The sequence below is a fragment of the Callospermophilus lateralis genome, chromosome 19, assembly GCF_048772815.1.
Source record: "Callospermophilus lateralis isolate mCalLat2 chromosome 19, mCalLat2.hap1, whole genome shotgun sequence".
In the NCBI taxonomy this organism is placed as follows: Eukaryota; Metazoa; Chordata; class Mammalia; order Rodentia; family Sciuridae; genus Callospermophilus; species Callospermophilus lateralis.
In genome coordinates, this window is record NC_135323.1 from 33,612,119 (window position 1) to 33,900,476 (window position 288,358).

Genomic DNA, 288,358 nt, shown 5'->3' on the forward strand with positions numbered 1-288,358 from the left:
TCCTTGTGACAGTTTTTCATGCAAGGCACTGCTTGTGGCAGTGGATGTTCTACTCATCCCTGTGCAAGGACTCCTCCAAGATGCTGCTGCTGTGCTGTTGAGTGTGGGGAGCCACTCTGAATGATTCGCGCCTTCCATTCTGGAGCGGAGAGACTTTGACCAGTCACTATATTTTGTAGTGACCTGGACACTGCCCCGGTCCAGGAAGTTTGAGGGCGTCTCTTCAGATGTAGGCGTGTCACCCCCTGGATTGAGCTACGCTTACCTATTCCTTTGTAATACTACCCTTTTGCCCTGTTTGGGATAGAAAGTTCCATGGAAATTTCCTTTGTGTGTCCCCTTCTCTTGCTCTGCCTTGGGTATGGCCTTCCTAGATGTCAGTCAACCTGCTGACAGCAGACATCACGAATCTAGACTCAACCCCCTGAAACCTGACCCCATGCCTCATTTGAATGGCTTCTCCTCAATAAAAGGGTTCAGCATGTGCTTGCTCTCTTTCTGCGGACCCTTAAGGTCAGAGGAGCCATCACAGGACCCCAAAGAAAAAGGTATCTCTGTCCCTTGTGTGATTATTTCATACAGCCCAGTTCACCTGAAGTGACCCTGAGTGTTTTTGTCATGTGGAATGTGACAGGTGAGGACAGGCTGGGAGTCCTGGCTACATGTCCCTACAGATATTCATATATTGAGCATCCAGCCTCCCATCTTTGCTCATCTACTGGAGGTTTTAGAAAGACCTATTAGACTGGTCACTTCATCAATGCTTACATCGATTCCATATTTTTGAGAGCCAGAGTTGAGGCTTTTATGTTATTAACAGACAGGGGAGGCTAGTATTAGGTGGGGAACCTCATGTGTTTATGCTCTTGTCACCTGTAGCATTTTCTGCCTTGGTCCTGCTGACTTCTCATATTTCACCCACAGTTATAGGTCTGAGCATGTGATAGTTATTAAGTTGAAAAATGACTGACTCTTGTTGAATGAACACCGGGTAGGATGTAAGACTGTGTAGGTGTGATGAAGAAGTGTCAGGGTGGTCAGCACCAGGGTAGAAGGTGGCACAGTGAAAGAAAGGCAGGAGAGGGGCTGGGCCAGAGCTGTGCAATGGGGTACCCACTTACCTCACTTGCCCACGTATGTTCCTGACACACGCATTCTGTCCACATCGAGGTCTGTAGGAGACCTCTGCTTTAGGAGAGGCACCAGTCAAAGGTAGAGAATTATCCAGGAAGCCTGTAACCCTGCACTCAAGATGCACCCCAAGTGCATTGTTCTGCTTTGACACAGGTCAGTAGATTCTCTCATTCAGGGGCACATTGCATGGCAGCGGTCTGTGTGGTGGGAACTGGCACATTGATGGGAGGTGACAACCCAGGAAGACAAATGTCGCTTAAGGAAACTTTTAATAGATTTGTAGAAATCACATGTACAAAACCTGTTAAACTACCCACCATGGGTGTAAAATTCACTCATTGAGGGAAGGTGGCTGAGCACACAATTCTTCATTAAACTGTGTCTGGAAAGGAATACAGTTTCTGTTAAAAAAAAAAAAAAAAAAGAGGCAGATTGGTACTGCAGATTAACACCAAAGTGGTGACCACAGGGATTTCAGTATTTCACCAGTTCCCAGAATCAGAAGCTCACATGGAGTTCCCATGTCCTCCTGCCTAGAGCTCATGGCTGGGCTGGAGTCCAGCTTTCTTGACCCAGGTGTATGACAGATGTGTCCAAGAAGCCCTGCAGAACCACACAGGCCACAAGCACTAATAGCCATGCAGGCAGCCTCAAAAAGGGATGAGGGGGCTTCCTCTCTCACAGTAGCATTACGTCCCTTAGGTTCTCCTGCAGGATCGAGTTCTTCACAGCATGGAATATGAAGTGGATGTTCTCGGTGTCTATGGCGGAAGTAAAATGGGGATCAGCAGCTTGCTGTGGTTTCACCTCCTTCTGTCAAAACATTGGACCAGGCATAGCTGGATGTCCTCCAGTTGGGGAGGGTCACCACTGAAATTCAGGAAGTGTTTCCTGAGGCTGACCATCTTCACATTCTCTACTAGGAGGTCCATCTTCTTGAGGAAAAAAATTATGGAGACATTGAAGAAGAACTTGTTGAGGATGGTCTCAAAGATGTTCAATGACTCCCTTCACTAGTTGCTGTTCCTGTCCTCCACGTGTGCCTGTTTGTTTCTGCAAGAGGACACCATGAACAGGATTGACATGTTCCCATCAAAGCAATGGAACTAATTTAGGCACTGAGACCAGCGGCTACTCACACCACCATCTTAAAAGGGATTTTTTTAAAATAATGAAGTAATGTTCCACAATCCCCTTGGTGGCCTTCCTGCCCAGCAAGATGTCTTGCTTACTAGGGAAGTAGTTCTATAAAATACAGGATAAGGGAGACATTCAGGAGAAAATAAGAACCAGAACATGTCAAAAGAAAAGGATGTAGGGAAAAGTTACCCCAACTTTGCAAGAAGTTTAAATTTCATTTACACAGTCATATACATACTGTAAAACAGGTGAAAGGTTCAAATGCCTCATTTCAAAATGAATGGAGGCTCATCAATCTGAGGAGAAATGATCAGAAACCCTACTGCCAGGCTCCAGAGGAAAATCACTTTTTTCTTTTTTTGTTTCTCTTTTTGTTTCTACACAACAGATATCTTTTGTTTCTCACTTCCAGAGCATAAACATTCCAAAAACTTAGTATTACTTCATTTAATTTAGGTTTTGCAATGCTATATAAATTTAATATTTTGTTCATCTTAGAAAACCCTTTTTTGCCTTTGCTTTGGTTGTCTGTATTCTTCCTCCTCTTCTTCTTTTTTTGATAATACAGATTGAACCCAGGAGTACTTAAATACTGAACACACTCTAAGCTCTTTTTAAATTTTGAGACAGGGTCTCACTAAGTTGCTGAAAGCCTCACTAAGTTAATGAGGCTGACTTTGAACTTGGACTACTCATGCATCAGCTTCCACAGCCACTAAGATTATAGCACGGTGCTACTGTGCCCAGATCTATTCTTCCTTCTTACAAGAGAGGAAATGCAGAAAAACAAGAACCAGTAAGAAATAAAAAGTCAATAAATGCATAAGGTAATATGAATTATTTTTCATATACAAACCAGTATGTCACTCAGTCTGATTTTAACGCTGTTAAGAAGCCCTCTTGACACTGGGCTACCTGCCGTGTTCCTCAGAAAGACTTGTTCACCTGACTCTCAAATGCATCTGTGATGAGAAGAAACTAAATGAGAAGACAGAAAACCTCACCTGACAATGGCGATTGCCACAATGCCATTTACAACAGTCCTGTCACACTGGAAGTTGACCACTATGCAGAGAAGCCTAGACCAATCTCTGACATAAAGAGTGCTGGGTGGATGTACAACATCATAGACATTGACTTCTGTGATGCAGGGTTACAAATGGTTTTTGAAATACAGAAAATAACCAATGGCTCACTTGCCTCCTCAGAGAAGAGCTTCCCTTTCACACAAGTACAGCTAAGGGGGCACACATCTGTGCACACCCACACCCACCTCGGATTCCTCCCACTTGTGCTTGGTAAACATTGCACACACTGAAGAGCACTGACAAAGTGAAGCCTGACTCACGACAAAAAGCTTGACTTGTTTCTCAGCTTCAATGGGGGTTAAAGCTACTTTTGGGTTCTAACTGGGGTGTACAATCACTGCCCAAATGGGGAGACTTCTGAGAGAAAAAGGGGGCACTGTTAATAATCATGCTGGGGCAACAAGCACACCACAGGGCTGTCCCAGGCAAACAGGATGCAGTCCCCCAGGTTCTAGCATCCAAGAAAACAAGCTCCACACTTACAGGAGACTGTTTTGTTCTAAACACCATCCTAAACCCTGTATGTCTGTTTTTCTTTAAGCCTCACAAATTGTGGGTTAATCATTACTTACTGTACAAATGAGAAAACTAAGGCTCAGACAGCATAAGAGGTACTTTCTAAAATATAATGTAGGTCTACCTGACCTAGGCTCTTTGACATGTGGTCCTCACTCTGGGAAACTGAACTATTCTTTTTTGTTTCATGCTGAGGATGGAACCCAAGGCCTTGTTTATGCTAAGCATGGGCTCTACCACTGAGCAACACCTCTAGTTCCAGAAGTGAAAAATTCTGATTTTAAAATTCTTTTAAAAATTCTTTTTAAAAGTGAGACCCTTTTAAAAAGCCAACATTGAAACCTGACATTTTTACTGTATTTTTAAAACAAATCCAAGTATCAGAAGAGGCCTGTGTGCTTAAATACAATGTAAAACATCAACTCTCTCCTTTTGGGAAAAAGCAAGGATAAACACTATTTCAAGCAAAATAAAAATGCCATATGATTAAAGCAAAAACAACAGTGAAAAAAAATCAAAGATGTAAAGAATGACATGGTAAAGAAATGGCATTTAATTCCAAAAACTATCTGCTGTTAGAATTACTTATCTAGAGTCTCATTTTTAAAATATTAGGCAACCCCTGGACTTATTTTTGACACACAGACAGATTTTATAAAGTAATTACTCCTTTTTTTTTTTTTTTTTTTAAGCAGGTGAGACGGTACTAGGGATTGAACTTAGGGGCACTTGACCGCTGAGTCACATCCCCAATCCTTTTTTGAGATTTATTCAGAGACAGGGTCTCCCTGAGTTGCTCAGTACCTCATCATTGCTGAGACTGGCTTTGAACTACTCATGATCCTCCTGCCTCAGCCTCCTGAGCCACTGGGATCACAGGCATGCGCCATTGCCCCCAGCTCTTAAAATATTTATTCTAACAGCCTTCTCTTTCTTGGACAGATAAAGGGTGCAAACCTGTAAAAACAGATCCCTTAATAGCCCTCCCATGAGAATAGAAAACAGTACCTCCACACTGCCTCCAGGAAAGCAGGAATTCTCAACAAGGACCCACCTAACACCGTCCATCCTGACATTATTTGAAGCACCTGGGCTAAAAATACCAAAAGTGACAACAGCTACAGATGCTGCATTAATGAAATACACATATATATAGGAAGCAAAATAGAGTGCTTCAGATCAAGGTTCCAGAAAAGACATGAGACACTGAAGGTCCCTTTCCATAGTTACACCTGCCTGGGAAGTCATCTTTATTTGGACATTCACTTTCCTCTCGAGATAAAGAAGCAGGTATGAACCTGGCCTCTGCAGTAGGTGCCTTGATGCAATGACCCGCTACCAAGGAGCACAGCTGTGGTGCAACATCCTCACCTGTCTACTTCAAGTGACCTATGGTCCTGCATCAGGCACAGTCACTGATGGCAGAGGAACAAAGAGGCCTGTGTCACAGAATCGTGAGCTTCAATGCCTCTGGTCACTGCATACATCTTCTGTGGCTGGAGATAAGCAAGTGCTCTTGAGGCTCAAAGGCAGAAAAGAAGACGATGTCTCATCACCAAAGCCAAACATGGCGAATGGCAGCCTTCATCTATCAAGGACTTTCTCTGTGAAAACATAGTAGCAAAGAGAACAGAGGTTTCCATTTAAACCTCTCATTCAGTGATAACTACAGGATTTCATCTGGGAGGTTCTTAAATCCAAAAAGAAACAGAAAGAGTGGCACATGCCTGTAAACCCAATGACTTGGGAGGCTGAGGCAGGAGGATTGCAGGTTCAAAGACAGCCTCAGCATCTTAGAGAGACCCCATCTCCAAATATAAAATAAAAAGGGTTGGAGATATGGCTCAGTGGACGAGTGCCCCAGGGTCCAGCTCCCAGACAGACACAAACAGAAGCACACAAAATAATAAAAAAGAAAAGAAATGACCACAATAATCTCAAGAATGCTCCAAAACACTTGCTTACATATATTTATAACCAAGAAAAAAAGGATTGGTCCTTTGAATACAGATGACTGAATTATATTTGTTCCAAATGCTCCCTCTACAATGTGTGATATTTCTTTTAAAGAGAAATATCAGCCCAAAGCTAAATACATTGATTTCACGCTCAAGCGATAGATTATTGAGACTTGACTAATGAAACAAAAAGGGCAATGGAAGTTATACACATACGAAGAATAAGATTTACCAATGTGTTAATTATTTAAAAAAGTAGGCCTGAAACTAAAATTTGTAGAAGGGAAACCTCGCTGATTCAGCGCAGGTAATGCAAACAAAGGGTAAAAAGTTCAAATAGGTCAAGTAGGTAAAAACCCAATTTTAGGGCTGAGGCGTATGTAGCTCAGTGGTAGAACACCTGCCTAGCAGCATAATCCCCTGGGTTCCATCCCTAGTATACAAAATAATTGTGATTATGATAATAATAACAAAGTAAATTTTAAGCATTTATCCCACCATTGAACCCTTAGTCTTCAGTTCCCTTCCCTAGAAATAAGCCAGTAGCTGTGTCTCCTTCAGGGAGAGTCTGTACATAAACAATACATATTATATTCTGTGGAAAACAGCCATAATAACATACAATAACCTGGACCTTAGTACATAGGAAATCCCCCTTTAATTTCATAACTTATTTTCTCTATTTAAAAAAAATTTAGTTTTAGTTTGACACAATGCCTTTATTTTATTTATTTATTTTTATGTGGTGTTGTGGATTGAACTTAGTGCCTCACACAGGCTAGGTGAGCACTTTACTGCTGAGCCACAGCCCCAGTTCCTTATTTTCTCTATTTTTTTTTTTTAACCTGTTTCAGTGCCATCAGTCTAAGGGCAGAGGTGAAAAGTAGTTCTGGGCCAGCTTGCTCTGGAATGGACACTATCAGAGGTACAGGGGGATAGGCCTGCCATAAGTCCAAATCCAGCAATCACTTTCTCATGGAAAGGTGCACAGTAAACCATGACATGGACAAAGTACAGTTCACCTAACCAGTGACCTTTGAGATACACATAGTGTTCTCTGGTGTTTTATTTCTAAGAACAGCACCATGATGAAGATCCCCACAAGTGCTGCTTTGCACAAGTCAAATATAGAGGGAAAAAAAAGGGTAAGGATTCACACAATCTCATTACCATGTTAGCCTCCCACAGGCTAATTTATTTTCTTACTAACAAAATGAGCTGCCTGAGGGCTGGAGATGTGGCTCAAGGCAGAGTACTTGCCTGGCATGCTGAGGACCTGGATTCCATTCTTGGCACTGGGGGGAAAAAGCTGCCTATTCTATCCAGCCTCATCGGGCAATGTACTAAGAGATTTTATTTTGTGATTGAGGTTGAACATCTTATACAGTTGAATTTGCTTTCTCTACTGCTCATGTTGTCTGCCTGGGGGTTCAATTCCTAGACCCTGCTAAAGCCCTTCTATACTGAGAAGACTGCTTCTTTGTTTCTCGTGTTACAAATGCTTTATCCTATTGGGTTTTCTTGTTTGCTTTTTACCTTTTTTATGGTATTCTTCATGGAAATATAAATAATAATTTTACTGAGACATTTAATACTCGTTATTTGTAACAAATTAGTAATTAAGCTGACATTTTTTATAAAACATTGTTTTAAGTTTAGTTGGGATACCTCTAGCCACAAATAACAGAAAATCCAACTCAACCTGGTTTAAAGGCAGGAGGAGCTATACAGAAGACTGGCTGTGAGAGGTGGATGGGCACCAGGCTTCTCATGGGGCTGCCTCCTCTGTGTTTGAGTGAAGAAGCAACACCACCCAAAACAGCCATGCCGATCTCTCCTACAGCAGCAAGGAAGCACTTCCCCAGAAACTTCCAGCATATGCTCCTGACTTTCACTCTGGGTCCCACATCCATTCCTGAACCAATCACCCACATTTTGGGATCATCTGAGCTGGGCTCATGTCAGCTTCTTTGACACCCTTGGCATTAAGGGCTGGGGATGGACTAAACAAAGCAGGGCTTGGTTTGGAAAAGGCTGTGGGACAGGCAACCCATGACACCAACATGACCTGCAGAGGACTCCTGGGCTCTGACCAGGGGTGTGATGGGGTAGGCATCATGTTTCAGCCCATTACCCCAAACTGTCAGGACCTGCATTTGATCATCCATTGTATCACTACCCTTCCAGTTGGCCACCCACAATTTGATAAGCATGTGCCTACATCCTGACACCCTTTGGAGGGTGACATGTCACACAGCCCTTCTTCCTGCTCAATTTTTAAAATTTCCCATGCACTTTTTAAAATAAATATTTATTTTTTAGTTGTAGTTAGAAACAATATCTTTATTTATTTTTATGTGGTGCTGAGGATCGAACCCAGGGCCTCGCATGAGCTAGGTGAGTGCTCTACCGCTGAGCCACAACCCCAGCCCGCCCCCCCGCCATGCACTTTTTTATTAGCTAGAGAATGCTCAGCTCACTGTGAACCACAGCAATAAAAGAAGGGAAGATTCCAATATTTCCAGAGGTATTTAAAAAAAATATTGTGGAAATCTCAAATATATAGGAAAAATTATCATTGAGAATAGGTGGAAGGACTGGAGTGGACTGTGGTTGGCCTGTGTAAAACAATGAGTTCAATCCCCATATCAAAAATGAAAAAAAGGGGAGTGAACAAAATAAGTATAACTAACTCATTAATAAAAGGCTAAATAAACTTGTTTATACTGTTATGTTAGTAGACAATTCTCCAAAACGGACATAAAAATGGCCAAATAACAGAAAGCACATAAAAGGATGGTCAGCACCATTAGTCATCAAAGAAATGCAAATCAAAATCATGTGATACCATTTCCTGTTCACTAGGATACCTATAACCAGAAAGTCTGTTAAAAATGTGTTGGTGAGGAATTAGAACCCTTCTACACTGCTGGTGGGTAAATAAAAGGTGTAGGGGCTCACAGTGTGGCAGTTACTCAAAAATGTGAAACAGAGTTACCACATGACCCAGCAACTGCACTCCTAGGTACACAGGTGGGAGACATGAAAACACATATCTATTAAAAAAAACCCTGCATGCAAATGTTCATAGCAGCCTTACTGGTAACAGTTCAGAAAGGGAAATAACCCAAATATTTACCAACTGATGAGTGAGTAAAAGGTCAATCCCTTCAATGTAACCTTAATCAGCATAAGGAGGAAGGAGATACTGAGCATGAATAACATGGATGAACCTTGAAAACATTAAGCTAAGAAGCCACAACAAAAGGCCACAAAGTCAATAATTCCACCCCTATGATGTCCAGAATAGACAAATTGATGGAGATAGAATGCAGATGAGTGTATGCCTAGGGCTGGGTGAACTGGGGAGGCGGGGAATGAGGAATAACTGCTAACTAGTGAAGAGAGTATTTCTTTTGGAGATGATGAAAATGTTCTGAAGTTGACTGTGGTGATAGCTGCACAACTCTGACATGTACTGAAAACCCCTGAATTGTACTCTTTAAATGGGTGAGTTGCATAGTATGGAAATTACATCTCAATAAGGCTATTAAATAAAAAGGAATAGGTGTCAAACAGAAAAGGCTACTCTTTACCTTTCATGTTGACACACTTCATGGCCCACATGGCACCTATAACAACTGATAGCAGGACGGTGAGAACTCCAACAGCACAATCTAACTTCCCTTTGTGCATGACATATACAATCAAAATGCCAATCCACCTGTCCAGAAACAGGGAGGGTCAGAAATGGAACCTAAGAAACTGCTCTGTAAAACATGATACAAAAAAGTAAAGGGAGTTAATATTTTGCAAAACAAGGTAAGTCTGATGTGAATAATAATTTTCATCAATATAAAGATACACCAATTCAACTAAAGAGTATGGCTTTCTTTTTTCACTTTTCATGCTTACTCACATTATTGTTCTTATTCTATGCTTGCTATATTCCATTTAAATGCATCTCAAAACATAAGCAAACAAATAAAAGTCAGCTGCTAAAAAACTGCTCACCATATGCAAATAGTAAACCAACAAACTACATGTTTGCTAAATTTCGAACAAGAGAATTGTACATCTGTGGATTAACAAGATCAACACACATTGAAACTGAACCAAGAGGGAAAGAACTGAACAGAGATGCAAACACGTTCATGGTGAGCACTGATAAAACTCAAAAGGAGAAGTCCTATGGCCTTGAAACTACCATTTTGTAATCACTGCAGAACAAGGAAAGACAGCACCAAACAACACGAAGTCATAATGACCCTGACCCATCCATCCCTACAGGTATTTTAGCAGAAGGCAATGCACCACTTGGCAAGATTGCCCTATTAAAGATTCAAGCCCACAGCCTTTAAGAAGTGAAACTGGGGGGCTGGGAATTTAGCTCATTGGCTGAATGCTTGTGTTTTTCATCAGTTTTGTGCTATCAGGTTCCATGTCTACACATAATAGGGAAATGATCTACAAAATACCTGACCCTGAAAACTGGAAAGTTCCTGGAAAGCAGATCACATTTCTTGTTTTGAAATCCCTTTCCCCTTCAGAATCTACTTTTTTAGAACCATGATATTATTCCTTGCCCACACCCTTTGCAAGTGGACTTCAGGCACCTGTGGCGCTCCGCACTGGTACTGGTTCCACACTCCAGAACAACACACGTATGCGGAGCCTTTCTGCTTCTCGAGAAAGTCTGCCACCCCCGGCTCAAGAAGGGCAACGAAGGGCATTATTTCCTACTTCCCTCTTGCAGGGCAGGAGCTCTGCTCTCCCGCGCAGTTGTGGGATCCACGCAAGTGTACCTAGCTCCGCAAAGTTCGAGGCCGTGATTTTCGGTTGGCAACAACGGCCCCGCCCCACCAGTCCTCCGCGCGGCAGCCCGTGCTCCTGCCCTGCAGCGCTGACCTCTGGGCCGCAGATGTGACCCCGGACACGGACACAGCCTCCCGTCTCCCGGCCTCGGCCTGTCATCTATAAAGCGGGGACAGCAACCGCACCTACCTGCAAGGGACTAAAAGGCCATTGCCGTGACCGCGTCAGTACCCGGCAGGCTGGCGACTCTCGTCAGAGCCTCAGGTGACGGCTCGCCTCCCTGCTCCTCGTCGCCGTCCAGGACAGCACCCGCAGGAACAGTTTGAAGAACGCGGGGAAGACCAAGTCCTAGCGGGCAAGCGACAGCCAAAGAGCAGCAACCCAGGAACCGCCTCAGACGACGCCACACCTCCCTCAACGCCTTTGGACTCCACAGTCATTTTTGCCCAACTCCGCATCTGCGCCCAGGACGGGGCACTGCGCATGCTCGCTTAGGGCCAGGCGCGCGCACGCGCACTGACCCATGTTGCCCGCCCCGCGCAACCTTTCCTGTCTCTGAGCCTGCACAGGCTCCCTAACCCAGTCATTTGGTCACCGAGTTTACGTCGTTTTCATTGAGAAAGAAATTGAAATCTTTTATTTCCAAAATGAACCATCCAGATCACAGTATGGCTGTAAAGAAGGTAAAGCATCCTCATGCCTCTTTTTTTTTTCATGAGGAATGTTTTGTACATACAGACATTGCCCAGCACTTAAGGACACACCAGACAGCTTTTAAAACAACAACAACAAATAAAAAACCAACCTTAATTTTATTTATGTTTATATGGTGCTGAACAAGATCGAATCCAGTGCCTCACAGTGCTCTACCACTGAGCCATAACCCCAGCCCAGGCATTATTTTTAAGTTTTAGGTGGACACAACATGTTGTTTTTATGTGGTGCTGAGGATTGAACCCAGTGCCTCACGCTAGGCGAGCGCTCTACCACTGAGCCACAACCCCAGGCCTCCTCCCCCCACCCCTGCCCCCGCCCCCCGCATCTTTAACAAGGGATAAAACATCCTATGATATTTGTCTTGGCATGACTTTTGGCAAAATAGCTTTGATATCCTTCTTTGCTTGTTCTTTTAGGTTAGCTAAGCTATTTGCAAGTTACAGGAAGCAGTCTAAGAGACTTGGTATTTCATTATATCTTCATATTAGCTGCGAAAAACTTTTCTTGAATCTTTGGTTTTTCCAAAATGATTCATACCTTCTTGTATTTCTCCATCTAGGACTTGATTTTCTTTGTTTCAAGTAAAATGATTAATTTTATTCAGGTAAAATTAATATCTTTGCATTTGGTATTTGCCACTGTTGTCTACTGTTTTGGCCAGGTGATTTTCCAGGAATTTGGAGAGTTATTTTTCTGAGAATTCTTAAAAAGTCCTGAAATCTTCAGGTCTCAGACCATAAAGTAAATAAATCACATTGTTAGTTTTAGGATACACAAATTTCCTTATGACAAACCCATATTATGCTAGAAACCTTATTAAGTGAGTAAATAGGTTTTATCTTTTCATTCTATTTTGCAACAGAGTCAAGTGTAGTGTTGGGGTTGACTAAAGACTTGTATCCTTTAAGTGCTTGAGGTGAAATTAGAACAGAGATTTGGAGCGCCGTATTTTAATATTTGTTATAGCTTGAATATGAGGTGTCCCCCAAAGCTCATGAGATCAAGTAATAATGTTTACAGGTGAAATGATTGGACTGTGAGAGCTGCAATCCAAGCAGTGCTGCTGTTTAATCAGTGGATTAACTAACTTGATGGATTAATAATTTGAAAGGACTACTGTACTGTGTGTTAAGTGTAGGCAGATGAGGTGTGGCTAGAGAAAATAGGTCACTGGGGTCACCTGCCTTTGGGTTTGATATTTTGTCCCTAGTGCCTTAGCCTATTCTCTCTGCTTCCTGGATGCCATGTTCTGAGCACCAGGCCCTACTGCCATGGTGCCTCACTTGGGCCCAGAGTAATGGGCCTGGGAGATCAAGGGTTAAGACCTCTGAAATCAGAAACCCCAAATGAAGCTTCCACTTCTAAATTGTGCTTGTCAGGGATTTGGGTAACAGCAATGAAAAGCTGGCTAACAGTATTATATTTTAAAAATCCTAGTTATTTTTTTTATTGATTGTTCAAAACATTACAGAGCTCATGATATATCATCTTTCATACATTTGACTCGATTGGGTTATGAATTCCCATTTTTTCCCCAAATACAAATTGCAGAATCACATCGGTTACACACTCACATTTTTACATAATGGCATATTAGTGACTGTTGTGTTCTGCTACCATTCCTATCCCCTATTATCCCCCCTCCCCTCCCCTCCCATCTTCCCTCTCTACCTCCTCTGCTGTTGTTTAATTCTCTCCCTTTTTCCCTCCTCCTTTCCCCTCACAGCCTCTTATACTTTTGTGTAACATTGAAGGTCTCCTACTTTTTCCATATGCTTTCCCTTCTCTCTCCCTTTCTCTCCCCCCTCTCGTCTTTGTTTAATGTTAGTCTTTTCCTCATGCTCATCCTTCCTGTTCTGTTCTTAGTTGCTCTCTTTATATCAAAGAAGACATTTGGCATTTGATTTTAAGAATTGGCTAGCTTCGCTTAGCATAATCTGTTCTAATGCCATCCATTTCCCTGCAAATTCTATGATTTTGTCATTTTTTAGTGCTGCATAATATTCCATTGTGTATAGATGCCACATTTTTTTTTTATCCATTCATCTATTGAAGGGCATCTAGGTTGGTTCCACAGTCTAGCTATTGTGAATTGTGCCGCTATAATCATTGATGTGGCAGTATCCCTATAGTACGCTCTTTTAAGATCCTCAGGGAATAGTCCAAGAAGGGCGATAGCTGGGTCAAATGGTGGATCCATTCCCAGCTTTCCCAGGAATCTCCATACTGCTTTCCAAATTGGCCTCACCTATTTGCAGTCCCACCAGCAGTGTACAAGTATACCCTTTTCCCCACATCCTCGCCAACACTTATTGTTGTTTGACTTCATAATGGCTGCCAATCTTACTGGAGTGAGATGGTATCTTAGGGTGGTTTTGATTTGCATTTCTCTGACTGCTAGAGATGGTGAGCATTTTTTCATGTACTTGTTGATTGATTGTATGTCCTCCTCTGAGAAGTGTCTGTTCAGGTCCTTGGCCCATTTGTTGATTGGGTTATTTGTTATCTTATTGTTTAATTTTTTGAGTTCTTTGTATATTCTGGATATTAGGGCTCTATCTGAAGTGTGAGGGGTAAAAATTTGTTCCCATGAAGTAGGCTCTCTATTTACCTCTTTTATTGTTTCTCTTGCTGAGAAAAAACTTTTTAGTTTAAGTAAGTCCCATTTGTTTATTCTTGTTATTAACTCTTGGGCTATGGGCGTTCTATTAAGGAATTTGTAGCCCGACCCCACAGTATGTAGATCGTAGCCAACTTTTTCTTCTATCAGATGCAGTGTCTCTGATTTGATATCTAGCTCCTTGATCCATTTTGAGTTAACTTTTGTGCATGGCGAGAGAAAGGGATTCAGTTTCATTTTGTTGCATATGGATTTCCAATTTTCCCAGCACCATTTGTTGAAGATGCTATCCTTCCTCCATTGCATGTTTTTAGCCCCTTTATCAAATATAAGATAGTTGTAACTTTGTGGATTAGTCTTTGTGTCCTCTATTCTGTACCATTGGTCCACCTGCCTGTTTTGGTACCAGTACCACGCTGTTTTTGTTACTATTGCTTTGTAGTACAGTTTTAACTCTGGTATCTCTATACCTCCAGATTCACACTTCCTGCTTAGAATTGCTTTTGCTATTCTGGGTCTTTTGTTTTTCCATATGAATTTCATGATTGCTTTAAAATCCTAGCTATTTAAAAGGATTAGTGTTATGTTGCAACTTGCTCTTAAATTGCAAGTATAAAAGCAGGCATTATTTAAACCTGCAGGAAAAACGTAAAGAACCTACAGCAAGGTGGTGCACACCTATAATACCAGTGACTAGGGAGGCTGAACCAGTAGGAGCTGAAGTTTGAGGTCAGCCTCAGCAACTCAGCAAGACCCTGTCTCCAAAGTAAAACTTAAAAAAAAATCAAGGATTTTTTTTACATCAGTGATAAAGCAGGGGTTCAATCCCCAATACTTGAAGAAGAAAAAATATAGATCATACTATAAAAGGGTTACCTCAGACAGGTCGGGGAACCCATCCTAGGTAGAGTTCAGGTTCCCTGGAAAATTCTACCTCTGACTAGTAGTGGGAAAAATAACAGAAAAACTCTTCTTGAAGCCCCAATTCTATCACCATTGAACCTCAGTGGTCATTTGGGAAGGCACTTTCTCCTCATCTACTCTCTAACAAATATTCTGAGCAGAACTGACCAATGTCATCAACTGGACAGGAGGGGTTCCTGCCAGGATCAGGTACTAGCCAGCTTTCAAGGGTGCTGTCTCTAATGAGAATATGGGGCCTTGGAGGTGACTAATGTATGCCAAACTTGGTTTTGTGAGCTTCACCAACAAGGGCCCTTTTAAACCTTACAGAAATCCTAAGGCAGTAATTTTTCCATGAATCAGGGGAACAAGGCTGATATTAGATTCCTTGTCCGGGGAGCAGCAAGTGCATTTACACAAGTTTGACCCTAAAGCTCATGCTTTTCTTATTTAGAGTTCCCATAAGGCACTGTGGTTTCTATCAAACTATTTCTCTACCTGCTCTCTTGGCCAGAGTGTGAGGCAGCAGGAAACTTGATTCAAACTCTCTGACTGAACTGGACAGGAATAGATTGGTGCCTGTGAGTTTTTATAGTCATCACTTCACACACACATGGACTGGGAGTGTAGATCAGTTACCACTGATCTAATCACTTGCTTAGCATGGGACAAGGCCCTGTGTTCAATCCTCAGCATTACAAAAAAAGAAAGAAACACACACACACACACACCCCTCAATGAAAACCATTAATTAGGGGCTGGGGTTATGGCTCAGCAGTAGAGCATGCACCTCTTACGTGTGAGACCCTGGGTTTGATCCTCAGCACCACATAAAATAAATAAACAAAATAAAGATATTGTGTCCATGTATAACTAAAAAATATTTAAAAAGAAAACCATTAATTACCTGATAATCTTTCTTCAAGAAGCGAAATTAACTATGAAACAGTGCTTCATAAGGGGAGTCAGACAAGGCAAGGCCTTTGTTTCTAACACAGGAGGACTTGGCCGAGTCCTGCACTCTAGCTCAGGCACCCTCCTTTAATTAGAAGTCATCCTGGTTCACCATGAAATGGTGGTGATGTCTTAGCCAAATTTATTTTTACATGGGAATAATGACTACAGGTGGCTTGACATGCTGAGGTTCCAGTTCTTGTTCTGTGCATGGTGCTCTACTGAGAGTGACCCCAGCTTGTCTGTGCAAAGACAGATACGAGCCCCACTCAGCCTACCCGCTCCCAAGTCTGGGCAGCAGGGGGTCTGCTGGACCTGCATTAAGTGCTCTCCATAGAACCCCTGCTTCCTGCTGATGGTACAGTATGTGATGGGGATCACCATCTTACTGTAGAGGTGATGATAGTAATGATAGTAAAGGATACAGTTATAGTGCTGGTGTGAGTTTTTGTGAATGGGACAGTTTGTTCAGAGGATGCACATTAAAAGTCAGTTTCCAGGTAAGCTCTGTATCCCTTGTCAGGAAGGTTTTTCTCCTCTCCTTTAGCCATGAATTTCCCTCTCCCCTATAAATTAACTGCCCTTTTACCCTTTCCTCTTCATTTGGGCCATTCTTCCCTAAGGATACCAAGTATGGAGATTTATTTATAACAATGTGAATGTGACACAATAGGATATTCCATGAAACTATTCACATATTCCACAATTAAAATAATTCTCATTAATTCTATTTTCATCCCAGTTTGCTCTCAATAAAAATCACTTATGGCCAGAACTCATTTCTGAATATTTGCTGCCCTCTAACTTACTACTTCTGGATGAAGCTCTCCTCTTATACAATCATATTTTTCCCTGTCAAGTTCATGGCCAAGCAAGTTTTTTAGAACCACAGGGGATTAAGAAATATACTAGCTTCAGGGCAGCTTCTTACACAGCACACAGTTGAGTTTAGACTTGGGCAGAGGATGAAGCAAAGGTTTTATTGCAAACAAGTGGAAGCAGCCAACTTAGGAGCAGGCATTATAGGGACAAACTAGGAGATAGGTCAGGGATCAGACACCTGGCCTCCTGGTTCCTGATGTTCATATGTTAGTAATGTTTGTTACACAGTTAGTACAGATGTGAAATAAGTGGCAAAGACCATGGTGTGAGTTAAGTTTAAGGCCCCATTCTCCAAGTGTGCTTTGCTCTAGCTGCATTATCAGCTCAAGTCCTTGTTATAAAGCAGACCTCTGGGCCTGACCCAGGGCATAGGAAATAATTTTTGAAGTCAGGGTTAGTAAAGTCTGGGGATCAAAGTTGAAAATGATGATTCAGTGCTGGTGTCAAGAATGAAGGATCAGATAAGGCTGGGTTTGTAGGTTGGTCTAAAGCCCTAGTTAGGACTGACTCAGGGTGTAACTCATCTTCACATCTAGAGAACTGTGTCCATCAAGTACAACAACCTCTCTTCTTCCTTCCAGACCACTGGCAGAGACACATTTTGAGCAGGACATCTATGGAGACACAGGAAGGCATTAGGAGGGGAGAGAGGAGCCTCCCATACAGATAATCAGAAGAACCTAGACTCTTTTAGGAGGATTTGCATAGTTACCATGTTGTACTCGTGGCATCTAGGGTTCTTTCTGTTCCATTTTTCCCCAATCGCCCTCTAAATTTTAGAGTGTTGAATAAAAACTGTCTCTAAGGTAAATGATCTGGTCCCATATTTTAAATATTTAGTTGTCATAGTCTAGGATGTTTTGAATGGGCATGTAGGGACTCTGGGAGGGAATTACTTTTAAACATAAAATTGGAGCCATAGGATTGTCATAGAGAGTTTGCCTTCATATCATATATTTTGTTGGTTTATTTTGACCATGTTGGCCAAAGAATTATTACTGTATTTATTTGAAATAGTTTTGAGATAGTCAGTATTTTGAAAACTTGCTATTTCTAATTAGTTATCTGTTGGGTCTTATAATTGATATATGTACATAAATATTTTCCATTTAACAGAGGGTTTTATCTTTTTATCTATTTTATTTATATATCTATTACTTTTATAGCTCAGTGGTAGCACTGCCAAATTTTGTTAATATGGAATTTTCATTTGATGTTTAGTTTTCATTATTGAGTTGTTGACACTGAACTGCCATGTGCCTTGGCCTGTTGTCATTTTAAAGTGGGTGTGTATTTTAGATGTGCTACATGCTTTTGAAAAGCACAGCATAGTGCATTCTTGGGCAAACTTAATAAATATCTTCTCACATTTGAGACCATGTGATCATATCAGTCTAGACGGCTTCTTTCCTGTCAAATGCCACTGTTTTTAAAGGGGTTCTAGTTACCTGACTCAATTATTACCTCTGAAAAAGAAGGCTCGGTTGTTTTTCATATAGGAAAACAAAAGAAATGGTGGCAGACCTTAAGCTAGAGACTAGAAGCAGGAAACAGAGAGGACCTTGAGGGAGACAACCCATTTCAGAGACCCCCTCAGGGCTTACAGAAGAACATTACCAGCTAGATTGCAAACAAGATGCTTATATCACTTTATAGGGACCCATCACTGATTTCCTCAAGGAAATGCTATACAAAATGGACAGAGGAAAAGTCTCTAACTCTTGGCAACATGCTAAGTTTAACTTTCCTTTCATTACATACATATTAATTTACTATTTGCAGTGCTTCAAATGGGACCCAGCTAGACCAATACTATACCACAGGGCATACCTCCAGCCCAACATTTTTAAAAATCTGTACAATGAAGCTAACAGTGTCCATGAAAATTGTCAAGTAAATGTGCTAGTAAATAATAATGTACAAGGATAATATCACTATGATTTTAACATAAAAATACACTTTCACAAAAATACCTAAATAATAAAACCATTTATAGAATAACTGCTTCTACTTCAGAAGGGTTTTAGAAGAAAATTAAAATGTAAAATAAGATCAACAAGCATGCCAAAAGGGACATGCTCTTTCTTAACATAGGACAAAATAAAGCCCCACATAGTTCAACAGGTTTTCATGAGAGAATGTCTGTATGGTATTGGGCAAGTCAGGGAGCCTTTCTATGATTTGCTTTTCTTGTTTGAACTCAGAGACCCACAGTTGTAGGTCCTAAGTAGTTGATGATGTTCTCAACCACTCTAGACTCAGTATCTGCCACTGAACACCTGAATGGGTGTGTCAAACCTCTGAACCCACTTCAGTACATTCTTGAGCCAAAGCACACCTGCACTCAGCACCTGATGCAGGTTTGTCATAAACTGTGAATACATTGGTCCTTGTCCAAAAGCTGAAATGGGACCAACATGGAATGAGTCAGCAGGGAACCAAGATGGGGTGACAGATCAGGGAAAGGAATGGGAATGGAAACCAGGATCTGGAATGATGGTTTCCAGATCTATGTTTTTATCTGGGAGGGAGTACAGAGGGGCCACCTTGGGAGGAAGCTGCAGAGGAGGTAAATTCGGGGACCCCAGTAGCAGACTCATGCTTTAGCTCCAGTTCTCCCTTATTGCTCTGTGACCAGGGCAACTTTGTGAGCCCAGTTTTCTTTTCAAACAAAAAGGGGACTAAGTTTGAAATCAAGTTCCATATGTCTCCCAGCATCCTTTCTAAACAAGGATTAACAGAGTTAGGATGACAAAGGAGAGAGATTTATACAAGGACCAGCTCCATAATCACAGAACAAGCAAAGGGGTGAATTTTCAACTGACATACAATGAATGCACAATGGCTGTATATTTACATCTATACATCAGCACATGCAGTACTTCATTCCTTCTTTAGACTGATAATATTCCTTCATATGGATAAAACACATTTTGTTTACAAATGTGTATATATATTCTTCTTGGGGTACCTCCTTTCAGTTCTTTGGGTATACACACTGATGTGGATTGCTGGATCACAGGGGGAGTATGGGTTTAGCTGGGCAAGGAGCCAATAAATTGTTTTCCACCATTTTACATTCCCACCAGTGATGTTAACGGAGTTAAAGATTCTTCCACATCTTTGCCAACATTTGGTACCTACCTCTTTTGTCTTAGCCATCATAGATGTGATGGACTTTCTGAAGGTGGTTTGGATTTGTATCCTGCATCAACTTTGTCTCCTCCTCATAGGGAAGTTGCCACTCTGACATACCAAATCAATTCATGATTGTTTTTACATTAACATTGATGAAACTTTTCATTTTTCTAACATAATCCATTTTCCAAACAAGTTGGTATATATAGTCCCTTTTATTCACAGGCTTGAACTCTATTTTATAACATAATGTACATCCCTGTGCACAGTTCTGGTGGTCAGATGTAAATGGACTGGCACTTACTTTTATAGTATTTCATAGCACTTAGTTTATCTATTTCTCTTACTTACAATTGTAACATTGTCTCTGTTCATACCTCTACATTTTGCTGTTAGTATTTACATTTCAGGAGATTTTTCATTTCACTTTGCCAAATTCCCTCCAAAGGAACCCACTGAGAAGATCATAATGCTATAGTCTGTATCTCTTGAACAAAACTAATGTTTCTCCAACTGAATTCACATAGATTTGTAAAAAGGATCTAAGCTTCTGAACTTCTGTTATCAGCCTCCTAAATCTGGATTCAAAACTTGATTAGATTTTCCTCATGGGGGAAAAGGATAGATTTTTGTTAGGTTTAAATAAAAATCAAACAATGGGGAATTAGATCAGTTAGAACATATTGTCATCTGCTTTTCCTAACTATAGCACCCTTACCAATTTCCAAAAGGAGCAGCGGATTAAGCCCACCACTCCATCCAAATGCTTTGTAAAGCAGAAACCAGGGGTGATAACATGTCACTTTTTAGCCTAAAGAGTATTTCCACACCTGGAAAAACTCATCCTGAACAAGACAGAGCACACATGCATAGTTGCATACATGAAGTCCCAGCAGCTCACCACCCCCCCTAAAAATACAAGGTAAAAACAGAACCATTTCTACCACCACATTTTGGCCACTAGCATCATAAAATATTATTTTGCCTGTATTTGCCCATGAGAAGAAATATCTTCTAGCCAATATCATAAAGATAGTTTGGGCTGAGTGAGAGGTAACAGTTCTAAAATACAGCAATTGTAAATCCAAAACTCTTTCACTGATTTCCAGTAATGATTTAAAAATCAGGATGCACTAGGGACAATAGTTTAGATCTGCAGTGTCCCCTAAGGCCCATGCATTGGAGGCCTGGTCACCAGCTTGTAGTGTTATTGGGAGGTGGTGGACTCTTTAGAAGATGGGGGTGTAAATTAGGAGGTAGTCAAATCAATGGGGGTGTGCCCTTGAGGAGATATTGGAACATGGGCCCCTTCCTGTTTCTCTCTTTCCTTCTTGACTGCCATGAGGTGAGCAGACCTCCTATACTTCATGCTCCAAACCTGAGATTCTGGGTACCTGGGTACCTAAGCAACAGGACAAGCAACCATGGTCTTGGAACCTCTGAGATTGTGAGCCAAAGTGAACTTTTCCTTCTTTTAAGAGGATTATTTGGGTATTTGGTCACAGAAAACTGACCAATACACTAGGTTATATCATGAAACCATCTAAGACATCTCAGTGGCTCCAAATGAGAAAGTTGTCCTTGTGCACACTGTATGTCCTCAGTGGATGTGCAAGCACCCTGTCATTGGGTCCTTGAGGCACCCAGGCTGGTGAAATGGCCACCATCTCCAACCTAGGTGGTTGCTACACCAGAGAAATGAGGGATTTCTGTGCATCTTATATTAGAAATACTCTGCACTAAAGTTAATGAAGGTGATATTGACTGTACAGCTGGGAAATACAGACTGCTAGAGCACACACAGGTGTGGAGCATACTTGGGTGGGGAGTTTGGGATTTTCCTCTATATGGTAGTCCATGTCTTTATACATGCAATCATGTCAATCATTGAATTCTCCATGACTTTACCATGATCTAAAATATTAACAAAGTCTTGAATTAAACTGTCATCCTTTTGCAGACCAACCATATACACCATCAGGCCAGGTAGTCTGACACTGTGAGCCCTGCTGTAGAAATCTTACTAACCCAGTAATAAGTATTGGTTCATCCCAATGAGTGGGCACTTAACCTATCCTGATTTCTTGGCATTCCCAGCTCATCTGTGCCATTCAACTCATTCAGCAAATAATGGTCCATGTCCAGCACTGCTACTGGAAGTGTCTGGGTGGCCGACAACATCATGTCCAACTCTTACTAAAGTTGAACATGGCCTTGCTGAAGGAGTGAACGTGACAATGGTGACAGAGAGAGCACATGTCCAGCCTCCAGGGAACACTTCTCTGTGTGCTTTTCTGCCTTAGGTCATGAACAAAAGCCATACTTGGATGTCTAGGAAGCAAGGGAAGAGGGGTAAAGCCAGAATTTACCTGGACCTTGCTCTCACCTCCCACTGTGTGCTCACCACATTCAGACCCAGACTGGGAGCCTCTGCATGTCTCATCTCTCTCAGATTCTCTGCACCATGACCTCGAGCTACCATGTCTCCTTAGACACCAACTGTGTCCTTTCTGCTCAAAGAAACTGCTGGCTCCCCCATGTCCTCTCTGTGTCTTGAAATTCCCCATCTGGACAGTGAGCTCAACTGGCTTTTCTCTCAGGAATCTAAATTGTTAAAGACTGATATTGAGAAACTGATGTGACTCCATTTTTGAGAAACCAGCTTCTACCTCAAGGCCTGTCCTAAAGAAGGGGGCATGACCCTTGTCCTTGGAAAAACCCACAGAGCACTCCTAGGCACATTTCCACCCTGCTGAGTTGTTTGTCTGTAAATAACAGGAGAGATCTGTGGTGCCAGGTGTCCCTGACTCAGTTAGGCTAGGTGAGGACCCATAGCAATCCCCTAGCAACCACCAATCAGCATGAGACAGGGAAAATACCTGGGATGCCAGATGACCCCCCCCAGTAGTTTATGATAACATGTTGGGAAGCCATGTAGTTTAGCACATACCCCCGTCGTGGCCTAAACCAATCAATTCAAAGGGATCCCTCTCTTGTACTAACCCATCACCCCTACCCAACTTGATCCCGCCAGTGAATGTGCTAATCAATGTTAAAAGTTGTTGTTTGATTTTCCCGCAGTATGGAATGATTTGCTGTGTGATGTTGTGACGCATAGAGTATCCCCCCGAAAACCTATAAAATCTCACCAATCAGAGGACCTGGACTCATGCCCTGGGACCCCTGCATCGGGAACAGTTGTGAGTCCAGGCTGGAGCTCACAATAAAGACTCTTGTGTGATTGCATCAGACTCAGCTCCTGGAGGTCTACTGGGGTCCCACGAATCTGGCATTACATCGGGGGCTCGTCCAGGATCCCCCAGACCTCAGGACCCCCGAACCTGAGAGTCTAACACTGTTGAGTCTTGTTTGTAATTCATGTGTCGGTTATCTGCTTTGTTCTGACTATGGCCCATAGAATCTGTATTCTGGGCTGGCAACTGGCCTTGCCATAGGTTTGCCAGCCAGGGCTCCTGGGAAATGTCCCAGGAGGGGGATACTTCCCCAATCTGTTTGTCTGAGGGGAAGGCTGCAGTTGGCTTGGGACCAGCACCCCACTTCCGTTTTTGTCGATCTGGGGTCATCAGACCCAATCTGAGGGGGATACTCCCCCAATCTGGGGTTGACAGATCCAATCTGAGGGGGACACCTACTTCCGTTTTTGTCTGCAATATGAAAAGAGAATCTGTGTTTTGTTTTTTTGTCTGTGTCTCAGTTAAGTGTGATGGCATTGTTTTACTTTGGACAGATGCAGTATCCCAAGTTCTGATCTGCCTTAGATGTGTGGAAGTAACTTGAGCTAGATTTTAGCCTGCAAATATCCCTGGTATGCTTCTCCTGCTTCCCTGAAAGGGACCAAAAGTCAATAGAACCACTAGCTTTTCTGTTCTCACCTCTTACACCCCTTTGAGCTGTGTTTTAAAGAACTCTGATAAGCTTTACCCCCCCCCCCCCGTTTGTTAAGCAGGATTAGGGAAGCAATGTTTTCTTTTCTTCCCCTAGTTGGCTTGAGTGCACCCACTGCATAGGGAAATGCCTGCTGGGGATATAAGAACTTTGGTATCTCCCTTTTTCTTTTTCTCAAAACCCTGTCCTCATTATCAAATTGACATTAATTGGCTTTGAGGACAGGAACTGAACTTTCAGTTACAAATTTTGACACTCCAGAGGGGACTCTAGAGGAACCCCTGCCCCACTTTCTTGGGGAAGCCTAGCACTCCAAACAACTGCATGTGGAGGATTAAAATGAACTCTTTGAGAGCTGACTACTGGAATGTTAGGAGATATGGAGCATGCCTGGTACCTGGGGTCAGACCGAACCAGAGGAGCTAATCCTGTAAGTAAAAGGAGGGACTAAGGGACTCCCAGCAGCTGCCAAAGCCCCTTTTGCTTCAGGGAACTCCTGCCCTTCCCTGCACTGTAAGGATTACTCTACCTCTGTCTACTTAAAATAATAATAATAATAAGGACACTGAATGCAGTAATGTGTTGATATTAGATTGTTTCTAGGGAATGATCTTGGCTGAATGTGTGTCTAAAAGATGATGTTTTATTGTAACAATCTGGTATCTGAATGGGTTTTTGAAGCATTGCACAATCTTGCAGTTAAAAGTTGGGTTTAGGTAATTGTTTAGTTTATGATTTCAGATAATTCATGCCAGAGAACTTAAATATTTAGGATGGAAAACTAAAGAACTCTATTTCCAAATTGGCAAGTAACTCCCAATCATTCAGTTTTTTCACCAATTTTTGAATTGGGTAGCCTGGGAAGATTTCTCTGGGTGTACCAGTACATTATTAATTTGGGCAAGGATAGTAAATCATGGTATGGTATCTGTTCCCCTCAGTGTCTAGGGAAGGAAAGTGTTGGATTGGGGGTTGGTCTGGCTTATTGGAATGAAATTGAATAGAAACAGTCTTGGGAATTTTTAAAGCTTAATTTTGGATATAGATGGTAGTGTGGGGTTCTCTTTTGTAACTTAATACTACTATAGGAACTTCAGAGTGAAGGAAGTGGCTTAATGATCCTGAAGGGATTTCTTTGGATGGTAGTTTTTATATTATCAAGTAAAATCCTATTTTCAGTTTTGTGTGAGCAAGTTTTTCTAGTGTAGGAAAAATTTTTCCTTTGGCAAAACAAGATGTAAAAGGTATGAAATTTTGTGAATTGTACCTGAAACTTGTATCATAATTTTCAACATCCAAAACCTGAAAATTATGACTTAAGGTTAAAATGTCTTAGGCATGAGGTTTCTGCTCAGAATAGCAGTTTTTCCTGCTCCTTCCAGACCTCAGCCAGGACTTATGTTGACTTGAAATGCAAATTGAAGAAGCCCACGAACTCAGTAGGAGACTGATCTGAGGCTCAAGGAAAAAAAAAGTAAAGGTGTCTTTTTACCTGAACTCAAACTAGACTAAACCAAAAAAGTAAATTGTATGGTACTTTCTAATTACCAGCCGGTCATTTTTTTCTAGGACTCCTGCTTTTTCTTAGATTCTGTATTTTTTGAGCTCATGCTTTTGATCCTACAGATCTAGGTTAATGTTTTTCTGATCAGTTCTATTTTTGATCAACTGTGGAGTTTTTAAACATTGCAATGGAGATTTCATCTGCAAAAAGCTACAAGGCCTTTACTATTGTATTATGTGTGCACACTTGTGTTATGTGTTGTATGTCTGTATGTGCGTATGTCCATATATCATGCACATGACATGAAAACTGGCAGATATATGAGGAGCGCTCATGAAATTTTAAAAAATGGATCCAAATATCTTTGATTCATGTGATTTAAATGGTTCAATTTAAACTGGGTAAACAGATGAAAATAATAATGTCTTTAAAATTAAGCTTACAAGTTTTCCTAGGTGTTCAAAAAAAATAATAAAATGTTGATGTCTATGAAATGCCTGATATGCTTTGGTTCTAGGACTTTTCTTCAATAAGGAAGAAATGGCTAACACTGTTCAATACACTTGTCTGATATTTTGATAAAATAAGTAAAGTATATTTGACATGGGATTACTCATTTATGAGTACTTTTGTTGGATATCTGATTGATTTACAAGGTTAAAATGCTAAATGTTAAATATACCATTGAGTACTCTTAACTCCTTGAATTGCATTGGGTAACATTATTGATGTTTTTGTAAGTTGGTAAATGAAGAAAAAAGGTATAAAGTTGCTTTGTCATCCCTGATACTTTGACATTGTGTTTTCATGAAATGGTAAACAGATGTGATTGTAAATACAAGGGTTTATAAAAGATTGCTTTATATAAAGGCCCCAAAGTTTCAACTGTTTCAATTAAAAATACTGTAAGTAAAATCAAGTATTTCTTTTTATTAAAATGAAATAATCTGCCTAAATTCAGAAATTTACAAGGATTGTTTCAAAATGTGAACAGAAAAGGAGGTTAGCAGATGGAAATGAGAAATTAGAAGGTTCTAGGTATGGAAATCATATTTAATAAAAGAAAAAAAAATGTTCCTGATAAGAAAGTCTTTATGTGATGAAGTAAAGAGTTTAAGTAAGTGATAAAGAAGGTCTGTGTAAGTTTGTTTTTACAACCAGTCATATGTTAAAAGGACAAAGACTTCTTAAAACATTAGTTAATCCATAATATTGTGTTTATTAAGTTTTGTTTCTTGTTTCTAGAGCAAGTAATCTTAAAGGGATTAAATATCTGGTTAAACAAGAACTGTTATTTTAGAGAATTGTACCATGTTATTTCTTTAAAAGGTAAATTTGGTTAATATAAAAACATCAATGTAACTGTGGTGCTATTAATGTGTTCAGATCTTCCAGGTGTACAAGTCCGTAAGGTAGAAGCTTTAAAAGAACATTATATTAAGCTGGTGTTCTAAAGCTGTATGGTAATTTTAGGCTTAAAAGAAAAGACATATTGGAGATTTATTTATATCATTTGATGTTCTGTAACTGAACCTGTTATCAATAAGTTATGTAAAGTTTTATGCTACTTTTTACACTGAGGTTCAATTTAAATGTATTTTTAAGTTAATGAGAACCTTATCTGTGTAAAGGTTAATATTGTAAAACAAAAGTACTTTGATACTTTTCTACAAAAGGTTAAAAGCTTTCAGCCTTTCTTTAATTCATGTTTTAGATGTGATATTATACTGTGTTAGCTAATATTCATGTAAATTGAGCAACAATTTATGTAAACTTTGTAAAATGATGTTTAAAAAACAAAGATCAGCTTCAGAACTATAGCACTTTACTTAAGATTTATGAAGAGCCCAGCCTTACCTGAGATAAGGCTCTGTGTCCCATTTTACTACATGTGAGAATGACTATGAAAGAAGTAGGCCAGATTTCAGTACATTTAAAGTTGTGTCCAAAAGTTGGCTTTTGTCAAGATTACTAGGATCTCAAACAGGGGATATAATGTATAACTCTGCCAAAGTTCAAGGTAACTATTTCACAAACTAAATGTTTTTTACTCTTGTTAATTTTATTTTGTAGTTTTCTTATAAATGTTCTAAAGATTGCTTGTTAATGTTTTGCAGAGGTACTGCTTTAAGAACACACAACCTGGGTTAATTTAAGATAATAAGTTATCACCTACATGATACAGAGATAGACATTAAAGCCCAGTACTCTGGTGAGATTGATTTGCTTGGTGTTTAAGATAAAGATTTAAAATTAAAGTTAAAGTAAAAGGGCCAAGAAAACCAATGTCTGGCTCTTTCTCTCTGAGTCAGTCTGAATCCAGGGAACAGGGGACTTCTCTAAAGAGCTTTGCAACTCTGGGCCACATAACCTCCCGATCAGGGAGATTAATGAGACCACTGGAGAACAGAAAGCCAATGAGTGCATTTGCTATGAAGAGGAGGGTCATCAGAGAAGAGAGACATCCCTGATGCTTCCAAGGGAAGCCACAAGGTCAAGCAAGACCTGGACCCACCCTAGCGCAAATGACACTAGCAGAACTGAGAAGCTGCTCCAAAGTTCCCCCAGGATTCCCATGAAAACTCAGCTGACTGTTAACAATAGATAGAAACAAAAGTCAGTTTGACTGCTTCATCTTAAACATTAGCAAAGACAGTTAAAACCAAAACACAGTTATTCCTGGGCATTTTAAATAATAATGATAGTTAAATGTAACTTAAGGTGTACACCTTGTGTTAGTCCCCAAGAATAAGTAAGACTGGAGGCTACAGAAGAGATTATTAGGCAGGAATGCCTGATAGCTATCAAAAGAAACTATCAAGAGAAACTGCCAGAGTAGTTTTTAGTTTAAGGCCTACAGATATTTCTAATCTACACAAGTAGGCTTGGTGTTTGCTAGTATGATCACACAGCCCGAAGTAACAGAATTAAAGATTTCTCTATTAGACACAGAGGTCATACTAGTAAAAAGATTTTGCAAGAGCAGATGACATTAAATTATTAAACTGTATCTTATGGGGAAGGACATCTGTAACACTAAAAGTTAAATGTTATATTTACAGTCCTGATAACTGGGGATATTACAGCCTGGTGAGGAAATTTCTATACAATGACATGTTCACTGCTGCAACATTTATTCAGTACTCATGGTTTTTGTTTCTCTCATAGAAACACCCATCCCCAGATGACTTTACAACCTGTTCTTCCCAAACCAGACTTCAAACCAAACTGAATTCTAAAAGGGAACTCACATCCCCCACGTCAACCCCCACGTCGTCCCCTACATCGTCCCCCACGTCGTCCCCAATGTCGTCCCCCATGAAATCGAGTTCCCTCACGTTCAATGCCCCCTCTCAGTTCTGAAGCAGCCAGAACAAACCATCGCCCCTTCTCCTTACAGCAATAAGGAGTTCCTAAAATTAGAAGGGGGAATAAAGCCAGAAATAGATAGACAGTATAGATAGGTAAATCGAGTCAGGAGGCCAATTTTGAGTGAGTCTGGTAAGTTGAAGACTGTCCCCTGAGGGTTACTGTTTACTCTAAAATTACCCTAGTGTCAACCTTAGTAGGAGCACTTATGAACAAGCTTTCATCAAGGACAGAGTAAACACAGTTCAGATGATGGTTCTGCATACCCAATATCAAGCCCTAAACCCAGAAGGAGAATCCTACCAAGATGTAGGGCTTGCCCATATAGACCCCCAACTGAGGGAACCATGATTGGTCCCCAAGTTTCCAGACAAAGGGGGGAATGAGAAACTGATGTGACTCCATTTTTGAGAAACCAGCTTCTACCTCAAGGCCTGTCCTAAGGAAGGAGGCGTGACCCTTGTCCTTGGAAAACCCAACAAAGCACTCCTAGGCACATACCAACCCTGCTGATTTGTTTGTCTGAAAATAACCGGAGAGATCTGTGGTGCCAGGTGTCCCTGACTCAGTCAGGCTAGGTGAGAACCCATAGCAACCCCCTAGCAACCACCAATCAGCATGAGACAGGGAAAATACCTGGGATGCCAGATGACCCCTCAGTAGTTTATGGTGGTTGATAACATATTGGGAAACCATGTAGTTTAGCACATACCCCTGTCATGGCCTAAACCAATCAATTCAAAGGAATCTCCCTCTTGCACTAACCCATCACCCTTACCCAACTTGATCCTGCCAGTGGATGTGCTAATCAATGTTAAGAGTTGTTTGTTTGATTTTCCCACAGTATGGAATAATTTGCTGTGTGATGTTGTGACGCATAGAGTATCCCCCCAAAACCTATAAAATCTCACTGATCAAAGGATCAGGACTCACTTCCTGGGAACGCTGCATTAGAAACGGTTATGAGCCCAGGCTCGAGCTTGCAATAAAGACTCTTGTGTGATTGCATCAGATTCAGTTCCTGGAGGTCTATTGGGGTCCCACGCATCTGGCATTACAATATTACATATATTTTCCCTCTTTTTAAACATGATTCATATGGGACAGAAAATCTCAACCCTGAGAATCCATGTTTGGCAGTTGCGGCAAATATCCTCCTTAGCACTCATTCTCTTTCCCAAGGCTTTCACTGGTTCTATTAATCACAGAACAGGTATTTATCTTCCAGGTCCAGAGACCTTGACTCCTCAGGGAGGAGGGAAGGAGAGGAGCAGACCAGGTAAGGTGTGGAGAACTTGCTGGGGAAGAGGTGGCAGGGCTTCCTTGGGAGGCTCCTATCCATGTGAACTCCAAGGCTCAACAAGGGACTTCCAGCAACAAGGACAACTGCAGCATTCTTCAGATGGTTCCCATCAGTGGCAGACTTGAGGACTAGCACAGCCTCCCATGGTAGGCCCTCAACATACCTCACCTTCCCATAAAAATGTTTCCTCTATATTTTCTTCTATAGTGGTTTCAATTTCTCCCTCCCTCCCTCTCCTTCTTTCCTCTTCTTTATTGCTTTCTTTCCTTCTTTATTTCTTTTTTCCCTCTATTTTCTTTCTTACCTTCTTTTCTTTTTTCGGTACCAGGGATAGAACCCAGGGGCACTCAACTACTGAGCCACATCCCCAACCCTTTTTATATTTTCTTTAGAGACAGGGCCTTGCTGAGTTGCTTAGGGCCTTGCTAAGTTGCTGAAGCCAGGTCTGAACTCACAAGACTCCTGTTTCAGCCTCTGGAGCCTCTGAGGTTACATGCACGTTCTATCCACCCAGCCTGATTTCAGCTTCTTTAGGATCCCTGCTACCTAATCCAAAAACAGATTTGGAAAACTGCCATGTCCATTCAGTTAGAATCTATGAGGCAAGGGCCAGAAACTGAACTGTAGTATTCCTACCTCTGACCTTATGCAAAAAGGCTGGTGTTTGCAAAGCAGATCTATTCACTCTGTTATCTTCCCAGTATAACTATCATCATTGCTGCATACGACTGCATCAATAGGAAGAGAAGAGAAGTGGAGAGGTGAAGGTACCTATCAGACAAAAACTAGTCGTGTTACTGTCCCAAAATAATTGGGACTTCTTATGGTCTGGAAGAGAATTTTAGTGGGAACAGAATCTTCTCATGTACTCGTGCATCATTAACCAGTAAGATGAGGACTGAAAAATGTGTTGATGGGCAATTTGTCACTGTGCCAAGTCACTGAGTGTATTTACAGAAGCTAAGATGGCTCCTAAGTCACTAGGCTATACCATTGTGTGGGACCTCCATCATATATATGGACCATCATTGACTGAAAAATTATCATGTTGCATGTGAATGTACTTGAAAGCTGTCCACTGTAAGAGAGTATGAACTTTCTATTTGTTGTGGGAGGACCCAAGCACCTCTGATGTTTAAAGGCATCATGACTAGAAACTGAATAAGCAGAGAAATTGGTCTTCCACAGCAATGGGACTTGCTTCCTGACTGCCAGGACCTTTCCCATCAGGGAGATACTTAGAGGGCAGCCCAGGCCTGGGAAAGAGCTGCCAAGGAACTCACGGTTTCTTGGAAGGTTGATGGATCCTCATTCAACTCTGAACATCCATGGCTGCCAAATAAGGTGGACACTGACTCTCAGTAGATAACAAGAATCAACCTGAATTTACTCTTGTTTGGCATGGGATCATCAGAATCATGTAAGATATTAAAATGCAAAATAAAACCTCATGCACAACATGAATAACAAGTGTGCTTCCGTCAATAAGGTCTAATAATGGCAAATAAAAGACTTCAGGCTTAAATGTGGAAAACAACCCAATGCCCACAGAGGGATGAATAAATGGACAACAGATGGAGTCTGCCCATCTGTTATTCAGCCTTAAGAAAGAGGGAAATTCTGATCCATCCTCCAGTAATGTAGGATCTTGAGGACAGTGCACAAAGTGAAATAAGGCAGACACACTGGGACACATACTGTATGAATTCCCAGTCCTCAACACAGATAAGGTACTGAGGGTTGTCAATTTCATAGAGATAGAAATGAGAATGGTGGTCAGAAGGAGGTGAAGAGGAGAAGTGGGAGTTAGTGTTTCATGGGTGAAGACTGTCTGCTTATGGTGATGGAAAAGCTCTGCAGATGGATGATGGAGGTGGATGCACAAGAGAAATTTATAGTCATGTCCCACATGATGACATTATGGCCAGTGATGGGAAAATACACCACATACATGAATTTGTTCCACAAAATGACATAGCATAAGTAAGACTGTAGCCATCTCAGATGGTGTAAGAGCACTGTAGAATGTTTGTGCAATGATGAATCATACTGAAACACATTTTCAGGAATATATCTCCATTATTAAGTGAGACATGCATGTAATCAACACCACTCACCTCTACACATCACAATGGTTAACATGGTAAATTTTCTACATATTTAACCACATTTTGTGGCTAGAAAGAAAAACATGGATTGAATGCCCAGCTGGAAAGGAGCTGAGTTAGGATGTTTGGAAGCAGCTCCCCAGTTCCTCTGGGTGCTGGGACACATCCCTTGCACTTCCCATCTTCTGGGCAAATACTATATTCTGTCTTGTATGGGAAAATTTCCATTTGTTTCTTTTTTCACATGTGAGATTTTCCATAGGGCACATGGGTGACAGTGAAATATCCAGGTCAAGAGCAATATCTTTGCTCCCAAATATACTATGTAAGCTGGAGAGAGATTAATTGGAAATGAGAGGTTAACTTGAGGTGATCCATAGACTCCCAGAAAGTGGAGACACTCTGTGAAGAGTATGAGCATGTGTAGAATTTCCTATGATTTTATGTTTTCAAAAAGAATCCTGTGTTAAAGATGCCTAAGTGCACAGTGTATGTCACCTCGACAGATTTCTGAAAACAGTGAAGGCCAGTGGCACTTAGAGGAATAGATTTGCTAAATTGAGTGTTTCCATTTAGATTTTTCAAGTGATAATTCAGTGTATGTGGGTTCTTTTGTACATACTGAGCTTCTTCTTGGGAGGTCTTGCCATTTCTGCCCTTCTCCATCTTCCTTGCCATCCTCCTTCCTCTCCCTCCACACTAAGCTCTGAAATGGAAATGCTAAAAGGCAGGGTATCTAACATGTGTTGTGTTGAGAATGGAGAGAAGAACCCACATTCTAGAGAGAAGTGAAAGAGGGAGGAGTCAGAGACCCGTAGGGTAATTTGGCAAGGTGGACAGAGTTTGGATCAGTAGCAGCAGAGACCACGTCCTCTAGAACTCTAGGACAGGTGCACATACCAGTCTGACAGTTGCAGGTGTTTTCCTTCAAACTGGTTGCCAGGTTGGAATGAGCGATGACATCAGAGGCTTCCAACCTTCCTGATTGGAAGGGACAGACTCTGTGGACCACTGGCAGTGCAGTGGGCAACAGTTTGTCCTCAGCACTGTTCTTCACCTGGTTTCTCCCGTTTGGAGAAGAGCGAACAGATTCCTATACAACCAAATTCTGGAAGAAGGCTTTGCCTTAGTAAGAATCTAGGTTTTGCAGAAGGAAGACAGAGTATTGGAGAACTTATGGCGGATCAACAAATCTCCCAGTCTGGGCAATCGCCTTCCCAGCCAAGCACCTCAGAATCCCACCCAGGAGTGGTGGTAGATGATGAGATCCCAGGTCCATCAGGTGAGGGAGCTAGAGTGAGAACTGATTTGACATGATGACTGGTAAGGACGAAGGAAGGGGTAGAGAAACCAGAAAAGGTAGACTAGGGAGCCCACTTTTGAAGTCTGAAGTTCCTTGCCATGGGACCAGGTAGTCCACATGGATGGAAAATCTGTAGAGAAAGGAGTTGGGTTAGAAGATGAGATATAAGCATAGGAAGTAGGTAGAGGAGATGTAAAAAGGGTTACTCCCCCCATGGAAGAAAGTATCCATAATGAAGAAGAGTTCTGAGGAACAGGGAGATGGGACACTGGTAAAGAGAATCAGGGGCACATGTTTATCAGCAAAGGGGAGAGGTTGAACAATAGCTCAGAAGAAGGTAACAGTTGAAGGTCTGGGGTGTGGGAGGTGAACTGGGATCAGATGATGAAAGGCTGAATTCCAAGTACAGGAGCTTGACTCTGCTTCCTTTACTCAGGTCTGTGGGTAAAACCCTGCCTCCCATGTCGGTCCTGGAAGAAGAGAGAGTGGACCTCAGAATCTGAGGAAGACTCGGAGGATGATCTCCCAGGGATTTTTGATTCAGCACCCTGGGTAGAATCTGGTCTCCTGCCTGAGACCACTGGCCTAAAGAGAAAGAGGGAGTCCTCCACTGAATCTGAGGATGAGCTGGAGGATCTGGAAAGTGGGCTAAATCACCCCTGGGATGTGGATTCACTTTGTGGCCTCAAAATGAAACTCAAAAAACGGCGCATGGACTTGGTGCAACCAGAACACCATGAGGTTTTCAACCGGCTTCTAGGTAGGGAGACACCCAGGCAGCACCCTCCAATCCTTTCTTTACACAAAGAAGGAACTTACAGCCACTGTACTTTTCCAAAGAGCCCTACTATCCCTGAGATCCCAATTCCTGGAGGACTCAGGACCCATCTCCCTAAGACTTTTAGATGATGGATGCTTACATTAGACCTGATAAGGTCTCTGCTTGGAATCACAGAACTTGGTTCCAATTGTCCTGATTAAAGACATCTTGACTCTAATAGATTTCCTCCTCCATGAGAAAATGACCTAGTAATTCTCTGATTCTGAGGTGGTGGTATATTCTTGGGTGATGATGAGCCTTCACAGTTTACTCAAAGCTTTTATTCATATAGATATCCAGATGTTACCCAAACCCTAACTCAGTTGTTTCTCTTGGCGGGGGGGGGGGGGGTCCCATGTCAAAGCAACTTGCCCAAGGAATGTTCCTGTCCTCTATCTATCTACCTTTATTGGGCTCCAATCCTATACCTTCTCCACAGGAGGTCCTGTTCTCTCTGCTCTCTATCACCCTTTGAAGCCCCTTCTGGTTCCAAACTAACACCAGTGTTCTGTTCACAGAGGATCCTGTTGTCAAAAGATTCCTGGCCTGGGACAAGAACCTGAGGGTGTCTGACAAGGTGAGGTTGTTTTCCACTGGGAAGTGTTACTGATCCAACACAGCCTGGGGTGGGAAGGGCTTTCTGACCCTATGGTCCTCTATTGGGCTCCAATCCAACACCTTCTCCAAGGGAGGTCCTGTTCTCTCTGCTCTCTCTTACCCATTGAAGCCCCGTGAACATGGTCCCATTACTCACCTCTCAGGGAGGAGGAAATCTATTAGAGTCATAATGTCTGCAATCAGGATGATTGGAACCAAGCTCTGTGATCCCAATCAGAGACCTTGTCAGGTCTAATGTAAGCATCCATCATCTAATAGTCTCTTAGTAGATGCATTCTGAGTCCTCCAGACATGGGGGAGAGATCAGCCATAGCAGGGCACTTTGGAAAAGTGCATTGGCTATAGAAGAAATTATAGCATTGTAGTATAGTTTTTTTCCCCCCACAATTCCCTAGTCAAAACAAACACACAAGCTCCATATGGTCCTTCTCTCTGCCTCTGCATACAGCCAACAAGATGTACCAAGTCCTGGTACCTTTGTAACTTGTCAACATCTCCCTTCAGGGCCTAGCAGCTTTTTGCAGAGAGGACAGGTGGACCTTGCTTCTGCTTGAGTTGCTTGGTCTCCAAGTCCGAGACCACAGTCTTGCATGCCTATCACCTCTCTGCTTGATACCACCTGAGGTTCTGGGCTCCTCTCCTCTTTGCTCTCCCTAGGATCTCCTATTCTTTAGCTTACCCAAGACCCTCCTCACCCAGCTGACCTACATGCCTTCTCTCAAAAGGTCTCCTCAGAGCTGGCCCTCCAGTGCACATCTAGGCCTCCTCTCCCCCTGACTGCTCCGACTGACCTTGGTCCTTCTTGTCCTTCCCCAAGGAAGCAGGTCTCTTTACTTGGTTACTTTCTCTTTGTGGCACTCTCTACCCCAGACCTCCATTCCTCTGTCCCCTCTTTCCTCCTGTTCCAGGATGTGACCTCTCTGTCTTTCCTCTCTCTCCATCAGTACCTCCTGTCTATGGTCATAGCTTATTTTAGCCGGGCTGGCCTCTTCTCCTGGCAGTACCAACGAATCCACTTCTTTCTGGCCCTGTAAGTATTTGGTCTCCATCAATCAGAACTCACAACCTGGGAGGGTAGAAAGTGAGCAAAGGGGTACTAACCGGTCCTTTACTTTTGGCCTGTTTGTCCTGTTTACTCTGTGTAGAAGAAATTGTAGCATTGTAGTATAGTTTTTTCCCCACAATTCCTGACTCAAAACAAACACACAAGCTCCCTAAAAGCCAGTTTTAAAAAAATAAAGGAAACTTGAGAAGAGTGAAGGAAAGCATGGGCACATCCTGTCCCTGGCAGAGACACTGGAGTTGCAGACACATCTTCCTTCCTGTGTCTACACCAACACTGTTCTGTCTTCTGCCTCTGGATTTCTAAAACAGATGCCCAATTCCCAACCTGGCACAGGTGCAGTGTAAGGTGCTCCCCTCTGGTCCTTCATACATGTGTCTTCTCACATTTGTGGCATTCTATGTACCCCCTGAAATTCCTTCCAGGATGGATCCAACCACCTCTTAGGCCTCCTCCACAAGTGTTGCTCACTGCTTACCAGATAAAGGCTGGAGTTCTTCAGAAGGTGTGTGTCTGGCAGAGACCTCTGAACCAAGGCGTGGTCCTCTGTAACACTTAATAGGGCTGGTGCAGTCCTGTCTGAAGATGGTCCTCTGGGAGTCCCATTTTTAGAAGCTGACTCCAAGGGGAGGTCCTTCTTGGTTGTGTTGCTGAGGAGCAACCTGGTTTCTTTCCCCAGCTACCTGGCCAATGACATGGAGGAGGACAACCAGGCTCCTAAACAAGACATCTTTCATTTCCTCTATGGGAAGAGCTATGCCCAGCGTCCCCTGTTCCACAAACTGCGCTATCAGTTCATCTGCTCCATGGGCTGGAACACTCGGGTTTCCAAGGAGGAGTGTGAGGAGGTGGGTGGTGCTGTGTGTGCTTGTGGGAGGAAAGGGATGGGCTGACTGAAGAGACACAGGAAGGTGGGTGGCTGCAGGTGGGCTCTGGGAAGGAGAAAACTCCGACAGCTGTGCAGGGAGGGAAGGATTTCCTGGGCAGGCTTCAGTTTTTTGTTTTTGTTTTTTTTGCGGGGGGAAGGGGGGGCGGGGGTTTGTTAGTGAACAAAATGTGTACCTTAATTTACTGAATACCATCTAACAAAAATTTGGTGGAAATTTATCAGATATATATATAAGTGATTCAAGTAATAAAAGAAAGTCTCATTTCAAGAAAATGAAGTTCTTGAGGAAAAGTAAAGTACATTAAAAATGTAAAGACAAGTCCAATTTCTATGCAATAAGGGAACTACAGTTTAATAAAGCAGATTCAAGTGATTTTTTACATATGTATCTTTGGTCTTTAATATATATTTATGTATAGATGGATCTAACCATTGTAAACTATGGTTTATTTTGAAGGAAGTGGATAAATGAGATGAAAGAAATCTTTATACTAGACTAAAATTATTCACAAAGCAGAACATTTTACAGTGAAATATTTTTTCATTCATAGAATTAATTTCTACTTTGGATGTAACTAAAATTACAGTTTAATTATTTGTCTAGAACACTAGAACACTGAGATGTACTCTTTAGTTTTAAACAAAAATCATACCAAAATTATTCATCTGCCAATCTTATAGTCATGTAAAAATTATAATAGGGTTTCAGTGATTAAGATAATCTAACCATGAAATTAAAAGTTTTTTTCATGTACTCAAGCAAAAACTTCACTACATTAAACCATTATTCTATTCAAATCAGAGACAATGATAAAGCTGTCTCTTGATAAAATCAAGTTTCCAAATTTGATTCAATGGGACACCAAAACCACTGTCTTTGTCAAAGCATCTTTACAAAATTTTCCACACAGGTAGCATAATTTAGTTGCCTAATATAAAATAGGAAAATATACTCAATTTTTATTGAAAAGAAAGCTGAAAATATGATGTCCCACATCTTACATAATATGCTCCTAATATATAGCCATGTTAGTAATAAGTAAAATAATGTTGTGATATCCATATATAGCTACTTCATTTGTCATCAGGCTAAATAAATCTAATAATTAAACCTTGATAGCTGACAGAACTTAGTTAATAGAATTAAGCCTCTCAACATTTTATTTAAGATATTTGTAAACTGCTGAATCATAGTAACTAGAAAGAAAAAATTGTAGCATTGTGTATAGTTTTTTCCCCACAATTCCTGACTCAAATCAAAGTGAACTAATTTTAAGGAATGTGAAAATAGATTAACCATGACTTCAAAACACTCAATATCTTGTAAACTCATCAGTTTTTTGGGGGGCTCTTTTTCTTTCCAGATTCAAGCTTATGATCCCGAGCTCTGGGTGTGGGGCCGAGATCGCACTCTTATTTCCTAGAAGACCTGGAAGAATGGAGGCCTGAGGGAAGAATCAAAATTCTGTATCTCTGGCGACAGAGTCACGGATTGTCTATTTAGGATGCTCAAGCACCTAACTTCTCGATCCACTCCTTTACACCTCCACTCATAGCCACTGTGTGCAGATGGTGAAACAGAATGAATCCAAATCAGCTTCATGGTCTCAAACCCCAACCACACAGATGAACTTCTATGTGTGCTGAGTTCTATCAGGCTACTCAGCCACACCCAAGAAAGAACAGCTTATCACACAGGATGTGCTAGAAATCCTTAACCCAGACAAATTGGGCCCAAATGTCAGCAGTGGTGAAAGGCTGATCTTGGTCTAAAGTGAATGTCCTTTAGCCATGAATATCTCACTTCCCTGTAAATGGTCTTTTTACCCTCTCCTTTTAATTCATCTTGGGACAAGCATCTCTTAAGGTGATTTGTTTTACCTTAAGATGATTTATTTATAGGATTATCATAGTTTTAGTATATATAATAAATGCTTATTTTGAACTATGTTTATTTTAAATTGTTTTGAGACATATGTTGTTTGGAAAATTGTTGTTTCTTATTAGTTTTGTGATGAGTGTTATAACAGGTTTGTGTACATAATTATTTCTCTGAAGTTTTTAATCTTTTTTATCTATTACTTTTAAACCTCATTGGTATTACCCCATAGTCTTATAAATATAAATTTTCATTTGATGTTCAATCATCATTATTGTAAATATCAAGCTGCTGTTATTTAACTTGGCTTGACATGTTTTTCTGTCATTTTAAAGTATGTATTGTAAGAGAACACATGTGCTATGTACATTTTTTTGTGGGGGGGGAGCTATATGCTTTTGAAGAGCACAGCATTTGTGGGGAAACTGAATAAAGTTGAGAATCTTCTTACCTTAATGATGCATCTGATCATGACATTCTGGATTGTTTGTTTGCTGACAAATGTTACTATTGTTTAACAGGGTTGTTGTTAATTGACCAAATTTCTTACCTGTGGGGGGAAAACACCTTAATTACTTTTCATATCTGAAAACAACAGAGAAGGTTGCAGAACTTTATACTAGAGACTGGAAGCAGGAAACACAGGGAGGACATTGAGAGAGACAACACAGAAGAGTGAAAGAAAATTTTAAGGAGAGCTGTATAACAATCTAAATCCAAAATCAAGAAGAGGCATCTCAACAGGAAATGCCTTCCTGGTAATGGTCCAAGGATGGGGACACACAGGGAATGGTAGACTTTGCTACTGGAGTCACAGTTTGAGTCTTTTCCACAATCTATTTCTAGTTTTACTTAATAGAAGGAAACCCAAAGGGTCTTGTTGAAATAGAAACTGGTGAAGGGAAATGAAGGTACTAGGGCAAGTTGTGAGAAGAATGAGATGATAGGAAGAGCTCAAGCTGGTAAACAGATAGGCACAGAGAGGAAAAGGCTAACAGTGTGGGCACTGAATGACTGCAGACAAGCATCTTGGGACATGGGAACTTCAGAGAATAGGGGAGCAGCTGTGGAAAGAAGCAGGTGAAGCAAAGTGTCAGTCAGAAGGAAAACAAAGCTAGAGAGGTGGCAACAGAGCTAGTGATGAGATGTGATGTGGGGTTAGAGGCAAGTAGAGATGATGTGAAGAGGCTGGAAAGTACCTGCATGAAATGAGCTTAAGGCTGGTTAAATGTGTTAAAAGAGAAATGGTGGTTGGGTGAGTGGAGCAACTGAAGAGGTAAAAGTTTGCTGAAGGAAAAAGTCATTAAAGACCAGCACTGTGCAACGCAATTCTGATGCTGATCAATTGCATGGAGGTCACATGCTGCAGGTTGAGGCCCCCTCTACACTGCCCTGTCTTCAGAAACCAGCTGTAAGCTGCTTCCCAGGCTACTCGCACTTCTCACCAACGACTGCATATTCGGGGATTCCCACGATCCTATTGTATAATTCTCTAAAACATCTCACTGAGATTAAGAGAGCACAAATCCTATAATTACTGTTTTGTCATGTGGAAAAGGACATAAATTGGCACCAGCTAAAAGAGGCACGTGGCTGAAGGTCTAGGAAGGTCTGAATGAAAGCTGTCATGTCCTTAGGATGCAGCATCTTCAGAGGACATTCGATGTAAATGACCAACCTGGGAAGCTAACCTTGATTTCAGTGTCCAGAGTTTTTACTGGAATTTCACTAAGCATTTGATAGGAGTGGGATGAGTAGAGCGATAAACCAGGCTCAGGTCCTGCCCTGTGGGTGCTTACCATAGAGTGGGGGAGACAGGCGAGTGTCCAAGAAAGAAGACTAAGGAAGAGGCTGTGGATAGAAACAGGGGACGTCATGACGTCACCTACACAGCGTGAGGGTGGCACCAGGCAGCGTCAGGGTCTCCAGACTGGTTTTGTCTTCTGGATCACCGCATGCCAGGCACCCTTCAGAAGTCCCTGACCAGTAAAAGGCCCATCTTGGTTAATGCTAGGTGGGCAAGCACTGGACTCCCAGTCCCTGGGCCCACCGGAAACAGGTCCCTCTCGGCCCACCTCAGTGGGCCTTCCTTTTCCCATCGCAAGGCCGAGTTCCTCACCGAACAGGAAGTCCGGTATTCTGCATGCACAGCTCACCGGAAATCCGTAATCCAGGGCTCACAGCAGGTCCCTAGGCGAGTACAGGGATTTTATTTCCCAAGAGTCTATGCGCTCCCCACCACCCTCAATTTAGGGACCGTGTGAAATGTGCCCGTCTCTTCTAACAGTGCAGAGGACACACCCTCCATCGTGGCTTCTCCTTAGATCAAGGGAGCCTTTAAGGGAATGTCTAGAATGCATTTCCTTCTTCTTTTTTTTTTTTTTTTCCTAATTGTGTTTTGATTCAGTGATGGTTGGAATTGTTTAACTTTTTTTATTTCAAAGTACTTAAAGAGTCAAGGAAACTTGTGACGAAATAAGAAAGTAAAAAATTTCAACCAAGGGCCTGGGGATGTGGCTCAAGCGGTAGCGCGCTCGCCTGGCATGCGTGCGGCCCGGGTTCGATCCTCAGCACCACATACAAAGATGTTGTGTCCGCCAAAAACTAAAAAAAAATAAATATTAAATTCTCTCTCTCTCTATCTCTCTCTTAAAAAAAAATTTAAAAATTTCAACCAAGCATTTATGTTGACTGAAAATTCGGGAGCCTGGAGAGCATTGTTCAATTCTCGTTTTAAGCATCTTTGGGAAAGATAATAATCTCTATGGCGGATTGGTGGATGCCTAGAGGTCGGGTTTGGAGTTTCCTTTTGAAAAAAGTCACAGGAATATCTCTGTCATTAGTTGGTGATAATTAAACGGTCAATTAAATTTCCCCCAAATTATCAAAACATTCATGTAAAATGAATGCTTTGATTATAAATATTAAATATAACAACTTGATTTTGGAAACAAAAATTATATTTCCTGATTTTGGAACACTGAGGTAGAGCTTGGCAGGTAGCAATGACAGATAAGCTGTCTTTCATTCATTCCCCCCCCCTTCTCCCTTTTAGTACTACCAACCCTATTTTATTTTTCCAGCTTTCCAGTTGGTGTGGTGTATAATTAGTTTAGGCAAAAGATACAAGAGAATAGGGCTGGGGATGTGGCTCAAGCGGTAGCGTGCTCGCCTGGCATGCATGCGACCTGGGTTCCATCTTCAGCACCACATACAAACAAAGATGTTGTGTCCGCTGAAAACTAAAAAATAAATATTAAAATTCTCTCTCTCTCGAAAGAAAGAAAGAAAGAAAGAAAGAAAGAAAAGATACAGGAGAACAAAGAATCTGAGTAATCACAGGAGAGAACCTGAGTGTATGGGATTAGCTGAAGTGACAGTGTCCTTGGGTGGCCCGATGGACTCTTGTGTCATTCCCGTTGCATCTTTCTGATCTCTAAACATTTTGTCCTCATAAAGCTGCTGCTACTGGTTTTCTTCCTTCCTCTTAAACTATCCCCGACCCCCTCCCTCAGTAAAGCCCATGGGTTATAGCACAACTATGTGGGTAGTCATAACTGTCTGGGATCCTACCTGTCTTCTGATGTCCTGTGGCATCATTTTCTCCTAATATAAAATTGTGGTTTCCTGATTCTTTGCTCTTTTAATTTTCTCATCTGATCCACTTTGTATAAGTTATTATAACCTCAAACCCTTGACTCCTTTGCCCTCCTACTTTTCTGTTTTTATCATTCTTAACACGGTTTTGAATTCTCCCCACACTTCTCTTTCTCTAAGAAAGCCAGCTGTTCCTGTGACCCGAAACTACAGCTGTCCTCTCCCCAGCTCTGCTCAGCCTCCACACGCAGCTCTGTATGTTCTTCGGTTCCAGAAGCCTGGGCGCTCCGAGTCTGCCATATTCTTGTCTTAATTGCTCCTGTGTTCTCTTCTCTGGGAGTCACATTCCTCCTGCCATCACAATGCATTTCCAAAGCAACTCCCTTGAATCATTTTCCTTCTCAGCTTTCCGTGGCCTCCAGCCCCTCTCACTTTCTCAGCTGGTCCATATCTTCATCCTGGGAGTGGTGTGAGCTTTCTCCCTTCCCAGTGACCTCCCTTCTCTTCAGCTGGACTCACTGCAGGTTTCTCTCTGCCCCTGGGCTTATACCACAGCCTTCTCCAGGATTTCCAAATGCTCCCACCCTGACCCTGTAGCCTGGCCACCTGACCTTCTCACCCTATCTGTTACTGATAGATTGTTCACATACATCATTGGTTTCCTAGGTTACCCCTTTTCATTCAGCTCTTTTCTCAGCTGCTCCTCTTCTACCCATGTCTGCCATCCTGTGTGGGCCTAGATCTACTTCACTACCTGTGATTCCTATGTGTCTCATAAACAGGATCTGTTTCCAAGCTGCCCTCGCCAGACCATTTCTCCTCTTCATTTTCTAGCCATTTCAGTGTCTGCAGAGCCTACACTCCATGCTGCTCTTCAGCTATCACCTTCATCCTGCTTCTGATTGCTGCCCATCTCCTGGAGCTCTGATTTAGTACATTATGTGTTGCAATAAAGAAATACACGAGGCTGAAATGTTTATTAAGAAAAGGAATTTATTTACTTACTTTTGAACTACCAGGGATTGAACCCAGGGCTGCATGCCTGCGAGGCCAGTCTTGTACTGCTGAGCTATACCCCCAGTCTTCAAAACGAAGTTTATTGAGCTCATAGTTCTGGAAACCCAAAAGCATGATGCTGGAATATTGGCAGTCCTCCTGCTCCCTGGCCATATCACAGTGTGGTTTAGAAGTAGGAAGGAAACAGGCCAAGTGCAAAGGGGGCCAAAGCCATTAACAACCTGTTCTCATAACTCAGTGTGTGAGACCAGCATTAATACCTTCTGAGGAAAATGTCCCCATGATCTAATTACATTCCATTTGATGCCGCATATTAAAGTTTCTACCACCTCAACCCTGCCACATTGGGGACCAAGCTTCCTGCACCTGAACCCTTGTAAGGCACATATCCAGTCACAGCAAGCTGTCTTCATGTGACTGTTCTGCTCCTTGTGACTCCTTGGCTTTGACAGCTGTACTATCTGTGTTAACCAGTATTTGAAAATTTCTGGGTAACAGGAGATTCTATTACTCATAGTGGGCCTCTGGAACTAAACCTGAGTTTATGATAACAAGGTGATCCCAAAACAGCCAGCCACAATAGAAAAGTTACCATATGACTGTGGGGCGTGTGCAACTTTGAGCTTCATATCAGCTAGTACTTCAGGAAGGAGAGGAAGGCAAGAGATTGGGTTCTACTGCAAGACAATTGAAAAATCATGCTGACCTAATGAATTCCAATAAAAACTCAGAACACTGAAACCAAGATGAGCTTCCCTGGTGGGTGTACACATCACTGTCCTGGTAAGATGATATATCCTGAGGACATGGAAGCTTTCAATGGGACCCCCCAGACCTCAAGCCATGTGTCTGTTCTTTGGGCTTGTCCCAGTTTGGGTCCTAACCTTGGGATCCATGTGAATAGGATGTTTCCAAGGAAACTCCACACACCTCCCCAGCAGGTTCTTCACACCTTGCTGAGTCTACTCTTCTCACCTTTCTATGTCCTCTGGTGAGTCAAGGTCTCTGCATCTCAAAGAGAAGTTCCCTTTGTGACCACAGATCCAGTGACATCCTTGGAAAAACAGGAGTATCAAAGGTGGATTTTTGTTGTTTCTGCCCAACATGGATTCAAGGGTCCAGTTTACAGTCCCAGCTGAAACAAAATTAAAAAGAGAGCAAAATATATGGAGTGTCAGTGTTTAGGAATTTAGATTCCTGAGAGAGAGGCCAGTCCAGAGAGAGCCCAGCTCACTGGCCAGATAGGGAGTGTCCAATCTAGAGAGCAGGAGGGGACATGGAGTCAGCAGAAAGGAGAGAATATCTAAGGAGACATGGGAGCTAGAGGTCACAGTGCAGAGAACTGAGAGAAGCAAAGTTTAGGGGCTCCCAGTCTTGGGCTACACAAAGTGGGAACATGGTAAGAAGTGAGAACTGGGGTCCAGGCAGCCTCAGGTCTATCCCTTTTCAACATGTGGCTTTTTAGAGATTGGAGGACACAGGCCCATGCAAGGGACACAAGGATGACCCAGGAAGGGAATGAGGAGGATCAGAGGTAGTCTGGTCAGTGTGCTTTGAGCATTCCAAGTACAGGTGGCCTCAATGTGGCATAAGTGGTGCTGGGCTTTGGAGAGGAATGACAAGTTTCTGTTTGAGACATTACTGTGCCATGTTCTTCCCCTAAGGCTGGCATGTGGGTAGTGAGCCTCTAAACGTGTCCTACTTACAACTCTGGGAGCTCTCCTCTTTGACATGTGGACACCTTGCTGAGATGGGCAGGAGGTCTGGAGTGGCCAGGGGACCTGCATTTCTAAAACTCCAGGGTAAGGCCAAGGCGGTTGGTCTGGGGACCTTGCAACCACTTTCACAGCCTCCATCCTCCATCCTTGGTCTGTGTCCATCTGTCCTTCTAGTATGCCATCTTGTTGCGTCCTTCCCTCCAATGGCTCCTCCCTGCCCTGCCAATTTGGTGCTCCCCAGCCTAAGCCCACACCCCTGTTTCAGCCAGGCTGACTTTTCATCTGAGAAACATGCTTGCTCCTGCCACCCTGTTAGAGGGCCTCACCTGGTCAGCTTACCGTGTTCTGGTGTCCCTGCAGAAGTCCCTGCCTCCCCGGATTTCACATGTGACAACAATTCCTGTCCTTTGTTTTTGTTTCTTTTTCTTTTTCACACTAGGGACTGAACCCAGAGGTGCTCTACCACTGAGCCCCAGCCCCAGCCTTTTGATATTTAATTTTGAGACAGGGTCTGGTAAGTTACCCAGGCTGGGCTCGAACTTCTGATCCTCCTTCCTCAGCTTCCCAGGTAGGTGGGATTACAGGACTCTGCCACCACACCCGGCTTAGTTTAGTCTTTAGAAGTATCTATCTCCTGGGATGATAGTTTAGTCTTTAGAAGTATCTATCTCCTGGGATGATAGTTTTCTGTAGAGAGGATTTTCTTTTCCCTCTGGTAAGTTCCACTTGGGACAAAGATGTGACCCTTCTCTGGGCAGCTCTAGGACCCCCAGGGATACAGACTTCATCCCTCCCAGAGTATGGCACCTCAGGATGGCAGCCAGGGTCACTAGATCACACCGGCTCCTCATCTCAGGAGCAGCGCAGCTCTGGTGCATTGAGCTCCAATCCTCCTCGAGTCCTGGTTACTCAGAGGTTTCTGATGGATCTGAAGTTTACTGGAGTATAGTTCAGACAGGAGGTTCTTCCTCATTAGTGTATCGTCTGAGTCTGGGGGAGTGTGTCTGGCACAGCCATCCCTGGTCACAGAAAAGGAGCAGCCCTGCCCCTGAATTTCTCAGTGGCCCTGCAGCCAATGCTCCCCTCTGGAGGTCTTGGATAGTGTCTGTGATCTCACTGCTTCTGCTGAGGGGAGGGGTGGCTTAACTCCCTAGGTCAGGGAGCAGGGTCCAATCCCCTGGTGGCACACTCCTTCCATGACCCAGCCTTCCTGTTTGGTCACTCTGAGCCCCATCCCATTTATCAGTCACAGTGAGACCCCTCCTAGCTTTCCTGGCCACTCTTTCTCGCTCCCTTGGGCTCCGCATTGGTCGTGTCCTGGCTTCCTGAGCTCTGTCCATGCCCACACTCCTGGCAAGTGTCATTCTTTATCACTGTTGTGACTAGTGACCATACACCTGGTCCTATAGTTCTGTGGGTCAGGAGTCTCCCTGGGCTGAGGTCAAGGTGTGGGCAGGCTTCATTCCTTCTCGAGCTTTGGGGGGAATCTGTCTGCATTTCCAATTTCTTGGGCATCATTCATTGGCTTATGGCCCCTTCCTCCATCCTCCAAAACAGTAGTGCAGCAGCTCAGGTCTTTCACTCTGAATTTGACCCTCTCGATAATGCAGAATAATGTCCCTATTTCCACATTTGTTAGCCTGCCCTCAACAGGAGCTGGAAATGAGTCATTAGCCACCTCCTGACCCCGAGAACTCTCCTTCCAGATGGTATCCTGTCCTTCTTAAAGAACAACAAGCCAGATGACGCACTGTGTGTGCTGGGCCTCACGCTGTCTGACCTGTACCCCCACGAGACCTGGAGCTTCACCTTCAGCAAGTCCCTCCCAGGGCATGGTGAGCTGGGGCCCTGCAGTTTCCACCTAGAGGGAGCCTGGCATGTGCTCTTGCTCCAGGGGAGGGTGATGCACACCTGTGGAAACAGCTGCATGATCTTGATCCCCCACATTTTTGCTATTCCTGGGCAAGAGGCTGGCTTGGCTGCTGCCTCAGGGCCGGCCTTCTTGTGGGCATGCTGGCAGGGCAGGGTCTGCTTGGACTGCTCATCCTCAGGCCATGCCTGGGTTGCAAGAGAGGATGGGCTGCTTTCACTCCGGGCTCCCTGCATCCGAGGCTGCCCACTGAGTCTCCTTGTCCTTCCCTCTCCCCAGAAGGGTGCATCTGTAGCTTCACCTGGTTCTCAGGAGAATTCTCATAGGTGGGGCCCAGTGACCTTGATCCAGCTCTGCTTGAGGTGGTGGCAAATGGCCCTGAGACCCCGCTACAGGACACAGGCAGGAACCAGTGCTTTAGCACCCTGGGGGTGGAATAGTGCTGCAGGGTGGGCATGGGGGACAGGAAGAGGGTGGGTGGCTGGGCAGCTGTGGACGTGGCCTCAGAGGAAGGTCATAGTGGGCTCTGGCTGAGCCTTCTGCCTGGCCAGTTATATTGTCCAGTTCTCTTCAGGAAGAGGACAGTCCCTCACTTTACAGAGTGAGGAAATCGAGGCTCAGAGATGCCAAGTGTTTTGCCAAAGGCCACATAGCTCTGGGGGACAGCTGGGATCTGACCTACGATCTACCTGGCTCCCAAGCCCCCATGCTGTGTGGCTTCCCCTGAGCCCCCAGAGGGGAAGTGTGCTTGGAGAATTTGCTAGCAGTCTGTCCTCACCAGGGGTTGGGGGTCTGTGGGTAGAGGGCAGGGTTGTGAGACAAGGCTGGTGGCCTTCCCCCTCAGGTCACATGCCACGAACTCTGCCACCTCCTGGGCCTGGGGAGCTGCCGCTGGCTCCGCTGCCTCATGCAAGGGGCGCTCAGCCTGGATGAAGCCCTGCGGCGGCCCCCAGACCTCTGCCCCATCTGCCTGAGGAAGCTGCAGCATGTCCTGGGTTTCCGGCTCGCTGAGAGGTACAAGGTGAGCACTGCCCTGGCTCCTGACTTGGCCCAGAGGAAGCCACACATAGGCAGAGGACCTGTGCTGTGTCCTGCTCCTCCAGGACCTTACACATCTCCCTGATGGCAGATCCAGTCCTTAGCTGGTGCTTGACAAGTGGAAGCACCCAGCACTTTGGGGCGCTTTGGCTGACTTGTGGGTCACTAGAAGGAAGAGGGAACCAGACCAACCCAGTCCTCAACAGGTGCTCCTGCCTCTGGCAGTGCTGGCAAGGGGGATGCTGCCCTCTGTTGGTAGCATATGGCATGGCCATGGAGCACGGTCCCCTTTCTTATTTCCATGGGAAGATTTGTTTGTAAACTCAGAAACTTCATTCTCTCTTTATTTCTCTTTAAATCCACCTTTGGCTGAAAACAAATTTTCAATGGAGGCACAGGACCTATCAACTTGAAAACCAAAACTTGTCAGAACTTCACTGGGTTTAAGGCCGGACTCTTGTGGTTCTGGGGAGCCCCTTCCTCGTGCAGGTTTCTGGCAGGGTAGTGGCTCTCAGCCTGCCCTGGTGTCACAATTCCCTGGTGGGATGGGGTTCTCACCTGGACGCGTTAGAACAGGCCCCTGTGATGCTGGAGGCCTGAAGTAGAGGCCAGGCATTTTCAGATTATAGCACTGACTCCTCTGGGAGCAAAGGGACAGCCCTCTGGGTGTGGCCCTTCCCTAGTGGGGAGCCAGGAGCCTGTGTCGATGCAGAACAGGGCAGTTGGTGTGGTTGTCACTTGTGGAGACACCCTGCATGGGCCAGCTGCCCAGTCACGGGGGCACAGGCAAAGGGCTTGGTTGGCGGCAGCTCTTATTATCCTGGTGAGGCTGAGAAATGGGAATTGAAGACAGCTCTGGCTGTGAAAGAGTTTGATTTCTCACTTGTGTCCTTCATCTGGGGCTCATTCAACCATCTGATGGGAACTTCTGGAACTTTACCCAGTTGAGGGCAGGGATGTGGTGTTCAATAGACTTTGGGTGAGCCCTGAGGGCTGAGGCAGTGGGTGCAGCCTCTCCTCCCATGGTGCTCCCTGAAGTGGCTGGGCCCTTGGGAGCAGCCCGTCCCCTCAGGACAGGGCTCAGGGACCTGGTGGGCCAATGACTGTAATAGGAGGGGAGCTATGCAGGAGATTAGCCACATGTCCTGGGATGACCCAAGGACTCTAAGAGCCATGGAGCCACCCAGGGCCAGTGTCTCTGCTCAAAGAAAAAGCCCAGCTTTGTGGTGCTGGCCAGTGTCCACTGATTGACTGAGCAGAGCTGGAAAGTGCTGCTGATTGTGACGCCCATCCTGCAGACATGGCACACACAGGGGACCTCAGGAGCACAGGTAATGGGAGGCCATGGTGAAACATTTAGGGGTGATGTGTTTTGAGTATTTCTTTTGCCTTAACATTTTCTGACTTTAATCATCAGCTTTGAGGAAGGGCTGGGTTAGCAAGAGGTGTCCAGTTCCTGAAAAGCGAACAGCAGGCTCCTGGGACCTGGAAGTCTGGCTGTGGCACAGCCTGGACTCCAGTCCCTAGCAGTGCTGGGCAGCAGGGCCCTGGTGGCATCAGCTTGCCACAGGCCTCAAGGTGACTGAATGCAGCTGGGTCCTCGGGCCGCTTGCTGGCCAGACAAGTGCCCACCAGAGAGAACTCAGCCCATTTCTCCCTCACAGAGACTCCACGCCTGGACCCAGGCAGCAGCAGGTTCGTGGCCCTGCCAGGAGGCAGGAGAGCCATCTGTGTCGGAGGACACCCCACCCTTCAGCGCAGACTCTGGCATGTGCTGTGAGAGCGACTCAGAGCCTGTCACCAGCCTATCAGAGCCCCTCACCCCTGACGCATGGAGTCATGCCTTCCCTGAGGGACCCGAGGATGGGCAGAGCTCCCTGGTGGCCTCAGAGGCTCTGCCGAAGCTTGAGGGTCCTGTGGAGGCCATCGAGGAGCACGGACAGTGGCTGGCCACATGTATCCAGGCCCTGGAACGGGAAGTGGCCGAGGAGGAGCTCGCGCAGGTGGACAGGGCCGTGGATGCCCTGGACCGGTGGGAGATGTTCACAGGGCAACTCCCGGCTACCAGGCAAGACCTGCCCTGTGTCGGGGACAGTGCGGGGCTGTGCAAGGCCCTGGGGGACAAGCTTTCCTCCCTGAGGCGGCGGCTGAGCACACGCAGACTCCCCAAGGCCGAGTCCTCCCCCTGCCGCTGGGAGTGGGGGGAGTTAGTGCAGCAAGATGGCCTGTCCCCTGCAGAAAAGTCAGCGCCTGGCGTCTCTCCCCAGGACACCAACTGACCACTGCTGTCCAGCCACCAAGGGCATGGTGAGCCCAGCAGCACTAACAGAAGCCCTCAGAAGTTGAGGAGGCTGCTTCTAGCTGGCTCCTTGGGTCCCTGTGCCCACTGCTCACCCCAAAGCACAGCCTGGCCCCAGGACCCCCATGGCGGAGTAGCCTTCAGCCTGGGGAGCACCCCGCCCCTCTCCTGGGTGCCACTGTGGTCTGAGGGCCAGGGGGGAGCTGTGCGCTTGCCTTCTCCCTGCAGGCTGGGCTTTGGGCCTGCTGCTCCCCTGGTTACTTCCGGTTGGAGCTCGAAAAGTTATCCAGGCCAGTGGTGACCCTGGGACATGGGCTGTGCTGCTGCTAACTGGGCTCCAGGGTCCCCTCAAAGTGGAAGCCGTGGGGTTTTGTTTTGTTTTGTCTCTGAGCTTGAGACTCACAGGGGTCTGTCCTTTTGGACCCACACTGCGGGAAGGCAGGTGTCTAACCTGCAGGTTTAAGGGGCAGGAGGGTGGAGCCTCCTTATTCCCTGAGGTCGCCTGCTGTCACTCAGTGGTGAAAACACACTGCAGCCCCATTCTCGGGACTGTTTTCTGACCAAGGTGGCTGTGCTGACAGTGGGCACTAGGCCGCAGTGGTGCCATGGTGGGGTCAGTTTGTACTAGGCCACCAGGTGCCTGTGCTGGTGCCAGCCGGGTGCAGCTCATGTCTTCAGTGACATCTTTTTGGCTGGGTCCTATCCATTCCTGAGAGCAGTTAGGACACCGTCCACACGTGGCATTGTCTGTGTCCCTTTCATTTTTTGGTCCCAGGGATTGAACCCAAGGGTGCTTAATCACTGAGCCACATCCCAACCCCTATTTTATTTGAGATGGGGCCTCACTAAATTGCTTAAGGTCTTTGTAAGCTGCTAAGGCTGGCCTTGCCTTGAATCTGTCCTCCTGCCTCATTTGATTCCCACCCCCTCAAAGTGACCTTTTTATCACTATCAAATGTCCCAGCCTGAGATAGTAGGATCCTGCAGAGTGAAGCAGGTGGGGTCCCGGCTTTTCCCTCACTGGAAAGAGGCAAGAACAGGAAGCTTAGACAGTTTCGAATTGGTTCTGAGAAAAAACTACAAATATAGACCTAGAGGGAGTCTGAAGCTGCCTTGTGACTGTGACACTACTGCGGGGCAAAGGGCAGGTCCCAGGCCCAGAAAAATGCAAAGGGTTAAGGTCATCTAAGCTTGGAAGCAAAGTCATACCTCTGACGCAGTATCGGCACCCTCCCAGGCCCCCAGGCCCCAGGCCATTCTTGCCATCTCATACAGGTGTCCCATGGTCCAGGTTGTCCTTGCAATGAGATGAAGGGACTCACACTAAGGCTCATGCAGCTGCCCATGTCTTCGAGCAGGGAGCACAGCTGGGCCTCGACGCCCAGGCCCTGGGAGCCCTCCATCAGGCCCAGGCTCCCTGGGTAGCTGTGGCCTTCCTAAGGCAGGTGGGGCTCTACCTAAGCCTCATGTCAGAGCCTCACCCTGCTGGGCAGTCACTGAGGCCCCTGCAGGTCCCTGGGAGGGACACAGATGCCACCTCTGAATGGAGGTGTGGCAAGTTTCTGGAAGGACGTACCACCTGGGGAAATAATATTGTGGCCATTCGTGAGAAGCTGGCCCTGGTCAGTGTTGGTGGCCTGGGTTTCACTATCATGACGGCCACACGGTCTTACCTGAGGCCACTCTTCTGTCCTCTGCAAGAGGCGAGTTACTGGAGTGGCGGAAGATTCGATGGGGGTGACAAATAGCCAGGTGTGGACGGAGGGCAGGAGGCCATCAGGGTCATCCGCCCCTGGCCTTTGGCTCCCAACTGTCATGAGTCCCAAGAGGGCACGTGGAGGTGGGAGGCAGCAAACCACTAAAGCCAGAAGCTTCACCCAGAGGCTTTTGAAGACTGGTGTCGGGAGGACGTTTTGAAAAGGCAGCTTTCTCTGCCATGTTTCCCTCCTCACACGCTGGCCCAGGTTCTGTCCTTGACAGGAGAAGGGTAATGGACAGTCACCATGGGAGGAGGGTAAGGAGAGGAGGAGCCAAGTGGGGCTCATGGACCTTCCAAAACTCGAGCTGGAGATGTTGCAGCTGTGGTGTTGACAGGTGTGGTCTGCAGGGTCCCAGGGCCATGGAGTGTAAAAAGAAACGCACAAGCTGACTCAGCTGCTCCTCACCTGCTCTGTCAGGGTCCCTGGGGTGCGTGAGGACAGGTTGACAGATCCTCCAAGAGCCTGGCACATCTTGGTCAAGCTGGAGGAACTTGAGAGGAACTGAGTAGTTAGGGGTCATGACACGTCACCTGTGTCACTAGGACATCGAGCCCTGGGTCCACATGTTCCTTTCCAGGCTCAGGGTAACGACATGTCATTTCCATAGAACATCTAGCCCCTGGCTCCACACGCACTTCCACAGGCTTTGACCAGGGACCAAGTTGGAGGGGCCCTAGACAGAGGGAGCAGATCCCTCTTTCTACCCAAAGCCCAGACTCGCCATCCAAGGAGGGGAGAAGCATTTAACTCCTGCCCATGGTGGGAACCCTCATAGAGCAGGAGAGCTGGTGTAGCTCTGCACCCCATTTCCAGGGCTGAGTCTGAAAAGGGGTGCTGTCCTGTGAGCCAGCCCATGGGACATCTGGTACAGACCCCTCTGTGATGAAAGAACTCTCCAGAGGGCTTAAGCACAGATAAGCACTGGCTGAGTCAAGAAATTAATGGTGGGGCTGTGGTTGTGGCTCAGTGATAGAGCGCTTGCCTAGCTTATGTGAGGCACTGGGTTCAATCCTCTATTTTTATACCTTTATTTCATTTAGTTATATAATAAATATAAATAACCCCAGCAGCTCAGGAGGCCGAGGCAGGAGGATCGTGAGTTCAAAGCCAGCTTCAGCAAAAGTGAGGCGTAAAGCAACTCATTGAGACCCTGTCTCTAAATACAGTACAAAATAGGGCTGGGGATGTGGCTCAGTGGTGGAGGTTCCTGAGTTCAATCCCTAGTACCAAACTAAACTAAAACAAAACAAAACAAAACTTCCCCAAAGCCACAATAATATTATTTAAAAAAAAATAAACTAATGGCAAGGCTCTGTTAAAATTTAGATCCCACCAAGTTCAAAGGACATGCTACAACATTCAAGGTATATGCCCACCTATAGAAGGTCTACCCACAATCCTAAGAGCAGCCACTCTCCAGACCCAAGGGTCAGGGACAACCAAGCCTCAGAAGGATCAGCTGCTGATCCTCCACCTCTTAGCGATCCCGCTGAGGACCAGGGGATGTTGCACGCCCATCACCCTCAATTCTCAAAACAGCAGTGGCAGATGTCATTGTTGACATCTGCTCTGTGGCCGTGGAGGCTGAGATGCAGCTTGGTGACCTGCCCAAGCCTCAGTGGTGGTGGAACCAAATTCAGGCTCCTTTGCCCCAGAGGGAGCCTCTTCGTTCCCCCACCATGTTCCATAGGCTCCTTAGGGAAGAAAGCAAACTGGATGTGTCTGAGCAGGAAGCAGAGTGAGGGCGGCACAGGCATCTGGGGGGCTGCACTCCAGCACTGAGCCAGTTCCTGATATCACCAGGAAGCTCCCCAAGGAACATGGGGTGGGTGGCAGTGCTCTTAGGTGAAGATGCCAACCACAACAGAGCCCGGGGTGCTGTGGCTCTGTGGACCTGCTTCTAGAAAGAGGGTGAATCCCCAGGAAGGATGCTGCCACCCAGTGGATGGAGCAGCAGGGTTTCCTGAGGACGTGCTCAGATATGCAGGATGGAGGTCGCTTTCTCTGCGGCTCCCCTGGAGCAGCTCCAGCCAAGCTGGAAGGACACAGGTGCCGTCCAGGGAGAGGCCACACAGAGTGGCTCCCAGAACTGGTTTTATTTTGTGAGCCCATGAGCCTGATCCCAAAAGATGGAAGAAACACAGAAGGACCTGGTTTTGATGAAAAACCAAGGAGAACAACAGGCTGCCAAAGACACACACACTCCTGAGTAATTGAGGAATCAGGGAAAGCCCCCTGCCTCATGTAAAGGACCTCAGCTTTTGAAAGCTACTAGAATAAATGCAGATAGTCAGTGGGAATGGCTGACTGTCCTTTCCTCTCCCAGCATCACCTCAATCCACAAGAACCCAAAACAACAGGCTTATTTTTTTTAAATATTTATTTTTTTAGTTGTAGTTGGACACAGTACCTTTACTTTATTTATTTTTATATGGTGCTGAGGATAGAACCCAGGGCCTCGCATATGCTAGGTGAGCACTCTACTGCTGAGCCACCACCCCAGCTCCCAATAGGCTTATTTTTGAGCTTAGCTTCTTGGTAAGAAGACAACAAAGACAAGCTTAAGTCAGGGGTTTGATTTAAAAACGAATTTCTAAGAATTATCTAGGAGTTACTGGGTTTTCAGTTAATCCCTGACTCCCAGACTCCTAGTGATGGTCAGAGGCAACCAGAACACTCACAAAAAACTGGTGGGTTGCAGAGACCTGCTTCCCGTAAGGAACAGCTCCATCAGGGTAACTTACAAGCCTGTCCACCCTCAGACCCTCTCCCAGATGATCCCAGCTCTCCATATTAACCAGAAAGCAGAGCAGCCAGGCCCATGATCAAGGCCACCTGGGCCTGCAAGTGAACACTGCACTTTCTAACATGGGCCAGGCCGTTGCACCTGGGCTCTCCACTCCTCCTCTGGCCCCAGCCACAATGTCTCACCCCTCACAGCATGTGCTGTCTTACACTGTGTCCCACCCATACCCTCCCTGGCATAGGGTGCCTGTCTTCCACGTGTGCCTGGTTTTCTGGTTGAAGCACAAATGCTACATCTTGGCAAAGGTGACGTGTCTGCCTGCTTTGCCCCCCTGCTCTACATGCACCTTCTGTTTCTTTATGAACTTTACCACCATCTGTGAGTTTGTTTCTGGGGCTGTTACGGGTCTGTGGTCAGCGGGGGCTCACAAGGACCACGACTCTTGGGTACACACACCCACCTGCCATGCAAAGCAGCTTGCATCAATTGGAAGCCACTCCTCCTCAGGTGGCCTTTGGGGAGCAGGAACATGACTTCCTGTTTCTTCCAACACCCACCTACACGAAGGCCATGTTGCTGACCACTCTCAACTGCTGGCCGTTTTCATCTGAGGAACTGCTTTCACTGGGCTTGCTCTGTGGTCAGTGCCCAGCTGGGCCCACAGTGTGGAGGCCAATCAGGCCCAGCGGTGGAGGTCCCTGTGGTCAGCCCATCAGTGCTGATGCCCTGGAGGAGCATGGCCTCATGGGACAGGCCTGTTGCCCAGGGAGTCCCAGAGACCAGGAAACAGAGGTTGTCAAAGGGGCCCCTGGGAAGAGGGGACAGCACATGAGGGGCCCAGTGGAGAGAAAGCACACTTTCCCTGGGGGTCACTGGAATGACTGGCAGGGGTGTGGAGGGTGCCAGTCACAGTCCAAGTGGGCAGTAGGAGAGGAGTAGGGCGGGAGCAAACATGAAAAGATTTTGTTTTTCTGAATGAGATCAGGCCTGGGAGTGACCTACGGCATTTCCCTTCATGTCCCATCAGGGGCTCCACAGGTCTAGTGGATGGGCAGGGCAGGGCAGGGCAGGGCTGGTGTCAGCATGGCACCATCCAGCTCTGAAGGGACAGAATGGAAGCTGCTGGGGCTGTGTGGGCAGCGGTCTAAATGTCAAGGGTTCCCTCTCATTTCTGCTGCTGCTGCCTTCCCGTCACATCTCCCTGAAGCAGTCTTGAGAGTCATGGACCCCAAGCAGGAGAGGTGCTCATAAAAGGCGGTGGGAGGGGGTGTCCCAGGAGGAGTCCCCTGCCCTGGTTGCAGCACCTGCCTGTGACAGGCCTCCCAGGGCACTGTTCTTAAGTCCACCTAAATTCAGGAATTAGTACTGAGACCACAGGTGACCGACACACAGCATGTTCTGTGTTATCCAGATTTTCTAGAGTGCTTCCCTGTTACATCTCAATACTGCTGTAAGCCCAAATCAGAAGTGTAAGTGACATGGGAGAAGTCCTCATTTCAGCTCAGTCAGAGCTTCCTGTTTGGAATGCAAGGCTCCCACGGGAGTCCCTCTACAAGGTGCCATTCCTCCTGCTTGTGGCAATGGATAGATGATCCACTCGTCCCTGTGCAAGGCCTCCTCTGAGTCGCTCTTGCTGTACTGCTGAGGATGGGCTGGGAGCCCTGGCCACGTGTCCCCATGGACATCCATACATTGAGTGACCAGCAGGCGCCTCCCATCTTCAGTCATTTGCTGGAGATCTTAGAAAGACCTATTAAACTGTCACTTCATCACTGCTCGCGTTTCCATATTTTTGAGCCAGGGTTGAGGCTTTTGATGTGATTTAACAAAAAGGGGCATGTTTGGTGGGGGACCTCATATGCTTGCGCTCTCATCACCGGTAGCATTTTCCCCTCGGCCCTGCTGGCCCAACCGTCCTGCTGACTTCTCATACTTCGCCCACCCCTACAGGCCTGTGCTTCTGAGGGCTATTAAGTTGAAAAATGGCTGACTCTTGCTGAATAAACACCAGGTAGGATGTGAGACTGCTCCAGGGCATGAGGAAGAGCCAGTGTTCGGCGGCAGAGCGAAGGAAACACAGGAGAGGGGCTGGGTCAGAGCCGGGCACGGGGCACCCACTTACCTCACTTGCCCACGTGTGCACCTGACACATGCACTCTGTCCACGGTGAGGCCCATGGACACCTCTGCTTCTGGAGCGGTGTCAGACCGAAGGTGGAGATTTACCCCAAAGCCTGTGAACCCAGCTACACCTGCACTCAAGATCCACCCCAGGTCACTGTTCGGCTCTGACACAGTCAGTGATGGTCACATTCAGTGGCACGCTGTACGGTAGTAGCCTGTGTGGTGGCAACTGGCTGTTTGATGGGAGATGACCCATCAGGAAGACACATGTCGTTTAAGGAAACTTTTAATAGATTTATCAAAATGACATCTACAGAACCTGCTAACTAACCACCAAGGTAGGAAATACACTTTTTACCTGCTGCAGCGCAGTGGCCCCGTCTGGGCAGTTCTGGTGCACATGGGTGCTTCCCAGGGAGGAGCCCAAGGCAGAGCATCAGGCTCTCAGCACTTAAGACTCCTGACAGCTCCCTGCTGTTTTGTCATGAATGCTTAGGTGCCAAAGCTACATGCCACCCCCACCTCATCCCACACCTGGGGCCTCAAGCTTCCAGCATGCACAGCTGCTCTCCATGGGTGACAAGCCGAGCACTGAGAAAGTGGGCTCAGGACTAAGTGGTTCTGAAGGGGTCTGGGCATATCAACACTGAACTTCCTGATCACCTGGGGCCACAGCCAGTAACAGGCCAACTGGTTTCACTTAGTTCTAATGGAGGTAAGAAGGATGTTTAGAAAGCTTTAAATCAATTTACATAAGGTCCAAAGGTAATTCTCCAAGGTTCTAGAGAGTCACAGACTCCATGAAAATCTATCTCAAAGTTTCTCCTAACTAGGCTTGTTGAACCCTGCAGGTGAACTCCCCATGTGATGGTGTGTATAGGTGAATGGGTCCCCCCACCGCCCCCGGCCCCCAGTTCAGCACCCTTCACCCACCCCCAGGGGCTGATGAGCTTCTGGCTGCCAACGTGCAGGTGAACCTGGGTAACTTTTTCAGCCTGACAGCTGGTATGAGCAGGAGAGGCACAAGAACTGACTACTGCTCTGATATTGAGGTACAGGTCACTGCAATTTTTGACGTCTGAGTTGCTAACCACACCTGAGGTTCTTTAGAGAGAATGGCATCAAAAATATGCAGGGCTGCGACACAAAGAGAACTGCTCATTTGCAAGGGTTTTCTAGGTCACACCCAGTGAAAGAAAACCCACCTTCCTCCTGAGGCAGGTTGCTGGCCACAGCCAGGGGAAGGCTGGGTGGGTAGCAGTCCTCACTGTGCTAATCACAGTTCCACAAGCCTGGAAGGAACCTCAAGTCTGTGTACTTTTGTGGCCCTCAACCTTGGCTTTGCATCTGAATCTCCGAGTTCTCCAGTAGGAATCCATATATATGATGTTTGAATCTGGGCAGCCGTGGGCAGTGCCCAAGTGCATCCCACAGCCACCTGGACAGCCCAGGACCCAGTGTGCTCCTGGAGGGAATCCCTCTGGGAAGTTTCTGCTTTTCTCACTTCTGGTCAGTTCTAGACACCTGGTCACACACAGACAATGGCACTGAGGAGCAGCCCCAGTCCTCTTTCTAGAAACCTGCTTTTAGGGCAAGAGACAATTAGCGGAGAGCGAGTCCAGAGCACAAGAAAGCTCTGGCTATGAACCATACTGATGACCTCAGCGTTCATCTTCGTGAGTGGTCACCCACAGGGTTCCACCTCAACACCCCCACCCTGCCGTTCTCTGGGGCTTCTCTAGTCAGTCATCAAATCCCTCCCCTTGGGGCTTCCAGATCTTGCACAGTAGGGTGTCTCACTCTGATGTGCTGCCTTTATATGATTTAAAGTTGTGCCCAGAGGCTTTAGTTCAGAGCAACATTTATGGCTGCTCCCCTATGTGCCAGACTTGGGATGTGGAAGTAAAACTGATTAATAAATAGCAACTTTCAAATGAAATTAGGATGGGAGTTATTTACTCTGAACTTCTGGGATTGAAAAATTAAAACTAGTGTTGGTTTTGAATGCTGAGTGATATTTTATATTCAGCAAAAAACCTTAGAATTTATTTTAACCAAATTCTAGAGACTAAGGTCTTCAAGGCAGACCCTGCCAGCAAAGGCCACCACGGGTATGTGACAGACTGGTCCTCATCCACTGGCCCTAACCAGTGCCTCTAACCTAGAGCATAACTAGTAAGGTGTTCAGGGACTTTCAAGTTAGTCATAGCTAATCAGATTGTTTCAACCTTATGTTTTGATGTTGGAATTAAAATACTCTGACAAATTTTTCTTTTGTCAAAGAAGTAGGAAAATCACAAGAATAAAAATTCTAGACATCTCTATAAATTACAGAGCTTTGGCTCAAAATCTTTGAAACAATTTCTCTACAAATGAAAGAGTTAAAATATATATTTCAGTTAAAAACCGACATGTGCTCTTTTGTGTAAACAGCAGAATTTTGAGGAAGATGTCTTATTTTGAGGAAGTTTATTGTTACATTTTTTTGTAATAATAGATGAGGCACGAATACCTCCTGCTTCTTCGACATTGCAATTAAAAAAGACAACAGTCAAGGGTAACAGTGAAATTAAAATAAAAAAATACAAAAGCTTAAGGTTTTGGAGACAAAAAGAACTACAATCTATGTGTAGAAAAATTGTAAATGATTTCAGTTTGGCCTTGCAAACAGTTATCTCCTTCTCCAATGACAACACTTCACAGAGTTCATAGTAGGGATGTCCTTAAAGGCGTCCTAATCCACCCCCATTAGAAAGACACGGCTGTCCAGGCTCAGCTGGCGGGGGCCGTGGCCAAGGTGCCTGGCCAGAGGCTGAGCTGCATGAGGACCCTGGCCTCTGGCTACCCATGGCTTTCTGTTCAGTGAAGCAAAGTTGCCCGTGCTATCACTCACATGTTTCCAGGTTTGAAAGTGACAGGCACACATACTGACTGCTGGAAGGGAAGAGCTCTTGCTGCCCAGGCTGGCTATGGCGATGCCACTGGTTACCTAGCCACGGCGGCAGAAGCCTTCAGAGCCAGAGAGAGCACCCCAACCTCGTGGAGAATGGCTTGCTCCCCTCCTGGCTCTTAATCCTAATAGATGTGGGGCACACAGAGAACTGAGAAGGTAAGGAAAGCTCTCTGTGCCATGGACCAGGCCCTTCTTCACTGTACCCAACTGAAGATGTGACCTGAATCCATCCTGATGAGCCCTACCAAGGTTACTCATCTCCTTTAAATAAGGCCATCTGCACTATGTGACCCTGAGGTCACATCCTTTCAGCTTGAAGAGTTATAGGAAGCAGCACACAAAAAAGCAACTATTTCTTTTCAGCTAAAGAAAAGAGCCCAAACCCAGCAGACTCTGACACAGACCGTTGAGCACCACAAGGGAGAGTCTCATGTGGTATCATAATTGAGGTGTGGTGATAACAGGACGTTTCAAGCAGGCCTTCCCTCCCTTTCTGGTTTAGTATCTGCCACAAGACTCATATTATCTGGTTGCTGAAATGAGCCAAGCGTGAGAGGCAAAGGGACACCACGGTCAGGAGCAGCGTGGTGTCAGGACAGGGCTCTCAGCTATGTTAGTAAACCCCAGCAACGCTGGTGCCACTTTCACCTTTGTTTTAAGTGCCAAGAAAAGCTGTCCACCCTACCCCGACTGATGCTCAGAGGGGCAGTTTGGAGTACAGGGCATTCTGAACACAGGGAGTCACCAGGAGGCACCTTAGATGTACCAGCCCGTCAACATGGCAGTCTTCTGTCCTTCTGCTAGGCGAGTGTGCACTCTGAGCCCTTGCTGCTCCGTGTGCACAATCATAGGAGCTAGAGGCCCGGCAGGAATGAGGCAGAAAGAAGCCACTGCCCAAAGATGCTGGCGGACAGGCCATCTGCAGGATCTGTGGGCTTTAGGGGGGCCAGGTGACAGGACTCCCCGAGCAGCTGCAGCAGGATCAAAGGCTGCGGCTGCAGCTCGTACCTTTGCCAGCTTCCAGAAGGAGAAGAAGATCCCCACTATTTCCCAAAGAAGGAAACTCACATGCTAGCAAATGTTGGGTCAGAAGACGACTTGCAAGTAAGATGGAAAAGCCATCTGCAAGGCCACTTGGTTTATGTGTCTTTGTGCCATTAAGTGGAGAAGAAGGGTAAGGAGAAAAAAGCACCACTATGAGCATGTGAACGGAGTGACAGCCATGGCCCAGGGCTGCCCCCACTCCACACTGCTGCTGGGGCATTAAGGCAGGTCCATGGCTCTCAACCTCGTCCTCCATGGAAGGGAGTGGGGAACCTGACACAGATCCTCGGCTCAACCTAATATACCTGGACTGGGGGCTCTTAGGACATTGGCACAAGTTTTAAAGGCAGTGTGTTCACTTGGGAGGTGGCACTCAGACCCTGCGCCAGAGATGGAGGGCCAGCAGGCACTGTGCCCAGCAGCACTGGCATGCATCTCTACAAGCTACCACAAGGCGAAGCTTTTGGGTTAGCCTCAGTGAAGACTCAGAGGTTAGAGAGAAAAGCCATGTGCGAGGCCAGCTGGTTTTTGTGTTTTAGTCATTAAAGAGAGAATGTGTGCGCACACACCATCCTCGATTAAATTGTGTCAGGAAAGGAATGCAGTTCCTGTAAAAAGAAGGCTGTGTTATTAGGTATTGCAGATTAACACCAAACTGAGCACTGGGATTTTCAGTAGTTTCACTAGTCCCCAAATCAGTAGCTAACATGGAGTTCCCACGTCCTCTTGCCTAGAGCTCGTGGCTGGGCTGGAGCCCAGCGTTCTTGAGCCAGGTATTCGACGGCATGGATCTGAGAAGCCCTGCAGGACCACACAGGCCACAAGTGCCAACAGCCACACAGGCTGCCTCAGAAAGGCACGAGGGGGCTTCCTCTCACTGCAGCATGATGTCCTTCAGGTTTTCCTGCAGGATCGTGTCTTTCACAGCATGGAACACGAAGCGGATGTTCTCGGTGTCTATGGCAGTGGTGAAGTGGTGGAACAGAGGCTTGCTGCGGTTCCGTCTCTTTCTGTCAAAACACTGGACCAGGTAGCGCTGGACATCCTCCAGTCGGTGAGGGTCACCCTTGAAATCTGGGAAGTGCTTCTTGATGCTGACTGTCTTCACCTTCTCTACCAGGAGGTCCATCTTATTGAGGAAAAGAATTATGGAGACATTGAAGAAGAGCTTGTTGTTGACGATGGTCTCAAAGATGTTCATGGACTCCACCAGCCGGTTGGTGCGCCTGTCCTCCATGAGGACCTGGTCGTATTCGCTAGAGGACACCATGAACAGGATTGATGTGATCCCGTCAAAGCACTGGAACCACTTTTGGCGCTGGGACCGCTGGCCACCCACATCCACCATCTTAAAAGGGATTTTTTTAATAACGAAGTCATGTTCCACAATCCCCTTGGTGGCCTTCCTGGCCAGCAAGATGTCTTGCTTACTAGGGAAGTAGTTCTGCAAAATACAGGATGAGGGAGACATTTAGGAGAAAACAACAAGAAAAACACAGCAAAAGGAAAAGGAGAGAAAGTTACGTGGACTTTGTAAGAAGTTTAGCCAAATAACAGAAGCAAGTTTCATTTACAGAGTTATGAACATACTGTGAAACAAGGTGAAAGAATCAAATGCCTCATTTCAGAATGAATGGGGTCTCATCAATCTGAGGAGGAATGATCAGAACTCCTATTGCCAGGCCCCGGGGGAAAAATCTCATACAGTTTCTTCTCCAGAGGAAACTATCTCCACCCCCCCCCCCCGTATCATAGATATCTTTTATATTTTTAAATTCCAGAGTATAAAAGTTCTAAAACCTTACTATGAATTAATTTAATTTAGGTTTTACAATAGCATTTATGAAATGAAATCAGATGTATATGTGATGTGTTTTTCTTGAAAACCTTTGTTTCGAGTGATGGGATGGAATCCAGGCTGTGCACGTGCTAAGCCTGTGCTGTCCCACTGAACCACACCCAGCCCTTGGAAGTCTTCGGCACCACAGACAATGTGACTACTTAAACCACTGTGGTCCTGCACTGTGACAAGCCCTTCAGTGACTTGGGCACACTGCCACCCACACAGCTAGCCCAGGACTGGGCAGAAAATGAACAGGCCTGAACCTGGAGGCTAACTACAGTTCACAGGGGATGGAGGCATCATTAACCACATGGGGGATGGGACAGAGAAGTCCAGACTAAGACCCTACAGGATGGATGATCAGTTATTTCAGCCAGTAAATCAAAAGGAAAAAAAAAAAAAAAAAGATGGGAGAAGAAACCTATAGATTAAAAGAAATTTAATCACATCAAGTGATTGGGATGGTGGATAATATTAGGATGTTGATTCAAACTATAAAAAAAAAAAACACCAAGAAAACCTTAAGGAGATGACTGAGAAAATCTCAGGGCTGACTGGAGACTGGCCAACAGGGATCCTTGCTAATTTTTTTGGGAGTACAATGGTATCGTGATGATTTTTAGAGTCTTTCTATATAGGACAGATCTACGCTAGAGCATGACATTACATGCTGTCACAGGACCCAGGCAGGATGAACGGGTCCATCAGCATAGCCAGGGCCCTTGTTGCTTGCTTTGGGCTGCAGAGTCCTGCGGGGTGGTCACTCACCAGCTGGCCAATCCGGTCCAGGTTATCCAGGAAGTACTTCACTGATTCACCCTGTCAGAGAGAAAAACATTCGCATCTCAGTCTTAATGGAGAAACCCCAACTAGCAAATTAAAGGACTAAACAGGCAACAGCAGGGACACTTCACTGTGCAGACAGGAAAGCAAAGTAAAAAAGACAAAGAGTATTCATGTGATTTTTAAAATTAAAAACACAATTAAAATTAAAACCACAGAATTTCTACAACAATGCGGTTTCTGCAGCTCTAGCCCCAAGATACGAACTCTGTTTTGAATGCTCCTGACCCAGGCCACACGGGGGGATGAGCTGCCAGCTCAGGAGGGGGACAGGAGCTTAGTTTTGTCTGCAGTTCTGTCTCTGACAAACTTGGCCCAAGGGACCCAGACATTGTTTCTAAAGACAGTAAACCCTGAACAGAAGGGGCAGTCTTTCCAGTTTCTAGAAGCATTCCATATGATTTCACACACTTTTATGACTTGGTGCAGAACAAGGAGCACCTTTAGGTTGGGTTTCCGAGGTGGATTGATACGTCCTATGGACTGGGCCAGGTCCCATGGCTGGAGGCACACTTGAGGACACTCCACTTTCTGTTTCAGAATGTGCTTAGTGTCTAGGGCAGTGGCACTCACAAGGCACAAGGGGGCTCAGGGACATTCCAGTGCTGGCTTTGGCTCCAGTGAAGCTATTGGAGGAAGGAGTAAGTGAACAGGCAAGCAAAGGCCTCTCTTAGAAGGCAGAAATGAGTGCTCCCAGGTACGAAGATCTCACCAGAACCTCACTCTGAAAGCTGGGTGGCAGTGAGGCAGGCCTGGGCTTCACACACTGACCCTTGTGGGGTTTGTTCAAGAGCTGCTCTGTTCAGGTCATTGTGCACCTTCCCACAAAGTGTACAAGAGGCAAGGTCACCCACACACTCGGCCAGTCGACACTCTAGATTCCCAAGGAGGAAAGCTCACTGGAAAGGCACCAGATTACAGCTTGTGACTTCATAAGAAAAAGGGGGAGGACCTATGGGAGCCACCAGCTCTCAAGTTAGTTTCTTATGCTCCTCTATCTCGGATGGCCCAAAGGCAGAAGAGTGACTTCCTTTACTGAAGAGTCAGCCTTCTGCTCCAGAATGTGAGGATGACTCAAGAGAATGTTTTGTTTAAAGGGGTGGGAAGGCCCCTTTACGGCATTACAGCACTGATGATAAGCAGTAAAGGCGATTTTCCTCCTTGCTGGTTCGGGAACACAGGCTGCTCCAAAGTGGGAAGAGCCACCCGTGCCTCCTGGGGTGCCCAGGGCTCTACGCAGGGTGGCTCCCGCCCCCACTTCCCCTCCCATACCAGACCCTTGCATGAGAGGAAGCCATCGTCCGACAGAGTGAGGCAGCACAGCCCTTCTGCTGGCTGCTCTGGTCCTTGGCTTTGTTTGCAATCTGCTTCTCCCATGCTTGGACAGGAAACAGCTGGGCAGTGAGAAAGCTCTGCAGGGACCACAGTGCACCTGATTAGGACATCCCGCTTCCCTGAAATGCCCTTCTCTTCTCCCTCCTATCTCTCACCAGAATCTTGGAGGTGTGGAGACCCTGTACCTCACAGGCCCTCTGCCACTGCTGGCCACAATGGTGCCCACCATGCTCTCCAGGAAGGTTCAACAGGGACAGCACCTCAGAGCCAGGGCTGCTCCTGCCTGGTTCCATGGGGGAAGAAGGAAGCACTGGGCAGAGGAAGGCAGATGAGCTCTCTTTGCAGGGGAAGTGGCAGGTTAGGCATAAAAAGTCACAGCAGCTAGGCATGGTAGTGCATGCCTGAGATCCCAGTGACTCAGGAGGCTGAGGGAAGAGGTCTGATTAGGAGTTTGAGGCCAGTCTTAGCAGTTTAGTGATACCCTGAGCAACTTAGGAGACCCTGTCTCAAAATAAAAATAAAAAGGACTGGGATGTAGCTTAGTGGTAAAGATCCCCTGGGTTCAATCTCTAGTACCTATATAAATAAATAAATCATAGCAATGCAAACCACAGCCCCTACCATTCTGGCCACCAAGAGATAGGAAGACCCGGGTGCAAGTGTTTTACCCAAATGGAAGTGCCCAGACATACAACCAGAGATGAGGTAAAATATGAAGATTTAGACGTAAGGACATTCTCCCCCAGTTTAAATTTAATTTAAATATTCCTTTTGAATTTGAAATAAAGTTCATCTAACTCCTGTAAAATGTATCAGATGCTAAGATAAAAAAGATCTTTCTCTACCAGGATGGCTTCTCCCCATCTCATGGCTGAGTCTCTTTGTACTTATTTGTGATCCTTGGCCATCTGCACACGTGGAGACCTCTGTCCTCCTAGGAAGAACAGCACAGGACAGAGGGGTCAAATCCAGTTTCAGGCCAGGTTGCCTCGTCGGGATGAGAAGGCTGTTAGAACTGCGCTGTTGACCACCCTGCTCTCCAGCAAGGAAGGGAGCACCAATCAACCTTGCTGAAACCAGAACTTTGGTGACTGGCATCCACGCTCTGTGATGCTGTGCTGGGGCAGATCTAATTGCTTCCAGGGCAGTCATTTGCAACAGACTTCTTAGTTCCCACAGCATCAGCTCATTAACACGCCGGTTTAAAATCCCAAGATGGTTCTTTGGAGAACTAGCGTGTGACAGCCATGGAGATGTTAACATGAAATTGGCAGACAGAAAGTGCACACGGGCATGCTGAACAGGACTGCTCCTCTCAGGACAGCAGCTGAATTCATGGCCTCGCAAACAGGAGGAAGGCCCAGACTGTTTTTTTCACTCATTTGAAAATCTAAGTCACTTAAGGTGAGTAAGAATGAGGATTCATGGATTAAAACAAGAGGAAACAGTCCATCAGGTTGGGATCCTAGGCCCTGGGGCCCATGCTTGCTGGGGGCCTGCCCTCCTGAGTCAGCCCTCTCAGTGAGGCCTTCCCCTCCCAGCGCTGAGACCATTGGGTGGAGAAGCGGGTGGCTGTTTCAGGAAGCACAGCAGGTTTATTTGGTGTTATGCACCTATGATAGGCACAGATAGGCGAATGGAATGAATCTGGCTGCATCCTTCATAAGATCACCTCGGGAATAACCTGCCACCTACCCTGCAGTGGGCACATGCCCAGGCCTACCCTACTGCAGTCTGTGGCCCCTGCTTTGATGTTGCTGCACCAGAGAAGCTGCCGTCCATGCCATCTGCTGGCCTCACACAACTCTCTGGGGCTGCAGGACCAAGAGAAAAGAACCTCGGGCCTTTCTTTCAACACAGGCCAAGAGGGCCCTCAAAGTCAACACACCAGAGCTGACTTTGGTTCCCCCAAAGTGTGGATGGTCTACAAGGTGGTGGTAAAGCGGCTACAGAAAGCACACACCAGCTTCTAGCCTGGGGCCATAGGTTTTGAAGTCTGAATCCTATCTACACGTGTGAGTCCTCTTACTGTTACTGACTTAGTAAGCACAACTCTAAATTCTCAAGTGGGGCAGCCTGCCAAGGTGAGCCAGGATCTTCTACTGGAAGAAAAAAACAAAAAATCCCCCCAAAACCTAAAGGACAAAATCAACTCTTCAAAACTGAAGCCAAACTGAAATGAATTAGCTAAGAACCCTCAGGTTGGAAGTTCTCCTCACGCTTTGGTCCAGCACAGGGGCAAGTGTGGAGGAAGCTGCCTGGCTGGGCTTTGGCTCTTTCGAGCTTGAGGGGCCGCGTGTCTGTGCTGTGAACACCCCAGGTCCGACTTAAGTCCTCGACCCTCCATCCACAAGCAGCTGTCCACGGCAACTATGAGATCCCCAGGAGAAGGGCCCACAGGGCCTCGCGGAGCTGTACCTCTCCACACCTGGGAACCAGGGTCTGCCAGTCAGTTTCCTATTAAAATTCCAATGATATACTTCATAGAACTAGAAAAAGCAATCATGAAAATCATTCGGAAAAACAGACCCGGAATAGCCAAAGCAATCCTAAGCAAGAAAAGTGAAGCAGGAGGCATCATAATACCAGATCTTAAACTATGTTACAGAATAATAGTAAAAAAAACAGCATGTTATTGGCACCAAAATAGACATGTAGACCAATGGTACAGAATAGAAGACACAGAGACCAACCCACATAAATACAGTTATCTCAAACTAGACAAGGGTGCCAAAAATCTATATTGGTAGCCATTTCAACAAATGGTGCTGAGAAAACTGGAAATCCATATGTAGCAAAATGAAATTAAACCTCTATCTCTCACCATGCACAAAACTCAACTCAAAAAAGACCAAGGACCCAGAAATTAGACCAGAGACCTTATGCCTAATAGAAGAAAATATAGGCCGAAATCTTCATCATGTCCGATTAGGCCCCGACTTCCTTAACAAGACTCCTAAAGTGCAAGAATTAAAATCAAGAATCAATAAATGGGATGGATTCAAACTAAAAAGCTACTTCTCAGGCAAAGAAACAATCACTAAGGTGAAGAGAGCCTACATGATGGGAGCAAATTTTTACCACATGCACATCAGAGAGAGCACTAATCTCCAGGTTATATAAAGAACTCAAAAAACTTAATACCAAAAAAACCAAACAACCCAATCAATAAATGGGTTAAGGAACTGAACAGACACTTTGCAGACAAAGATATACAAGTGATTAACAAATATATGAAAAAGTGTTCAACATCTTTAGTAATTAGAGAAATGCAAATCAAAACTACTCTAAGATTCCATCTCACCCTAATCAGAATGGCAGTTATCAAGAAAACAAGCAATATTAAGTGTTGGAGAGGATGTGGGGGAAAAGGTACACTCAAAGATTGCTGGAGGGACTGCATATTGGAAAGCAGTGTGGAGATTCCTCAGAAAACTGGGAGTGGAACCACCATTTGACCCAGCTATCCCATTCCCCAGTCCATACTCAAAGGACTTAAAATCAGCACACTTAGTGACACAGCCAGGCCAATGTTTATAGCAGCTGAATTCACAATAGCTAAACTGTGGAACCAACCCAGATGCCCATCAATAGACAAATGGATGAAGAAACTGTGGTATATATACACAATGGAATATTACTCAGCATTAAAAGAGAATATAATTATGGCATTTGCAGGTAAATGGATGGAGTTGGAGAATATTATGCTAAGCAAAGAAGCCAGTCCCCAAAAACTAAAAGCCAAATGTTTTCTCTGATTAGTGGATGCTGATCTATGATGTCGGGGAGGAGGGCATGGAAAGAATGAAGAAAATTTGGATTGGGCAAGGGGAAGGGTGTGAAGAGGTTATGGGGGTAGGAAAGATGATGGAATGAGATGGATATCATTACCCTAGGTACATGTATGATTGCATAAATGGTGCATCTCTACATCATGTACAACCAAAGAATGGAAATATTGCACTCCATTTGTGTATGATGAATAGAATACATTCTGCTGTCATGTATAACTGAGTAGAACAAATAAAAAAAAATAAAAAGAGCAAGTCATGAGCTGCTTTAGGCTGACAGACCCAATATCCACGAGGATTTGGACAAACTATTGTTTAAAACTCAGCTTGCCATGAGCGATGGTACATACCTATAATCCCAGTGGCTCCCTGGTAGCCACCCCCCCCCAATAAAACCCTCAGTTTACCTAAAGTGGCATGCCAGGAAACAGAAAATCTGAATAGAACTATATTTATTCTAAAAAAATGAATTTGTTATAAAAGAAATCTTCCCCAAAGGTAAACTCCAGGCCTGGATGGTTTCCATCAAACACTGAGAGAAGAAAAAACACTAATCTTCTGCAAAGTTTTTCAGAAAAATCAAAGCAGAAGGGATAATCCCAGCTTCTTTTATGAGGCCAGCACAATCCTGACACCAAAACTGACAAGAATGTTACTGAAAAAGAAAGTATATTCCAATATCCCTCTTGAACATAGACACAATCAATATCCCTAACAACACCTTAGCTAATCAATCCCAACAATACTCAGGAAGTATAACACATCAACAAAATAGAAAACAAACACCATTTTAACAAAATAAGAAAGAACATATAAACATTTTAATAGATGCAGTAGAAAGTACTTGAAAACTTTGACGTAAGCTGGGCACAGTTGCACATGCCTGTAATCCTAGTGATTTGGGAAACTGAGGCAGGAGGATTACAAATTTGAGGCCAGCCTCAGAAATTTAGTGAGGACCTAAACAATTTATCAAGATCCTGTCTCAAAATAAAAAAATAAAAAGGGCTGGGCAGGTACCTCAGTTAAAGTGCCCCTGGGTTAAATCCCCAGTATCAAACCAAACCAAACCAAACCAAACCAAACCAAAAACCTTTGACCTACATACATGGTTAAAAATTCACACCAAGCCACATATAGAAAGCTTCTTAGTCTGATAAAGGGCGTCTATGAAACACCTACAGATAACATCTTAATTAATGGTGAACTTCTGAATTCTTTTACCACAACATTTGGTAGAAGGCAAGGGTGTTCACTTTTATAGCTTCCAGTCATTACTGTATGGGCAGGTTTACCAGCACATATAATGGAGACAGTAGGCAGGCGATACACAAAACAAGGAAAAGACGTGGGGACAAGGAGCAAGAAACTGAGTTTGCACATCACGGAACTGTGAGTACGAAATCCCAAGGAAGGAACCTATAAAATAGCTAACAATAGAACCATAAATGAGTTTAGCATGTTTACAAGATAAATGGCCAGTATACAAAAATCAAGTGCATTTTCATATACTAGCAGTAAACAACTGGAATACAAAGTTTAAAAAAAGCTATTTCAGTCAGGTGTGGGGACACATGCTGACATTACCAGTGACTTGGGAGGTTAAGGCAGGAAAATCATAAGTTTGAGGCCAGACTGGGAAACTCTCTCAAAATAAAAAATAAAAAGTGTTGGGGAGATATGTAGCTTAGTGGTAAAGCACCCCTGGGTTCAACCCCTTAGTACCAACCCCACCCCCCAATTCTATTTACAATAGCACTAAGAAACAAAGTATTCAAATGAGAATAAATTTTCTTATTTGCTGTATGTTTTGTATTTTAAAATGGTTACATCTTAGAAACACTTAGTACAATATCAAAAGGAGGAAACTTACTGGATGAAGGGTGCATTTTATGCACTTTATCACCTGTGTGAGCTCCTGAGACACCACTGCAATCAAGGTGAGCTATCCCCTACCACAAGGGGCTCCCTCGAGCTAGAATTTACAGGCACACGGGCCTCTGCCTCCACCCTCCCTGCCACTGCTTAACCTGATTTCCATCTCTTGTGTATGGTCTGTCCCCTGCCTTACCATTTTGCCTTTTTCTAGACTGTACTTTAAATACAAATATACAGCTTTCCCAAACTGGCTTTTTCTCAACTCAGCGTAATGCCCTTGAGGTCCACCCAAGCTGTCAACAGTTTGTTCCCTTCTGTTGCTGAGTAGGGATCCACCGTTAGGACGTGGCTAGAGACATCATAAGTAAAGCTGCTCTTGATATTCAGGGACAGGGTTTCTCTAGCATAAATGTCTAAGAGTGTGACTGCTGGGTCATAAGTGTATGTTTAGTTTTTAAACAAAACCACCCAACTATTTCGCAGAATGGCTGTGCATTTTACACCTCCACCAGTAATACATGGGGCATTCGGCTGATCAGCATCCCCACCAGCACTTGATATTTCACAAATTTTTATTTTATCTGTTCTAAAATGTATGTAGTAATATTTTGAAAAGGCCTAAGTTTGCATTTCCCTTAATTTGCAAAAGCCAGTAATGCCGAGTGTCTTTATTTATTTGCCATCTGTGCATTGTCTTTGGTAAAACTCCTCATACCTTATTTTGTACTTGGACTCTAGTGCTCCTGTGTACTACTACTTCAGTACAGTTCTCGGAGTTCTTAAAAGATTCTAGACACGAGTCCTTTGTCAGATATGTGGTTGCAAATATCTTCTCTCAGTCTATGGATCATCTTTTTCAATCTTGATTTCTTTCTTTAATGGGTGACACTTTAGATGTTGTGTCTGAGAACTCACCACGGTCTAGGTCCCAGGGAATTTCTACTACATTATCTTCTCAAAGTTTTAGAATTTCACATTCAGATCTATGATTCAGTTTCAGCTAATTTTTGTATAGGGTGAGATTTAAGACAGGGCTTAGCTTTTTGGCCTGAAGATATCAGACAGCTTAAGCATGGTTTGTTCAGAGGCCTGCTTCCTTCAAGTTTGCTTTGTCCTTGTCAGAGATCAGCTGGACATGTGGAGGAGCTGCATGAGTTGCTCCACCTACCTGGGAGTTGTCCTTCACCAACACCACATCTCCAGTGCTATAGCCATACAAGACCGGAAGTCAAGGGGCGGGCTCCTCCTGCTGGTTCCCTCCCTCCCTTCCCTATTCCAGTGCCTTCCCAGATACATTTTTGAATCATCACATCTACAGCTACAAAAAATTTTGCTGAGATTTTGGTGGGAATTGTGTTAAATGTGCCCATCATGTCTAAAGAAATGATGTCTTTACAATGTTGATTTTTCCATTCCGTGAATGCAACATGTTTCCCCATTTGCTTGGATCTTCTTGGATTTCTTTTATTGTTTTATAGTTTTTAATCATGCAAGTCCTACACATTTTGTTAAATTAACACCAAAGTATTTCATTTTTACATGACTGTTAATGGTGTGACATTTAAAATTTCTTTCCATGTGTTCATTACCAGTATATAGAAATAAATTTTACTTTTGTGTATTGGTTGCATATCCTCTGTAACCTTCCTAAACTGACACTAATCTACTACCTTCTTGCTGGACTCCTTGGGATTTTCCAAGCCATCTGCACCTTTACTGTAGATTTCCAATAAGCCTTACTGCATTAACTAAAACAGGATGTGTTTCTTTTTAAATGTGACAAACCTCTTCACAGAAACTATCTGACCATTTGTGTAAAAAACTTAAAACCTAAAAATTGGAGAGAGATGTCATGTTCATGAACTGAAAGTGTCAATATTGTTAAGACATCAATCCCCAAAATTGATCTACTGACTCAGGACAAACCCAAGCAAAAATTCCAGCAGGAAGTCTTTTAATAGACATGGATAAGCTTGTGTTAAAACATATCTTTTTAGGACAACACAGAAGAACTCAAACAATTCTATAAAAGAATAGAGTTTTTATAATGCCTGATTTTAAGACTTAATATAAAGTAATGCTAAGAGATTTTGGTACTGGTGGAAGAAAAGCTACATAGATCAACTGAAGAGAAATGCGTGTCCACAAAGTAGCACAAATATCTATGACCAATATGATTTTTGAAAAGTTGTCAGAGTAATTCAACGTGAAAGGGAAGTGACATGAGAAACCCAGGAGATCTTTATGGACAAAATGACAAACACACACACACACACACAAACACACACACACACACACACACACACACACACACACAACAATGTCCCCAACCACTCAGACACAAAACAGATGCAAAATGGACCCCAGATCTAAATGTACAAACCCAAACTCTTGATTGTAAATAGGAGAAAATCCTTGTGATTTTCAGTTAGGAAAAAATTCTGTGCTGCAAAAATTCTCAGACGAACCTCAGTGATACATGCCCTGGTACTGTTTCATCCTCCAGAGTGTGGGAGGAGTCTGTGAACAAAAATCACCTTAACACTGTGCAGTCCTTGAAGGGGTCCTGAGACCCCAGAGCACACGCAGAGACCACTGTTGTAGGGAGATGGGCACAGGTGGACCAGACTGCCCTGCAGCAGGATCACCATGGTCCAAAGCAGAAGTGACCACTGTCTACCTCCAAGTGTGACAGATGAACTGCAATCCTGTACAACAGAACTGCAAAGAGCCAATGAGGAGATCATGACCACTTGTCCCAGTGTGTGGAGTCTCAAAATGCCACGGAACAAAGAAATGAGTCAGAATAAAAATTTCAAGTGATTCTTTATTTACATTCTTTATTAACTTTATTTACAGTTAAAAAACAGACAAAGCTAAACACACTAGTTATAAGAATGAAAACACATACAGTGCCTCCTCTGTGGCAGATGCGACTGCAAGTGTCTTCTGTTACTAACTCTGCTGCTCCTCACAACACCTGAGGCAGGTATCAGCCCATCTTGCAGAGGAGACACAGTGGTCATCTGGCTCCTTAGATGACAATTTAGGGATAGACAGATGGCAAAAATACAGGAAAAGGAAAGAAATAACTACCCCAGTCTCAGAACAGTGGTTCTGCTGGGTGGAGGTAATGGGTACAGGGGTGAATAAGTTCCTGTAGAAGTTCTAAATCTGAGTGGTGGGCACTGACATGTTTGGTGTTTTTTTTTTTTTTTTGGGGGGGGTACTGGGGATTGAACTCAGGGCACCCACCCACTGAGCCACATCCCTAGCCTCTTTTTTTTTTTTTTTATTGATTTTTTAAAAATAATGACATGGGGCTGGGGTTGTGGCTCAGTGGTAGAGTGCTTGCCTAGCACGTGTAAGGCACTGGGTTCGATCCTCAGCACCACATAAAAATGAAATAAAGATATTGTGTCCACCTACAACTAAAAAATAAATATTAAAAACAAAGAAAGTAGGGAGTGTCAGCAGTGTGTGATGATTGAATAAATATATTAAAAAATGAAAATGACAGTGGAATGCATTACAATTCATATTACACATATAGAGCACAATTCCAAGCCTCTTTTTCGTATTTTTATTAAGAGACAGGGTTTGAGTTGCTTAGTGCTCCGATGTTGCTGAGGCTGGCTTTGAACTTGTGATCTTCCTGCCTCAGCCTCCCCAGCCTCAGGATTACAGGTATGAGCCACTGCGTCCAACCTTGGTTTGTATTTTAATCTGTGCATTTTCAAACCCTCTTTTGTAGTCATATAGGATATGAGGAACACTTATATATTGTAATTAAAAAAAAAAGTGAGAGGAGGGGAGGAAAAAATAACCCCAAACAAATTCAGAGTGAAGGCTATTAAAAACAAGTCTTTTAGGCCAGGCAACTCCTTCCAAGCAGCTTTTCAGAAGTGTGTGCAGAACTCATTAAACACAGTCCTTCCGCCTCTTCTCAAAGCCCCTTGATCGGCGAACTCCTTTTATAAAGCCTTGCTCCTGGCTTTCTGCCACTCTCTCCACCAAGCACACTGCCCAGGCCAGAAGCAACTAGTAGCTTTGTCATATGACTGGGAACACATCAAAATGACTTATTTTTTTTAAAATAGAAAACCACCTGGTATCTCAAGGTCGAGGAATTGAAAGTTGACAAAATCAAAGACCTCTGTGTGCACCACGTAAACTGGGCACACAAGTGACCACGGCAAGTCACTAATTGAACAGAGAACTGCTCTTTCCCACTGCTCCTGTCTCCACCTTGGGCAAGGGGAGAACGCGGAGAGATGACTAAAGAGCCAGAAAATCACCAGCGGTTCAAGACTTCCAAGTAGGCGAAAGGTCACTTTCTACCAAAACAAATTGCTTGGGCTCACTTCTAGGCAGCCTGCCTCTCAGCATCCGAATATCATCTGTTTGTGCCAGCCCCGAGGCCAGGCCAGGCCAGTGTCTCATCAGCACAGCAGCCCCAGCAGCCCCACCAGAAGCAACCTGTCCTGAGCACAGGAAGCACCTGGGGCTAAGCACCCCCCCTCCTGCCCCCAGCCAGCGTCAGCACTGGGTTTCCTCACTGTTGGGCACAGTGTATTCTTTAGTCCAGAGACACCAGGAATGACGGCACAGTGTCGGATCTGTGGGGTGTCCAATGGCCCTGCGAAGCAGCCCGTGCAGGCTCACACACACTCCGGGAGCCATGACAAACCTGCTGCTGTCCTTTTAAGCCTTCCCAGCCCCCTCCCTGAAATCCGTCTGCACTTCCTTCTACAGGCAGCTTATCCCGAGAGCTAAGTTTAGCTACTACCATTTCTAATCTTTCCTCCAGGGACCTGGCTGAGTTCCGCCTCCCAGAGGCACCAGCCCCTGGTTCACTCTCGGCTGCAGCTGCAGGTCCTCCCAGCAGCCCAGCTTCCCCGGGCGGGCGGGCGTGCTTCCAGCTGACCTCCCTCACCCTGCATCCATCCTGCCTGGAACCAGTCTTCACACCTTTTGGGAGAGCTTGTTTAGACCCCAGGCAACCCAGCTCTGCTACTTCCGTGCTGTGGATGGCAGGTCACCTCTCCAGGCCTGTTTCCCTTTCTGTCAGGTCAGAATGACACCCCTGTTCACAGAACCGTCTTCAGGCTGAGGGTGCAGGGTGACCCAGGGCAGGCATTGGAATGGCAGCCCCGCCATTTGACTGAAGCCACTGCTTTGGCTCCCAATTCCAGGATGGCAGACTTGATGACAGGATTTGGGACATTACAAGAGGAAAGTAAAGTAAGAGAAAGATCCAGGAAACTTATTTTTTAAATTTTTATTAACCTAATGTTACTCAGGTCAACTGGAAAGAGAACACAGGCAAATCGTCCTTCATGCCTACCGGAGCTGGCACTGTCCTCTGGAAGCACCGTTTTCTATTTGATTTCTAAGGACAGAAACAATTCCCATTTTACAGAGGATCCTGCTTCCAAAAACAACCTCCAGCCCCAAATGCAAATTAAATTTCACTTGATTTACAACTTGCAGCTCTTGGGTCTGCTTTCACCATATGCTTGGATTTGCTAAAAAACAACAAAATGAAATGCTGCAATGAAAAGTTGCCAGAACGGGCTGCTGGAAAGTGAGAAGCCTGCGGCACTGCCCTCACAGAAGATACCGCGGCTGGGAGGCGGAGGCTGAAGCCCCGGGAGCACCAGGCCTGCCTGGAAAAGAGAAGTTGGAGAAGGCGCTAAACCAGGACGTTTGTACTTTGAAAGTAATTAAGGCCAAGTAGCTCTTCAGATCACACCAAGTCCACGTTTTCCCACCTGTCAGGTCAACAAAATGCCAGGACCTGAGAAAACAACCTGCACGGATGCCCACTCCTCTCCACCTGCCTCTCTCCAGCCCCTCCACAAACACGTGAAAACAAGACACCAAAACACCAACTGGAGACACCAAATGGCTGTGGTTCCAAGGGTGGGGAGGCACACAGGCTTCTCTGTAGGGAGGTTCTGAGGGCTCTGTGCCAAGCCCTGCTCACAACAGACCTTGGTTCATGAAAGATGGCAGAGGGTAACAGACAGCTCAGCTCAATGGCAAAGTCCAATATTGGCTGCGAGGTGCCAGGCACTGGGCGTTTGCATACGGGACATATTTTCTCTCTTTAAATCCAAATGGAGCACAAGGATTCTTATTTTCCTAGTTGAAGAAACCAAAGCTTTAGAAGTTAATTTGGCCAAGGTCAAAGTGCCTCTGGAGTCTGAGCTCTCAGCCACTAGGGCACCAGGCTGCAGAGATGAGCAGAGACTGTCAGCTACCAAAGACCGCACGCCAGGCTTTCAACTCAGAGGCCAAGTGCAACTGTATTTCCTAAACATTAGACTACAAAATCCAAACAAGGACAGCCCTCCCGCTCTCAATGGGACCTGAATGCCACACAGTGAGAGGGAGCACAAGCTGCAAGGTGTCGAGAGAAACAGCATGTGGAAGGGACCCCCCCAGCAATGGAGGTGCACCAAAGGGAAAGGGTCACAGTGCCCTTTGGCTGGAGACTGACCAGGCCTTGTCCTCCCCCACCACAGGCCCAACAAAAGGAAAAGAAAAGCGTTCAAAGCGGCTTCCGTCTGCCAAACACTGAGTCATCCACAGTGCGGGGCGGCGGGCTCTCTGGAGCAAGAACAGGCAAGCTCTGCCCATGGAGCCACTTGTGCTGTGGCCACAGGGAGGTGAGGCCAAAGCAGGGATGCCTGACTCCGCTGTGGGCGCCAGCTGGGGCCTCCGCCCCTCATAAAACACCCTGAGCTGTCCCCCCTGGCCGACAGGCCACAGGGCACAGGAGCACCGACTCAGTGCGCCAGCTCTCCACCCGCGCTCTGAGCCTGGCTGCGAGAAGACAGGGGCCAAAAGTTCCTTCTTCGTTGCTGACCAGAGTTGGCAGCAGCCTGGGAAGTCCCCTTCCTCACAGAGCCATCTCTTCGATTTTTTGCTGACAAGAGGTTAGCAGGATTTCATCGGAGATCTGCCTCAGTACACACACTCAGGAATGGAAGTTCATGGAGAATTTGTGTCCCCACACCTGGGCACCTGAAGGAGGAATGGCACAAGCACTGAAGGGGATGCTCAGACTCAGCACAGGTCACCCTGTGAGAACTCGTCCTCTGCCTGACTAATGGGGCGGGGGTCAAAGCCTCCTCTGTACAACTGCCTGGGTGCCCTCAACCCTGCCACCAAGCCACTCCAGGACACAGCTCTATGTGCATGCACCCCATGAACCAAGAATTGTTTCAACTTGAAAGAGGCCCAGAATCAAAGCTAGCTAGAAGATAAAGAATTATTTCAAGGTCTAAAATACTTTGATAGAGCTGCAATGAAAATATTTATTTTTCCCAATGACAGACACCAAGAAGATTCTGGATGTAGGCACCCTTGGTACCTGTGTGGGTTGCTTGTTGTGCCATCATATTCAAAATTTGGCATTTTCACTAACTACTCTGAATTAACCTGAAATAAATCACATTGGTAATCTCCAGTTTTTTAAAAAAATTGCCTTAGAAGGCAAATTAGACTGAACAAAATGATCTTTATGGAGGTCCTGGTGTGTCACCAAAGAAGATGACTTCAGTACAGAACAACCTGGCCAAGTCATCTGGCATGTCTAGACAGTGCACAGGTCCAGGCAGAAAAGCAAAGTTTGAATGAAATTTCTTACATGAAACCAATTTGCCAAATGATTTCGTGCTCAAACCTCAATCAGTAACCAAGCTTCATTTCCTTCCTTCCCTGCATTAGAAAATGAGATGAGAAATAAATATCCAGCCAGCTTTCCTCCCATGAGAACCGTGCCAGACACACAAGAACTCAGGCTCCTGTAAGTGAAGTGCCACCTGGGGCCAGCCTTCATGGGACAGCCGCGGAGCCCATCCAGCCATGCGTTGGCACCTCCCAGAGCAGTGCCCAGCAAAATGTCAGCCACCAGCTTCAGCAGGAGCTTCTTGGACAGAGGGGACATTTGAAAGGTGTCAATAAATTGCTTCTCAAAGCAACATGTTTTCCACCTTCTCAGAGAATTTTGCTTGATATTTCTAAAAAAAACTCTAAATCTCAGTAAATAGGAGTAAATTGTAGGATTTCACAAAACTTTGCTTCTTAAAGCTGTTACTAGCTGGTATGGGAAGATATGACGTTCTCTTCTAAAAGAGAACATTCATTGATAAGTCAAGAATAGATTAAAACAACAACAGCACACGACATTTTGTTTTATCTATTCACCAACTGTGAGTGAGCAGTTGGGTCTCCATTTCAGTGGAGTCTGAAATGTACAATCGCTGCAGGGAGGGGGCATTACCAGCACTGTGGTGGCAACTCTGCTCCCTGCTCACTGTCTTCACAGTGTCCCACCCTTTACTTGGAAAGAAAAACTCACTCCTCTCCAAAGATCATTAAACCATCATTAAGAGACCCTGGTTCTGGTGCAATGTTAGATAAGAAGGGAAGAATGGGAAGAAAAAAACATTATTTACTGCAACACTCACCCCCAAAGAGCAAAACTTCAGCTCTCTCATAAGCACCATTAATATATTTATCTTTCATTTTAAAAGGGTGCTGAATAATATCCACAGCAGTATCATTTGTAATAGACAAAAAGTAGAAATGATCAACTGCTCATCCCACAATTGGTGAAGAGATAAAACAAACTGTGATTTATCGGAGTCAGGGAATACCTTTCAGCAGTAAAAATGAATGAAATCCTGATACCTGATGATCAGTACAATCCAAGTGACCTGAAAGACATTCTGCAAAGGAAAGAAGCCAGGCACAAAGGCTATCTATCATACAATTCCATTTATAGGAAATGTCCAGAAAAATCTACAGAGTGGTCGAGTGGCTCTCTAGGGCTAGGAGCTGGGGTAAGTGCAAATAGGCCTGAGGGACCTCACTGGGATGATGGAAATGTTTTAAAAACAGGTTTATGACTGGGTATATAGCTCAGTGGTTCAGTGCTTGCCTAGCATGTACAAGGCCCTGGGTTCAATCCCCAGAACTGGAAAAAAAATTAAAAAAAAATGGGTTAATGGTGATATCTGAACAATTTGGTACCTGTACTTAAAGTTATTGAATTTTGTACTTTAAAAAAACTGCATAAAAAGAAAAACGTTTCTGTAAAACCAAGTTATTTACTTAAGAATGGTCCTGTTTTGCTCACAGAGAATTAATCATCCCCCATTTAGTAACGCCCAAGTGGCTCAACACTGCTTCAGGTCTAAGATCCATTTCAGAGGCTCAAAGCGTTTGGGCAGGAAAGCTCCCACTGTAAAGTCTGTTACCGGCTGTTTTCATCTTTATTAAACCACAGATATTTAACCAAATAGCAGCAGGAAGTTAAACAGACCCCAAATGTCAATTAAAAGAAAACTGAGTAAGATCCCTAAGTGGAAGTACAGGCTCTGGCATGTCCCCTTCAAAGGTCCTTGCATGCTCCCAGTACAGGGAAGAAGGGGAGGAAGCGCCCAGAGGATGGAGCGGCCCCTCCTGTGCTGAGCCCCTGGAGAGAAAGGTGGGCACAGCGTAGGCTTGGTGCTGCTGGAGTCCAGGATTCCCAAATTGGGCCTGCAGAGGCACATCCTCAAAGAGAGGCCTGGAGAGAAGGAAGTGCACATCTCTCCTGGAGAGGCCCAGAGCTACAGTGTGGGCCGGTGCCCAGAGGTCTGTTCTGCTTCCATTCGACCCATTTTTCTCAAATTTATTTACCATCTAAATCCTTTTTCATCTAAGACCAAAACTACTCTATTCCTTCTTAAAAGCTAGACAGACAAACAAAAACAAAGAAACAAAGAAACAAAAAAACCCCAAATCCTTTTTATAATGTACCTTATGAAAAAAGAGGGAAATCACTGTCTTTATAATTTACTGAAACACTTTAGTGCCTAACAGGAAGTTCCTAGCTTTCATCTTTGACTTGGGACAAGGCAAGAGTTAAGAGACACCAGTCAGAAACAATTCTAACAATCCTATAAAAGAGAGGGGTGGGGGAGAGGGAGGGAGGGTGAGAAGGAGGAAAGGAGGGGGTAGGTAGAGAGGGAGAGAGGGAGGGGAGGGAGAGAGAGAAAGAGAGAGAGAGAGAGAGAGAGAGAGAGAGACACACACACACACACATACACACACACACACACCAAACACGCACATGCACAAATGAGGTAGGTGGGAAGCAGACTGCATTTCTCAGAACTCTTACAACTTTTAGTGTGAAATTATTTCAATCTTTTTTAAAACAAGAGACATTATACGTTCATAAACATGAGCATAAATATGACCACAAACAATATTTCAAAAAAGGAGTCAGTTAAGAGTCTGCTCCATGAAATGCTTGTGCCAGATAAGGAAGCCCAGAATATCCAGTCCTGAAAGTGGTTTTCCCACACCAGATCTCCCTTCCAGTCTCTGCCTTCCCTATCGGAGGCTTGGGTGACAAGCTCCCTGGGCTGGCCAGGCAGGGGCTTTGCTGCGAGATCCCACCTACTGACTTCCGTGAATGATGCGCTCTGTTCTGAAAGGTGAAATGGATCCTGTCTGCCCGGCAGAACACCCAGCTTTCCAATAAAGATGTCACAGGAGGATGAGCACGAAGCTCTCCCTTGAGGGAGAACTACAGGCATCTTCTAGAAGGCTCCCAGGCCCACAGCACTGGTGTCCTCCATCTGGCTTATTACTGACTGAGAAGTGTAACTGAATGCAACCTGGGATTTTTCTGACCAGGTTACAGTTGAGATTCTATTTGTTCTAGATGCTATTTGTTCAATTACTTCCACCCTCCAAACCATCCCAATAACAATTTGTCTTCACAATTATCAAGGTGGAGCTCAGCTTTGACTTCATATGCAGACTTTTCTCTATTGGTATCTGGGTAGCAGGTTTGGCTTTTTTCCTAACAGATAAACAAATCATTTTCTTAACCAAGGGTTAGGGGTCCAGGCCTGCCAGCCAACTGAATCAAAGACCGGGCTGCTCTTGGAGCTGGGGCACCATCCAAGTGCGCTTGAGTTTTTCTTTGTTTCTGAGCAAGCCCTAATGGTTTCAGCCCCAGCAGAGCACTGGGGCTGCCTTGGGAAGCTGCCTCTTCTTCCTCCCAGCATGTGCTAGCGGGTCCTGTGGGGAATGCAGAGATTAATTACAGCTGGACTTGTTCAATCCTCTTAGAGAATGGAATCCTTAGAGACTTAAGGAAGTGTTAATTATTTTAAATGCTACTGTCCAGGCAGAATGCACAATGTGGAGGTAGGTGGACTGTATCTTGTAAGGCAGAAAAAGAATCCTCTGGTTGCTCTGTGTCATGAAGAAAATGAAAACCTTTCCTTAAGGAAAAGAAGCAAAATCCCAGAAACATGAATCCCAGGATCCCAAATTACTTCCCCAAACTCTAAGCCTGGATCTTTCTAATGTGTTAAAATTTAAGGGGAAAATAACTTCTTGGTTTTGTCAAGCTGATGGCAAAAGTCAATACAATTAGATTTGTCAAATGAATGGGGAGAGAATAGTGGGTGCTCTGTAAACCTGAGACTTCATTTCTGACTCAAATATTCAGTTAAAGGTCAAGAAATCCAGCAACAAGAAGTCGGGAGCTCTGCATTCTGTTTTCATCACAGTGATGTCTTTCCTGTGACCTGTTTCACATCTCCACATACATACTTTTTTGCGTGTGTAAAAAACACAATGACATAAACTTCACCATCTCATCCACTTCTATGTGTATGTTTCAGTAGTGTCAAGTACATTTGCATTGTTTTGAAACATCTCCAGAGCTTTTTCATCTTGAAAATCTGAACCTCTATGTCCATTAAACAGAAACTCCCCTTTCCTTCTCCCCCAGGCCTTGGAATCATCATGAGCTTCTATCTCCATGAATTCGACTAGTTAGATACCTCACGTAGCTGGAACCCTACGGTATTTGTCTTTCTGTGACTAGTGTATTCCCCTCAGTATCATGTCCCACATGTCCATTCCTGTTGCAGCATGCATCAGTACTTCTTTCCTTTTTAGGACTGAACACCATCCCATTTTATGTGTAGACCACATTTTGTTTATAAATTCACCTGTCAATGAACACTTGAGTTGCTTCCGCCTTTTGGCTATTGCAAATAATGCTGTACGAAAAATGGACGTGCAGGGGCTGGGTTGTAGCTCAGTGATAGAGTGCTTGCCCACCACATGTGAGGCACTGGGTTTAATCCTCAGCATCATGTAAAAATAAATAAATAAAAGTATTGTGTCTATGTACAACAATTTTTTAAAATGACATGCAAATATCTCTCTGAGATCCTCTTTTCAATTCTTTTGCATATATATCCAAAATTAAAATTGCTGGACCATATGGGAGTTCTATTTTTTATTTTTAATTTTTTGAGGAACCTCACTATTTTCTACAGTGGTTGCACCATTTTGTATTCCCCACCAGTGGTGCACAGGGCTGCAATTTTTCCAGATCTTCACCAACACTTGATATTTTCTGGTTTTCCATTGATAGCAGTCATCCTATTTGGGTGTCTGGCGGTATCTCAATGTGAGTTTCATTTGTACTTCTCTGATGACTAGTGATGTGGAGCTCAGTCTCATAGGCCTGTTGGTCATTTTTAGATCATCTCTGGAGAAATGTCTATTGACCTTTGCCCATTTTTAAATCAGGTAATTTGGTTTTTTTGTTTGGTTGAATCACAAGAGACTTTGTATATTCTGGATGATAATCATGTGTCAAATCTACCATTTGCAACTATTTTCTCCCATTTCCAGGCTTATCTGATGTAGTGCCACATTTGTCCTTGTTTGTTGCCTGGGCCTTTAGACTCACATCCAAGGAATCACTGCCAAATCCAGTAACCATGATACTTTCTCCTTTGGTTTTATTTTCGGAGTTTTATAGTTTTAGTTCTTATTTATTTAATGCATTCTGAGTTAAGTTTTGTTAAGTTTTTTTATATGATGTAAGATAAGGGTCAATTTTTTTTTTTTTTTAAATAACTGTCCAGTATTCCATTGAATTAAGTGTGCAAAAGTTACTTGCCCCTACCAATAGCCATTTTGGTGAACTATTTCCAGTGTTGTGCTACTATGAGCAATGATGGCTTGATATTCTTTGTAGAAGCTTCTCATGCTTGAGAGCAATCATCTCCCAATCTGTTTAGTAGTTAAAAATCAACTTTGGTGGGCTCATTTTTAACTTTATTTTGAAATTTTTGACTGCTTTGTTGTATTGCAATTCCTTGCCTTGAAACCCTTGGCTCCAGGTAAATTTTGGAATTCAGAATTTCAGAGTTTGGAGAAGTAATATGGTATGTATGATATACATTATAAAATATCACCAGGTGGTTCTGGGGTAACAGCTCCAGTCAAATACTTCAGTATGTCTATAGTAACAAACACATGACTTCTGCTCCTACCATCAATACCCTGGCAGCTACCCTCATGCAGCTGTATTTATGTGCCTAAGCTCGATACCTGTAAATAGAACTGCTGGGTCAAAAAGTATGCACATTGAACTGGGTGCAGTGGAGCACACCCATAATCCCAGAGGCTCCGGAGGTCGAGGCAGGAGGATCATGAGTTCAAAGCCAGTGTCAGCAACAGCAAGGCACTAAGCAACACAGTGAGACCCTGTCTCTAAATAAAATACAAAGTGGCCCAGTGCCCCTGAGTTCAATAACCAGTACAACCTCCCCCCCAAAAAAAAATTACACACATTAAAATTTTTAATATTTTGGCCAAATATGTCTCTCTCAAAATGGTGTGCTGATTTATATATCCCAAAGAACAAACGTTTAAGATATGTGTTTCCCCATACCCTCAGTACACTGGTATTATCTAATTTTACCCCAATTTGATGGGAGGCATAGTTTTTTGGATTGTTTTGTTTTTATCTTGGGGGTTAGGGACCCATTACTTTTTAATATTTCCTTTACTTTTGTAAATAATTTATAAGAAAAAGTCACATAAAAATGAATGATGGTAACATGCAGAGGTAAGATTCAATTCAAGTATTTTGCGGAAAATATGTTCTTGAGATAGATACCCCAAAATAAATAAAAAATTCATGACTTTGCTGATGTTCATTGCCATACATATTACAAATGGGATAACCATTTGCCCTGGTGAGTCCCACTTTAAGCTTATTCTCTTGGCATAATTACTGCTAGGCAAATTTACTAAGTAATTTTGCTTAGTAACAAACATGCTATGATTTGGGTATCAAATGGTCACACAGAATTTAAATTTAGATCTGGTGTGCCTACACAGACTCTGAACTGTATCAGGGAAGGGGAGTTCAAGGCTTGACAACTCAGCTGGGCCAGTTATAAGCAATGCTGTTCCCTCCCACCTGGTTAAGTGTTATATTCAGATTTTCTGAGTACCAGAGCTAATGGGATGTGCATTTGTAATTTTGTTTCTTCATGCTGGATCCATACAAATAAGAATTGTTGAAGACACATGTCCTGCTGTACCCCCAAGGAATGGCGATGCCTATAAAGTGCTAAGACTTAGTCAACGTCTTAAGATCATAGGAATGTGGACCTGGTGGGACAGCAAGTGTCAGGTCCTGATAAGTTCCTGCCACAGCAATGAACAGTGAGAAGAATAAGTAAACCAAATAATTAAAAGCAAAGGAAAAAAATCTAAAGGGCAAGATGTTTCAACATGTAACTGTGCTCTGCTCAGTTTTCTAGACAAACAAAACAAAGCTGATTCTCCTCTCCACCAGCAGCCCCCTGTGACGGGTTTCTTGGGTGTCTAGGTTTTATTTGAACAGCACTGATCAAGGCATCTCTTTTCTGGTGTTGGTCTACTGCTTTTTATTTCACAATCTTATTCAGTTAAATATCACCACAAAGTTGAGAATGAGAACCAGCCAGAATTCACCAGAATGAGAATCAGCCTGAACTGCCTTGGGAGATGAGGATCTAAGTGACGGAGTCTCCGGACACACCAGAAGATAAGAAGCAGTGAAGAATAACAGAGCCCAGGAAAAACGCTGTGAAAACATGGGCTTGACTCTCCATCCCTCCTTAGTCACCAGAGCTCAGCAGAATCACTGTGTCCAGTGTCTCAGGAAGCTCCGGGAGCCGAAGTGCTCTGCCAGCTCTATTAATAAACATGGCAGAAAAACAGAACTGCCTGGTGCAAGAGACCTGGGGAGCCTGGGGCACTGAAGGCCTGGGTCAGATCTGAACAGCCTGTTCTAGAGTGGGCTTTCTTAGGAAGGACAGCTCCCATCACTCTGCCTAGAGTTACAGCAGAAGGAACCATGCACCCAGAGGTGCCTCTGTGGTCCTCCACACTGGCTAGGCATCCCAACCACCCAAGGAGCTTCCCACAGAGCTGGCTGGGCAACTGATGCCCAACTTCCTGAACCAGGTGTATATGGCCCAGCTCTGTACTCTGAAGAGTCTGTGCAGCTGAGCTTTGATGGCACTCCCAGGTGTGGGAGCCCTGACCGTGGCTGCCCAGTAAGACTGATGCTGGTGGCCTGGGATTACAGTGGATCTTGACTGAAGTGGACACAGACTCTGGACTGGGCTTTGTTTACCCAGTGGTGGATGCACATACTCAGTGCAATAATGAACCAGAAGAGGAGACAGTTCATGGACCTGGAGGCCGACCATCATTTCTTCAGAGAAAGGATGCACTGTGCAGCCTGTGATGCTCAATGTGGGCAGAGAGCCTCCTCAGAGTAACACGAGGAGAAGCAGGGCAGGCGATGGAAACACTGGTCATCTAAAACAGGAGACAGCAGAGGGCTGGCTCACACACCTTCCTGAGCATGCACACACTTGGTGTGGCGGGGACTGAGGGAGTGTCCCCACCAGACTTTCTTGGAGTATGCTGTGTGACTGCAGGTCTTGCCCAGGGAGGAGCATACTGGTTTATGATCATAACTTTTCTTTCTTCCCCTCATTACTTCACTTCCCACCCCCTGGGGCAGTCACAGGGCAAGGGCTGGTTCGAACACAGGAAACCTGGCTACCTTTTTAAACCTATGTCAGAATTCCTCAGGGTGCTGGCTTGTGTTTGGCCATCTGGCAAAACTGGGATCAACAGTGAGTGCTACGTACTGCCTGGTGGCAAAAACAGCTCACTAGTTCTATCTTAGGTCACCCTTTCTGAATGCAAGTGGACCGAGGGAAGACCCCTCTGCTAGATCACACTGCTGCCTGGAATCTGAACCAGCAGAGTGGCCCATCGGGATGTCCCAAAGGTGAAAATGTTTGGGTACAAAGGAAGAGAAAGAGCAACAGTAGCTGAGGGTAAAGTAAGGAAGAAGCGGGCTGGGCAGAGGAACTTCGACAGTTCATGCCCTGGAAAGCAGCTCCAAGCTAGAGGTGGCTCTGCCCATTGGCTTAATTATATCAGCTGCCTGAAGGCATGAGGATGTGTGTCTGGAAATGGGGATGAAGACCAAAGGTATATTTCACAACATCGCAGCACTTGGATGGACAGAATGTTTTGTCCTCCTAGAATTCGTGTATTATAGTCCTTATCCCCAGTGGGATGGTATAAGGAGATGGAGCTTGTGGCAGGTTACTAGGATTAGATGAGCTGGGAGGGTGGGGCCCCATGATGTGGCTGATGCCCTTATAAGAAGGGGCACAAGAGCTTTCCTTCCTCCTTGAGGACACAGGGAGGGCAGTATCTACAGGACAGGAACATAGCCCTCTCCAGGAACCCAATCTGCTGGACTTGCAGTCTCCAGGGCCGTGAGAAAAAGACACCTGTGTCCAGGCACCTGGCCTGTGGTGTTCTGTAATAGTAGCACAAACTCAGAAAACACAAGAAAACACTACCACTGTACCACTGTACAGTTCAAAAGGCTCATAAATAATGAATCAGATTTTTTTTTCTAAACATTGAACTTACAAGCAAGGAATTAAAAAAAAAAAAAGTTGATAAAAAGGTTTGAGGCATTCCTGACGATCCTAGCAAAGATGCTGTCTACTTCCAGAAGACAAGGCCCTCCAGTCCCTCGACCAATTTATCAAATGGTAAATCACAATTGCATTCACATTCACAAGGAATCCCACGGCAAACACTCTGTGCAAACTGAGCCCCACCACCTACACAGCATTTTTCCAAAGACCTTAGCTTGTTCAAATGTTAATGCTGGTCTACTAGAGAGGGTTCGTGGCTGGAACATGTAAGAAAAAGGCATATTTCACCACAGTTTCAACAAAGAAAAAAGCTACAAGTCAATAAATACTTAATTTGGCTTAAATGCAAAACAGAACAGCCTCCTAAGGACAACCAGAACAAAGCAGCCCTCACTTTTCCTAGATGTTCTTCCTGGACTAACAGCCTTTCAGAGGTGAATTATTACTCAGTTTTTCTTTACTTTTCCCTTTCAGTACTAGAGGTGGAACCCAGGGCCCCATACATGCTGGGCAAGTTCTCTACCACTCAGCTATATTCCCAGGCTTTTTAATTTTGACACAGAGCCTCCCCAAGCTGGCCTTGAACTTGTGATCCTCAGCCTCCTAAATTGCTGGGATTACAGGCGTGCACCACCACGCCCGGCTACACACATTTAAACTCCAGCAATAATACCGATCTGTTTTCCAGAGCAGGCACACAGATCACATTCCATCAGCACTGGGTGTGTGAGAGCTCCTGCGTCCTTGCCACTCCTTGGAATTAACTGTCAGATGTCTTAGTGCTTGCAAGTCTGGAGAATGTACAAGAATATGATTTCTTCCTCTCAGAAGTGCCTATTCAGGGCTTGACCTCATTTTTCTCTTCAATTGCCTATTTCTTGCAGAACTGTGGAAGTTCCTGAAACAGTCTGGGTACTTAGGCCTTTGTAGGTCACGGATTTCAACCAAGTTTCTCACTCTCATAGCTGGGGAGGCCCCTGGTTGTGAAGTTCTTAATGTGATGGTACCCAATGTACTAGTCTTTTCCTTTTGGATTTGCCTTTTTAGCGCCTTAAGAAATACTCCTTACACCAAGATCATGATTATTCTACTATATTGCCTCCTTAAAAATACAGTTTTGCATTTCATATTTACATCTCTGATTCACTGAAATTGGGTGAGTGTGCATGGGGTCCAATTTCAGTGCTCTCTAAGTAGTTGTACCATTGACCTAATTTTATACACTTTGTGTGTGTGTGTAGTGCTAGGGATTGAACCCAGGGCCTCATGCATACTAGTCGAGATCTCTACCACTGAACTACATAACCAGCCCTTTACTTATCTAATCCTGTATCCATATCCCCATTGTGATGATGATGATGATGAGGACGACTACGACAACAATGACGATGATGATTTGTACTGGAGATTGAACCCAGGGATACTTAACTCCTGAGCTACATCCTTAGCCCTTTATATTTTTTTATTTTGAGACAGGGTCTTGCTAAATTGCTTAGGGTCTTGCTAAGTCACATAGGCTGGCCTCAAATTTGTGATCATCCTGCCTCAGTCTCCCAGGCCACTGGGATTACAGGCATGTGCCACCATGCCTGGCTGATAATTAAAGTTTTTAAAAAATGAATCTTTGTATCTGATTAAGAAGCAAACTTTTGGGTGGGGGTAGAGCTCAGTGGTAGAGCACTTGCCTACCATGTGTGAGGCACTGGATTCGATCCTTAACACCATATAAAAATAAATCAATAGAGTTATTGTGTCCATCTACAATTAAAAATATATTTTCTTTAAGAAAGAAGCAAACTTTTTTTCTTTAAGAAAGAAGCAAACTTTTTGATAAAGAGCCAATTGATAATTGTCTTAGATTTTGTGGGCCACAAATAGTTATCTTTACTGCATATTCTTTTTTTCCAATCCTTTAAAAATATCAAAACATTCTTAGTGGGAATTGAGGAGGCATAGAAAAATATGCCACATGACATTTAGTCCATGGGCCACAGTTTGCTGACCTCTGTGATAGAGCTGGTCCTGCCTGTTTTATTCTTTAAAATTAACTTGACATCATTAGTCCTCAGGGGAATGAAGATCAAAACCACAAGGGGAAAAAGAACACAGAGCTGGAGACTCACACTTCTGGATTTCAAAACTTACTACAAAGCTACAATTACCACTGTAGTGTGGCACTGCGTAAAGAAGGACGCACACGCCAATGGAAGAGAACTGAGAGTTCAGAAACGGCTCAAATCCAAACATCTGTGGGCAACTGCTTTTTGACAAGGGAGATGGGACTGTTAAATGGGAAGGAATTGACAGCCAACAAATTGTGCTGGAAAAACACATGCAAAAGAATGAGTGGGATCCCTAACTCCCTCCATATACAAAAGGTATCAACAAACTAAATGTAAAAAGAAAACACGGGAGTAAATCCTAGTGACCTTAGAGTTGGCAAGGAATTCTTGGATTTGATACCACAAAAGAAAAAACAGAAAAGTAATGTCATTCCTTAGGCCTCAAGCCTACTTTCTGGAATTGCTGTCCTCCTGCTTTAAGTCTAGTCCTGATGATTCCTTCCCTGAGGACTGCTGCTGGCCAGCAGTCTCTGTCACAGTTTGAAAATGTCAACTTTTTTTTTTTTTTTGAGGTACTGGGAATTGAACCCAGGGCCTTGTGCAAGCGAGGCAAGCATTCTACCACTCCACTGAGCAGTTGGTAGAGTGCTTGCCTGACAAACAAAAAACAAACAAACAAACAACAACAAAAAAAACTTTTGGATACTCTTGTCTAGTATGAGATAACCATATTTATGTGGGTTTGTCTCTGTGTCCTCTATTCTGTACCATTGGTCTACAACTCTATTTTGGTGCCAATACCATGCCATTTTTGTTACTATAGCTCTGTAATATAGTTTAAGGTCTGGGATTGTGATGCTTCCTGCTTTACTTTTCTTGCTAAGGATTGCTTTAGCTATTCTGGGTCTCTTATTTTTCCAAATAAATTTCATGACTGCCTTTTTTATTTCTATAAAGAATGTCATGGGATTTTAACAGGAATTGCATTAAATCTGTATAACGCTTTTGGTAATATGGCCACTTTGACAATATAAATTCTGCCTATCCAAGAGCATGGGACATCTTTCCATCTTCTGAATTTTTCCTCAATTTCTTTCTGTAGTGTTCTGTAGTTTTCATTGTAGAGGTCTTTCACCTCTTTTGTTAGATTGATTCCCAGGTATTTTATTTTTTTTGAGTCTATTGTGAGTGGAGTAGTTTTCCTAATTTCTCTTTCAGTGGGTTCTTTGCTGATGTATAGGAATGTGTTTGATTTATGGGTGTTGATTTTATATCCTGCTACTTTGCTGAATTAATTTATTAGTTCTAGAAATTTTCTGGTGGACTTTTTGGATCTTCTAAATATAGAATCATGTCATCAGCAAAAAGTGTAGTTTGAGTTCTTTTTTCCTATACATATATCCCTTTAATTTCTTTTGTCTGCCTGATTGCTCTGGTTAGAATTTCAAGGACTATGTTGAATAGAAGTGTTGAAAGAGGGCATCACTGTCTTAGTTCAGTTTTTAGAGGAAATGCTTCCAATTTTTCCCTGTTTAGGATGATGTTGGCCTTGGGCTTAGCATAGGTAGCTTTTACAATGTTGAGGTATGATCCTACTACTCCTAGTTTTTTCTAGTGTTTAGAACTTGAAGAGGTGCTGTATTTTATCAAATGCTTTTTCAGCATCTATTGAGATAATCATATATATACATATATATATTTTTTTTTGGGGGGGGGGTGCTGGGGATTGAACCCAGGGCCTTACGCATGCAAGGCAAGCACTGTAACAATTGAACTATATCCCTAGCCCCTATCATTCTTATCTTTTAAGTCAATTGATATGATGAATTACATTTATTGATTTCCATTTATTGAACTAACCTTGCATCCCTGGGAGGAACCCCACATGATTGTGGTGCACTATCTTTTTAATATGTTTTTGCATGCAATTAGCTGGGATTGTATTGAGAATTTTTGCTTCTATGTTCATTAGGGGTATTAGTCTGAAGTTTTCTTTCCTTGATGCATCTTTGTCTGGTTTTGGTATCAGGGTGATATTAGCTTCATAGAATGACTTGGAAGGGTTCCCTCCTTTTCTATTTCAATGGATACTTTGAGGAGTATTGGTGTTAATTCTTCTTTGAAAGTCTTGTAGAACTTGGCTGAGAATCCATCTGGTCCTGGGCTTTTCTTTGTTGGTAGGCTTTTGATGGTGTTTTTCTATTTTATTACTTGAAATTGATCTGTTTAAACCATGTATGACCTCTTCATTCAGTTTGGGTAGGTCAGATGTCTCTAGAAATTTGTCGATGTCTTCGATATCTTCTATTTTGTTAGAGTATAAATTTTCAAAATGGGTTCTAATTATCTTCTGTATTTCAGACATGTCCATTGTGATATTTTCTTCTTCATCCTGTATTTTAGTAATTTTTCTCTTTGGTAGCATGGCCAGGGGTTTATCTATTTATTTTTTTCAAAGAACCAACTTTTTGTTTTGTCAATTTTTTCAATTGTTTCTTTAGTTTCAATTTCATTCATTTCAGCTCTGATTTTAATTATTTCCTGTCTTCTACTGCTTTTCATGTTGATTTGTTCTTCTTTTTTAGGGCTTTGAGATGTAGTGTTAAGTCATTTATTTGTTGACTTTTAATTCTTTTAATGAATGCACTCAATGCAATAAACTTTCCTATTAGTACTGCCTTCATAGTGTCCCAGAGATTTTGATATGTTGTATCAGTGTTCTCATTTACTGCTAAGATTTTTTTTATTTCATCCTTGATTTCTTCTACTATCCATTCATGATTCAGTTGTGCATTATTTAGTCTCCATTTGTTACAGTAGCTTCTATTTCTTATTTTATCATTGATTTCTAGTTTCATTCCACTGTGGTCTGATAGATGCAGGGTATTCTCTCTGTTTTTTTGTATTTACTAAGAGTTGCTTTGTGGAATAATATATGGTCTATTTTAGAGAAGGATCCATGTGCTGCTGAGAAGAAAGTATATTTGCTCGTTGATGGATGAAATATTTTATATATGTCTGTTAAGTCTAAATTATTGATTGTATTATTTAGTTCTATAGTTTCCTCATTTAGTTTCTGTTTGGAAGATCTGTCTAGTAGGGAGAGAGGTGTGTTAAAGTCACCCACTATTATTGTATTGTGGTCTATTTGACTACTAAAATTGGGAAGGGTTTGTTAGATGTACATAGACGCTCCATTGTTTGGGGCATAAATATTTATAATTATTATGTCTTGCTTATATATAATTCCCTTAAGAAGTAGGAAATGTCCTTCTTTATCTCTTCTGATTAACTTTGAAGTCTACTTTATCTGAGAAGAGAATGGAAACCCCTGTTGTTTATACAATCCATATGAGTGATAAGTTTTTTCCCAACCTTTTACTTTCAGCCTGTGGATGGTTTGCCCATGAGGTGAGGCTCTTGAAGACAGCATATTGTTGGGTCTTGCTTTTTAATCAAATCTGCCAGTCTGTCTTTTGATTGATGAGTTGAGGCTGCTAACATTCAAGGTTATTATTGAGATATGATTTGTATTCTCTGTTGATTTATTTCTGGTTTTTTAATTTGTCTTAGTTTCTCATTTGATTGAGTGTCCCTTTAGTGAAGATCCTCCCTTTGCTGGTTTTCACTTTTTTTCCCCCACATCCTCATGGAATATTTTGTTGAGAATGCTCTGTAGTGTAGGCTTTACAGTTGTGAATTTTTAAAATTTTTGTTTATCACGGAAAGTTTTAATTTCATCTTCAAATCTGAAACTTAATTTTGCTGGATATAAAATTCTTGGTTGGCATCCATTTTTTTTTTTTTTTTCAGAACTTGAAATATATTATTCCAGGGCTTCCTAACTTTGAGGGTCTGGATTGAGAAGTCAGTTGAGATCTGAATTGGTTTCCCCTATATGTAATTTGATTTTTTTTCTCTCACAGTCTTTAAGATTTTATCTTTACTCTGTGTTAGTTGTTCTCTTTATAACGTGTCTTGGTATGGGTTTGCTGTAATTTGGTATATCTGGGGTCCCGTAAGCTTCTTGTATTTGATTTCCAATCCATTCTTTAGATTTGGGAAATTTTCTGCTATTATATCATTGAAAAGATTGTGCATTCCTTTGGTCTGTATCTCTGCTCCTTCATCTATTCTGATAACTCTTAAATTTGGTCTTTTCATGTTATCCCATAATTCTTGGATGTTCTGTTCATGGTTTCTTACCATCTTCTCTGCATGTCCAACTCTACTTTCAAGATTATATATTTTGTCTTTGTCTGAGGTTCTGTCTTCCAAGTAGTCTAGTCTGTTGGTGATGCTTTCTATTGAATTTACAGTTTGGTTTACTGATTCCTTCATTTTGAGAATTTCTGTTTTTTTTTTTTTTTTTTCACGATCTCTAACTCTTTATTGAAGTGGTCTTTCACTTCCTGTATTTTTTATTTGATTTTACTCCTTATATTATCCTTTACTTCAAATATACAATCTGAACTCCTTCTTGGACATTTCTTCTACTGTGTTATCAGTAGCTTCTATTGTTGAAGCATCTTGGTTTGTTTGTGTGCTTTAATCCCTTGTTTTTTCATGTTGTTAGTGTGTTTTCCCATCTAAAAGTATGGATCTAAGGCAGGATAAATTCTACCCTGTAGACCTATAGTGTCCCTGAAGGTTTCCAGCGCTTTGCCTTTACTGGTGAGACCAATATCAACAGCACCCAGTGTACACAATACATGGCCTTAAACCTAATAGCTCCCACTAAGGCATCTACTGCTTTTTCACATTAAACCAAAATGATGAGTTCAATAACTATCTACAGTACAAACAGAATATTTGTTAAAACGACTTATAATTCCAAATGGTGGATGAGAGAACAGAGGTAGTGTAGTATGTAATATTCACGAGGAAGGAAGAGAGAAGTTAGAAGTAAAAATTTACAGGAAGCCAACAGAGATTGGCTGTTGGTTGGAGAAAAATTGGAAAGAAAATCCAAGAAAATAGATGAGAGAGGAAGAATATGAACAAAGAGAAAAAATTAAAGACATAAGAATACAACAAAAATGCAAAATGCCATTCATTTTTCATTGTCCTCCATACACTGATGCATAAAAAACATCCTATTCCAAATATGGTAGAGAGATTAGTGAATCAAAAAGCAAAATAAAATAAAATAAAAAAGTCTTTCTGTCTGTCAGTGTTCAACAGTTTCTCAGCCCTGTTTCTGAAGTCTCTCGGGATCACCAAACCTAGATCAGCCCTCTCAAACCCAATCTGTATCCCACCGATCTGGGCCTCATACCTCAGGCTCAGCCACATTGCAGTCCCAAGATCTCAATGCTGCTCCTTGCAGAGGGACCATCAGGGATACACTCATGCAAAGGAGCAATTCTGAGATACAGCAACAAGATAAGGGCCACCAGCCTCTCAGCAGGAAGACCCCAGGCCACTCCAAATCTGCAGGCACCCCCACATTGGACCTGCAGGTCCCAGCTGGAGTCCCCAGACAGAGGCTCTTGTGGTGGTAAACCTGCTGGCACTCAGGCCCCAGGTCCTGGCTGGTGTCCCAAAATGGGTGCAACCATGTGCAACCAAACCTGAAGTCTCCCCTGAAGCAGTCCTCAAGGCCGTGGTAGCAGGCTAGTAGTGGCAGTGGTTGTTGGCAGCAAACAGTGGGTCAGCAATAGAGGTGGTTGTAATGGCAGCGTTACCATACGATCTCTGGGAGTCAGCAGCAGTGTCGGCTTCAGTTGCATCCAGGGCAGCAGTTCTTTTGGAGCAGCAGCACCCAGAAAGAAGACCTCCAGGGGATCTCAGGCTGGCAGCAGTGGAATCAGAGGCAGAAGAAATGGCGGTAGCGGTGCAGTTGGCGGCTGAGTGACAGGAGACTTCCGGTTAAGCTGCAGCGACCACGGAGGTAGCGTGGGCATTTGCGCCAGAGGTAACTGAGGCCGGGCACAGAGAAGAGACCTCTGGGTGCTGCAGTGGCATGTCCGTCTGGGGCAGTGTTGTCTGCTGGGGTCACTTTTGCTGCTCTTGTTGTTTTTGTAGTTGGACACAATACCTTTATTTATTTATTTATTTTTATGTGGTCCTGAGGATCGAACCCAGTGTCTCACATGTGCTAGCAAGTGCTCTACTGCCCAGCCACAGCCTAAGCTCCATGGGGTCCCTTTTAAACTGAATCTATAGCATGGAGGTTACATGGACTGCTCTAGTGTGAATCCAGGTGACAAGTCCCCAGGGGAGCTAGCCCATGGGTCTTATTTTGTCCCCCACCCCGCCCTGCCCCCACCCTGGCTCTCTACTTTTTCTCCTTTTGTGAGTTAACTTTTTGTTCATCCTTGCCTTCTGACGTCTCGGTTCACTACAGGGGAGTCTCCAATCAGATCCCCCAACTTTGACAATCTTCAATTTCTGTCCCAATTGAGACCCAAAAAGATTTATCAAAAAGCACAGCTCGGGTTCAGAGTTTCAACCGCCAAGTATCTCAGGAAGGCCAGTTGCCAGGGCTCCACCACTTCTCAGGCTCTCATCCCTTATAATCCTGCTGGTGTTTATTGGCTTTTGTAAAGTTATTTTTAACACTTTATCTAGCAGTTTCAATTATTTGCAGCAGGTCTTTGGATAACCAGTCCACTATAACTAGAAGCCGGAAATCTTACCATTATCGTTTTAGATAAATTCCTTAGGTGACAGATTACTGTCAGAGGATAAGACACTGTATGTTTTGATGCCCCCTGGAGAACTCAATCCCTGCCTTCTCCTACCACTTGTGTAGGACAGGACCTACTTCCTGCAACCCAGTCAGCCTGGAGTAGGACTCTCTAAAATCACTGCTGTTCTAAGCGACAGAAGGTTACATCATTATTGCTTCAATTTGAATTTCTGTGACTAGGGGCAAATTGGGTATCTGACCTCTTCTTTCCCTCAGTTTTCAATCTGGGGGTAAACCCCTCACTTACTGATTCGTAAGAGCTTGTCCATGCAGCAAGCTGTTGTTTCACACACATTTTTAACATACAAAACCCCCTTTTTTATATGTTGCAATTTCTCCCCAATTTGTCATTTGCCAGTTTCAAGCTGATTTTTGCAACACAAATTAAAAATGCTTATGAATCAAGCCCATTGTTCTTCTTTGGGTTTCTGGCCTTGTTATCATGTAGGAGATTTCACTATCAATTCTCTATGTATCCCATTCCCACCTGGGCCCCTGTGTCACTGGCTGACAAACCCTCCAGCGCACAGTTTAGAGCAATGTGCCCATAGGACCTGTGTTGAAATGCACATGCTTCCACTGCTTTGTCCAGGAGGGGACTTCTGGCTTGCAACCATATACTTTTGGAGACTAATGAAAAGAGAGGAAAGGCCAACAACGGGGCAGATGCACGAGCTTCTCACCTGCATGAGCTCGGAGAACAGCACACACCTCTGGAGCCACTCATGGGAGGACATGTGTCCCACCCCTGCGGGGCTGGCTCAGGACCCACATGAGCACCTGACTTTGCAGCTGCTGGAAGCTCTCTGGGTGCTCATGTGTCACGCAGGCTTATATCCTCATCTCTCAGATTCGAGGAGGTCTCACATTAGAAGACTTGGATTTTCAAGTCCTTCTGACCTAACAGAAAGTTTTAAGAAAGCTAAGACCTTCCACTAAGAATCATTAATTTAGTTTTAAGGTTCAAATTTTAGGTTCTAATTTAGTTTGAAGGTTCACATGAATACACAGTACAAAACCAAGACAGTAATTTTGGGCACCTGACTATCTGAAATATAACTCCATTTTCTCTAGAAATTATTCACTAATTCTGGTATTTCTGACTTACCTTCTGAGATAAATGCATATGTGTGGGTGTGTGTGCATGTGTGTGTATAAAGGATGAACTGTGGTACCACGGCTCCATGGACTACTACTCAAAATAAAAAGGTAAATGATTGATAAAGATGAGAACCTGGAAGCTCTCCAGTGTGACATCACTTACATAACATCCCCTAAAGGAGGAGACCTGGATAGGATGGTGGGAGTGGCCATCAAGGGGGAGCTTGAGCAAGTCTTGGTGGTGGACAGCTCTGCACCCCATCTATGGGCTAATAAAACAACACAGAACCACATGCTGGACCAATGTCAATCTCCTGGTTTCCTATGATACCATGATCACACATGATGTAGCCACAGGGTGGCGGGGGACTGTGAAGGAAACTGGAGACTGTCTTTACAACTTCCTGTGCATCTATAATTATTAAAAAATAAAAAAGAAGAACAAAAGAATAGTTTGAAAAATGGGAACCTGGTGACAGACTGGCACAAAGCAAAGGGAACTTGTTCCCAACAGAAAACCAAGCAGAGAGTTCCAACAGCCAATGGCCCATAAACATTTGAAAAGAATATATTCATGGGAACTTTCTGATCAAGACAGTAAACATTTTAGGTGAAAGAGCCTAGAAGGCTGGGGGCTGGGGGTCCTCCAGGGCTCGGTGAAGGGTGCATCTGGAGGAGGTGTGCACTGGCTTGGTCCTATTGGTTGGCTTCAATTCTTGCTAATCAGGGAGGAGTTGGTACTTCAGGCCAGGGCCTCTCAGCTGCTCTAAACTTGCAACCTCCACCCACAGCCTCCACTCCGAACATTCCCAACCAGCACCCCTACTCGGGACCTGAAGGTCATGGAGACACTGGGAACATTAGGTCTAGAACGTGTCTCCAGGCAGAGAGTGAGCTATGCCCACAACATGGCATGATGGTATGGACTGGGGTTCAGCTCCATACGCTCTGCACTCTGGGGGCAGTTTCCCAACACGTGAGGTAGCCTGGGAGCTGCTCATGCAGACCTCTTTATCAAGTGTCTGAAAGTAAGAACATAAGATAAAATACTGGGGCTTGAACCCACCATCAGGGCTGGCGCCAGGGATCCCTAACCCAGGTGAGCAGTAAGCCTCAATGCCCTACAATCCCCTCTCCAAATCTGGACTCCCAGAAGCAGGCCGTGCCCAGTGCTTCTGCAGTGCCACCTAGGCTACTGCCACCTTCCCAGTGGCTCTCCTCACTTTATCATTGGTGAAGCTGCAAAAGCAGTCCTATTAAAATGTAAACCAGACCACATCATGTCTTTGCCCGAAGCCCAAGCCCTTCCAGGACCATAAGAAGTCCTCCACAACACACAGCTGCCACGAGGACCTGGCCCCTCTCACCCATGTGCTCCTGAGGCCCCATCTCTACTGGCTCTTTGCTGTGTTCTGGCACACCTGGCCCACTCCCAGCTCAGGGACTTTGCACTCGCTATTCTCCCCCTGGGACACCTCCTCTGCAGCCTTCCAGGAAATCCAACGCAGAGGCAGGCTGGGCGCTCTGCCACACGCCATATGCCACTGCCACGTGTGGGTTCGAACTGACTACCCAGACCTTGACACTGGGCAGGAAGGGGCAGAGAAGCTGGGGCAAATGTGTCTGGCATCTTTTTAAGAGCAAGTCCCAGTAATTAGTCCCGTGGCTACTTCTAGCTATAGAGAAAGTAGAAATGCAGCATGGATCTGGGGCTATATTCTCAACTCTGTCACCACGAATGAAGAGAAAACCAAGGTGCAGGAGAACCAGAGACCAAGAACCTGCTGAAGAAACCTCTCACGGCCACCCTATGTGTCCACATGTGTACCCCCAGCTTCTCCCACTCTACACCCTCTACCCCAGTGCCTGCTTTGATTTTCTCTATTGACATAATGCACATGTAGGTGCATGCACGTATGCGTGCCATTACTTTATTGTCACTTGCTCTCTGCTTACCAGAAAGTCAGCTCCACACAAGCAGGGGTCTTGGTTTGCTTCTATTTGCCCAGTACCCACAAGAACACCAGATACAGGAGAGCAGATCCACAAAATTTTGTGGAATCAATTCCATCAAATTGAAATACGTGCACAAAACTGAAAGTACACTTGTGATTTATCTTCACTAGCCCATATAAGAGTCATAGACCATGACATAAGATTAGAATTTCCTCCTTACCCAATAAAGAGTTAAAAAGACTTTACATAGCCCAACTCTGACCTCCTTAGCGTGGGCTCCACATAAGGTACTGGCACCAGGATGGAGGCAGGAAAGGCTCCAAAGCACTCTGGCAGAGGGTGCCAGATGCCTCTCCATCATACTCCCTCCTCCTCCTGAGTGACAGTCTGCCCACCGAGATCCTACATTGCAGGCTTCCTTGCAGGTGTGACCAGGTCAATAAATTCCAGTTGAGACTTGGGAGAAGTGTAGGGTGGTGCTTCTAGGAAGCAACCATGAGAGCAGAGGGTACACCTTGCCCCAGCCTCCTTCTCTCTGTTTGGAATATAGTCTGCTGGTTACACCTGAGAACAGAAGCCATGCGACAGGACACTGGAAAAGACCTAGACAGAGACCCCCACATGGTCTCTGGACTGGCTACCTCTGGGCTTCTTTCAAGAGAGGGAAGAGACATTCACATTTGAGTCGCACTGCTATTTGGGGTTTTCAGTTGCACGTAGCCAAAATCCGTCGTAAGAGCACAGACATCAGGGAGACTCGCCATCTGTGACAAATGGCAGGAGGCCACATAGTCGCTAAGCAGAAAGATTCTTTGAAATGTTCCAGCTGTTTCAATGTATAAGAAAGATGGGGGGTGGGGTGGGCGAGGCTCTGTCCTCAGCAGCACTCCTGCCTTCTCCTTTCTTCCTCTGGTCTAACCTTGGATTGCAACATGTGTTTTTAAAAGTCAAGTGTATGGGACATCTTTATAACAGAGGAAAGAAGAAAGAATAGGAAAAGGCAAAGAATTAAACTTGTAAAAGACTACAAGTGTTCCCAGGTGGGCTAAGACAAAGAGACAACTGGACTAACAGAGCCCACAAGGATACATGCAAAACACTTATGCTGTCCCTAGATGACCTCGGGACACCTCCTGTCACTTGGCAGGCATTGCAGTTCCCTTAGGTATTATTCCTAATGGAGCAGCTGCAATGAGACTTCCTCGAGCATCCACAGCAAGCAGCTCATCACACGCAGATCTCTCCTGGAAGGACAAGGTACTCACTCAGGGAGAATGCACAGACTGCACTGTTAAAAGTCACTGCTTCCTGTGGCCTCAGAGAACACTGCAAAAAGTAACTGTAGCTACAAACCTCCTTCTTTTCCATTAGCCAGTCTACTGGTGTCCCACCAGGCTTACCAAGAAAGCTCAGGAAAAGTATGTGAAAGTCAATTAAAATAATATCAGCAAAAGTGTGGGCAGGTTTCCAAAGGAACACACTGTCAAGCCGTCTCCATAAGTAATTCTTTTCTAAAATGATGTTGCTACCACATAGTACAGATAGTTGTCTCAGAAATGCAAAGGAGACACTCTTTTATCCAGAGCTTTATCAAAAGCTTAAAAAAAAAAAAAAAGCCCTGAGAACTTGTAAGCCATGTTTCTACGGCCTGTGGCTCCTAAAAAGCACAAGACCCCAGGTGAGACCAGGAGGGGAGGGAAGAGAGCCAAGTTTGATGACATGGACCCCAGCCTGTGTGCTACTGCCATTCATCTGGGGACACCTGGAGGCCCAGACTTCTCCAAGTGAAGGTAGCACGAGTGGCTTTCAGGGAAGGATGAGGCTGCTGATGCCAGGGATCCCTCAGCTGCAGCAGGTTTTCCTTGGCAGCGCCATGCAGATGCGTCCTCTTGCAGCAGCATCCATACTGCCACCTGTCTCTCCTCTACCCCTGAAACGCACCTTGCACCTCCAGTCTTTTCTAGCAGTCTCCAGGAATGTTACAAAGATTGATTCCTTTAATTATGACAGAAAAAAAGTCCCTGTATCAGCCCAGTCACTTGATACCCAGAAATCAAGAAGCAACGCACTGCAGCATCGCCTGAGTCTTTGGAGTCTCTCCCCGCATCTTCCAACTCCAAGATGTGAACACGTTTTGAGAAAGCACAAGACCCTGCCACTCTGAAACAAGAACAGAAAGGCAGTGAAAATGATTCAGGGTTCAGGACTCTTCCTGACAGCTGAGAAAGGGGAAGCAAGAAGTGTTTGAGGTGAGGACAGAAGAGATGGGCTACTTGGTGTGTGGCACCTCCACCTGAGAAAAGGCCCCAGCTTTGGACATAAGCACATGCTCAGCGTAACTGGGCAAAGTGCAGAGAGGACTCTGATGGGTGTCCACACTCTGGGATAATGTCCCATGCTCTGAGGGAGACGAGGCACACCTAATCTATGGTAGCAAGTTGACCTTTCCACTTGGTCATCTGGCTTACAACTTCGATAGCACATTATGAAAATCAAACCAAATTCCTTAATCCGGGTGGTTAGTCCCATACCTAGTGGTTTCCCCAGTCTGCTCACATGGCCTGTGTATAGGAAAGTATGGTGACAAAGACTAAAATTAACTAGAAAAGCAGCAAAGGGTTATGCTAAAGATACTGAAGCCACCTGCCCTGATGCTGGCTCTCCTACCTCCCTATTGGTCTTCTCAGAGCTGCGTCCCGCCCTGCCTCCCTCTTGCCGCCTTTCATGTGCTTGAAGATGTTCCTGGGAAAACTGTGACTCACATCTGTTATTTTCTGCTTTCAAAACCCCAGCGATGCCTCCTGCCTACAGGTCATTCCATGCTGCTCAGTGTGACATGCCATAGTGAGATTCCCCTCCCCATGGTGTGGCACAGAGTGAGGGACACCCCACCATTCTCAGTACCCTGTCTAGAGACAGAAAGTTCTGCCACACCTAAACCTACCCAGGCCCAGTGTTTCCCTGGCCACATGCCTAGTCCCTCTCTGTTCCTGTTGGTGGCAGGCACATATGAGTCTGGGTCCTGCTGCTGCCATTTGCCAGCACAGGAGGAGCTGGGCCAAAAATGAGCAGCACAGACAAGTGTGGGGACAGCTGAAGAAAGAGATGAGAAATGGTTCCAACCACACACAGTGCTCCTGCCTCACCCTCGGTCGCCTGTACTCTGTTTACAGCCAGTAAAGTCCCGTTATGGACCAGTCTCTGTCCTTCTGCCACCTCACTCCAACTGTTCCCTGGTTCATCCCTACCTACCTTTGGAAAAATCTCCAAACACATCTCCCGGACAACTTCCTGCCAGGTGGCGTCACCTTCTTTCCCCTTTGTGGCTGGCGTGGTCTGCACACTCCTCAGCTATGTTTCTCACCACATTTCACTACTACTGGTTATTTGCTTGCACATCTGTCTGTCCTACCAGCTCTTCGAGGGACTTGGACTTGACAGCACAGTGTCTGGTGTTCAGAGAGAACTCAGGTTTAGAAAGAATCCCGAGCACACGGCCCAGCAAGGGGGCTCTGATGTGCAGACTGGTGGTCACCCTCAGAGCAGGAGTCACACACCAGAAAACCCAAGTGCCCAGGTCAAATCATTCTAATTAACTAGTCCTCCAGAGCAAGAGGTATAACAGAAAGTAAACACTTCCTGCTACTATCAACTGCATGCTATGCTGTAAGCACATTCGTTAATAAAATTTGCATGCTATGTTTAAAAATTTTTAAATTCCTTTTATTTAAGAAGAGGGTTTTTAGAAAGGGCTGGGGATGTAGCTCAGTGGCAGAGTGCTTCCCTTGCATGTGTGAAGCCCTGGGTTTGATTCCCCAGCAACACAAACAAAAACAAACAAAGAGGGCACATAAGAAGACATTAGTGGTAGTTAAGACAATCCCCCCATCGAGGGCCTTGCTGTGTCTTCCTTCAAGGGGCTTAGCAGGCGAGACTGGACAGGGCAAGGTCATCTTCCCTTTTCTGTTGCTGGGCCACAGACTAGACATCAACCCTGTGTGTAAGTGGCGGTGAACACAGTGAGTAGTCCCCTGGGCTCGTGGCAGGAGATGCAGGGTTGTGTCCTCTTTGGAAAGGGAGCACCCAGCCCCCAGGCTCTTCAGAGGAGAGAGGCTGTCACAAAGTTGTCACCAGGCCCAATTCTCTGTCTTCCTCTTTTTGTTTCTGTCCCTGGCTGGAAGGATGCCCAGGATGGTGGCGGGGCAGGAAAAGCCACCACCTGGCCAGGAGCAGCTCTCTGAGCAATGGGGTCACAAGACTGTCAGAGACTGTGGGTTCTGTCAGCAGGGAGAGGAAGAACAAAAACCAAGTCACTGAAACATCAGCCAAGAGGTTCCGACACCAAGGAAAAGAAGTGGGGGACAGAAGCTGGGGCTACTCAGGAGCACAGTTGACTAAAGACAGTCACCCTCTTGCACTTTGGCTGTAACTGTATATTTTGACAATAATGACTATTAAGGGACTACTGTCTAGTTATTCAATAAAAATGCTATGATATTTTAAAAATAAAGAAAAACATAGAAATGTACAAAATGTAGGAATAACTCACACCCATGTATCCAATATTCAAAAAGCAAGAATTTAACACTGTCATGCTTGCTTTTAGTTACTATGGTCTTTAAAAACACATAGTTGTGGGGCTGGGGTCATGGCTCAGTGGTAGAGTGCTTGCCTAGCACATGTGAGCTCTATCCTCAGCACCACATAAAAATAAAGATATTGTGTCCACCTAAAACTAAAAAAATTTAAAACAAAACACATAGTTGTCTTGAATAGCAGACTTTTCAGGTGGCCACAGCCTCAAAAAGTCACGCTGCCTGAAGCGAAAGATGAACAAACAGGTGGCTACAGGCCCCAGAGCAGCCTCATCTGGCCCATGCCAGGTTGATGGCAAGACTAAAATCTCTCTGGGGACAGACATGTCTTGAGTCTTACTTGCTGCTGTATCCCTAGCATGGAGCAGAGTATCTGGCGCACAGTAGGTGCTCTAAAGTGTTGAGGGAGTGAACACAGGGAGAAATAAGTGACTGGGCTTTTGGGCCCCAATTTCTCAGAGTGGTTACCAGATGTGACCTCAACCCAGCCACAACCTCTCTGGGCTTGTGTCCAAGTCTGAAACAATTCGAGAGCTTGACTTCCTAAGCTGGGGGTTCTTTCCAGCTCTAAAACACTGTGTCCAGAGGAACAAGGCAAATGATAAGTCTGAGGAAACCACCAGCGCACACACTGACTTCCTGGGCGGGTGCTTATTGGACATGCGTTGTGAATAATCAGCTCTGGATGTTTACATTTCCTTCTTTGGTAAGTCCTCAATCGACAGTAGCAATTTCCTTCCAATTCCAGTTCTGAATAGACTAGAATCATCTTTCCCAGACCATGTGAGCTTATGGGGGAAAAGACTTACCCCCCCCCAAATTCCACACTTGGACGCTAACTTATGTTCTCCCAGCTGATTCTTATGTTCCTGCCTTTAACACGATTTAGATTTTTTTGTTTCTATGGTAACCACATCTTCTGCTTCTTTTCATGCTTTTCCCTTAATTATTAAGTTAACTTGAGAAACAATATGCAAATGAACGAGCATTAGGACAATGTCATCCTTAAGGTTCCCTTAAGATGAAAATTAGTGGGCAAAAGCTTGATGAGAAACAGGATATGTGCATTGTCCCAAACACCTCCCCAAGACATGTGCTAGCAACACAGAGAACCTGGCAGGCACCCCATTAACCAAGTAACCAGCAATGAACATATCCACACTACACACCTCCTGACAGTACTCTGGGCAGGGCACAAGTCACTACCATGGTGCTCTTGCTAATGATGAGAAAACACCAGACAGACCCAACAGAGACATTCTACAAAAGCAACTGGCCAGTGTTATTTAGGTCTCCAGGTCATGGAAAACAAGTAAAGATCAAGTCACAAAACAAAGGAGACCAAGGGCACAGACAACACACTGAAGATCCCAGAGCTGGTTCTGGCATACAAGAGACATCAGAGGACAAACAGGTGACATTTAAACACTGTACCAGTGTGTGTTTCCTGGTTCCAGGCAGTGGACTATGGTTGTATAAGATGCTAGTGCTGCAGGAAGTGAGGTGAAGCATGCAGAGACTGAACTGCAAGGGTCATTGGTGCACTGCAGAATTTCTTGGCTGAATGCGGAAATTTAAAAAACTCAGAAAAAAATGGGCAAAAGAGCTGGGCAGGGTGGCGCATGCCTGTAATCTCAGCAGCTTAGGAGGCTGAGTCAGAATGATTCTGAGTTCAAAGCCAGCCTCAGCAATGGTTGAGGCGTTTAGCAACTCGGTGAGATCCCGTTCCTAAATAAAATACAAAATAGGGCTGGAGATGTGGCTCAGTAGTTAAGTGACCCTGAGTTCAACCCCTCCACCCCTGCTCCCCAAAAAAGGGCAAAGGACATGAATAGGCATTTCCCGGAAGAGAAAATGCGTATGTATTTTGTTTGTATAAACAAACTCTGGGCAACTTCAACTAAGCTATAATGAGATACAATTAAAAATTGGGGGCCTGATAATTCTAAATATTGGCCCGTCTGTGGAACACCTGGAACCCTCTTCCACTATTGGCAGAGGCAATAACTGTTACAGCCACTCAGGAAAATACTCTGGCAGTATCTTGTCTACGTGAAGATGCATGTGCCCCAGGATCTGACAGTTACACCGAGGTATACATCCTAGAGAAGCCCTTGAACGTAGCATCTGGAGACAGACAACAATGATCACAACAGTTTGTAACAGCAAAACACAGAAAACAATTAAAAACATGATGACACGTGGAACATCCTCACATGACAGTGGACGAACAGAGATCACAGTGGGGGGACTTCAACAGGTGGAGTGAAAAGGAAACCTGCAGATGGCATGTGCCCTAAGAAATAGTTTTTATAGTTTGAAAATCAGTAGAACACAAGTCTGCACTGTCTAAATACATATTATAGCAAACTATGAAGAAAGGCCAGGGACAAGGGATCAGGGAAGGCAAGAGGAGGTGACCCTATACCATGGACCCTGGGTGCATAGATGGCAGACCTGGTTAGAAGGGCAACCCATGCTTCTCCTTACATACTGTCAGTATTAAAGGGCAGTTGAGGAAAAACCAAAGGGCAAAAACGCAAAGCATCTCCAGTTCTCTGGTTACAGTTTTGCATGGTAAAGCAGTCTAAGTGACTAAAATAGCTAGGCTTTGTAACACATTCAGCTTGTAAAGTGGAAGGAATGAATCTGAGGAGAGCAGGTCAAAAGGGGTCAGAGATCAGCTCCCCAGATTGATCTGGAAACACCCACCCCCATCTCTATCTCCCACACATCACAGCCAGAAAGCTGTGTTAAGGGGATGTTGATTTCCGACAACGGAGGAGACCTTCTTGATGTCCGAGTTCCTGGGTCGCACCCCTTTGCATTACCTGGATACAAACATGCCTCTGGCCTGAGTGCACTGTGCAGCACCCTTTGGTGGCTCCGTTAGCCTCTGCCAGGATTTATAACAACAGACAGCTCGCCTATACTTTCACATAATTTATAAGGAAATTCTGCTAAAGGTCAAAACGGTCTTGTCAAGTGAGAGGCCACTCACCAGCTGGAACTCGCTCCTGCGGCTGAAAGCCTCCCTGATCCCCGAGTCCCTCCAGAGCGCGCTCAGGGCTGGGACATAGAGCTGGAAGGTGGCGGGCTCCACGGGCAGCCCTGCCTTGTTCTCAAAGGCCATCAAGAACATCCCATGCTTCTCATTTTCAGAGTGCTGCCAAGGGATGCCAAGCTTGTCCCGTGCATCAACAAGTACCCTTGAGCCCTAGGAAATAAGAGAAGGGAAAAAGGATTTAATTGTGCTCTGAGACAACATCAAAATACAGAACCTTAGTACAGGCGCTGACTGTCAGAAAGCAGAAAACTCATGAGCTGTGGAACTTGCAACCAGATTTGCCTTTGGTTTGTTCTGTTGTGGAACCAATGTCTCAACTCCTGGGACCACACCCTATGAGACAGGTGTGGACACCACCACCCAAATGGGCCACCGTTTCCTACATGTATATGAAAAGCACTGAGAGGGGGGAGGAAGCAGTGCAGTCAGAAATCCAGCAGCTCCCAGAAATCAGAAGGTTGCAGTCACTTGTCCCAATTGGGTAAGAAAACACACTGGCAACTGGCAGCCATGCAGCAGGGAAAGACAAACCCTTCCTCGGCAGGTGCTTCGACCACGTCCTGGGGATGATGCCACCACTGTTTGGGGTGAAGAGAAACTGCTTTCCATATTTTGCTTATTTCTTCACTGTTAAAAAACCAAAAGTGAGCATTTTCTGTCCCTTCTCACCTCACAGGGCAAGGGGATGGAGAAGCAGCCTACATGAAACAGTACTAGGGAAGGCCTCTGGCTGTGGGGTCGTCCGTCTCTGCTGCCAGCTGAGCTGGATTGTTTCATCATTCTTAGAGCAGAGTCCAGCAAGACAGTGTCTATGGAGGTGGAGTTCTCTGAGGTCCCCAGAGTGCTCTCTTACATGGTTGGTACCCTGAAGAGTAGCACAGGGCACAGAGTGTCTGCCTTTCCAACTGGAAACCAAACAGGTGACAGTTGGGTGGGACCCTGACCTCCAGTCCAGAGGACCCCAGGGTCAACACCAGGGAGAATGGCAGCCATCAAGAATACAAAGAATAACAAATGCTGGAGAGAATGTGGAGAAAAAGGAATACTTCTACACTGTCGGAGCGATTGTAAATTAGTACAACTACTATAGGAAATCAGTATGGAGGTCCCTCAAAAGACTAGGCATGGAACCACCATGTGACCCATTCCTTGGTGTTTATCCTAAAAAATAAAGTTCACCTTACTATAGCGATACCTGCATACCCATGATTACAGCACCACAATTCTCAATGGCTAAACTATGGAACCAGACTAGGAGCCCATCAACAGATGAAATGATAAGGAAAACGTGGTATATATACACACTGGAACTTTATTCAGTCATAAAGAAGAATTAAATTATGTCATTTGCAGGAAAATTGGTGGAACTGGAGACCATTATGTTAAGTGAAATAAGCCAAATTCAGAAGGTCAAGGGATGGGTAGTTTTCTCTCATATGTGGAAGCTACAGAGAAAAAAAGGGGAGAAAAAGGTATGGGATGGGATCAGAGATATAATGAAAATCAAAGGGAGATCAGTAGAGGAACAGGACTGGAGGTGGAAGGTGGGAAGGGAGGGGAGAGTGTTGGGGAGTGACACTGGCCAAATTATATTGTTAAATTGTGTGCATGTATGAATACGTAACTACAAATCCCATCATGTACAATTATAAGGTACCAATAAAACACATGGAATGAAAAAACAAAAAGAAAACTGGTGCTTAGAAAGCAAAATAAATTTTAAAAATTCAGCTAGAAAACAGGCACAGGACACTTAGAGATATCTCTGCAGGTAGTGCAAGCAGATGACAAATCAGCAGGTGAAGAGGCTCATGCTTGCTAGAAAAGGGAAAAGCAGAGAGGGCCGGACCTCCAGGAGCCATCTCCACATGCTGGGAAACAGCGGGAAGGAACAGCAGTGACACCACCAAGTGGCAGTGAGGACGCGGAGAAATGGGAACACAACCAGCACAGATCGTGGACAGAAGTAGACAGTTTCTTTGAAAACGAAGCACATGGTTATGACACAGTGCCGCAACCTCAATCCTAAGTGTTTGTGCTGGAGAAATGAAAACTGAGGTCCACACAAAGGCATGTGCAGGAATGTCCACAGTAGCCTCATTTCCATGAGCCCCAAACTGGGAACTACAATACATTCATACTATGGAATACCACTTAATAATAAAAAAGAATTATTGACACGCAACAATCTGGAGGGAACTACAGCACATGATGTCAAAAGAGAAAAGTCAATCTCAAAATGTCACAACTATGTGATTCTCTTAAAGAGATCTCTGTGGTCTTGACTGTTGGCCACACCAATCTATGCAGGTGATAAAATGGCACAGAACCCCTCCTACACTGTACTGGTGTCAGTTTCCTGGCTTTGATATTGTACTGTAATTATGTACATCATAACTATGGGGGAAACTGGATGATACCTCCCTATACCATCTTTGCAACTTCCTATGAACCTATAATTATTTCAAAATAAAGTTTTTAAGAAGCTAAATAGCAGTCACAGTAATGTATGCCCTGACTATGTGGTGTGGAAAGGGAAGGTTACTAGAGGCCAAGGGAAAAGGCAAGGCTCAGAAAACTCCTAATCAGAGCTGGGTCTCTAGCCAAGCTTTCTGAAGGGTTGGTTCCTGTACTGAGGGCAACAGTGGGTCAGAACCCATCCTGGGGGACCTGAGCCAAGCCCTCCACTTTCCTCCCTCCTGCTCCTCACTCTCCACATTGCTGCCTCTGGAATGCTCCCATCTCACCTCTTTTCTCTGACTACACCGTGATCTTCAGCCTTCCCTAAAGAGCAATATATTCACAGGTCTGAGAACTCAAGAAAACAAAGATGATTCCAATTTTCCACATCATGCACAGCAAAAGTTACCTGCACATGCAGAAGGCAGCACTGATTTCTCTGATGAGATGTGAGCAAAGGGTCTTGAAGCCTTTGTCCAAGTCAGAGAAAGGACCCCTCCTGTCCTGGTGGATGCAGTCCCAAGACTGGCAAATCCTAGACAGGATTTCAGCCTCTGCCTGTCCCCGAGTCAGGAAACCAGCCCACCTACCAGCCCTGCCAATGCACCTCAATATGCACACTGTCTGACCCTTACGGTACCCTTTCAGGTGCTATTTTTATACAACTGTTTAGCTTCATAAGGAGTATGACCTCACTCCCAGTAAAATCTACAACCCCTGGGGAGTATCATTTCTGTCAGAGATGAAATCTGGGGTTGACCTCGGTTTGGCTACACACACATAGTAGACACCTGACAGTAGCCTGGTACCCCCCTGCTGGATGCCATCTGAGTAAGCCACAGTTACTCCAACCAGCTGCACTTAGCCATGAAGAACAGACTCCTTATTTTATAAAAAATCATGGCAGTTTGCAAAATTAATGATGAACTTTGAATCACTACAGTTAACTGGAGTCCACTTTCTGTATCTTTTTCACTTAGTTTGCAGGAAAGGCATCAGGAGAAAAGATGGCTCTCTTTGGCCCACTTAAATTATTCAAGTCAAAAACTGCTCCCTGCCAACTTTATTCTGAAATTCCCAAACAGACTTCTAGGGAAGTTTTCTGCTGTGGGACATCTGCTCAAGTTCCAAGTCCACTCTTTCTCCTTCTTAGAGGGACATGTGGACTATCTCTGGGGCTTCAGGTCTTTGGTGACATTGTGTTTATCTTGCAGACTCATAAGAGTTGCTAGTGTCTTCAGTCAGATACTAGTATAAGAATGAGCTATGATTAAAAAAAAAATATAGCCTGGTCTTTTCCAATAAAAAACCAATTTCCTGAAAGATAAAAGCCAAGTAAATCCTAAAACTCATATATACCTACTGGAAAATAGAAAAAAAAACAAAAAAAAAAAAAAAAACAACAGGCCAGAAGACAACAGACTTAAGTTCCTTTACAACAAAGGAGAGCCTTCATCAACAGTGTTACCCAAATCCTAACTTTTTTGATAATCCTATACTTTCTCAGTTGTGCAAATACAAACAGTTAAAGTCTCAAGCAGTTTGATGACTTCATCTCAATACAATGTAACACTTTAAACAGCTCAAAGAGCATTTTTAAGACAACTTATAAATCCAGCAACTTGAACTTCCGTGTCAGAGCATATATCCCAGTCTGCTGGGGAATGTAGATGGGTGGTGGTGGTGGGGAGATGTTGGTTTTATTGGAAGAGGACCAAAAATTGTAAAGCCTATTATTTCACTTCCAAATAGATTTTGTTAGTTTAGCTCCTAATCAAGCCAAATCTTTTTAGAGTAGCTACTCCCCACTAAAACCTTCCCACAATAAATACTACAGCTAAGTTGGATATAAAATGCAAGTAAATAGAACAAGCCTTTTCTATAGGACGAGACAGTTACATTGAGGCCATTTTCCGGTTTTGAGCATGCACTTGGCCAAGGCCTGCGTACTTGGAAAGCTCCATGCTTTAACTCCACCAGGCTGACTTGTTTGCCTTTGGCCACCATCCAAATCAAAGAAAGGCTGCCAGAAATGTAAACAGGATACATTTCTTTAAATTAATGAATTCAACAAAGACAGACACTCCTCTTGGTTTCTCTCTGGAACCGAAGTGCAGGGTACCTTCTATTCAAAGGTCAGAGAGAGTGAGAAAGGAAAGCTGGAGGCGAGGAGCCTGGCCCCAAAGTTTCTAGCAGCTTCCAGTGGGAAGCTGGCTGCAGCCAAGCTGGCCACCCCTGCCTGCACCTACCCTGGCTCTCCAAGGCTGCTTTCTGGGACAAATGCATACTGCTTTGCCAGGAAAGCCACCCACAGAGTGCTACCAACTAAAGCTCAAGGGCTCTCCTTGGGCAAAGCAAAGTGCCAGGTGGCTTCTACATCGAGCACTTTCAAAACAGCTGGGCAGCAGGACAGAGACAGCAGATGAGCCACAGGCCATCAGATGCAGAGTCCTGAGATAAATGCTGCAAGCGAAGGTTAGAGCAAGATGGAGGACAGCCAAAAAAGTCACCACCCTGGTGAAAGAAGTTTAAAGACAAACTGGGGTGAGCTAAGAAATCTGGAACTTCTGTAGGAAATGGGGAAAAAACAGGTTTTGAAAAAGGGCAAGGTTGGAGGTTGGAGGGCTGCCTCCAGACCCATGTGGTAGGTGGGGCTACAAGACACGTGTCCCACCTATCAACCCATACAGAGCTAAGAGAATGGCAGCCCAGCACAGTCTGTGCAGGCCACAGTCACCAGACAGCTGCTACTAGTCCCCAGAAAGGTAGCTCGGGAGCAGGGACACCTGGGTCAGTTACTGACAAGCTGAATTTCACAAGGCAGTGAGAAATCTCAGAAAGATTTTCAGGAAATAAATGGAATGATGGGAAAACCATAGGTTCAGGATGTGCCCACGAGAAGCTACAGTTATCCTTTGATTTTTTTTCAGATAACTAGCACAATTTTTCCTGAAAGCCAGAGGAAAAAGGAAAAAAGGAATTCAGCATCAGTTCAGGTTTCCTCAGAGCTTCCAAACTGGAATGTGGAAGAAGAATGTGTTTCAGAAATCCAGGGCTGGCATTCAGGGGACTTCTGAAATCACGTCCGGGAGCCATACATAAACCAAGTTTTTTCCCTCCCGTTCTTTCAGGTGTCAGGCTATAACCTTTGGACCCTTTTTAAATATTTTACTAAATGTTATTTGGATGAATGCTGCTACAAGAAGGAAATGAAGCCTTTTGGTTAAGAATATAAAATATTAGAGAAACGTGAGGAAAAAAATGCTAAAGATCATTCCAAGAGGAAAAGAAGCCTGCAAATACAGGTATCTAGTTTAATGTGCTAATTCAGTGTTTTCAAATTCAAGCCAGGATGCCCGCTGTGAAATAGTTTAGTAGACATTTAAAAAAAATGAAATAGAATATAAGGGCAAACATCTAAATAAACTGTACATTGCAAAGGTAAGTATTGCATAGAATTTTTGTTTTGGTTAAAATAGATACCCTATATAAGGAGAGCTAAATCTGGATGGACATGTACACACATCTGCATGTTCATATGTGCGAACGCGCGCGCGCGCGCGCGCACACACACACACACACACACACACACACACACACACGATGGGTCCCAACCATAACCCTTTCTCCCCCTGTGGGTAGTGGGCTGAGAGTCATGGGGCCAGACTCTTATAGATAAGCCTGCTACGAGGCCCTTTCCTATGTCCCACTCCTTCAAATCTAGCAGACTGGCCAAGAATCAGAGTACAACTGTAGCAAGTTGGGTTTTGTGAGGCACTGACAAGAGAGTGGAAAGGAACAATGTGAGGTGTGAGAAATTGTGAAACCTTGGTCCTTTGGGGGTAGCATCACTAGCCCCCTCCCTTTTTTTTTTTTTTTTTTTTTTTGATACCAGGGATTAAACCAGGGGCACTTCACCCTTTTATTTATTTATTTTTAAATTTTGATGTAGGTCCTCATAAGTTACTGAAACTGGATTCAAACTTAGGATCGTCCTGACTCAGCCTCCTGAGTTGGGATTACAGGTGTGTGCCACTGTGTCTGACAACTAGGCTGGTTTTGATGAAACCCAGCAATGTCCCATTACTCAGCGCCATCTTGGATTGCAAGGTGAGGCATGGCCCATGGAGCTATCACATACTTTCTTCCACTTAAGATGCTGAAAAAGATACACAGTTAACATCCACTTAGAAAGACAGTCTCCTGACTTAGCCAAACCTCATCACATTCAGCCCTAGGCATATAATAATAAATGTAGGTGCAGAGGTCACAAAAGTACCTGCAAAGCCTTCCCACAGAGCCTTTAAGTACTGATGGAGATGTCAAGTACACAAGCAAGTGCGGGTGTGCATAAACTGCATGCTAGTCCAACAAACAAAGGGCTGGTTCAGAGAAGCTATAAAAATGCACACCATTCACATGCTTGGTGCTTGCTCTGTTAATGGTACTATGCCACATCTGTTAGCTGGTTTAATCTTTATAACTCCATGAGGTGAATGTTCCTTATAGATGAGAAAACAAGTACAAAGCCGCCATCCACAGCCACAAAGCATGATCTAGTCTGAAGCTAGGATTTTTAAAGCTACATCTATACTATGAGTGGGTATGCCTGGGGAATGAGAGGAGAGAGAAGCAAGAGGCAGAGGTGGCCCATACTGCTGCTATCACACAGCCAACAGCAGGCGCTGAGACTAGACCAGATCTGAGTTGACCTTTGAATCTGCAGAATGTTTTTACAAAACAGTAATTAAAATCTAGAGGTATGGGATATGCTGTAAGCCTGGCTCAGTCAATAAATTCTGTGAGTTCAGATTCTACTTCTGTCTAATCTCCAGAGAGTAGAACTTCCCTGTCCCGGCAGCACTTTAGTATATCCCTTGACTGCTCCATCATAACCCCAAGTGGCCACCAAGAGGTGGAAATATGGTCAGTGTGAATTGAGATTACTGTAAATACATAATGGATTTCAAATTCACTATGAAAAGTAAACAAAACATCTTTTTGTTAATATGATTACCTGTTGCAGTGATAATATTTTGAATATACTGGATTAAATAAAATATAATATTAAAATTGATTTTTTCTGTTTCTTTTTGTTTTTCTTAAAGGCTACTAGGAAATTTAAAGTTCACATGTGGCTCACATTTGTGGCTTACATTATATTGCTATTGGACAGTATTGCTGTATGGTAACATTTCTAAAAATGGAATCTGCCTCTTTCTGATTATACACATAATACATTTTTAGTGTAGAAAACATAGGAAATAGAGAAATGCATAAAAAATCAAATCATCAAAATCATCACTACCTAGAAATAACATTTATTAACATGTTGGAATGTTAACTATCTCATTCTTCCTAGAAATTCTCTTTGTGAGTATATACTTTTTTTTTAAAGAGTGTATAGATCTGCATCTTTTAAAAATATCTTTATTTTATTTTTTAATGCAGTGCTGAAGATTGAACCCAGAACCTCCCATGTGCTAGGGAAGTGCTCTACCACTGAGCCATGACCCCAGCCCAATATATACATTTTATAGCCCTAGAAGAACATTTCTAACAATACATCACTATCACTTTCCCAAGCCATTAATTACTTCCATCTTTTCAGGATTAGAATTGATGCACAGTAGGTCAACACATGGGACATGCTAAAGTTACACCAATCCCTCATTAATGTGGGAGGCATTTCCAAAGTGTGGACCATGCAAAGCCTCCTGCACATATCTGACTATTTTCTTGTGGTGAGTTGGTAGAAGCTGCATTACAGAAGGTCAAGGTCAAAACCCATACAGTTTTGAGACATTTTTTTTTAACATTTTTTTTTAAAGAGAGTGAGAGAGAGAGAGAAAGTGAGAGAGAATTTTTTTAATATTTATTTTTTAGTTTTCAGTGGGCACAACATCTTTGTATGTGGTGCTGAAGATCGACCCCAGGCCGCACACATGCCAGGCAAGCACGCTACCACTTGAGCCATATCTCCAGCCCCAGTTTTGAGACTTTTGATAACTAGTACTAAACTGCTCTCTGGAAAGGTTGTCCCAATTTACACATTTATACTTTTTTTGTATCTTATTTTCCTTTAACTTCCCCAGTTTGTGTTTTGAATTGATTTATTTGCTTTACTAAAGTTGTTCTCCAGCAACATCTAGGCAGGCATATCCTCAGATGGAAGCCCAGAGAAAGAGCATGCTAATTGACCTAAAACGAAAATAATTTAGCAAATACATCCCAACAATCCACAGTAGGAGAAAAAAAAAAAAGAAAAATTGATAGATATTTGGCTTCTATACTTCAAATAAGCTTTTATATTCACTTTTATATTTTATATGTTAATTTTTATCTCATTCCTATTTATAGTAAAATAGCCATTATTAAATAATAAAATAGATAATAGATAAAATAACAAAGTAACTACTTGGTAGCCAAAATACCTAAATTTCACGTGCATCTTAGATTTCCAATTAGAGAATCTGATTCAGCCAACTCTTCCAATGAAACTTTTAATGCCACAGCATAAAGAACAAATTTAAAACACTTAGCCTGAGTTTCTAGAGGTTTTAAAATCAGGAGAGTCTTGAATTTGATTGAAGAGTTAACCTTAATTATGGTCTATATGAACAGAAATCCCTTTGAAATAATGAAGCTTTTAAGTAAAGTGTAAGAGGCAAGGATTAGCCAGAATAACAAACCAGCCTGCTCATTATACTTCTTCCTTGCCCCTAAAACCATCTGGAGGGGACCAAGGGAGGCTTGATGGCAGAGCCCTTGCCTAGCATGTACAAGGCCCTGAGTTCCATCCCCAGCACTGCAGGAAATAAAACACAAAAAAACAGCAAAAAATTATCTGGTGGGGTTTTGGGTTGATGATAAAACCAACTGGAGAGAAGCGTAAAGAAGATAAAACTACTACTGCAGAAAATAAACTCAATGGGAACGTAAATAGTGTCAGAAATGTACTTGGGCATGTCAATAAATTTAAGTATCAGCATCAGGCAGATGCGTTCCCAACTGTCACACTGCAGCATTTCAAATTAAGTGGTAAGTCTCAGGCATAAACAGACTCGGGAGAGAGGATGGCTACTCTGCTCATTAGAAAGAACTCCTGGGAACAGTGCTCCTTTGCCGGGTGGGGGCTCTGGCAGATTATGAGATAAAGCACTTAAAAAAGCTCTTTTTACTCAGTCGCTTCCTTCCTTTTAGGTCTCAGGCTGCCATGCAACAACCCCGTCCTTCAGGCTTCTGCCCTCCATGGACTGGACGCTGAAAACAAGCGTCCTGAATGAGACTTCATTACAGAACAGCAGCGTTGGGCTCTGCAGTGTTCAGTGTCTGATGCGGGAATCTGTTAATATATTTTCTTCTGGCTCAGCCCCAGCTCTTCTTTAGGCAGAGAGGCTGTCGTGCACGGTGGTTTCCAGCAGTGTACACAGCAGTCCTGTTGGGCAGCTAATCCCGGCTTTGGCTGAGTTCGACCCAGGAGTCCAGGACCCTGTCACCCACTGTGTCTTTGGAAAAACTACATCAGAACCCTCTGCAGATCACCAAAAGCAGTGATTGAGACACCTACTGTGCCCCTGTGGCCTGTGCCTCCCCTGCAGACTGGCCATTGGTGGCAGTCTGAATTAGCCACCCTGCAGGACTGGAGTCAGGAGGTCAAAAGGGCCTGTCCTGGACAGAGGAGGCCCATGCTCCTGCAGGCCTGTACCTGTGGGAGCACAGTAGTGGCCTGTAGCTGGGAGTGGCACATCCCACCCATCTGGCATGCACCTGTAGCAATCGCTGGCCCCTGACTACTTCTTGCCATTCCTAGACTGTTGCTTTGGCCTGGCCACCATCTTCTCTCACCTGTGTTACCACCAAGCCTTCCAACTGGTCTCCTCATGTCTACACTTGCCCCTGTCCGTCTGTTCTGAAAGCCCGAAGCCAGGTCGGCCTGCTACACCGAATCAGTTCATAACCTCAAAGGTCTGCATCACATCACAGCAAAAGCCCAGGGCCTCACAAAGGCCCAGAAGGTCCACAGGACATGGTCTGATACCTCTGAGTTCTCTTCCTCCTCCTCAGCACTGTGATTTGCTTTACTCTAGACTCCCCAGCCTCGTGTCTCTGCCTTGGGGCCTTTATATATCTGGTTTCTAAAATTCTCAAGCTCAGATCTCCATAGGGCTCACTTCCTTAGTCTTCCTCCTGTTGTCACCTGAGCAAGGTTCTCCCTGCAGAGTATGAAATCACATCCACACACATGCTATGCCCACCTTTCCACACACCTTCCCTGCTTTTTGTTTCTCTTAGCTAATGCCCGTCACAGGTCACTCTGTCTTGTTTATTATTTCTTCCCTCACTGGACGGTCAGCAGGGGCAGATTTTTTTCCTTTTTTTGCTGCTTCCTGCATTCTGGGGCTGGCACACAGTGGATGCCCAGTGTGGGGAGAAGAGTGAGGGCTCCCAGGGTCCCCACCTGTAGAGCAAGCCAGCCTTGCTCCTTCATGGGCTGCACCAAGGGATTCCTAGAGTTGCAGGTATTTTTTTTTTTAGAGAGAGAGAGAGAGAGAGAGAATATTTTAATATTTATTTTTTTGTTTTTTCTGCGGACATAACATCTTTCTTTGTATGTGGTGCTGAGGATCGAACCCGGGCCGCACGCATGCCAGGCGAGCACGCTACCGCTTGAGCCACATCCCCAGCCCAATTGCAGGTATTTTTATATGAGATATTTAGAGCAATTTGATCGCCTTGCACCAAAGCTGATTGATGGTACATAAACTAAACACTATGAGTCACTTTATGGGGCATCCCCCACATAAGTACTCAATAATGAGCTTAGCAATATGGGCCCATCCTAGATTTTTAAAAAGTAGCTGTATAGTGGATCTGGAAGTTCCTTTTATATACATCTCCTTTTCATGTCAAAGAAAAGCTCAACCAAAAAGAAGACAGCTTAATTTGCTGTTGCAGGTAGATTAAAACTGTGAAGTGACTGTCTGTATTTACAGAGAAGCGATTTCCTACATCTGTTTTATTTCTTTTCAAAGTATACAGATGCTTTTATGATTAATAAAATTCAGATTCTCCTTTAAAGGCATTGCTGAGTCGGGGGCAGCCCTCCAGTGCCACGTCTCTCAGCCGGCAGTCACTCTCACTGGGAAATGGCTTAATACTAGAAAGGGGTCACGGTGGAGCAGTGGGACCTCTTACAAAGCATCTAAGTTTTCAGAGTTTGCTATATACCTTACTGCATTTGGGCTGCTAGAGCAAAGTACTACAGACTGGGAAGTGATAAACAGAAATTTCTCAGTTTGGAGGCTGGGAGTCCCAGAATGAGGCACAAGCACATGTGGTGAGTGGTAAGGGCTGCTTCCTGGTGCACAAACAGTGCCTTCTGGCTGTTTCCTCACGATGGTGAAGAGGTGAATGAGCTCTCTGGGGTCCCACTAGAAGACTCTGCCCTTCTTACCTAATCACCTCCCAAAGGACCCATATCTGCTAATATTGTCACCTTGTGTGTTAGAATTTCAACATAAGAATTTTAGGAGAACATATTCAGGCCACAGAACCCTAGATGGGCACAATAATACCACTAGTATTAGCAATGCTACTATCACTCATCATGTCATGTTCTTTAGGAGCAACTTAGCTCTAGATGACGATAATTTTATGTTGGATCCAGCAGTTGCTGCAAGATAATGAGACAAGACGTGGAGGTGGGGCCCCTGGTCAGCTCTAATTCAACAAAACACCCAGGCCAGCAGCTCAGCCTCTAGGGAATCATTAGAAACACATGTTTCCTGTATAGTCAGTAAGGGGATTTCATCTTCCAGCAGCAAAAGATCAGAATTTGAAAGAAAATACAAGCTTACAGGAAACCCAGTCCAAAGACCCTGGGCTAGACCCTGGCAGGTTCAGGACGTGACTTCACATCCAGAAGGAGCTCAGTGCAGCACTGGGCAGGGCTAACCCCTCCCTGTGCTTACCTGAACCTGCTCTCTGCATGGGACCACGTGCCCCTTCTCCTGGTCCACACAGCACAGTGCCCACGTTGTGCGCAAAACACACACAAGAGGCTGCTCTCACACCAACTTCCATAGAGCACAGGCAATGCAGGAACCCGGGTTTCCCAACTGTGTAGAGAAAGCCCAGGACAACTAGATGAGCCAACACGTTCCAAAGGTGCAGGAGTATACATTTGCTGCTTCTTATTCCTCAGATGAATTTATTTGCTTGTTTTGTTTTTAAAGATAGGGTCTGGTTGTGCTGCCAGGCTGGCCTTGAACTCCTGGGTTCAACTGATCCTTCCACTTTAGACTCAAGAGTAGCTGGGACTACAGGCACATGCCATTGTGCTCGGCTACTAAGATGAATTTTATGACAAAGTAACTTTCTTGTTTACTATAAAAACTTCTTCCAAAAATCACTTGAGACAAGACTGCGATGCAAGATCAATTTAATTGAAAGTGCACAATGCACACTGCATATTTATAGTCATAGTATGGAAGGGACAGGTTTCTTCTAATAGCTCCCAGTGGGCACGCTCAGCAAAAGTTCCCAGACTACATTGAGCTCAGCCATGGTTTTGATCACTAGGTCACGTCAGCAGCATGTTGTGCTGAGATTGAGGCTCCCTGCAAGGGATTGTTGACCACTGGATTGTTGACCACAGCATCCACTCATCAACCAAGCACCTTTCATCAAGAACTAGGGAAAAGCCCCAGCTCACCTCCTCATGAGGTAGGAAGGGTCCAGTATTCAACAGATGAAGCACCAGTTACTGAGGTGTGCAGATGTCCCAGCAGCAGCACAGAGAACACTGTGCTGGACTTCAAGTGCACACAGAACCAGCATTGTGGACTGCTTGCCATCAGAAGCCTGAAAATGAGTGAGTCCCCCTGCTACTAATTCTATGAAAAAACCCACTGGCCATTTCCAAGAAATTAATAGTTCCTCCTTTAAAGATTCACATTTGCTTTCCTCAAAATTATGATAAATCATTGAGACCCGGCTTTCCTTAGCTTACTTGCTCCTCCTACAGCTGCTCAGATGCTGGTGCTCTGCCAACATCAGGGCTTGATGTCCCACTCGGGCAGACCTTTCTATGATTGTGCCTGACCAAAGCCACTTGAATGCAGACACTTACTACAACTACCAGGAAAACTCTACCTCTAACTAAAGGTAAAGTTGGTAAACAATGTACACTTATTTGGCTTTTTTAAAAAAATTGATTTAAGGATAAATACATATATAAAATCAACAGAACTGAGTGACCTTTCAGATATAAACGCTTCACCCCCAATAGTAAGAGGGCTCAGTTTATGCTTTCCAGCTCTATCATGAAACAAGGTTTCAAAGTTATAAATATTTATAGGATTTGGTGAAACAGAATGCTCCTTCTCCGCAGAGTGATGTTTTTATTTTTAAAGTTATCTAAAAAAGGATAAGGTGCCACAGTATAGACTATCAGGTTTCCAGTGATGCCTCCTTCCTGGCCTGTCTCCTGCCTCCTCTTCCTCCCTCCAGAGGAAGCGGAAGTTCCCAGTCTGTGAGGTTTGTTGCTGGGATAGACATAAAGAGACCTGGAATGAAGGACACCTGTAGGAAGTGAACTGGGATGTCCTTATGCCTCAGAGGTAGAAGCTGGGGACAAAGAGCTCTCAAGTAGTGGGGGGGGGGGGGGACAAAATATGCCTAACAAGAGACAGACCAACCTGGGAAGGAAATGAAAATGGAGATGCAGCAAGTGTCCAGTGCAAGGAACTCGATGGACCCAGAGAGGGGTAGGCTGCTTTAGAGACAAGATCTGGAGTCTGTGTCTGTGCCTGTGTCGCTTGTTTGCAAAGGCTCCTTGTCCATAACACAGGGACAGACTGCAATGTTAACTGCACGTGTCACATGACCCGCCAGGGGTGCCCAGCCAGGACGCTATCACTGGGTGTGTCTGAAGAGTCCTTGTTCATGAGATGGGAACAGACTGTGAAGCTAAATGCACGTGTCACAATGGCCAGGCCCCAAAAGACATTGTTTCTGGGTCTGTTTGTGGATTGTTCCTCAACTAGATCAGCAGCAGGATCAGGGTCTCAGCAAAGCAGACTACCCTCTCTAATATGGGTGAGCCATGCAAACCAACATGTGTCTTTAAGAATTCCAATAACCTGGACTAAAGACAACTGAAGATATGGGAATAACCCTCACCATTTTTATCCAAGTTCACAAATAACATCAAGTCCATAAGCCAAGACTTTGGGAGGATTTCTTTTGAAACTATGAGTATTTATTCAAAAGTCCTCCTCAGTGAGGGCTATCCTATTTAAAACCACATCCCCCAGCACAAAATTCCTTATTCTCTCTCTCTCTCTCTCTCTCTCTCGCTTTTTTTTTTTCTCCCATGGCACAAAATTTGAGTTGGAAGGAATCTAAAAGGTACTCTGTCAAATCTCCCTCCAGATGTGAATTCCTTATATGTAACAGCCTTGTCAAGTTTACCAGCTGTGCCTGACACTCTTTCTGGAAAGGATCCCTGACTCGCCCGCTACAGCACTGTGTGGACTGTCCCCTGAACTGGTAGGGAAACCTGAATTGGCTTCTCAGCCTCCCTAGCAGGCTGGGTGCCCCCTAAGTGTAGTACCTGTGATGCATCCACCTTTTTATTCCTGGTGTCTAACAACAGACACTCCCCGTAAGGCACGGGTGACCAGGACACTGCTGCAGTCCGGTAGCAGTTTCATCAATTCAATTCAGTGCACCCCCAAAGTCACCACGTGCCCAGTGCTGTGGCAGCACTGAGACCACAGTGAACAAGACAGATGTGACCCAGGCCCTCCTGAAGAGTACATGCTTGGGGAATAGCAATACAAACAGCAAATCAACAGACAGGCAGGGCGGCCCTGCTCCACAGAGAACCACCCTGCTAGAGGAAGGAGGCTGCTGCAGGGGAGGGCTGTCTCTCTAAGAAGGTGACCCTTAAGATGACCTTCAGAGGAGGAAGAACAGGCCATGCAGAAGGCAGCAGGAGGAGCTTTCCTGGTGGGAGGAATCTCGTGGGCCAAGGCCCTGAGCCTAGCATTTCCGAAAAACTAAACACCACATCAGAGCGGCAGGAGCGTGTGCAGAGAGAACTGTCACAGCAGAGGTGGGCGCAGGGCGATGGTGGTGGCCCAGGCTCCACGTGGCTCTTTTAGATATCCCCTGGACTACTGTTGGAAAACATTGTAAAATAATTTAGGATGGGGAGAGGTTTAATGTCAGAGTCACTTTATCAAAAAAAAAAAAAAAAAAAAATCTTAGAGAGCTTGCCTGGCATGTGTGAGACACTGGGTTCAATCCTTAGCAACACATAAAAAACAAATAAAATAAAGGTATTGTGTCTGTCCATCTACAACTAAAAAAATAAAAGTAAAAAATAAATAAAATCTATGAAAGTTTACCAGAGTAGACTCAATTTTTGCATTTGGGAGCTTGGCATTCTTAGTCATTTGTTTACCCAAGTATGAAAGACAAAGTTGCTTTCAGATTTGTCCACAGTTGGCCCAAAAGACAATACAACAGAGGTTCCATTTCCCCATGACCCCAGTACCAGACCTTGGGAAACCAGATGTTGACTGCCAAGCAAGATGGGCTCTTCAGGGGCGGCTCCTTCCCTTGCATACCCGCCACCCCCTAAAGGCGGTCGATATACTTTCCAGCTTCTTTCTTTTTAGCTAAAACTCTGGAAAAATCCAATAGGAACCATCCAAGGCCAAAGCCACTGTGACTCCTTTTAGTTGACCTGGAATAAACTTGACACATTAGAATACTGAACTAAGTATGCCCAAAAGTGTTCCTGTCCGCCATGTTTCCTGAATAGGTACTTGATGACCTCAAACTGGGCATGCTCAGGAGTATGCCCATCCCCTCCTGTGCTTTCCTATATGAATACATGTAGGCTCCCTGATAAAATCTTCAGCCTTCTTTGATCAGGGAGATTGTGGCTTTCAAGGATTCCAGCGCTCTCCTCACTGGTGTAATAAAGCCTTTCTCCATTCTTCTGTCTCCTGGTCGTGCTTTTTGGTTTTACACTCATCAAGTATGAACCCAGTGCATTCGGCTATGGAGACTTAAGAAATTAATTTTTCATAATTAATTTTCAAATTCAAAGCCCTGGCATTCACATTTGCTCTGGGTCATCTGAGACGGTCTTCTCCTGGGCTGAACTTTGTTACACAGCCTATAACTCAGTCTGAATCTGAAGGTGGAAGCCAGCAAAACTTCAGACCAGCATGAATGGGTCTATATTGCACTCTCACAAAACCGAAGAACAACATCAAGTCTCTCCCCTCACCACCCTGAGCTAAGAGCTGCCTGGGACAGAGAATAAGGAGGCTGATCATGCCCCCCCTCAGACACTCTGACTGCTTATCTCTTGGGGGGCAGGTGGGCCAAACCCATCCTATCTCTTGTCTTCATCTGGCCTGTGAGCTGGGGATTGTTTTTCACTGATTTGATGGTCAGGAACACTAACTTTGAACTGCAATGAACTGAATGAATTGAAATGTTATTCCCTCCAGAAGGAATTCCCCACTTCTTATCAGTATACCTGTATTACAAAAAGCTGAACTCTAAGCCAGGTGTGGTGGTGCACACCTGTATCCCAGCAATTTGGAAGGCTGAGGCAGGAGGATTGCAAGTTCAAAGCCAGCCTTAGCAACTTAGCAAGGCCCTAAACAATTTAGTGAGACCCTGTGTCAAAAGAAAGATGAAAAAGGCTGGGGATGTAGCTCAGTGGTAGAGTACCCCTGGGTTCAAACCCCAGACCACCCCCCCCAAAAAAAAAGAGCTTTGGGGTCAGTTTCAAATTCCTTGGGGGAGATGCAGCTAAGGATGAGAAGCCCTGAGGGGGGAGAGGGGCCTCGCCTACCTGCTCCTGAAGGTTGCTAATACAAGGTGAAGGCACTCTAAGAGGAAGAAGCTAAAGCACCAGAAGTTCTCATTTTTTTTTTCCTGTAAAGGTCAGATAGTGAAGACTGCAGGCTCTGCATGCCAGTAGGCACTATCAAGAATGTTACATCATTACCTTCACAATAAAAGAGAACAAATTTTTATATTGATGAAATTCAAAATATTGCTGAGATCACAGGCCTGGTCACTATGCCTGGCTACCCCAGAGCTCTTGAATCAGCATCTCCAGGGTTGGAGCTCAGGCTGAATACCTCCAAGTCCCCTCAAGTGGCTGTGCTTTCCAACTTCTGCCCAGCTGAGCCTGGAACAGTACAGTTTGCAGAGAAAACATGATTGCCCTCATGTTTCTCAGTTCTACATAACTGTGACATAACTCTCTTTGAATAACTTCTGGTATTAATCATGTTTTCTACTTTCTGCATTTATGGTGCTTTGACATCTGGGGCCTTGCTGATCCTGGAGACACCACCCCGTCCAGGAACAGGAAGAACTGATTCCCTTATGAGAAGCTCTTCACGTGTAGCCAACCAATCCATGCCCAAACTCAGGACCCCCTTCCACCTGACCCTTACACTGCAGGAGGTGATGTTCCTCTGGCCCAGTCACCCCAGGCAATCAGGGACCACCTCACAACCACGGCAGGACGCAAACTATCTGATGCAAATTACCCAGTCCCCAACTGTTTATCCTGCCTTGTTCATTTCTTCTTGACCACATCTTCCCCATGCTCCCCTGCCTCCTATTTCTAGGGACCTATGAATATAAGCTCCTTCTTTCATGATGGTCATGTCCATGTTCTCCAGTCTTACCGTGCCTGATTAAAACAAATCCCAGGTACATTTCATGTTACTCCTCTCCTCCTTTCTGTAGCACATATATTTGCTAAGTCCCAATAATCTATCTATGGTGAATTTTCCATTAATCTAAAATAAGTAATGTGGTTTTCCAGGTTATTTAATAGCTACGTTGACTAAGACCTTCCTTGAGAAACTGTGTTTGGCAGCACCTAGGAGCTAGGACTGCCTGCAGCTCAGAACCAACATCCCACATCTAAGTACACGCTCCAGAGAGACTGGCCACAGTGCACCAGCAGACGTGGACAGGGACACAGTACAGCACTGTTGGTCACAGAGAAAACAGTAAACAACCCAGCTGCGCATCAGTGTGGGAATGAATCACAAACTATGGCAAGCTATGTGAGGGCTAGAACAGACTGGACCCACATGTATCAACGTGGACAGAATGAAAATGTAAGGCTAGGAAAATAATTTATTTGACACCATTTATATGAATCCTTAGAAACAAATTATATGTGAGTATGTAAATTATATATCAAACAAATTATATACAAATTATATATAATAGATATTAATTATATATTGAACAAATATCAAATTTGTGATAGTGGCTGTCTCTGGGGGAAGGGTGGCAGCCATCATAGTAAGAATAATACTGGAGGGGCCAGGCATGGTGGCACATACCACTAATACCAGGTTCAAAGAGAGCCTCAGCAACTACGCAAGACCCTGTTTCAGAATAAAATATAAAAAAGGGCTGGGAATGTAGCTAGTGGCTAAATGCCCCCGGGTTCAATCCCTGGTACCAAAAAAAAAAAAAAAAAAAAAAAATGCTCAAAAAAGAATAAGAATACTGGAGCTAATTCTAATCGGATACTTGCTGTGTCTAGCAAAAGTCTTGGATGCTCTCAACTCATTCCATTGTAAGGGCAACCATGAGAAAACAAAGATTATTACCACCATTTCACAGATGAGAAAACAGGCCTGTGGAATGATGAAGCGCACAGAACGCATCCCTGAGATTTCTTATTATGCACTCCTCCTCCCAGACTGAACAACCCAGGGGGCGCATCTGCACCACTGTGTCCCCCAGGCTGTGGCTCAGCATTGCAACTTCGTGGAGTCCTCCTTTTAAAGGCCTAAGTTGGATCATTTCATGTCTCTACTTCACCTAGACAGCGGCTTCCCATCCTGCTCCATTTTAAGTGAGCTGTGGCCAGCCCACTGCCCCCACATCCACTGGCTGGCTCTTCCCTTTCTCAACCTGCTGGCCTACCCCGGCCTCTCCACTGCCACAAACCCCAGGCACATAAGACCTGAGCATCCCATCACTGTTCCCTCTGCCTGGGGCACCTTCCCCAGAAGTTAGCACCTGGGTTCCTCTGCAAGTCCTTGCTAACACACCAAGCACAGCTTCCTAAGACAGCACATAACCACACCCACTCCGCACGAGTCTACTCCCTCACCCTGCTGTATCATTCTTCAGATGGCTTATCATCTAACTTAACATATTTCTTTACTTACTTGTCTCTAACCTCCCACCCCCAAGAGTACAAGTTCATGACAGCAACGACTGTGTTCCCAAAGCTGAGGACAGTACCTGGCACTCAGGTGTTGTGAAATGAATGATCCTGAGCTGGAGAGGGTGAGGTTGAGTCCAGGCCAAGCAGGTTCCAGTGCTAGAGTCGGAGAGGAAAGGAGCATGGGAGAAACACTGGATGCAGACAGAGGGGAAGACACACCTGAAGCAAACATGACAGATATTATCATGTTTAACTGTGGGCGATGAATGGCTGGGATGGTTATTATATTCCCTCCTTCCTGCCCTCTAGTGACTAGTAAGTTACTAGTTTTAAATGTACTAGAACACCATAAAATAACCCTTAACATTTCAAATGCACTAAAATTCAATGCAATACATTAAAATTAATTCATTGAACATGGAATGACTATACAATGACTTAAAGGGTATGTCAGGGTTCAGCAGTTTCTGGGGGGAAGTTATTGTTAAGGACATTAACAGTCAACACACAGAGCCATCCTGCCATGTAGATTGTTCGATCATCTGACACAGACAAGGATTGGCCTTGGCACCCACTGTGGGCATTTTGGGCTGGGTAGTTCTTGACTCGGAGGCTGTCTTACGTACCAGAGTGTTTGGCAGCATCTCCACCCACTAAGTGCTGATACCTCCACCAGCTGTGACAACCAAAAAGGTCTCCAGACATTTCCAAGCATCACCTGGGGAGCAAAAGCACTCCAACCAAGAACTAGTGGACCAGAGGCTAGACAAACTGACTCTAGGTGCAATAAGAAAAAAATTAATTCATATATATAAAAATAGGAGAGGTGCATCAAACCAGCCTTGCTTGTAGGATTGATCATCTGTTTGTACTTGTTCTCTCTGAGCAGTCCCTTAACTTTTAGTGGCCCTCCCCCACAAGACCACAAGGTGGGCCCACACTGCTGGCTGGGGATTCTATAGGTAACCTCAGTTACTCAATCTAACACTATCTAGGCACTGAGATGAAAGGATTGTGCACATGTAATTAAGGTTGCCCCTCAGCTGGCCTTAAAATAAAGCGATTATCCTGGATCACCTGTGTCCTGATATAATTGCATGTGTCCTTACAAGTCAATGAAGAAGGAATAGTCAAGCAGATTCCCAGGACCTACAGCATCGCACATGCCCCTGCTGGTTCTGAGGTACAGGGGTCCTGTGCAAGACTGGGGAGAGGTCCTGGCCCTACAGCCACAGTGGGTGGACATCTGACACAATCTATGTGAGAGTGGAAGCCAGTTCTTCCTAATAGTCTTCAGAAAGAAACATGGCCCAGCTGACACGATCATTTCTGACTTGTGGGACGCACAGCAACTGACTGAGCTGCACTGCGTCCAGACTTCTTACCCAAGAACTGTGAGTTAACTAGTAAGAGATTCAAGTCCCTAAGTCTGTGGTGAGTTACAGCAGCAACAGAAAACTCAAACAGCCATGGAGACTCCGCCTACATGCTACAGAGAGATTAATAAGTGAGACACACAATAATCAAAAACAGCCCCCTTAAGGAATTCCCCAGTCTCCATAATAAAAAGACAAATAAACAATGGGCAAAGGCTACATATAGACATTTCTCCAAGGAAGAAGAAATGCAAAAGGCCAAAAAGCACATGAACAGAACCTCAGCCTCATCAGCCATCAGGGAAACGCAAATCAAAACCACAGATGTCACCTCACAGCCACCAGGAAGGGTAAATCTAAGGAAGAGCGCAAGGGCTACAGAAGGCTGCACCACGGGTACAGCTGATTTGGAAAGCAGTACAGTGGCAGCTCAAAATGTCACACACGGAGTTACCATGTGACCCAGCAATCCCACCCCAAGGGATACACCTAAGAGGAATGAAAACCTGTCCCTACACACCCTGGCACACTAAAGCTTGCGGCACATTCTTAACAGCCCAAAGATAGAAACAACACAACGTCCGTCACCTGAGCTCCATGAAATGGGTCTATCAAAATGGAGCACTCTTTAGCCACATAAAAGAATTCTACAAGGTACATGAACTTCAAAAGAAATTATGCTGAGAAAAGCATCGAGTCATAAAACAACACATACTGTATGATTCTAATTATCTGAAATGCTCAGAGAAACGAGTCAATGGAGATGGGAAGGCTGTGAGTGCCTGGAGCTAGAAAGGAAGCTGGAGGGAAACAGGGAGACCCTCAATGGGTACAGGGTTTCTTTTTGGAGTGACAACAATGTTCTAAATTTGACTATAGTGATAGTCACTCAACTCTATAAATACACTAAAATTCACTGAATTGTAGACTCTAAATGAGTGAATAGCATGCAATGGCAGTTATGTCTCAATAAAACGGTTTTTTTTTTTAAGTTGAAATAGAAAGTCCTCTCCAGTGATGTGAAACGCAGAGTAAGAAAATGACACAAAATCCATGAGCTGCTGCTTCTCCAGACCTGCTCCCACCAATCAGTTACCATCTCGTGGCTAATGGCCACGTGCCTCTGCCTTATAACCTTACCGCCACCACCTGTCAATATGAACAGACTATGGGAGCCACTCCTGTAGGCTCTACAGAATATTCTAAGTGAAAGATGCTAAGCTATGACTTTCTGATGCATGTTCTGCTCATCCTAGGCTTAAGGGTTCTATGTTCATGCTTAAGTTACAGATGTTCTACAGAGATGTTGAGAAAGGCAGCTGTATCTTGAGAAGATACTCTCTCTTCTCAAAACAGTGGGGACATACTGCTTCCTGCAGCCTGGTGCCCCTCTTGATGCTCCACAGGAATGAGCCAAACAACTTACAGGGTGTGAGAAAATGGATGTCAGGCTCCAGCTGACAGTGGAAAAATTATACCCGTGAGTAGTCAGTTCCAGAGAGTAATGGATAGAGAACTGCTTTTATCATCTGCACATGAAACTCCCAAATTGTGTGAATGACTCTATATAAGGAAATTAGGCTTGCAACTCCCAACGCACTCACTGGGTGGCCTCCGGCAAAACAATTCACCCTGAGCAATTTTTTCAACGGACAGTGAACTCCTACAGGGATTCTCTGTCTTAGCTCTCTGCTCCACTGTCCCCTCCACCTTAGCAAGACAGCAAAGCACAATACCAGGTGAGCTCTCTCTTTCTCTTCCAAGTCTGCTAGCAAAGAGCTAGTTGCCAGGAAACCCAGGCTAGCCCAGACTCCTACTCATAGAACTCCACATTCATGTTACTAAAAGGTGACAAATACTTTGTTTCAAGATAATCAATATTAAAACTGGTTTCCAAGTTCCCTCAGACTTTTTCCCTCTAAAAGTATTCATTTATACATCCAATAAATATTTGAATGCCTATCCTTTGTGGGCACTGAGCCAGGTGCAAGGCCAGGTCCCTGCATGCTGCCAAGGACTGACATTCTGGGATGCATTGCCTAGAACCATGTAAAACACAACATGCGCGTAAACAGAGATGATTCAGATAAACACAGACATTTCTTGATAAAGCTTAAAAAGGTTAGTATGTATTTACTTGGTTTTCCCAATCTCTGATTTATAACTTATTGCTTAGTTGTGGGAAGAATGCTTGCCTACCATGTGCAGGACCCTGGGTTCAATGCCTAGGAAAAGATGAAAACGGGGTGCAACCCCCTAAAACCATTATACTTAAAGCTGCCAATCCTGAAGGCTACTCTTCCTTTGAACTGTTTCCTTGGTAGGTTTTCCTGTTTCTTTCACTTACCAGGTTTCACTGGGACAATTTCTTCAGAATTGAAAGATTTTCCTGTTGGAATGACCATCTGTCCATTAACTGAGAGTGGGAATCTGGCCCATTCTGACCTCCCAAATCTAAGATACCTCTTAAGCAAGTCCCTTCCTCAAACCCTAACAAAGATCAAAGCCAGGCACTTGCAAAGGAGTTGAACAAAACAAACATTCTCAAGCCCCCAATCCCAAGATAGTCTGCTAAAGCCACTCCTCAGAACACTAACTGAAAAGATGCTCCATGGATTTGTCATCCGAGTTCCTCTGCCCACGCTGTGACCTCACATTTATGGGAATCCAATATGGTTTAAGAGATTAGAGATAAAACGTCTATCAAGAACTACGGTTACCAGCTACCACTATAGCCTTGAGAAAAGTAACTGTTCATACAATATTTGTAACAAAAAAAGTCAGGGTTGAGACATGTACAACAGGCTTTGGGGGAAAGACCTTTTCCACACTTTGGGAACACTACAGGCCTAGGTCCCAGGAGCTCGCCTCCCACTTCACACAATACACAAATAAGCCCAAGGGACCTGTTTTCTAACTGCAGAGACAAGAGGGAACTATTTATATAAAAAGGCTACTTATCTAACCGAAAGAACTGCTAGCAGTGAGGGCAAATGTGTGTTCCGATATTACAACTTCTCTGAGCTCAAATAAGCCTCTTTTGGTGGTGTGGGGCGAGCACCTGGGCGGGTGATAAGGAAAGAGCACAGGGGGAAGAAGAAACTATACTCTTAAAGAGGCAGACATCATGCTTTGGTCTTTCAGCCATGCTAATAATAAACCTCCACAGATTTAGAAAAACAAAACTGTTTTGGAAGAGGCCAGGCATGACTCAAAAGAATTAGAACAATTCATTCAATAGGCACTTAGGGAGGATCTGTTGTGAGTGGAAAAGAGGCTGGCCTCCCCCTCAACCTGCTCTGTGCAGCACACAAGGCTTTGTGACCACTTGGATCATTGCATTGCTTGCTGAAGAGAGGTCATGCCAGTCTACCCTCTAAATCACTCTGGTGCTCAACAGGAAATAAACACACACTCAAATTAGTGAATTATAGGGGGGAAGGTAGAGGGGGCATAGAAATAGTATCAGAAGGAATCTGTCTGTCCCTCTGACCTCCTTCCAGGACTCCCCAGTGCTGCCTCACAGCCAGAAAGCAGGAAGCTTACTGTTCTCATTCGTATGGGCAGTCCCCAGGCCCAGGGAAAGCAGACCCAAGCAACCCACCCATGCTTGCCCCTGCAGTGTGCCAGGAAGCTCGTCACCCTCTATGGGGTGTGTTTTCATTTGACTTGATGACATTAAGAAGCCAAGTAATGGAGAAAGAAAGGTAAGAAAGAAGGCACTGGAGGGGAGGGGCCAGCCTAGCGAGGAGTGTGCACACTTGTGCCCAAGGGTAATAGAACAACTGTGGTCATTTCTGGCTTAGAAATTACTTGATCTGATAGGAAATCAAGGCCTGCTGTCATTTCTTAAGGAAGAAAGCAGACTTAAAAAGAATGCCTGAGAAGTCTTATGGGAATAGCAGTCATGCACAGGACACCCAAGGAAGTACACAGAAGAGAAACATCAGCAAGGGTGCCTGTGGAGACGCAGGCACACAGCAATTGAGACAGTCAGAAGGACAAGTCTTGGACAGACTTTCATCCCAATTATACACTCGCAACATTTTTCCTCTTCTTCTTCCTTATCATCATTATCATAATAATAATGTAACTCCCTAAAATCACTGGATATTTTCAATTCCTTGGTGCCCAAGTTGCCATTAGGTCTATATACATCTTTATTATATATAAAATATAATGAGTCTTCACATAGGTTTGATTAAACAGCAAGGAGTTAAACTCAAGAAGTCAAAAAGAGTCAATCTTTGACAGAACAAACCAATAGGCTTATGAAAAGTTTTCAACACTATTAAGGAAATGCAAATCAAAACCACAATGGCTATTAAACACACACACACACACACACACACACACACACACAAAACAGGCAACAGCAAGTGTTGGCAAGCATGTAAAGAAACTAGAATCCATGTTCATTGCTGAAGCAAGTGTTAAATGGTGTAGCTGCTTTGGAAAACAACTTGGCAGCCCCTCAAAAAAACATAAGAGCTACTGTATGCTCCAGTGATTCCACTCCTAGGCATGTGTATAGTTTGGATCTTAAATGTCTCCCAAAAGCCATGTGTTAGAGGCTTGGTCCCCTGGCCTCTGGCCCTACTGAGAGGTGGTAGATTACGAGGTTGGAGCTAGTGGGAGATCTTCATGTCATAGCCAATGTGCCCTTGAAAGGGACTGTGGAATCCAGGTCCCTTCCTCTTTCTCTCTTTTTTTCTCCTGACCACGAGGTGAGCAGTTTTGCTCTACCACATGCTCCCCACCATGATGGGCTACATTATTGGTAGACTATAAGCAATGTGGCCAACTCATCATGGACTGAAACCTCCCAAGCAAGCCAAAATAAACCGTTTCTCTTTAGAAGTTGATTTATCTTGGGTATTTGTTATAGTAATGAAAAACTGCCTAACAGAATATATCCAATGAAATGAAAACAAAACATATAGCACACAAAACACATCCCACATATGAATGTTCACAGCAGCATTATTCACAATAGTCAAAAGTGGAAATGAGGGCTGGGTTGTGGATCAGTGGTAGAGTGCTTGCCTAGCATGTGTGAGGCCCTGGGTTCGATTCTCAGCACTGCATATAAATAAATAAAATAGAGGTCCACTGAAAACTAAAAGAATATTTTTTAAAAAGTGGAAATGACCCAAATGTCCATTAACTGATAAATGGATAAGCAAACTATAGTATATTTGTACAATGGAATATTATTCAGCCATAAAAGGAATGAAGTACATGTGAATGCTGAACACATTATGCTCGAGAGGACAGAACGATAAGCCAGAAACTGGAAGAAAACCTCTGCAAAATATATCATGTATCTAAAATATAAAAAGAACTCTCAAAATTCAATGATAAAAAAAATAATGGACAGGGCTGGGGTTGTGGCTCAGCGGTAGAGCGCTTGCTCGCTCATGCGAGACCCTGGGTTTGATCCTCAGCACTTCATAAAAATAAATAAGTGAAATAAAGGTATTGTGTCCAACTACAACTAAAAACTAAATATTTTTTTAAAAAAATAATGGACAAAAGATTTGAACAGACACCTTATCAAAGACATACATATGGCAAATAAACCTATGGAAAGATGTTCAGCACCATGCATCACTAGGGCACTGCAAAGTAAAACAACCACCGCAAGATATCACTACATACCTACTAAAATGGCTAAAAACCCCAATACTGACAATGCCAAATGCTGGTGAGAGCATACAGCAACAAGAACGCTCATCCACTGCTGCTGGGAAATCAAAATTTGGTGGTTTCTTACAAAACTAAACATACTCTTACCATGTGATTCAGCAGTAATGCTTCAAACAAGATGAAAACATGTCTATTCTAAAACTTGCACACAGGTGTTTAGGGAGTTTTTTTCACAACTGCCCAAATTTAGAAGCCACCAAAATGTTCTTCAGCAGGTAAAAGAAACAACAAACTGTGGTACAGCCACAAAGGTGTATGATTCTACAGTAAAAAGAGATAAACTATCAAGCCATGAAAACTCACAGAGCAACCTTGAATATAAATTGCTAAGTGAAAGAAGACAATCTGAAAAGGCTGTATGTTGTCTGCTTACAACTATATGTTACTCTAGAAAGGTACAATTATGGAGAAAGCAAGGGATCAGAGATTGCTAAACTGGGGATGCACCTGCCTAGCATGAGTGAGGCCCTGGGTTCAATCCCCAGTACTCTCCTCCCCCAAAAAATCCTAAAAAAGACCAGTGGTTGCCAAGAGTTGGAGGGAGGGAGGGACATACAGGTAGCACACAGGGGATTTTTAGGGCAGTGAAACTTTTCTGTATGACCTGTAATGGTGGATACATTTGTCAAAACTCACAGAACTGTACAACAGCATGAACCCTAATGTAAACTAGGGACTTTAATTAATAAAAATATGTCAATGTTCATTCACTGATGGTACTGAATGTACCACACTGCTGCAAGATGTTCCTAACAGGGGAATCTTGGGATAGGGAGGGACAGGGGAAATGTTACCAAGAATTAAGACAAGTTTCCAATTTAAAAAAAAATGCTGAAGATGCTGTGGTCTGTTTGGCAAATATTTACGCATTCTGAAAATATTCAAGATTACAAAAATTCTAAAGTAAGATTAAAACCAGAAATTAAGTTACAACACCTACAATTCAAAATGAAAATTTCCGGGTAACTGCAGAGGAATTAACGTGGGGAGAAAAGGCTTTAATCACTAGTGGATAGTTAAATTATATTCCTAGGGATTCATACTACAAAATTGCTATGATCAATGCAGTTTCTAAAATAATGTTTATTGTAGAAAATACATTTTAAAAAACAACATGTCTATAATTGTATCCTAGAAATAAGCTCTTTTTTCTAGGTCTGGTCACATATATTGTTACAACAGAATCATAGTATTTGAAATGTTTTGTACTGTGTGTGTGTGCATCTATGAGAGCAAATGAGTGTGAGCTTGTGTTCCTGTGCTTCCAGGTTTTGCACTGGGTTCCACAAAAGACTCAGCCTGGCTCCTTCACCTGTAGCAACTATTACACATGCAGAGTTCCCACATCTACTCCTAGTGCAGGAAACACTGTAGCAACTTCTAGCACCATTGACACAGTTCTCCCATGTTTTAAGAAGACAGCCTAGGTGGCTCAGTCCACTGTCACCAACTTTCCCGACAGGCTGAGTCACATGTTACAAAGGGCCGTTGTCCCTGTTTTCTCATCTGAAACCTGATCCCTGCCTTGCCACTTACTGTGAACAGGGAACTGTGAGACAGGGGGGTTGACAACTGTGCAGCTGAGCACCAAAAAGTATCCAAGGAGGCAGCTGAGAGAAGGGCCAGAGTTGCTCTCAAACCTGTGGCAGGTGCCTGGACTGCGTCTCCCACTCCCATTATGTGTGGGCACTGGTGAGACACCAGAAGAAAACTATTCCTGCTCTTGGGACCTTAGTTTAAGAGGTAGCCTAAGAGATAAACTTCCCTCTGCCCAAACAGGCCCTTCTTTAGTGGGAGTACCCACACTGCACTGCAGTGCAGGACAAAGGCCACGGCAGTGCCAGCAGAGATGGGCTCAGAGGACAAAAGGCCATCTGTAGCCCCTGGCCCAGGCCCAGGATGCCGCCTGAGGCAGTGTACACTCAGAAAGAAGAGAGGAGAACTGGCAAAGCCGCCCTTATTCCCCTCTGTAGGGACGGACTGCAGAGCACCAAGCCTTCTCTGGACACTGACACCAGATCTGTTTCATAGGCGAGCATCCAAAGGAGTCAGGTGTCCTGCGACTCCTGGCTCTACAACTGTGGGGACACCAATGCTGAGTGGGATTGGGGCACAATCCCACACACCATTAATTTACTTTTCTGTGGTAGCTTATCTTCCTTCCTGTTTTTAACACATGTGAGATCTATAATGGTGTTATCTGGATTTTTAATTTATCTCATTAACTGTGCAAATCTCCGTTTTATCTCAGCTATTCTTGTATCATATCCTGAAGCTTTTGTTTCATAGAATCTATATGCTTGGTAATGTTGCATGATATCAAGCACTTTTGAGCAATGCTTTTATCTCACAGTTTGGCTTTTTTTCAGATTTGGTTTTGTATTTGCCTTTTGCATGCTGTTCCCCAACACGACTACTAATTTGGCTACAGTACTTCAGAACTGCCACTTCATTTCTTTAAAACTTTCTCAAGCTTAGTTCTCCAAGCGCTGAGAACCTTTCTCAGCAGTTCTCCAGGTCAATCTCCCTGATACCATTTCTACCTATTTTCTTCTCAGGTTAGAAATGGAATGTGACAGACAGAGGTTGCTTTCAAAGCATGTTTGAGGAGGTGAACAACAGCTGAAACCTGGTCTGGGCTCAGTGAAGTCCTATTTGGTGACCTAGACCTCAATCTCACTCCCTAGCCCCTGAGCCTGGCTCCAGCCCAGGGCTCTGGAGATGGTGCAGTTTCAGCGTGACTTGGTCCTTTACTTCTGAGGTCCCCTTCTAACTTTTCCCTGGGCTTATATTCCAGATCCTGGGTCTACTTCTCCCCAGATCAGAAGGTGTTGGAGAGAATGTTCGGGAAGTCCGAGGTCAAGAGGTACCACCGCACTAGAATCGTCTCTCTCCATCCTTGACTGTAGTGTGCATCCATCCTCACATGAGTCTCCTTTCTACTCCTGCCCCCAAGTCTAGAATCAATTTGGAAATCAAAACAGGAGTCAGACAGATGGAGATCAAAACACTGGCTTTCTGACTACAGAGCTTGGTTTCAGATGTGCAGCCAAGTAGGGCTTGCTCACTAGCACTGCTGGCAACACAGGCCGGGGGCCCTGCGGCTGGTACAGGAAGAAAGGCTACGGCACACTCCTAGGGGCAGGATGGCTTTGAAGAGAGTGCTGTGCCCTGCCTGCCCACATTCTCCTCCTGAACACACTAGACTACCAAGTTGCTCCTCCTTCCCTGAGCACAGGGGCAGAGGGATGGTGAGAGAAGGCAGGAGAATCCAGGCAGCTGAAATTCCTGTCCAGGACACAGGAGGCTAGGAAGATACAGAATCTTACCCCAAACAGTGGAGGGCCCTCGCCTACCCTGGCAGGGTTATTCCCAGGGTCATATGCAGTAACAGACAAGGTACTTTCAAAATGCATGCTCCCTACATGGGGCGGTTTCCCTCCCACTGGCCGGCTGCCTTCCCTGAAGTCTCAGAAGTGTCTGTCTGCACATGGACACTTAATAGGCAGTGGGTGACTTGGCTTCCCTGGGTTATTTCCTTTAATGACACATCTGCTCTAACTAGTATGTTCTGGTGGTCCTGGTTTGTTTGTTTAAAAATAGTTTCACTGCTTTATAGTCATACCAAACACGTACTGATAAGAAGGTAAATGACCAGATTTCTATTTCTTAATTTTAACTTGCTAATCTCCCAGGAAGTTTCTCGTCTTGTTCCACATTACTCTGCAAGGTTAATGCTTTTTGACTTATGTCTATCTCATCAAGTCATCAGAACCCTGGGAAAAAACATTTCCTTTCCCCAACCTCAAACTAAAATTATAGAACTTCACTGCCTTGAAGGAAAAACATCTAAGTGGCCACAAAAATATAAACAGTTACTAGTCACCTTGTGTGTGCTAAGAATTGTAGGTAAAAACTGAGTATGAGGGTGAGTGTGGTGGCACATGCCCACAATCCCAGCAACTTGGGAGGTAGAGACAGGAGGATTGCAAGCTTGATACTAGTTTGGACAATTTATCAAGGATTTGTCTCAGAATAAAAAATAAAGAGTTGGGGATGTAGCTCAGTGGTAGGGCACCCCTGGGATCAATCCCCATAGCAATAATTAATTAATTAATTAATTAGTTTAAAAATGGAGTATATATAGATTTTTAAAAATCCTATTAATGGGGGGGGGGCGGGCTGAAGTGTAGCTCAGTTGTAGAGTACTTGCCTAATATGCATGAGACCCTGGGTTCCATTTCTAGGACCTCTAAAAAACTAAAAAAAGAAATAAATTCTGCTAATAAGTATTATAGAAATTGTAAAAATAATGTCTGCAGCGACTAGTCCCTCTAAGTTAGTCAGCAGCTAGTCAGAAGTTAAGTGAGGCTTTAAATAACAACTCCCTTTCCTTCCTTGGTTAATGTTAAGTCTTTGGCTTGGAATACTGTGTATCTTGTCTACAAAGATGAACAATATTTTCCCCTGAAAATTAATGCAACTGTGTCACTTGGAGCTTTGTCAGTGACTGTGGAGGTATGTGCACCTTGACCAACACCCAGCACTGAGCTGTCCTGTAGAGATTTCTCAGCAGTCTGAACCTGGGACTGGCCCTGGATGCTGCTAGCATAGCCAGGAGAATCTAATCACACATCCAATAGGCACATTTACAGCCAGGCAAGGGCTCCCTGTCCTGTCAGTGGTATAACCAGTAATGCTTCAACCCCCCCCTCCCCCACATTGCCCTCCTCTGTTGGGCTTCTGGTCCCAAAGGAGCTGTCTAGGAGAGGAAGCTCCAGGAGAGGAGGAAGTGTCTCTTCCACTCAGGCTGCACACATACCACAGAGCCCTGAGTGATAAGGAAGGTCTTCCTCCACATCCACCTGGCCCTTCCTGGTCACAGCAGGAACCCACCTGTCTGTTCCAAACAGAAACTGGAGGGCTTGGTACAGCCACAGTGCACAGTCATGGGAATACTTCCTCAGGATAATGACAACAAAATCCAAATTATTTGCACATGAGTGTCTCTTCAGCTTCTGGTTCTGCTCAACTCAAGTTCCCACAGTCATTTGATTACCTAATGCCTACAGCACTGGCTCACTTCAGTGATACTAAGGTTAGTGGTCTGATGCAACAGGGCTGAAGCTTTAGACCAGATAGTAAAATAGATGCCAAAATCTAGACAAGGATGCTATTCAGTGGGCATCAGCAAGGGTCGGGGACTAATTCCCCTGGACTCCATAACAACCCATGTGCTGCTCTCTGTCTACATCTTCCTGCTCACAAACCCTCCCAGGAGTAAGGACTGTCCCTTTACTGCCATATGGATGCTGCATATCCGAAGTTCAAGTTACAAACCAGCTGATTCATGAAATCAACACAGAGGCTTGGGCAGACAAACTATGCAGAGGGCAAGTTATGCCTTCTATTCTCGAAACCAATGTCCCTGGGCATACCTGAACATTCAATCCTGAAGTAGACACATACAGTTCTTTTCTTTTGTGGTGCTGGGGATAAAACCCAGGCCTCACCCATGCTAAGCACATGCTTTAGTACTAAGCCACATCCCCCTACCCCAGTTCCAACAACAACAACAACAAAAAGAGAGATGTCTCGCTGTGTTGCCCAGGCTGGTCTTGAACTTGTGGGCTTCATGGATCCTCCTGTCTCTGCCCCTGAGTAGCTGGGTTTACAAGTGCCTTATCACACCTGGCTCTTCAAGACAAATACCTTAACTGGCAAAAGAAACATACAGAAAAACTATTGCATGGGTCAGAAACTTTACACTCTGCTTTCCCTTAAAGGACAGTTGACACTATGTAGCTTTGTCCAGCCATTTGATACAAGAGGAAAGAAGACTCAAATTCATTGTTTGAATACAAATAAATAATAATAGCTACAGAATAAAATGCACCAGCCTGTCTCTTAAGCAAAGTACCAGGTCCATTACACTATATAAGTTTCTTGGATTTGAAGATAACCCTATAATTACATCTCTAGATAAGCCTCAAGTTTAAATCTTCAGCTACATTTTAAAAAATGATACCATCCATGGACCCACTCTCAACTATGTAACAACAAAATGATTATGAGCTGTCAACTGAACCTTGTTCAGCATCTAGCAGCTATGTTCCAAATCTCACCCTACAGGTGACTAAAGGCCAAAAACTGCTCTCTGACATGATTGGTTACAATGTAAACTTGGAAGCTGGAGGGCATTTAGGGCTCTGAATCTCAACAATGGCCAGAGGGGTGTGTCTGTATTTCTCTCAACTGATGGAAAAAGATGCTTTTGGTTTCGGGCATTACTAAAAAACCAACCATGTGTTTCCCAATATAAAAGTAAATTTGCTTACTTAAATGAAATTTTCCAACAAGGCAATAAAAACTCAACTGTGCTCCAGACACCAGAAGCAGCTTTGTGCTTCTGCTCTCACGCAAACCCACTGCAGCATCGAGTCCCAAGCAGTACTTTGTGAGCCCAAGACATGCAGAATCTTGCAGGCAAGAGTTGCAAAGTGCTTAAAAACACAAATTAGCAGCTGGGCATGGTGGCTCACACCTATAAGCCCAGCAGCCTTGGAGGCTGAGGCAGGGGAATCACAAGTTCAAAGCCAGCTTCAGCAACTCTCAGTGAGACTCTGATTGTAAAATTAAAAGAAAGGGCTGAGAATGTGGCTCAGTGGTTAAGCACCCCTGGGTTCACTCCTGGTACAAACAAACAAAACAAAACCCAACAACAAAATACGAAAACCAAAAACCAAAAAAATGCAAATCAGCAATGTTGGTAGTCAAAGTTTTAAACACAAAAAACAACAAAATTCTAAAAAAAAAAAAAAAAAAAAAAAAAAAAAAAAAAAAAAAAACAAACCCAAAAAGTAAAAGAAAAAGAAACTTCCAAAAAGTTAGCTTAATCTTAACTATTCTACAATAAAAGTTCTTAATAATAGTTCCTAGACCACTTGTAGGCCCACTCTTGGAACTTAGGGCATTCAGAAAAACCCCTTGGAATGATGTGAATATACATGAATTTTCCAGGGATCAAACCCACAGCTTTTAGCTAGAATGTGATGAATACAGGGTATGTCACAATCTATCACAATCTGACCAGTTGCTTTGACTAGGAAATTCCATCCAGCTCCTGTGCTGAGTCTCCTTTTAATATTGCTCCCTGTTAGAGTTTTCTTCATTGATATCTGAGTGTGGTGGTATACATCTGTAATTCCAACAACTCAGGAGGTTGAGGCAGGTGGATCAAGTTTGAGGCCAGCCTGAGCAACTTAGTGAGACCTTGTTCCAAATTAGATAAAAATTAGATAAAAAGTATAGCTTAGTGGTAAAGCACCCCTAGGTTCAATCACCAGCACCCCCAATAAATAAATAAGTAAATAAATGAAAATAAACAACAATAACAAAACCAATTTCACTGGTAGACTTCTGTAGCACTGAGCTGGTCTCATTTGTGATTCCTACTATACCTGTTGAAATCTTGTAGAGCCTTCCAAAGCCAGCTCAAATCACACCTCCTGGACAAGGCCTTTCAGCTTCCTCAGCCAGTGTTAATCTTCCCTGTTCTCCCACCAACTCACTACTTCCACAGTGGTGCTTACAGGGTGTACATTCACACTCTATGTTAAATATATCTGTGCAACTGTCTCTCCAGTTTAACAGATGAGGGTTGAGAACAGGCACTTTTCATTGACTACTCCTTCTGCCACTAGCGCCTAGCACAAGGCCTTGCATATTTGTTGAATGTAATTTTTTTCATTTCATTGTCAACAGTATCAACAATTCAGTTGTCAATTCTTTTGTTTCAGAGACCACCCATTCTAATAATCAAATCTTCAAGAAGTTTCTAAAATCAGCAACACACACACACACACACACATACATACATATTCATAAGGTGGAATTATATTGGAGTGGTTAGAAGAGATACCAATGCAATTATGGACATGGTATTATGTATATTCAACAAAAAACCTTCAAACAACTTATTTACTTCTAACTGGATATGAAATTCAGTCATTAAAAATGTTCTTGAGCCAGGTGCAGTGGTATACACCTATAATCCCAGCTACGCAGAAGACTGAGGCAGGAGGATCACAAGTTTGAGGCCTCCTTGGCAACTTAATAAAACCCTGTCTCCAAATAAAATAAAAAAGGGTAGGGATGTGGCTCTGAGGTAGAGCACTTGCCTCACATGTATGAAGCCTTGGGTTCAATCCAATGCACTGCAAAAGAAAACAGAAAAAAGAAAAACCCAAAACCCTCTTGTAATGCATGATATCACACACAAGAGGCTATGGAACCAGTATAAATCAAATCCAAGCTGGGTTTGAGCTTGTGCCAAGTGGAGGTATTAATTTGGAGCAAACTCCAAATATCAAACACACGAACTTTAAGGAAAGCCCACTAAGGAAATGAGAGAGTTTCATCTTTAAGATTATAAAAGAATGAACCAGTCTTACTGGAACTATTTATAGCAAGTCAAAGCAACTAGTAGATTCACATAATTAACTGCAGAGGATGGTTGGAGGTAATGAAGTTAAAGAAATCACATTCAAATTCAGGCACACCTGTGATCAAGAGGGATGAGCCCCACATCTAGAATCAAAGAACAAGGGGGATAAGACTGCTGTACCATCAAGATGGAGTATCTCCACCCCTAAAAAATCTTGGATATAACATGGCAGGCTATGGGGCGTGACAGCACATGCCTGTAATCCCAGCTACTTGGAAGGCTAAGGTAGAAGGACTGCAAGTTCGAGACCAGCCTCAGCAACTTAGCAAGACCCTGTCTCAAAATTTAAAATAAAATAAAATGGCTGGGCAGAGCACCTGGTTCAATCCCCAGTACTGCAAAACACAGTATCAAGAAAACACAATAAGCAAATGTGGGAAAGAAGGTAGGCTGCCTCGGAACCTCTGGACTTGAAGGACATGCTGGTGAGTCCCCTGGGTATCCTGTTACCTCCTACCCACACAAGTCAGGTGTTGCAGAGGGCAGCTGGAAGAGACAGGAGGCAGAGGAAAAAAGAGCCCCAAGATGAGCCAGTTCCTGGCAAATGCACCTAGAGAGAGGTGGGATTACAGCAGGAGACCCTTTGGCAATGCCTACTGTTATGGTTTGGATATGAGGTGTCCCCCAAAGCTCACATGTGAGAAACCCAAGAAGGTTCAGAGGAAAAATGATTGGGCTGTGTCTTAACCAATTAGTGAATTAATCCCCTCATAGGGATTAGCTGAGTGGTAACTGAAGTGGTAGGGTGTGGCTGGAGGAGAGGGGACCTGGGGGCGTGGCTTTGAAGCACATATTTGTATCTGGCAACTAGTGACTGACCTCTCTGCTTCCTGATCATCAGGTCACCGCCTTCCCTCTGCCACACTCTTGAGGAATGGAGCCTGCTGTCTGTGGACTGAGACCTCTGAAACTGTGAGCCCCCAAATTCATTTTTCCTCCTCTGCAATTGTGCTGGTCGGGTCTTTTAGTCACAGCAGTGAAAAGCTGAGTAAAATACCCACCCTACTCCAGCCAAACACCAACAAAAACCCCCATATGCCACCCAATGAGGTTTCAGCAAAGTTGTGAGGGGTGGGAAGTTGGTTTTCCGTCATCTTCCTGCCCTGAGGAAACAGCTGGTACTCCCAAGTGGCCCAGCAGGTAGTTCTGGCAGGCCAGACAGGAATCCCACTCCCCCTCAGCCTGAAGAGCACGGTGTCCAAATCCCCTACAGGAATAGTCAGCAGGGCCCTGGGGCCTGAACTTTGGCCTCAAACAGGACCCTAACCCAATGACTAGGAGGTGGCAGGAGGCTGATGCTACAACCCCACTCAAGAAGGTAATAGTCTTGGTGACCTGGAGGTCAATAACCAAAGAGCAAAGAGCTCAGCCATCAGTTCCAGGAGGAGAGAAAACCAGTGGGACTGAGAAAGGATTTGAAGAAATAATACCTGAAAACTCCCCTGAATTTGGCAAAACACATAAAGGCACAGATTCAGTAAATTGTATAATCCCCAAATAGAATAATCTGAAAGAAACCTATGCTCAGATGAATCATGATCAAACTTCTGAAAACTAAAGATGATGGAAAAATCTTAAAAGCAACCAGAGAACAAAAAAAGCATTAATTTACAGAGGGACACCAACTCAAATGACAACATCTTCTCATCTGAAACTGGGAAGGCACATTCTTCAACTACTAAAAGAACTCTACAGCTGGCAAAAAAAAATGTCCCTTAAGAATGAAGGGAGGGACTGGGGTTGTGGCTCAGTGGTAGAGCGCTTGGCTAGCACATGCGAGGCCCTGAGTTCCATCCTCAGCACCACATATAAATAAATAAAATAAAGGGAAATATATATATGAATGAAGGGGAAATAAAGAGGTTTCTTGGATGAAAGAAAGCCTGGAGAATCTATTGCAAGCAGACTTATTCTTAAAGAACAGCCAGCAGCAGTTTTTTTAAACAGAAAGGGAATGAGAACAGAAGGCTGTGAACTCCAGAAAGGAGAGAGGACCATCAGAAGAGTAAGAAAAGGTGCAGATATAAAAGGTAAGAAGAGGACATTAGTAATATTCCACTTTTATATTTATATTTTATGTTTATATTTCTATTTAAAATACTTACATTTATATTTAAAATATTTATATTTATACTTAAAATATTTATATTTGAAAAGTGGAGAGGGTAAACTAAATGGAAACTTAATGTGGTAAAACACCCTTGTCAGGAGACTTGGGTAAGTTACCTATGTATATTGTAAATCTAGAACAACTACCAAGAAATTGATTCAAAATGCAATACTAAAAAAACAATCAAAATGGAGTCCTAAAACATGTTCAGATAGCCCATAAAAAAGTAAGAACAAAACAGAAAAACAACAACAACAAAAAACAAACCCAAAAGAAGAGAATTTCATTGGATTAGATAAAGGGGAATGAAGGGAAGGGAGGGAGAATGGGAATAGAAGGACAATAGAACGATTGGACATAACTTTCATATTCATATATGAATACACAACCAGTATAACTCCACATCATGTACAATCACAAAATGGGAGATTATACTCTATGTATGCATGGATATTTTTTAATATCTTTTTTTAAGTTGTAGACAGACATAATACATTCTATTGTCAATAGAATAAAAAATTTATACAAATAAAAAAATTTCAAAAACCCAAAAGGATTCTCTAAAAAATTTTCAAAAATCCAAATTATTGGGGCTGGGGCTCAGTGGTACTGCACTTGCCTAGTATGTGTGAGGTTTGAGCCTCAACACCACATACAGATAAATAAATAAAGCTATTATGTCCATCTACAACTTAAAAAAAAAGATATTTAAAAAAATCCAAATTACTCCCTAACACATTAATTATTATTATTATTATTATTATTATTATTATTATTAATAACCTTAACTTAAATGCAAATAATCTAAATATTCAAATTAATTAAAATTGGAAGATTGGATTAAAAAATCCACACAAAAGTCACCCCAAAACAATATGGGTAGGTTAAAAGAATGGAAAAACCAGACACCCTGAAAGCATTAATAAAAACAGAAGTGGAGGGGCTCAGAGGTAGAACACTCGCCCAGCATGCATGGGGCACTTCGTTCAATCCTCAGCACCACATAAAAATAAAATAAAGGCATGTGTCCACCTACAATTAAAAAATAAATATTAAACAAAACCCAGAAGTGGGTATATAACTAATAAAGACACTTTCAGCACACACACAAAAAAATTACTATAGATGATTTCCTGACTTACTATGTTTCAGCTTTTTTGACTTTATCATAGTGCAATAGCCATCCACATTCCATAGAAACCTACTTCAATATCTTAATATTGATCTTCTCTGGTCTAGTAGAATGCAGTAAGATATGTGTGATACTGGGCAGCAGCTCCAGCTTAGCCTCACATGTCCTCAGGATTAAAAATTGAACACAACAGTGTACTGTGTTGCCAAGCTAGGATGTTCAGTAGGTTAGGTATGTATTAAATGCATTTTGACTTATAACAGTTTCAATTTACAAAGAGTTGCAAATTGACAGGAAGAGTAATCACATTGTAATTTAAGGGACATCTGTAAAGACAAGAGGGGACATTACATAATGGCAAAGGCTCAATCTATGAGGTAGATAATAATCCCAATTGTTTATGTACCACATAAACACTGACAGAACTAAAGAAGAAATTGGGAGCTTTCATATCCAACCCTCAGCAAGTGATAGAACTACTGAACAAATTTCATCAAGGATACAGAGTCAACAGCCGTGTTAACCAGCAGCATCAACCGACAATATGTAGAACACTCCAACAAATAACAGAATACATATTTTTTCCCAAATGCCTATGGAATATTCACCAACATAGGACCACAAAACATATAACAGATAGACCATATTCTGGGTTATAAAAATAACCTTGACAAATTTCAAAGAACTGAAATTATACAATGTGTGTTCTCAAAACATACTAGAGTCAAACTAGAAATTAGTAACAGAAAGATAATAGAAAAATCTCCAAACATTTGTAAACTACAGCATACTTATAAATAAATAATCCATGAGTCAAAGAAGACATCTCGAAAGAAATAAAATACCCATGAAACTGAATAAAAATGAAAGCAGAACATTCAAATTTTGTGGACACAGCTATAGCCGTGCTGAGAGGGGAAATTGCAACACTTAAAATGTTTATATTAGAAATGAGAAAAGATCTCAATAAGTAATCTAAGTCTCTAACTCAAGAAAATGGGGGGGGGAACAAAATAAATCTAAGGTAAATGGACAAAAGAAGCAAAGAACAGAAATAAATGAAATTGGAAACAGGGAAATGAAGCGGGAGTGGAATCAATGGAATCAAAAGCTGGTTCTTTTTGGTTAGGGGACAAAAAAAAATCAATAGAATGGTAAGCTTCTATGAAGACTGACAAAAATACAGAAAGCAAAAATCATCAACATCAGATCAGAAAGAGAAGATAATCAGTACTTTAATCACTCTTACTCAACATAATACTGGAAGTTCTAGCCTTTGCAGTAAGGCAAGAAAAAGAAATAAAATTCATGCCAATTGGGGAAGAAAAAGTAAAACTCCCGACTTGTAGCTAACAAACTAACATGATGGTCTATGTAGAAGGTTCAAAGAATCCACAGGAAAGCTCTTCTGATGTAATTTTCAGCAAGGTTATGGGATGCAAGACCAAGATATTAAAAACAATCACATTGTTTTCATTAACAATGAGCATGTGGGAATTGAAAATAAGAGGACAATCTCATTTACAATTGCTTTAAAGAAATATTTAAATACTTAGGTGTAAAATTAATAAATCATGTGCAGAATATATATGCTGCAATGTGGAAAAGGCTGATAAAAGAAATCAAAGACTTAAATGAAGGCATACCATGTTTAGGGATTGGAAGACTCAATTTAGCAAAGCTATCAATTTTCTCCCATTTGATTCATATTAATATAATTGCTATTAGCATCCCAACAAAGTTTTTAAAAACAGACACAGCAAAGCTAATTTCTAAAATTTTATCAGGAAAAAAAAAAAGGCACAGGCCCTGAAATAACTAAAGTGATCTTGAAAAAGACAAAATAGGAGAAATCACCCTATCTGATATTAAAATTGAATTATGTAATAATCAACATAATGTGATAGTAGCACAAGGATGAACATACAGATCAATGGAACAGAAAAGAGAACTCAGAAACAGACCTACATAAATATGCCCACCTGGTTTCTGACAAACGCATGAAACTATTCAATAGAGGGATGGCCTTTTCAAAAAATGGTACCTGAGCACCCAAATATTCACAGGCAGAAAAAATGAACTTTGGTTTAAATCTCATACTTTACACAAAAATTAACTCAATGTAGATCACACACTAAAATGTAAAATGTGAAACTACAAAACTTTTAGAAAAAAGTAAGGAAAAAATCTTTGAGATCCAGAGCTATGTAGAATTCTTAGACTTGATGTCAAAAGCATGATCTATAAAAGAAAAATATTTGTAAACTAGACTTCATTGAAAGCAAAAATTTTGCTCTACAAAGCTGCCTGTTAAAGAAATAAAATGCCAGCCCACAGACTGCAAGAAAATATGTATACTTCATCATCTATAACAAAGGACTAGTATTTAGAATATATAAAGAATTCCCTAAACTCAACAATAAAAAAACAAACAACCTAATAAGAAAATGGACAAAAACAGGGAAACACTTTCCCAAAGAAAATGGCAAATAAGCACATGAAAAAATGTTCATCATTATTAACCATTAGAGAAATGCAAATTAAAACTATAACAATCTGGAGGCTAAGGCAAGAGGATCATGAGTTCAAAAGCCAGCCTCAGCAACAGTGAGGTGCTAAGCAACTCAGTGAGACCCTGTCTCTAAATAAAAATACAAAATAGGGATTATGCTCAGCCATAGAAAGCTCGCCGAGCACATGCAGGGCCCTGGGCTTGATCCTCAGCACCACATAAAAATAAATGAATGGAATAAAGGTATTGTGTCCAACTTCAACTAAAAAAAAAAAAATATTAAAAAAAAATACAAAATAGGGCTGGGAATGTGGCTCAGTGGTTGAATGCCCCTCAGTTTAATCCCTGGTACCAAAACAAAACAAAAAGCCACCCCAATATATAAGATGTCATTATACACCTATCAAAATAACTGAAATAAAAAACAGTGACACCAAATGCTGGCAAAGATGCAGAGAAACTGGCTTTCTTATACATTGATAATGGCAATGTAAAATAGCACATCATTTGGGAAACAAACTGGCAGTTTCTTATGAAACTAAATGTGCAACTACCACATGAGCCAGTAATTGTATGCATGGGCATTTATCCCAGATATATGAAAAGTTATGTAAATATAAATGTATGTACATGAATGTTTAAAGGAGATTTATTTGTAATAGAAACTGGAAACAACCCAAACATCTTTCAATAGGAGAAGAGTTAAATGGTGGATTATTCAGCAATAAAAAGGCAAGATGGGCTGGGGTTGTAGCTCAGTGGTAGAGTGTTCACCTAGCATTGTGAGGCACTGGGTTTGATCCTCAGCACCACATTAAAAAAAAAAAAATGAAATAAAGATACTGTGTCCACCTACAACTAAAAAATAAATATTTAACAAAGGCAAGAACTATAGATGCAGGAAACTACTTGCACTGAATCTCCAAGGAATTATGCTAAGAGATAAGAGCTGATTCTAAAAGATCACACTCTGCAAGATTCCATTTATACAACATTCTTCCAATGACAAAATTATAGAATTGAAGAATATATCAGTCACTGATAGGGTCTGGGAGGGGAGCATAAAAAAAAAAAAAAAAAGAGATTGCAAAAGGGCAACTAGAGAACCTTTTAGTGATGGAACTGGTCTGGTCCTGCCTATATCATTGCCAATATTCTGGTTGTAGTGTTGTAGTACAGTTTTACAACATATTACCATTGAGCAAAAGTGGATAGAGGGTATATGGGATCTCTGTGTTATTCTTACAACTGCACAGGACTCTGATTATTGCAAAATTAAAAGTTTGATTAAAAAAGACCAGGTTTGGTTTCCAGCTCTGCCATCTGCTAATTAGATAGCTGACCTTGAGATTTTAAAACTCTATCTTCAATTTCCTTATTGGCTAAATAGGACAATACCATTTGAAAGTGTTATGAAGATTAAATGCCATACAGAAAGGGTCTGGCACAATATGCATAGCCCAGATTGCTTTAAAAATAGCCTGTTAGTTAACACCAAATCTCTATATAAATATTATTCTGAACAGTATCATTCAAATATCTACAATTAAAGCTACTACAAAGCCATTTACTTAAAAAGTCTCTTTCTGAAGTTATTTTGGCCAAATAAAAATGGGAATGGGGAAGAGGAAAAGATTTTTTGTTGTTTCAAATTAAAAGATGAATTTCTAACTAGCTTTTAAAATCATCACAATGGATAAAATGAGTTTAATATAGAACTACAATTAGTCAAAAACAAATTGGGGCCAGGCATGGTGGCACACACCTGTAATCCCAGCGGCTTGAGAGAGTGAGGCAGGAGGATTTCGAGTTCAGCAAAAGTGAGGCACTAAGCAATTCAGTGAGACCCTGTCTCTAAATAAGACAAAATAGGGCTTGGGATGCAGCTCAGAGGTTGAGTGCCCCTGAATTCAATCTCCAGTACTGTCACCCCCCAAAAAAACAAATTGGGAAAGAACATTTAATATTATTTAACAAATCTTATTTCTCTTGATAAGGAAGTCAGTAAAAGTTAACATTTATATGCATTGGGAAAAGGTTAAGACTGAGTTTTCTAAAATATGCTTTGGGTACCAAGTTAGATTTGAGCCCTCTGTTTCTGAATATTTTTCCTGCATCCTGAACTGAAAGAAACCAGGAGACAGTGAATCAGCCAAATTTGCCTGTTCCGAGGTCTAGGAAAGAAGCAAAAATTAAACTAGTCTTTTGAAGAGAAGTTAAGAGAGCAGGCCCTGAGAGATACTCAAGTGCACTTTACCCCAGAAGATGAGGAGATTTTTGAAGCACACAATTGATCTCTAGCGAGCTGCACTGGGCACCTCCTCTTTAAAGTTCATCAAGTGTTTGGCCAGAGCCCTGACTGGAGGGGCTTTTGAAAGAGGTGAAAAGGAAAGGGATGTTTTATCATTCAAATTATTTTCTTCCCATCACAATCCCAAATGACCTATTTGTGTTGAAATGAGATATTTTAGTAACAAAAAAGTAGGAATACCGGCCTAGAATTCTGGGGCTCAGGATCCTGGCACCACGGCCAGAGGGGAGCTTCCAGGGTGAAGTGAAAGAAATGTCCCAGATTCGATTCTCCTGCCCTTTGCTAAATTTAAAATCCCTCAGGCACCATAAAATTGAGTCTACAGGCAGGTTTTCTGGTAGATAAATGACTCTCCACATCTGCTTGGAGACAACTGTTCCTCAGACCTGTAACTTGGCTTCCCCAAAATGGACTTGGGAAAAGTTGAGGAGTGGGGCATGAAAAGTGTATAGATAAGAAACTCAAAAAGGAAATGACCCAATCTAGGTGCAGGACTGACTCTCTCCTCTCCCCTTCTCATCAGTTTTCTCCAGATTTCCTTTCTCTGGGGCCTTTTATACAAGCTCACAGTAGTGAGACACTGGAAAATGGACAGTCAACTCTATCGTTCCTTCCGCCGCAAACACAGCAAAGATATAAAGGGAGCAAGACACAATGTAAGGATTTTATTTGTATCCTGGTCAAACAAATAAAACTTATAATGCAACAATGGAAGAAATCTGGACACTGACTGGATATTTGGCAACATTAAGGAGTTACTACTTTTACTAATAACCTTTTTCATTAATGGTAATGTGTTTTTGTTTGTTTGTTTGTTTGTTTTAAACAAGGCCTTTATCTTGAGCGATCTTATGTTTTCTAAGGCCACTGTACAACGTCTGGAATTTGCTTGAAGATCATGGGGGCATAGGTGAACCGGGCTGGCCTGGACATGATCGCTGTTGAAGCTGAGAGGTGTACATTATAGTTCTTTCTACTATCTTCCCTACTTTCTACTATACTTCGCTACTTGAAAATTTCCTACTATAAAGTTAAAACTTAAGATTGGTGACTGGTTCTCCTCCAGACTTCACTGCTCTTCAGGGCTTGCTGCTGGCTGGGCAGGGCAAATTCAGCTCCCTCACCCAGCGCAGCTGCAGGGGAAACCCTGGACTCCATCCTGCCAGGGTGCGTCCAGGGGGGCTTTCTCCATCACCAAGCACCCCTCCGCCCCCAAGTCGCCAGAAGTTGGCCAGTTTCTACTCTTAACGTCCCCAAGCACCGGAGAAGGGGCAAAGCCACCAGGCCGACCGGGACTAGGGGGCGTGCGGGAGAGGCCCAGGTGACCCAGGCTAGTGGCCCTCTCGACTCCGCGCAGGGGTACCTGGTCGCGGGAGCAGTGGACAACGCTGCGAGCCAGGCGGCGCCGCAGAGCGGGGGACAAAGCGCGCGGCCGTGGCCCGAGCTTGCGCGCGCCTGGCCGCCGCCACCAGCGCCCACCTGGACACAGGTGTGCGGGCGGGGCAGGGCGGGCCCGCTCACCTTGAGGATGTTGTCGAAGATGGTGTCGCGGAACTCCAGCAGAGCCTTCTGGTCGAATTCGCGGCCGTGAATGATGCGCATCTGCTTGAGGAAGGTGGACTTGCCGCTCTCGCCGGCGCCCAGCAGCAGGATCTTGACCAGGCGCCGCACGGCGCGCCGCTCGCGAGCCAGCAGCGCGTCGATGTCGCGGCTGCGCCTCCGGGCCTCGCGCTCCGCATCGCGCGCCGCGCCCGCCCTGCGCTCGCGGGCCCCGGCCTCGGCCGGCAGCAGGCAGCGGCTGAGGGTGCGCACCACCCCGGACATGGCCCCTCAGGCCGCGGCCGCGCCCCGCCGGGGCCCGCGCGCCATGGACGCCCGCGGCGCGCGCAGGCCGGGCCAGGCGCCGCCCGCCGCTCCCCAGGCCGCTCCGCCGCCGCCGCCCGAGGCCCGCACTCGCCCGGCCGCCGCTCAGCCCGGCTGCGGGGCGGGGCGGCCGCGACGGGCGGGCGGTGCCGCGCGAGGCCCGCAGATTGGGCCGGTGGCTGTCTGTCCGGCTGAACGGGCCCTCGGATTGGCCTGGCTCGCGCCGGGAGGGCGGGCGCCCCTGTCGCCCTCGGGGCGGGGCCGGCACCGAAGAAGGCGGGATCTTTGGGGTGGAGGCGCTTCTCATTGGACTCGCGAGCGAGGTTCTTTCTTTCAGAATGAAAGGGAGGCGGGGTCGTTGGGGAGGTGGAGCGGCCGTCCTCCATGGCCAATTATAATTGCTCTGAGGACACGTCAGTCATGGTGAATGGGCTTGGTATTGGGAGTTTCGCGGAATGGGGCGTGACCAGAAGTGCCAGGTGTACAGAAAGAGTCTCCCTTGGTTCCCAGGTTGGGTCAGCCCCCGGGACCAGGATCTTAGCGGAGCGAACAGGGACGTGGCCCGAAAGCTGGAAAATACCGATAGGAGGTCCAGCTACTCTTGCTATATTTAGGGAGAAATCTGTTTCTAAACCACCTTTTCCCCAGAAACACTGGAAAGAGGCCAGAAATTTCAAGCAAATACACCTTTGAGAGTTGCACGGGACTCCTGGCGACTTTCGAAAAGCTGGCTAATCATCATAATCACCTGAAATTCCCCAGGAAAGTCTTTATATAGCAAAGTGATCGAGAGAGGGCGACCTGGATTTGCTGAGCCTGTGAGTTAAAAACCTATACTCAACCAAGTTACTGGTTATACTGGTTGCGTTACCTTTTAAGGGACCTTTGTGTGTGTGTGTGTTTTGTTCTTAGCAAGTACCTCCAGTAGCTGTGAAAATATAAACTAAGAACATGAACTTGCAAAACAGTACAGTGCCTACCCCCAAATAAGTGCTTGAGGAATGTCAGCTGATTTTATTAGATTCCTTATGCTCACCAGATCTTCTGAATCTGCTGGAAGGAGCCCAGGTATCCAGGTGATTGGTTAGATTTGGGAACAGTCTTAAAGATTATTTTGTCACCGACTTGCCTTTCCACCCCGTACAGGAGAATACAATGAAGGGGAGCAGGAAAAACAAATAACCCATGATCACACAGGGCAGCTGGAACTCTGTTCTTTTAGAACATCTGTCTGCTTCTAATCAGAGAGGGATATGATCAATAGAGAAAAAAAAATTATTAGTGAATGTGATTCCATTATATTCTATGAATAATTTTTGCATGATCCTTTTTTGCATCAAGAAACTTATGCATTCGTTAGGAAGCCAGACTGTTCAAATTACTGGGCAAAGCAGAGTCTAAAGGCATCCCTATTTTCTGCCATGGAGCCATGGATATTCAAGATTTAATCGAGATTTAAACTCTCTGAGGACCTTAAATGGCCATGATTTATAGCATTTGTCACTTGCTACAAATGCTATAAATCATGGCATGAATTTTTATTCCTTTTGAGTCAACATTATTAAGTAAAACAATATGGATAAAATTCGTATTATCTTTGAAAAACGATTAAAAGGAAATCTTGTTTCTTTGTGAAGATCATCTCCGGCAAAAAGCCAAGCACCACTATTACAACAGAAGTGAAGAGGACTAAGAAAGCAGTTTTCTAAAACAGAAAATAGGGAAATTTCAAAGAAGGACAATAGTATTCAAGTCAGAGTTCATCTCATATTCAGTTAAAAAATTGAAGAATTAATTCACAAAATAGAATCACCGAGTGCTTCAGACAACAGGAACAAATAACTTTATATCTTTATAAATAGCTTGATGTCGATGTTTATATAATCATTAAATATTTTAAAGGGTCACTTACATTTTTTAGTGACACATTATGGCATTTTATGGGAGAAATTATATGCTGTTAGTGGTATCTAATTGGGGAATTTGACAAGGTCCCTGGACATATCCTTCACGTTGTCAAGGGGCTAAAGTGCTTCAAATAAACAAGCTTATCTGTGTAGTCAATAATAATCTCTTAATTATCCCCTACATTTATGGCAAGCTGTAATTTTCAAAGTGCTTCCACATACATGATCTCATCTGTCCTTTCCACACTGCTGGGAGGGAGGCCAGTCAGAGGCAACTGTAATAGAATAATCTGAGTCCTGGGCAGCTATCATTGCTCATCAGGAGAAGTCTGCTGGTAATTGCAGGATCTGGATGGGAAGCCTAATCCAGTGTGTTCATCACATACAATGGAGTTGGAGGAAAGCCTGAGAGCCTGGTTGGGAGCCTGGTTCTACCACCCATTGCTTTGTGACCTTGAATAAGTCACTTAATGCTTTTGAGGCTTAGTTTCCTTATCTGTAAAGTCAGGATAAAAATAAGACCTTGATAAGTATTGAATAAGTTAACCTGCAAGGCTGCGGATGTAGCTCATTGGTAGAGTCTGTCCTGATTGCACATGAGACCATGGGTTCAATCCCCACGAAACAAAACAAGAGCCATGCGTGGTGGCATGAGTTTGTGGCCCCAGTTACTTGGGAGGTTAAGGCAGAAATGTCACTTGAGTCCAGGAATTGAAGCCCAATCTGCGACATAGTGAGATTTCATTGCTTCGGGAAAAAAGGAAGAGAGGAGGAAATGATCTGGTTAAATTAAGGCACATTCATATAATGCAATAATATGAAGTTCCTAAAAGAATAAGCAAGACTGAGATTTGCAAACAGATGGCCCACAGACATGCTGTCTGTCTGAGACCACCATGTGTTTAAAAATTGGTTGAGGGGTGGAAGGGATATACTGAATGCTCCTCCCAATTTGTGTTCAGTTCCACCTCCTAAGCCAAGGAGCACCCAGCAGGGATTGGAACATATGTGTGAAACAGTGGACTCATCTGGAATCTCTAGAAAGGGAGCAGCCACAGGACTGTGGCTTCCTAGCTGGGTGGAAGCGGGGGGACCCGGAGGCCTGGAATTAAGCTCAATATTCTGGGATTCCCCAGAGGAAGAGGATCCCTGGGATCCCATGCATGTAACTCCCTTGTGAGGCCCTAGAAGGGTTTTCGGCCCTGGGGAAAATGTGGGAGAGCTACATGGGGTGGGGGGACATTTTCTCCATCTCTGAGTGTGGGAGCTTGCTAACAACTGCATTTGCTTCAACTGGTGGTCATCAGAGGAGCAGCACCTTGTCCATTACACCATTTTTCTCTACTGCATGAGAGACCTTAAAGGCTTTTTCTGAAAGGCCAAGAGCTGTGAGTACAAAAAAAAGAACACAAACTTAAGGAGACCCATGTACCAGAGAAAAGCAGATAAAATAGAATATTTCCAATAGTGGTGAGTAGAATTTCACATCATTATCACCACCATCATGACCATCACCACCATCATCATCACTACCACCACCACACAGTCATCACCATCATTGCCACCTTCACTATGACCACCGTCATCACCACCATTACCTTCATAACCATCACCATCACCACCACTGTCATCCCACCTTAGGAAAACTGTTCATGGCATAAAATGAAAATAGCAAATCATGATTTACAGAAGGAGGAGAGGGAGGAGGAGGAGGTAGGGACACAGGTAAAGAAATAATAAAGTTTCTTTGGCTGATGGTGTAGCAGACCAAATACTCTGTAACCATTAAAAAATATCACACAAACAAATCAAAACTTTAAAAAAGTGTCACTGAGCAGAGCAAGGAAGGCCCCTGTCCAACATCAAAGTGAAAGCAGAAAGACAAAGAATTGAACTGATAAGTTGTGAAACTCCAGCTGCCTGGGGGCTCCTGCTGAAGCCTTTGAATCTGGCCTTCTATCTCCCTGGCGGTGCTGGGGACACAGGAGACCAGAGGGCAGAAGTAGAGATCATCAAAGACAGAGCCTCTGATGGGCCACTGGATAAACCCAGGGCCACAGATATCTGTGCATACAGGGAAAAGATGAAGTAGCCAAATCAAGAGTATGACAAAGTTTATCAATACACTAGGTTTCTCCACGCATATTTAAAATCCCTGAACAGGCAAACAAGACAACATGAGTGAAAACCAGCTCAGATACAGCCAGAAGAATCAGACCCATGAAAAGCTGGGGTACTGAAATTATCAAGTATAGATCACTGAATGAATGTATTTACTTCTAAAGAAATAAAAGAGGCAATTGAAAGTCTCAGTAAGAAATAAGAGAATATAATCAATGCCTGAAATGTGGAAGAAGAACCAAACAACATGTAAATATGAAAAACAAACTAAATAGAAACTTAATGGATGGGTTAAATTGCAGATTGAGACACAAAAAAAAGACTGGACTGGATTATAGGTCTGAAAAAAATTACCCTGAATCCAACACGGACCTGAGATATGGAAAGTGTGATAGGAGAATGAGAGAGAGAGAGGGAGGAGAAAATATCTAAAATATATCTAAGCAGAGTTCAGAAGGGAACAGAAAGAATGAGGAAGAGAGAATCACTGAGAATTTTAAATTGGCAAATAACAAGAAATGCTTGGTTTGGTAAATAAAAAGAAATGCAACCTATAACACACTAAAGTGTATCAAAGACAAAGGGATTTTAACAACAGCTAGAGAGAAAGTAATAACAGCTACAGTGCAGGTAGCAGTTACTAGGTTCTGGATTTTGTCTGACCCTCTGCACTTACTGGCTCTTGCAACCCTCTAAGGAACTGGGTAAACTGAGAGCCGACGTCTCCATGACAGAAGTGAGGCCAGATGGGGAAGTGGCATGTTCAAAGTGCCAAGAGAAAACAGTCACTAACCTAGAACTGGAAACTCAGTGAAAATATCTCCTGGAGAAGATAAAGATGCTTCAGATAAAAACAGGATTGGCTGGGCATGGTAGTGCATACCTGTAATCCCAGCAGCTTGGGAGGCTGAGGCAGGAGGATTGCAAGTTCAAAGCCAACTAGGCAACTTAGTGAGGCTCTAAACAATTCGGGGAGGCCCTATCTTTAAACAAAATATAAAAAGGCTGGGGATGTGACTCAGGGGTTAAGTCCCCATGGGTTCAATCCCTGGTACCAAAAATAACCCTCCCCCCAAAAAAACAGGATTATTTTATACTAATAATTTTATCCTAATCCCTCAGTGCCTCATAATGTGACTATATTTGGAGACAGGACCTTTAAAGAGGAGATTAAGGTCATTGAGGTCATTTGGTTTGGCTCCAACCCAGTCTGACTGGGGTCTTCATAAAAAGAGATCAGGGCACAGACTTACCAGAGGGATGACCCTGTGAGGACCCGGAGAAGAAGAGTCAGACCTGTTCGCACCTTAGTGTAGGACTTCTAGCCTCCAGATTTGTGAGAAAATACATTTCTATTTGTAAGGCACTCAGTCTATGGTACTTTATCATGACCCCCTAGCAGACTAATATTGTATGCTATAGGAAGAGGGAAAAATAATATCAAAAGGAAGGTCTGACAATCCAAAATGAATGGCAGACATTTTGTGAACCTGTAGATAATTCTTATTTATTTATGGTACTGGGGATTGAATCCAGGGGACCTTTACTTGCTGAGCCACATCTCCAGCACTTTTTATTTTTTATTTTGAGACAGAGTCTCATTACGTTGCTTAGGACCTCCCTAAGTTGCTGAGGCTGGCCTCCAACCTGTGATCCTCCTGCTTCAGCCTCCAGAATTGGTGGGATTACAGGCATGTGCCACCATGCTGGCATGTGTAGATGATTCTTATCGTTGACTGTATTAACAATAATAACTTGGACTTATAAAGTTAAGAAAAAAATGGAGCTAAAGTATTGGACACAAAAGACAATGTGGAGAAAAAGCTGTGATAATTAAAGAATTCAAAGATCTTCTTGAGAAGAGGATAAATGTTTTGGTTAATGCTAATTTTGTCAACTTAAATATTCATGTTAAAATTTCTAGGGTAAACACATGAAAAAAGAGGAATAGAATTTTTAAATTCTACTCTAGAAGAGGAGAAAATAATGAAATAAGGAAATAAAAATCAGTATATGATTTGAGAGAAGTGAAGAAAAAAGAAATATGAGAATTAAAATTGCACAAATAGGACAAAATAAGAGGGTGGGAATAAATCCAAATATTTGACTAATCAAGATAAATGTAAGTAGATTAATAAAGGGTTAAAAGATGGCCTATCAGACCGGATAAAACAAACAAAGTTCAACCACAGGCTCATGAAGGACACACCTAAGACCCAGAAAAGATCAAAATAATTAAAAAAAAAAAAGCAGAAAGATTTACCAGGCAAATACTAACCAAAAGAAGTCTGGAGTATCAATATTAATAGGAGAAAAAAAAATGATTTTTTTTAAGTCCAAAAGAATTACTAGTGAGAAAGAGGGCTATTGTATATAGTAAGAGATTTAATTAAGTAGTAAGATATGTAGCAATTCTAAAGTTGTATGCACCTAATAACATAGCCTCAAACACTTAAGGCAAAAAAATGGACAGAACATCAAGGAGAATCTCAAGAGTCCACCATTATTGTGGGGTGTGGGTGAAGCAATTTTGTTTCCTTCTAGTAAGAAAATAGTTCAGGCAGTTGAAAAATGTAGTTATGGTGGTCTGTGATGTCAGTAACCTCCACATGAACCTCTCCTGGTATCCATGATGTTCTATAGCTATTCCACATGAATCTGCATTGGGTCTGGAACTTATTTTGACAAATAGAATTCTGCCAGTTCTAGTCTAAGCCTTAGGAAAGCCTGATAACTTGTGATTTTGTGATAGTGAAGTCCTGAGCTGTTAGATAAGAACTCTAGCTACCCTGCAGGAGAGACTATGGGTGGAGGTAAAGGCCCTGAGAGCACCCGCTGCGCCATGCCCTTTGCCAATCCACGGGCTGCATGTAGTCAGAGGAACTGAGCCAAGCTAAGCTCAGCTCCGGTTGCAAAATCATGACCAGATAAAACGTTTTAAGCCACTAAGTTTTCGAGTGGCTTGTAATGATAAGTTTGACCTATTAAATGTACATGAACAAGAATTAAAGAGTACATATTCTGTTCAAATAAAAGGAATATTTTAAAAAAAACTGACCAAATACTAGGTCTGAAAGCAAGTTTCAACACATGTCAAAGGACTAGTATCATATAGACCACGTTTTCTGAACCAGGTTGCCATTAAATTTGAAAGCATTAACATAAAGATGTATTCCTTTTTTTATTTGTTCTTTTTAGTTATACATGACAGTAGAATATATATGGCCATTTTATACATACATGGAGTATGACTTCCCATTCTTGTAGTTGTATATGATGTGGAGTTACACTGGTCATGTGTTCATATATGAACATAGGAGAGTTATATCAGACTCATTCTACTGTTTTTCCTATTCTCATCCTCCTACCCTTCCCTTCATTCCCCTTTGTCTAATCCAATGAACTTCTATCCTACCATAAAGATATATTGAAACAACTGCATAGTTATAGAAATTGAAAATACACCCCTAAGTAATCTCATCAAGTGAAGATCTAATTTAGTGTATTTAGAACTAAACCATAGTTGAATTACTACATATCAAAAATGCATGATGAGATTCGGGAGGCTGAGGCATGAGGATCGCAAGTTTGAGGGTAGCTTCAGCAATTTAGCAAGGCCCTAAGCAACTTAGCCAGACCCTGACTCAAATTTAAAAAATAAATAAATAAATAATAAAAGTGTCTGGGGATGTAGCTTATTGGTAAAGCACCCCTTGATTCAATCCCTAGTACTGCCCCCCTAAAAAAAAAAACAAAAAAAACATGATGAGCTGGGAATATGCCTCAGTGGTAGAGCACTTGCCTCATGTGCATCAATCCCCAGCAAAACACACACACACACACATACACACATGCACACGCACATACAGCATCCAAAATAAGGAGCAAGAAAAAAAAAAAATACCAGCAAAGTAAACCTTAAGAAGAATGAAAAATGGCACTAACAGGTTAGCAAGAACCTCCGAATCCCACAGTGAGTTAGACGCAAGCTCTCTGATGATGGACCGGAAGGCTGCAGATTAAACCCTCTGCGGGATGCTGGCCAAGGCTGGGACTGACCAGGTAACCACACCACACCTCCAGCGTGGGCTGTACTTCTCACAGGCAGAACTTCTCTGGCCCTCTTCTTGCTTGGCTAGCCCAGCTCCAGACGTCTTTCTTTCTGCCTGGGGCAGTTGCTGTTGGATGATTACTTCACATGGATTCGTCTCTTTATTTTCACCCAAAGAGGCCAGTGAAGTAGCCTTCAAAAACTGTGGTGGCAGAGGTTGGCAGTATGCTTGCCTGGGTTAGATTGGCCTCTTGTGCCCTGGGGAGGCACAGGACCAAAGAGGAGGAGTCATGGGCAGGCGACCTGGACCAACAGAGTCCAGCTGGGCCCAACTTTGATCCTCTGACTCCTGGCCAAACCAAACACATGAGTGAAAAGTACTAATTCTCTTTTGAAGCCATTGGATTTGGAATAGAGCATTGCTATGGTCATCGGTAATATAAAATCTATTAAATAATCAACAGATTTTTTTTTAAAGCTGTAGTTCTAGAGTTAAAGGGGCTTTTTGTGCTTTTAAATGTGGTAGCTCTGGAACCACTTTATTATCCAGCCCGCATAGGAAATGGGAGGTTGTTTTGAATCCAATAGTCTGGTCTTGTCTGGATTGCCCTGGATTCACAGGTTGCTACAATAAACAAGATCACATTGACCTCAGCTCTTGATTTCTGTTGCCATGGTGATCAGCACCTGGGTAATTGCAGGGTCTCAGTGCCCACAAGCTGCCCTCAGATGGCTGAGTGTCCCCAGACAGACAGTGTTCAGAAGCAGGGCCCCTTGTCGAGATGAATGTGCTCCAAGAATATCTGCGGGATGCTCCTTGGTGCATTAGCCACCGTGGCTCCTCCCTCCCCCAGAGCTGCTTTTGTCCAAGAGCAAAATAACAAAAAGAAATACGGAAAAAAAAAAAAAAAAAAAAAAAAAAAAAAACAACTCAAGGAGCGGTGCTGGGCCCTTTCAGCCCTCTCAAAGGCCCATGTGGAAAATGCAGCCTCAGTTTTCTCATCTGTAAAATGCAAAAGCCTTGGATCTCGTCTCAGATCTGTGCTAGGACCCTTTTGAGGATAGGCATTATTAGCCCAGGGCTGAGCAGGTGCGGGGACTAGGCAGGGGACAGAAGACTTTGGGGTGTACCCCTCTCCTCAGTTCTGTTCTGAACTGCAGATGCCCGAGACTGGGTCATTTATAAAGAACAGGGATTTATTTCCGCGCAGTCCTGGGAGGCTGGGAAGTCTAAGACCAAGGCAGTGGCATGGGGAAGGCCTTATTGCTGCCATTTCACAAGGTAAAAGGGCAGAGAAAGGAAACTGAACTTACCCTTTGTGATGACATTAACCCCATTGGAGGGTGGAGCCTCTTGGCCTAATCACCTCTTCCAGTCTCACCTTTCAGCAAGACAATGGAATGTCACCATGAAGTGTAGAGGGGACATTCAACCCCAGCCGCCGGGCTCCCGTCCCCACCTGACTTCACTGAGATGAAGACGGCTGTCTTGGTTGTACTCTCAGGGCCAGAGTACCGTGAGCACCACTTCGACAGTTCCACAGGCCCAGCAGTGGAGTGTTAGGATGTCTGGGACTCGCATGGCAGAGGTTTGGCCCAGGTGACACTCAGATCCAGATGCTCTGATCATCTAATGGGCAGCTGCCCTGCTCAGACCATTTATTCCTGACCCGAAGAAGCACCTGCCAGTGCAGCCCCAGCCCTCACCCAAATGAGCGCACTTTTTCATTCTGTGGTGCTGTGGGTGGAACCCAGGGCCTTGCGCATGCTCCACTACAGAGCCACACCCCTAACCCCTGCATGCACCTTTCCATGGGGCCAGGTGTAGGTTACCCTTCAGAAACAGCACCATGGAGCCATGGAGTCGAAAGGACACTTTTCTGTCACTTTGCAGTTGGGGAAACTGAAGCCTCCCGGTGTGGAGTACCCAGATCAAGGTCACTTACCCAAGCTGTAGCAGAGTTCTGGGTCTTCAGGTTCTCAGGCCAACAAACTTCCCACGACAAGAAATCAGGCTGTGGAAAAGTAAGGATGCCGGGTTAGAAGAGGCGACAGCTGGGTGTCTTGTCTGTCTGATCAGAGACTCTTCCGGGCATCTGGTTCCTCCATAGCAAACCGTGTTTCTGCCTCCCCCAGATCCTTGTCAGCCAAAGTCTGATTTTATTGGGTTGGCACATGGCCCAGGGGAATGTTTCCATTCCAACCTCCCTTGCAGTGTGGGGGTGGCCAATTACATGTAGGTGGCAGTCTTCAGGAAGGACTTCCAGAAAACTGAAAGGGGCTGCCCATTAGGCAGAAGCCTGTCATTTGCCCCCTTCCCTTTCTCTCCCCTTGGGGAGCACTGAAGCCCCATGAGAATTAAAATCTGTGGGTTCTAAATAAACACATGTTTTACTTGAGGTTCTCCAAAGAAACAGAAACAGTGTAATTGTGTGTGTGCGCGCGCACGCATGTGTGCGCGCACACGTGTGTGCGTTTGCGCACATATGTAGATTTGTTTTAGTCAACTTTTTTCACTGCTGTGACGAAAGGACCGGACCAGACAATTGCAGAGGAGAAAAAAGTTTATTTAAGGGCTCATATCCTTAGATATGACTCAGAGGTCTCCATCCATAGACAGCTGGCTCCATTCCTTGGGGCTCGGATTAAGGCTGATTATCATGGTAGAAGAGTAAGGCAGAGGGAAGTGGCTCACAAGATGATCAAGAAGCAGAGAGAGATTCCACTCATCAGATACAAAATATATTCCCCAAAGCTACACTCCAAAGACCCACCTCCTCCAGGTATAACCTCCTGCCTTCAGTTACCACTCAAGTAATCCCATCAAGGGATTAATTCCCTGATTGGGTTAAGACTCTCATAACCCAATCATTTCTTCTCTAAACCTTCTTGCATCGTCTCACACATGAACTTTTGGGGGATACCTCACATCTAAACCAGAACAGTTTATTTTAAGGAACTGGCTCATGCAATTGTGGAGGCTGGGAAACCCAATATCTGGAGTCAGCTGGAGACCCAGAAGAGCAGGTGTCGAAGATGAAGTTGGAAGATGTCTGCTTCAGGATTCCTTGGTGTTCAGCCAGCGCCAATCTGTTCTCTGAAGGCCATCAATTGACTGCACGAGGCCCCCCACATTATGGAGATAATCTGCTGTATTCCAGATCTACCAACTTAAACATTAATCTCATCCAAAAATAGCCTTGTGGAATAAAGTTTGACTAAATATCTGAGCACTGAGAGCCAGCCAAGTTGACACATAAAATTAACCATCTGAATGATACCAGAAACACACTCCAGTCTTCCAACCAACTTTCTTGAGCAATCCCAGAGGGCACCCCAGGCTCAGCCTGCTCCTCATAGCTATCATTGCAGGAAGCTCTTCCTGTTGTTCCATAAATGAAATGGTAACTGGGACCAGCCATGGTCAAGAGATCAAGTCACCCTGCTCTCCAAACCTCTAATTTGGTTCTCAAAGTTCCTGTTAGTCCCCATAAATGTTCTCCTGGGGTTGGGGAACAACTAAGTAGAACGGGGAAGGGAGGTTGGGGGTGTAGCTCATGGTAGAGCATGTGCTTGGCATGCAGGAGGCCCATCCCCAGCACCACACCACTATGACAATAAAACAAACAAACAAACAAAAAACCCCAAATATAGAAGTGCTTCAGAACTTAAGACTGGGTCACACGACCAACCCTTCCTTAAAAATATGATGACTTTGGGTGAGATAATCAGTCAGAAGACAGTAACTGTCTCTCCCAATGTGGCTGGCAGCATCCCAGAGGGTCCCCCTGTCTAATTCCAGAGGTGACGAAACCCATTCTAAAGAGAGGGCCTCTGGCACGGCTCTCAAGGCTCCCAGGGACTCTGCCTGCCTTGCACTCATCATCCATCTGTAGACCCATTCACCCACTCATTCACTTTTCCACCTATACACCCATTCATTTATCCGTCTACCCACCTATCCATCTGACCATCACTCACCCACCTCATTCACCTACTCCTTCATCCACCCATTTACCCAAGTTCTCATTGTCAACTCACTCATCCATCCATTCACACCCACCCACCCACCCATCCATCCATTCATCCACCCACCCACTCATCCATTCATCCATTCTTCCTCCTACCCACCCATCTATCCGCCCATCACCCACCCACCTGCCTATTCACCTACTCATTCATCCACCCAAGTTTCCATTGTCCACTCATCCATCCACCCACCATCCTCCTACCTACCCTTCCTTCTACCATCTACCCCACAAACAGTGCCAGAGCTCCCCCTGTGTGCAGGCACTGGGCTCCAGCTCTCCCTAGCTGGGTGCATCCCCTGCTTCTTATGTAAAACTGGGGAGACAGACATTAAACATAGGTTTTTATACATATAGTTGTAGTAAATGTCAGGAATGAGATGTTTGCAGGAATATGAAAGAAGATTCAAGGAATTTTGGGCCCAGTTTGGTGGGATGGGGAAGGGTTTGGGGTGGGAAAAGACTCCCTGAGAAAGCTGAGCTCTGAAGTGTGAAGGAAGGGGTGCAGGCAGTGCTGTACTGGCCAAAGTAAGAGAGGGAGCCAAGGCCCCAAGGTGGGAGCAACCTCTGGCTGGAGCAGTGAGCAGGGCTGAGGAAGTCCTGATGGCTTTGTGGGGAGGCACACAATGCAGAGGGAGTCCAAGGAGCCAGTTGAGGCTGGAAGGCCAGGATTCATATTCTGGTTTTGCCACCTCCTCAGTGTGTAATTCACAGCAAGGGACTCTATGTTGCTGGGTGCCAGTTTCATGTTGTATAGGATGAAGATAAGAATCGTGATGACAACACTTTTTGAGAGTTGATTTTGTGCCAGTTGCTCTTCTTATGACTTTACATGTCTGAGCTCCCTGAATTTGAATTCAAACTTATTGTACTATTGCATGTATTATTTATTCTTCCCACTTTATAGATGAGGCATGGTGAGGTTTAGTAATTGCTCAAGATCACACAACAATTCCAATGTAGAGAGATGGATCCCACGTTCCACATCCTTAACCCTTAGACTGCAATGCCATGTGGAAGTTCTACCAGTAAGGATAAGTTAGGTTGTGATGCAGTAATGAAAAGCTTTTGTGGCTTTCCACAGCCAAGATTTCTTTCTGGTTAGGGACTCTTCTTTGTGTCACCTCACTCCAGGATTCAGGCTGCTCCAGTAGTCACACTCTTGAACACTGTTGAAAACATTGGAAATATTTGGTTAGTGCTAGCAATTGGCCCACTGTTGTGAAGAGATTAGAGATTATGCATGGAAAATGCCAGGGTGCGACGTGTATCCTGGGTCTGGCCCCCTCTGCCACTTACTAGCCGTGTGGGCTCCAACAAGATACTACCTGACCCTGCCTCCCATTCTGTGAAATGGCGGTAAACTCCTCTATCCTAGAAGGTGAAGGTTACCTGGGGTAATGCCTATCAGGCCTGCCACACAATCTGCCATCTGCAAGGCTGGTTCAAAATGTAAACACAGAGCCTCTTGTTTAAAAGTGCTAAGAAGGGCTGGGATGCAGCTCAGTGGTGGAGCACTTGCCTAGCATGTGCCAAGCTCTGGGTTTCATTACTAGCTCTGGAAAAAAAAAAAAAAGAAGAAGAAGAAGAGAGAGAGAAAAAAGTATTAAACACAGGGCCCTTCTGGGGAGGGGAGGCCACTGTGGGCTCCTCGGCTGGAGGCTGCAGACGGAATAGCCAGTCCAGGATGTACATCACTGAGTGCTGGATGCCCCGACCTCTGTGGGAACACACAGGAAATGGTTCATCTTCTCCCTGCTGGTGACTCACTCTGTTCAGCCTTGGCCTTTCCAATCCCAGCTTCCTGTCCCTTCCCTGCGGCCTGGGCACTTTGGGGCAATAAAAAGCCCGGAGTGGTTGAATCTAAAACTTCCATCTCAGATCCAAGTTCATGGTCATCTTGTTCCCTCCCATGGAGTTGGTGTGGGGGGATAGGATGAGGGAGTGAGGGGGGAGGAGAGGGAGGAGAAAAGCTAGAATGTTTTACTCACCTCCAGCTACCACCCAATGCCACCTGCCTTTGGGTCACTATGTCTGTCCAACCTCTCTGTGGTCAGTATCCAAAGGGACCAGGGGTGGGGTCCCCAGGACTTCGGTATGCCTCACAGGTCTCAGCTACCTTCTGTTGATAGGGCTGCTGGCTAGCACACTGGCTCTAGTTTGGAGTCCTACATGTCACTTTGGGGGCAGTGGGAAAAGGCCCATTCAGTAGGATAAGACAACAAGACACTCACAGCCTAGGGCCATGCCAGGCAACAAGCCAGCCCTGGTCTGGTGCTTTGGCCCCACGATAGCACTAAATGCTCGAAGCATTTTCTCTGGGCCAGGAACAGCCCCAAGCATTTTACTGAGAAGTGTCTGAGTTTCACAACTAGGAGGTGAGTCCTCTTATGAACCCCATTTTTCTCTGTCGAGGAAATTGAAGCTGAGACAGGTTCAGAAATGTGCCCAAGGTTATGACATTAGGATGTGGCAGTCATGGTCAGGACTCAAGGTCTTCCAAGTCCATTTCTGACACTTGATGAGCTCTCAGAGCAAGGAGGGAGGGAGGCACTGAGGTTAGAGTGAAAGTGTGTGCCAGGGCCTGAGGCCTGGAGGGCACCTGACCAGGACTGGCTGGGAGCTTCATGAGGTCAGGCCAGGGCCTGTGTCAAGGTGAGGTTTGAGAGATAAGGTTGGGGTTTACTGAAGGGGCTCTAAGGATTTGGACTCTCTTCCTGAACACACTTAACAGTCTGAATTATCTTATCATGTACATGCTTGTCACCTGCCTCTCCCTTAGGATGTCAATTCCATGAAGCCAGCCACGTGGCCGTTTTGTTCATCTCTGTCCCTTACGTCCAGGAGGCACTCAGTAAATGCGTGGAGGGATGATTGAACAAATGAATGAAATGTCTCCTGGCTGGGAGGTTTACCCACTGTATTACACCTCCTTACCACTTCCAGGTCCTTAGGTGCTCAGTGTATGTGGTGGTTGGTTGGGGCAAGTCCCACCTTCGCCCAGACAATAGTGCATTTGGGATGGGGCGTCCCTGGGCATCCTGGAGAAGGGGTCTTGAAATTCCACACATGACCACCAGGTGTCGCTCATGCCACGCAAGGAAACCCAGTGATGGGCTTGGCCGAATTTGGGTGTCTGGAGCTGGGGTCTCAGTCTGTGAGTCATAAATGAGTTCTCTAGGCTTCCTTTTTTACTCATTAGCACTTGGATTTCCTCCCATAGAAACATACAAGCGTGACCAGCATTGTGGGCCAAGGGCTCCTAGCCCCTCTCCCCAGTTCTGAGCAGCTGTTAAGTGAGAAAACAGGAGGGTGATGGGGATGGGGACCTTGGGCCTGAGGCTGGACACTGCTAGCCCTGACTCCACCCACTTCCCACCCACAAGCCTTGGCCTTGGCCACCCAAGAAAAGGCTTGCTGGCCAGGCCATTCATCAGCTGCCTAGACCCCTCACCCTGGCTACCAAGCCCTCCCCCTTGCCTGAGGAGCTAATTTGGCTTCCTGCCACTGCTCCTCGGGAACTTACCAGATCTTAACTCGGGGTGTATGCTCCAAGCCCAGGGGGCCCCTCAATAGCTTGCTGAGGCTGGGTTGGCCACTCTTGCCTCCAGACAAACAATTGAGTTCTAGAAGCTTCCTGGCTGCTATGGGAGGACATGGTTAGTCACTGAATCATTGTTCACTCAGGACTGAGTGAAGCAAAACCAAGACTGTGTTTCTAGAACTCAACCTAATGGCTGTTTCCAGCACCTAATCTCCTCTCTCTCTCTCTCTCTCTCTCTCTCTCTCTTTCTCTCTCTCTCTCTCCTTTTTCCTTCCTTCCTTTCTTCTTTCCTTTTTATAAGAGTTTGAACCCAGGAATGCTCTGCCACTGAGCTACATCTCCAGCCCTTCTTATTTTTTTTTAATAAAATAAATAATAATAAATACGTTGCTGAGGCTCACCTTGAACTTGTGATCCTCCTGCCTCAGCCTCCCGAGTTGCTAGGACTACAGGTGAGCACCACCACACCGGCCTCTGTTTCCCCATCTGTCCACTGAATAATTCCTTCTAGAGACCTTTGACCTACAGATGACAGTGACCCTGCACCCCTGGAGATGCGCTCTTTCTTGGTCTCTTTTCAACAGAGAAATTGCTGATGAAGAGGAGCAGGGAGAATCCCGGAGGTCCCCCATGGCAGGTGTCCTCTGGACCTTTCCATGGACATGATGTCTATTGAGTGACGGCTACATGTAAAGCTGTACTCAGGGCTGCGTGGAAGAGGGTGCAGTCTCCCATGCTGCTCTTGGAAACTCGAAGTACTTCATTTGCACTGATTCCTGAAACAGCCCCTAACTGAGATCCAGCATCACCCTGTCCACAGGGGGCTTCCCAAAGCCCTGGGAATGCCCAGAACCCCGGAGAGCACCGAACCCCACATGGTAAGGCTTTTCCCATCTTCACTTATCACACACTGGGGCCATAATTCTTGCAGTTTGAGGTGCAGCAGCAAAACTAGCATGATTTTTTTCCCTTCTTCACAATTTCACGGGTAGAAGATTCTTTCTTAGCAATCTCAGCATGCGGTTTTTCCCTTTCTTTCTTAAGTCAAGGACTTTCACCCTTTCACTTGGAGGAGGCACTTCCTGGCTTCTCTGTTGCACTTATGAATTGCCAGCGTCGTTACTCTTACACTTTGGGGTCCCTGGAGTAAAATGAGGGCTACTTGAACACAGCACAGGACAGCGATGTGATGACCCAGGAGGCTGCTAAGTGACAGGCAGGTGGCATGTGAACGCGGAGTTGCTGTCCAAAGGGATGAGTCATGCCTGGGGTGGGCTGGAGTGAGAGGGCTCAAGATTTTGCCCAGCTATTTGGAATGCAAATTTAAAGCTTATGAATTGTTTATTTCTGGAATTTTCCATTTAATATTCTTGGATCAAAGCTGACTGGATAGCTGAAACCTTGCACAGATGGGGACTCTAATGCAGTCCTATGATAAGGGAGGGGGAAGGAAGGAGCAGCAGTGTGAGTGGCCAGCTCTGCTTTCATCTGTCCAGCGTCCTTTGTTTCTTACTCCAGTGTCAGCTCCCGATCTCCCCATATCAGTGTTGGGAAGCTTCCTGAGACACACACACATGCACACACATCCGGCCCCCCATGGAGTCACAGATAGGTGCCCAGGCACCACACAGTCACACATAAAGAGCACATGGGTCACACACATGTGCATGCACCATACACCTCTGTGTGCACAGAGTCACAGGTACACATGCCATATAGTCGCACACTCACACACATGTAGAGCCACACATGTGCACACACACAGAGGCATGGGGCCTGTGACCTGGACCTACTTGCTCCTTTGGCAACAGTGACGTGAACCAAAGGGGAGGTGCAGACATGGGGGAGTGAGTTTGGTTGCATCCCCAGGAGGAAGGAGTGGGTGGCCCTGTGTTTCCCCATGGAGATGACTTGGCTGCAGAGGACAGGGACAGAGCTGTCTTTGTGGAGCTGCAGCCCAGGCAGTGTTGGGAGAGGGACAAGCTGGAGCTGAGTACCTCCTGGTCTGGGCCTGACCTGGTGGCTTTTAGAAAAGCTCATGGCCCCCATCCCTTCCTCTTTCTCACCCTAATGGGCCAGGAGCATGTTGTGGGCTCTGATGCTGCCTCCAGCCCTCTCTGGGCCTCCCTTCCCCACATGCACAGGAGAACCTTCACTCGGACTCCACTAAGGCAGTCCCCTGTTGCAGAGCATTCTAACCTCACTGGCAGCTCCTCCATCCCCCTCCCCAGAGCTCCAGGACAGGCCTGGCCATGCAGAGCATCACCAGAAGGCCCGCTATCTAGGTTCCAATCCCTGATCTCCCATCTACTGGCTGTGACCTTGGGTTTGCATGTCACCTTGCCTCCCTCTGCCTCCCGCTACTCATCTGCAAAACAAGGTTGTCGTGAGAACAGTCAGTCCCTCTGGAGGTGGTGATTCCAAAGCCAGGCTTGGGATATTGTGAGTGCTCTGTGACAGTGCATTTGGCTGGCAGAATGTTGGCCTATGCCTCAGCCAACCCCCTGGCTGTGCTGGTGGGGTATTGAAGCCCTGGGAGGAGTGAGGACACCACTCTGTACCCACTCTGCTCCCCTCAGGACCAGGTTAGAGGCTGCGGGCCCTGTGGCCTGCTGGTCTCTGTCCACCCACAGGTTGCTTATCTCTGAACCTCTCCCCTGGCCCTACACCAGCCTTAGGAAGATGCTGCCCAAGCTCTCTCCTAGTATGGCTGGCCATGATGATGTCACAGGACGGGGTTGATGATCCTCTGTAGGGTGGGGTTTGGAGTTCAGTGCCACTCAGAATATGACCTGTGGGCAGCAGCATTGCCTGAGAGCTTGTTGGATTGAGGACTCCCTGGCTCCCCTGGATGTGCAGAATCAGAGGGCCTAGAGGTTGAGACCAGGAGTCCATGTTTTACAAGCTTGCCTGAAGTTCTCACGCTCACTCACGTCTGAGAAACATCCCCCGGCCTGGTACAGTCTCATTCCACGTGCTCAGGGCTCAGGTTGAGGTTTGCTCTGTATGCCACTGTAGAAAGTGCCCTACTGGGGACAGACTCAGCACATCAGGCCTTTGGACTGCAAAGCACATGACCAAAGCCTTCAGTAAAAAGTACCCCCGAGGGCGGGCCCAATTTATGACATGTCAAAACCTACCTGAGGGACCATCTTGAAATCAAGCTCATAGACTAATTATTCTGGAAAAGGAATCCACTTGCCTGCTTGAGGTCAGAGCAGGATGTTCAAGTCACACAGATTGCAGTGCTGGGTACCATGGTAACGACATGCCCTAGTCCTGTCCTGAACACAATCTCTGAGACAGAAAAAGAAAACTGCTCTCTAAGTTGTTCACATTCAGACCCGCTCTCCCATAATGTGGCCTTCTGTTCCCCACTCCTTCTGCCTGTTGGGCTCCTACTCACCCTTTGATACCCAGCCCAAATGCCCCCTCCTTCCCATTTATTTTTTTCTCTGCCATTGCTTTACCTTCCATTTATGTCCATTGGCTTCTTCACCCCAGTCTATGTGTCCTAGACACATGGCCTGTGCTTTTGTTCTGCAACTGATTTTGTTCCTTGGTGGAGAGCAGGCTCACCTGTCCCCCTGCTAAGCCATGGCCGTTGGGGGCATCTGGTTAGTTATGGCCGATGTAAGGTGTGGCACAGTGAGGTTCTCAGGGCGTGTCATGGATTGAATAGAAACTATGTCAGTGAGGACTGTGGCTGGGAAATGTTGGTCACAGGCTACCTGCTCTGTCCTTGCTGGAGTGGCTGAAGTGGTCTTTTCACAAGCGGGAAGTCAAGGCCTTCTTCTTCCTGAAAGGCCCATTGTGCCTCATCCCAACATTGCCGACTCAGCAAGTTTATGCTTTGATGAGAGCATTGGAACACCAGATTCTTGGACTTGCATACATTGTGGGATGTGTGGTTGACATTATTGTTCACAACCATGCACTTTTCTGCACCCAACTTTGGACCCTGGGAGAGACCTGCTTTGGCCCGTGAATGTGTGCCCGTTTGAAATGCACTTGGTGTTGGACTTGCCCTCTCAACCTTTCTCTTTTCTACCATAGAATAAACATTCTTGGCCAGTTCTTGTGCCATGGGCCATAACCCAGACTAGATCGGTAAGATATGAGAAATACTGTCCATGTCACTGAAGTTGGGGCTGTTTGTTATGCAGCCAAAGCTGACTAAAGCCAAGGGGACTGATGTGGAATTAGACAGGCCTCCTCTTCCTTTTATCTTCACATCTCCTAGCTTCAGCCATATCCCCTGACTTGCAGGGGGGCCTGGAGTCTGCTAGGAAGGAATTTGAACCATATTTCCAATCAGGCTTTAGAGGTGTGTGAGGTTGAATAGATGAGGTGAGGATGGGTGGAGCTATCAACAATGGAAATCAAGCTTTGGGGAGGAACAAAGGAGTCTCTCAAGGTGGGGGGTGGTATCTGCATAAATGCAAGAGCTAGCAGAATGGGAAAACTCAGGAGGAAGGCCCACGGGAGATGTGCAAAGGTTGGCTCAAGGTCAACCTCAACCTGTGTTGCTACCCCACCTCACCTGCCCTGCTCTGTTCTCTGGGTGAATGAGAGGCTGTCCTCCTGCTGAGGGAGACCACTTAGCCAGGGCAGCTAGAGCCCCTGCTGCAGAGGGATGGGAGTTGGAGGTAGTCCCCTACAGGCAGGTGAGGAAGGGGGGTGCTGGGGCTTAGGGGGCAGGTGCCATTGAAAGACCCACCGATTCCCTGTCCAAGAAAGACGCACGAGGCACTGGCTGCAAACGCAAGAGGTTTATTCAGACACAGACGCCTGCGGGTACTCAGCAAAACCTCAGCCGGAGCTTTGGTGAACTGGCACACCGGGCTTTGGGGTACAGGTCTTTTATAGGATAATGGGGCAGGCTTTGCGCGCGCGGTAAGCAACAGGTTTCTTATTGGTTATTTTGAACCCAGCATATAGATTACCTAAAGGGCAGAGTTGTTCTTCACTTTATGTTATCAGTTCCTATTTGCCTAAGAATGCCCTGGGACCTGTTTTTTTTGTTCTTTTCCAACCATCCTGTCCTTTCACAATGGACTACCCTTAACTGATTAACAGATAGACCTCTCCGGTGTTTAGTGGGTTAGCAACACGCCCTGATGGTTTCACAATGGGGCCTGGGGTTTCTGGGCTGGGGTCTTTCACCATCAGCTCTAGGCTGCAGGGGAGTGAGAAAAGAAACCCCAGCAACATGAGAGGTCAAGGGCAGGCCAGTGGCATGCGGGGGAGGGGGGTAGTGACCTGAGAGATGAGGACAATGAAATGCTACAGTGCAGTTGGCATGGACGAGGGTGGTCCAAGCCACAGGGTGACAGGGCAGCCTCCTAGAGAAGCCTGCACACAAAACACCAAGGACTTACACACGCCTGGCTCATCCGCCTGGCTGTCTATGACTTTCCCCAAAGGCTGATCCTGAGGCTAGGACGCAAGTCGTTTATTTGGGAGGTGACCCCGTTGACCATAGAGATGGGAACTAAGATGAGGCAGGGAATTAGACCACACAGGGTGAGGACTGAGCAGAGACTAAGGGTGTCCTATTGATCATTGGAGGGTGTGATGTTGATTCTGGCTTCCAGGGACCAGCTGGCCAGGTGCTGCCTGAGGCCGGGTTTGCCCATGAAAGTGAGCAGCTGACCCCAGCTCAGCAGAGTCCCTGCCGTGCTGACAGGTGTGGCCAAAGGGCAAAGGGTGTTATTATGAAAGAGAGACTGCATGATTTACAGCAGCGGTGGCAGCAGCCCCGGACAGCCAGCGGTGGACAGCAGGAAGATGGAAGAGCGCTGGCCAGCCGCTAACAGGATGAAGGATCTGCATTTCATTGAGACGGTGTGTTGGAGTCCACGCAGCCGAGATTAAATAGCCCGTCGCCTGAATGCAGAGAGGCAGAAATAAATCTGGCTTTACCGCGAGCGGGGTGGCAGGGAGTTAATTAGGAAAAGGGAAAAATACATTTCGACTCACAAAGAGAAAGGAGGAGCAGTCCTGCTGTCCCCCCTCCCACCGGAGGCCATGCAGGGCCCAGAGAGACGCACCAGCAGAGGTGCCAGGGTTCAGGTGGCAGAGAATGACCTCCTGCTGCCCCACAGCACCAGGGCCGGGTCCTGACCTTCCTGGATGGGGACCCAGTTTGCAGGACTGTGCTGGTGTAGGGAGGGCCAAATGGGTCACACTTAATTAGTGCTTGGTGACATACTGACCTGAGGTGGGGGCCCGTTGCCCTGAATCTCACTGGCTGACCTCTTGCTACCTGTCTCCAGCCTGATGGGGCCCCTCACTGTCTCCTTGTCCTTCCTCTTGGGGTCCCTTCCTCCTCTGGGCTGGGGCATGCTGAGCAGGACACCTCTCCTGGAGCTTCCCCTCCCCCTGCCTCCCCGGACACCTGCCCAGCTCCCAGGCCCAGCTCTACTTCCCACTCCCAATTACACGTTCATTCAACACCTATTTACTTGACCCTCCTCTCTGCCAGGCCCTGCTGTGACCTCGATGCAGGTGGCCAAGCCCCTGTCCTTTCAAGGTTTCAACTCAGTGTTATTGGGGAGAGGGACGTGGACATGTGACCAAGCAGCCCTACTGTGATGTGCTGAGAGTGTGGAGGGAGAAGCTGGGGCGCTGGCGCTGGAGGGAGCCTGGCACTGGAGGGAGGCGTCTGACGTGGCTTGGAAGGTGGTTCCCCAGGGGGAGTCCCCAAAGAGGTAGCACTGAAGCTGGGGACAGTGTATCAGGTTAGGCTGCTGTTGTGCGAAGTAACAAGTGCTCCCACATCTCAGTGGCTCAGGATGACAAAGCTTTGTTTCTTGGTCACCCACAGTTGGGTGTGGGTCCCCGTCTCTGCCTATGCTGCTCTGTAAGGGGGAAAGGACTGGAGGGTCAAGTTGATGCTTGGGGTGGGCAGTGACAAGGTCCATGGGGCATGTGGCACAGCCCAGCTTCAAGGGGGCGAAAGTGCAAAACACCTGTGTGTCCAGGAGAGGGGACCAGGGTGGGTGTGCAGGGCCACCCACCTCTGCTGCTGCTCAGTTTTAAAGGAGTAGGGCTCAAGCAGGAGAGGCAGCCCAGGAGAGGCGGGGAAGCGGGGTGAGTACTGGCCTGGCTGGAGCATGTGTGTCTGCATATTCAGCTTGACGGCATGCATGTGTGACATCAGCAACCTGAGTGTGTTCTATGTGTGAATGTACACGTGTTGTGGGTGATGTGCTTGGGCACACGTATGCACATATGTCTGTGAGTGGGCAGGCATGGGGGGGTCGGGTGGTGAAGTTTGCACAGAAAGCAGAGACAATCCTGTGCAGAACCAGATTGTGGAGGGCAGGGTCAGTCTGGAAGGCAGTGGGAGCCCAGGAGGGTTCATGCTGGACAGTGATCAGGCCACATTTGCAAATACAAAGAAAGACCCTCTGCACAGGGAGGACAGTGGACTGCAGGGAGCCGGCACAGACAGGGGCTGGCCCTTGCTGTGTCTCATGGGAGTTGACACCTGAACAGGAGTGGAGGCAATGGTGGGGAGACAGAGACTGAGACATCCGTCCACCCAGGGGCTGCACGGGACCTCCCTGAGCAGCTGCCCAGGCTGGCATGGCCATGTCTGTGTCTCCTGGGTACCATCCTTCCCTTTGGAGCCCAGAGCCTCCCTGGAAGGCAGAAATGGTGTCTCAGAATTTCTTGTAGCCTCAGGGACATAAAAGAGGCTTTACTAAACACTGGTTCCTGAAGAGAAACAAGCTGAGTGGGAAGGAGCCACCTTTGATTGACTCCTGCAGGCAGTGGGTCCTTTGCTGGGTCCTGGGACTCCCTTAGGTGGTAGGAGAGCTCAGGGAGGCTGCAGCTGGGGTTGGGGGCCCCTCTTCAGCTGAGCAGGAGGGACTCAGGATCCTCAGCGACTGCTAGAACCTGGGAGATGCTCCTCAGGGCTGGCTTGGGATGTGTCTCAGGTCCTCTGGCCTCCCCCTCTATCCTCCCTCCTTCTGCCTCTTGCTCTGGCCAATCCCATGCCTGCTTCTCTGCAGTCCTTTTTCAAGGCCAGCCACTCAGGTCAGAGCCCAGGGAGCCTGGCCGATGGCCTAGCCCTGAAGGGAGGAATCCAGGGTCCCAGCAGGTCAGTCCCAATATGTGGGTGTGGATGGGGTTGGGGGGGCACAGATAACTGAACCCCACCCTCTGTCAACCTCTGAGGCCCAGATGGGGGTATGGAAACTTCTAGATGCAGCCAGATGTTGTGCAAGGAGAATGTAGTCCTTAAAAAAAAAAAAAAAAAAAAAAAAAAAGATCTCTGGTTCCCAGATGTTACAGTGGGAATCTACACCTCTGGGCTCCCCTGTGCACATGAGCCTCTTACCTGCCCTTTAGCCTCTTCCTTGTGCCAGTTCCTCTTGAGTCTCCGCACACTGGAATACATGGAGCTGCCTTGCTCTTTTCTTTTTTTAGGGGTACCGGGATTGAATTCAGGAGCACTCAACCACTGAACCACACCCCCACCCCTATTTTGTATCTTATTTAGAGACAGGGTCTCACTGAGTTGCTTAGTGCCTTGCTTTTGCTGAGGTTGACTTTGAACTCGTGATCCTCCTGCCTCAGCCTCTGGAGCCACTGGGATTACAGGCATGTACCACCACACCCGGCTCCCTTGCTCTTTACCATGGGTCCAGAGTTCACAGTTTCTTTTTACTCTGTGACCCATTGATGGTTGTTTATTTTCTTCTGATTTCAGCCTGTTGCAGGTGACACCACAGGGGCACCCATGGACACAAACGGTGCACTTTGGGGAAAGAATTTCCCTGATGCAGAAGCTTAGAGCCCACTTGCTGGGCCTCCAGATGACCTCTCTGTGCCTCCGTTTGCTGCTCTGTGACACGGGATCTCAGCACTCCTTCCTTTAGGGTATTCAAGGCGATGGTGTTGGAGCCAATGTGGGCTGAGCTCTGAGATTGCAGGTGTCCTGCCTGGGTGTGGGTGGCTTGGGGGTCTGGATCCCTGGCTTCCACCAGAACCTGGCCGGCCAGAGGACAATGCCGAGCTCTGGGGAACAGCAGTCCCTTCCCTGGCTGTCAAAGCGTGAGGATTAGATGCAGAATAATGCAGTCCCCGATCAAACCTGCAGCTGTAACTCAGGCCCCAGACGCTGCCAGCACCATAAATTTGGGCGGAAAGTGCAGCTCTAGCAGTTTGTGAACAAGAGCAGGGGAGGCCGAGTGAATTACAGCCGTGGGAGGAAGCGAGGCCCCCTGCCCGGCATTGTTAGCCGAGCCAGGGATTGATTGCTCACCGGCTCTAATGAAATTGAATTTTAATTTATATCCCAGTTCGTGGTGGGGGGCCAGGGTGTGTCTGGGTAAGGTGGGCTCAGCCCTGGGGGATTGGGGGCCCCCTGTGGAAGGGGACCTGCAGCCAGATCCTGTAGGAGAAAAGGACGGGCATCCTGGGTGGCACCTGCGCCCCAAAGTTTCAAGATCACACAAGTTTCAAGATCTGGACAAGGTGCATCCCTCTGTGGGTCATTCCTGCCTTGCTCAGGTGTAACCTTCCAGAATCTCAGGGGAGGGATCCTCATTCCTTTTCTTAGTTGGTTCCAGAAGCTCCCTCACGTGTTGAGTTGAGGCTTGGGGTAAAAGAAAGAGGTAATGATTCTTGGGGCTAGTTTGGGATCTCCGATTCCCTGTCCTCTCCCAGGTGCCCAAGATGACCCATTAAGACTGTCACTCACTGTAATGTCCTCTGGTCTTTCTGAGAGTTTGCTAAGTAAGCATCAGGTGCCGCTCCCTGTGGGCACCCATGTGGCATGTGTGTGCTCTTGGGGCTATGCTGGGGCCACCTGCCTGGGTCCAGGTGCCCCGATTCCAAATCCCAGCTGCAGTTTTCCTGGCCTTAAGCCACGTCCCTTCTCGGAGCCTCAGCTTCCTCTTGGTGTACGGGAGATGATGGGAGCACCTGTGTCTGGGGCACCTTAGGATTGGATGTGCTGTGATTCCGAGCCCCGGCCCCCAGGATGCAAGCTCTGAAGGAGCCGGTGCTTCATGGAGATTTCCTTTCTCTGCTCAGACCTCGCCCTGCAATGTGGTGGGGGCAAGTGCCACCAGGACCCCACCTCCATGGCCAAGGTAGAACAAGGCTCTCTTTGGGGGCCACTGAGGAGGGGGGCCAGAGGCACCTGGGAGCAGAGGTCCTGGTTGGAGGGTCATACCCAGGGCCTGAGAATGAACAGAGGGGAAAACGGAGGCAAAGACGGGCTGCAGGCCTTGCACTGACCTGCCTGGGAGGCTGGGAGCCATGCCTAGGACTTTCCCATGGTGGCAGTCCCATTAAGGCAGCTGGATGTTCATCTAGGCCCTTCCAGTGACTTCCTGCCACCCTGAAAGAGTAGCCCTGGGCCAGGCCTCAGGCTTCCATTAGTAAAGCAGGGCCTGGTTGGTGCCTGAGGGCTCTGGATGCCTTCCCAGTGCCCTGCCCCTGTGGCCCGGCAACATCACCCAATAGCCCCGAGGTCTAAACTTGGGTGTGACTCTGGGGGCCTCTGAGCTGGAGCACTCAGGAGGGGTGCGTGGAGGTTCCAGAAGGCAGTGCTGCCTCCGTCCCTTGCCAGGACAGGCTGAGCAGGCTGTGGCTGGTGATTGAGCCATAAATCCATCTGCTCTGGGGGAGACTGCTTTTTGCTGGTGGAATCATTGAAGCCATCAGGGGAGGCACGTGGGAGAGACACGGGGCAGTGAATCGTAGACTGTGCAGCAGGCACCTCTAGAAACCACTAGGAATCTTTAGCTCCCATCTTTTGATGGGACTCAGGTCCAGGAATGGACAGGCACTTGCCCGAGGTCACACAGCAAATAAATGGGAGAGTTGGGACCAGCCCAGAGGTGGGGACATGGGCATGGCCTGGTTGGACCTGTGGTCCCCATGGAAGGAAGGGGATGGGAGAGACTTAGGTTGCAACAGGGTCACCAGATAGAAAGGAACCTGGGTGTCCTGCTGTCTCTTTGTTTTTCAAAGTTCCATTTCCACCCTCACAGTATTTGGTGAGCAGATGGTCCCTCTGTGTGAAGAAGGTAATGGCTCATCCTCTGGGTGGCCAGAGTCTGGCATGAGGCCTGCGGGTGGGCACAGGCTGAGTTCAGCCCCTCTCAGACACCTGGCTGGGTACTAAGGACCTTGATTGGCATCCATGTGCCACCCCCAACCCTGTCTTCATTTTTCTTTAATCTGAATCACTTTCCCCCATATCAGCAAACTGACTATAAAAGGAAATTTTGTATCACTGATTTATAGGAAACCAGTATAACTTGCCAACAAAAGCTGATAACACAGAAATCAGTATGTCTCCACTTTACGCGCCCATGTATTTACATGGATGGATATATACTACTCATATGTATTCTACGTTTTCTTATATATATTATTTTAGAAAGTTTTCATGTCCTCCTCAATGTGTCTTGCATATTACACTTTTTGAAACAACCCCCTGGACCATGGAATTCTTATTTTGCAAGGCACGTTCTTTGGATTTCATGAAGACATAGAATACCACAGAAGTTACCCAAGCCCCTCTCCCTGCGTGCCCCACCCTGAGCCTTTCCCCTTCCTGTTCTCCCAAGAGACACATTTTCAGTTGACTGTTGGTCTTGCTGTTGTGTGAATGTAGTTCTGGGGCATGTGTGTAACCATAGTGATATACGCAGTGCTGTGTTCCAGTTTCACAGATGTGGGCCCATTGTATAGCTGGAACCCTGGAGGCCCAGGGGAAGGAGCCCCAGGCCCAAGTGCACACAGTCAAGGGGGTCGGAGTGAGCTCTCACCCTGAGGGGATCTCCAAAGTCCCACCTGTGGGGACATTCAAAGATCTCAGAGGACTCTGGAGATAAGTGTCTCCCACTGCCCCATAGGCCATGCCAAACACTAGGATATATCAGAATGACATTTAGGGCCTGGTGGTCTCAGGGGCCCGGGTCACTTGGGCCTGCCCTGGGATCTGTGATGCTTTGCAGAAGGGAAATCAGTCCTCTCGGCTCCAGCAAGCCGCTGCATGAAGTGTGGTGCCAATGGGGACCAGGACTGGCCATACCTCCTCAGAGCAAGAAATAGCCTAATCCTGGAGGATGAAGGTCACTAAGGATTATAGGACTCTGGGTCAGGGGAGCCCCACCCACAGTGTCCCATCCCTCTGGTTGAAAGGTGGGTCTGATCTTCCAAGGTCTGGGTTTACTCAGCTATCAGCCCCATTTATTTAGGGGGATGCAAAGAGGGTGGGATGCACATGGGAGTCACCAGGCTGTCACAGCCTGGAGAGAGCAAGGCCACAAAGAGACTGAGGCTGATGGAGAAAAGTGGGGTAGGTCTTCAGGCATACATGTGGGACCAGGGAGAAGGCCCAGCACCTGTGCATGCTCCCCGCATACCAAACACCTGCACAAGCAGACATGAGAGGGCACACACACACACACACACACACACACACACACACAGTCATGTGCACACACAAAATCACACATGTGCACACATACCCAAAACACACACAGGCAAACAGAGCACAGTGGAGCCCTTCCCACCACTAGAGGGTGCTAGAAGTCTTCCCAGTAAATTTATCTGCTGAAATTGGTGTGTGCAGGCGTGTGTGTCTGTGCATGCGTGTACACACACACACACACACACACACACACACAGAGAAATAAAAAGAAAAGAAATCCCTCTAAAAATATAGCAGTTGATGGTAATTCAAGCCGACGGCAGCCGTAGATCCTGGAGGCTGATAACGATAATAGTAAGGTCTGAACAGAAGGATCCCGGATTAAGGCAGACCTGCAATGCTATCCCTTGGAGTTCGATAAACGGCACTGAGATTTTTCCCATCAGCATGCCCCAGGGTGGCCCCTTTTCCAGGTTCCTAGGCATCAAGTGAAGCTCCTGTCCAACACCCACCCAACCTCTTCCTGCACCACCAGGAGCTACCATGGTGGCGATGGTCAGGAGTAGGTTTAAGAAATCACATTTCCAAGGCGACGTCCCTGGGTCTTACAGGTTATTCTGCCCATTAGCCATTACCCAAAGTGTAGCGGGAGCTTGGTCCTGCAAACCTTCTTGCTGGGCTCCTGTGGTCCCAATCCCAGCTGCATCAAAGGGATGTGCCTGTGCCTTTGCCCCTGGAGAGCCAGAACCAGCTTGAGCTGTTGGCCGAGTCTTCCCTCACCCTCATCCAGGCCAAACGGTGATGAGTCTGCCTGTGCCCTTGTTCATGTTAAGCTGCCAAGGGCTCCAGGACAGGAAGAGACGGGCTCTTGCAGAGGAGAGTTCTGGGCAGGCTCTGGTTTTGTTTGAGGCTCTGCATTCCTGGCTGTTGAGGGCCTCTCATGAGACAGCCAGAGAGGCCTGTAGGGGCCTGGGCCCTGGACCCTCAGCCCTTACCAACCACAGTGTGTCCACGAATGGGCCCTGCTATTGCTCAAGACTTTTCTTGATGCCAGACCTTGGTCCCCTGCTCTGGATGCCAGAGGCAGGGCTGGGCTCCCTGACCCTGGACCCTCTTTTTGGAATCATCTCTCCATCAAGAACTTCTTACAGGCTCTGCTGGGGGTTGGGAAAGGAGAAGGAAGAGGAAGGAGACACAGAGGAGCTCCCACTGAAGCAAGGACAGCTGAGCCAACCCTGACTGTGGCCCTCAGCAATGGGGTGGACAGAGCCACAGGTCATGGTCAGCAGTAAGACCCCCAGAAGATAAAAATAGCACCTTGTGCCTGGACAGAGGTTTTCCTTTTTGAGAATATGTTTGTTCTTTTAACAAACATGTATTGAGCACCTACAGGGTACCAAGCATGGGTGACTAAGAAGGCAGAGTCCCTGATTCCCTGGACTTTAAATTCTGGCTTTGGTTAGTAAGTATGAGTTTCCTCTGGCTGCTGTAACAAATCACCAAAAACCAGGTGGCTTAAAACTATGGGACTTTCTTCTCTCACAGTTCTGGAGACCAGAAATCTGAGATCAAGGTGTGGACAGGGCCTTGCTCTCTCTGAAGGTCTAGGGGAGAGTCTTTCCTGCACTGCTAGCTTCTAGTGTCTCCTGAGGTTCTTTGGCTTGAGGCTGCATCACTCCGACTCTGCTTGTCTACACACCTGGCCTCCTCTGTGTTCTGAATCCAAATCTCCCTGTCACTTTTCTTACATGGACACTGTCATTGCGTTAGGGCCTATGTCAGACCAGAGTCTCAAGTAATTACATCTGCAAAAACCCTCTTTCCAGATAAGGCCACATGTGCAGGCACTGGTTAGGACTGGAGCAGGTTCTCATTGGCTTCAGAGTGATGGACAATGAACAGGAGAAAATCCACAGCCAAGAAGAAAGCAGTCAGGGCTGAGCTGTGGAGGAACAGGAGGCCTCAGACAGAAGGTTTTGGGAACCACTGGGGGGCCACTGTGGCTGGATGCTAGAGGCAAGGATAAGGGTGCAGGGTCTCATCAGCAGGGTGAGTTGTTCTCTTTCAATCCCAACGGCCTCCAATGGGGAAATCTAAAGCCCAAATAACATTCCAATTTGCGCTCCAGAAAGATCCCTCCATAAGGTGTTCTTCGGTCTTTTTTTTTTGGTGCTGGGATGGAACCCTGGGCTTCCCACATGCTAAGCAAGTTTTCTACCGTAAAGCTGTATCCCTAGCCCGAGGATTCTTAACTTGAATCTTGAATAAAGAATTCAGGGAGCCTGTGAATTCTGATTGGAAAAAAAAAATGACATCTTTATTGAAAGTTAGCGTTCCTTTCATTACGAACAGAGGCAGGAAACACCCGGGGTATGGAGCGGCACCTGGGACTTGCTTGCCACTGGAGACGCGGGGTAGCGTCACACACCCCCTGCAGCTGTCGCAGGTAACTCAAATACCGCTTCTTCTCATCAGGACATTGAAAAAATGACAGCTGCTGGCCCGTCACTGGTGCTTGTTATCGAATCTTGTTATTCAATGAGCAAAAGAGCCACTAAATTACCAGATTACAAATATGCTCTTCAAATATTTTGATAACTGTATTTCAACAGAGTTGATTTCCTTTGCAATCCTATGTGTTCTTCTTTATGCATTGAAGGGTGTTATTTTGATAGAGGGGAGGCCAGTAGAAGAGAAGGAGACATGTGCAAGGGGGGAGGGGCTGGGGAATGAAAGTGACCGAGTTATATTGTCACATGATGTGCACATACAGATATGTACCAACGAACCCTACTATACTGGGTAATTTTAACGCACCTATAAAATGTTCTTTTGAGAGTCAGGGGGGATTGGGGCTTTCAGATGCCAGAGGCTCACATTTTAAAAATAGGTTTGCATTGATGCTGGCTGATTTGGCACTAGCTGGAGTGGGTGTAGAAGACCAGCCAGGGCCACGCGGTTGGGCAGTGGAGAGGCTGGAGAGAGGACCTGAGGCTGAGCTGGAGGCTCCTTGCTTGAGTGGCTGATGGGGGGTGGTGGGTCCATGTCAGGGAGAGCAGAGGGCTGGCTGCTGGGCATGAAGCTTACTTGGCTTTGGACATCTAATTTGGGGGAAATCCAAGCAGAGGCCAAGGGGTCCTGGTTTTGCTAGCCTGGCAGTTTCCAAGTGGGAGATGCCAATCTGGGGATCCACCTGCATGAACTCACTGGGTCCTTGCAGCAACCCCATGTGGCATGTCACCCCGACTTGACAGGTGAGGGACAGGGGGTTGCAGAAACAGGTCTTGGAATTCAGATGTCCCTTTTTCCATTCCTGGAATCCCCATGGTCCCACATCTCAAGCATTTCCCAGCTCCACCGCCCTACAGATGCCTGAAGACTCCCTATGGCAAGGCCACGCACAGCCAAGGTTGGCTCTGCTGTCACCAGGATGCTTAATGTCTGCCCTGTGCTGTCCTTGGGCTGGGGATGAGGCAGATGGAACCAATCCCATGCTCAGGAATAGGGTCTCCCTCGGTCTCTCTCCCTTTTCCCCTTCCTGGTTCTCTCCTCCCCTTTCCTCTCTCCTTCTTCCTTCCTCTCTCAGATACAGAGACAAAGAGCCCAGTGCCCACCTTCACGTCCCAGTCCATCAGACAAGCTGGGAGTCACCCCAGGTTCAGAACCAAACATGGCATGAAATAAGAAAAAAATCCCTGTATTGGATTCATTTCCAGTCACCCCAGTCTGGGCGGAAACTCTCAGTACAATGTTTGGCCAGGCACTCGAGTTTTCAAAGCCAAGTGAGGGGGGCGGGCACGAGCCCTGGACCCCCTTATTCACTAACACCTGATTCAGTGTCCAAACCAACCAGAAAGCCGGGCGTTCCTCTCCCCACGCCCTCACCCTCACCCCTGCAGCTGCCACCCCTGCGCATGCCCAAGAGCCCCGGCTTCCTGCTGTGGGAACTGACAGCCTTGCAATGGGGTCACCTTGTGACACCCAGGAGCCTTGTGACACCCAGGAGCCCAGGGGCAATGCACACAGTGAGGATGCTGGGGACCCTCAGTGGGGCTGACTGCTGGGTGCTGGGGTCAGCCCAGAGAAGAGGCAGTGGAAGTGACCCAGGGCAGACCCCAGGTCCTACCTGTGTCCAGTACTTGTGGCCCCTCTGTGTTGGTGGCCGCCCTTCTCCTTCCTGGCCACTTCTGTCCTCCTGGGTCTTGTCTGAGCTCCACCTCCACCTGGAGAGGGGGCCAACGCTGCCCCTGCCGGACCTGCACCAGGGAAGCCCCCTGGGGGGACAGCTGGGGGAAGTGTTGCCCCAGGTCCCCTCCTTCAAACTCAGCTGACTCTTCCCAGCTGTGAGACCCTCTCCCCAGCCTCAGCTTCCCCATCTACAAAATAAGGGTGGCGGTTTCCATGGGAACAGAGAGGTGCCGGCTTTGGAAACACCACTGTGAGCCCAGCATGGAGAGATGGGGAGATGGGCCTCAAAGACCACCCCCCAGTCCAGCTGAGAGTCCTCAGCTGGACTGGGGGGTGGTCTTTGAGGCCCAAGCCCAGGGAGGGTCAATCCCCATCCCTCACCTGAAGCCAGTGCTCAGAGGCCACGTGCATAAATCACGGTAATGGGATGTGAGGGGAAATCAATGGGGTTGCAGCAGGGCTGGGTGCAGGTCCCCAGCCCCGGCAGAGTCACAGAAGCGGGCTCTGAGGAGAGGTCAGGCAAGGTGCCAGGGCAGGAGCAGCCGGGCGGTAGCGACCTCTTGGGGGAGGCCATTCAGGTCCAGCTCCCCAGAGGTGCTGTGAGATGCTGGGGGCAGAGTGACCTCTGCTTTCTAAGTTTTTGTTTTAATGAATAAAAATTTGATGAAACATTTAAATCAGGAGAAAAGTGGGGTGGGAGTCAAGGGAGGGCCGTGGGTGGGGTGCTCCCCGCACAGGCTGGCTCTGGGCCGCCTCTCTGGGCTGCTCATGTGTGGTTTCAGGTCCTCCGTGATTTGCTTGGGCTTTTCTCTTCCCTCCTCCTCAGTGTGTTGGTCAGCCAAGGCCTGGGAGAACGAGACAGGGCCTGAGCAAGCCCGGATCCCAGGGCTGGAGCCCTAGAGAGCTCCCAGGAGCACCTGGGGCGCCGACCCCATCAACCCAGCCAGGTGCATGGTGGGAGGTCGTCTTTGGTTAAAGCCAGTCACGGCCATCTCATTCCTCTCATCAGTGGTTGGTCCAAGGAGGACATGTGACTCAGTTCTGACCAATGAGATACGGGGAAGGATGATGAGGGCCACTGAGAAGTTTAGTCTTCCCCGACAAAGAAGCCCTAAAAGTGGAGGTGGCCCTCTATTTCTCTCTTCCTGCTTGACGTACCATTATGTGAGGACGTGATGCCTGGATCTGTGGCAGCCGTCTTGTACTGATAAGGCAACCAGGCTGACATAGAAATTTTCTCGAATAATTGGTCTGGCAAGACAAGGCCTTCATCCTGCAGGGCACTAAGCATTTGGGGCTTAACTACCAGCTGCCCCTTGTAGATGGATTGTTTGCTTGCCCATTTGCCATGGTCCCCAACTGTCCTTATTGCCTTAGCCTGGTCCACTTTGGTTGTTGATCTTCCTGCTGGCCCAGGAACAACTCTGATGGCAAAGCACTGACTTACCTAACATGGCCAGCAAGAAGTCAGCACCCTGAGAATAGGGACTGTGGTGATAAATCTCTGGGTTCCAGGACCTGGGCCTGTGCCGGGCTCATGGCAGGGTCTCAGCATCCGTCTCGTGCAGCACTGTCCCCTGGAACCTTCTGCCACATGGAACTGTTTCATCTCCTCTGCTCAGTGGAGCTGAATGAGACCCGTGAGCCGCTAAACTTTGAGAGGGTGACATCAGACTTTCAAGGGTGACTGGGGAACTGGGTTTTCAGTTCTATTTACTTTTAATCAGTTTAATTGAAGTAGCCATGTGTGGCTTGTGGCTCCCACGGTGGACACTGTGGCAGCGTCACCGGTGTCTCTGCAGCTTGCAGTGCAGGGTTCTGCACCTGCTGGCAAAGCCAGCAGCCATGGGCCGTTCAGTGCTCCCCAGGCGGGGCCTCCTCTCCTTCCCCACTGCCCGTCCCAGGAGCCGGCAGCCCTGAGCCTGCATCTGCACCCTGGGGTCACCGGTCGGCAGGTGGGCCTTAGAGCAGGTGCCGTGGGCCAGGAGGGGGTCTGTGGGGAGCAGCTGCAGCTCTGTGATGGCTGAGGTCACCAACTCTGCTTCTTCCTGCAGGAGGGACCTGGGGTGAGGCAGGTCGGACAGGCTGCAGACCCCGGAACCACCCCACGTGGGTGTGCAGCCCTCTCTGGCTGGCACCGTGGCTTGTTTGTGGGTGGCCTTCCAGGTTCCCTGTGTCCCCCTGGTGACTTTGTCCAGAGCCACCAGTGACCTTTGCAGTCATCATGAGAACTGGGGTCGCCCAGCCGTGCTGTGCCTGCTGCATGCCTGACCTGCTGGATGGCAGAGGTGGGCGTCCCTAACCAATGCACCGGCGTGAGGGGTGAGCAGGCCCACGAGCCCCGCACCCCGTGACACTCCTGGTCCAGAGGAGATAGCAAGAAGGCCGTTCAGTAGGGGTTGTGGCCCGGGGTGTGTCTCAGCCCAGGTGGGGGCAGGCCACCCCAGTACTGAGCAGAGGGACAGCGTGTGTGTAGCCCAGAAGCCAGAGGAGAGCAAGATGGTGGTGGGGAGAGGTGGGTGGCATGAAGTGTGTCTTTGTGGTCCCAGGGGTGGCTGGGGTTGGGGAAGAGAATGGATGGGGCAGAGAGTTAAGAGATCAATCAATAGGGTGGGTGACAGAGGGTGACAGGGTGAGGCCTGGAGGGAGCACCGAGGGAAGGAGAGAGAAGGAGGGGAGCCGGGTTCTGGCCTGGGGAGCCACTGAGGCCTGAGCTGGGTGTTAGTGGGTGGACGGGTGTCCCTCGGTGCAGGGGAGGAGGAGGAGGGCTCAGTCTGTGTCTAGGAGAGGTGGAGGTCCCAGCCTCAACTTTTCACAGAGCTGGGGCCCTCTGAGAAACTGAGGCACCATGAAGACCCCCCTCCTCAAACCCAGATTCCTGTGATTAAGTCAGAAAGATTTCAGATGTGTCACTCAGAGCAACAGGCAGGGGTTTATTGAAGGGATAGGAAAGGGGAAAGGGGACATTCTCAAGGGGGAGAGTGGGAATTCTCAGAGAGGAGAGGGACAGCATGCGTCTCTTGCACTCCCGTTTTATTGAGGATCCCGGAGAAGTTTCCAGAAAGTCCCTCCCAGGTCCACCTCTTGACCTTTGACTGACAGCAGGGTGACATCAGACTTTCAGGTCCCCACTGTCATGGCCACTCTACATCCCCTTGGTCCACACTGACTGGTTCTAACAGGATTCTTCACCACACATTCTTACAGATTAACAGGAACTATCCTTATCTCCCAGAGTTTCAGGATCTGGTCACCAAAGTCTCCCGCTTCGGGTAACTTGGGTTCCTCTTATCAATGTTAATTGGGGCCTGCATTTCTCCTACAGTGAACAGGTAGTTTGCTGGGAAATGTGACATATCCTGTCCACTGAGGCCAGGCAGGGCTGCAGGTAAATTTCTTCTTGGAAAAGACAGCATGTGGGGGTCAGCACCGTGGGCCCATTTTACAGAATTTCTCTCTCTCTCTTTTTGGTACTGGGGATTGAACTCAGGGGCACTCGGCCACTAAACCACATCCCCAACCCTGTTTTGTATTTCATTTAGAGCAGGGTCTCACTGAGTGGCTTAATGCCTCACTTTTGCTGAGGCTGGCTTTGAATTCGTGATCCTCCTGCCTCAGCCTCTTGGAGCCATTGGGATTACAGTCCTGTGCCACCGCGCCCGGCTATCTATGCATTTTCAAACAAGAACAAAGTCTTGCCACCCCACCCTCCTCTCAGAGGTCCCCCATCCCTGCAGTTTGGGCGTTGTGACTTCTATGATGGAAGGGTGTGTGTTCCATTGCTGGCTTGAGAGATGACAGGCTCGATGTCCCCATGTCCCACAGCCACTGGGGCTGGACTGGGGCAGGTGTCTTTTTGTGGCTTCTCTAATCTCATGACAGCCCCATGTGGTCAGAATCCCTCTCAGGGCCTCTCTTCTGCTTTCCCCAGCAACCTGCTGACCTGCTGCCGGGTGGGTGACCACAGCCAGGGTGGGGTGGGGGAAGGGGCACTTCCTGTTGTTCAGTCTTGGTTTCTGGGTTTGAGGTGGAATCAGAGCCCAGGTTCAGCTTCGGGGGCGGGGGGCAGCGCCTGACATCTGCAGACCCTCCCACCCTCTCCCCTTGCTAGGGTGAATCTGGCCCATGCCCTGTCCTCTGGAGCTGGAAGGCAAACCCCTCTGTCGTCTTTCCAGATCTTTCCCCAGCGCAGCCCCCCTTCACCCTGGGCCTCCCAAACACTATGCCAGCCAGTTTGGCAATTCTGCACCGCAAGCCTGAGGACCCTGAAGTTAAATGAATAAATAGAAATAAATCAGCAGGCCTTTTATCCGGGTCTCTTTTTCCAGTCACGTCTGTCCCCCCCGGCACAGCTTCTAAGTGGAAATGCGATGGCCTCGGCTTGGGGGAAATTTACTGTATAACTTCAGGCTTTGACAAGGCGCCTGGCGGTATCTAGCGCCTTAAGTAACTGCAGCTGGACCTCGGGGTCCCCGCCTGTGCAGACCCAGAGCACCCAGCTTGAGTGCAGGGGCTGTTTTGGAAAATGAAGCTGTGGCTGGCTGCGGGGGAGGTCAGGGGGGTTGGTTTTGGTTTTAAAGGTTGCAGTCTCAGGCCGACTCTGACTCAGGGGTGAAGGGATGGAAACCCAGGGAGGGAAGAGAGACCCAGGCACCCTCCTGCGACCCGCCCCCACCCATCCACTCCCATCTCCCAGCCTTTGCAGGGCTAATTCGTCTTCTGAGAGCCAAAATGCCAGAAATTGCTGTAGGCTGCGCAGGACTGTTTTTTAGGAGGAGATATTTATTAATACAGTTCTTCCATGAACAAATCCTATCTTGATTATGTGGCAAAAACCTCGCAGAAGATCAACCCATGGCATTTGCAATCATAAAGAAAAGGGGGTTTCCTGGGTCTGTTAGGAATTGCTCTAGGCTATGGGTAATGGAGAACTGAAATAGCCACTTAACACAAGATAAAAATTGATTTCTGTCCCATGTAAAAGACACCTGGGCAGCGGTCCTGGGCTCTCTGGTGTCACCAGTGACTCTGTCTCCTTCTATCTTTCAGTTCCACCAACCTCTGAGTGGGATTTCCAATTTACGTGGTCACCTCAAAATTCCAAGATGATTGCTGGGGCTCCAGTCATCATGTCTGCATTGCGGGCAGAGAACTGGAGGGAGGAGCTCTTTGTCTCGTTTTTCCCCCAAATCTTTCCTTGTTTCCTTGATGAACCTTAGCTACAAGGAAAGCTGGGACGTATGGATATTTAGCTGTGCACACAGATTCTCAGAATAAAATCAGGATTCTGTTAGTGAGGCAATGGGGATGCTGGGTTGTCTCCTTGCAGTTGCTCCCCTAGTTCCTGCCCACTCCCTGCTCAGCCGAGGCCACCACCTGGCCCGGTGTGGTTGTGCCCAGTCAGGTTCAGAACTGCAGGGCATTAGCTGCTGGCGGTGATGGGAAGAGCTGCCCTCTTGCACCTCCAGCTCCTGGGCCTGGGGGGGAGCAAGCCCACTGGAGGGCCTCACCCCCAGACCCCTCCTGAACCCCAGGATGCAGGAACAGCAAATGCAGAGGACAAAGATGCTGGTGGTGACTCTCTGGGGAGGAGCATGGCCTCAGTCCTTCTGGGCCACCTGTGGGAAGCTGGGTCCTTCCCAGAGAGGACCCTGCACTCTCCAGACCAGGACGCCCTGAGTCCAGGCAGGTGCTCTAAGTGAGGACACCCAAACCTGGCTGTGAATCAGGAGTGTCCAGGGGACAAGGCCACCGTCCTGCACCCAGTACCTGAACGCAGGGCCTGAGCCACTTCTGCGCCTACGCTGAGCTTGCTGGGAGTGGTGTTCCACTGAGGAGAACCGTGAGGGACTAACCTCTGAAACATTTAAATTAAAAAAAATTTTTTTTTTTTAATGAATAAAAGGACTAGAAATTTTAATGCAAGAAAAGTAACCATGTGGCACATGTTGGCTCCCCCAGACCTGTCCTGCCCAGGAGGATGCTTGTGCCCAAGGCTGGCAGCTGCCCTGCTTGCCGGGCCCTGCCCTAGGGTGGCACACCTGTCCCATGCGTTATGTATTACATTCACCTGCTGCTCTGGTTTCTGAGGGGCCTGCTGGCCTCGAGCAGTACCTCTGCTAATGCCAGCAGGGCCTGACCACTGGGCAGGACGGCCTCGGATGGAATCGGCTATGCCCTGCACCTCCCCAGCTGTGTCTGTCCCTGGCTGCGTCTGCACCCGGGGCTCCCTGGAGGGACACCAGCACACGGCCCCAGGCTGGGGCAGCGGGATGCCCCCTCGTCTCCTGCGGCACCGCTCAGACTCGGGGCGCTGGGCCTCACAGCTGGTCCTCGTCCACCCAGATGGTCTTGCGCTGCTCCTCGCCAATCTTGTCCTTGATGACGCGCAGCAGCTCCTCCAGGTTGCCCCACATCTCGGCCTCCACCGTGGCATAGAGGCAGGGCAGTGCCTCTAGCTCCTTCTCCTTCAGCCGGCACACGCGCAGGAATTCCTCCTCCGTCTCCGGCCGGGGCAGCAGCTTCCTGGTAGGGGAGACCCACCGGGGCCGTGGGGGAGGCTGCGGGGCTGGATCCCCATGGTGGGGGACAAAGGCCAGCCCAGGGGTTTGCACAACTGTCTGCCCACCCCCGGGAGAGCCTCCCACTTTCCCAACAGTGAGTGATTCCGGTCTCAGCTGTTCACTGATGGATCCCCCAGGGCCTGTTTCTGTGGTCACCAGGCTTGTTCTGCAGCTGCCTGGAGGCAGGCAGGGCCTAGATGAAGCCAGCACCACCCTGGCTTCCTGTCCAACCTCACAGCTGACCCTGTGGCAAATTCTCCAGGCTCAATGCTGGGCAGGATCCAGAGTCACTTTCTTTGTTATTGTTCTTTTTTTTTGGCACCAAGGATCAAACTCAGGGGTACTTAACCACAGAGCCATGTCCCCAGTCCTTTTTATATTTTATTATGAGACAGGCTCTCACTAAGTTGCTGAGGCTGGCTTTGAACAAGTGACCCTCCTGCCTCAGCCTCCCAAGCTGTTGGGATTACAGGCGTGCGCCACAGTGCTTGGCCACAGCCACTTTCTCGTCCCCTCCTGCCCAGAGTCTCGGCCCCCACTATCCTCCTGGCCTGGGTTATCCTACTGTGTGCTTCAGCAGAGGCACGGAGAGGAGCCATTTACATCCTGAATTAGACTGTTGGGCTCTGCCCAGAACCTCAGTGGCTTCCTGTCTCCCTCGGAATTAGAGGCCACATCCTTCCTTCTTGAATTAGAGGCCACATCCTTCCTTCTTGTGGCCGATAAGCTCCGTGTGGTCTGGACCTTCTCCGACCACTGCCCACTTGCTAACTGTCCCTGCAGCTGCATAGGGTCTGGATGGCTCACCTGCAAGGTCTCCCTTGGGGGTCCTCCTAGTACCTATCCCTACCAGCTGTGTCCTTGGCCATGGACTGGGGTCTTGTCCTGGATGAGGACTTACTGAAGGGATGCATGGAGGGACGCGGCATGCCGGGGAGACAGGGAGGCGGGGTGGGCTGTGAGGGAGAGGGGCAGGTCTCGGAGCCTACCTGAACCTCTTGGTGTTCTTCTCCGATACCCGGATGAAGAGCACGATGGGGTAGATCTTGCATTTGATCAGGTCTCGCACGCAGCTGATGCCCGCCTCCAGCAGGCAGTGCTTGTTCTGTGAATGCAGCAAGCCGCCAATCAGCAGTGCCCCTTCCCGCCTGCCCAAGCCTCTATGGTGCCAGGAGCAGGGCCCAGGAGCAGGGCCAGGCTTCACTGGACAGATGCCAGGGCCATGACGGTGCTGAGAGCCACCGGCTGAACCAGGGAGTAACCAAGGCCAAACCTGGCCTCTGTGACCGAGACCCTGCATGCCTGACGCTTCTCATGACCCTGCTGTGCAGGGTGATGCACTGGCAGGGACCAGGCCCCAGGATGGTTTCAACAAAACACCAGCCATGCCAGCCGGTCTTCCAGGCTGGGGGACACTGGAAAGGCAAGGTGGGAGCCGGGGATGGGGTGGTGGTGCACACCTGTAATCCCAGTGGCTCGGGAGGTGGAGGCAGGAGGATCACAAGTTCAAGGCCAGCCTCAGCAACTTAACGAGGCCCTAAGCAACTTAGTGAGAACCTGTCTCAAAATTTAAAAAAATTCATGAAAAGGGCTGGGATGTGGCTCAGTGGTTAATCATCCCTGAGTTCAATCCTTGGTACCAAAAAAAAAAAAGTCCAGGCTAGTGGGTAGGAGCCTCTGAAGGGCCCATGACAAAGGACAATCCAGGGCTTGCTGAAGGCATCAATCATCTCAGAACAAACACTAAATTCACATCTAGCTGGAATACAACTGCCCTAAGTGTGCAGTTTCACAACCTCGCATGTCTAGCACGCAGGGACAGGCACCCAGGCCCAGAGGCACCTGCAGCCCCATGCTCCCTCCTGGCCACTACTCATGCGCCCCTGTCCCCAGCACTGAGTCCTGGGGAACGGGATTGCTGGAGGCAGCACCTTCCCGCGGAGGCCTCTGGGCTCCACCGCCTGCCTGCTTCCTCTGTGCTCTGCTGTCAGAACTTCCAAAGCTGCTTGGCCCAGACTTTAAAAAACACAGCAAATCCCCCAGGCTGCCCCCAAACTCAGCCTCTGCCTTCCCGTGGGGAGGGCGCGGGAGTAGCAGCCAGCTGGGTGGTAGCCCTGAGATCCTGGCTGGGCTCCTGTCCTGGACCCCGTGGGCCCATCCACCAGGGCTGAGCCCAGCCATCGCTGCTGCAGGCTGAGCGCTTTCCTTCCATCAAGCACTGGGAGGGGAAAAGACTCAGTGCTCAGGCCAACCAATGAAGGGCGCCTGGCTCCCAGGGCCACACGGCCACCTTGGCTGCCCTGTAGCCGGTGACTCTGCTGGTAGCCCATTTTCTCCCCGTCAGGTGATGTGACAGTTGTCACATGCTGCTTGCCCTGTCTCACACCTTGACATGCTTGCTCTCTATCCCTGGCCCTTGTTACCATGACCAGACACACATGTCCCCAAACAATGCAGATCAGCTCACTTGCACCAGGACACCACCGAAGCCAGAAACCAAATCCAAAATACAATACAAGGAGAACCAGGGATGGAGAAGAAGGCAGAGGGAGGGGCAGAGAGAGGGATGTGGGGAGGTGATAGCGACCTGCACCCACGGTCCGGGGCCGCCCAGAGATGACCAGGGTGCCCCAGACCCATGGAGCAGCCCAGCCCCTCACCTTGGCGGCCACGGCTTCGATGTTGGCTGGAACGATACATTCAAAGGTGTTGGGGTTCTTCTCCCGGGAGTAGATGATGGTTTCTGTCTTCTGCTTTTTGAGGAACTCATCTCTTGTGACAATATCTGCAGAGAGAGGGGCCAATCCTGAGGGTGGCACACGGTGGTCTTGGGTGGATCAGTCTCTTCAGGCCTTGCTGTCCCCTCCTGGACTCCACAGAACTCGGTGTCTGGTCCCTCTCCAGCCACAGTTAAATGACTCTTGTCTCCTTCACTAGACTGTGAAGCGTCTTGAAGACAGAGCGGGTGTTCGGCTCCTCGACAATAAACTCCACTGCACAAAAGAGCTCAGGTGCTGGGTGCAATTCTGCCCAGCAGGTGCCAATCATGAAGAATCTTGCACATTGACTCATCTACCCATCACCTATCCATTCACCCACCTACCATACACCCATCTATCACCCATCCATTCATCCATCTATCTATCCACCTATTTGGCTGTCCATCCATCCACCTCATTCATCTACCCACCTACCATCCATCCACCCACCCATCACCTGACACCATTAAGGGGTATAGGGAAAAAGGCTTCCTGGAAGAAGATAGGCTTCACCTACTTGTTGGGTGACCCTGAACATGTCTTTTATTTATTTATTTATTTATTTATGGCAGTGCTGGATGTCGAACCCAGGGCCTCCTACATGCTAAGCAAGTGTTCTACCCCCTGGGCTACATCTGGGTTCCTATTTTTATTTTTTTGTTTTGAGACACGGTCAAGTTAAGTTGCTGAGATTGGCCTTGAACTTGAGATGCTCCTGCCTCAGCCTCCTGAGTTGCTGGAATGACAGGCCTGTGCCAAAGGTGCCCGGCTCTAAACATGTCTAACTTCTCTGGGTCTCAGGTTCTCTGTTTGTGGAAGGAGGAGCATTAAGTCAAGTCCAGGCCTGGGGCATCCCACAGCAGCCCCCAGGGTCAGGCTGTAAACTTGGTACAGTAAGTTGAATGGGAGAGGCCTGGCCCCCTTGCCCAAGGGAAAGATGGGACATGTCTGCAGAGGTCAGGGCTCAGTGGGATCTTCAAATAGGACAGTGAGCCTCCCAGTGGGGTCAGCTGATAAGTGCTTGGGGAGGGCTGTCCTTCTCCTCAAGCCTGTCCTTGGAGGGGCCTGTCCCAGGGGTCAGGTGCACACCCTCAAAAGGCTGCAGGGCCCAACTGCTGGGCTTTGAAGGGAAGCACCCAGGCCTTGCTGGGCGAGGAGGTGCACGGCCAGTGCTCAGAGCCAAGTGGACCCATAATGTTCCACCTGGAACCTATGCTGGGTGTTGCTTGAGGGCCAGCTCTGTCCATCCATGAGCCTCTGTCCTCTGGGAGGAGCAGCTGCCATTGTCCTGGTTTTACAGATGTAGCAACAGAGTTTGGTACCTTATCCTGGATCACAGTCAAGAGATGAAAGGGAGGCACCGGGGCTGGGATGGGGACTGGGGCTCTCCTTAAGGTGAGCCTTCCCTCCTGCCAGTTTCTGTCTGCAAGATGAAGAGCCCTGGATGTGGAGATGGCTGCAGAGTGTGGATGTGCTAGCAACGCCTCTGAACTGTGTGCTGGGAGACAGCTAAGACGGTGAGGTCTGTGACGTTAATTTAAGGAAGCCCTGGACATCTGACATTACTGGTCCTGGGCAGGCCTGGACATCTGTGCTTTAAATACAGGTGACTCCAGTGGCAGATGCCGTTAGGGCTCACCTGACTTGCATATCGTGAACTCCATGGCGCCCCCGGAGTTGAGCAGCTTCTGCACCAGCGTCTTGGCCAGTATGGTGGGCGTGAAGAGGACGGGCCTGCGGCGCTCGCAGTAGAAGGCACGCACCAGGCTGTAGGGGATGAGGCTGAGGCCCTTGCTGAGCTCGCTCTCAGGGTCCATCTCTGACAGGGGACAGGAGGGGCTGGCATCAGAGCCCCACCCTGCCCACCAGGGGAAGTGTAAGGAAGGCCCTAGCACCCCTGCTGGCCCCACAGAGCCTAGGGGCCTCCTGGGGATGTCAGGACACCTGGGGCTGTTTGCATGGGCAATACGATGCTCCAGGAACCCAGGAACCTCTACCAGGGAACCGTGCCCCTGTGGGAGGTGGAGGGGTGTGGGACATATGCACGAGCCCTGGTGGTTTATGACATGGCCTGGTTCTGGAGGAAGGGATTACTTCAGCAGATGGTCCATGATGGCATTTTGGAGGAGGGGCATGGACTGGGACCAGGAGAAGAGCCAGGGCATGGTGGCCCAGGCGGAGGGAGGGTGAATGCATGGGAGAAAGGGAGACCACCAGATGGCAGGAGGGCAGGGTCACTGAGCAAGACCCTGGGGTCTCTGAGAGCTCGGGGACGCCCTAGCCTGCAGCAGAGTGACCACAGAACCTCAATTCTGCCTTCCCCAGTGCTCGCTAGCCAGGGTGTGGGAGCAGAGCACAGCCCTAGGGGCGGCTCCAAGCAGTCTGAGGACCCACTTCTTGAAACCAGAGACACGTCCCTTTCCTTTGTCCCCTGGCCTGGCCTGGCCAGCCTGGGGAGGAGCCCTGGCCTTTCCCTGATAACCTGTGGGGGGAGCCTTGGCCTCCCTTCTTAAGTGGGGCTGGCCTAGCGGGGGAGGCAGTGAGGGGCTCAGGATGGGCACGGGGTCCTGGTGGCCCCTCACGGGCCTGACGAATGGCGAAAAGCACCCAGTGGGGAGAGGAATTGCTCAACACGTCCCGGCAAACAGCTCCGATTAACATGGGCATCTGGGAGGACGTGACCGTGAGGAGGGTCAGCCACAGCTGAGCTTGGAGGCATCCTCCCCAGAAGGCCGCTAGGTCCCTGCCCGCGCCCTGCGGGGGTGGCAGTGCGCCTGCGCGGTGCAGACCCGGGGCTGGCCGGGCAGCGGGGTGGGGCCGGGCGGTCTCCACGCACCCTCGTGCTTTTCGGTCAGCAGCTTCGAGGCATCCAGCGAGGACCGGGCCAGGCTCCCCATAGGGCTCCCCGAGATGATGCGGACGCGCTCGTTGCTGTTCATCCGCTTGTACTTGTTTTCTGACCTGCTGACGAACTGCAGGGGCAGAGGGAGGGCGGGGAGAACCATCCCTTGGCTTGTGCTTCTGGACAGACGGACAGGCAGACAGGTGTGCAAACCCCGGCTCGCCAGGGGCCCAAGCGTCCCTCCCCTTTAGAAATAGGACACACCCCGGCAGGTGGCAGGATCCTTCAGCTTTTGGGTACGTGCCCTTAGGCAGTGGGCAGATGCCAAGTTGTCCCCACCATCTCGGGGCCCATCCCACCTTCCTCCCGCGACTCAGCAGGCAGCCCCTGCTGGCACTCAGGCTGGCCTGCTCCAGCTGCCGAGGAGCCCTGGACCCTCCCTCTCCCCTGACACTGTGCTCCCCACAACCCTCAAGCCTTCTGGGGAGCGCTGCTTGGTCCACAATTCCCAGACGCCCCGAGGTGAGCACAGAGGCAAGCTCACACCGCACTCCCAGGACTCCTTAGGGTCTCTCCTGCCCTTCCCTCTGCAGGGACACAAGTCCAGGGGGTGCTGGCAGCTGATTTCAGGCCCTTGCAGGTGTGTGGACACAATGGTGTGCCATCTCACATCTTGTCCTTGGGACGGCTCAGACTGGGCCTCCTCCCACCTAGCTGTCTTTCTGCTAACCATTTCTGAGTCCTCTCTGTTCCAACATCAGGATGGAGCCCTGGGCCCCACCATCCGTCCCCTGGGGTCTAATCAGGCAGCACCTCCATAGGAGTGTGTCTGGTGCTACACTCTACTATCATTCTCTTTGCTTCTGTCAACTGGTGACAGAAGAAATGGTCACGAGGTGTGCTTCTGTATTTATGTGAAGTCCCCTCTGAAGATATCAGTGTGTTGGTCAGGATTCCTCACATAATGATCTAGGTGAGAATTTTATTATTATTATTTTAGAGTTGTACAGGGACAAATCTTTTCTGGTCCTGAAGACCTGAAATGTTTCCACAAATGGATAAGATTTAAGAACCTACTGGGTTTCTCTTTATTCCTTGGCTGCCAGGATGCTCAGATAAATTTAATGCTCAATTTGAGAACCTGAACTAGCTGAAATATTTGGATTGATTTTCTTTTCCTGATACATTACTTCTGAGTTTTCTATTCAGGTTTCGACAGCCAAGTTGCTTAAGCTCCTTTTGGCCATAAGTTTTCTGAAGCCTTTTTTTTTTTTTTTTTTTTTTTTTTAATAAAAATGGGAATTGCTTCTAAAAGAAGCAGAGACTGTTTACTGACCTGTCCCCAAGAGGGCGAGCTGGGATGGGAGATGTAAGGCACCGTAAAAAATCGCACGTGATGTAAAACCACGAAGCGCAGCTATTTGGGGACAGGCCTTTCTTCCTAGGGGGGAGGCAGAGCCACAGCAATGACTGGAGAGTTGGGCAGGCACCTGGTGACCCTCACCTGAAGCAGCTGACCAAAGAGGAAACTGGCTCTGGAGAGGCGGGGGCTGACCCGGGGGTCGCTGGTGGCAAGTGGCTCCTCGGGCTGCAGGGTGTTCTGAAATGAGTTTATCCATCAGTCAGACCCAGCCGGGCTTGGCAGTATGTGCAAGTGTAATGTCGCTGCAGAGAGGCAGAAACCTGTCCCCAAGCCCCATCCCTGTCGGGTGTCGGGGAGCAGATGGGGAGGCTCAGGGAAGGTGACCACTCCCACAGAGGCCAGAGGCGCAGAGCAAGGGCACATTCCAGCAGCCACCCTCCTCCCCTTGAACGTGGGAGCCCAAGGCAGGCATAGGAGGATGGGGCTCCTTGGCTGGGGGTGATGATGTGTGTCCCTCCCTGAGGAACCCAGTCCCTGGATTCATCAGTAATGTCAGGGGACGCTGTTAGAACAGGTGGCCATCCCTGCCAACCCTGCAGGGCTGCACCACACCTACCCGGAGCGCCCTCAGGGTGTGGTGGGTGGTGTCCGGCTCATCCCGGCTGCCCCGGTGCATCAGTCGCTGCAGCTTGACCAGGAGCAGCTGCTGGGCCCTGGGGAGGCCAGACAGGAGGAACCTCAGGGGCTGGGACAGAGCGAGGGCCAGCTCTGGCTCTGGAGTAGGGTGTGCCTAGCTCTGTGCGGGAACGGCCCTGTGGACCGCAGGGGCTGATCCCGAGGGACCCCTGGGAGAGCATGGGGCTGGTGCTGTGTGTGGACCATGCCTACAGGCCCAGGGCTCCTGTCTCGTCTGGTCTGCTGATGGCCACCTTGCAGGGCTGGCCTCAGAAGCTGTGTTAGAGCCTCAGGTGTCACAGGAGGGGACTGCAGTGCTGAGGCCTTAGAGATGCTCTCCAGGTGCCCGAGTGGCCACTGGGGCCCCACCGGGGGCAGATCACACTGCTAAGGAGAGGATGGCTGTCAGGTTGTGGCCCATGGGACAGCAACGAGGAGTGAATACAGGACAGGGCAGAGTGTGGTCATCACAGACTGAAAGAGGGCGCTGTGAGGCTCAGTGGAGGGCCAGAGCAACGTCCCTGCACAGGTGGGGAGCTGCCTGGCGGAGGGGCCCCACGGTTCAACAGGCAAAGGGGAAGTCTTTTCATCTGGCGGTCCAAGCCCCTTGCAGACCATCACGGCAGTGCCAGCCCTGTCCACGTCTCCCCCTGGGCAGGGAGCAGAGGCCCCGCCAGGCTCAGGACTCACCGGCTGTAGCTGGGTATGGTGCCTGTGTCCAGGTCATGGTCCGTGAAAGGGTCGACCCGGGCACACAGCCACTCGTGCCTGTCCTGGTACATGGTGTCCCTGACGTGCACGACGTCGTCACACCTCAGGGACATGGAGCAGGCGTCCAGCTGGCTGCAGATGTTCAGGTTCAGCCGGATGTAGAACGAGTCCCCTGAGGTGATCAGACCCTCCTCCATGTCTCTCAGTAGCTTCCGGTACCCTAAGAAGCAGACATCCCAAATGTGGCAAATTTACTTCCTGCCACCCCCCTCAGACGATGTGCCTGTGTGGCACCCTTCTCTCAAGAGCTCCCGGCTGGGAAGAGCCCTACTCCCTGGGCAATGAGCAGCCTTGGCATTTATGGGTTTCCTTTTTTGTCTTGGCTGCTAGGGAGCTCAGAGCTACAATGTGTGCCAAGATGCAACAATTATCCATAGTGGCTTTCTGCTACAGTCTCCATGCCTTCCCCACCCTTATATGGTTCTTTTTTTTTTTTTTTTTTTCCTTTTGGTACCGGGGATTGAACCCAGGGGTGCTTTACCACTGAGCTACATTCCCAATCCTTTTTGTTTCTTTTTTTTCATTTTGAGACAGGGTTTTGCCAAATTTGCCACCTTGCCTCAGCCTCCTAAGTTGTTGGGATTGTGCGTGTGTGCACCATGATGCCCGGTTTTATTCTTTATTTTTAAATGATGCATAACTTATATACAGTAAACCACATGTATCTTTAATTCAGTATATTTTCACAAATGTACAACCCTCTCTGTCAGTACTTTTCCTAAGGTTTATCTTTATCATGAATGCTATCACCATTGCTAAGATGTGCCTCATTTCATATCAACAGAGATTAATAGTATAAGTTCTTCTGGTTTAGCCACTATGCTCAATGTTATGTCTGTGAGATTCATCTGTAACGTCACAACATAGCAGCAGTGTACTGGTTGTATACTATTCCACACTTCCTCTTTTCTCCATTCTCTTGTGTGCAGTTTGGGCTATTATGAGTAACTGCTATGAGTTACTCTTATACATTGCTTTTGGTGGACATATGTACTCTCTTCTCTTGGAAGTCTACTTGAAAGTAGAATTATCAGGTAGCTACATATTTTGTATCTATATATTTTTGCTTTGGTAGATACTGTCAATTGGTTTTCTAAATTGGTAAGACCATACTGCATGCCATTTCGACCTTATTTAAATGTCACTGTCCTTCTGAGTGAATTTTTGCCAGTGCAGTAAGTGCTAAGTGAATATCCATAATGTAGGTCCATGATGTAAATCTCTAAATCGGCTCCACAGGCAGATGACGAATAACACGGCGGAAGCTAAAGCCGTTCTAACAGCCAGGCCCCGGGGAACTCATCAGGTATCTGCATCACAAATTCCAGGGACATCTCAGCCAGCTGAGTCAGCGTCCTGCTGAGTGGGCACGGTGGGTCCTGGTCTCATGCAGTGCATCTTGGAGCCCGCTGCAGTGAGCCAGCTCTGCCTGGAGTCCCAGGCTGCAGGACCCCCGTGCACAACTTTTAGGGGCGCGGCTCCCAGCGCACTCTGTGGGCTGCTGGCCAGTGCGCAAGGCACAGACTTTCTGTGGGGCGGGCCAGGCCACAGGACCGGGGAGGAGCCTGTCCCACATGTGGGGCTACTTGGCCCTGTGTTTGGGGACAGCATCATCGTCTCCCGCACTGGCAGGGCACTCTGGGAAGGGACGTGACAGCGGCTGGAGAAGCTGGCTGTTTATGCTCTGCTGAAACATTCATGAGGCTGCAGTTAAAAATAAGACCCAGCTGCAGAGATAATCATGCAGGAAACCTGGAGGTGAGAGAAGAATTCAGACTCTGGGAAAGACAAAGCTGAGCGTCCCCAGCCCAGGAGCATGGCCAAGAGGTGCCTTGGTTTAAACCACTGGGGCCACACCAGAAGGGAGGTCGAGGCCCGCCTGCCCTGAGGCTGGGGACCATGGGCACAGGGTTGGGGGGCTGTGATGTGCTCCAGGGTCCTGCCTGGCCCAGCAGAGCCACCCCAGGGCTGCTACCTGTGGCACAGCAAGAAGCCCAAGAGATGAAACTTCCACCCAGCAGGGAGGGGGCCAGCTGGTCCAGGGTGGGCTGTCGGGTCCACTCTGATGGGCATGCATCTGGAGATACTCCAGGCAGGTCGTCTGCTGTCCCTGCCTCCTCTCCAAGACCTGCCCATCAGACACTCTGATGGTGCTGGGAGCGGCACATTCTTCCCACTGCACCAAAGAGCAAGTGGAGTGCTGGGCGGTGAGGTCACTCGCCCAAGGTCAGGGGCCTTCGAGTGGAGCTGGTCCAGCCCAGACCTCACCTTCTTGGTTGACCTTGTAGTGCAGGGTGACCGGGCCACTGCACCTCTGGATGGTCCAGCGGGCCTCCTCCTTCGTGCATGCGTCCAAGGGGACACTCTGCCTCTCGCCTTTGATGCAGCCTTCCAGCTAGGTGGCAAAGATGTGAGTGGAGTCACAGGGCTGAGACTGCTCTACACAGGACACCGGAGCACCCTCCCCAGCTCAGGGCCGCCCAGGGGGAGAAAGCACCAGGGGTCATGCGTCTCTGTAAGCTCCCGGGAGCACAGCCAGCCGGTGTGCACAGGCGACCAGCGAAGAGTGGGGAGGAAAGGGCTCCCTATTCCCAGCTCCACCCAGGCCCGAGGCACCCCTGTCCCCTGTCCACACGGCCCTAAGCATCCAGCCCCTCACCAGCAGCAGCTGGTGGCCCTCGCGGAGTCCTGCCTTCTCGGCCAGGGAGCCCGGCTTGACCGAGTGGATGAAGCTGCCGCGGGCATTGCCCCCCAGCAGGGTGATCTGGGTGATGAGGCTGTCGCCGTTCAGCGTTGTGTGCTGCACTGAGGGTCCAGGGCCCCGCACGTGCCCCACGGACGTGACCGAGGGCCGGAAGGGTCTGGGGTCAGGAAATGAAGTAGTGGTTAGGGTTGGAGGAGGGGGACCCTGGTGGCATAGCTGCTGGTGTCTGTCACATACTGGGTGTTGCATGTTGTGGCTCCAAGAGAGTCGACACTGAAGCCACCTTGCTGGCCATGTCAAGTGAGGGCTCACCACTGGCCCTGCTGGAGACGGTGGTGCACGCCTGTAATCCCAGCATCTCGGGAGGCTGAGGCAGGAGGATCATGAGTTCCAAGCCAGCCTCAGCAACTTAGTGAGGCCCTAAGCAACTCAGTGAGACCCTGTCTCTAAATGACATTCAAAAAAGGGCTGGGGATGTGGCTCAGTGGTTAAGCACCCCTGGGTTCAAACCAAAGAAAGAAAGAGATGCAGAGCTGAGCTGCCCTCTCTGGAACACAGGTTTCCCTCCCTGGACAGTCAGGGGGTCAGAGGGAGTGATTTCTGACTTGGGGATGCTGTGATTCTAGGACAGGAGGTAATGCAGGTGGCGAGAGGGGACAGATCCTTATCCCATGCCCACCCACACCCCCCGGCTTCCCCTTTGCTGCAACTGTCCGTACCTTTCAAGTGAGAATTTCCTAAACATGAGGTTGACCTGCTCCAGGTCGTAGGCATCCAGGCCTTCAGACTGGTGGGATGAGGAGGAGGAGTGGATGGACGGTGGACCAAAGGAGCTGCGCTCGTGACTGTCGTCTGCAAAGGAGCCAGGGCCCATCAGGAGTGGGAGCAGCCAAGAGGAGCCTGGAGGGCTGCCCCGGCCCCCTGGGAGGGCTGAGCAGGGGCACTCAGAGCCCCACAGCCCTGCTTATGCCTCAGGCTAAATGGTCGAGTTCTTGCATCCTGTCCAATGTAGACAGTCCCCTGCCTCCAGGAATCCTCTTATTATGAAGCCTCACCAACTATCATTAGGAATCCTGTCTTGTGTCTGCAAGGGCAGCGTGCCATCCGGTTGGTAGTTTTACTTTGAAATTGGCTCCCTGGGTTTTCATTTTGGGGCCCTCCAACCCCACTGAGGTCTACCTATCACCCACCAGTATCACAGACTGTGGGACTGGGCTCCTCCCTGTCTCCCCACCTCAACAGGACCCTGAAGAGCCCGGGAAGATGCCCACTCCACACAGCACCGGGTCACTGGGTGGAGGGATGCCTAGATCCTGCTCTGGGCTGATAACAAAGGCTCTCTGCATAGGGAATTTTTCCCGACACTGCAAAATACTTTGGACAGATGCCCAGGATTCTCTTCCCAGCGTCCCCTTTCCAAAACTCTTTCAATTCTTCTCATTACCCAGCCTCGATTAGGTGCTAACCTCTCTTTAACACTTGATAGCTTCTGATAGTCCCAATTAAGAGGGACCACTGATCTTTCGTTTTATCTGCTGGCAGCCTCCCCTGGCAAGGCGCGGAGGCAGGGTTGGGGAGCCCTGGAACAAAGGGGGCTGGCAGGGCACACCCGGAGGATTCTGAGCCGTGGTCTCCCAGGCTGCCAGCTGTGCAGGGGCCTGGGGATGCTGTCACATTTCTGGGCCTTGGCGCCGTCCCCTGCGAGGCCATCTCAATGCCTCTTCCTCCCCACTCTCTGATGTTCCAGACTCGAGTTTGTGGGTCTGCGTCCATCCACCCAGCTGCTGCAGAGCTGGGACCACACACTCTTGCCAGGCAAGGCCTTGGGGACTGGAGTCTGTGTCCTGGGCACCAAGCACAGCCTGGTGAGGTGTGCTGGGCTGAACCAGACTTCCTGGCTTGGGAGAGGGTGGCTTCTGGCAGAACCTAGGTCTGCAACATCTTCCTAATACCGGCTCTGCCCACGGGGGTGCTTCAGGACCATCTCACAGCCTGGGTACCCCATGTCTGCCTGCCTGTACCTCCACCTGGATGCTCACCCTCACGGTTCCAGCTCCCCTTATGCATTTTGTGCAAGGTGGGAACAGCGTAACACGTGTCTCCAGCCCGGTTCTACCTACTGCACAAGACGATCACAACTGTATTTCTGAGGACAGCAGCTGAGATGGGATCGAACTGGGCCGGGCGCAGAGCATGGCTACAATTCATGAGAACTATTCTGTAAAAACCCAGACTTAATTCCAACCCTTGCTTAGCACCTGGAGGGCCCCTGAATACCTACAAGGTAAGCACTAGACCTGGGCATTTCTTTGCCACAGGTGAGCTCACCTGATCTCCACGCCAAGCCTACTCTCTGAAAGCACTCCACACATTTCCTGAGGCCCTACTGTGTGCCAGGCAGACCTTGCAGGGGACCAGGTTGCTGCACCTGTGAAATGGCTCAGATCTGACAGGTACCTACCGTCCAGGTCCAAAGCGTCGAACCCGCCACTGTCGTTGTCTTCTTCGACTGTGCTGCGAGACACGGGGAGGGTTGGGGAGGGTAGTCATGAATGTGTGTGCAGGAGGGCCAGGGAGGGGGAGGCTTCTGGAATGTTGTGGCTTTCTGAGAGGTCTTGGTTCCAAGAGGGCAGTATAGGAGGGAGAGGAAGATCAGCAGGCAGGTAGAAGAGATGGGCCAGGAACTGGGCTGGGAGGGTGGGTGGCCCAGTATCCTCCAGCAGGTGAGCAGAGCCCAGGGGCCCCTCCTGCTGTGCATTTCCCTCTCAGCTTCGGACACGGTGAGCACCTGACATCCCTTTGTGCTTGGATGACTCTTGAGAGAGCCGAGCACCCTCCAGATGAGAGTGGGTGGGCAAACCTCAACTGCCCCCAGTTCTTGGAGTAGATGACAGGTACAGGTGGCTCCCTCACAGCCACCCCACATGGCTTCCCCAAGTCCCTCAAACACCTCTCCTAGAGGGAGTTGAGTACCACTGTGGAGACAGGTGACCCCACAGCTGGGTGGACAAGGCTGGGGAGGGACCCAGGTGGTCTCTGGAGCTGCCAGCACAGGTGACTGGCAAGGTCCAAACCTGGGCCCCACAGGACTGGGCTGTGAATCCAGCTCCTGGGGCCATGTCTTCCTCTCGGCCCTGCACCCCTGATACGTGAGTGTGCTGTGTGCTGGCCTCGGCCTGACTAGTGACCCCCGTCTGTGAGTGCACCTCTACTGTGGTTTTCCTGGTCAAGGGCTCTGGTGAGTTTTGGAAGATAAAGAAGATGGGGGACAGGAATCGTGGAAGTCATTTGGGGGGTCTTTTGCTCTTTGGCAGAAAGAGCCCAAGCTCTGGGGTCATAGGACCTGGGAAGAAGGCTGCTTCCCTTCTCTGAACTGTGGCTTCCTCATCTGTACAGAGGGTCCCTCCTGCCCACCTTTCGAGTTGGCTGCAAGGACTGCTAAGTTAGCGAGTACACCATGGCCTGGAGACGACTGAGAAGCTGGCCGAGGCCCCTCCTCAAACTGCCACTCACCTGCGGAGCGGGGCATCCTCCTTACAGCGCCTGACGATGGAGTCGTTTCCCGGGGGCTCGGCAGTGATGGACATGATACTGCTGCGGCTCCGATGGGGCTGCTTCAAACACACGGCGCAGAGGTGTCATGGGAGGTGGGGAGCTGTGTGCTGATGCCTCCGCCGGCATCAATGTTATACACAGGGACGAAATCTAGCTCAGGCAGCACAGGCACAGCAAGCTGGTCCTTAGCGGCGACCTTGGCCAGAGGAGGCCTGTGCTCAGCCTGCGGCGCCTGCTGAGCTTGAAGCACATCTGCTCTCACATCTGCTCATGGGAGGATGCTGGCGGGAACCACAGAGGCTGGGAGGCCAGGGCGGGGCCTCACGACCCTGCATAGACTGAGCTCTGTGTTCCCCCCGGATTGTGCCTGCTCTGGACATGATGATGATTGTGGATTGGGGAGGGTGGGGACAGCTTGGGGGTGACCTGGGAAACCAAGCTTGCAGGCTCCTGGCAAAGGCTGCCTCAAATATGAGCCTTGGATTCTGTCCCCAAGAGCTGCCACCAGACAGGACTCATTCATTACAGCATCTCTGCCTCCCCCAGGGCCTGATTTGGGAAGCTGCGCTGACAAGCTTCCTGGGGCTTCCCCCGGGGTTAGAATTTCTAATCCCGCGCCTTCTGCTGCCTGGCTGGGGGTGAGTGACATTGGATATAGTGGCTGGGACCCTGGCGGCTCTGCTCAGGGGGTCTACAGCCAAGGAGTGGAGGTGTTGGTCAGGGGAGGGGTGCGAGCATAAGCAGTTCCTGTCCTGCTCACCCTTCCAGGCTACACAGCTCACCCCGCTGCAAGGTTGCGGTGTGGCGTTCTCAGCCCACGCTGTGCTACAGCCCAAGGCCCAGCTCCTCCCCCTGCCAAGTGTTAAATTGGGAAAGGAGGTGGCAAGAGAGTGCAAATCCATTGTGAGGCTGTACAAAGATCTTTAAATAAACGCAAGGAAGACCTGGGCTGCAGACCAAGGTGGACAGGGACTTAGCTACCAGGCCTGGGCTTGGGAAGGACAGAGAGGTGGATTGGGGCCTTCAGGTGCATAAGCTGGCAGCCCGGGGGACAGCCTTCTGGAGGGGTGGGGGCTGACCAAGTGGAGCACCCCGCACTTACCATCTTGGAGAAGGAGCTGGTGATGGGCAGAGAGTGGGAGGAGCTGGGGCTGGCATCCCTGTCTTCATGTCCCTTGCCTGTCCTCATCAGAGGGGCACCAGGGAGGGGTGGAAGGGTTGGAAGTAGAAACAAGAGAGGAGAGAAAAGGGAAGACAAGTCAGAGGCTCCGGCGGGTGCCCCAAACCTCTTGCCTCCTTCCCCTTGGGGACCTGCCCTCCCTTTTCTGGTACCTGGAGGAACAGTGCCCCCAATATTCTCATTTCCCCTCCCAGTTACAGGCTGCTGCAGTTGGGACCCGTCACCAACAGACCCTGCCCCCATCCAGGCCCGACCCAGATAAGGCTGAACAGTGTCGCTTGTCCCTGAAGACTTTCATGGCATTCCCCACACGGGGTCCCTAGTGGGAGCTCTCTGTGGACAGGGCCCCCGCTAAGGAGCATAAGCTTCGGGGGAGCCCGACTATCATTGCCCAATTAGTCCTTCATCCTGACGGGTCACCACATCCTACTGATGTGGACCAAGGACAATGGGACAAGTCTGTGCCACCCCTGGAAGCCCCTGTCTGACAGCTCTGCTACCCCATCTTTCCACCTCTATCTCACCGAGCGTGCACACAGATACACAGACACGCAGCCGGTCTGTGGCCACCCCCAGGGGAGGAACCGTGCACTAGGCCCTCATCAGGTCTGGTGAGGGACAAAGAAGCCCCATGACCTTGTAGTGCCCTTTCTCTTCCTTTGGAGGACAATACTCTCTACTTGCTGCGGGCTCCAGCCCCATGCATGTCCCTTTTGATAAAGAAGGCTACTGAGATGTAGTCACGTGGGACCTGGATCAGGCCTCCCCCTCCTCCCTCCATGCCCCAAGAGACCTGCCCAAAGCCCAGGTCAGAACTGTTTCCTCAAAGCCACCTGGAGGCCGTCACCAGGGCAGGGTGAAGACCTCATGCTTGGTATAGCTCGCGGGTCCCCTGGGGGTTCCTCTCTATCCTCTGGGATGGCACAGCACCTTCCACACGGTACCCCACCCGGGCTCCTCCCCTTTCTCTCTGCTGCCCCTCTGCAGAGTGGTCCTTCCAGACACTGGGACCATCCACTCAAATCCTCCCTTTTCAAGGCCCAATTGAAATGTCCCATGCCCTTAGCTGCTCCCTCGGGTGGCCTGTGACGCTTTCCCCCAGGACATCTTCCTGAACCTTCCTGAACTTGGTGGGTATGCATTTGCCTCACAAACCATCCGCAGCTGATCACCACCCTGATGTGTGGCGAGGACAAAAGAAGGACCTCCAGTCAGTATGTCTGGGAGACCCAGGGGCTCCCGGAGGAACCGGCAGCCTCCCCAGCCTGGGCTCTGCCCAGCCAGGGTGTGGAGGAAGGTCAGGAAGTTTCCGGCCGGCCGGCAGGCCCCGAGCACAGATGCAGTGGGTGGGGGAGGGAAACCCAGGGCGAGGTGGCGGGCAGGGTCCCTGTGCACTTTGGATAATGATGAACATTAATCACTACCTAATAGGCTCTCGCCACCCTGAGACCTCCAAGGTCCCACCCAGGTCAGCCCTGCAGGGTTGATGGCTGCAGTGGGAGAAACAGATGGACCAGGAGAGGCAGAGCGACAGATGAGGCGGGGAGAGAGGGATCCGGGCGTCTCTCACTAACCTTGAAAATCCGACGCTCGCTTCAGGCTGATGGGGGATTTGGCTCTCTGCAGCTGAAAGAGAGGGGAGGGGAAGAAACAAGACAGAGGACACAAATCAAACAGGGCCCTAGACACATGTCATTGGCACTAAGAAAAAATAAAAACCAGGCAAGACTGTCCTGCCTCTCAAAGCACGGTTGGTGTGGTTATCCGAGTCGTGGGTCTCCTGCCGCTGGGCTGGGACACTGAGGGAGCTCCCCTGGACTTGGACCAGGCAGGTGCTGGCCCAAGTTCCCCAAGGCCTGCCCTACAGCTCTCAGCGTGGTAGAGGAGCCAGGATGGGGCACAGCTGGGTGCACAGGGCAGGGGGTTTTAGAAAAGGATGAGGCTGCCCACCACCCTTGGCCCCAGGTGTTGCCGCCCCGGGGGGTCATGGTGAGAGACGCCGAGGCAGGTCAGGCCTGATGACATGGTCCCATTTGCTCATGCACTTTCTGGCCCATTCACTCTTCATCGAGTCAGCCATTTGAGGGGGACTGCGCTGGGCACTGAGCAATACAGTTGGGATCAGACTGTGACAGGCACTCACTGCTGATTTGGTAAATAAGCAAATGAACTTGAAGCGAATGTTTACTTCACTCTCTTTTCCTTTCTCTTATAGGAGAAATGGGATCCGTGTAAACAAAAACAAAATAAAAATAAATAAATAAAAACCCTCACGTGGCATCATTTCTGTTTCCAGGGTTGAAACTCGTCAAGTGAACCTGGATGCCCAAGACCTAAGCAGAGCCAGGCACAGCCCGTACCCCGGGCACCTCCCCCCTTGGGGGGGGGTCTGACTTGGTGCCTGCCCTGCTGTGGGCCCCTGCGCCCAGGTACCTGGATGCCCTTCAGGTTCATCCTGCGCCGGGGCGGGTGGTAGGGCAGGAAGTACTTGCTGTCTTCAGGTGACTCCTCCGAGGTGGAAGAATCGTCAGCCTCTTGACCGTTAACCCTGGGGCTGGCGTCCCCAAAGTTCTGTGAGATGATGGTGGCTGGCAGGTTCCTGGGCAGACTCTGGAGACAGAGAAGCCAGTGATGGAGACAGGTGTGACGAGCAGCTGGCCGTCAGCAGAATAGGTGTCCCCTCTGGCACCATTGTCCCCTCTGGCACCCAAGCTTGACACCCAATGGCTCCTCCTCTTTGCTGACCCGGCATCTCCCTGAATGCCATGGGCAATATCCTAGCTCCACACTCCTCTGACCTTACCAGGGCCTGGGCCGGGCCCCCACCTTCTTAGGCAGTGGTGAAGGGGTCACCTCTGCCCCTTCACCCCGGCCTCCCTTGCCTTCCAACATCTAGCCCCACGCCTCAGCTAAAATCATGCTGAGTACTGCACAGACCCCGAACCTTGACTTGCCTGTGCTCTCTTCTGTCCACAGACGGCCACTTGCCTGCAAGGCCTCATTTCTGGGGCTCTGCTCATGCTGTCCCAGTGGCCCAACATGCTGGTCCTGCCCAGCATCATGCCTTGGGCAGGCACTCACCAGGGCACTAGGTTGGTGATGGGAACAGAGAGGGCTTCACTCGAAGGCCACATGAGGGCTCATCACAGGATCCTGGTCCCCCTGAGAGGGGCACTCAGCAACACCAGTGAGCATCCCGGGACGGGGCCTGAGGCTGTGCTGGGATCCTTCTGCAGGGGGTCTTCCTATAACCCTCCCTCCCTGGGCTCCCATGGCAACCTTGAACTTGGAATTCACAAGTTCTGTGCTGAGAAACCATGTCCCTGTATTTGCCTCCACTGTGGGATTCTGTCTGCTCGGGGGGAGAAGGGATTCCGATCAGTCTCCCCAGGGCTCTGGTGAGTCACAATGACTCAGCTCTTGCATCTTGGTCCCTTCCGTTGTAAATGAGGACAGTAAGTGCAGCTTCCCTGAAGGACAGTTCTGTGGGCTGCGAGGGACCTGCACTGCACCTGCCCAGGACCGTGGTCGGCAGGTTCTCACTACAGTGACCATGATCTCATCTGGCCTGGTGCAGCATTCACTCATTTCTGGGTGCCTGGGGCCTGCTGGGAAATGCACTCTGTGACTCACCCGTCCATCAGTGGATTTACTCAGGGGCACCGGCAGCTTTAACAAGAGCAAGGCATTTTAAAACTGAGGACTGTGTAGTTGGCAGGGGGTGCCCTGGGGAAGTTGACTGTGGTCAACTGAGAGGTGCCAAAGCTCCTAATGGTGGAGCTGCCTGTCTGAGCCAGGATTCTACCCTCTACCTTCGAGATGAGGCGAGTGGCTTCTGCTCAACACTACAGAGACACACATGGAAGGTTCAAAGAAGGACATAGGTTATTCTGTGTGGGAGGGAACGGTGTACTTCTGCCTTCAAATGGACAAAAAGCCCCTTCACAGTGGTGGTTCCCTGGCCAGCCGTCCCTGGTGTCAGAAGGGCAGCTGGCGGCAGGTTGGAGCCACAGCCTGGCTGGCCCACCTGGTCGAGGCTGCCGTTGTCTTTGGAGAGGCGGCGGAGCTTGCTCTCCAGGTTGACGATGCAGGCTTCCCGCCGCACCATCTCGATCCTCATCTCGTCGTTCTTCTCCTCCAGCTCTCGGATCTGTTTCCGGTACTTGTCTTTCTCGATCAAGCACTGCGAGTACTGAGTCTGCGCTTCGTCTCGGGAATGGAAGGCCTGTGGCGGGAGGCGAGACGGGCCACTTGGGTGCCTCATCCTGACCCAATCAAAGTGGGCTGTAATGTCCGTCACTTCTTTCCTGGCCCTGACTCTTGGGTGTCGACTCTGCTGCCCTCTTCATTAGTGCCATCCCAGGGCCGTCTGTCCCGCCTATGCTACGTGCTGGCTCTATGGGGGGTGCTATGTTAACAATTCCCCTTTTACAGACAAGGATGGAGGCTTCAGCGGGGCAGCTTGCCTGTGGGCACACATCTTGTGAACGATGGCTTGCCTCTGGACCTGTCCTCACTAAAGAGTCCAGGCATTTGAGCACCGTGCTATTATGTGGCACACTGGACCTGGCTCTCCTCCCTACCCCCTGCCAAATGCCGTGGATCTCAAAGCCTCTTGGGATAAAATTCATGTTTGGAACAGAAGTAGGAAAGACAGAGTCATGAGTAATTCCCCATGTAGTCAGTGACATTACACTGGTCAAAACTCTCTGATGGACTTCAGTGGCTGGGCCAGGGGCCCTGTAGTGCAGACTGTGGTCCCCCACTCTCTGGGTGGCACTCATACCTGGTCTCGCTCCCGCTCCACCTCTTCTAGTTGCAGCATGACGGTGTTCATACGGTGCTTGTACATTTCACAGTCTTTCCCCAGGGTCGAGCACCTGAGCTCCAGGTCTTCCTTTTCCTCCAAGTACTGTAAGCAACATGGAGAAATCAATACACATATCGAGCAATCAATAGGTCAGGGCCAACAGCTGTTTCCTGGCTGCACCTCTCTGAGCTGGTGTGCTCAGCCTGTCCTTCTGGGGTCTAGCGATCTGACTGAAAGGCACCAAGCTAGGCCAGTCAATCAACTGTGGACTGCTGAGGACCTACTATGTACCAGGTATTATGGGGGAGGACATTGTGGACACGGTGCCTGCCTTCCTGTGGCTTCCTCGCTCAGGAAGGGGAAGACAGATGCTAGGCTAAGCTCATACTTAAAACTCATAAAAGACTCCAAGGGAGCAGAGGAACTTTATACCAGGGGCAGATCCAGTCCCTGGAAAGAAATGTGGGGCTCCAGGTCGCACTCATTGGTGCACCCTAGTAAGGAGGGGATGCTGCCATGGCTTTGGCTCCCACCTTGTCTCGCAGCTCCTCTGCCTGGCGGACCTCCTCCTGCAAGTTGTAGATTTTGTTGACGAGCTCCTGCCGGTCCTCCAGTGCCTCTTTCCGGTCATGCTCCAGGATGTCCAGGATGGCCTTGTCTGAGTCTGGCAGGCTGCGTTTGCCGGCCTGAGTGGACAGGTAGCAGGGGTTTGATGGTGTCGGGGTTAGGGGCGGGGAACAAGGTGGACACGGAAGGCTGAACGACAGACTCAGCCACAGATGCTGAGAGAACAGAAGGTTCTGTGGCAGGAAAGCAGAGGCAGGCAGAGATTTCTCTTGGGGTCTTTAAGCAGCTTATCACTTAAAGAAGTTTATCACCTGGAAAGAAGCGTAAGACCCACTTCTTCTCAGGAATACCCTGAGCCTATTGTTCTCCCAGCTCTTATCAGAGCCAAGCCGACACTGGCTGCTCCTCCGAACACTTCAGAGCTGACAACAAAGGGAGGCCACTCTGCCTGCCAGACACCACCCTGGAAATATCAACTCTGCTCTGATAAACCGGGCTCAGCCTCTGCTCGGAAACAGAGCCCCAAGCCCCAGGCGGCAGTCCTGGGGGATCCCCCTAGAGAGAGCAGAGGGGGATGCATTTTTTTTTCCTTCTCTGCAGATGCACTTTGGAATATGATTCCTCAGTGATGTTTCCCCTCTGTCCAGACAGGACTGGGATGATCAAGACAGGAGGTGCATGCACAGAGCGCATGGTTGAGGTTTTTGGAATCTTTAAGAGCAGGGAGGTTTTTTGACATGCTCTTCCCTTAGCACCAGGACACTGATTTCCATGTGGCGTTCACAGAGCGCTTCCAGGAAGGAAATGTGTTTGTAAGTATGATCTCCCATAATGGGACATCTCTGATGGGGGGTGGCTTGGTCACTCTCACCCCACAGAGGAGGAGAGTGTGGTGCCTGGGGATGGCACAGGTCATGTGCCGTCAGCAAGCCGAGGCTCTGGACGCACACCCAGGTAGGCACGCCCTCACCTGGATGATGGACTGCAGCTCCTGGATCTTGGTCTTGAGCATCTCATTCTCCCGCTCCAATTCCAGGACCTGCTCCTTCTTGGGCCGATTCTCGATGTCATTCTTCAGTTTCAGCGACTGGTTTCTCTCCAGCTTACATTCCTCCTCCATCTTGTTCAATCGGTGCTTGAGTTGATCGATCTGAAACGCCCAAGAGGGTGAGGGGAGAAGGCCGTTGGCAAGAAACAGAAGCCCAGATCCCACTGGGCTTCCAGCACCAGCTAGGTTCTGCCCCCTCCTCCTCCTTCCAGCTGGAGGTGGGGAAAGGCTCACAGAAACTTTCTGCAGGAAACCACATCATCACCTCCTTGTTGATGGAGAGTTCCCGATGAGTTAATTTTTTTTTTTTTTGTATCTGGAATTTTTAAAAATTGATTAAAAAAAACCAAATTTCAGTGGAATGTATTATAATTCTTATTACAGCACAATTTTTCATTTCTCTGGTTGTATATAAAGTATGTTGACACTAATTCGTGTCTTCATACATGTACTTTGGATAATGATGTCTATCACATCCCACCTTCCTTGCTAATCCCCTGCCCCCTCTCTTTCCCTCCCACCCCTCTGCCCTATCTAGAGTTCGTCTGTTCCTCCCATGCTCCCCCTCCCTACCCCACTATGAGTCAGCCTCCTTCATTATGCTGAATGTTTTCTCCTTATATCAGAGAAAACATTCAGCATTTGTTTTTTTGGAATTGGCTAACTTCACTTAGCATTACCTTCTCCAACACCATCCATTTACCTGCAAATGGCCATGATTTTACTCTCTTTTATTGCTGAGTAAAATTCCATTGTGTATAGATGCCACATTAGAATACTTCTAAAGAGCTATCTGTCCCTAGAAAATTCTCTCAGAGAAATTTGTCGGATAGAACAGGTTCCAGATTAGGATACCCAAGTGGGTGTCGCCCTAGGATCTGCTACTGATTTCAGTGGCCTTTTACGATGGGTTTCAAACGGGTTCTTGGAACTCAGGGCTTCCCCTGGAGAACCGCAGGGTGATGGGAGGGAGGGAAAAGATGGCTGAGAAGCCAGAGATCTGGCCACCACCCTGACTTCAGTCCTCAGAGCAGCTCTGCTCTTGGATGATTCTGTCCTCTTGGAATCCACACCAGACTTTATCTGAACACACTGCACTACTGCTAAAAACAACAAAACAAAAATCAGCTTGAAACTCAGGGGAGTCTAAGTCTTCGGGACCTCTGGCCTGAAGGACCTGCCTGGATTTTTCTCTTCGCTGAGCTGGGCATAGCGCATGGCCAAGGTGTAGGAAGAGTGGCCTCCTGGAGAAGGCAGCAGCTGCGTCTGAAAAGCATGACTGCAGCCGTGCTGAGCATCACCCTCAAGAGTTTAGCATCAGGAACTGGGCTCAGCAGGTATCCTGAGCCTTTGTGACTAAGCTTCTCTGCTTCCTCAAGCTAAGGGACCTCACACTACACTCAAGGCCTGCAAGGAAGGGAGACGCCAGAGGAGTAGGTGTCATTTTTCAAATCTACGCTTGTAGGGAGAACAGCCTCAAGAAATCTGGCAAGTAGCAAGGAAAGGGGTGCTACTGCCTGAGACACGGGAGAAAGGGGCACACAGGGAAGCAGCCTGTGGCAGAGAGACGACCTAGGGACTCAGCTCACTGGGTGTTCTTTCAATGCTACACACACTTTCTCATTATTAATATGTCTTCAAGGAAACATTATACAGCAGGAAGTTCTAGAGAGAAACTTTCTAAGTTCACTTGCTGCAGGTTAACTTCCCCCCTGGCCCTGCGTAAAACAGCACAGAAACCTCTCCTCCTGGTCATGCAACAAAATTCCCCTTCAGTGTCTTTGAAGATCAACTGAAGCATCCTAGGCTGGGGCAGATCCCCAGTCCCACAAAGTACAGGGCCCTACTTTGCCAAAAATATAGGGTGCAACACCTCAACAATCCCAGGGCACAGGTTTTATCCTCTTCTTCTTTTTAAATATCTTTTAGTTGTCAGTGGACCTTTATCTTACTGATTTATATGTGGTGCTGAGAATCGAACCCAGTCAGTGCCTCACATATGCTAGGCAAGCGCTCTACCACTGAGCCACAATCCCAGCCCAGGTTTTATCTTCTTTATCACCACTTACAAATAAAAACTGAGGCCAATAGCCAAGGAAATGGTGGAGCCAGAAGCCAGAATTTGAACTCAAACCCATAGGACTTCACAGTTCACGCTCTTAACTGAAATGCCCTATTGCTATGGACTCAACTCCCCTGAATTCTTGAGGATTGTTTACTGATCTGTCTGCCTCACTAAATTGTAAGTGACCCGAGCAGAGCTCAGGTTATTTATCCCCATGTCCCCCACAGTGCTTAGCACAGTGCCTTACACATGGCAGGTGCTTAATAAATATTCTGAGTCTATTTTCCACCCAGAAGCCGGAGCGATCCTTCTGAGATATAAATCAGATGTTATTCCTCAGCTCTCAATCCTTCAGCGGCTTCCCATCACAGATGGAATAAATTCCAAATTTCTTACTATGCCTCTATGATCTGGACCCTGTCCACCTCTCCCAGCTTCTTTTTGTTATACCATTTGCTCATCTGGCTGCCCTGCCCTGCTGGCTCCCTGATGTCACCCAAAACAAACAAATAACAACAACAAAAAACTGCCAAGCTTCCTCCCTACTTCAAATTGGAACCTTTGCATTTGCATTTCCTCTGACTTTCCAGGTTTCCTCCCTTTCTCGGGTGTCCCCTGCTCAGAGACCTTTCCTGACCACCCTAGATAAAACAGCTCCACCACTCTCTATCCTCATTCTGTCTTCTCCATAGCACTCAAACTATTTATGTATTTGTTTTCTGATTATAATGTACGTTCCATGACAGGAGGGCCTTAGTCTTGAGATTTATATTTCTGGAATAGAGCAGATACACGGCGGCGCTCAATAAATAGAAGATATGAATGAAGCAAATTTCCTTTCTCTTTCTGCATTTAGGAGGCAAACTTCATTAATCACGTCAATCATATGGCTGGTCGATCATTCACTGGTACATGCACAGATTTTCCCACTATGCCAGGAACCATGCTGAACTTTGTGGATACAAGAGTGATAGACGAAGAGTCCTAGCCTTGAAAAGTTCATTCCCTAGGAGCAGGGGCTCTGCTCATTTCCTTACTAATTTCTCTAAGCATCATAATCTGGGGCCTGGGTCTCGTATTTCTCCTCTCGCCACTGAAACCCTAGGTTCCCATTTCTTTTCTTTCTTTTTTTCTTTTTACCTTGGGGGCGTGGAGCCTGTGTGCACATTTCTGCACATGTGCAGAGCATGCACAGTGAAGGTCAAGGTAGTACTAAGCTCTACTGCATCTTTATGCGCAAGTCTGAATATACACACAGAGGCTTTGGTTGGCTGAGCCTGAGGCACCAGTGGGTGCACGCACGCATGCGCATGGTGGATCTGGGAACCTGGAGCCTCTGGCCCCTTGGTTCCCTTTCTCCCACCTGGGCATGAAGCTCTGGGGGGTTGTGGGTATGTGTGCACGCGCATGCGCCTCGGCACATGCCCGCTGGGGTCCTGAGGCCCAGCTTCCCCTTGGCTCAGCCTGGCGAGGAGCCCTCCCAGCCCCTACCTCGAGTTGGAGGTCCCGGCTTCGCATCACGGCCATGTTTTTCTCTTCGCTGAGCTGGGCGTAGCGCATGGCCAAGGTGTAGTTGTCGTCCTTGACCTTGACCAGCTCCTCGTTGTAGCCGTCCCGCTCTTCCTTCATCTTGTAGTACCGCTCCTGGAAGGTCAGCAGCTCCACCCGGGTCAGCGTCAGCTGCTTCTTCTCGTCCTCCAGCTGCCGCGCCTTGGCCAGCAGCTCGCAGCGCTGGAGGTCCTTGGCCTTCATCTGCTGCTGCAGCTTGATGACCTCGTTCATCAAGAAGTGCGTGAGGCCCTCGTGGCCCTCCTCCACTGCGCACAGGGGCACCCAGTCAGGCCCGAGGACCCGGCAGGGCACGGAAGAGGTTCCCACTCACCAACATCTTGCTGGCTCTTACTACCCATTAGGCACTGGGGACTCAGGGTGAGCAAAACAGTCGAATGATCACACACAGGTGTCACTAGAGTCAAGACACAGGCGGCCCTGAGATTTTATAATGACGGACCAGATCCAGGCTGGTAGCTAGAGGGGTGGAAGGTCCCTGATGGCCAAGCCGAAATGTTCAGTTCGGGAGGGAAAGGTATTCCAGGAAGGTGGAACAACACTGCCAAGGCCACATGGGGAGGACAGAAGGTCTTGGCATGTTTCAGGAGCTAAAGGACGCCTAAAGTGGCTGAGCCCAGCCGGGCATGGTGGCACACACCTCTAATCCCAGTGGATGGGGAGGCTGAGGCAGGAGGATTGCGAGTTCAAAGCCAGCCTCAGCAAAAGCGAGGCGCTAAGACACTCAGTGAGACCCTGTCTCTAAATAAAATACAAAACAGGGCTGAGGATGTGGCTCGGTGGTTGAGTGACTCTGAGTTCGATCCCCAGTCCATAAAAAAAGTGGCTGAGCCCAGAGAGAGAGGAGAAGAGGACAGGTGAGGGGAGGAGGAAGAGGAGGAGGAAAGAGAAGAAAGGAGAGAGGACAGGGAAGGAGGGGCAGAAAAATGAGCCAGGGAGTCTCAGCAGGGACTAGAGCGTTAGTTAGGGTCCTTGTGGGTCCCATTAAAGACCTGAGTCTTTACAGAGAAACAATGGAAAACCACTGGAGGATTTAGGCAGGGGAGGGTGGCCTGAGACTGGAGAGAGCATTGGAGCAGACCGAGAATGGATGAAGGGGGTTGATGGGGCTGGAGGGTCTGGACTAGAGACAGGGAGAAGACTGATTTAAAAAATGTTTAAGCATGGGGGCTAAGATTGTGGCTCAGAGGTAGAGCACTAGCCTAGCACATGCAAGGTACTGGGTTTGATCCCCAGCACCACATACAAAAATAAAATAAAATAAAGGTATTGTGCCCAACTACAACTAAGAATAAAAAAAAAAAACAACAATTAAATGTTTAGGAAGGAAGATGAAGAAGATGAGATGCCCAAGGACCCTGGGACATTGGAAAGGGAGCAGAGAAGACAAGGAATGGATCCCGAGGGCAGAGTGGACTTCTGGCCTGCTCCCATACCATGCATGGGTAGGTCTGCCAATGCTCACTTCTCTTGGCCCCTGCTTCAGTTTGTCCCTGTCATCTACCTTTCATTCCCAGGCAGGCTGTGTGATGGATAGCCCCAAATCCCATATATCACAGACTTGCAGCTTTAAAACTGCCCTGCTGTGGGACACACACACACACACACACACACACACACACACACCCTTTCTTAGAGTCCGGGTATTCCCGATGGCCAAGTTGCTCACCCACAATGGTGGAGAACCTCCGGGTGGGCTCCTTCCCCGTCACCAGCTTGTACAGTTCTGGATAGTAAAACTCCAGGCTCTCCAAGAAGACCACATAGCCTCTTTGCCCTTTGGTGTGTAGAATGTCCAACAGTCGGCCTAGAGGAAAGTCCAGATCATCCCATGAGAAGAAGAATACGTGTCTGACTGGACACAAGTCTCCATGACCAGTCTTATCCTGGACTTATATTCCTCAATAAGCTCTAAGAAGACGCTCACCAGGTTTGGTCACTCCTGGGTTGTATCATGGAATCCATATAATATATATAAAGGGCCAGACCCTCAGCAGGGATACAGTGAGTGCCCCCCTTTCCTTTCTCTAAAAATTGCTAGAACTGGGATGAAGGGAATTGCAGCCACATGAAACCCACAGAATTCCCCAATGGACCAGCGTTAAAATGAACCATATGGGTACCAGCTTTTCTGATTGAAGGAGGGTAGAAGTATAGGGAATCATGCAGGCTACTCTGGGATTCAGAGCAGGAAAACAACTCGGTGGGTGGGAAGCTTTTGGAGAAGTCATAGGAAAGAGGCACTGCTCCCTGTTCTTCTTTGGGATTATCACACAGTCTGGAAACATCTTTATCCTAGATGGAATCTGCTAGCAACTTCCAGTTTCCATCTAATTTCTGTGGTTTGGATGTCGTTTGTCCCCAAAGGGTCATGTGCTGGGAGCTTGGTCCTTGGTGTGGAGATACTAGGTGGTGGAGACCTTTAAGAAATAGGGCCCAGAGGTCAGTCCTTAGGTCATTTGGGGGTGTGCTCTTGGAAAGGATTGTGAGATCTCAGTCTTTCTCTGACTTCCTGCTGGGCAATGTGATCTCTTCCTTATTTACTCCTGCTGTTATGGAATGTAGCCAAGAGGGTCCTCCCCAGAGCTGAGTTGATGCTAGTGCTCTGCCCTCAGACTTCTAAAACTGCGAGCTAAATAAACCTCTTTTCTTTATAAAGTTGTCCTGTGTCGGTTATTTTGTTGTAGTGATGAAAAAAAAAAAGGCTTAAGACAGTAGTCATTCCACTTATTGCTTATACTTCCTGTTCCTTCCTTAAATGTTTTATTTTCAGATATTTCTTCCATTTAGGCCCTAAAACTCCATCTTTTCCCTAGGACAGATATGATAACTACATTTCATCTTGTGTGAATCCTGATGGTTTGAGGAAGCTGCCTGGAGCACTGTGTTGAGAAGGATTCCAAAGTTATATCCAAGCTCAGTGGGAAAGCACGCTGTGATTAATTAAGGATGTCTGCTGTGAATGCAGAGGAGAGTCACAGCATATGAGCCACTTATCAGCCCTGCTGTGGGACAGGGATTTCCAAGCTTCTTCAACTGTGATCCACAGAAAGAAATACATTTTTACACCATGACTTGGCAGTGCCCATTCACAAGGATGAGTATGGAAGCATATGTGTACATATAAACAACTAAAACAAGTTCCAGAAACACACCACCTTTACCTAGTATGGTCAAGTCCTGTGCGCCTTCCCCCTGCCAGGCACTTTAGAAAAGGCTGAGGATCCCTTTCCAGAATAATAGTTTTAAACAAATTAAATACCTTGGGTTACAAAGGAAACCAATTGTAATAAAATCCAGGTATCAAATATTAAACACATTTGTGATTTAGTAATAGATGTATTTCTTTGTTAATGCATTAAATAACAAGATCTCTTGGCAGGTCTAATAACTACTGTAATTTCAACAGAGAGGAGTGCAAATGGTATTTTAAAACGTCTGCAAAGCTGTAATGTGACATAGAGATACCTGTAATTTTTACTCTTGACAGAGTCAGAGGTTACCTATGGCTGCTGCGGTCACCTGCTGTCATCCGTAATTGAAGGCAAGGCTAAATTTCAGTTGAAGTTTATAAAATCAAGATGTAATTCCATCCCTTCCCCAAGTTCATGGATCCTCGGAGTTTTATACACAGACAGGTTCGGGAGGGGACAGGAGTGGGCATCGGCCTCTGGATGTCAGGATTTTTGAACTCCACTTTGGCCCAGTTAAGTGGAGGGTAAGTCCTGGGGCAGCCTCGTGGGATGGCCCGGCCTCCTCCCTACAAGCCTCCTCCTGCCTTACCTGCCCGGTTGATCTTGGACGGCAACATGGGTGCGTTAAGCACTTCATCTTCATCTTGCTCATCGATGACCTTGCACTGGCGCAGGTAGGGGGTGAGCTTGGCCGGATTGATGTAGCGACTCAGCATGTGCCGATTGCACTCCACGTTCTCCCACAGGGCATCCTCCTCGTCCTTGAGGGTCTCCATGTCGTCATCCATCCCCGGCCAGCCTCCTCGCCGACATAAACCCCAGCGAGGTCAATCAAAGAGCCTCCCAGGACCGTTCTCTGCGTGCTTCTGCGTGGTCTCTGGAATATATTAAGTTTAAAAAAAAACAGTCAAGCATATATGGCATGTTACCTTTTATCTGAGAACAGATATGAATATTAATATATTAATTAAATTATTAATATAATATTAATTATTAATTAAGTATATTAATGTTAATTCCTTATACACTAAACACAAACAATGGAAGGATGAGCCATAAAAATTTTAAAAGGTTGTTTATAGGGAGAGTGAAAATGCTGCCATTGGAGTTACACCTTTTCCAAGCTTTTATCTTACTAAGAATATATTTTTCTCAAAAAGACACAATAGTATTTATTTTTTTAAAATTTCACATAAATGATAGGATAGTGGTATAGTGTGTATGCTTTCTTTCTCCTCTTGCCTTCTCCCCGCCCCCACCCCATGTTGCCTTGAGATTTATCTAGGTGGATACATACTGATCCAATCCATTCACTTTAAAAAAACAGTTTTAATGAGATATAATTCATATACCATACACAATTGCCAATTTAAAGCACACTTTTTTTTTTTAATGCACTCATGGGTTGTGCAGTAATCACCGCAGCCTAATATTTTAGCATATTTTTTTCCCTCTGTAAAAGAAACCACAGATCTATTAGCAGTGGCTTCTGATTTCTTCCTACCCTCTCTCTCACTGGCAACCACTAATCAATTTACTTTTTCTTTATGGATTTGCCTATTCTGGACATTTTATACACACACACACACACACACACACACACACACACATACACACACACACTCCTATAATATGTGGTCTTTGTGACCAGTGTCTTTTAGCATAATATTTTCAAGTTTTATCTACTTTCTTTCACATTTTTAAAAAACAGCTTCATTGTGACATAATTCACATGGCTTACAATTCACCTTTTAAATGGTTCACAGAATTGTGCGAATGTCACCACAAGCAATTTAAAAACATTTTCATCATTTCAAGGAGAAACCTCATACCTTTATCAGCCATTCTTCATTTCCCTCCAGTACCCTAGTCCCCAGCAACCACTAATCCAATTTCCGTCTCTATGGATTTGTCTTTCCTTGATGTTCCATACCAAAGAAATCACACAATTAGTAGAGTTGTCTTTTTGTTTTTTTTGGTGTGACTGGCTTCTCTCACTTTGCATAATGTTCTCAAGGTTGGTTCATTTTGTAGCGTGAGTCTGTATTTCATTTTTTAAAAAAATTGCCAAATGATTTTTCCTTCTGTGGATATGGCACATTTTTGTTTATCCTTTCATTGGTTGGTGGCCAATTGGGTTCTTTTTGTCTCTTATGAACAATACTGCTGTTATGGTTCGGATGTGGGGTGTCCCCCAAAAGCTCACATGTGAGACAATTCAAGAAGGTTCAGAGGACCCAATCTGTGATTAATCCCCTGAAGTGGTGGGGTGTGGCTGGAGGAGGTGGGAATTGGGCGTGACTTAGGGGTATATATTTGTATCTGGCAAGTGGAGACCCCTCTCCTACTTTCTGATCTTCATGTGAGCTGCTTCCCTCTGCCATACTCTGCTGCCATGCTGTTCTGCCTCACCTTGAGCCCCGAGGAATGGAGCCTGCTGTCCTTGGACTGAGAGCTCTGAAACCATGAGCCCCCAAATAAACTTTTCCTCCTCGATAGGTGTGCTGGTGGGGTCTTATAGTCACAGCAGTGAAAAAGTTGACTAAACAACTGCTATGAATGTTCATGTCCAAGTTTTCATGTGGGTATGTTTTTTATTTCCCCTGAATAGACAGATAGGAGTGCAATTCCTAAGCCATCTGGTGACTCTGTTTACACTGAGGAACTGCTACACTGCTTTCCAAAGCTGCACCATTTTACAGGCACACCAGTGATGTCTGAGGGCTCCAATTTCTCCTGCTTCTTGTTAACACGGGTGATGGTCTGTCTTTTCCATTGTCACCATCCTATTGGATGTGAAGTGGTATCTCACTGTGGTTTTGATTTGCATTTCCTAATGACCTATGATATGCATCTTTTCATGTGCATATTGGCCATTTGCAAAGAGAAGTATCTATTCAAATCCTTGGCCCATTTCAAAACTGTTCACTTCTGTTTTCATCCTTGAGTTGTAGGAATTCTTTATATACTCTGGATGCAAGTCCTGATGCAAGTCCTATATCAGATATAGGGCTTGCAGATATTTATCCTTTTTGTTACTTGCCTTTTCACTTTCTTGAAGACAATGTTTGTAATGCAGAAGTTTGAAATTTTGTGTAGTTCAATTTTTTTTTTCTTTTTGCATTTATTTTTGGCAGGCATCAAAAAAAATCACTGTCTGACTCAAAGTGGCGAAAAAGTGGTGAAGACATATTCCTATTTTTCCTTAGAATTTTATATTTTATAGCTCTTATATCCAGGCCTATGATCCATTTTGAGTTAGTGTGTGTGTGTATGTGAAGTAGGGGTCCAAGTTCATTTGGACACTGAGTCATTCCAGCGCTATTCTTTCCCCCAATTAATGATCTTGGCACCTGTGTTTAAAAGTCAACGGACCATAAATGTAGGACCATAAATGTAAAGGTTCGTTTCTGGACTCTCAATTCTATTCTACCAATTTCTATGTATATCTTTATGCTAGTAACACATTGTCTTGATTACTGCAGATTTGTAGTATGTTTTTAAATTGGGAAATACACATGCACCAACCTTCTTCTTCTTTTTCAAGATTGTTTTGGCTATTAGGTGCCCCTTTACAGTTCCATGTAAGTTTAGGATGACTGTCAATTTCTGCAAGATAAGGCAGTGAATTCACTGCATATGTATGTAGATTGGTTTGGGGTGTACTGCTATCTAACAATATTAAACCTTCTGTCCATGAACATGGGATATCTTTCCATGCATTTAAGTCTTCTTTATTTTTTTTTTTCAGCAATGTTTTATAGTTTTCAGTGGGTGCTATAGTTTGGATGTTGAGTGTTGCCCCAAAGTCTTTATATAAAGGCTTGGTCCCCTGGGTAGCATTACTGGAAGGTGCTGTGGGCCTTTAGGAGGTTCTTAGGTCACTGGGGACATGTCTCCAAAAGGGATTTTGGGAGCCTATCCATCCTCTGTTCCCCTCTCTGCTTCCTGATTCAAGAAATTGCTACTCATTGGGACATGCACTTCCAACAAGATGTGTTGTCCTCATGGGAGGCCCAAACCAATGGGGCCACCAATCTTGGACTTGAACCTTAAGAACTGCATGACATAACGAAACTTCTCTCTCTTTACTTCATAAATAGCTTGTGTCTTGTTTTTTTTTTTTGGCCCAGTAGATATCCTAGGGAGTGTTTTATGTATGTGCTTGAAAATATGAATTGTTTTGCTGCTGTTAGATGGAATGTGTTATAGATATCCACTAGGTCTAATTTGTTTATAGTGTTGTTCAACTCTCCTGTTTCTTTCTTTCTTTTTTTTCCTGCCTAGTCATTCAACCCTTTATTGAAAGTAGGGTAATAAACTGTCCAACTATTATGGCTGAATTGTGTATTTCTCTCTCCAATTCTCTCAGTCTTCGTCTCATGTGTTTGGGGCACTGTTAAGCGCATATAAGCTTATAACTGTTATATCTCCCTGGTGTATTGACCATTTTATCATTATGAAATGTTCTTCTCTATCTCTAGTAATATTTTTGTTTTAAAGTCTATTTCGTCTGATATTGGTAGAGCCATTTTAGTTCTTATGGTTGTTGCTAGAATGATATATATCTTTCTGTCTTTTTACTTTCAATCTTTTTACATCTTTGAGTCTAGTGTGTTTACTATAGACAGTATATAGATGACCTTTTTAAAAAACAACTTTTAAAATCCTACTTGACTATCTCTGACTTTTGATTAGTTCATTCTCTTTTTTTTTATTGTTATACACTATTCCATTATAAGAAAACACTATTTATCCATTCCCCTATTGCTGGATATTTAATTTCCCCCAGTTTTTCACCTGAACATTTAGCACTATTTGAAATGGGAAAAATTGCAAACAACCTAATTATTCAGCAGGAGACATTACTGATCCTTTTATACTGTACTAGACCACCTTTTAAAAGGAGGTAGTGATGTGAAGACACCCTCAAGGCACGTTGTTAAAAAAAATAATTAAATTTCAGAATATATACAATATAAAATCAATCATGTAATCCCAAACAAAGCAAGATTATAATTATGAAGTTGTTTGTGTATAAAAAAGAGAGAGGTGGGGAAACAGAAAAGAAAGGGAGAGGAGAAGAGAGAGTGAGAGAGAAAATTTGAAAGGATCTGGGAAGAGGAATAAGTTTGAGGTTAGTGGTCAACACTCCTCCAGAGTTTTACAAAAGAGCACATATCTAATGTAGTTGGGGAAAAAAGTCATCAAGGGCAAAAGCCACGTCTGGGGCAGCTGATCTGCCCTTGTCCAGTATTAGCCTTCCTACCACTGTCTCTCCAAAGGCCACAGCCCTGATATCTTGTTGGAGCCAAATAAATCCCCTGGTACCCTTGGGACCAAGGAGGACCAATCCACAGGCTGAGAAAGCAACGGCCGGATACCCAGACCCAGGCCTGTCACATGGGGCCAAAGAGAGTTGGAGGGGTGGGTGCATGTGCTATGGGGGACTGGGCTGGGAGGTGGCACGGTAGCCGGGGGGAGGGTACTGCCGAGGCTGGAGCTGGGTCCTGGGGAAGTAGGGAGGTTGAAGCTATGGGGTAGAGAAGGAGTGAGTGTGCACAGGAAGCTGTTTAACTGAGTGAGGCTGCCGTGCGACATGTGGTCCCATGAGAAGTGGGGGCAGGGTTTGCCTCCCCAGGGGCGTAACTCAGTTCCCATCCCCATGAGCCCTGGCCTTGGCTCTTGGCTTGCGGTATCTGGTCCTTGTTCCAGGCCTTAATAAGCTTCCCTTTAACTGAGCTATTTTATGGGACTTTGCTCTATGCAACCAGAGAACCACAGGATACCTGTGAGCTGTATGAGCAACAACCACATCGACAGTGATGGAAACGAGGATTCTGTCTCCATTCAACTTTACTCCATAGACTTTGATCCTAACCTCTACGAGCCCTTTCTTATTTTTATTTGTTCATTTAATTTTGTACCAGGAATTAAAGTCAAGGGCGCTTAACCACAGAGCCACATCCCCAGCTCTTTTTTTTTTTTTTTTTGGTATTTTATTTAGAGATGGGATCTCTCTGAGTTGCTGAGGGCCTTGGCTAAGTTGCTGAGGCTGGCTTTGAACTTGTGATCCTCCTGCCTCAGCCTCCCGAGCCCCTGGGATTACAGGCGTGTGCTAATGGCCCCTGGCTTTATTTTTATTTTTGACAGATTCCTTTATGGTGAAAACATCCCAAATCCCTTTTTCCTAGCTTTTCTGAAATGTGCCATCCATAATGATTATCTAGAGTCACCCAGAACCTTCTGCTGCCACCTAACCCTAACTTAGTATCCGTCGATCAGCCCTTCTTCAGCCTCCCTCCCCTGTGCTCTGCCCAGCCTCTGGTGACCACAGTCTACTCTCAACCTAGATGAGATCAACGTTTTTGGATTCCACGTTTGAGTGAGGCCATGTGGGCTTGTCTTTCTGTGCCTGGCTTATTTTCCTTAACGTGATGACCGTCCATTCTTCATGAATCCTTTTGTTAACACCTGGCACTACCTGGGTCACCTGAGAGTCTTCCCTCCGTCTCCCATAACTCCCCACTGCAGCAGCTCACTTTGAAGATGCATCAGGACACAGAGGAAAACGTACTGACCTTTATTCTCTTCAAAGAGTTGACATCCTACGAATGCAATTCAACAGTTCTTTCCCAAGCGTGTGGCAGACACCGCTGTCACTCATCGGCACCATGCCCTTGCTCTTCCTGCTAACAGAATCCCAGTTTTTTTCCAGGAATTGGGCACCTCATGCTTCAGGGAGGCCGGGCATCTTCTGAGCTGAAAGAGTGGATCTTGTTTGATCTCTACCAGTGTTTTGGGAATCAGCACGGGAAGCATGTCACGGCCCGCGCAGCCTGTACGAAAGTCTGCTGGGGCAATCGGGGTAGTTTTCCTTGATCTTTGACACAAGGAAAAGGCACCCTGTCACTGAGCTTGCGGATGTCAGTATGATGCTCAGTGTTGCTGCTGTGACATGAGGACTCACCAGAGGGCACGCAAATACCCTCAGGAGCGCTGAGCTGAGAGGAGAGATGGATGTCCTGAGAATGTCCCTCTCCCCAAGCCACTGACCTCATCAACCCAGGACCTCCAGCGCCCCCAAGCTCTGTCATCCATATGGTGGGACTTGCCTGCAGCCAGGTGGAGCTGGGCCTAACCCTGTCGGCAGCCCAAAGCCTCCTGTAGTAGATGCATCTACTTTGTGCAAAGACTTGCTGGGCGCTGTGCTCGAGGCAGAGAACTGAATGGTGCTGAAAGCTACGCCTCGCGGGGGCTCAGAAGGCACCAGCCTAGGAAGCACTGCTTCCCAGCCACGGGTACAGGAGCTCTTGGTGCCGCAGAGATGCTCCTGCAGTCTCAGGGTGGCAGTGTGGCCACCTTGGCAGCCATCAGCAAGACAGCAGATGATGGGGGTGAAACTTGCGTTGAGAGCACCCTGTGTGCAGAGCTGCACAGCCACAGAGGGGAAAGTGGACCACTCAGGAGCATCACAAGCACCATACAGGGCACAGAGGGTGCAGAGATGGGTCCCACATGGTCCCTGCTGCCTGAGATGCTCAGAGTTCAGCTGCAAGAGTCGTCCACCTACACAAACTGTTAGTGTGCAGAGTGAGAGTGGCACCCGAGGCCAAGAGAGACATGCAACAAACCCGCTGGTGGAACTGGATGTGCCTGCCTTGGGTGCCACTGTGTGCCAGGCACTGTGTCCAACCCTCGACCCTTTATTTGCCGGGTGCACGCCTGTAATCCCAGCGGCTCCCAAAGGCTGAGGTAGGAGGATCCTGAGTTAGGAGGATCCTGAGTTTAAAGCCAGCCTCAGCAACAGCAAGGCCCTAAGCAACTCAGTGAGACCCTGTCTCTAAAGAAAATACAAAATAGGACTGGGGATGTGGCTCAGTGGTTGAGTGCCCCTGAGTTTAATCCCTGTTACCCTGCTCCTCCCCACCACCCCCAAATTGTTTCACGTAATTATCACAGTGGCTCTGAGAGGAGGACATGATCAACCACGTTTTGTAGACAGGGAAACCCAGATACAGCAAGTCAAGTCAAGGTCACACTCAAGGCCACAGAGCAAGTGTGACCTGGGATTCCAGCCCAGGCCTCCCCTCCCTAAGGTGCTCCAAGGTTCCTCTCTCCTTGGAAAGCAGGACAAAGCAGGAAGCATTTTGAGCTGGTTTGCTGGGCAGAGAAGAGGGAAAAGAATGCAGCTGAGCCTCGGAGCAGAGAGGAAAGGTGAGAGGAGCCATCTGCTCCCACCTGCAAGCGGGTGCCTCTTTGCCTGCGGGACTCGCCCACAGACCTTGGCTACTGGTTGGACAAAGCTGTGCCTTGGAGGGTCGAACACACACACCACACAACCCAGGTTTCCCTCCTAGGTACCAGCCCCATGTGCTTCAGGAGACCTCGCACACTCCAGAAACCAACACCCTAACACAGCGGAGGGATAAATAACCCGTATGTTCCACAGTGGCCTACTCTATAGCAGTGACAATTTAAAAAGCTACAGCTGTATGCATCAGCACAGATGAACCTCAGGAACACAATGCTGAGCCACATGCCGGTCTCAGAAGGGCAGGAGTGGAGGCATTGAAGCAAAGGCAATAAACCGGGCATGGGCATGGTGGGGAGGCTGGGGCAGGAGGATTGCAACTTGGAGGCCAGCCTCAGCAATTTAGCAAGTCCTTAAGCAACTTAGTGAGGCCCTGTCTCAAAATTAAAAAAAAAAAAAATCAAAAGGGCTGGGGATGTGGTTCAGTGGTTATGCATCCCTGGGTTCAATCCCCAGGACCAACACCACCCACCCACCACCCCGCAAAAAAAAAAAAAAAAAAAAAAAAAAAAACATAGGTAATGAAACACTACAGCTAAGGATATATGGGGACTCTTCACTGAGAAGCAAGGGCCTGGTAAAAGTCAGAATGGCCCCCTGAGGAGGACAATCAGATGGCTGGCTGTGACCTGGAAAGGCACCCAAGGGACGTAATAATACTGCTCTGGCTGGGGACATGAGTGTGGTATTGTTCTTTGTCTCATGGATTCACATTACACACATATTTTTAAGTGTGTGAAATATTTCATGGACAAAGACTACGGGTAGTGTAGTGAAGCTCAAAATAGAACAAAACATCTCTGGATTTCAAACGTATTTTCTCTTCCACACACAGCATTGCACCTTGGCCTGACTCAGCCTTGTCACTGGGACCAGCTCAGTGGTGTGGGTCAAGCTCTGGGCAATGTCTTTGAAAATTATTTGCCCAGAAATGCACGTGCAGACATGGAGGCTCTGAATCTGAACTGCCTGCCGGGCGGAAGGTCCATCTCTGACCTCAGTCTCAGCCAGGGCTTCTGACAACCTTGACCCAGCACTCAGCAGGGCCTGGCTTCCAGGCTGAGTCAGAGCCTAGATCACACTGGTTTCTCTACAAACAACCGAAAAACAAACACAAGGGACCTGAGCGAGTCTCCACGGGAAGGGCCACTCTGCTCACCTGTCCCTGGGAAGTCACGACAAGGTGGACGCACTACCTGCGCCCAAACTCCGTGAGAGCCCCTTGTTCATCCAGGACATTTATCATGTGGCTTTCTCTTGCTGTTACAATAAATTTCAAAATCTTGATCTTGACCTCCAAGGCCCTGCGTGATTTACGTTTTGCTGGCTGCCACAGTCTTACCACAGCTGTATCCCAGGCTGAGTGAGCTTTTGTCTGATTGTCCATCAAATGGGCTTATGTCAGAACCTGCTCCCTTCCTTCCTAACCCTCATCAAGTCCCAGGTACCCCCACCCCACTTTTTTTTTCAATATAAAAGAGATAATATACATTGAATACCTGGCATGTAGTAAGTGTTCAATAAACAGGAGCTGCTAAGCTACTGTTGAAGTCTGCTGTTTATACTTTCTGGCTGGATCTTGTCTTCCCTCAAGCCAGTCTCCTGATGGATCTGGAGTTGAGATAGCTGGGATCTGAAAAGGGAATGATAACCGTACTTGGAGCAGGAAGCGGAGGTAGAGAGGAAGGAAAGCATCTAAAGGCTGAAGGATGTGAATCTTGAGGTGCGTGTCTCTCCAGGTGACAGTGACCAGTGGCCCATCAGTGGGGCAGAAGGGCTTCTGTTCTGTTCAGTGAAGAGGCCACTGACCACAGTTTCCAGACCTCCAGGGTGGGGCACAGGGGCAGGTGGTGGCTGGGTAACTCAGGGCAGGGTGTGTGTCGGGGGTCCTCACAGGGCTCTGACCAGAACCTCTGCAGGATGGAGATGTTCTAGTCAGTTCTGAATTCAAAGGCAGCAAACCACGTCCTGACCCCAAAGAGTTCCTTCACTGTGAATCACATCCTCTGCCTCTATCTTGCCATGGGCCCGGGCAGAAACACGCCATGACTGCATACACTCCGAAATTTCCCAAAGGTGACATTCCTCATGGACACTGACAAGGCCATTGCTGACGCCCAGCCACACGGCTCCAGGAGCCCAGCTGTGGTTGTGAGCTCTTGTGGGAAGGGACAATTCTCCTCCCAGGCCTGGGAGAGGGAAGGTGGCGTTCAACCCCGGGAAGGGCATGAGAGTCCTGCACCTGACCTGGCAGCTGCTCCCAGGGCTCTCTACTTGGGACCCTGGGGTGCTTCTGTTTAATCAGGAACTTGCTTGGTTTGGGGCTTTCGGGATTAATCACAGGTGACATCCGCTCTCCCAGGGCTGACAGAAGCGGCTCCTGTCTGCTGTCGGCTCAGGCTGGAAGAAGCTGTCAGAGGCCCCCAGCCCCAGGGAGGTGGCAGGGACACGCATCTCTGGAGGACACCATCTCCTTGGCCTCCCTGCTCGGTGGTGCCTGGGACAGGAGCAGAGGCAGGGCATAGGGAAGGACCCAAGGGAATTGATACTCTTCTGCATTTGTTAAAAAGTGTTTCTTTCATCATCGGAAAATACAAAGCTTTTATTTATCTTTTAAACTGTAAGAAAGGTTTCCACGTCAAGAAAGGATAAAGAGGTTTGTGGACTCGCACCTGCTGTTCTACCTTCCTGCCGGGGCAACACAGTTTGGGGAAACTGAGGCCCAGGGCAGCCCACGGTGAGGCTGCATTTTTGGTTTCTGGTTTTAGAACTTTGATTACTGCCTTGGAAATTGTGCTCCTGAAGTCAGGGAAAACATCTAGGGACTCTGTTGGGACAAGTCAACCTCTTGATCACCTGAGATGCTGACTTATAGGTATGGCCTTCGATGGATGGACGCTTATAGACTAGTCATTGTGTGCCAGGCATGCTGTTAGGCACAAAGGACGGACAGACTTCCAGGACTCTTTGGGGTAGGTGGCATCACAACCATCTCTGTTTTAATCAGCTTTTTTTTTGCTGCTGTGACTAAAAGATCTGACCAGAACAACTATAGAGGAGGAAAAGTTTATTTGGAGGCTCACGGTTTCAGAGGTATTTGTCTATAGAGAGCAGGCTCCATTCCTCAGACTCAAGGGGAGGCTGAACATCATGGTAGGAGAGTGTGGTGGAAGGAAGGGGCTCACAAGATGATCAGAAAGCAGAGAAAGAAAAGCTCCACCCTCCAGATACAAAATGTATACCCTGTAGCCATACCCCCTTGAACCACTTCCTCCAGCCACACCCCATCCACCTCCAGCCACCACCCAGGTAATCCCATCAGGGATCAATTCACTGATTAAGTTAAGGCTATACCCAATCATTCTCCTCCAAACCTTCTTGCATAGTCTCCCACGTGAGCTTTTGGGGGACTCCTCACATCCAAACCATTACAATCACCATCTTACAGCCAAGAAAATAAAAGCTTGGCGAGTTTCGTGGTCATATTAGCGCACAGGTTGGGTCTGGACCCAGGGCTCTCTGATTCCCCTTAGTCACTAATAGGCAGCCCCTGCAGGTGCTCATAAAAAAGCTTACTTTTTTAAGGGCTACGACCAAAAATTTCCCCTGAAGTGTTACTTTACTATATATAAGCTTAAGACAGAACTAAAGTCAAGAGAAGCCCTTAGTGGTCCAGCAGAGTTCATTCCACTGGGTTTTGTCACATCCATTTAAGAATAAACGGAGTCAGCCTGGTACAGTGGCACACGCCCATAATCCCATTGGCTTGGGAGGCTGAGGCAGGAGGATTGCAAGTTCAAAGTGAGCCTCGGGAAGTTGGTGAGGCCCTAAGCAACTCAGTGAGACCCTGTCCCTAAATAAAATATAATAAAGGGCTGCAGGTGTGGCTTAGTGGTTAAACACCCCTGGGGGTTCAATCCCTGGTACCAAAAAAAAAAAAAAAAAAAAGAAGAAGAAGAAGAAGAAGAAGAAACAGAGTCAGGATCACTTGATTGTTTGAGAGAAATCTCCAGATAAAGGCAGAGATCAAGAGATAAACTTATTCAAGGAACCCAAGAAGCACTGAACAAGAGGAAACAAAACACAGGAAAATAATTAAGATCCAGTTAGAGATAGAATAAACGGTGTCACCAGGAAAAGCAGCACTAAGGAAATAGGCATGAGCAAGAGCTCTCTGCAGTTACAACCACGGCAGCAGAAAGGTAAAACCAAGAGAAGGCTTGGAAGACCAAGTTGAGGAAATCTCCTGAAAACTTACATTTTTTAAAAAATTGAAGGGAAGGAAGATAAGAAAAGGGGGAGAAAAATGAGTTCAATTCAGAAGGTCTAATATCAGATAAACAGAAATCCTAGGAGGAGATTATGGAGATTACGTTCCCTTTCTTGTATGTCTTTTTGGGATCTGATATATATTAGGTGATGAAATTGTCGGAGAAATCATGTTGGGGGTTTCTCAGAAAGAAAAAGCGGATGTCTTCAGACTTAAAGGACACCTCAACCTGTGGAAAAGAGTCTTCTCAGAGTACATGGCTGTGAAATTCCAGGCCACCAGGGAATAAGAGAAGACCCTAGAAACTTCCATAGGGGAAAACCGCAGGTTGCCTCCACAGACCTAGAATCGAATGGGCATCAGACCTCTCAGAAATAATACTGGAAGCTGGAAGCCCGCAAGGCAATGCCTTCACATTTTTTGACAGAAAACACTTTTAAACCTAGGACTCTATATCCACCCAATGACTACATGTGAAAATAGAATGAATTTATTTTTAGAAAGGCATAGACTCTAAATATCAACCTCCTGTGTACCTTTTCTTAGGCAGCTCCTAGAGGGTATGCTCCAGCAAAATGAGGGAAGAAAGCAATAAAGAAGGATGAGCTCAGAGGTAAGGGATCTCATCGGGGAAAGCATGGAGAAAGTCCCAGGAAGAACACGAAGCAGCAAGGAGCAGCTGGTGAAGATGACAGGGCGATCATGACAGGTGCACCAGGGAGGTTGCCAGGGATAATACTGAATGCCTATAATACGTATTTAATAATTTAAGAAAAAGGACTGCTAGCAAATGACAGATCTGAAGGTCAGATGGGAGAAACAGATGACAGGTGTTACGCCTTAAATGGGAGGTGTCTCCCAAGAGCTCATGCATGAGACCAGACAAGAAAGTTTAGAGGTGAAATGATTGGATTATGAGCCTTAACCTAATCAGTGCATTAATCCCCTGACCAGGAATTTACGAGGTGGTAACTGTAGGCAGGTAGGGTATAGCTGGAGGAGGTGGTCATTGGGGTGTGCCTTTGGGGTTTATATTTTGTCCTTGAGTAGAGGACATCTCTCTCTCTGCTTCCAGATGGTCATGTACGAAGCGGCTTTCCACACCCTTGCACCATGATGTTCTGCCTTACTCTGGGCACAGAGCATTGGAGCCAGCCATCTATGGACCGAGACCTCTGAAACTGTGTGTGCCAGATAACCTTGTTCTCCTCTAGAACTGTTCTTGCCAAGTCTGTGGTCACAGCAGTCAAAAAGCAGACTAAAACAATGGATTAAAAAAACCCAAAAAACCCTAGCAAATGAAAAAACAAATAAAGAGGCAATATTTCCAGGAAGAAACAAAAATCTACATGATCGATTTGTCTTCACATGAATAGCGTTTACCTAACCATCACTGATTTTCTAACACAAAAAACTATGACACAAGGAACTGAATTACCATCTACCTAAGAATATGTCGATTCATAATGTTCTACAGTGAATATATCAATAAGTAGCAATGCAAATGTATTTTTTTATGGATTTTTAAAAAATAAATGACAGTGGAATTGTTTAGAAATAAGGGGTAAATAACAGAAGATATGAGAGGAAAACAACATCTAAGAGTTAGGAGTGGTTGCCTCTGGGGATCAGAACTGGGAGATGGTGATGGCTGGTCTGGGAAAGACTGTTTCTAAGTCTGCATGACTTGTGTATTACTTTGGCAAAAAGTAAAATAAAATAAAAATAACACATCAACGGTTGGAAATATGGAAATGCATCCAAGTACAAAGTTATCCTCATTCTGTGCACCCATGTTCTACCTTTTGTAAAGCTTGTGAGATAACACACCCTTGTATAGCAGAAGTACTATGTGTGCAGAAGGTACTGCGTGGGTATCACCTCAGTTAATTTTCACAGGAGCTCAGTAAGATGGGTTTTATTATTTCTTTTTTATGGACAAAGAGGTGATATCATAAATAATATAAATAACAGGACCCCAACCTGCTCAGACTTAATGACGTCTGATCTTAAAGTAGTAATTATTGCAGCTAACATTTATTAAATGTAGCCTCTCAGGTAACCAACCATATTTCTTATTTCCTGAGCTCCATATCTTCTTCTTTAATACTTTCATCTTTTATTTTGCTGGAGCATATTCTCTGGTAGCTGTGTATGAAAGGGACACAATATTTGCTATATGCTAGATGCTATGCCAAATGTTCTCTGTGGATTATCTCATTTAATGCACACAACAACCATTTGAAGTAGTCACCACTGCTCTCTTCATCCTATACAAGAGGACACTGAGCTCAGAGAGGTCCAGCAACTGTCTGTCTCGTCTCTGTATCTCCAGTAGAACTTAGCAGGAGGGATTACTTTTAGTAGATCCTCAATATATATTTGTTGGTTGAGTAAATAAAAAGAACGACTATTGAATGAAATAAACAAGGAGGTTGCTATTGCTTCAAATCCAGAAAGCTCCAAGCCCTATGTAAATGAGATGTCTTATAGGAATAGTCACTTTTTTTTTTCTAGTTTTCAAGAGCTGCCCCAGCACAAAAGTGCTGCCAGCGAAATGGGGCTAGCAGCCGGTTGGATAAATGCATCTCCACTTAATTGATTTGCCTGGGTGATTGGAGTGAGCAGCTTGATATGCAGGTTTAATTATTCCAATGAAACCTCCAGTTAGTTGAAAGGACTTTTGGCTAAAAAGCTGGGGGGTGGGATTATTTAAAGATGATCTACTGCCATGAGAAAGGATTGAAGAGACCTTGGTGTGGACTCCAGCCGTCCACAGGGTGTAAGTTCTGGAAACAAAAGCTTTGTGGAAAAGGATCGGAACCATCCCTTCAGGGGCCCCGCTGCTGCCCTGCCAAGCCCCTCCGTCCTCACAAACAGGCCCTTGCAAAAGCATCTAGAAAATTCTTTCTGCAACCCCCCACCCCCACCCCCACTACCTTGCCTCCCAGTTAACTTGTTAACCTCTCTCTATCTCGGCTCATTCAACCAAAATATTGACAGGATAATATTTCCCATCAATTAACATGTGTACTTTAATCAGTAGAGCTTCACTGATACCTGTTTTGAAAGCAGCAATTATCATTTTAAATTCACAGTGGAGTGTCAGACAGCTGCCGACCCTCTTCCATTCTCTCTTACTTGTTAACATATCCCCAATTTTGTTTGCAGGCACTAATTAAATCCATCTCAAAAACTGTGTTTACAGCCTCCCTTGCAGCTAGAAGTGGCTGTGGGACTCAGTGCTGGTCAAGTGGAAGCTTCTGGAGGCTCTGTAAAGGGGCCTTGGTCAGGGGAGAAGAGCCTTTTTACTTGCTCTTGTCTTCCTACCTGGAATGTGGAAGAAAAGCAGCTACCTTTGATCATGAAGATAAGACCACAGTCTAAGGGTGACCAAATAGGATGCTACAAAAACCATGGGTCATTGATGGTGGCCCTGGATAACTGACCTCTGAGTTCTCTTCTTCTTGGGGTACTGGAGATTGAACTCAAGGGCACTCAATCACTGAGCCACATCCCCAGTCCTATTTTGTATTTTATCTAGAGACAGAGGTCTCACTGAGTTGCTTAGCGCCTTGCTTTTGCTGAGGCTGGCTTTGAGCTCTCCATCTCCCTGCCTCAGCCTCCTGAGCCTCTGGGATTATAGTTGCATGCCACCGCATCCAGCACCTTTGAGTTCTTGATTCACGAGAAGAATCACATCCCTAGGAAGTGTGAAATCTGATTGTATTTCTATTGCTTGCAAGTAAGACAATCCTAGCAGACACACATGCTGTACAAGACCCACGCCTTCTAAGTCATATTAGCCCCAGCTGCAGACTTCTGAGACCTAAAATCTGAGCAACTGCCTTATGTATTTGTTCCCGTTCCTTCTTCTAGTCACAGAGTAAGCAAGTGATCAGGAAAGACAAAGTACCCATCATGGACGAAGCGATGTTGGCGAGAAAGAAATGGTTGACCCCAAGGGGCTGTGACATTGGAGGATGCAAGCTTCACCCAGGAAATGGGAACTGTCATCTGGGAGCTCGGCCATCCAGGTTTTGGACAATAGCAGGACAATTGTTCTACTAGCCTCTGTGCGCCTGCCTTAGCTTCTCCCTTTTCAGCCACTGTAGGCCCCTCTCCAGCCCCCATCCCATGGCTGGGCCCATCTCTTCTCTCATTAGCCTTCATCATCCCACCGGCACCCAGCTTCTCCCTGGCACCCAACTTCCCCCTCATCTGCATTAGAGCCAGATCTCATCCCAGCCCCCAGCTCAGAGCACAGCCCACTACCCAGACAGGTTCATGGCCACCAGGCTACCTGTAACATCTAACCTGAGGCTCTGGTAAAGGGCCAATGGTTTCTGTGGCAACTCAGTATTTCAGGACAGGAGGCAGATCCCTGGGTTGTGAAGACGGGAGGGCTTAGCATTAAGCAGACCCAGAGCCCAAGGGGATGAGCCAACATCACCACCCCATCCACACCCACGTGGCCCCAGGCCCCGCCACATGCCCGGATTTATTTTGCAGTGGCTTCAGACTTGCACCAAGATGAACTTTGGAAGGGCATGCGCACTTCTTGCATTACCAGTGGGTACTGTCCCCCCTCCCCCAACATCAGCTCTCATTTTTCTAATAGTACTTCAGAAAAGCTTTGGAAAAAAAGCACAATTAGGAGTGACAGATTTAAATGGCTCTGAAATGCATATCAATTTATCACATTGGCTTTCTAGGAGCGTTTGCCCCTCTGGACTCCAGGACGGTGCACACAGTCGATTGACAGCTCAGAGGGCCACCAGGAGCCACGGCTGACCACCCTGCCAAACCCAAATCCCAGAGCGAGGTCACCTTCTCAGACTCCTGTGAAGCCCAGCCAGCAAGTCTGGCCAGGGGAGAGCCCTGGCCTTGAGGATAATGAAATACTGTCCCCTCCTGCTGTTGCCTTTGCCGCCTGGTCAACAAACCCCCTTCACCACTGGAGACTGGTAGTGATAGTGACCACTTGCTGACTCCAATTCGAGACCCCTCTGTGCATTCAAAGGTGCCCCCTTTGCTTCATCTTTGAGCCTGATGAGATTCTTTTCCACTGGCTTATTCTTCAATGTCTTGGCTGTCACTTTGTGGTTGGGGCTGGGTATAAGCAGGAGAGCGTGCTGCCCCTGTTTGAATTCCTCGCGTCAGTCTCACTGGAACTGCACTATCTGGCATGTCATGGGTCTTCAATAAATGTTTGCTCAACTGAGTGCTCTAATGATCTGAGGCTTGGTGACAAACACATTCTGTCGTCAGAGAAGCATGCTCAGTCCTAGTCAGCCAGGCAGAACTCCACGGGGGTAAGGGGTGGCTGCTCTGTGGCCGGGTGATGGCTCCAATGTTCTCGGGCTTTCTACGGCTGCTTATCTCCTGCTTGCTGTGCATTCCTGGAGGCCCTGCATCGGCCTGTGTCTTTCCAGCATGCTGCCCAGTGGGCCCCTGTAGACTTAGCGAAGAATGCATGCATCTCCTTCTGGGCTCCAGCCCAGAGACTGGTGCAGAAGCAGCTCCCAGCCCGGCCTGGGGCAAGAGCACGTGTTCTGCATACAAGTCCTAGGAAATCAGACTCTGGAAGAGGGGAGGAGGGAGGAAACCATGAGTTCCTTTTTGACTTGGAGGGCCAGGGAGGGAGTTGGGAGGAGCCAAGTCAGATCTGGGGGTATCACTGCCCTACATTGGAGCAGTACCAAGCAGAATCCTGCTCCTGGGGACTCCTGAGGCTGTTGCGTGAATATGTGGGCTGGGCCCAGCAGCCCAGAGAACCTAGGAAGGGAAAAGGTTGGGTCCTCCTCGAGCTGCCTGGAAAAGGTCACCAGGATCATTAAATACCAGCCCCACCAGGAAAGCGGCCAAGGACAAGGCTTGGGAAGATTCTGGGAGCCACCGTTGGACCGTAAATCTTCCCCTTTATCTTCCCCTCAGCCGGCTTGGCTGGCATTGTTGTCCCAGGAGGGCATGTGACAGGGTTGAAATGGTAGACCACACTGGGCCTTTGGATGTCAACTCGGGAAGGGAAGGTTTCAAAGTCTGGTATTGGGGACACCTCAGAGTGGCCAAGGCTGGGGAGTGGGAGCCCCATGGAGCCTTGAGTTCACTGCTGGCTTGATTCAGCAAGCATCCCATATGTGCAGAAGGCAGGGATGTGAACGAAGGGAAGAAACTCTAACGACGAAAAGGTTCAGGGAGAAAAAGAATAAGACAAGGACCAATGAGAATAAGACACAAGTGACCAATGTCCAGGAATGGCCGGAGTCAAGCTCTGGAGGCAGGAAACAGAAGCTTGAAGGACAGATGGTAAAACCCAGACCATGGCAAACTTGTCACAAGAGGAAGGAGTGGGGATGAGAGCAGAGGAGCTGAGGGAGGAAGGCAGCCTGGTCCAGTTGGGCCCAGCCTGCATTAAAGGTGAGCACGGAGCTGAGCAGGCGTGGTGGTGCAGGCCTATAAGCAGAGGCAGGAGGATCGGGAGTTCAAAGCCAGCCTCAGCAATTTATCGAGGCGCTAAGCAACCCAGTGAGACCCTGTCTCTAAATAAAATACAAAATGGGGCTGGGGATGTGGCTCAGTGGTTGAGGGCCCCTGAGTTCCATCCCAGGTATTAAAAAAAAAGAAGAAGAAGCAAAAACAATAGTGAGCACCACTTAGACAATACAAATCTGAGACTCAGCCTGGAGGCCCCCCAAGGGGTGCTGGGATGGTAGGGCCCAGTCGCTATCTCCCGGGGCCAAGGCTGTGGGCAGTGGCATGTGCTCCCTTTGAGGCCTCCTGGCGGCAGCACACAGCCCAACTTGGAGTCACCTTCTGCATTTATAAGGCGCACTGAAAATGTACTTAGAATCGATGTGCTGATCAATTGAAAATGCATTTCTAGTCGCCCGCCATCTATTTTGTGAAATGTCACGGGAACAGGTAAATGCACTAACACCTCCAAACACATTTCCATGAATTCAAAGAGAACTCTGCCAACTTTTTCCATCAACTGGGTTAGTAGCCGGAAAAACACAGAGCTCTGGTTTTCTTGACTGGTACAGGGTGGTGGTTGGGCCTCCAGCTGCCTAATTCTCTTCTCCTGTTAGTGTCCAGGATACATCCTGTAGCCCAGCAGGAAAGCCAAGGAGGAGGCTGGAGGCCAACACAGCCTCCCTGGATGCATGAAGCTCCCAGCTCTTCCTTCTCCAAAGAGCTTCAGGTCTGGCCAACACAGGGCACAGGAAACAGCCGTCCTGAGCTTTATTCAGGCCTCAGACTTCCTCATTTCACCTTGAGTTGTTTAAGACTCAAGGGCAAAAGTGCACTTTGTCAGCTATTGGCTCAGTATGAAGATGTCCAGGCAGCAGAAGAAAAAGGAAGTGGTTTCCAAGGGTTAGAACAGGGTGACCTTGTCCAAAAGAGCAGCTGTCTCTGAAGGTTCCTTCCAGTGTAGGCTTGGAAATCCAGGTGGTGGGGTCCCCGGGGCAAAGCACTCACAAATAAGGAAGTTGTAGCTCCTGCTCATGAGAACTTAAAATCAGCCTTGCTTTTTGGTGGGAAGTGACATTGTTCCTCCAAAAGAAGGCAGGAGGTGTTAGAGAAAGATGTGATAGAAATTCTACTGTAATACTGTAATGCAAAAAGGAAGTCAAACCAAAAGAACCTTTGCACAAAAAACCAGACAGCTCCCTCTGTGTCCAGTGGAGAGGGTATAATCACGTAGAGAGGCCTGGGTCCTTCCATTTGCTGACATGTGGCCTTCAGCTTAACACTGCTTAACTTCTCTGACCCCCCTTTTATTGGTTTGTAAAACTGGATGGGTAGCCCTGACCTCTGAAGCCTTGTGTAGCACACAAGGTGGGTACTTAATCAATGTCACCTAGTCTACTTCCCTCGGAAGCCAGCTGAGAACTCTACCTAGTTGTTTTGTACAATTATCTCCGTGTCCCCAAGAATTGAGGGAAGAACCTTAAACATGCCTCCTCAATTCTTCTGCTTGGGCCTCTGATTAGAAACTCTCCACCTGGAGGTGTCAGCATCTTTTTATATCTACCATGCTTCCTTATGCTCTCTGGGTAGGGACCCAGCTCATATTTTCTTGTATGCCCCGTGGCTCAGGAAGTGTCTTACATGAGCAGGCATTTAATATTTATAAAGTGATTGATTTCCAATGATTTCCAATTTCCGATAAGCATCGACTTTCTTTTCCTTGTCATTGTGGCCTCCCTTCAGCCAACTGGATCTCTTCCTCTTTCCATGTGTGGCGAGCATGTGGCCACAGCAGCCTGCTGACGGGCTCCTCTGCCCTTCATTTGTACCAGTGGTTCTGCTGCGCCTGCAATTTGGAGCTCGGCGCCAATCCATCTTGCACTCCCCATCAGTCATGGGCTGGAACGCTACTAGAGACATCCCTCCAATTTCTGACCTGCAGGGATAGTCATCTTGTCACAAACCATCTCTACGAGGGAAACACAGACAAGCCAGTGGGTCCTACTTGTCTGCAAGGTGAGCTCTCCACGTGCCGGACATGGTGTTAATGTTGTGACAGCAGCTGGTGTCAGCCATGTGGTCCTGTGGCAGGGCGGGGGCGGGGAGAGGGATAGGGGCCGTTCACAGGTGTTCTGTGTCAGCTTTGGTCTGTGAGATTCTAATTCTAATTGGTAACCTGACCCCGGCCAGCATTTAGGGGGAGTTTTATGAATCTTGATACTACTCCCTCCTGGGTGTAAACTTCTGAAGTTCGCCTGGTGAGGAAGTGACCATAAACTTCCTGTTTATGGTCACTTCTTCACCAGGCGAACTTCAGAAGAGAGATTCCTGGACAATCACAGCACAGTGCCCTGGTGCTGTGGGCATCTGCCGTGCATTGGGCACTGGATCACAGGGGAGGAGGACAGGATGACTTAGTAACAAAACCCACAGACGTGCGAGGGCAACTGCACTCCGCGTCTAAGAAAGGGTTGCTGCGGAGAGCTAGAAAGCCCCCTTTATCCCCCTGCGTGCTCCACCTTCTGTGAGCTGATCTGGGAGGACTCCAGCCTGGCGGGGCTTCCTGGGAGGAAAATGAATGAATGAGATGCTGGTGATGGGAAACTTTAGGACTCAACGAGGATGTTCAGGTTTTAACTGGACCGGAAATTAAGAGAAGCATCTGCACATTTCACCTCCCTGTTCTCTCAGGGGAGGTTGCTGAGCAACTTGAAGAGTGACAGCAGCCACCTCTCACCCTGGGGCTGGTGGCCCCGGCTGTAGAGGTTCCTGGTTCCCGATCTGTCGCGCTTCCCCTCCTCCCTGAGTGTCTGGTGGTAGCATTTCTACAAGAATTAAGCACCGTGCCTCCGCCTGGGCTCCTATTGCTGCTCTAACAATGAGCGTTTCCGCTGGGGGCTGGCAGGCTGGAAGCAACATTCAAACCAGTCTGATTCTCCTGGAAAGCTCCGCCGAGGAGATGCCAAGGGAGTGTGTTAGTTAAAATGCGTTAATTGAGCAGCCACTATGTTGGGAGCAAAACAGGTTTGTGAGTCCAATTAAATGACAGGCTTCTGAGAGAGAGAGTGAGGTGGAGAGACAGGGGGACTCAGAAAGGGTCTCTTTACTTGTAATTAACTACAAAATAAACAGCTCTCTCATGGAATGGGGCCCCCACCGTTCCCACCACCCCGGCAGCCCCGCACTTCAATTAGCTTTGTGTTATTCTGTCCCCTATTACTTCAGATAATCAAGGGTTGGCTGTAATTAATTGTTATAATGTGCTCAGGAGCTGAGCCAAATGGCAGCTTGGGAGGGCTGGCCGTAGCTGCTCACTTCTCCAATAGGCCTCCTAGAGGCTCAGGCTCCACTTCTTCCCTCTCCAACAAGACAGGGTTCCCCGTGGGGGAGACGGATGGAGAGGGTCCCGGCTGCTTCTGGCTTCTCTGCTGCCTCTGGTTAAGCATGACTGACTTCCTCTTCTACCATCTCCCTCTGCCCAGCTTCAGCACAGTCCCCGAAGCCCTGAACCTTAAAGCTGGTGACACCTAAAATTAAGTTGTCTCACCCAGACAATGGAATATTACCCAGGCATAAAAAGGACTGAAGTTCTGAGACACGCTCTCACATGGCGGAAAACATTATGCTGAGTGAAATCAACCGGTCACAAAAGGCAGCGTGTTTAGATAAAATGTCTAGAACAGGCAAATCCATAGAGGCAGAAAACGGATTAGGGTGGCCAGTCAGCTGCATTGGCGGGTCCCAGGATCTAAGGGTTGAAAATACAGAAAAAAAAACTGCATCTGTGCTAAGTGTAGACCTTTTTTTTTTTTTTTTTGTCATTATTCACTGAACAATACAGTGTAACAACTACTTACATTTTATTTACACTGTGTTAGGCATTCTAAGTGATCTAGAGAGGATTTCAAGGGATGTGCATAGGTTGTAGGCACCCGCTACACCACTTCATGCAGGGGACTTGAGCACTCATGGATTTTGGTATCCATGGGAGCGGGGGAAGTTTCTGAAACAAATCCCCTGCAGACACCAAGGGACCACTGTAGTTGCCAGGGGTCAGGGGAAGGTAGAATGAAGAGAGTGATTGCTAGTGGGTGTGGGGGTCTCCTTTTGGGGAGATGAAAATATTTTGGAACTAGATGGAGGAGGAGGTTAAACAATATGGTGAATGGACTAAATGGCCCTGAACTGTTCACTTGAAAATGGTGAATTTTGTTAGGTGAGTTTCACCTCGGCAAACTTAATTAAATAAAAAACTTAATTAAATCAGCTACAATTTCTTGAGCACATGTGAGCAGGGCCTGGGCCGAAAATCAACAGCAACTCTAGCTTTCAAAACATTATCCCCTTTGGTGAAGCCACCAGACAATGGGACTTGGAGGGGGGGGTGTCATGGGACGAGGTAAACTATGGGGAAGCTGGGATTTGAGCCCCATGGGGGGGGTGCTGTGTCATACCATTGGAAGACCCCAGTGGCTTTTCAAACCTGAGGTTCCCTGAAGGAGGACAGAATTGGGAATGGCAGGAATGGTTTCCGCAGGACACTGGGGCAGGAGACACGCACTAGAAACCAGAGTTGGGGAAGAAGATGAGATGAGGGTTTGTTAGAAAAGAGGACGGGGACTTAGGGCTTGTGACAGAGAAAAGGGAACAAGAACTCAAGAGTTTTATTTAGTACCCACAGGTGCAGAGATGAGAAAAGGAAAGAGAAACGAAGAAGGTCAAAAAGAGGGGAGATGGTGGGGGGCAGTGTGGGTGGGACAGGGAGAGGGGGGTCTGGCCAGGGGGGCTGCAACCATCTCAGGTCACATCCCTCCTCCTGCGAGTTCCTGAGACCGCAAGCCACTTGAACGTGAACTTGAGTAATTTCCCGTAGTCTGGCTCACCTGTTTTAAAGCAACTGGTGATCTTGAAACTTAAAAATATTTAGACTCACACTTTCCACCTAGCTGGGCATGGTAAGAAGGGGTCAGGAATTGAGAGCCACAAAACATCTCCCAAAATGCACCCATTTCCCTGCTCAGGGCAGAGATTCCTGCAGGGTGCTTGCTTCTCTCACGCTCTCTTAATGATCTATGGTGTAAAAAAAATGTCTCTAAATGAATTTGTCGGGCTGGAGGCTTGTGGGTGTTCTTCTCACTTTCTCTATTAAAAAAAAACGACAGCAGCAAACATGAGCCTGTCTTTCTGATGCCTGGGCTTCCCACACCCCAGCCATGTTGAAAAGATGTTTCCCAGGCTCCCAAAGCCACGGCGGCGGAGCTTGGGACTCCTCGGGCCCAGAGATCATCTCCACCTTCTCCCCATGTAGGTGAATGAGAATAAATCAGATGCCAGCCGGGAAGCCTTTTATGTCTGTGCCAAATGACACAATCACCAGTAATGAAATAAGGCACCCGTCAAAACTGTACCCAGAAACCGTCGATCAGCATTACTGGACTCAGGGTTGTTGGGAACACGTTTCCCGGGCAGCGGGGCGGGGTAGCTTGGCCACTTTCTCATCTATCTCTTGTTACCCGTGTGCCAGGAACACTGAATGAGTGGATGGGGGAAGCCAGGCTTGAAGGTGAACACGGCCAGCTGCAGGCTGGGGCTCCACCCAGCGGGCGGTGACAGCTGAGACTGCCCTGCATTTTCTGCACTGGGGGAGGTTATCCACCGCGTGTGACTTTGAGACAGTGTGAATGTACCATTCTGTTTCTTGAGACCTGGCTGACTCTTTCAAATTGGTGAAGTCAGTTTAATCCCCCCCGCCCCCCCAACAAAAGATGGCATGTTCTCTCACGAGCCACAGATCTTTCAGGGCTGCCAAAGTTTCTCAACCCCCATGACTTAAGGGGTTCCTGAAGCATTTCATCAGGAATTGAGAAACCCTCTTGGGTGCCTATGAGAGACCCAGGGGAGGTGAAATTCCCCTTTGGGGTCCCTGATCCTCTGCTTCCTTTAGGAATGTGCTTCCCTTACAGATGCCTGGAGTGTTTCTCACACCGTTCTGCTTGTGGGCCGGGGTGGGCCGTGGGCAGATTGCTGGATAACATTTAGCAAAAGGCTCATATCTTTGCATTTGCACCTCAAGCAACTTCAGAGGGACAGAGTGAAAGGTGCTGGAGGTGGAAGGGGGTTAGAAATTCTTCCCAGAGCCCAAGAGAGCCTGGCTGCTGCATCACCCTTCCACTACACCTGCTTCTGGAAGCAGAAGCCCCAAGCTCACCCTACCCTGCCCAGGCAGGGGATTCTGGGTATCTTGCTCTTTGCATAAGACACAATCTGTGTGCTGAGGCTCCTCCTCCACCCTGTACTGCCCTCAGCCAGAGGGACAAAGGGACCAGCTGTGACAACGCAAGTCTCCTGTCCACACAGGGAGCCTTCTGCGGGCTCAGTTCTAGGCCCAGCTCCAGGCAAGCTGCTACGTGAGATGGGGTCCAGCATCAGCTGTAGGGGTTCCACATCTTATTTCAGAAATTAGGGAACGAGGAGGGATACCTTTGAAGCCACTGGGCACATGTGTGCAGATAAGAGCAAAAATAAAAAAAGCACCCAGCCGGGGAGAGAGGGGACAAGCAGCAGCCCCAGGGACATGTGGAATGCAATTAGGGAGCAGTTGGGAAATATACTCACAGGTTTGCAAGCCAGCTGTGTCGTGGACCTGGCTGGGGAGTCTCGGTGTTTCTGTCAAATTCCCTCCCCTCCACCTGTGGTCTGCGAGGCCTCCAGAAGATGCCAATGCTGACAGCGTGTAGCGCCTTCCCGGAAGCCCACAGCACCCGGCTTGGAGGCTGCCTCTATTTTTAGCAGAAGCAGAATGGGGCTGAGGTGGGCTGCACACTTCCCTTTTTCTTTTTTCTTTCTTTTTTTTTTCTGAGCTGTCTGTGGTTGACTTCAACCCCCATGGAGGGGGAGGTTGGGGACCAGAAGGGAAGCCATGCTCTGCACGGCCCACGGCCCATCTGCTGTGAGGGGCAGGAGGTTGGGAGCAGGGCAGGAGGCCCCCAGCATTGCCAGCAGCTCTGCCTTTCCTGCTGGCCCTGCCACGGTGCCACCTCATTTAGAGACCACTGTCCTCTACCTTTGAACTCCATTGAGAAGAGAGTGCGGGGCCTAGAACACTCCATGGAGGAGCCATCTACAAGCACAGAATATTGAGACTCTGTTGTTTGTTAGTGAGTGGCGGAGGGGGGGGGACCAAAGTTCCTTGGATACCTCCAATGCTGCTGCCACCTGGCTGCTCCTTGGATGGCTGTTCCTCTCACTGCCCATGTCTGTCTCCACCCCACTTCCCCCTTCCCAGGCAGGGCCTGTGGTGTAGACAGTTGGGGTGTAGATGGGCTACAGGTGTCCTCATGGGGAAGGGGGCAATAAGAGTTAAGGGAAGGACAGACAGAGTTGATGGGTGAAAAATCACCTGTCCAGTGTCCTGAGCAGGTGGGCAGCTAAACAGCCAGCTACTTCCCTTCCTGAAAGCCAACATGGCCCCTCCATTCCCATACAACTGAACTTGAATTCCTCACCCTATGCTCCGTGACTCCAGCCCTGCACCTCAGAGCCCTAATCTGCCACCTTAGCCTGATGCCTATACCCCAGCCTCTGCCGATTGTAAGATTACTTGACGTTCCCTTTCCTTTTTCAAGAACCTGAGATATAATCAGTAAGCTGCATGGACTGCAAATCCACCTTCTGGTACATTATGGGGAGACAGCCATGCCACCAAGAGTCCCATGGAAACATGGAGTGGGCCACCCCCTAGAGGGTACTCCCCGCCCTTTCCATTCCTCTGCCAGAGACAATTGCTCCTGGGGGTCTTTATCAGTTTTCTGCACTTTCTTGAACTTCAGGGAAACAGAAAAGCATACTCAGTGCTCCTGAGGGTCTGGCTTCTTTTGCTTAGAGCTTTGAGGCTCATCATTTGGGGAGGGTATGTCAGTAGTTCATTCCTTTTTGTTACGCAGCAGTATCTCACTGATGCATGTCCCAGTTTGTCCATCCATTCACACGTTGCTAGACATTTGGTTTCCTATTTGATCGTGACATTGTTGTTCAAGACTTCAAGGAGACGCATGTTGTCATTTCTTTTGAGGAAGTACCCTGGGGTAGGACTGTGAGTCAAAGGGTGGGTGTCTACTCTGCTTCATGGCATTTTGCTTCCTGCTGACAGAGGATAAGCGTCCTAGTTCCTCAGCATTCTCATCACTGCTTGTGTCAAACTCTGTACTCCTGAGCCTCTGCTCAGGAATAATGACGCTGTTCCCTGAACTCTGCACACCCCACACTTCCCACCTTGCTCTGGAAGTTCCCCTTCCCTGGTATCTCTCATTTGGAAGTTGAACATTATCCCTCCAAGTTCATGTCCACCTGGACCCTTGGGATGTGATATTATTTGGAAATGGGGCCTTTGCAGAAGTAATTAAGATGAGGTCATGCTGCATGGGAGTGAGCCCTAACTCCAGTGACAGGTGTCTTTATAAGAAGAAGAGATAACTTTGATCCAGAGAAGGAGAAGTGAGGACAGGGGCAGAGAAGGAGCTTCAAGCCAAGGATATTAGCAACCATCACAAACTGGTAGAGGAGGGAAGGATCATCCCCCAGAGATCATCCCTTTAGAGGGAGCATGGCCCTAGTGATACCTAGTGAAACCTAGTGATACCTTGATTTTGAACCTCTTAGTCCTATGCTGTGAGAGAATAAATTTCTGTTGTTTAAAGCCACCTGGTTTATAGTCATTTGTTATAGCAGCTTCCAGCAATGCATACACACCACATTCCTCCAACTTCTCTGCCAATCAAACCCCTACCCAGCCTCAGGGACCTCCCTCACCAAGGCCTCCTCTACCAAGCTTTTCCTGTCTGCCCTTGTCTTGTGTGCTCTTCGCCCTGACCCAGGGACCTGCAGACAGGACCCACAGTGGCTAAGGGCAGGGCTCTGACCAGCTGGGTGACCTTGGGCAAGATGTCCCCTGAACTAAAAGGAAACAGGTGTTATTTAAGCTGGTTCCAGAGGAGAGTTTAATAAAGAGACAATTTTCAGTGGTGCTGGCAGGAGCTCACAGGGAATTGCGCAGCGATGAGGGAGGGCACAGTGACCTGTGGAGATGCCCACTGTGTGATGAGGGCTGCCTGAGAGTTGGGGACACCCATGGTCACCTGGAGTGAAACCGTCCATGAATGGCTCGTGCCAACTCTGTGCAGAATCTACTGGGTCCTTTAGGTGCATTTTCTCCCATCATCCTTCCTGTGGGATAGGTCACGATGGCCTCCACACTGGAGAAGAGGGTCTGGAGGTAGCGGGGAGTGAGCACTAGGCTCAGGGCCCCTCAAGGGAGTCAGGGAAGGAGGATGGACTGATCCTGGTCTGTGGGTACCTCTGTCTGCCCATCTTTCAATCACCTACATTTTTCTCTTCTTGCCCCCCAAGAAAGCTGACCCTTCCAGGAGGCCAGCAACGGTGATGCCAAGGAACTCACTCCTTGCAAAAGCAGAATTCAAGGGAAGGGTCTAGGCACCTTCAAAGTGGGGCCAGATCCCCTCCCAGTCTTCCATCTCTGGGCTTGTGAGCCTCTTCGCACTGGAGAGGCCAAGACATACATGGTGGGATGTAGGCTTCTCCACCACAGGGTGCGGGGACATCATGAGGCGAGCCCCCACCCAAGGCAGGGGGGCTGAATTCTCTCACTGAGACAAGAGGGTTACCCAAGGCCACAGGGGAGAGGGGACCTTGGAAACCCTCTCTTCAGAGAAGGCAGCAGTAACTGTCACATGGAAAGGAAGTGGCCTCAGAGAGCTTCCGGCATGCACCCCAGTGGGGTGTGAGTCTCAGCTGCGGGGGGGGGGGGGGGGGATGATTTTTCTACTACAGCAAGGAAACAAAACACAAAACAGCTGGCCCTGCACACAGCAGCCCCGCTGAAGCTTGGGGACCCAGAGACAGAGCTTGCTGAGTGCAGCCAGGGGCCCTGGCCCGCGAGCCCCAGCCCCAGCCTCCCCACGTTCAAGGGGCCAGGATGCTTCCCACGCTGTTCCCAGAGTGGAGTCAGATCTGTCCTACTGAGGACAGTTCCCTGGCTCAGGACCCGGCCTGTCCCAAACCCCAGGACCCGACCTCGCCACCGGCGCTGTTGTTTTATTTATGTCCGCCTTGAAACTGTGGCTCTGAACGGTGTGGGCCCTCGGCTGCTGATTCAGCCGCCAGAGCCCCAACCCATAAAATCCTATTTCAAAAAGGTCCAATGATTTTATTTTCTGGTCATAAATATGAAATTTAATTAGCAACTTGCTGCTAATGAAGTCGCCATGGAAGCCAGCCTAGAGATTCAGAGTGGCATTAAACAGAAGCCACTGCCTGTCCTGGTTAACTCTTCCCCTCCCCCACCCGCCCTTCCCAGTGGCCTCATGCTGCGGTGAGCCAGGGGCTGCAGAGGGACAGCCTGGGACCTGAAAAGAGGGGTTGCTTACTGAGGCAGAGCCAGGTGTGTGTCCTGGCTCCGGTGTCCCCTCCTTGGGTCTCCAGGAAGCTCCTGGGCACAGCTGCCACAGACTCTACCTGTGGTTAATTTTGTGTGTCAACTTGAATGGGCTAAGGGCTGCCCAGGGAGCTGGTAAAACAGTTGTGGGTGTGACTGTGAGGGCATTTCTGGAAGAAGTCAGCATTTGAATCAGTGGACTGAGTCAAGAAGACCCTCCCTCCCCATCATCCAATCTGTTGAGGGCCCTCATAGAATAAAAAGGCAGAGGAAAGGTGAAGTCTCTCTCTTGAGCTGGGACGTCCATTTCTCCTCCTTTTGGACATCAGAGCTCTTGGTTATCAGGGCTTTGAACTTGGAAGGAATTACACCACTGGCTTTTCGGATTCTCCAGGCGACACCCGATGGGCCTCCTCAGCCTCTGTAACTGCACAAGTCAATTCCCATATTAAGTCTCCTTTTATCTCGGTCTCTCTATATCCTATTGGTTCTGTTACTGACCCGTGGCCCAGCTTCCACCTTCTCTCTAAAGCTCCTCGGATGGAGCATTTGTCCACGGCAGGAGGGAGGGACCAGGAACAATGCAGTGTCTGCAAAGGAGCTTAAGGAAAAACTACGAGGGCTTAGGAAGAGCTTGGCTACTCCGCTTGACGCTGGACGTGAGTGGGGAACAAACAGCTCGTCCCACTCTGCCACACCATGGAAAGGATGGAAAGCAGCCTGGGGAGGGGCATCTGCTGGCCTCCTGGAGGGAACTCCAGATCTCTTCTGTTCACAGTCCCAAAGGTCAGTTGCTCCTTCACAGTTCATGAAACATACAAAACCCAACACCCACCCCATTCCTCCAATTTCTCCTGCCTCAGTTTCTTTATAATGTAGGACTCATAATGCTCACAGCTCACAGGATTTGAATGGTGCTTAAATGCATACCTAAGACATGTGCTTGCAATATAGTAGGCACTCAATAAATGGGAGCCTCATTGCCATCGTCCTTGTATGATTAATCATTAAATCCAAAATCTAGAACTCACCAAGATCTGAAGGCCTATAGAGAAGAGATGACCATTCCATGCATTACCCAAGAAGCTGAAGTTAAATGTGATTGTAAATCTCCTGGAAATTCTGGGGGAAAGCCTGATGCGTCTGTCGGTGCGGACATAATGCTAACATCCCTCAAAGCACATGCACACACACAGGGTCTTCCAACGACTGCATCTGAAGTCCCCTCATGTGTGGGTGCTGTGAGGATATGTCCTTCACCCACGCAGAGGTCAAGCTTCTGTGTGCTCTCCTGCATGCGTTCTGCGCACGGGAGCAGGTGCATGGACTCCCCAAGGGGAGCAGGGAGAAAGCCACGCCCCCCTCCTGGTGGAGTCTGCAGCACAGAACTTTAGACTTAGTCTGTAGTCAAAGCACACATTATTGTATTCTAGAAAAAAGTTTATGGCCGAAGGTAATAGAGTTTTTGAGAGATTTTCTTTCTTTCTTTCAATAGAAGCATATTGCAATTCTGCAGGTGTTTGGGCTCTGGCTTCTGGACAAGAAAGAACAGCTCATGTGTTTGGCTCCTTGTGGCTCTGCAGGAATTCTCCTGGGGTCACTACCAAGATTTCTGGGACCCTGGAGCCTGAGTGCCTTCATTTATGATCATCAGCCCCAAGAGGCACAGCCTGCTTCAAATGGTAAATGCTAGGGGGAAGCCAAGTTGGTGTAAATCAAACCCCTTGCTCTTCACTTCCGGGGCTCAGTGCGGCTGACTCCTCACATAAGGAGCTGCTCTGTGCAAACCTCACACGCCGACTCAGGTTACCTGGCGATCAAAGTGCTGTTCGTGGTCGGCAGCATCAACATCATCGGTGCCTGTCAGACCTGCTGCTTCTCAAGCCTCCCTGGACTCCCTGAACGGAAGCATCCGCTCTAACAAGCTCCCCAGGTGAGTCATACATGCTCGCTCACTCCTCACTGTGCAGGGCTACTGCTATTATAAACATATCAAAGATGTCATGAACACATAAACATAATAAGGGACAAGAGAGGAAATGAAAACCATCTAAAGGGAAAATTCTAGAACTAAAAATTATAATGTACAAATCACAAATTCAGCAGGTGAACTTAACGACCATTTGGCCATTGCTGTCAGTGAACTTGACAGAGGGTAACAGAAACCAGATAGCCAAGGCCCAGCGTGGGAAAAGGCTAACAGGATGAACAGAGAATCGGTGAACTGTGGGACAATATTCAGCAGTCTAATATCCAGGTAATTATGATTCTAGCTAAAGATAGAAATTGCAGAAAGATACTACTTTTAAAAATAATGAGCACATTTTAAAAAATAATGACCCCAAATTTTCCAAATTGGATGAAAAAAAAAATACTGACTCAGAGATCCAAGAGTCTCAAGGAGTCCAAAGCAAAATAAAGGCAAAACTCAACATGGGCATGTCTTTATAAATTGCTGAAACCAAATATAAAATCTTAAAAGCAGACAGAAGAAAAAGAAGACACGTTGTAGACAATGAAGCACTGGCAGGAATCACTGCTCTCTCTGGATAAGAAACATGAGATGGAAAACAGTGGAAGATCTTTAACATGCTGAAGGAGACCAAGTCAACTTGGCATTATTTATACCATGACATATCTTTCAAAAATAAGATGAAACAAAGGCTCTTTCTTTGATAAACCAAAAGCTGAAAGAAAAAAAAAAAATCTGTCACCAACAGACTGTAACATAAGGAATATTAAAAGACATTTTTCAAGCAGAAGAAAAATAATACTGGATGGAAATTTGGATTTTCAGGGAGGACTCTAGATATGTGAGTAAAGACAATTTTTTTTTTATCATACTTAGGTTCTTCCAAAGATAAATGTCTAACGTGAAAGTAAGAACCTATTGTGCAATTTGGAATATTAGTAGAAATAAAATATAGCAGAACAGCTGGGTGCGGTGGTGCATGTCTGTAATCACAGTGGCTTGGGAGGCTGAAGCAGGAGGATTGCAAGTTCAAGGCTAGTCTCAGCAATTTATTGAGGTCCTACGCAACTCAGTGAGGTCCTGTCTCAAAATTAAAACAAAACAAAACAGAAAGGGCTGAGGATATGGCTCAGTGGTTAAATGCCACTGGGTTCAATTCCCAGTACCCCTCTCCCTAAAAATATATTTACACACACACACATATAGCACAATAGCCCAAGTATGAGAGAGGGTTAAATGCAAGTACCTGGTTGTAAGATTCTAAAAGTATAGGTGAAGTAATATTACATTAATACAAAGTAGTCTGTGATAAATTAAAGATGTGTTTTATAAGCCACAGAACAGCCATGTACACACACAAATAAAACAGAGGCGGGCTAATGAGCCAGTAGAGGAGATGAAATGAGTATCAGAAAAGTCATTGATTAATCCAAAGGAAGGCAAGGAAGTCAGGAAAAAAAAAAATAATGAAACCAAGCACAGATGCATCAGAAAGAAAATAAACACTTAGATGGCAAATGTTAATGGACTAAACACTTGAACGAAAAAATCTGAGATTATCAGGGTGGACCAAAAAATGATTCAAATGCATGTTGATAAAAGACACGCTTTAAAAAACAAAGACAGATAAAGTAAAAAATAAAAAGATGGAAACACAAATACTGAAAGCATTCTACTAAAGTCAGAAAAAAAAATAAACTTAAGGAAAAGGAGAATTGTCAGTGGTAAGAGGGACATGGTAAGAGTCTATTCATCAAGAAGAAAAATAATCTTAAATGCTACTTCTAGAGCTTCAAAACACATGGGGCCATAATGGGTAAATTATGCACAGTTGATCCAATGTTAAAAAAAAGAAAAAAAAAATCAACCAATGTAACTCATCATATTGAAAGAATAAATGTCAGAAACTATCCAAAAAAAAGAGAGAGGCTGGGTTGTAGCTCAGTGGTAGAGACCTTGCCTAGCATGTGAAAAGCCCTGGGTTCCATCCCAGCAGGACCAAACAGCAATGAAAACCCCCAAATAAACAAAGCACTGGAAAGGAGATTAGGCAAATTCACAATTATAGTTGGTTTCAACTGTCCTCTTGGTGTGGAACATTCACAAGATCTTATGTTAGTCCATAAAATACATCTCAATCGCCTTGAAAGTATTAAAAATTTATAGGTATGTTCTCTGACTTCAAAGTAGAAACTGACAATTAAAAAGATATCTAGAAATTCCCTAGATGTTTGAAAATAAAATGACATGATCCTAAATAATCCACAGGTCAAAGGAAGAAACCAAAAGGAAAATTTGTAAGTTTTATAAGCATAATGGAAACAAAACCAAAACATCCAAGTTTGTGGCATGCTGCTAAAACAATGTTTAGAGAGAAATTTATAATTTTAAATGATTTGAATGATTTTAAAATTAATGATCTAGGTTTCTACAATAAGAAGTCAGAAAAACCAAAGTAAGAAGAGAAAGAAGATAAGAATGGACAATGGTAAGATAGAAATTTTTGAAACAGTACAGAAAAATCAATGCAACTAAGAACCAGTTCTTGGAAAAATCAACAAAACTGATAAACCTCTAGCTAGATTGATTGGGGGGTGGGGCAGAAGAAACAACTATCAATACCAGGGAAGAGAGAGGGAATATTACTACCAATTCAACAGTCATAGGTGTATATTCTTTTTTTTTTTTTTAAAGAGAGAGAGAGGTAGAGAGAGAGAGAATTTTAATATTTATTTTTTAGTTATCGGCGGACACAACATCTTTGTTTGTATGTGGTGCTGAGGATCGAACCCCGGGCCGCACGCATGCCAGGCGAGCGCGCTACCGCTTGAGCCACACACCCAGCCCCATAGGGGTATATTCTGAGGATATTAGGAAAACTTCATGCACCAAATTCTATAACACAGATGATAAAAATAGAAATTACTCAAAAAGACAAATATTCCAAAAAATGACATAAGAAATAGAAGATCTGAATTTCAGAAAGACGTTGAAAGGTGAGATTTATTCCAGAATGCATAGTAGATCCAACATTAAAAAAAAAAAAATCAACCAATGTAACTTACCATATTGAGAGAATACAGGTGCAAAAAAAACTATCCAATTATTTTTAATAGATACACAAAATCCATTTAGCAAAATTCAACACCTACTTATATGAAAACATCTTAGTAAATTAGTATAGAAAGAATTATCCTTGACCCAGTAACAGCTGTTACATATTTGGTAGTAAAAGGCTGAATGTGTTCCAAGACTGGGAACAAAGCAATGATATTCACACTTTTATTCAATGTTGCACTAGAGTTTCTAGCCAATTCAATAAGGCAAGAAAAAGAAATGGGAGGGATGAAAACTGTCAATCATTATGGACAACACGATTGCCTAAAAAAGAAAAGAAAATCCCAAAGAAGCTACAAAAAATCTACTAGAATAACAATCAATTATAATAGCCAAAAATTATTATCCAAATTAGGAAGAAGATCAAAATAACCTAGTATCCAAAACCATAAAATACTTGAGATTTAAATCTAATGAAAGATATGTGAAACATCTATGCTAAAAACTAAAAATTTAAGGAAATATTAAGTCAAATGAAAAAACATGATCATGTTGATGAACTGGAAGACTCTTTAATACTCTTAAAATATCATTGCGAGGCTTCAAATGAACTACAGTCTCAATAAATTCCAGTCAAATCCCAGCAAGCTTCTCTGGCAGAGTATGAACAAACTGACTCTAGAATTTATATGGAAAAAGCAAAGGACTATTCAGATAGCAGAACAATTTTGGAAAAAAAGAAAAGAAAACAACAAGACAAAAGGACTTATACTGCCTGATTTCAAGGGTTACTGGAAGGCTGCAATAATCAAGACGATGTGGTTTTGGGGTAAAGATGAATGCTACGGCACTGAAACAGAAGCAGTGGGGGCAAAACTAGACTTGTCTGTATAGAGTCAATTAGCTCTTGGCATAGCCACCAAGATAACTCAATAGTGAAAGAAGTCTTTTCAACTGGCCCTGGAATGACTGGATACTCACGTGGGAGAGGGAGCATCCATGCCTACCTCCCACTGCATATGAAAAGGTACACCACAGGCTGAAGCGTACAAGTCAAAACTACAATGTTTCTGGGAGAAAACCTAAGATGACCTTTATAACCACGAGGTCAGCAATCATGACCTGGAGAAGGTCCAGAAGCACTTAGGCCACAAAATTGAAAACAAAACAAAACATTCCCAGATTTCCAAGGACTCTCCATACTGCTTTCCCTATTGGCTGCACCAATTTTGCAGTCCCACCAGCAATGTAGGAGTGGACCCTTTCCCCCTGCATCCTCGACAACACTGCTTGTTGCTTGTCTTCATAATGGCTGCCATTCTGACGGGAGTGAGATGATATCTGAGAGTAGTTTTGATTTGTATTTCTCTAATTGCTAGAGATGATGAGCATTTTTTCATATATTGATTGTATATCCTCTTCTGAGAAGTGTCTGTTCAGGTCCTTGGCCCATTTGTTGATTGGGTTACTTGCTTTTTGGTGCTTAGCTTTCTGAGTTCTTAATATACCCTAGAGATTAGTGTTCTATCTGATGTGTGAGGGGTAAAAATTTGCTTCCAGGGTGTAGGCTCTCTATTTACTCACGGATTGTTTATTTTGCTGAGAAGAAACTTTTTACTTTGAGCCCATCCCATTTATTGATTCTTGGTTTCAATTCTTGCGCTATAGGAGTCTTATTAAGGAAGGTGGGGCCTAATCCCACATGATGAAGATTAGGGTCTACTTTTTCTTCTATTAGACTCTAGTTTAATTCCTAGGTCCTTGAAGACTTAAAAACAGCATACTACAGGGACACAGCCACATCAGTGTTTATAGCAGCACAATTCACAATAGCGAAACTGTGGAGCCAACCTAGATGCCCTTCAGTGGATGAATGGATAAAAAAAATGTGGCATATATACAGAATAGAATTTTACTCAGCAATAAAAGAAAATAAAATCATGGCATTTGCAGGTAAATGGATGGCATTGGAAAAGATAATGCTAAGTGAAGTTAGCCAATCCCCAAAAACAAATGCTGAATGTTTTCTCTGATATAAGGAGGCTGACTCATAGTGGGGTAGGGAGGGGGAGCATGGGAGGAACAGACGAACTCTAGATAGGGCAGAGTGGTGGGAGGGGAAGTGCGGGGGCATGGGATTAACAAGGATGGTGGGATGTAACAGACATCATTATCCAAAGTACATGTATGAAGACACGAATTGGTGTCAACATACTTTATATACAACCAGAGATATAAAAAATGGTGCTGTATATGTGTAATAAGAATTGTAATGCATTCCACTGTCATTTAGCTTTTAAAAAATCAATAAAAAATTCCACTTTTGTTATACTAGTGGAATGAAGCAATCTCAACAAATAAATAAAGGTTAAGTTCTTAAAAAAAAAAAAGTAAGTTAACCTGATATTCTCCTCTGCTGCCTCTTAAAAAAAAATTGCATATCAAAAACATTAACAATGATGAATGAATAGCTAAACCACAGACTTGGAGAAAATACTTCCCAAATCTGACATAAGTTTCTTCAAATATAAACTATGAAGGTGAAAAACCCAATAAAAAGTAGGCAAAGACTTAAAAACAGCCATTTCGGAAAGGAAGAAACATAAAGGACCAATAAGCACAGAAAAAAGCACGCTACACCATTAGCCATCAGGGGGATGCAAATTCAACCAAGAACTACAATAAGGCTGGGTGTAGTGACACATCCCCATAATCCCAGCAACTCTGGAGGCTGAGGCAGGAGGATTATACATTCAAAGCCAGCCTCAGCAACTTAGTGAGGCCCTAAGCAATTTAGTGAGATCCTGTCTCTCAATAAAAAAACGAAAAAAGAAAAATAAAAACAGGACGGCAATATGGCTCAGCAGTCAAGTACCACGGGTTCAATCCCTGATAGATATATATATAAAAATCCAGAATGAGGTGCCAGCTTACATCCAGTCAAAATGGCTAAAACTTCAAAATCCAATGTGGTGAGGATCTGAAGTGACCAAGACTCTCCTACACAGCGGGTGGAAGAGGGTACAACCACTTTGGAAAAGGGTTCAAATGAAACATATACCGATTCGTGTAAGTTGGAAAATAGAGGGTTCTGTGACCCAGGACCCCACCTGTCCACAGGAAGACTTGTTCGGGAGTGTTGGCAACAGCTTCATTCACAATATCCACTAACAGGAGGTTGAAGAAAGAAAAAGGAAAGAGCCAGTGACACCTACAACACCCAGAAGAATCTTAAAACATGCCGAATGGAAGGAGCTGACACGCATGAGCTCAAATTGTCAGACTCCAGTTGTGAGACCCTCTCAAGCAGGCAGGGCTACCGGATGGTTTCCTGTGGAATGATGGAAACAGACTGGGAGGGGCCTGTGGGAACTTTCTGGGTGCTGAAAAGGTTCTTTGTTGGTAGGCCATGGGTTATATTGGCCAAAAAAGGATTAAACTGTATTCTGTGCACGAAGATCTGTGCATCTATGCAGAGTACGAATTACCTCCCAAATTAGGAAAGAAATTAGAATGAATTTTGGGGTGATTCCCCCTATACTGTGTTTTCACACCCTGAAGCCTGAAATGACATCTCAGTAGATATGGGGAGAGGGGTGGAATTTCATCAAACCTCTGGGTGAATTCTGTCCCACTGTCACTCTGGGCACTATTTACACTTGTGAAGCTCACCTACCAAATAGAAGACTAAGCTGTGCTAGAGCAGACAGCAGCTGTATTTGTTTCCCAGGGCTGCAGTAACAAATTGACGCACAGTGGGGGCTTAAAACAATAGAAATTTATTCTGTCCAGGTTCAGGAGGCAATAAGTCCACAGTCAAGGTGTCTAGCGGTTGCTGGCAATCCTAAGTATTCCTGGATGTATTCATCACTTGTGTTACTATAACAAAATTCCTGAAGCAGGCAAATATGTAAAGAAAAGAGATTTATTTAGCTCATAGCTTTAGAAGCTGAAAGTTCAAGATCATGTAGCTCAATTGGCCTCTGGGCAGGGGCTAATGGCATTATGGTGGTAGTGTGTGCAAGAGCCAGAGGTCATATCTCAAACAGGAAGCCAGAGATCAGCTGGCTTCCTGATCCCACATAACTCCCTGGCTTTGCTAACAACTTATTCTTTTAAGAGCTCAGGGGACCCATGAAAGCTACCTTAATCCCTTGCATAGGCAGCTCTCCCAGGGACTTAAGGACTACCCACCTGGCCCCACCTTCTCAAGGTTCCACACTATCTTCCAATACCACCACTTTGGGGACCAGGCTTCTTATGCATGAACCCCTGGGGAACACACCACGTTCAAATGAAAGCCTTATAGATGCATCACTCCAATCTCTGTCTCCATAGCCACATGCCTTCTCACTGTGCATTAGTGTATCCTCTTTTTATATAGAGACCAGTCTATGCAGAGTATGAATTACCTCCCAAAATGGAAAAGAAATTAGAATGGATTTTGAGGTGATTCCCCTTAATACAATATTGTGTGTTCACACCCTGAAACCTGAAGTGACATCTCAGTAGATTTGGGGAGAGGGGTGGAATTTCAGCAAACACTCTGGGTGAATTGGGGCAGATATGCAATATGACTAATCCAATATGACTCGATTCTAACTTGTCTAATTATATCTGCAAAGACCCCATTTCCAAGCAAGGTCACATTTGGAGTTTGCAGGTAGACATTCATTCTGGGGGATACCATCCAATCCACTACTCTCACCCTCCAGCCCAAAATCCCAGGCAGGTTTCATGGGTGGCAAAAATAGGCAGAACATCTTCAGGGAGCAGCCTGGGACCTGGGTCTTCAAGGGCACCTTGAACAGCCCATGGGTGGGACTGGGACATGCAGGCCCAACAAAGAAGTGCAGCTAATGAAGTAACATTCAAAAGAGCAAAGCATAAGCTTCAGGCCACTACCCTGGGACACAGGGCTGCAGAGCGTCACCTGCAGGCTCCTACTAGGAAGAAGCCCCCGTCATGGAGGAAGCCAAGGTCACACCCTTGCTCTGGGTCAGAGTTGCTTTCCATGCCACTGCCCTTTCTCCAAGAGGTTAAGGCCCTTTTGCTCTCTCCATAGAGAACTTAACCTTTAGCAGGATGAATAACTGATGCTCATCCAGGAAAACCTCCTGCAGGTTTTGATGCAGGGTAAACCTGTCTCTGGCACACCCCACCAACCTCCTCCTACCTGGAGGTGTCCCCATCTGACCCCCCAGATACTTGGAGGACCATGTCTTCTGAGCCCCTTATGTCTTTTTAATTTTGTCCCCAAGTCTGTTCCCAGGAAAGGCACATGGAGCAGAAACTTTGACTCTGCCTTCTCCAGGTAAAGTGTGCTTCCAATTCACCTGGGATGCAGGGACCTATTTGCAGTAAGGCTCAGAAGCCCGTGGTCACCCTACAGGGACTGGCCCGGCCCCATTCACACCCAGGTATGCCTGACTCTCAGGCAGTCTCATGGCCTCTAAAGCCCTCCTTGGTAAGGTTTTAGAACCTGGTCATGGTAAATGGGTCACCTGTTCTACAAACACCTGCTAGGAACAGTGAGAAGAGCTCTCCCTTCCTAACACGAATCCTAAGCACAAGGGAACTATGTGTGTCTTGGGGGTTGGGGGGGAAGGCTGAAGATTTTGGAAAAGGGGGGCCAGGGTGTGGCTCAGGGGTAGAGCACTTGCTTAGCATGTGTGAGGCTCTGGATTCCATTCCCAGCAAGGCAACCAACAACAAAACGGAAAGAAAACCAGCACTGCTTATAGATGAGAAAAGACACATCTGTACGGTTGAACAGGACTGAGTTCTACAGGTAAGAAGACAGGTGCTCAGAAGTCCACAAAAAGGATTGAAGATGCCCTGTTAAGAATGTTCAGTGACTCGCTGGGCACAGGCTGTAATCTGAGAGTCGGGAGGCTGAGACAGGAGGATCACAAGTTCAAGTCCAGCCTCAGCAACTTAGTGAGACCCTGTCTCAAAAAATAAAGAGGGCTGGGGATGTGGCTCAGTGGTAGAGTATCCCTGGGTTCCATCCTTAGTAGCACCCCTGCCAAAATGTTCAGTTATCTTCCGGTAACTGTGGCGGTCTGCTTGCCACAGACGGGGTGGCTTAAACAAGGGGAACTCATTCCCTGAGAGTGCTGGGGACCAGAGTCCAAGGTCAAGGTGACAGCAGGGTGGTTTCCAGATGAGGTGCTCTACCTGCCTTGCAGACGGCCACTGTATTGCTGTGTCCACACATGGACTTTTCTCTTTGCACCCAAACTCTGGTGTCTCTTCTTATAAGGACACCAGTCTTGTGGGACTAAGGCCTCACCTTTATGACCTTATTTAAAATAACCCCCTTCAAGGCCCTATCTCCAAACACACTCACACTGGGAGCCGGGTCTTCAACAGATGAATTTGGTGGTGGTGACGCAGGCACAATCCAATCCACACAGTAGCTGAGCAGGCCACTTCTCTCCTCACCTGGAACCCGCAAAGCCAAATGGGCTTTATGGCGACTTCACCCGAGATCCCAACGAACACAGTCCCTTATGGCAGTCTACCCAGCAATGCTACAATCGCTCCATGTGTTATGGAACTTCCTCCTCTGCATTGCCCAGTCCTAAAACCTGAAAAACAATTGCAGACGGCGAGGACCCCCTCCCCTTTGCAGGCAGTGACACTATCACTGGGGTAAGCACAGAGCCACATAGTAGCCATGACAAATGGCTATATTTCTCATGCTTCTGGGCATCTGTTCACGCTATTCCCTGTGCTGGTAATGCCCTTCCCCCATGTCGTCCACTTGGCAGACTCCTACACATCCTTCGGGGCTCGGTGCTACCTCTGTCTGAACTCCCCAGGGGCTCCTTCCTCCATGTCTCCCAAGCCCTGATTCTCCCAATCCCCTTGTCATGGCAGAAGGTGCTTCTCAGCCTACCTGTATGTCTCTACTAAGCAATTCACCCTTGAGAGCAGGGGTCCTGTCTTGTCACCAGCAGGACCAGGCCTTGAACTTGGCAAGTGCTCTGTGGGGGTTTTTCAAACCCTAAGTGATGCTATCATGAGCCTGGCCCCCACCCCAGCTACCCAAACCCAGAGCTTCCACAGCTTGGCTTTGTCACAGAGATCAACAGGGGTAAAGCTGTCGGGTCCGCTGCCACTGCTTGTGTCTGTGTCCAACGAAGCCCTTCCTGCAGAACTAGTTGGACCACCAGGCCCAGAGGTGCTGCTGGGACCCTCCATTAGTGCTGCTCGGGAGTTGGTGAAGAATACTGAGGCCCCTCAATTGCTAGGTGGGGAATTTCTGGGACGTGTGATTTGTCCATTTGCTGAACTTCTCCCACAAGGAATCCCCTTCCAAGATGGCGCACAGCAGGTTGGCCAGTGGACGAGGCTGCTGGCTGGGAGCTCAGCCAAGGACTGGGAACTGCCACTCTTCCTACAGGTGGAGCATTTACAGAGCCCAGGTGCAGAGACCCTCATCTTCTCTTTCACTGTTCCCATCCATGGCTGGGGGTTCCTTTCCTTCCTCTGAACTTGGGCACAGTAAATGCTTCACCTGTAGGAAACGTGGAAGAGATGCTGGGCCAGTGCCTGCCCAGGCTTTAAGAAAAGGGCTCACGTCTTGGGACACTCACTCTAAAGATCCCGTGAGGAAGCTCCAGCAGCCTGTGCAGAGGCCCACATGGAGAGGAACCAGCTCCCAGCCAGCAGTGGAGGCCACCTGCCAGTCTGCTACCGCACCATCTTGGAAAGGGATCCCTTGGCCTCCAGCGGAGCCACCCCAGCAGAAACATGGAGCAGAAGTGGCTTCCCCTAGCCAGGCTCTGCCCAAATTGCAAATTCATGAACTAAACCAAAAGGTTGTTGTTTTAAGCCCCTAGGAGTTGGGTGGGTTGTGTACAACATGCAACCAGAACACCATTTCTGTACCATGGGCAAATGTCCGACTTCTCTGGACCTGTTTCCTCATCTGTCAGAGGGTAGGACTGAAAGATCCCGAGTGCATTTCAGTTCACATAGTCAACCAGTTCTTTCAACATGCACAAATCTTTGTACTTTTTTCATAACACATGACACCTTTTCTTCCATTCATTAAAAATTCCCTAAAGGGCTGGGGATGTGGCTCAAGCGGTAGCGCGCTCACCTGGCATGCGTGCGGCCCGGGTTCGATTCTCAGCACCACATACAAACAAAGATGTTGTGTCCGCCGAAAACTAAAAAATAAATATTAAAAAAAAAATTCTCTCTCTCTCCATCTCTCACTCTCTCTTTAAAAAAAAAAAAAAATCCCTAAAAACTCAAGGACACTTTCTATCGATGCTGAGATCTATGACAGGCAGGGTGGTGGTTTTCTAGTATGCAGATTCTAAGACTGGAAGTCCGAGGGGGCTTGAAATCTGCATTTGAATGTGATCTTTGTGCCTTGACAGAATCTTGAGAAATAAGACCCTTTTGTCATGAACAGCTGCCATTACCCAGGGGACAAAGTGCTTACAGGAAAAATCTCATTTAATCCTTATAACAACTCTTTGAAGAAGGTTCTAGCACCATTTTCGCTATTCAGATTGGAGACCCAACATTTGGAGGGATCAGGTGACTTGTCTCAGGTCACAGGAGGATGTGTATGGCCAGGACTTCAATCGCTCATTCCTCTGCTGTCTCTTCCAAGCACCAGGTGATGTGAGATTAACCATTTTAATCTCACCCCTCCTGCCTGCAGCTAGGCAGCTGGGGATAAAAATCTATTACAGAAGGACAGAGTGGGGATTCCGGAACACATGGGGAATAACAAAGCAGAGTTAACAAAGGCAGAGGTGACTTTTTCAGGTTTCCTATCACCAGCCATGATTAATTTACAGCTTTTTTTGCATGCTAATGTTTTCCTGCCTTCTGCCAGTAATAAATAACCAATAAGCTCTAATACCTAGTTATTATTCATCCCTTTCAGATATTTGGATTTTGATTTTTCACTGCTGTTCAATCACATTGAATTTCTTTAGCCAGGACAGCTCCATTAAGACTCTCTGCAAGGACATCCTGGCAGAGTGGTGACAGTGACGCATAATGGGTGACAGGAGAGTGGGGAGCAGCAGCACAAAATATTGGCAGCCATGGCAAAAGAGGGGGAGACTGTGATAAAAAGCACCACCAAACTCCACTTAAGTAACGCGAAGGTTACGACACAGACCCATAAAACCAGGAGACTTACAGTGAAGGCTGACGCACCATCCTTAACGAGCCGATTTCTGCAACAGAACCCGCACATGTACTTAATCTCTGCTCCGACACCAGAATGAGTTAAGAATGGTTCGCCAGCCCTAGCAGTGTATTTCAGAGAAGTGCTTGGCACTTTTTCCATCTTAATTGCTTCAAAGCGATTCCCAAGCAAAGAAGTCCAGTCCCACAAGAAAAGCTGGCTAATAGAATTGTTTCTCCCACGTCCAAGAACTGTCTGTCCATCCTGCCGTCCCCGTTCAACACATGACAACTCATGTTTCCCTGGTCCTGCTGAAGACTGACAGGGCCATGTCCATTCTGCCTGGTGGCCGCCTCTTAAACAGGAGCATCCCTCCTGTGGCCTCTGATCAGCCATCTCCCTTGGTGGCCACCAGGGTCCTCTCTTTGTCCCCTTCTCTTGACCTGGCTACTCTCTTCATTGCAGGAACCATCGGGGATGTATCCCATACAAGGAGCTCTTTCTCAAGGGACAGCTGTGTCTGACATACTTGAACTTGTTTACTACCTGGGACCCCTTCCAGAGTGATATTTTTAAGTGCATAACATGCAGAGGATTACAAAGGAAAACAGGTACTTTGAAATGATAATTATAAGATACTTTAAAAATCACAATATTCTAATGCTATTATTAATGTATTGAATACTATATATCTAGCATGAGGGTCTAACAACTGATTTTGAAATAAGGATCTATCGACAATATTTTGAGGTATCTGCAAAACAGTATAATAGGATACAAAAATAATTTCTGTTGGTGTCAAAGTCCCAGCGCCACTGACACCACCACTGTGGCTGGTCACCATGGTCATAAGAAAAGGAAATGTTAAATTTCAGTCATTTTAGGAAAAAAAAAGTAATTTCTTCCACCCAAGTTCAAGTTCATGGGCATCCTGAACTCTACCCGTGGGGCCCCAGGTTAGAACCCTGCCCCAGGGTCACATATCCATGTACGTGCTTAGAGAAGCACCTGTCATCCCTGGTGGACCTCAAAGGATGGGACTCTATCTGTCTTATTCATAGCAACAAGAGCAGGGCACAGCTGCAGGTGTGTGAGAAATATTTGATCAATCAAAGGCAAGACTGATACCACTTCCACTTTATGCATCTCCTTCTGGAAGGTTCCTGGTGAGAGCAGCTAAGTCTGGGGTTTAATTTTTATTTTTCATTTTGAGTACCAGGGATTGAACTCAGGGGCACTTGAGCACTGAGCCACATCCCCAGGCCCATATTGCATTTTATTTAGAGACAGCATCTCACTGAGTTGCTTAGTGCCTTGCTTTTGCTGAGGCCGGCTTTGAACTCAAGATCCTCCTACCTCAGCCTCCCGAGCCACTGGGATTACAGATGTGCGCCGCCACGCCCAGCCTAAGTCTGGGTTTTTACATCTGCCTCTGTGCTGGATTATTCAATCAATGCAGCATCTATATGCTTATTTATCTTAATTGAGATGTAATTCACATATGATAAAATTCACCACTGGAAAGCATACACTTCAGAGGGTTTTAGTATAGTCACATGGATGTGCAACTGCCACTGTTATCTAATTCCAGAACATTTTCCTCACTCCCAAAAGACCCTGTACTTGCCAGTAGTCGCCACCCCAGTCCCTCTCTCGCCAGCCCCTGGAGACCACTAATCCACTTTCTGTCTCTATGGAGTTTCCTATTTGGACATTGCATATAAACAGAATTGTACCATATGTGGCCTTTTTATCCAACTCGTGTCAGTGTTTCACGGCTCTCTATGGCTGAGAACTATTTCGTGGACAGACATCACATTTTGCTCATCTGTTCATCAGCTGATGGATGTTTGCATGCTCATGAATATTTACACCACCATGGGCCAAACCGAACCCAAGGCAAGCAGGATCCCTAACCTCCCTCACAGAAATTATCCTGGGTCTTGAGCTAGACCTTTATGTTGGGATCCCCGTTTATCATCTGCAAAGCAGGGAAATATCTACCCCTTAATGTTGCAGTCAAGCTTCAAAAAGTCAGAAGAGCGCTTGGCACATAGTAAGCGGCTGCAGAAGAGTCAATAAGTAAATAACATTCCAGCAACTCCAGAGGCCGAGGCAGGAGGATCTCAAGTTCAAAGCCAGTCTCAGCAACTTATTGAGTCATTGAACAATGCATGGAGACCCTGTCTCTAAATAAAATATATATAAAAAAGGCTGGGGATGTGACTCAGTGGTTAAGTGCCCCTGGGTTCAATCCCCAGTATCAAAACAAAAATAAAAATAAAAAGTAAACAATATGACACAGTGTGATTAACGCCAGGAAAGTAACAAACAGGTGTAGAGGGAATAAAGGGAGTTGGGCAGAGGAGTGGCCACCGGTCACTTGGGTAAGGCAGTCAGGGAGGGGCATGTTAGCTGTAAGTCAAGACTCAAATGATGAGAAGAACCCAATGGAGCCGAGGCCAGGGATCCTGCAGAGAGCTGGAGCTCAGGGCACTGTACAGCATGTGCGAGGCCCTGGGTCCCATCCTGACCAGCACCAAACAGACAAACAAACAAAACCCAACAAATCAAACAAACAAATGATAGGGAGAAAGTCAAGGGCTTGCTGTCCTCCAGGACACAGCACTCTCCCATAGAAAGACCATGAGAGCCAAGGAGGAGATTTGAAAATTTTTGGCAGCCTCATGTAAGAAACTCAAAAGAGAGGGGTGAAACTAACATTACCAACACACAGTATTTCACCTTATATGTCCAAATACAACTTTTTTTTTTTTTGGTACTGGGGATTAAACTCAGGGACACTTGACCACAGAGCCACATCCCAAGCCCTATTCTGTATTTTATTTAGAGACAGGGTCTCACTGATTTGCTCAGCACCTCACTTTTGCTGAGGCTGGCTTTGAACGCGCAATCCTGGCTCAGCCTCCCAAGCTGCTGGGGTTATAGACATGCACCATTGCGCCCGGCTCAAATACAATCATTTTGACATGAGATCAATTTAAAAGTTGTTCACGAGATATTCTGCATTCTTCATTCTGCACCTCTAATCCTAAGACTTCAAAACCTAGGTTGTATTTCACATGTACTATTTGATTTTAGCTTTTGGCCAATTTCTTATAATACTAGAGAATGACAATAGAATTTGGATGAACTGGCTTTCCTGATAGGTGAACTGATGGGTTGTTAAACAGAATTACCTGACAAGTACTGATAATAGTGCTATCATTATGTTCATTGAGTAAATTTAAAAAACACTGGAGAAGGTCTTAAAGTCCTGAGACCAAAGAGCTCATTTTGGGTCCCCTTTTGTTCAACACTTTCAGCCAGGAGGCAAGCGAAGATCTAGAGGAGGATCTAACCAACAGATCTGCAGGTCGCATAAAGCTGGGGAAGAGAGTTAAAAAGATAAATGCACTCACTCATCAGCAGGGCACGGTGGTGCACACCTGTAATCCCAGTGACTTGGGAGGCAGAGGTTAGGGTTAGGGTAGGAGGAATGTGAGTTCAAAGCCAGCCTCAGCAACTTAGTGAGATCCTGTCTCAAAATAAAATGTTAAAAGGGCTGGGATGTAATTCAGTGGTTAAATGCTCTGGGCTAAATCTCCTATACCAAGGGAAAAAAATGCACTTATCAAAATGAAAAAGATTAACAGATGAGAACTTGGGACCTAAACCACAGATGGAATTCAATAGAAATAAATATAAAGTGCTGTAAGTTTTGCCTTAAAAATCTGCACAAGGATATGATAGGGTGGAACTGGCATGGCAGAGGTTTATGCAAATAAATACATTAAAAAAGAAAGGCAGGAAGAAAGAGAAGAAAACACTGTGGACATTTGATTCATTAAAGGCTCAATGGAGCTGATTATGTAACAGTATTTAAAGAATAAACTGAGTGAACTCTGCTGTCCTGTCTCCTTTCTCTCACACTCTCAATAGGTGGAAAGGAAATCCCTAGATACCTGGCAGTGGGCTTAGACTGAAGGGGAAAACCCAAGTTCAAATGGCTGCAGGAAAGGCCAGTGCCGGGTACAAAGGACGGCACCAGCAATCCAGTTTAGATTTTTGCCTGAGACCAGAGCAGCCCAGCTGGTTGCCCTTCTACAAACTCCCCTCAGCCCACCCCGTGGCCAGGCAGTTAGGCACAGAGGTATCCTCCCACCACAGTCACGGGAGGCCTGGTGACTGAGCAGACAGGGAGCACAGTGGCGTAGGTATGTCATGGGTGAGGAAAGACCCTGGAGGAACAGGAAGCCTCAGATCCAAGAACAGGAGTCCCTGAAACATCTTCCCCACTCCACAGCTGGCGCCATCTTGCCCTCCCAAAAGGCTGGATGGAGCCGGGGCAGTGGTGGCAGACACAGGATGAGACTGTCCCATGTGAATATGGTCCCCTCACCAGGGAACAACAGACCTCTGCGGGAAGACTACCAGGGTGACAGATGGATGCTGTACGAGACAGGTGCCCGCTGAGGCAGGAGAACGAGTCTGTAGAATATGCATACTTGATGTCCTTGGAAAGACGCGTGTTAGGGTGTGCGAGGTGTCCCCAAAAGCTCATGTGTGAGACAATGCAAGAAGTTTTAGAGGAGAAAAGATTGGATTATAAGAGCTTTAATCAAATCATTGAATTAATTCCCTGATGGGCATTAACTGAGTGGTAACTGAAGGCAGGTGGGGTGTGGCTGGAGGAGGTGGTCTCTGGGGGCGTGATCTTGTGGTATATATTTTGTATCTGGTGAGTGGAGTCTCCTCTCTCTCTCTCTCTCTCTGTCTCTCTCTCTCTCTCTCTCTCTCTCTCTCTCTCTCTCTCTCTCTGCTTCCTGATCATCATGTGAACTGCTTCCCTCTGCCACACTCTTCCACCATGATGTTCTGCCTTGATCCCCAAGGAATGGACCCTAATGCCTATGAACTGAGACCTCTGAAACTGTGAGCCACCAATAAACTTCTCCTCCTCTGCAGTTGTTCTGGTTGGATCTTTTTGGGGGGTCGGTGGGTACTGGGGATTGACCTCAGGGGCACTCGACCACTGAGCCACATCCCCAGCCCTATTTTGTATTTTTATTTAGAAACAGGGTCTCCCTGAGCTGCTTAGCGCCTTGCTTTTGCGGAGGCTGGCTTTGAACTCCTCCTGCCTCAGTCCCCCTAGCCACTGGGATTACAGGTGTGTGCCATGGCACCCAGCCTGGTTGGGTCTTTAAGTCACACTAGCAAAAAAAGCTGACAAACACAATGTGTAAGGATATTGGCTCAACTAATAGAAGCAAACAGCAAACAAAGAAGAGCAGGTGGACAGAATCTGATGAGTGAAGACTGAACTGGGGGATTTTCTCAGAACCTAGGTAAAGGTGGTGGTGTGGAGGGCAGGGGTTGGCTGCATTGTAAGAAAAATCCAGAGAAATGGAAGAAGGATCCAGAAATTCCAACATTCGCCTGAGAGCTGGTCCACAAGGAAAAAAGAACGGAGAACAAACTCCAGGAAATTATAGGAAAAAACTTCTCCGAATTGTGCACTTGAAAAAGACACACAAAGGCCAGGAAGAGGGTAACAGAGAAAAGGCCACCTCCATTCATACCGTCCTGAAGTCTCAGGGCACCAGGCTCACAAGGAAAAATCCCCAATGCTTGTAGTAACCCACAGAGAAACCCAAGCAGACCCACGCGCAGGCGATACAAGACCCAAGAGGACAACGGGGCAATGTCTTTAAGGTCCTAAAGGAAAACAGCTTTGAAATTAGAATTCTATGTCAAGTTCCACAACAGCTTCAGTGTGGAAAAAAGGCAGAGAAAAAATAGTTTGCACACATCTAAGGAATCAGTTTCTCATTCACAGACCTTCAATGAAACCGTCATCAAAAGATGTGCCTTGGGAAGGAAAGAAGAGACTGGAAGGAGAAGAAATGGATACAAGCCACAAGGCGGTTGATCGCCCCCACCCCACCGGGCCAAGTTCATGTGCTGAAGTCCCAGCCCTGGTACCTCAGAAGGTGACTCTGTTTGGAGTCGGGGTCTTTAAAGAGAGGATAAACTTAAAATAAGATTTTTTGAAGTGGGGTCAAGAGTACTTTTTTTTTTTTTCAAATGAAAAAATAGAGGGACTGGGGTTGTGGCTCAGTGGTAGAGCGCTTGCCTAGCATGCGTGAGGCACTGGGTTCGATCCTCAGCACCACATACAAATAAATAAAATAAAGGTCCATCAACAACTAAAAGATATTAAAAAAAAAAAGAAAAAATAGAATTCAGGGGAAACAACATTAAAAAGGACAAATGAGATTTTTTTTATGCTACCAAGAGGAGCCATTGATGACCATAAATCTCTGTGCCTCACAACAGAGGGCTGAGAAGCACACTCAGCAAAACTGATAGAAATACAAGAAGAAACCGGGAGAGTTGTGCAGTAAGAGACTCCAGAGGGGCACCTGAGAAGGGGACCCAGAGGTGCAGGAACCGATGACCAAAAATAATCTATATGTTCTAATAGATCCAGAGAGCTCTGTACCAAACAAGTGGGGAAGACACATTTTCCCCCAAATATCCATAAATATCTTACCAAAATTCACCATGAAGTAACCGCAAAGAAGATTTCAAGCAATAATGAAAGGCAGACATAACATATGGCATATTTGCTGATAGAAACATCATAATTTCTTTTAAATGCAAGAGAATATACCGTCCCATCTATACAGCAGGAAATTTGAAAACACAAAGATTATTTAAAAATAAACAATAGGATATAAAATAGTAGAAAATAGTTCTACTAGGTGGTAAAATACCAGGTCAGCTTCTACCTCTTTAAGGCATATTATAAAATAATAGGGCCTCAGTGGTGCCAAAACATAATTCGAACAATAAACAAAAGTCTAGTAAACAACCCGCATGTATAAAAATTCAGTATGACTGGGACAACATTTCAAACAAATGTACACACTAAAAGAGGCATTCAATAACCATGGGTAATTTGCTAACCAAGTTGGAAAAAGTCACATCCCTACCTGCCCTTTTTGCCAAAATAATTTGCAGAAAGATGAATGATTTAGGAATTAAATAATAAATTCCAAAAGTGTTAGGAGAAAAAAAATTTTTTTAATATGCTTATAACCTTGGGAGAGGAAAGGCCTTCTTAAACAAGGCATAATATGCTAATGTCATTTGGGAAAAGATTGATGCCTTTGAGTACATCATAATTTAAAATTCCTGCCTGGTGAAAAACAGCACAACAAAGTTAAAATGTAAGTTATGGTCCAGGAAAACATCTGTAATATATGAAATAGAGATTAATGTGCCCACCATCAATAAGACAAAGACAAGGCACAGGGCAGGAGAAGAAGGAGGGAAAACGAGAAGACAGCCAGTCATGGGCACATATGGGACCAATAACGCCAGAGATAATTAGCTCAGCAACACCCCAGCAAATAAGTGCAAACGATGAGGTGCCACTGTGCACTAAGGGTCAGGAGAAGAACCTGCCTCACAGGGTTGCATGGGATCAAATGTGCCCAAGGAGGCAAGCTCTTGGGCGGGTGCCTGGAATGGCGGCGGGATCAGAGTGCGTGGCCAGCAAGCACAAGTGGTGTTGCCATCATCTCCGGCAACTGAGCCATGGAGCCACATCCCCAGCCCTTTTTTATATTTTAGTTAGAGACAGGGTCTCACTGAGTGGTTTAGGGCCTCACTAAGTTGCTAAGGTTGGCTTTGAACTTGCTATTCTCCTGCCTCAGCCTCCCAAACGGCTGGCATCACAGGTGTGAGCCACTGTGCCCAGCAAATTCCATCTGTCTCGATGGGAAGTCTAGTTGGTCCAGTTTGGGGGGTAATGTGAAAATATCCATTCATACATACCCTATACTGGCTCTGAATGTTGTGTCGCCCCCAAATTCATACCATGTTGAGATTCTAACCTCATCACCTTGGTCATGAGGCACCTTGGTAATGAAACCGATTACCTTGCCTTTGAGAGGTAATTAGGTCATGGGGTGGGGAGCCTGGTGAGAGTGGCATTAATAACTTTAGAAAAGACTCTCCAGGGCTGGGTGTGGAGGCGCACGCCGGTAATCCCAGTAGCTTGGGAGGCTGGGGCAGGAGGATTGCAAGTTCAAAGCCAGCCTTGGCATCTTGGCGAGACCCTAAGCAACTTACCAAGACTCTGTCTTAAAATAAAAAAATAGAAGGGCTGGGGATGTGGCTGAGTGGTTATACAACCCTAGGTTCAATACCTGGTACCAAAAAAAAAAAAAAAAAAAAAGAAAAAGAAAAGAAAAAGGAAAGAGACTCCAGAGACACCCGTATTCCTTATACCATGTGAGAACTCAACAAGAAGGCACCATCTATGATGATGTGGGCCCCCAGAAGACACTGAATCTGTCGGGACCTCAATCTTGAACTTCGTAGTCTTCAGAACTGTGAGAAATGAATGTTTGTTGTTTATAAACCACACAGTTCATGGCATTTTGTCATAGCGCCCCCAAAAAGATCAAGACACCCATCCATTCTGCATTAACCCTTAACCCAGAGAAACACGCACCCGCCTTGGCAGCAAGAGGCATGTGCAAACCCAGAGGAGCAAAAGGAAGAATCCTCGGAGACTCGGTGCTTTCCTGGAATATCTGTAGCTGTTCACAGGATGAAGCAGAGGTCACACTAACAGGGAACGATCCCTAATTTGTATTTTTAAGTGAAGAAAACCTGTTGCAGGACACCAAGTATTGCATGGTGCTACTGAGCAGAACAATCATCACAAGACAGAAATGTCTGTTTCTCTAGCTTCACCTGCAAGTCTGGAGAGGGACCTGGAAGCCTCCAATGAGCTTCCTGGTTTCTTCAGGGAGCATTTTGGGATCCAGGACTCAGGGAGTAGTTGGAATGGGGCTTCAGGGAGCCTGCTAGGATCTGGGCTATGAAGAGGGAGGGACTTAATAGCTTTTGTCTATTCATTTGAAAATTTTAAAAGAATATTTTCCCTGGACTGGGGACTTGGAGTGTGGTTCAGTGGTGGAGCAGTATACTCAAGGCCTGGGGTTCAATCCACAGCAACACACACATACACATAAAGAATATGTTTACCTATGAAAATACCAACCTCCTAAAATAATGCAATCTTTGGCTACTTCATAGTCTTGAGAATAGAGTGTCAAGATCCCAACAAGCAGAAGCTCAGCTATGCATCAGAAGGGTAAGGTCACATCTGGTTTGTATCCCTCAGAACATCACGTCTTAAGGGACATGTTCATGGCTGGAGTCCCTACCTACAGGCTGCTTCCCAAGTTATACCTGTTCCATGACTCATCCTGGGGTAGTTATTGTTATCTCTCTTCCTGTTCTCAGGAGTCTCCCAGTGTGATGGAGAGGAGCTCCCACTCCCCAACCCCCACCCCTCAAAATCCCCAAAGCAATTTACACATAAATCTCACAAAAGAGGCACAGGATCTGTTTACTGAAAACTACAAAACACTATGAAGGAAATCAAAGAAGACTTAAATAAACTCTCACTAAGCTGATCTATAGATTTGACTCAAGTACAATAAAAGTCACAACAAGATTTTTTTTTTTTTTTTTGGTAGCTATAGACAAGCTGATTCTCAAATTTATATGCAAAGGCAGAGAAACTAGCATAATCAACGTAGTTTTGAAGACCTGATTTTAAGGCTTACTATAAAGGTGCGGTAGTCACCAGAGTGTGGCACTGGTCAAAGGACAGGCTCATGGGGTCAAAGGAATGATATAGAGCATGGAAATGAACCCCGCAGAACACAGACGGCCAACTGAGTTTTGACAAAGGTTCAAAGGCAACTCAGTAGCAGGAGGATGACCTTTTCCTATCAATGATGTTGGAACAATGGGCTATCATGATTCAAGACCCAAACTTCAACACAAACCCCGGACCTGGTACAAAAATGAGTTTGAAGTAGATCATATGCTTAAATACAAAGAATAAAATGACCAAACTTCTCAAAGAAAACATAGGGGAAAATATTGGTGATAATGAGTCATTTAACAGTTCTTGGACGAGCACCCAGACGCAGTCCATGAAAGGAAAAGATGAGACTTCCTGAAAACTAAAATTTTGCTCTGTAAAAGACGCTGTTAAGGGGCTGGGGTTGTGGCTCAGTGGCTCTTGCCTAGCACTTGTGAGGCACTGAGTTTGATTATTAGCACCTCATATAAATAAATAAAATAAAGGCCCACCAAGAGCTAAATATATATATATTTTTTTTTTTTTTTTAAAGATGCTATGAAGAGGATAAAAAGACAAGCTACAGGTTGGGAGGAAAATATTTGCCTGTCACAAATCTAATAAAGGACTGTGTTTGGAACATACAGAGAATACCCAAAAGTAAGCACAAAGAAAACCAACAGCCCAGCTTGAAAATGGAAATGCAAATTAAAACCATGATAAGATACCACTACACAATGGTAAGTATGGCTAACATTTAAAAAACATATATATCCCCAATACCAAATGCTGGAGAAGATGTGGAGCTTCCGGAACTCAGGGCTGCAAGGCGGCATTATAACTTGCCCTGAAAAAGTTTGGCAGTTTCATATAAAATTAAGTGTTCCCATTCCTAGATATTCACCCTAGGAAAATGTAAACTTATGTTCAATAAAAATCTGTACACTGTTTATAATGGCTGGCTACATAAATTGCCCCAAACTGGAAGCAACCCAAATGCCGGCCAAGGGGTAAATAGACAAATGTGGTACATCCATACAATGGAATATCACTCAGTAATGAAAAGGAACAAAATAACTGTCCCATGGGACATGCAGTATCATGGGTGAATCTCAAAGGCTGCACATTGAATGAAATTAGCTGGTCTCACAAGACTGCATGATTCCATTGATATAACATTTTTGCAAAGAGGAAACCAGGGTGTCAGAACACAATAGCAGTTGCTAGGGTTGGGATGAGAGGTGGGTGTACTATAGAGGAGTAGCTCTAGGGAGTTATTTTAGAAGAATGGAGCCATTCAAAGCCCCATAGGCATTAAAATTCATAGAGCTCCACATCAAAGGGAGTCAATTTTCTGGATGTTAATTAAAACAAAAAGTATCCTGGTTTAGACAATAAATTATATGGTCACCCTAACTATCCAGGGAGAAGGCCACATTGGTGATTAATCTGAAAACCCAAACAAGGACGGTGGAAAGGACTGAGATTATAAATAACAATAATGACTCTCCTTATTGCTGGCCAACTCCACCAGGCGTGGCCCCAGCGGCCTCACAACCCCGAGGGTGAGACCAGCACCACCCTCATCTCACTGACCAAGCCCTGGAATGGGGAGCTACGGAACGAGGCCAGGTTTAAACTCAAGTCCAAAGACATAACCCCTGGGTTCTGCCGCTCTGTACAATGCCACACCGGAAAGTCAAAGTCAAAAGGCTTCACGTGGCCTCGGAGCGAGGAAGGGAAGGGAAGAGGGAGGCTGTCCTCCCCCATCTGCATGACTGTCTGTGGGGGACGGCTTCACCGCCCGGACCATTCTCCTCACCAGGTGGTGCCACACACTCCAAAGTCCTTGAGTAGGAGCACAGTGGGGTCACCCTGCAGAGGTCCTGGGGTTGGGGCTCTCTGGGAACACCCTGAAGAGGTCCTCAGGTTGGGGTGCTGTGGGGACACCTGCAGAGGTCCTGGGGTTGAGGTGCTGTAGGGCCTCACATCACGTATCAGGTTGGCCTGGATGAAAGTCCCTTGTATCTCAGAAAATCCGTGATTTCTTTCTTTCTATTGAGATGAGTCACATTGCATATATAATTGGCCATTTTAAGTGTCTAACTTAGTGGCAAAATGTTGCACAACCATCACTCCTAACTAGACTAGAACATTTTATCACCCCTAAGGGAGACCCCATTCCCAGCAGCAGCCACCTCCCTTCTGCCTCTGCAGGGCCCCTCATATCCACTAACCTGCTCTCTGTCGCTATGGGTTCTCCTCTTCTGCACATCCTATATGTGTGGAATTATGCTGCCCATGAGCTTTAGCATCTGGCTTCTTTCACTGAGCGTAACATTTGACCAGTTCACCCCGCCATAGCACATATCGGTGCCTTAGTTCTTTTTACAGCTCCATCAGGGTCCACTGCAGGGACTGGCCACATCTGTTGACCGTGCATCTGCTGCCGTGCTGCGGGGTGCTTCTGCCTCCGCGTTCGTGGGAGCTGGGCTGCGGCGAACTCCCGCACACAGGGATGGCCGCGCCTACCTGGCTGCAGTCCTTCTGGGTGCACACCTGGGTGGGAGGCGCTGGCTCCCATGGTAACCCTCTGTGTAACTTTCCGTGGAACTGCCAAACTGTTTTCACAGCAGCTGCACCATTTCACATTCGCACCATGATTTCTTTTTTAATCACAAAGTGCAATGGAGAGTCAGAGCAGGGAGGCAGCTGGAGAGCGTGCAGAAGGTGGAATTTGCCAGGCCAAGGAAAGGTGGGGAGGTGAGCAGTCCAGGGAGAGAGAGCAGCTGGGCAGAGGTCCTGAGGTGGGCAGGTAGGCTGGGCGTGGGTGAGAGCTGGGCTCGAGTGCCTACGTTATTAAGTGTAGGGAGCCTCCCTGGAGGGGTTGCATGGGGCTCTTTACCCAGAGGTCCCCAGGCACCCGCTGATCCACCCTCCTCCACCAACCGCCAGACCCCCCCTGCCCTTTCCCCTATAATGGGAAATCTGAGCAAGAGGCAGAGAGGGCGGGAGGGAGAAGCGCAGGTCTGGTAATGAGGCCATTCGTTGTCCTGACCCTCAAGTGCAGAGGCAGGGCACCCAGAGCTGTCATCTGTCTGCCTCCAACTGTCATAAAAGAAATGTGCCAAGCGGGGAAGATACCAAACTAGATTTAACATGCAATTGAGCCAGGGAATCAGCCGGCTCCGGCTTCTCTCTCTGACTTTAAATTGAACTCCCAGAAGCTCCTACAATGGGTCAGGCAGAGCCAATTTAAAAAAATTAACTCAGCACGGCATCCACCAAGGTGCTCGGTGGTAGTGGCGGTGACGATGATGGCAGTGAGGGCACAGAGCCATGCACACCTCCAGGCGACGACAACATGGCCGTGGGGGCAATGCACACCTACCAGCGAGCCAGGGACGCAGTTTGGGGTCCCCTGGCTGCAGCTTTCTCACCTGCCACCTGGGTGAGTCTCTATTCCCTTGATTCACTGAGAGTTTTCAAGCATGTTGTAAGTGTGGCTTGGGGTTCCTGGAGGGGGACTGTGGTGGGCAAATGCCCGGTGCTACTGTCTAGTGCTACTGTCTTGAGTAACAGGGTCTTACACCTTCAATGATACAGTTAGAGATGCTTCTGGTTGGTTCTGGAATCCGAGGTACCTGGTGCAGCCCGAGGAGGAGGAGGAGGAGGAGGAGGAGGAGGAGGAGGAGGAGAAGGAGGGCTGGCATGTCAGGGAGGGTCCACCTGCTGAATCGTCTCCCCAAATTCACTCCCCAAATTCACTCGTGGGAGCTCTGACCTCTGCTACCTCAAAATGGGAATATTTGAAAACAGATTCTTTAAAATGAAGCCAAGGTGAGAGGCCTCAAGCGGAATTAGCCCTGCCCACACCTTGTCCTTGGACTTGCAGCCTCCAGAACCTCGAGGAATATAATGCCAGTTGTTTAAGCCCCCAGTCTGCAGTGCTCTGTCCTGGCGGCCACAGGAGGCCAATGCAGGGTCTGACTGAACCTTGCTTCTCCGACATGACTCTGCCTCTGTGTCTATGCAAGTCACAGGGCGAGATCCGGGCCCTCCCTGGTCACCAGAAGCTCTGGTGTGACCGTCGGTGTTCCAGCGGCTGGCCATGCAGCCGTGTGGGCCCGCAGAGATTTTCCTAAAGTATGTCCAGGCCTTCAGTTTGCAGAGCAGCCTGGAGGTGCAGGGAGTGGCTGTTCTGGGCCCTTGCTGCCATAGCTGTCACCTAGAAGTGTGTGGTTGTTCTATGCCTTCACCACTGCTGTCACCTGAAGGGGTGCGTGTTCTGTGTCCTCACTGCCGTGGTTGCAAGGTTGGACGTCCTGTGTTGCATGGGGAGGAACCGGTTGCCTCTGCAGCTCCCTGGCTTTTCCTTGCCTTTTATTTGCAGGTGAGTCACAGTGTTCCACGGTCAGACAAGGGCTGTGCTGTGTCCCTGGAAACCTGTGCTGGTTACATAAGCGCATGTCCCCAGGGCCTCTATGTGACTCTTGCCAGAGAGTTCAGGCCCTGAGTGACAATATTTTTTTAACTGAACTGGGTTGTTTGGTCCAGAAGCCTCAGTGGGACCTCAGACAAGAGAAGAAACACAAGGCCAGAGCACCACCGTGTCACGTTCCCTCCTGATGTTCCTCCTCGAGCACTTGTCCCATGTCCTTGTGGATCTACAGGGTTAAGGCAGCCCTCCTCCTCCCTCCTCAAGCCATGCGAGTGGCAGGGGCTCACTCCCTTGGTGGGGAAGTGGACTCTCGCTGCCTAGCACCCATATCCTTTTAATGCATCCTTTTATACCTCATGTTAAGAACCAGGCCTTATGGCATCCGAAGGGTAGTGGTGAAACTTCTGGAAACCCATCAGATTAGCTAATGCACTGCACGGAAACCAAGATCCCAGTAAAACAAAACCCTGGGGCTTTTACCTGACGTCTAAGCATTTTACCTGACTCCAACCTTGAAACTGTACAATTTAACACGGAGGCCTTATTGCCCAGTTGCTGGGACTGTGGTCAGCAGAGAGCCTCCGGCTGTCAGCTCCTTGGAGAGGCTAAAGAGCCACCTCTTTCATGATCACACACTTCCCAGGACAGGCCGTAGCCAGTGACTGACTAATGCAGGGTTACTGAATGCCTGAGTGTCGGGGGCCAACTCTAAGACCACCATCAGCTCCAGAGCCCCAGCTGTCAATCAAGATGCATGATGGGTCTGCACCACAGCCTCTGAGTTCCTTTTGCCTAATCCTGGTTCTTTCTCTGCCTCCCATGAAGACTCCTTAATAAACACCCTTCATCTATAAACAAAGGGCTCCACCTCCAAGTGGGCCTCCTGGGGAACACAGCTAGTGCTACTCACTACACAGTCATCTCTACTTTTGTATATATTTGAAAGTTTCCATAATAAAGTAGATAGAAAATAGATATAACTCTACAGGCAGCAGATTAGGAGAGAATAAAAGAACATTATGAGCAACTTTTTATTGTTATTGTTTTTGGTGATACTGGGGATTGCTCTCCCACTGAGCTGCATTCCCCAGCCCTTTTAATTTTATTTTTGAAACAAAGTGTCACTAAGTTGCTGAGGCTGGCCTTGAACTTGGGAACCTCCTGCCTCAGCCTCCTGAGCCACTGGGATCACAGTTGTGCACCACCGTGCCCAGCACAAACATCTTTATACCAATACTTTTAGTGACTTGGATCAATGAACAAATCTGTAGAAATATATAATTTATTGAAACTGATTCAAGAAGAGGCAGAAAACATTATAGGCCTGTAATTGTAAAAGAAATGAATCCTTAATCTAAAATCATATAAAGAAAGCATCAGGCCCAGCTGGTTCTGATTCAAGTTCTATCAAAGCTTCAAGAAACAAATAACTACAATTTCACACAAACTCATTGAGACGATGAAAGAATAAGGAAACTTCCCAGGCTCATTTTTAGCATTTTAGTTTTTGATAGTAGAACGAAAGAAGTATAATATAATAAAGGAAAATTACAAGTCGGTTTCACTCATGAACGCAATTGCAATGAAAGAAAAAAAATTAAGCAAACCAAACCTAAGCACAATAAATAAAAGAGGAATAAGTTGGGTTTCTCCCACAAAAATAAATTGGTTTAACTTAGAATATCTTATGATGAAATTTAATTCACAAACAGATTAAGGCAAAACACTGTATATGGGCATTTCAGTAACTATAGAAAAAGCATTGGATAAAATTTGACATGTATTCGTGATAGCATATATTGGCAAAGTAAGAACAGAAAGGAAATAAACTTTCTTAATCTAATTAATGAAATTCCCCCAAATCCTCCAGCACACTATATAATACTTAAAAGTAAAACCTTGAAAGCTTTACTGCCAGGATTGGAACAAAAACATCATCATCGCTACTACTATTCAATGCTTCCCTGTAGAGGTCACCCAGCAGGGTATAAAAATAAAGCAAAAGCTAGCTGAGTGACATGGCACATGCCTGAAATATCAGACACTCTGGAGGCTGCAGTAGGAGGATCACAAATTTGAGGCTAGCCTCAGTAACTTAATGAAGTCCTAAGTAATTTAGTAAGATCTTGTCTCAAAATAAAAAATAAAAAGGGGCTGGGATGCAGGTCAGTGGTAAAGTGTCCTGTGTTCAATCCCCAGTACCAAAAATTTAAAAAAAAAAAAAAAAGGAAATAAAAGCTGTATGTGTAAAAAGAAGAAAACCTGTCATAATTCATGAAGATATTATCATTTACATAGAAAAAAGCGGAGATCGTTAGCATTTTTTAAAAGAGTCTAACCTAGTTTCTGAATCCAAGATTGAATATTTAAAAATGAACTACATCTCTCTACACTAGCTGGACACATAAATGCAAATTGTAAAAAGATGTTCTTTATAATGTTGCAAACCATAGAAGATGCTAGGAAGAAATTCAACAAAAACTATGCAAGATGTTCACAGGGAAAATCATGAAACTTCTTTCAAAGTCAAAGCAGACCCAAGTAAAAGGAAACATTAATACAAGTCCAAAGATGGAAATCCGACCATAAAGATGCCTGTTGTGGTTTGGATCTGTCTATCTGGACTGTCCCCCAAAGGCTCGTGTGTTGAAGCCTTGGTCCCCATTGCAGGAATGTTCACAAGTAAGGCATTAGGAAGGGACTGGATCATGAAGGCTTTAGCCTCATCAGATGATTAATTCATTTGATGGATTAATCCATTTGATGGATTAATGATTTGAATGCTTTATTGGGAAGTGGTGGAAACTGTAGGCATGTGGGGCACTACAGAGAAAGCAGGTCACTGGGGAATCCCATAGGGACTATATCTTGTCCCTATCTCCTCTCTCTCTCTCTCTCTCTGCTTCCAGGCCGCCATGATGTTCTGTCTCACTTTAGTCTCGAATCAATGGAATCAGTCAGCCAGGGACTGGGACCTGTGAAACCAAAGTGGATCTTTCTTCCTTTAAGTTGTTTTTCCCAGGGGTTTGTCACAGTGATGAGAAGCTAACTAACACAATGCTGGTTCTCCCCAACATGATGTATAGACCCAATACAACTCCCCGACAAATATCCTAACAGAGGTTCTTACAGAATGTAAGTTGGCTCTGTGTGGCCAGAGCACTAAGTTTGTCTCAGGCAATGTGCACACAAGTGATGTGCTCAGCTTGCAGCCTGGTCCATAATAAGTGCCCCCTCTGTGTGCCTTTGTGCACTGACTGGATGCCTCAGTGAGGAGCATGATGGAGAGTCCTGATCCCCGAACACCTGCGTGGAGATCAGCTGACCTGCCATCCTGAAAACCACCCTGGGTTATGTGTGAGGGTAAAAAAAAAAAAAAGGACACTTTCTTTCTTCAAGACATGATTGTTTCAGGGACTATGTGCCATACCGGGTGACCTGCATGAACTAATGCACACTGTACGGAGACAGGGAGGTACTGACCTCTGGTTTGGGCTTCGACATAGAAAGAGCTCAGAAGTCACCATTCCCAACCTCACCGAAACAAAACCGAAAACACTGGGCAAACCCTAGAATCACGATTTTCTTGGATCCATCAGAGAACTAAGGTCACCGATCAAATTGCCACCTTGGAAACTTGAAGGTCACCGACTTCTAGATGGATACAGCAGCTGAGATCTGCTTGTACGGAGCACAAACCTCTGGGGTCACCAACTCGTAAGAACACCAGGATGGTAATGTTGACGGATCACGAGAGGCTGATGATGGTCACATCACGGACGAGAACGCTTAGTCGGGCTATCCCCCCAGGAATGCCACCACTCCTCCCAGTGAGGTCTCAGAAAGATCCCCTGGGGGCTGTGGCAGGGGGATGAGTATCCATGTTGAAATGCACCAGAGGCCTTCCACAAGGTCACATGGGGGTTGTCAGACAACAATTGAGAAGCTTCATCCTACCTGGAGGAAGAGGGGGCTTCTCCCCTCTCCAGGCCCTCCAAACTTCCTGTTTCACCTAAGAGGGAGACATAGTCAGCAGGGCCCAGGGTCAAGGGAACAGACTGCGGACACAGCAGCTGGAGCTGGGGGCAGATGGGAGACCACATCGCTGGAGAATTACTTGGGATATAATCATAGATTATAGGTCATTGCCCCTACCCGGCCCCCTCCACTTCACCAGGACACCAACAGGCTCTAGCCTAACAAGGGTGGGTCACAGCGAAGACAGCTGGAAGTCAGCCGGGCTCTGGGGAGGAATGCACAGGAAGCATGGTGACAAGAAGGAGCAAAAGCAAGGACACTGGAGCAATTTGGAGCTCCAGGCACCTCTCCGTCTAGCACACGTTGCACAGAAGCCAAATCCTAGCAAGAGTAATGTAAAGCCTCCCGCTAAACCCGCCTCAGCTCTCCCATTACCCAACAGCACCTGTGCTGTCAACAAACAGGTACAAGGTATGACAAGTGACAAGGGAAAAAACACTCTGAAAGACAGAGCGATGTCAGAAGCCGGTGCAGATATGACATAAAAGCTGGAATTATTCAGAGAGGGAATTTACAAGAATTATGACTAATAGGTTGAGGACTCTAATGGGGAAAAAAGGCAGACACTATGTAAGAACCAATGGGTAAAACAGACTGAGAAATGGAAACTGTAAGAAAGAATCAAAAGGTCACACGGCAAGTGGACAACAGGACACCTTCCCTGAGTGAGTTCACCAGGAGCCTCGGAGTGGCTGAGGAAAGAGAGCGTGAGCGTGAGCCCACGGTGATGTGGAATCCCAGGCTGAACTGCAAAGGGAAAACAAATAGAAAGAAACCATCAGAATGGAACACCCAAGAGGTGCTGGCTCATATCAAAAGCCTAGAATATGCATACCTGGAGGAGCAGAGGGAGAAGAGGAAGAGGAGGAAGCAAAAAAAGAGGGGAAGTGAGAATGGCCAAGGACATTCCACATTGAACAAAAGAGATGCAGGAAGTTCAGAGAACACCCCCAAGCAGAATAGAGAACCACAAAAACACATCTCACAGGCCAGCGAGGCAGAGCATGCCTGTAATCGCAGTGATGCAGGAGGCTGAGGCAGGAGGATGGCAAGTTTTGAGGCCAGCCTCAGCAATGTAACAAGACCCTCAGCAACTTAGCAAGACCTTATCACAAAATAAAAATAAATAAATAAATAAAAGCGGTTAAGCATCCCTGGATTCAATCACTGGTACAAATAAAAGGGGAAAAAAAAGTGGATTTAGATTCGTTTAAAATGTATTTTCTAAGCTGGTGGGCATGGCTACTCAGCATGCTAAGGTGGGAGGACGCCTTGAACCCAGGAGTTTGAGGCCCCTGTCTCAAAACAAAACTAAATTAAACTCTGAGGCGATCACTTAGAAATTTTTAAAGATGTATAACTGATACACTAAGAAAGAATACAAAGTGAAATCAAATAACACTCAAAGCCCAGGAAGGCAGAAAATGAGGGGAGGGAGAGAGAGCTTGGTATTTGTTCAGAGAAAGACTCATTGTTCTAAGGAACAGAAGAGGGAACCCAGATTTAAAGCCACAATTGTCTGAGATCTGATGTATGAGAAACTTGGCTCCCTGCAGATCAGCGGAGGGAGGCGGTGCTAGGACAAGTGGACGTCCCCTTGGAAATGAGTTTAATTGAATCTCTGCCATGAACCATTCACACCAATAAAGTCCAAACGCGTTAATGAGGAATCTTATTGCCAGTGTTCTTGATATTATAAGTGTGCACGCGTGCTTTTGTTTGCATTTTTAAAAGAAATTTAATTCACAATTTTAAAATACCTATACACATAAGAGAGAGCTGAAACCAACATTTGGCTTAGTGGTCAAAGAGCTGGAGAGGAGAGAACCTGCTGGTCCTGCAGAGCCCCAGAGAGCCTCAGACCACGGATGCCCCTGCCACAGGAGGCGGGCACCCAGGTGGGGCTAGAGGGTCAGTGGCAGGAGGGAGAAGGTTTGCTTAGTGGAAGATGAGGCCTGGGGGGCGAGGGCCTGAGGACAGAAATGAGGATAAGCTGTCATCTGGAGAGGTGACAATTAAGATGCTGGCAGAGTGAAATCCAGAATTGGGAAGGGATGGGCAGGGACCATGACTTTTTATTATTAGCCATGTGAAAGCCATACCAAATACATATGTGTGTGTGTGTGTGTATTTTTTAAACCATATATATATATATATATATATATATATATATATATATATATATATATATTCTCTTTTTTTTTTGATACTGGGGATTGAACCTGGGGCATTTAACCACTAAGCTGCATCCTCAGCCCTTTTATTTTTTAAAATTAATTAATTAATTTATTTTCATGTGGTTCTGAGGATTGAACGCAGTGCCTCATGTATGCTAGGCGAGCGCTCTACCACTGAGCCACAACCTCAGCCCCCCTTTTTATGTTTTATTTTGAGACAGGATCTTGCTGAGTTGCTTAGGGCCTCACCGAGTTTCTGAGGCTGCCTTCAAACTTGAGATTCTCCTGCCTCAGCCTCCTGAGCCACTGGGATTACAGGTGTGCACCACCACACCTGATAGAGAATATTCTTGTAATGGCTTCATAGTTTCATCCCAATTTAGTCCTTCTCTCATTCTCCCCATCCCAAACTCAGTAATCGACCATTTATCTTGACTTTCTAGTGTTCATGCTATTTATAACAGGAGGAACAGCATGTTTGGCTTGTCACCTTTCTCCGAAGAAACTTGAGTTGTCTCTAAACCTTAATGTGCACACAAAGTACCTGGGAATGTGCCTGTTCTCCTAGCAACTTGGGAATCCAAAGCAAGAGGATCACAAGTTTGAGGCCAGCCTCAGCAACTTAACAAGGCCCTAAGCAACTCAGCAAGACCCTGTCTCAAAATAAAACATAGAAAGGCCTGGAGATGTGGCTCAGTAGTTAAGGGTTCCTTGGTTCAATTCCCATTACTTAAAAAAAAAAAAAAAAAAAGTACCTGGGAATCTTTTTAAAGAGATCTTGTTAAAGAGATCAATAGATTTGAGGTGGGTTCTGACATTCTGAGAAGCAAAAGGATGTGGGACAATTTTTATTGGTGACAGAAATGTTTTGTATCTTGATTGAGGTTGTAGTTACATGACTATATACATTTATCACAACTCATTGAACTGTATACTTACAATAGGTGCAAAAAAATTGACTTCAAAGGGAAAATATCATTCTAGATAGGTTATAGATATAAATTTGGAAGATGAAACAAGATTTTAGAAGAAAACATACATCTTGAGATAGGCAAAATCTTTCTTAAGTAGGACTCAGAAAGAGCTAACCATACAGAAGAACTCACACACGTGAACTGGACCACATTAAAATAAACTCCCATTTATAAATAGACTACTAGAGAGTGAAAGGCAGGCCACACAACCAAGGAAAGATATCTGCAGTACATGCATCTGACAAAGGACACACACCTATCTTATACAGTTCAATAAGAAAGGCAGTTCGATAGAAAAATGGGCAAAACACTTGAATGGATACTTCACAAAGCTGGATATCCAAAATGGCCAATAAACAAGAAAAATTTTGGTTTTTTTTATGACTAATTGTCTTAAGTGAAATGCAAATTAATCATAAGTGAAATGCAAATTAAAATCACAGAATTGTTTGTCTGGCTACATACCCACCCGAATGTCCAAAACGAAGAGACAATTCCAGGTATGAGCATCGTCTCAGAGCAGAGAGCAAACAAAAGCCCCAGCCATGACTGAGGGCAACGCAGCCTGAAATGACATCCTTGGGAAACTATTTGGCAGCACCTATTAGAGCAGAGTGAGAACATGCCCTAGGGTCCAGCAAGCCCACTCCTGGGTGGGTAAACACTTATTTCCAAAATACATGCCTAAGAGTGCTTGTAGCAGCATTATTCACAAAGTCAATCAACAGTGGCATAAATAAAATCTGGATAATTCACAAAATGGATTATTATTGGCAACAAAAGCCAAATGATGTACCACTATAAGAAGCAACATTGATAAAGCTAAGGTTGTCAGATAAAGTATAGGTCACCCCATTATACTTATTTTCTGAATAAACAAATAATTTTTACTGCAAGAATCTCCAATGCAATATTTGGGACATACGTATACTAAAAATTCTTATGTTAAAAGTCATTACTCTATTACAACATTATTTTTTAAAAATTCTTACATTAAAAGTTCTTATTCTATGGCGACATTGTTTTTCAGCTGGTCACGTTCTATTTCTTGACTGGATGTCACTGGTGACCAGGATGTGCTCACTTGGGGTCTGCACGTGTCTCTTGTGTGTATGCTACACTTCAATGCGAAGATTACTATAATAACAATAAAACTGTACCTGGCCCATGTGTCCCATTCAATGAGGGCTGGCCTCTTGCCTGAGGGGGTCCCACTTGATCTCCTCCCTGCTGTCTGTGATCTCTGTATCCTGTACAGCCATCCTGGCTCACAGCCCCTGTTCAGAATGCCCCGATGGCTCACCCTGAGCTGTCCTACTCCTTCAGGCAGACCTGTCTATCCTTCTCCCTAAGGTCTGTCCACATGTTGGGCATCACTCAGAGCGACAGCCTCACCTTGCAACTGGCTGTTTATACGCCTGTCTCCTCACCAGATGACAGACAGTTGTGGCAGGGACTCCGTCTTTTCACCTTTTTATCCTTTGAAGTGTCTGCACAGGGTTGATGCTGGGCGTGTCTTAGTGGATGAATATGTGGGAGTCTTAGTCCATTTTCTGCCACTATCACAGAATATCATGGACTGTGTAACTTATAACAAACAGAAATTTATTTGGCTTATGCTTCTGGAGGAGGAGAAGCCCATGAACAAGAGGCTGCATCTGGCAAGAACCTGCTTACTACATCTTCCCATGGTGAAAGGGCAAAAGATCATGGGCAAGAGAGAGCGAGAGACAGAAGAGAGTGGAAACCTACCCGGGGGTAACTATCCCTCCTGTGATGACAACATTGACCCATGATCTTTTTTTTTTTTTTTTTTTTTTTGGTACTAGGGATTGAACCCAGGGTGCTTGATCACTGAGCAGCATTCCCAGAGCTGTTTAATTTTGAGACAAGGTCTTGCAATGTTGATTAGGACCTCACTAAATGGCTGAGGCTGCCTTTGAACTTGCAATCCTCCTGCCTCCACCTCCCGAGCCACTGGGATTACAGGTACATGCCACCGTGCCCAGTCTAATCACCTCTTAAAGGTCCCACCCCTCAACACTATTCCATGGGGGATTCAGTCTCCAGCCATGCTTTTGGGGAGACGCATTTAAGCCCTAGCAGTGGGTAGTAGGAGTAATGAAGTGATGGTTGGAAATCAGGCAAAAGAACATGAGTCAAGCATTGCAAAGGGGTCATGCTAAAATTTTAGATTTGAAAGGGACCCTTGGGCACTTGCTCTGGGTTACCCTGCTAATGAGTGGCATGCAACTACAGCAAGATTGGCACCTGGCAGCTACAGGCCAGTCCTGAGCACGGTGCTTGCTGTACATGGGTGGCAGCGGTAGGTGGTGTCTTATTTAACTTGCTGTGGAAGGGTGCTGGTCTCATCCCATTTCCTAGACGAGAACACAGGTGCAAAGAAGTTCGGCAGTTCAGCGACTTGTCCCAGATCATATGGCTGGCAGGAGCAGAGCCCACGCCCATCACAACCACTATTCTATGAGTAATGCCAAATGCTGAATCACTGAAATGCCACCCCCCACCCTTCCCTGCCACCACCCGGAACAGGCAAGTCAGCAGAGGAAGTGTCAGTGCCCCCCGAGCCCTGAGCAGCACTGTGAGTCACGCAACCTTTCTGGTACCTCTCAAATCGGTCTCTGTAGGTGGCTCCCCCTCCCATGGAATGGCCCGCCCGGAAGGGGTGACAACTCAAACCCCTAAACACAGCCTTCAGCTTCATGCAGACTGAGATTTTCAGGTTTTAAACAAAACAAAAATCTGATTCACTGTTTCCAGTCCTACAGGAAACTCGAGTCCTTTATTTATCTGTTTCTAAAAAAATTTTTAAAAATAAAAAGAAAAAAATCAAACTAGAAAAAAAAAACCACCTTTATGTCTTGAAAGAGTTTTGAATGCATCTCATTTCACACAGCAGCAAACATTGTTCATGACAGAGGCTGTAGAACGAAGCCCAAAGTAAAAGAGAAGGAAATGAAACGCATTACAATAAAACACACTCGCTAATAAATAAGAGCCCAGGCAATGAATCCGACTCAGAATATACCACTGGCAAGAAGAAATGCCCCAAAGCTTTGCTTAAACCAAATAATAGAAGAACTGATGGCTCCCCTGGGTCCCTGGGAAAAGTTAATACATCCAGGAGGCTGCAAGCGGAAGCTCTGTTTGGGATTTTGGTACAAAACACAGGACATTAACCACATTCAAGGTGAAAGAAACAGGCCTTGTAGATTTAGGGACCACGGTGTTTTCATCGGGTAACGAAAATAGATGTCTGGATGTCTCCGCTGGATCCCACCAGCTGCCCTCCAGAAATTAACCAGAGCTCCTCACAGCGCACCCAGGGGGACCCACTGCTCCTAACTGCCCAACTGGAGAGTTAATTTAACTGC

General features: G+C 46.5%; 3 protein-coding genes and 2 pseudogenes across 4 annotated transcripts; 2 read left to right on the forward strand and 3 right to left on the reverse strand.

The window, feature by feature from the left end:
* Positions 1-1,219: 1,219 nt before the first annotated feature.
* LOC143384904 (guanine nucleotide-binding protein subunit alpha-12-like) lies at positions 1,220-3,580 on the reverse strand (annotated as a pseudogene).
* Positions 3,581-33,231: 29,651 nt separating this feature from the next.
* LOC143384906 (speedy protein E4-like) lies at positions 33,232-38,172 on the forward strand. Its single transcript, XM_076840072.1, has 6 exons — positions 33,232-33,337; positions 33,903-34,118; positions 34,697-34,755; positions 35,741-35,826; positions 36,539-36,707; positions 38,113-38,172. The coding sequence occupies exons 1-6, from the start codon at positions 33,232-33,234 to the stop codon at positions 38,170-38,172; spliced, it is 696 nt and encodes a 231-aa protein (XP_076696187.1).
* A 2,330-nt stretch (positions 38,173-40,502) lies between these two features.
* LOC143384907 (archaemetzincin-1-like) lies at positions 40,503-50,146 on the forward strand (annotated as a pseudogene).
* Positions 50,147-59,247: 9,101 nt separating this feature from the next.
* LOC143385185 (guanine nucleotide-binding protein subunit alpha-12) lies at positions 59,248-152,002 on the reverse strand. 2 transcript variants are annotated; one of them, XM_076840520.1, is made up of 5 exons: positions 151,700-151,943; positions 126,600-126,741; positions 106,749-106,964; positions 63,404-63,454; positions 59,248-62,236 (listed from the first exon to the last, which is right to left on the reverse strand). In XM_076840520.1, exons 1-5 carry the CDS (start codon positions 151,915-151,917, stop codon positions 61,667-61,669), a joined length of 1,197 nt encoding a protein of 398 aa, XP_076696635.1. In that variant the 5' UTR covers positions 151,918-151,943; the 3' UTR covers positions 59,248-61,666. The 2 variants fall into 2 exon arrangements, with proteins under 2 accessions (XP_076696635.1, XP_076696636.1); XM_076840521.1 differs by lacking the exon at positions 126,600-126,741 and having other exon boundaries at positions 151,700-152,002.
* A 38,607-nt stretch (positions 152,003-190,609) lies between these two features.
* On the reverse strand, positions 190,610-226,655 carry Card11 (caspase recruitment domain family member 11). The gene is made up of 24 exons (XM_076840260.1): positions 226,536-226,655; positions 220,544-220,831; positions 218,430-218,567; positions 216,683-217,008; positions 213,049-213,228; positions 212,045-212,197; positions 211,488-211,613; positions 210,729-210,926; positions 209,135-209,311; positions 208,276-208,327; positions 206,624-206,700; positions 205,480-205,580; positions 204,428-204,480; positions 202,686-202,818; positions 201,922-202,123; positions 201,531-201,657; positions 199,182-199,422; positions 198,433-198,529; positions 197,958-198,053; positions 196,448-196,583; positions 195,251-195,430; positions 193,513-193,637; positions 191,842-191,957; positions 190,610-190,814 (listed from the first exon to the last, which is right to left on the reverse strand). Exons 2-24 carry the CDS (start codon positions 220,740-220,742, stop codon positions 190,610-190,612), a joined length of 3,438 nt encoding a protein of 1,145 aa, XP_076696375.1. The 5' UTR covers positions 220,743-220,831; positions 226,536-226,655.
* Between the last annotated feature and the right edge of the window lie 61,703 nt (positions 226,656-288,358).

What these genes read in the sequence shown, in the direction of transcription:
- LOC143384906 (XM_076840072.1), top strand. Translation starts at nt 33,232, where the DNA reads ATGGCGGATCAACAAATCTCCCAGTCTGGGCAATCGCCTTCCCAGCCA. An exon ending in ACCTGAGGGTGTCTGACAAG is followed by an intron (nt 34,756 to 35,740) that starts GTGAGGTTGTTT and finishes TCTCTCCATCAG; the next exon opens with TACCTCCTGTCTATGGTCAT. An exon ending in CCAAGGAGGAGTGTGAGGAG is followed by an intron (nt 36,708 to 38,112) that starts GTGGGTGGTGCT and finishes TTTTCTTTCCAG; the next exon opens with ATTCAAGCTTATGATCCCGA.
- LOC143385185 (XM_076840520.1), bottom strand. Translation starts at nt 151,917, where the DNA reads ATGCGGAGCGCGAGGCCCGGAGGCGCAGCCGCGACATCGACGCGCTGC. An exon ending in GCAGGAGCGAGTTCCAGCTG is followed by an intron (nt 63,455 to 106,748) that starts GTGAGTGGCCTC and finishes TCTCTCTGACAG; the next exon opens with GGTGAATCAGTGAAGTACTT. An exon ending in TGGACCGGATTGGCCAGCTG is followed by an intron (nt 62,237 to 63,403) that starts GTGAGTGACCAC and finishes TGTATTTTGCAG; the next exon opens with AACTACTTCCCTAGTAAGCA.
- Card11 (XM_076840260.1), bottom strand. Translation starts at nt 220,742, where the DNA reads ATGGATGACGACATGGAGACCCTCAAGGACGAGGAGGATGCCCTGTGG. An exon ending in ACAACGGCAGCCTCGACCAG is followed by an intron (nt 209,312 to 210,728) that starts GTGGGCCAGCCA and finishes CTCTGTCTCCAG; the next exon opens with AGTCTGCCCAGGAACCTGCC. An exon ending in CGACGCTTTGGACCTGGACG is followed by an intron (nt 202,819 to 204,427) that starts GTAGGTACCTGT and finishes GCTCCTTTGCAG; the next exon opens with ACGACAGTCACGAGCGCAGC.